At 43.3% G+C, this 256,279-nt stretch overlaps 5 protein-coding genes across 7 annotated transcripts; 2 read left to right on the top strand and 3 right to left on the bottom strand.

Annotated features, from left to right (window-relative positions):
• The first annotated feature begins 39,365 nt into the window (after positions 1-39,365).
• LOC123955351 (ubiquitin-conjugating enzyme E2 E3-like) lies at positions 39,366-40,560 on the top strand. The gene has a single exon (XM_046027305.1). It carries the CDS (start codon positions 39,398-39,400, stop codon positions 40,019-40,021), a length of 624 nt encoding a protein of 207 aa, XP_045883261.1. The 5' UTR covers positions 39,366-39,397; the 3' UTR covers positions 40,022-40,560.
• Positions 40,561-47,168: 6,608 nt separating this feature from the next.
• On the bottom strand, positions 47,169-168,640 carry CFAP58 (cilia and flagella associated protein 58). Its single transcript, XM_046026605.1, has 21 exons — positions 168,480-168,640; positions 168,269-168,380; positions 160,134-160,246; positions 156,499-156,607; positions 136,380-136,661; positions 133,625-133,773; positions 130,496-130,652; positions 129,432-129,626; positions 126,774-126,911; positions 124,679-124,838; positions 120,585-120,667; positions 117,245-117,436; positions 105,032-105,193; positions 103,948-104,094; positions 98,073-98,213; positions 97,087-97,310; positions 94,257-94,368; positions 91,871-91,975; positions 53,943-54,062; positions 51,503-51,636; positions 47,169-47,832 (listed from the first exon to the last, which is right to left on the bottom strand). Exons 1-21 carry the CDS (start codon positions 168,638-168,640, stop codon positions 47,721-47,723), a joined length of 3,108 nt encoding a protein of 1,035 aa, XP_045882561.1. The 3' UTR covers positions 47,169-47,720.
• A 294-nt stretch (positions 168,641-168,934) lies between these two features.
• On the top strand, positions 168,935-193,149 carry LOC123955504 (inositol 1,4,5-trisphosphate receptor interacting protein). Of its 3 annotated transcripts, none has more exons than XM_046027637.1 (2): positions 168,935-169,127; positions 189,416-193,149. In XM_046027637.1, exon 2 carries the CDS (start codon positions 189,429-189,431, stop codon positions 191,085-191,087), a length of 1,659 nt encoding a protein of 552 aa, XP_045883593.1. In that variant the 5' UTR covers positions 168,935-169,127; positions 189,416-189,428; the 3' UTR covers positions 191,088-193,149. The 3 variants fall into 3 exon arrangements, with proteins under 3 accessions (XP_045883593.1, XP_045883592.1, XP_045883594.1); XM_046027636.1 differs by having other exon boundaries at positions 189,413-193,149; XM_046027638.1 differs by lacking the exon at positions 168,935-169,127 and adding an exon at positions 178,918-179,145.
• Positions 193,150-201,711: 8,562 nt separating this feature from the next.
• On the bottom strand, positions 201,712-227,173 carry LOC123955476 (glutathione S-transferase omega-2). The gene is made up of 7 exons (XM_046027576.1): positions 227,016-227,173; positions 221,312-221,422; positions 220,935-221,043; positions 218,219-218,441; positions 217,194-217,295; positions 203,331-203,437; positions 201,712-201,962 (listed from the first exon to the last, which is right to left on the bottom strand). Exons 2-7 carry the CDS (start codon positions 221,343-221,345, stop codon positions 201,803-201,805), a joined length of 735 nt encoding a protein of 244 aa, XP_045883532.1. The 5' UTR covers positions 221,346-221,422; positions 227,016-227,173; the 3' UTR covers positions 201,712-201,802.
• A 1,128-nt stretch (positions 227,174-228,301) lies between these two features.
• Positions 228,302-239,774, bottom strand: GSTO1 (glutathione S-transferase omega 1). The gene is made up of 6 exons (XM_046027955.1): positions 239,605-239,774; positions 239,274-239,382; positions 235,528-235,750; positions 233,546-233,644; positions 229,350-229,456; positions 228,302-228,531 (listed from the first exon to the last, which is right to left on the bottom strand). Exons 1-6 carry the CDS (start codon positions 239,639-239,641, stop codon positions 228,378-228,380), a joined length of 729 nt encoding a protein of 242 aa, XP_045883911.1. The 5' UTR covers positions 239,642-239,774; the 3' UTR covers positions 228,302-228,377.
• Between the last annotated feature and the right edge of the window lie 16,505 nt (positions 239,775-256,279).

The raw sequence follows: 256,279 nt of genomic DNA, 5'->3' as shown, positions 1-256,279 counted from the left end.
AAAAACAAAACAAAAAAACCTCCAGGCATTCCAACTCTAGAATCCTCACCATGACACTAGAAACTTGATGGGTGAGCTCACCAGTGAGCAGAGATGGGTGAATGTATTTGAGGTCTGAAGACAAACAGATGGATGTCATTCAGCCCATCAGGCCAGAGAGCCCATTTGGAGGCAAGCTGCCCTAGAGAGATCAGCTGAGGAACGAGATGTGGCTTCTGCTCTGGTGAGGCTTCCTGGCTAATAATAATGACTGATGTTTCTTGCACACTTACTGGTACCCCAACCTCATGCTGCTATTTCCATCTGCCAGATGAGGGAAACTGAGATGCAGAGGGGAACATGCACAAGGCCATGCAGATGATTCGAGGTAGAGCTGAGATTGGAGTGTAGCCCTGTCTGTCTCCAAAGGAGGCAAGCTTATCCTTCCCTGTGCGGGTCAAAAAGGCAACACTCATTCAGGTGCAGGGACGGGTCAGGAGTGGGAGGACCTCTTCCCCGACCCCTGTTCTGTGCTACAGAAACCTTGGGGCTAGAAAAGCTAGACTAGACCTGGCCCTTGTCCCCATCAGGCCGATCTTTGGCTCCCTTGCATCCTCATGGAATGAAGCAAAACTTGGGCTCAGCCCCTAAATCCTGCCACTGCCGCCCTTCTCCACCAGGGAGCTGGGTTTCCCAGCAGCATGTCTTCCGAAGGTATCTGACTTCTCCAAGCTCCTAGGAGAGTGGGCAGATGCCTGGCAGGATCTGATCTTCTGAGTCTTCTGTGGAAACCGGTCCAGCCTGCTCCATCCCTACACCCCCACATCCACCTGTCCTCTTGCTCCCCTCAAGAGACAGTGAAGTCGGCCCAACAACCTCTCAGAGAGGCTCTCTGTGATTTTCAGATTTTTGTAAAATGGCTCTTTTGGACATTTTGAGAAGGTGCTTCCAAAGCTCTGAGTTTGGAGGCACACTGAGGGCTTTCAAACTCACAATCACCATGACCCATCATTAGCCTGGACAACCTTCCTTAGTTTGAAAACTGCTCTGAGATTAATGTAGCTACTCCTGCTTTCTTTTGAGTTGTGTTAGCCTGGTCTGTTTTCCTCTATCCATTTTTAATCAATAGTCCAGTGTTGTTTTTTCATTCACTGCGATTATGTCTTTTCATTGCTCCTTTTAAAAAAAAAAAAAAGATTTTATTTATTTATTTGACAGAGATCACAAGTAAGCAGAGAGAGAGAAAGGGAAGCAGACTCCCCGCTAATCAGAGAGCCGGATGCGGGGCTTGATCCTAGGACCCTGAGATCATGACCTGAGCCAAAGACAGAGGCTTTAACCCACTGAGCTACCCAAGTGCCCCCTTTCATTGCTTCTTTTAAACCACTGATGTTCAAGGTGATTATTGATATAAGTGGATGAATATCTATCACATTTGTTATTGTTTTCCTATTTGCTGTCCTCATTCTTTGTTCCTGTTTTTGTTTTCCACGCTCTCTCTTTTTTTTTGTCTCTTGTGATTTTAACTGAGCATTTAATATGATTCTATTCTCTCTTCTTTCTTAGAATATCGGTTATACTCACAAGTGTTTTTGAAAAGCTACCATGGTCATTCCTTTCCAACTTTCTTTCTGCCAATCCAGACTATGTTTGTGTTCTTCACAAGTCTGTTCCACGCAAGCCACTTTCCGCTCTCTGTAGGCCACAGTGGGTCATCAGTTACTCCCTTAACAACTTTATTTTGCACTCAGTCCCATGCCATTGCCGAGCTCTGCCTTCAGGAGTTGATCATCACAGTTGCCATTTACTGAACATCTATTATGTGCCAGTCACTGTCCTGGATGTTCTTGACGACTTCCATACACTGGCATTACTATTCCAGTTTTGGTGACTGACTGCTAAAATGTCCTTCATTCTACATTGTTTTCATCATTTTCTTTCCCAGAGAAATTAGGACAGTCCAGAGTCTGAGTTGACACCTAAACCCTGATGTCACCTGCTCTTGACAGGTTAGAGCCCTGACATCCTGCCCTCTGATTTCCTCCAATGTTCATTTTTTTGGTGGGGGAGGGCATGGAGGAAGGATTACTTGGCTTTCGTACAGTCATGTGCATATCATAATTTTTTAATTAAATGTATTTTACTTTTTAAAAATTCACAGCAGAGGCATTTGAGGCTGAGTATTGGAAAGGATGACTTCACCCCTTCTGGGCATTCTGACGTCATCTTTGCTGTAATAATAATATTGCAGTAAAATGATAGGAGGCACAAAACATTTGGGGGCGCCCTGTCCACAGCTGATTCCATCAGTGATGGCCATCTTGCCCGGGTGATGGCCTCTGGCTTGTCACTTCTGGGAATTTGAAATGGAAACTTTGAGATCGAGCCATAGAAGGGAGCAGGTCAGTAGTGGAGCTTAGCTGAATCACACTCCTGGTGAAGCACTAATGTGAGGTCAGGGCATTCTGCTGCCACTGTATGCCTGGGAAGAGCCTGCTTCCCACCTTTCCTGTGGCTTCAGATTCTACTTGGATTCCAGCAGGCCCTTGGCCCTTCCTTAAGCTAACTCCAGGTACTTCTATTCCTAGCAAATATATGATCTCTAAGATAAACTGATTTTGCTCCAAAAAAAATTGAAATGCACATCATTCACAGGAATATGACAGAGAGTGCCTTTTGAGCTTCCGATCATGCACAGACTATAACCAAACTCCCAAGGCAGGTAGGTACGTGCTGAGTTCCCGGCATATACCCAATGATGTGGCCTAGGCTGAGGAAGGGAGAGAGAGCTGGGGGGCCGCAGGCCGGTCCTATTCCATCATGGAGGGAAGAGCCAGGAGTGAGAGCAGAAAGCCTGGCTTAGCCCCAAAGGGAATGGAAAGAAAGGAAAAGGAGCCGACTTCGGTTCAGTGCTTGCCCCTCGCCCACTGCCAGCTTGCTGGCTGCCACAAAGACGGGCTGGGTTGTTTCCCGGGCTGAGCACTTCTCCAGGAGCTGGGAAATAAACCTCAATCAAACCCGCACTGACACCTTTGCCAAGCCAATAAACTGCAGCTCGTGGAAAAGGTAAGCTCATACAAAGGCAGTTTTCACTAATGAAAAGTTGTGCAAGATAGGAAAGTCGCCTTTTTTTCATAGGGGTCTTAGATGACTTCCAAAATTTCATGTGTCTGCATCTAGAGCAGGGGTGCTTATGTGCACACGTGTGTGGGCTCTGTGGAGGGCGGGGAGAACTCTTTGGAAGGGAAAGCATAGTGCTAGAAAAAGCTACTTACGGTGTGTCTTTGAGCAAGTTACTTAAACTCTTTGAGCTTCAGTTTCTTTACCCGTTAAAAAAAGAGAGAGAAAGATAAATCACCCCATGTGGTCATTGTGAGGGTTAAATGAATGACCTAACATGTAATGCCTAGCTCATAGTAAGCACTCACTGCGGCTATATTTTTTTTTAATTCAACTGGACTTGGGGATTCTGTCAGTTTCTACAAGATCCACCCCCCCCCCCCAACTCCTTGCTGTCTGCATAGGATAGAAGGTCCCACCCATATTAACCTCAGCCCTCTATTCTTAAAACAGAAGCTCCACAGCATTCTTCTGCTATAATTCCTGTCCCCATCGACACAAGTTGTTCAAGGAAAGCAGCCAGAAAGGAAGTGCTAAACAACGGGCCAGGGTTCATTGATGTTCGTCGTTTGCCTCCACCCCCCATCCCCCGTCAAGTCCCCCAGGTCCATCGACGTGCCTAGAGCACGGGCTGCACTTGGTCCACTTAAGAATAGCCTGAACTCAGGTCACACGAGTCTGGGTCTCCTAGTTTAATACAACCAACCAGATTGTCTGTTTTTAAAAGGCCAGAATTCTGGTGCCTCTTAAGAAGTCAGACAAGAGGCCATGCTGGGCTCTCCTTCCTATTTTAGTTGAGGCAAGGAGTTTCCATTCTGCCACAGTCCTCACTGCTCCCTGCTGTTTCCCATCGCTGGCCTGGCCCCAAGGCATCTGCCATGGGTAGGGGTCAGGACCGCATAGTTAACCCTCTGTCAGCCTTCTGTTCTGTAAGAAGACCAACAGCCTGGGCTCCCAGAAAGTCCTTAGCACAGTGCCACAGGAGGAAGGACCATGTTTTGCTCTCCAGACTTTTCCATAGGAAAAGAGCACTGGGTGGGGGGTCTGGCACCTGGGCTGTGTGTGAATTCATCCTCCCCTCTTACCTCTCTGGACTTCAGTCTCTCCTGTGACTTGGGACACCTGGATAAGTGGGACTCGGAGATATACGTTGACGCTGCCTTGTCATAATGCAGAGTCACCGACAGTCTGGTTCAGCTGGGATAGAGCCACAAGGTGTCCCTGAGCACCTGGCTCATAGTTCAGAGCTCGTCCTATCAGAAAGAGGCCGAGTGATGGCGGAACAGCAAACTCATGCAACCACTCTGGAAAGCAGAAGGGAGGTTCCTCGAAAAGTCAAAAATGAAACTACCCTTTGACCCAGCAATTGCACTACTAGGTATTTACACAAAGAATACGAAAATACTAATTCAAAGGGATACGTGCACCTCGATGTGCATAGCACCGTTATCTACCATAGCCAAACTACAGAACCAGCCCAAGTGTCCCTCAACTGAGGAATGGCTAAAGAAGAAGTGGTATGTGTGTACAGTGGAATATTACTCAGCCATAAAAAGAGTGAAATCTTGCCATTTGCAGTGACATTTTTGTTAAGTAAAATAAGTCAGAGAAAGACAAATACCATACGATTTCACTCTTAAATATGTGGAATTTAAGAAACAACACAAATGCAAATGAATAAAAGGGAAAAATAAAAAAAAGAGAGTGAGGGAGTCAGATGGAGAAACAGACTCTTAAGCACAGAGAACAAACTGAGGGTGACCAAAGAGGAGGTGTGGAGGCGGGGAGGGGGGAAATCAGGGATGGGGATGAAAGAGTGAGCACCTGCTGTTGTATGCTGTATGGACAAAACTGTAGTTCACCTGAAACTGACACTATGCTGTGTGTTACTAAGTGGGATTTAAATAAAAACTTTTTTAAAAAAGAAAAAGAAACAGGCTGAGCTGAAAACTCCCAGCCACAGAGCCTCAGCAGGAAGGAGGAGAAGAGCTAGAAATCTCTGTCTCCTGCTGGGGCGTTTCATTTACCACCAAAGACGCCTGGTGGGTGGGTGTCAGAGGAAGGGGAGGCTCTGGCTGGGACCAGGCACACAGTAAAAATTTGAAGTAGAGAAGAAAAAAAAAAAACATTAAAAGCAAGAGGATGGGGAAATAAAAGGAGGGAGAGAGGGACAGAGGCTCCTGGCTGAAGAGGCCCGTAATTCTGGACTAAAATAAGATTTAAATCCCAGGGGGATAAAAACAGTAAAAAGGGTCATCAATTTGTGTCGTGACTTATCCCAGTGCCACCCCAGCTGGCACCTGGTGCCACGGGTACACCCCAGGCTCCAGCCTCCCTGCCCTGCAGAGAATGTGCTGTCTGCTCCCTCTCCCCTCCCACCCCTCGGAGTCCTGGCTGCTTCCAAATGAGCCCTCAGTTCTGTGAGCTGTTTTCTTAGATTGCATCTAACATAAAATGTTCCACTAGAATAATTTTGTTTTCATTTCACCGAGCAAGAGAAAAGACCTGAGACGCTTTGAAAAAGGAACCAAGCCCCGGCAGTTTTAATAAGCTAGCGGGTGGGGTACTAAGAGTACTTGAACAGGGATTTAAAACAAAGTAGAAGTACTAGAGAGAGAGAGAGAGAGAGAGAGACAGAGAGATGGAGAGGCAGAGAGACAGCAGCACACGGAAGTAGATCTTGGAGCCGTCTTCTCACACCTGGACCTCACCTGAAATCCAAGGCAGGCTCTAGGAAAATGAGTGCCCACAACCAGAACGTCCCCTGTCCACAATCCCCATCAAACGGCTCTGGCCTGACATGCTGTCCCTATAGCTGGTGCCTTAGGCCAGTCTCACGAGACACAGCCTCAGGCCTATAGTCATTCAACACACATTTGCAGGGCTCTAAAAACTGGGGAAGCCCCTCAAGGTCGGAACTATGTCTCTTTCATCCACTGATGCCTGCCGAGTGCCTGACACGATCCTGGCACATAGTGGGTTGCTAATAAACATTTGTTGACCGAATGATTACTTTGTGCCAGGCACTGATCTAGGCCCAAGGGGACCTCATGGAGAGTAAAAGACGCATAGCCTCTGTCCCATGGAGCTTACAATCTGGCTGAAGAGAGAAAGATCTCAAGAGACCATTACACTATGGCATGCTAAGTGGCAGCTGTGGGAAGTTCAGAGGGCTAAGAATGCACACAGGAGGAGCATCCAAACCAGAGTCAGGGAGACACGGAAGGCTTCCTGGAGGCAGGGACCTTCAATCTTTAGTCCTTAGACACAAAGGAGGAAAAAGAGTCATCCAGGAGATGTGTGGGTGGTGGGGAGGGGACTACAGGCAGAGAGGGAAGAGTGTTGTGGAGGCTTGGGTTCAAGACAGGATGGGACATCAAAGGAACAGAAAGAGACCTGGGGAACCAGATGGCTGGAGACAAGGAGGTGAATGTTTGGAGGGAGGCTGGTAAGGGGGAGCAGACCATTGGATACAGGACCTCAGAAGCCATGCTAAGGCAAGTAGACTTCATCCTAAAGCCATGGAGACCATTCAACAGACATTTATTTAGCACCTTGTATGTGTCAAGACCGATCTTCAGGGGCACCTGAGTGTCTCAGTCAGTTAAGCGGCTGCCTTCGGCTCAAGTTGTGATACCAGGGTCCTGGGATCCAGCCCTGTGTCGGGCTCCCTGCTCAGCAGGGAGTCTGCTTCTCCCTCTCCCTCTGCCTGCCACTCCCCCTGCTTGTTCTCTCTGTGAAATAAATAAATAAAATTTTAAAAAACAACAACAACAACAAAACTGGTCTTGGCTTTGGGGATGTAAAAGGAAGCAAATCCGGGGTGATTCTTGCCCTCACGGACTTCAGCGTAGTGCAGGAGCAGACAAGAATCCAACAATAACTGAATAAACCAATGCTAATCCTGAAGGGAGAGAAACAATCCAAAATAGCCCACCAGCCCGTCCTGTGGTGACGGATATCTGTAAGTACAGCACAGCCTCTTAGGGCTCGCGTGCACTGAAGACGTCACTAATGTGACTGAAACACCAAACGCGTCATTTTATTTAATTTTTATTATCTAAAATTCAAATTCAAATAACCGTAGGTGGCCAGCAGCTACGGTGTTGGATGGTATAGAGAAAAACGAACTCGGATCTGAGAACACGAAACAGAGGAGCTGGTCTCAGGTAGGGGAGCAGGTGGGCGTTCCTGGGGGTGGGACATGAGGTGGCGCATACTGTCGACAGTCCTGTCTCAAGACCCCTCGTACGTGCTGGAAAGAACACGAGAGCCAGAATACATGAGATCTGGGTTCTAGCCCTGGCACAGGGCCACACACACTGGGCAATGCGTTATTCAAGCCCTCCATTTGCTCTGAGCCTCAGTTTGCTTATCTGGAAAACAGGAACAATGGTTCTATCTAATTCACAGAACTGTTATGAGGGTCAAATGAAAGTATGTATTTAGAAAACTTCGAAGACTATAAATACTATATGAACGTAAGGTATAATTTTAGTATCTCTTTGGCTCACTCTGGGAGAAATGCACGCCCGTTGCAGAAAAATTGGAAAACGTAGAAAGATTCAAAGCCAAAAACAAATTTGTAAATAACGTACTATGCTAGCTGTCTCTTCTGTCATTTTTCTTTGTATATGGGTGCACGGCTGTAATTTTTAAAACGGGTTCCTGGAGCATACCTGCATGCTGTCTCATAGTCTACTTTTTCCCCTAACAATATATCACAAATATTCCCCCGCATCATTAGATGGTTTTCTACAACATGGTTTTCAATGGCTGCAAAGTGTTCCATAAGAAGTTGTCATTTTACCTTCAGAGCCCATTACTTCCTTCATTAGCAGGTTGGGAGTGAGTCAAGAGAAGTCCCCTACCTGCTTCCTCTCCGCTGCAGGGCTGGCATTGGGCCCAAGGATGCTGCCAGCATGTTCGAATGCACAGAGCCCAGTTCCTAGACTCTGTTGTCTCCATGCCCCCAAACAAACTGAATTATGAGGGAGGAAGTCTCCCAGGGCACGGGGGTGATCCCACCCCTATCTATGAAATTGATTCTCCTGGCCCTGGAGCAGAGCCAAGCCCAGATGGCCGCGTTGCCAGGCCCACCAGTGATCACATGTCGGCACTTGGCCCCCAGCATCGTGTGGGTGGAATTCTCCAGGGGGTGACCCTTGAGCTCCCCACAGCAACCCACCCCTCCACCAGGCTGCTTTGGGGAAAGTGTGTTTTCTTTGTTACCAGTAAACCTCAATGGACTTTAATATTTCCAAAGTTCAGGAGGGCCCTGGAACCCCAGAGCGGCCCTCCTGCTGAATTGGTTTTTCAGACTGTACCACTTTAAACATGATTCAAGAAAAATTACCGGAGCCTCCACTCCATCTGTCTCTGGAAATGGTCTTTGTGCTTAGATCATTTGCCAGCGACACTCCATCTCCACAATTACCTCGGCTATTTTATCTTTATCTGCCCGGAACACTGAAGGGAAAGCAACAGATAGCACTATTATTTAAGTGACTTGTTCAGCTTAAATACTTTTGCACCTCAGAGTGTGAAATACCCCCACTGCTGCACTGGCCTTCCCCCGGGAACGGGGATGAGCCCCCGCACTGTCTGTGGGTTTTAAACATGATTAAGAGAGGCTGCTGACGGAAGCGTTTCATCATAACCGGGCTGCATTCTTAGGAGTGCAGGGGACCTGCAGGGGACCGAGCCCCTGGTCACAGCTAGAACCACTTCTCCATGTTCCCTAACCTCTTGGTGGCCTCATGGCAGAGAATAAACTCCAGAAACCCTCTAGCACCAGCGTGTCTTCAAGGCAACTGAAAATTTCTGCAGTGGATAAAGCATGCCTAGGAGGTCAGGATGAAAAAAGCAAGAATCAGGGGCGCCTGGGTGGCTCAGTGGGTTAAAGCCTCTGCCTTTGGCTCAGGTCATGATCCCAGGGTCCTGGGATCGAGCCCCGCATCGGGCTCTCTGCTCCTCGGGGAGCCTGCTTCCTCCTCTCTCTCTGCCTGTCTCTCTGCCTACTTGTGATCTCTATCTGTTGAATAAATAAATTTAAAAAAAAAGCAAGAATCAGACAGCTAGGATGTGACCCTACTTGGTCCCTACACCTGTATCTTTTTACATGTTTATTCCATAAACACCCTATAGACACCAAGAGGAAGAAAGCTGCTCCTGCATGCCTCTTGCCTGCAGGGAGGTAAAAAAAATCAAAAGATAATGAACGGAACCAGGCAGCCCATGCCAGGTTAATAAGAACAGCTAGCACTTAACGGAGCTCTTACTACGTGCCAGGCATTCCGCGTAGCACTTCATCACATTTTCTTATTTACTCCTCGTAACTATCCTATGAGGTGTGAATGATGAGCCTCATTTTTCAGATGAAGACACTGAGCTATGGGTGAGATTAAAACTTGCCCAGCGTCACACAAGCTGCGGTGGCAGCCAGAGCTTGCTGCTTTGTGAGCAAGAGGCTTCTGCTTCCAAAGGGAGCACTTTCGAGAAAGGGAAGAGAAGGCACAGCCCCATTTCTGATAAGGCCAATCCATCTGCCATTTCAGGTGTTAGGACCAGAGACTGACAGGACCAGTGAGTGGTGAACACCGCTCTCCATCTAGCCCGTTCTCCTCTAGAGACCCATCCCTACACTGCATACCCAGCCAGGGTGTGGTCCTTTCAGGATTTCTGTCTTTCTTCCTACTCCTTTCTCCCTTAAAAATGAGATTCCGTTCTTTCCACTCAAGGACTGGGTCAAAACCAGCATGAACACCAGCCCCATGGACCAGGGGAGTGTCCTTGCACTCAAGCCTGGTCATGGATTGGGGGACTTGGAGACAGATAGGATCTGAGAAGTTGTATGAGTTCAAGTTAAGGAGGAGAGCAAGAGCCCAGGACAGTACAGGACAAGGCATTTTGGATCTCGGGCCCAGAGGGTAAGAGTCAGAGCAGATAGGAAACGTGGTGTGAGGTCTGACTTAGGGTGTGAGCCACAGTGCTAGGCTCTGAGACAAGGCTGAGTTTGAGAGTTATCTGGGATCTGACTCTGAGAAGTGGTAGGAGAGGAGTGAGGGCTGAGACAAAGAGAGGAAGGAAGCAAATACAGGGGGTTAATAAGAAGTTCACCATTTGCAGGGAGAGTCAAGATGGTGGAGGAGTAGCATCAGGTAGCAGGCGTTCAGCTAGATAGTTGTCAAACCATTCCAAACACCTACAAACCCAACAGGAGATTGAAGAGAAGAAGAGCAGCAATTCTAAAAACAGAAAATCAACCACTTTCTGAAAGGCAGGAGATGCAGAGAAGTGAATCCAAAGCGACTGAAAGATAGACCGTCGGGGGAGGGACGGGCTCCCAGTAAGCGGTGGAACAACGGAGCACAAAATTCAAACTTTTAAAAGTCTGCTCCACTGAAGGACATCACTCCAGAGGCTAAGCGAGGGTGGAGCCCTCGCAGGGACAGTGTAGTCACAAGTCCAGTTGGGTCACAGAAGGATCGGGGGTGTCTGCGTGTAGCAGAGCACCCAGGTATTAGAGTGGGGAAGCCAGCTACAGAGATGGAGCCGAGGAGTGAGCTCTCAGCTCAGGGTTACCTTGAACTGTGATCCACAGCACAGTGGACCCCACAGTGGCAGATCCAGGGAGACTCACCTTCCTCCTCTGGAGGCAGAAATCTGCTGGGTTTGGAGACTCCAAACAGGCCTGTGTGCCAGAGACAGAAACGCAAGGTCATGGGCCGCGTGAGCTCGAGCGTGGCGGGAGATCAGGGATATGAGAGTGATTGAGCGCTTTTCTCCGAGGGTGCACTGAGGAGTGGGGTCCAAGCTCTCGGCTCCTCCGGGCCAGAGATTGGGAGGCCGCCATTTTCATTCCCGTCCTCCAGAGCTCTACGGAAAGCGTTCAGGGAACAAAATCTCCCAAAAGCGAACCCGACCAGATTACTTAGCCCGGCCCCTGGCAAGGGCAGCACAATTAGGGCTCGGGCAAAGACACTTGAGAATCACTACAACAGGCCCTTCCCCCAGAAGATCAGTAAGACCATCTGCTAAGACCAAACTCACTGATCAAAGAGAACAGCAGAATTCCAGAGGAGGAGAAAGCAAAGCATGGAATTCTTGGCTTTCTCCCCAAGATTCTTTAATCTTGCAAAGTTAATTAAATTTTTTTAATTTTTATGGACATTGGGGAGGGTATGTGCTATGGTGAATGCTGTGAAGTGTGTAAACCTGGTGATTCACAGACCTGTACCCCTGGGGCTAATAATACACTATATGTTTATTTAAAAAATTAAAAATTATTAAATTTTTTTTAATTTTATTTTTTTCTTAATCTAATTTTTTAACATTTCCTCTTTCCTCTTTTAATGTTTTTTAACTAGTTTATCTTAATAACACCTTTCTTAAAAAAATCTTTTTAAGCCTTCATTAGTATAGTCACATTTTATCCTTCATTGTATCTAACTTTATTTTTTATATACATATAGGGTTTTTTCTTCTAAAAATTTTTGGGATACAATTTGTTCTAATAGATCTAAATCTACCTAAATCTAGCAAAGGACTTTGCTCTAGTCTCCAGCCTGAGAAAATTCTCTCCACTTTCTTTTTCTTTCTTTTTTCAACCAACTTATCTTATCCATTCCTTTTTTAGAATTTTTTTAAATTTTCATCTTTACAGTCATATTCCATCCCTTCATCATGTTTACCCTTATTTTTGTAGATGTATAAGTTTTTCATTCTTTAAAATTTGGGGGGGGGAGGTAGTTTCTTCTAAGAGACCAAAATACACCCAAAATCAAGTGGGTGGCTCTGTTCTAGTCACCAGTCTAATATATATGTGTTCTTTTAATTTTTTTAAAACTTCTTTTTACCTCCTTTATTCTGCCCCTGACTTGGGGTCTCTTCTGATTTTGTTAGCATACATTTTTCTGGGGTCTTCGCCACCCTTATAGTATTTTATTCTCTTGTTCATACATTCTTATCTCGATAAAATGGCAAGGCTGAAAAACTCACCACCAAAAAAAAGAACAAGAGGCAGTACCAGAGGTTAGGAACCTAATCAATATGGACATTGGTAATATGTCAGATCTAGAGTTCAGAATGATGATTCTCAAAGTGCTAACTGGGTTCAAAAAAGGCATGGAAGGTATTAGAGAACCCCTTTCTGGAGAAATAAAAGCCCGTTCTGGAGAAATAAAAGAACTAAAATTTAACCAAGATGAAATAAAAAGAGATATTAATGAGGTACAATAAAAAATGGAGGCTCATACTGCGAGGATAAGTGAGGCAGAAGAGAGAATTAGTAATACAGAAGACCAAATGATGGATAATAAAGAAGCTGAGCAAAAGAGAGACAAACAACTACTGGACCATGAGGAGAGAATTTGAGACATAAGTGATACCATAAGACAAAACAATATTAGAATAATTGGGACCCCAGAAGAAGAAAAAAGAGAGCGAGGGGCAGAAGGTGTCTTGGAGCAAACTATAATAGAAACTTTCCCCTATTTGGCGAAGGGAACGAGCATCAAAATCTAGGAGGCACAGAGAATCCCCTCAAAATTGATAAAAATACGTCCACACCCCATCATCTAATAGTAAAACTTATAAGTCTTAGTGACAAAGAGAAAATCCTGAAAGCAGCTTGGGACAAGAAGTCTATAACAAACAATGGCAGAAATATTAGATTGACAGCAGACCTATCCATAGAGACCTGGCAGACCAGAAAGAACTGACATGATATATTCAGAGCACTAAATGAGAAAAATATGCAGCCAAGAATACTATATCAGCTAGGCCATCATTGAAAATAGAAGGAGAGATAAAAAGCTTCCAGGACAAACAAAAACTAAAAGAATTTGCAAACACCAAACCAGCCCTACAGGGAACATTGAAAGGGGTTCTCTAAGCTAAGAGAGAGCCTAAAAGTAGTAGACCAGAAGGGAATAGAGACTATATACAGGAACAGTTACCTTACCGGCAATACAATGGTACTAAATTCATATCTTTCAATAGGTATCCTGAATGTAAATGTGCTAAATGCCTCAATCAAAAGACTTAGAGTATCAGAATGGATTAAAAAAACAAGACCTATCAATATGCTGTCTACAAGAAACTCATTTTAGACCCAAAGACACCTCCAGATTTAAAGTGAGGGGATGGAAAACAATTTACCATGCTAATGGACATCAAAAGAAAGCTGGGGTGGCAATCCTTATCTCACATGAATTAGATTTTAAGCCAAAGACTATAAGAGATGAAAAAGGACACTATATCATACTTAAACGGTCTGTCCAACAAGAAGATCTAACAATTTTAAATATCTATGCCCCTAACATGGGAGCAGCCAACTATATAAACCAATTAATAATAAAATCAAAGAAACACATCAATAATAATACAATAATACTAGGGGACTTTAACACCCACCTCACTGAAATGGACAGATCATCCAAGCAAAAGATCAACAAGGAAATAAGGGCCTTAAATGACACCCTGGACCAAATGGACATCAGATATATTCAGAACATTCCATCCCAAAGCAACAGAATACACATTCTTCTCTAGTGCACATAGAACATTCTCCAGAATAGATCACATCCTGGGTCACAAATCAGGTCTCAACTGGTACCAAAAGATTGGGATCATTGCCTGCATATTTTCAGACCACAATGCTCTGAAACTAGACCTCAATCACAGGAGAAGACTTGGAAAGAACTCAAATACATGGAGGCTACAGAGTATCCTACTGAAGAATGAATGGATCAACCAGGAAATTAAAGAAGAATTGAGAAAATTCATGGAAACAAATGAAAATGAAAACATAACTGTTCAAAATCTTTGGGACACAGCAAAGGCAGTCCTGAGAGGAAAGTATATAGCAATACAAGACTTTCTGAAGAAACAAGGAAGGTCTCAAGTACACAAAGTAACCCTACTCCTAAAGGAGCTGGAGAAAGAACACCAAAGAAAGCCTAAACCCAGCAGGAGAGGAGAAATAATAAAGATCAGAGCAGAAATCAATGAAATAGAAACCAAAGAACAGTAGAATGAATCAATGAAATTGACTGGTTCTTTGTAAGAACTAATAACACTGATAAACCCCTGGCCAAACTTATCAGAAAGAAAAGAGAAAGGACCCAAATAAATAAAATCATGAATGAAAGAAAAGATATCACAACAAACACCAAAGAAATAAAAACAATTATTAAGAACATATGATGAGCAACTATATGCTAGTAAATTTGACAATCTGGAAGATATGGATATATTCCTAGAGATGCATAAATTACCAAAACTGAACCAGGAAGAAATAGAAAACCTGAACAGACCCATAACCAGTAAGGAGATTCAAGTAGTCATCAAAAATCTCCCAACAAACAAGAGCCCAGGACCAAACAGCTTCCTGGGGGAATTCTACCAAACATTTAAAGAATTAATACCAATTCTCCTGAAACTGTTCCAAAAAATAGAAATGGAAGGAAACCTTCCAGACTCATTTTATGAGGCCAGCATTACCTTGATCCCAAAACCAAAGATCCCATCAAAAAGGAGAATTACAGACCCATATCCTTGATGAACACAGATGCAAAAATTCTCACCGAAATACTAGCCAATAGGATCCAACAGTATCTTAAAAGGATTATTCACAACATCCAAGTGGGATTTATTCCTGGGCTGCAAGGTTGGTTCAACATCCACAAATCAATGTGATACAATACATTAATAAAAGAAAGAACAAGAACCATGTGATACTCTGAATAGATTCTGGAAAAGCATTTGACAAAGTACAGCATCCTTTCTTGATCAAAACTCTTCACAGTGTAGGGATAGAGGGTACACACCTCTACATCATCAAAGCCATCTCTGAAAAACCCACAGCAAATATCATTCTCAATGGGGAAAAGCTGAGAGCTTTTCTGCTAAGATCAGGAACACGGCAGGGATGTCCACGATCTCCTCTGCTATTCAACATAGTACTAGAAATCCTGGCCCCAGCAATCAGACAACAAAAAGAAATAAAAGGCATCTGAATTGGCAAAGAAGAAGTCAAACTATCACTCCTTGCAGATGATATAATACATTATGTGGAAAACTCAAAAAACTCCACTCCAAAAATGCCGGAATTCATACAGGAATTCAGTAAACTGTCAGGATATAAAATCAATGCACAGAAATCAGTTGTATTTCTATACAGCAACAGCAAGACAGAAGAAAGAGAAATCAAAGAGTCAATCCCATTTACAATTGCACCCCAAACCATAAGATACCTAGGAATAAACCTAACCAAAGAGGCGAATAATCTGTACTCAGAAAACTATAAAGTACTCATGAAAGATATTAAGGAAGACACAAAGAAATGGAAAAATATTCCATGCTCATGGATTTGAAGAACAAATGTGAAAATGTCTATGCCACCTAAAGCAATCTACACATTTAATGCAATCCCTTTCAAAATACCATCCATTTTTTCAAAGAAATGGAACAAATAATCCTAAAATTTATATGGAACCAGAAAAGACCCCAAATAGCCAGAGGAATGTTGAAAAAGAAAGCCAAAGCTGGTGGCATCACAACTCCAGACTTCAAGCTCTATTACATAGCTGTCATCGTCAAGACAGTATGGTACTGGCACAAAAACAGACATAGAGATCAATGGAACAAAATAGAGAGCCCAGAAATAGACCCTCAACTCTATGGTCAACTATCTTTGACAAAGCAAGAAAGAATGTCCAATGGAAAAAAGACAGTCCCTTCAACAAATGGTGTTGGGAAAATTGGACAGCCACATGCAGAAAAATGAAACTGGACCATTTCCTTACACCACACACAAAAAGAGACTCCAAATGGATGAAAGACCTCAATGTGAGACAGGAATCCATTAAAATCCTTGAGGAGAACACAGGCAGCAGCTCTTCGACTTCAGCCACAGCAATTTCTTCCTAGAAACATCACCAAAAGCAAGGTAAGCAAGGGCAAAAATAACTATTGGGACTTCATCAAGGTCAAAACCTTTTGCACAGCAAAGGAAATAGTCAACAAAACCAAAAGACAACTGACAGAATGGGAGAAGATATTTGCAAATGACATATCAGATAAAGGGCTAGTATCCAAAATCTGTAAAGAACTTATGAAACTCAATACTCAAAGAACAACTAATCCAATCAAGAAATGGGCAGAGAACATAAACAGACATTTCTGCAAAGAAGACATCCAGATGGCTAACAGACACACGAAAACATGCCCAACATCCCTTGGCATCAGGGAAATACAAATCAAAACCACAGTGAGATACCACCTCACACCAGTCAAAATGGCTAAAATTAACAAGTCAGGAAATGACAGATACTTGTGAGGACGTGGAGAAAGGGCAACCCTCCTACAGTGTTGGTGGGAATGCAAGCTGGTGCAGCCACTCTGGAAAACAGCATGGAGTTTCCTCAAAAAGTTGAAAATAGAGCTACCCTATGACCCAGCAATCCCACGACTGGGTATTTACCCTATAGATATAAATGTAGTGATCCTTAGGGACACGTGTACCCAAATGTTTATACCAGCAAGGTCCACAATAGCCAAACTATGGAAAGAACCTAGATGTCCATCAATAGATGAATGGATAAAGAAGATGTGGTATATATGTACAATGGAATACTATGCAGCCATCAGGAGAAAGGAAATCTTGCCATTTGCAATGACGGGGATGGAACTAGAGGGTATTATGCTGAGCAAAATAAGTCAATCAGAGAAAGATAATTATCATATGATCTCCCTGATAGGAGGAATTTGAGAGTCAAAGTAGGGGGCTTGGGAGGAGGGAAGGAAAAGAATGAAACAAGATGGGATTGGGAGGGAGACAAACCACAAGAGACTCTTAATCTCATAAAACAAACTGAGGGTTGCCGCAGGGAGGAGGGTAGGGAGAGGGTGGTTGGGTTATGGACATTGGGGAGGGTATATGCTATGGTGAGTGCTGTGAAATGTGTAAGCCTGATGATTCACAGACCTGCACCCCTGGGGCTAATAATACATTATATGTTAATTTAAAAAAAAAAAAAGAAGTTTACCATTTGGGGCAACTGAAGCTCAGTTGCTCAGGAACTCCAGGAGAAGATGTGGAACTTACCTCTAAATTTCTTCACCTAAGAGGCTAGGAAGCTGGGGTATCCATCTACCAACACCTTCACATAAATAGTTGAGGGGTACTCCCATGGGACATGACTCCCAGCCCTTCAGCCTGCCCCACCTCCTCAGGCTAGCAAGTTCCCCCTATAAGCAGAGGAAGCCCACAGGCAGACAGTGGCAGAGGCTTGCAGAAAAAAAGCCCGGGTTGGGTATGCAGGGAGCATATGACAAGGTCAAAGCCAGAACACATAGGAACTGGGAGGGAAAGAGAATAGAACACAGCACAAGTCCTCAAGGTTCAGGGGACAGAAGGACTGTGACCTCCTAAGTGCAGCCTGGCTAATGACCACACAACACAGGGACAGGTAGGGCTGGGATTTCAAGGGTGAGGGCTGGGCTGATGGGAATGTCCTCTGACCCCTTGCCTGTCCTAGTGATGAGCTAGGTAACCAACATGCAGATCAGACCCTGAACAATGAAAGGACACCTTGTAGGTCCTTGGTCCTCTTGCCATCGTCTAGCTTTCTCTGTACCCTCTGTACCCTCTGTGCCCTTTCTCTGTACCCTCACTCTGCTCTTCAGAGCTGCCATCCCCCATGCACTTGATCCCTGGGCCAGGGCAAAGTGAGTTTGCTGAGATGAGACCTCCTCTCTATCAGCCCAGCCCGACTCTGTGACAGTGGCCCCAGGACTGTCACTCTGCAAATAACTGTGGCCAGGGCAAGAGAAGCAGAAGCCAATGTGAGGCTCTGAGACAGACATCTATAATTGCAAATTTGGAAAAACGCAAACCTTCAAGCAGAAGCTCTATTTCAATTTTCTCACTTTGGTCTTCCTTAACCTCAGACTGTGGGGGAATAAACGCTTTTTGATTTGTAGATTGGATTTTTTAAAGAACCAGCTTGTCCTCTTTTAAATTTATTTTTTCCTTTTGCTTGGGGCAGTCGTCAGAGGCCCCAAATGGGAATTTGGTACCTTGGTCAGATGACTCAAATATCAGAAGTTACTATAGGGGATATCATGCCACCTATCCATCTTTCCTGCTAATCCAAAAGTCAAATAAGTCCATGGAGGGCTTTTTTTTTTTTTTTCCTAGAATTTCAGGCTCCCTGAGGACTAATTTCTCTGAAAGCTACATTAAACTAATAGCACTATAAAAGGCCCATTGTGAGTTGTAATTGGTTTGCAGGACTTTCCTATAAAAATAATAAAAAGACTGACAAAGGCAGTTTCCAAAGGTCAATTATCTTTGCATTGCTTGAGTTGAGTGGAGGTCAGTCCCAGAATTCCATTTTATAGGCATATTAATCAAAACTGGGCCTGCCCTCCCTATCTGACCCCGTCAGCTGTCAGGAGTCACAGGTCCCACCTTAAGCTGGTTGCCAAAAGGATGCTTTGGGGCTCCTCTTTTCCTCAGAAGAGATTGGCCCATCACCACCATGAAAGCAGAGCTGGAAGCTGAAGTCTTCAAAGGAGGGAAACCTGTATGCTGAACACAAAAAAAAGAAGAGATAACTCAGCGAGTTGGAAGGGTATGTGCCAAGCAGTATGCTTAGAGATCAAGCCCCTGTCCCCAAGGAGCTAGAGAAATATGATAGTCATGACTCATGGTTATATTTAACCAAAACCAACTAAAACCAGCTTAAGTAAAAGTGAAAAATTAGTTAGCATACATAACAAAATTTTAAGGATGGCTGGATCCAATGGCTCAAAGAATGTCAACTCATTATTCTCTCATCTATCTACCAATCAATCATCTATCCATCTATTATCTATCTATCTGTCTACCTACCTACCTACCTATGATCTTTCTCTGCCTGTCTCTGCACTGCTGGTCCCTCCTCTTGGATAAGCTCTCTGCCACATGGCAGCAAGAAGGCATCAGGCAGTCCTTGTTGCCCATTTTCCCCAGTAAGCCACTTCACTATAAAGAAACTTTTTCTCCTAATGTTCACATATCAATTCCAGGAAAACAAAACAAAACTTTAGTTAGCCCTGTTTGGATCACAAGACCACCCCTCCTGAACCAATCATTTTATCCATGAGGTTATAATAATATGATTTCTCAGATTGGGTCACATGCTTCTCCCCACCCCAACCTGTGGCTAGGAGGTCTAGAGTGAGAGCATACCAACATATTTGACAATTAACCAAATCACATCAAGTAGAGAGAAAGGAAATTCCCACAAGGTCAAGATGCTGGCAGACAAAAATCCTGCCCACCCAAAGAAAGCTATCCAACCTCTAAATGCACTCAGCCAGTTAGTTTAAGGTATCTTCATTCCACATTCCATTACTCTATTCATCCCTCCTTTCTCCTGCCCATTCAACCATTTATCTGGCAAGAGTTGGTTTTACAGGAACAAGATCTTTTCCTTTTTGCCCTTACTCAAAACAAAACCTAAAAACCTAAAAAAAAGCAAGCAAGCAAACAAACAAACAAACAAAACAAATGCTATTTCCTGGGCCTAAGTCTCCAAAAGGATGAATTAGCCCCCAGCCCTAGAATGTGCAAAATGCAATGAGGATGCCCAAGAGTATGGAAGACTACACAACAGAATGTTAACATAGGTTATCTCAAAGTGGTGTGTGGCTCCTTTTTTTCCTTTGCCGTGTACTGTGTTATATTTCTGTAATGAAAATGTATTGCTTACGTAATTTGAAAAAGGAAAAAGTAATGCTAAAAACCTTTCAGTCTCTTTCTTCTGATTCTATATGTACCAAGCAACCCTTTGAGATAGACCTGTTTCCCAAGTTAACTTTGCTACAAAAGACAGAACAGTGTGACCCTCCAGTGCACTCAGCGGCTATATTTTTCCATAATACTACTACTCAGCCACAGTAATTTAACAAGTCTTTCCTGAACCTCAGACTGCTCACAAGATGCTGGCCCAACACCCAGCCTCTTCTTGGCAAAATCTGAAGGCAGCACCCAAGACCCTGGAGGATAAAAGCATTTGCCTACTCACAATAGCCCTGCGGTGGCCAGCCACATGGGCTGCTAGCCATGAAGCCATTACTCATTAGCTGCTAGGTAAAAGACAGTGTACTTTCTATCATCTATACTGGGGCAGGGAGTAGTCTTTTGATGGAATCAGCGATTGTCCACACTGAGCATGAAAGGAATGCTCCCTTCCTGCAAACAGCAGCAGAAATGTTCCCGCTGGGGTTGGGGGCCCCATAAAGAGTCATTTCTGGGTTGAGAATAAAAGTGGAAATTATCAGACCTTTGAAATAGCTTAAACTTAGATCTTAATATTTTGAATAGGATCAAAACGTCTTGGGATAGTACAGTACTTTTCATGGAGTGCTTTGTCACCCCGCTATAGAAATATACATATGCCAGTCAAAAGTATTTTAAACTTTTATACCCAGACCCATCTTGGAAGAAGTAGGATTGCTGCTCAAATAAGAAATACAATTTTTGAAAGCATGTTAGTGCTTCTGAGATGTGAAACCATTAAATGATTGAACACCAAGCTACACATATAATATCCACATGGACTCTGAATCCAATATAATTCCCAAGGAAAACAACTATCAGTCAGACATAAGCTAACATTTACTATTCATCTCCTATGATTTATACATATATTTTAAGAAGTCCCTTACAACCACCCTCCAATGTCTAGAAGATGGGAAATCAATGAATAGCAGTATTAACTGGAAGAACCAGAGTTTAATCCAAGTCTCTCTCAACTCGGTCCTGTGCTCTTCTTCTTTCCATGACACCTGTGTGCCCTTCCCAGCCATCCCTGCACACAGCGTGCACACCTGTGGGTGTCACATGTGTGATATGCTCATGCAATGCTCAGGTGCCACATTTTCTGCCTTGGCTCCATGTTAATATGCAGGCAAGGATGCCAACTGAGAATAAGTCAAACGAGAAAGGAAGAGAGATGGTAGAGTTAACTCTGAACAAGTAAAATCAATTTAACTTAAAGAGTCCTTCTTCCGCTGCATAGAAAGTAGCAGCTGAGCACTGGGCTCTGCACGAGATCGGCCATTTCTGGCTTAAATACAACCTCTTCAGAGGAAACTTCCTGAAGTGTCAGGTGGGCATAATTCTAAAGTGCAACGCTACACGTCAGCAGGGAAATAACCCTACTGGTCATAAATCCCATAAAGAAATAATAAAAATGTCTCTGACTAGATAACAGCACGGCGTGCCAATGTTCCAGAAAGACAAACATAAACATAAGTTGCTGCCTACTTTAAAAAAAGAAGAGCTAGTGACAAATTTACTTCAGCTATTTTGCCGAGTCCTTGCTATTAGTGCTTGCAAAGTTTGGGGGCCCCAGGGGCTGTTCCCGGATGCTGCTTTCCGGGAGGGGTTCTGGCCAGACTGGGTTTATTTCTTCTAAAGCTAAGACTGGGGAAAGTACAAATCTTTCTTTAAAGGTTTATAGAAAACAAGACTGGCTTATTCAGAGGATGGCTTTTTTGTTGTCGTTCTTTATAATAACAAGAGGATTTGGATACACACTTGGGTTCATGAAGAATAAATCCTGCTTAAATCTATAGAAGTTAAGAAGACGTGCGGTTGGCTCCGTGGAGCAGGAAGCAGCATCTGTGTCAAATTGTACTGAACAATGTTCTTTGTTGTCGTGAGGTATTGATAAATCCCTGGGTCTTCAACAAGGGGAGTCAGGAACAGGAAACTCATTTCAAATCATTTCAAATCTCAGGTAGGCGTCTGAGTCAAAATAAGATGAAAGTCATTAAATTTTTTTTTCTATTAAGCCACCAAACACAAGTGGAATAGTTCTCTCCTTTCCTTATTTCGACCTGAATTCTTTTCTGAACAGAGGGCCAGGATTCCTGTTCTAAATCTTCAGAGAACGACACAGAATTGTTCTTTTCCTTTCTCCCCAGCCAAACAACAGCGTGTGAACAAAACTGTCACTTAACATGGTAATTAATACAGGGAGGTATAATTAGCTGCCACAAGAATTTCTTTCTCATCTCAAACACCACTGATGCCAAGGAGATTAATGTCTATATCACCGTTCAGGTAATAAGTCCACCTGACGGATAGGTGCGCTCCACTTGTCTTGATCTGGTAACACCACACCCCAAATTAATTTCTGAGTGATTTCTTTATAGATGAAAAGAGTCACAGAGGCAAAATGCTTCCCCGGGCAAATCTTCTCATCTGTAAACATAAGCAGCCTTATAACAAGCCACGTGACCACGGGTGACTACAACTCAGGGCAAAGCTAGAATGATCTCTAATGGTAACAAACCAGACAGTGAGTCCCCTGTTATCTAACCACCTAACGAAAACCTGCTCTGCCATCGGTCTGCCTAAGACCATACAACAAAAAAAGACCGAAACACTTATCTTTGGCAGGCTGTGTTTAGATGGGACTGTGCAAATTAGTTATACTACATCTGGCTCCCCTTTTCCTTCAAGAAAGCCAAAGCTGCTCAATCAGAAAATAAAATCCAGCATGCAGCTTGCCTACTGATAAGCATGCTACACCTTTACCTGCATCATTCCATCATGTCCTCAACCCTCTTTTTCCATCTACAACAAAACACAATCTGCTGCCGGGCCCTTTACCTGGTGCCACTGCCCAGTTTTCTCCCTACATCTCTGTCCTGCTCACCATCCCCTGTAGCTTATATATGGGAGTCATTCGTTGTACCTTTTGCTTCCCATATTTTTTAAAGTAAGTTCTATATCCTGAGATTAAGAGTCACATGCTCTACTGATAGAGCCAGTCAGGTGCCCCATTTTATTTATTTTCTTTAATAATTGGGAGATTTAATGTGGTCTTCCCTGTATAATCAGTTATAAGGTTTAATACATCTTTATGAGAATTGCCATTCCATCAATTCTTTTAATTCTTTAGGAAAACAAGGTTGCATTCTATTGGAGTTAGGCTTCTTCCAGTGTGCCTGCTCCAAACTCTCTCCCGTGCACAAATCCTGTCTCTGAGAGCCCTGAGTCATGATCTTCTCCCCTTTGCTTAAACACTCAGGGAAAAAGGAAGTCAGCATATCTGGGACCACCTGCTACATTGCCAGACTGCAGACACCTACAGACCATTCTGCCTTACATTCACTGGAGACTGTCTCCTATAGCTTGGGTAGTTGACTCTGGTTCCATTCTCAGGAGCTCTACAGAAGATGTCAGCTCCCCTTCTATCTTGGTAACCCCTCAGTCAACTAGAGACTGTGATTTGGACTCTCGTAGAAGGAGTGTTGGGCTCAGACAACTGCAAAAGCCAAAAATCACTGTAGGTGGCTACATGGGACCCTGGGGAACCAGAGAGAGAATCATCCAAGGGGACTGTCAGTGATGTGGCACCACACGACCCTTGTCATAAGTAAATGAAGATCCCAATGCTGCCAAGTCCTTCAAATTTCTGACAGTAGTGTGAAATCTGTATTTGTATGTGAAATTTCCCAGTTTTCTCAATTCTTGAAAGTTGACAACCGAAAGAAAAAAATAATTTTCAATACCATGCAGGCCAAATGAAACACATATGCAAGCCAGATCCAAACCACACAAGACAAGTTGCAACCACTTCTCTCAAATATTCTTTTCTCTGAATTAGGCATATTGGAGGTTTAGATGACAATGGCAAATGTTGTTTGGTATCCCTTTTAATTTTTGTTGTACACACTGGCCTGCAGAAATGATTAAGTGTCTTGCTAAGCACATTTATTTGCAATTACCTGGAGGGTTTTTGTTTTTTAAACCATTTCAACCAAACTCATCCTTCACACAAGCCTGTCTGCATAAATATGAGTTGGATAGCTTTAAGTTATTTAGATAATTAGCCAACATCATTCATCATCCATTCATGTATGGCCTCAGGACATTTATTTAACCTCCCTGTGCCTCAATTTCCTCATCTGAAACCTGGGATAAATATATTTTTCTTGGTGGAAATTAATTATTACCATCCCTTCACAGGTTGATGTTGCATTAGAATTAGTGACTCTCTTCCAAAGGAAGGAAAGGGAAAAATAGTAGTTTTAACTGGCAAACACTACCTTAACCAAATAATAAAGGTGCACATTGTCTGTATATCATGTACCACCTGGTATGAAGGGATTAGAAGGGCCCTGCACCTCTATGGTACTCTTTTTCAAAAACCATAATTCCCATATAATCATGAGAAAAATATTAGACAATTTCATATTGGAGTACATCTATGGAATTGTGTTTAAGAAAGAGGAAGTAGCCAAGTGGGTCAAATGTTGCTGAGAGACTATTTAAGATTAGGACAGGAAAGGTTTGCTGCCTTGAGTGTTTCCAGAGGTGTGGCTGGAGATTGAAACTAGATTGGATTTAATTATTGAAGGACTGAAGAGTGAGTGGAAACAAGGATAGATAATGGGTTCAAGAAGATGTTCTGGTGGGGCACCTGGGTGGCTCAGTGGGTTAAGCCGCTGCCTTCGGCTCAGGTCATGATCTCAGGGTCTTGGGATCGAGTCCCGCATTGGGCTCTTGGGATTGAGTCCCACATTGGGCTCTCTGCTCGGCAGGGAGCCTGCTTCCCCCTCTCTCTCTCTGCCTGCCTCTCTATCTACTTGTGATCTCTCTCTGTCAAATAAATAAATAAAATCTTTAAAAAAAAAAAAAGAATATGTTCTGGAAAAGAGAGGAGAAATTGGGATACAAGCTAAAGGGAGATGTAAAATCAAGTAGAATTTTTATTTGTCTTTAATGAGTCATGCAGGTAAATATCTATATGTTATTGAGAATGATACTATAGAGTAGGACAGACCAGTGATGAAGGGGAGGGGTAATAAGCCTTCCTGAAACAATGAGCCCTTGAGGAAGTAGGGAAATGGGATCCAGAGCACAAAAAGAGAGGTTGGCTTTGGTTGAAGTGAAGATACTTCTTACCTCTTAACGGGAGAAAACTGGAGACAGGCAAATCTCCAAGTAGATGTCCAGATTTGTTGGTGGAAAGATTATGGCTTCTATAGTTTCAGTTAAGTATGAGGCAACCCATGAGTTTAAAGTAAGAAGGTAAGGAGTGAAGAAGGTAGTAAAAAGAAGGCAATGGGTGCACACATTCACTAGGGGCCTTGCCAGGTTATTGCAGCAGAGAGAGAGAGAGGGTCAAGGGAGCTGATAGTGTTGGCAAGGAAACAATCGTAACTGTGGGCCATAAAATCTGAGCCACATAAGGAGGGAAAGGAAGAAAAGAGATGAATAATGACAAAGCAGCGGAGTCCAAGTTTGAAAGGGCTCAACGATGTTGGGAAACTGTTGCATTGGTTTTTCTATATTATCAGGAAGAACAGGAATCTGCTGTCAGAGGATAGAATATTTAAAATCAAGATTTCAAGACTGGTGGAATAATTGGATAGTGACCCGAGGTGGAAGGGAGGAAAAGTTGCTGGAAGTGAGGAACTCAAGGAACTGAGGTTCCAGGGCATTGTGTCAGTCATGCACATAGTTACCGAAGTCACAAAAAGCAATGAGAGGAGATGTGGGGCACCTGGGTGGCTCAGTGGGTTAAGCCTCTGCCTTCAGCTCTTGTCATGATCTCAGGGTCCTGGGATCGAGCCCTGCATCGGGCTCTCTGCTCAGCGGGGAGCCTGCTTCCCCCTCCCTCTCTGCTTGTGATCTCTCTGTCAGATAAATTAAATATATATATATATATTTTTAAATATATATATATATTTATATATTATATATATATTATATATATTTATATATATTTAAAATATATATATATATATATATATATTTAAAATCACACAATGAGACTCAAGTTAAGGTCTTTGGGGCACAAGGAAAGTGCCCAGAAAGTGGGCAGGTAGTGAATGAAATTTGGAGGGTGGGTGGGTGATATAGTATGATGGTCTTCAAACACACTGGTATTTTGAAGGACAGAAAAATAGGAATTAAAGTAAAAATGCAGAGCAAGGATACTCCATATCCTTAACCTGCAGAGTACAAACTTCTGTGAGATTTAAGAAAAAAGTTTCTATTGAAGAGGGCTGCAGGGGAAGCAAGGGTGAGTCAAGACAGGGGAAAGAAAGAACTTCCATTTAGAATAAAAGGTTGAAGATGTAGGAAGTTTGCAGGTCGTAGGTCAGAGTTTAGAGGTTGTGATGAAGGAGAGAATGGATAAGGGATTGTGTCAGTTTGAGCAGTATGAGAATAGAATGGCCAGGTATTTGTGCATTCATCAGACATTGAGGAAAACCCCACTGTCATGATGCGGAACACGCTAGAATTAGTCAAACTTATTAGTTCAAGTCTTGCCTCTGAAATCAAGTGCCATGTTCCAGGAGGTTGCTTCCTATCTCATGAGAGAGGCCGCGTGGGTCTGAAGATGGGCTTCTCTCAAGGAGGAAACGTTGTATGTGAAGCAGCCATTCTCAAGTCTGGCTATACATTAGAACCACCTCAGAGCTTTAAAAAATTCCAATGTCCACAATATACTTGGGCCAGTGAAATCAGAGTCTCTTGGGAAGGACCCAGATATCAGTATTTTTCTGAGTTTCAAAGTGATTCCCATGTGCAACCAGGTTTGAGAATATGGATTCCTCTCCCAAAGAGTCAGAGGTCTGGCCTCAGCATTAGGGTTCTTAAAAGCCTTTGTGATGGCAGCTATTACAATTTTTGTTACACTTAATAAGTTCCCATGCATCATTATAATGGGAAGGAGGAAAAGAAATTGTCTTTGTTTAAATAGAAAAGAACAGTGTTATTATGGAACTACAGGAAAGAGTTCCTGGCATTCTGTCTCAGATTAAGTGTAAGAAAGACTAATCACTTATGTGAAAGAGACAGAATTGGCACAATATACTTTAATAGCCATTCAATCTTCTAATACCTATTTAAAGAGCATAATAGAAGACTTCACAATCCAGGGGGGATTCTTGACCATATCCTTTCTGACAGCATTAAGCAGTTTTCACAATTATTATCCATTCACCTGACCACATAGAACAATATTTTAAAACTTTCTAGGCTATTATTAGGGCAAAGAGATGATTCTTAGATAATAATAATTAAAGCTGACATTTATTAAGTACTTACTATGTGCCAGGCACTGTGCAAATATCACATGTGGTCCCCTGTAATCCTCATAATAATTCTGAGATGGTTATTATCCCCATTTTGCAAATGAGAGTCCAAAGGCTGGGGACATATTTAACCTGCCTGGGATCAAAAAGCTATACTTGGAAGAATATAGATTCAAGTTAAAAAGTTAGTCTGGTCCCAAAATCTGTGTGCTTTTAAACACTATGCCATCTTGTCTACTTAAAAGATTCTGTAAGACATAAAAGGGAACAGGGTTGTGGGCAAAAATGGCGGAATCAGCCTTCGATAAAAAGTGGAGACATGGCCTTTTCCTTGACAGAATAAAATAGAGAACAGGCATCTGGGGGAAAGGATATAAAGGAATTTGGAAGTGAAGAGAAAATTTTAAAATTCTAAAATTTACAAGGACACTAAAATTTACATTTCCTAAGGTACTTAGGAATAATAAGTTATATACAATAAAAACTCAAAACATATTGTTGACTGAATATTCTTTCAACTGTCATTGTATCATTAAATGAGCAACCTTAATTAATGGAAATAGTTGATTTACCAAAGGGCTCACATTCTGAAAGCTTTTGTTCATCTTAAAAATTCTCATATTTATTGCAATCATATTATTTATGCAAATAGCTTAGAAAATATAAGTATAGGAAGGAAGGAAGAAAGGAAGGAGGGAAAGAGGAAGGAAGGGATCACTCTTCCTACCAGTAAAAAAGCCAGCTAATAAGTGGAGAAGGAATGACAGAATATCACCATTTGACAAAATATTACAATTGTTGTTGATTAAGGAAAGAATGATCAATGGCACTAAAACTAGTAGGTACAGTTTAGGAGGAATAGAATATTAACATAGTCTCAGATTACTTACCTACTAGATATTTATTAGTCACAAGACTTGAAGAGTAAATTTATAGTGGAGAAATATGGTGATGCCCTCTTAAGCAAACTTTCAAACTTAACATGGTCAATAATGAGACCAGTCATCTGCCTCCTGATATGACGTATAGAAAAAAACTCAACATCACTTCTGTGATATTCTGCCCAAAAGTATATGACCTAAATGTAGCCATAAGAAAATATTAAACGTGGGGCACCTGGGTAGCATAGTTGGTTGGGCATCTACCTTTTGATTTCAACTCAGGTCATAATCTCAGTGTGGTGAGATAGAGCCCCGTCTTTGCATCCCACCCAGTGTGGAGTCTGCTTAAGTTTCTCTCTCCCTCTCCCTCTGTTCCTCTTCCCACTCAAATAAATAAGTAAATCTTTTTTTTTTTATTTCTTTTCAGCGTAACAGTATTCATTGTTTTTGCACCACACCCAGTGCTCCATGCAATATGTGCCCTTAAAAAAAAAATTAAACAAAATCAAATTGAGTTTGAAAAAAAAAAAACTTCAGTGCCATGAAATACAAAGAAAAACTAAAGATCTCTTCTAGATTAAAGGAGTTTAAAGAGAGATGATATTGAATTTTCAATTGCTATAAAGAACATAAATGGGACAACTTGTAAAAATCTCAATAAATTTTATAGATTAGAAAATAGTGTTATATCAATGTTAATTTTTTGAGGTTGATTTTATTAGAGTTATGTAACACAGTTATTTATTTTTAGGAAATACATTCTGACATATTTAGAAATAAACAGACTCTCTACAATTTACTTAAATGGTTCAGAAAAAACATAGATAAATGAATAAAGCAAATATAATAAAATGATAAAAATTGGATAATCTGGTTGAATAATATCAATGAATTCTTTGAATTATTCTTGCAACTTTTCTGTAAGTCTAAAAATAAGTCGGAATTGGGGCACCTGGGTGACTCAGATGGTTACATATCTGCCTTCGGCTCGGGTCTTGATCTCCAGGTCCTGGGATTGAGCCCCAAGTCAGGCTCCTGGCTCAGCAGGGGATCTGCTTCTCCCTTTCCCTCTGCCTCTCCCCCTGCTTAAGGACACTCTCTCTCAAATAAATAAATAAAATTTTTAAAAAATAAATAAAAATAAAAACAAGTCAGAATAAAAAATTGTTTGGGGGCACCCCAAACAAATCAATTAGTTGATTAAGCTAATCAACTTCGTCTCTTCGACTCAACTTCAAAGTTGATTCGGCTCAGATCATGACCCCAGTGTCCTGGGATTGAGTCCTGCATCAATCTCCCTGCTCAGTGACGAGCCTTCTTCTCCCTCTACCCCTCCCCCATCTCTCTTTCTTTCTCTCTGTCCCTCTCTTACTTGCAAGAAGAAATTTTAAAATCCTCAAAAAAAATTGTTTGGATAACCCTCTAAGGTAATCCACGAGCAATTTATCTACCAAAACAAACTTGCCCACTTTTTAAAGGAAGACAACAAACTCTAGACACTCTATAATGTAATACTCACATTATCTAGCATCTAATAGAAAATTACCAGACATGCAAAGATGCAGAAAAATGCAACCCAAATGAGGAGAAAATTTACTCAATAGAAATAGTCACAAATTGCAGAGATGATATATTAATAGATAAGAATTTCAATACAGCCATGATAAATATGCTCATGGATGTAAAGGAATCATGACTATAAAGAGGAAAGAGAGAGAAGATCTAAAAATAATGAAATGAAAGTTCTAAAATATAAAAATATAATATCTAAAATAAAAAATTTATTAAATGTGGTTTAACCACAGAGTACACACTGCCCAAGGAAATATTAGCAAAACTTTAAGACATTGCAAAAGAAACTACTCAAAATGAATAACAAAACAAAAAAGGAGGGAAAATATAGAAATTAATGCCTACTCAATAGTATCAAATTGTATAACATAAAAATAATAGTAACCCCAGAAAGTGTGTACACCAAAAAAAATCTGAGAAATAATGGTCAAATTTTTTCCAAATTTTATGAAAACTATAATCTGTAGATCCAAGAATCTCAATAACCCGCAAGCAGGATAAACATAAAGAAAACCACACCAAAGCACATCATAATCAAATCCTAAAAATTGATTATAAAGACAAATTTTGTAAAGCAAAAGACATTACATTCAGGGGAACAAATATAAGAATATTTGCAGTCTAACACAAACAAGAAAACAATATAACAATAAGCAATGGGAGAAGTTGACAAAAGGATACAACTTTTAGTTATAACATGAATATGGTCTAAAAATCTAAAGTATAACATGACTGTAATTGATAACGCTGCATTGTATAATTGAAATTTACTGAGAGTAGAACTTAAATATTGTCAACCCTTCAAAAAAAAAAAAAAGGTAAATATATGAAGTGATGGATGTGACGATTAACTCAATGGGGTCAATCCTTTCACAATGTATACATGTCAAATAATCATACTGTATACTTTAAATATCTTACAACTTTTTTTGTCAATTATACCTCAATAAAGATGAAAAGAACACAAAGCAAATGGAAAAGAGAAACAATAAACAGATGGGACAAATACAAAAGAAATAGTAAGATGGTAGACCTAAATAATATTGATAATTGCATTAAATGTAATAGGTCTAGTTCCTCCAATTAAAATGTCAAGATGGGAGAGAGGAGCAAGACAGTGGAGGACCTGAAATATCATCAGGACCCAGAAGTTCAGCTAGATAGTTATCAAACCATTCTGAACACCTACAAACTCAACAGGAGATCAAAGAGAAGAAGAGCAGCAATTCTAGGAACAGAAAATCGACCACTTTCCAGAAGGTAGGACGTGCGGAGAAGTGAATGCCAAGTGACAGGAAGATAGACCATGGGGGGAGGGGCTGGCTCCCAGCAAATGAGAGAGCAATGGAGCACAAAATTGGAACTTTCAGAAGTCTGCTCCAGAGGCTAAGTGTGGGTGGAGCCCTTGTGGGGACAGTGTGGTCTCAGGACCCACAGGGACACAAAAAACAGGGGTGTCGGAGGGTGGCAGAGGTCCCAGGCATCAGAGCAGGGAAGCCAGCTGCAGAGATGCAGCCAAGGAGTGCACCCTCAGCTCGCAGTTACCTTAAACCATGATCCAAGGCACAGTTGGGCCACTGCTCTTCGAGCAGGGACCCTACAAGTGGCTGATCTGGGAAGACTTACCTTCCTCCTCCTCTAGAAGGAGCAGCGTGGCAGGAATCTGCTGGATTTGGAGACTGCAAACAGAACCGAGCCCCAGAGATAGAAGCACTCGACCACAGGCCGGGTGAGCTCGGAGCACAGCTGGAGACCAGGAAGCCAGGAGGGACTGACTGCTTTTCTCTGAGGGCACACTGAGGCGTTCAATCCAAGACTCTCAGCTCATACGGGGCAGAGATTGGGAGGCCGCCATCTTCATTCCTGTACTCCAAAGCTGTATGAAAAGCATTAAGGGAACAAAAGCTCCTGAGAGCGAACCCGAGCAGATTACTTAGCCTGGCCCCTGGCAGGGATGGTGCAATTCCACCTAGGGCAAAGACATTTGAGAATCACTGCAACAGGCCCCTCCCTGGGAGGGAGATTAACAAGAACATCCAGCCAAGACCAAGTTCATCGATCAATGAGAACTGTGGAACTCCAGAGCTACGAAAAAGCAACACAGAATTCATGGCATTTTTCGCCATGACACTTTGGTCTTTCAAAGTTAAATTTTTATTTTTTTATTTTTCTATTTTTTAAATTTTTCCTCTTTCCTATTTTAATGTTTTTAACTACTTTATCTTATCAATATCTTTTAAACATCTTTTTAAATTTTCATCCTTATAGTCATATTTTATCCCCTCATTGTATTTAACCTTCTTTTTGTATACATATAGGTTTTGTTTTCTTTAAAAATTTGGGGATACAATTTCTTCTAATAGATCAAAATATACCCTAAATCTAGTGCCAAGCTTTGTTATTGTCTCCAGCCTGATCACATTTTTTCCTTTTTTTTCCTTTTCTCAACCAATTTCTTATCTTATCAATTCCTTTTTTATGATCTTTTTAAATGTTCATCATTACATTCATATTCCATCCCTTCATCATGTTTACCCTTATTTGTGTGTGTGTGTGTGTGTGTATATATATATATATATATATTTTTTCCTTTCTTTAAAATTTTGGGAGGTAGCTTCTTCTAACAGACCAAAATACACCCAAAATTAAGTGTATGGCTCTATTCTAGTCACAATCTAATATATATATATTTTTTTCTTTTTTATCCCCCTTTCGTCTCCCCTGGTTTCAGGTCTCTTCTGATTTGGTTAGTGTATATTTTTCTGGGGTCCTTGCTACCCTTTTAGTATTTTGTTCCCTCATTCCTCTATTCTTATTTGGATAAAATGACAAGGCACAGAAACTCACCACGCACAAAAAAAAGAACAACAGGCTGCATCAACGGCTAGGGAACTAAACAATACAGAGATTAGTAATATGTCAGAACTAGAGTTTAGAATGACAATTATCAAAATGCTAGCTGGGCTTAAAAACACATGGATTTATTAGAGAATCCCTACCTGGAGAAATAAAAGAACTCAAATCTAACCAAGGTGAAATAAAAAAAGAAGCTATTAATGAGGTGCAATAAAAAATAGAGGCTCTTATGGCTAGGATAAATGAGTCAGAAGAGAGAATTAGTGATATAGAATACCAAATGATGGAGAAGAAAGAAGCTAAGTAAAAGAGAGACAAACAACTACTGGACCATGAGGGGAGAATTTAAGAGATAATTGATACCATGAGACAAAACAATATTAGAATAATTGAGACCCCAGAAGAAGAAGAAAGAGAGGGAGGGGCAGAAGGTGTCTTGAGCAAACTATAATAGAGACTTTCCCTTATTTGGCGAAGGGAACGAGCATCAAAATCTAGGAGGCACAGAGAACCCCCTCAAAATTGATAAAAATAAGTCCACACCCCATCATCTAATAGTAAAACTTACAAGTCTTAGTGACAAAGAGAAAATCCTGAAAGCAGCTTGGGACAAGAAGTCTATAACAAACAATGGCAGAAATATTAGATTGACAGCAGACCTATCCACAGAGACCTGGCAGGCCAGAAAGAACTGACATGATATATTCAGAGCACTAAACGAGAAAACTATGCAGCCAAGAAAACTATATCAGCTAGGCCATCATTGAAAATAGAAGGAGAGATAAAAAGCTTCCAGGACAAACGAAAACTAAAAGAATTTGCAAACACCAAACCAGCCCTACAGGGAACATTGAAAGGGGTTCTCTAGGCTAAGAGAGAGCCTAAAAGCAGTAGACCAGAAGGGAACAGAGACTATATACAGGAACAGTCACCTTACAGGCAATACAATGGTACTAAATTCATATCTTTCAATAGGCACCCTGAATGTAAATGTGCTAAATGCCTCAATCAAAAGACTTAGAGTATCAGAATGGATTAAAAAAACAAGACCTATCATATGCTGTCTACAAGAAACTCATTTTAGACCCAAAACACCTCCAGATTTAGAGTGAAGGGGTGGAAAACAATTTACCATGCTAATGGACATCAAAAGAAATCTGGGGTGGCAATCCTTATCTCACATAAATTAGATTTTAAGCCAAAGATTATAATAAGAGATAAGGAAGGACACTATATCATACTCAAAGGGTCTGTCAAACAGGAAGATCTAACAATTTTAAATATCTATGTCCCTAACATAGGAGCAGCCAACTATATAAACCAATTAATAACAAAATCAAAAAAACACATTGACAATAATACAGTAATACTAGGGTACTTTAACACCCACCTCACTGAAATGGACAGATCATCCAAGCAAAAGATCAACAAGGAAATAAAGGCCTTAAATGACACCCTGGACCAGATGGACATCAGACATATTCAGAACATTCCATCCCAAAGCAACAGAATACACATTCTTCTCTAGTGCACATAGAACATTCTCCAGAATAGATCACATCCTGGGTCACAAATCAGGTCTCAACTGGTACCAAAAGATTGGGATCATTGCCTGCATATTTTCAGACCACAATGCTCTGAAACTAGACCTCAATCACAGGAGAAGACTTGGAAAGAACTCAAATACATGGAGGCTACAGAGCATCCTACTGAAGAATGAATGGATCAACCAGGAAATTAAAGAAGAATTGAGAAAATTCATGGAAACAAATGAAAATGAAAACATAACTGTTCAAAATCTTTGGGACACAGCAAAGGCAGTCCTGAGAGGAGAGTATATAGTGATACAAGCCTTTCTCAAGACACAAGAAAGGTCCCAAGTACACAACGTAACCCTACTCCTAAAGGAGCTGGAAAAAGAACACCAAAGAAAGCCTAAACCCAGCAGGAGAAGAGAAATAATAAAGATCAGAGCAGAAATCAATGAAATAGAAACCAAAAGAACAGTAGAACAAATCAACAAAACTAGGAGCTGGTTCTTTGAAAAGATTAATAAGATTCATAAACCCCTGGCCAGACTTATCCGAAAGAAAAGAAAAGGACCCAAATTAATAAAATCATAAATGAAAGAAGAGAGATCACAACCAATGCCAAAGAAATACAATTATAAGAACATATTAGGAGCAACTATATACCAGCAAACTTGACAATTTGGAAGAAATGGACATTCCTAGAGACATATAAATGCCAAAACTGAACCAGGAAGAAATAGAAAACCTGAACAGACCCATAACCAGTAAGGAGATTCAAGTAGTCATCAAAAATCTCCCAACAAACAAGAGGACAGGGCCAAACAGCTTCCCAGGGGAATTCTACCAAACATTTAGAGAAGAATTAATACCTATTCTCCTGAAACTGTTTCAAAAAATAGAAATGGAAGGAAACCTTCCAGACTCATTTTATGAGGCCAGCATTACCTTGATCCCAAAACCAGACAAAGACCCCATCAAAAAGGAGAAATACAGACCCATATCCTTGATGAACACAGATGCAAAAATTCTCACCAAAATACTAGCCAATAGGATCCAACGGTACGATAAAAGGATTATTCACAACATCCAAGTGGGAATTATTCCTGGGCTGCAAGGTTGATTCAACATCCGCAAAGCAATCAATGTGATATAATACATTAATAAAAGAAAGAACAAGAACCATGTGATAATCTCAATAGATGCTGGAAAAGCATTTGACAAAGTACAGCATCCTTTCTTGATCAAAACTTTTCATAGTGTAAGGATAGAGAGTACATACCTCAATATCATCAAAGCCATCTCTGAAAAACCCACAGTGAATATCATTCTCAATGGGGAAAAATTGAGAGCTTTTCTCCTAAGGTCAGGAACACAGCAGGGATGTCCTCTATCTCCTCTGCTATTCAACTATTCAACATAGTACTAGAAATTCTGGCCCAGCAATCAGACAACAAAAAGAAATAAAAAGCATCCGAATCGGCAAAGAAGAAGTCAAACTATCAGTCTTTGCAGATGATAATACATTATATGGAAACCCAAAAGCCTCCACTCCAAAACTGCTAGAATTCATACAGCAATTCAGTGAAGTGTCAGGATATAAAATCAATACTCTGAAATCAGTTGCATTTCTATACAGCAACAGCAAGACAGAAGAAAGAGAAATTAAGGAGTCAATCCCATTTACGATTGTACCCAAAACCATAAGATACCTAGGAATAAACCTAACCAAAGAGGCAAAGAATCTGTACTCAGAAAACTATAAAGTACTCATGAAAGAAATTGAAGAAGACACAAAGAAATGGAAAAATGTTCCATGCTCATGGATTGGAAGAAAAAAATATAGTGAAATTATCTATGCTACCTAAAGCAATCTACACATTTAACGCAATCCCCATCAAAATACCATCAATCTTTTTCAAAGAAATGTAACAAATAATCCTAAAATTTATTTGGAACCAGAAAAGACCCCGAATAGCCAGAGGAATGTTGAAAAAAGAAAACCAAATTTGGTGGCATCACAATTCCAGACTTCAAGCTCCATTACAAAGCTGTCATCATCAAGACAGTATGGTACTAACAAAAAACAGACATAGAGATTAATGGAACAAAATAGAGAGCCCAGAAATAGACCCTCAACTCTATGGTCAACTAATCTTCGACAAAGCAGGAAAGAATGTCTAATGGAAAAAAGACAGTCTCTTCAACAAATGGTGTTGGGAAAATTGGACAGCCACATGCAGAAAAATGAAACTGGATCATTTCCTTACACCACACACAAAAAGAGACTCCAAATGGATGAAAGACCTCAATGTGAGACAGGAATCCATTAAAATCCTTGAGGAGAACACAGGCAGCAACCTCTTCGACTTCAGCCGCAGCAACTTCTTCCTAGAAGCATCACCAAAGGCAAGGAAAGCAAGGGAAATCTTGCCATATGCAATGACGGGGATGGAACTAGAGGGTATTATGCTAAGCGAAGTAAGTCAATCAGAGAAAGACAATTATCATATGATCTCTCTGATATGAGGAATTTGAGAGGCAGGGCAGGGAGTCATGGTGGGTAAGAAGTGAAAAGATGAAACAAGATGGGATCGGTAGGGAAACAAACCATAAGAGACTCTCAATCTGATGATTCACAGACTTGTACCCCTGGGGCAAATAATACATTATATGTTAATTTAAAAAAAGGTCAAAATGGCCACACTGAACTGGAAAAAAAGCAATATTCCACTATATTCTATCTACGATGAACATATTTTAATATAAGGATACCAATACCTTGAAAGTAAAAGGATATGGGAGTGCCTGGGTGGCATAGTCAGTTGAGTGTCCAGCTCTTAGTTTCCCCTCAGGTCACGATCTCAGTGTCATGAGTTCAAGCTCTACATCAGGCTCTGCTCTCAGTGTGGAGTCTGCTTGAGATTCTCTCTCCCTGTCACTCTGCTGCTCCTGCTTGTGCTCTCTCTAAAGTAAATAAATAAATCTTTTTTAAAAAGGGCATGAAAAAATGTAATATGAAAACAGTATATGAAATATATTATATATATGTAATATTTAAAATATATATATAATATAAAAATATAATATGAAAACAATAATAAAGCTTCTGGAGTGACTATATTAATATTAGACAAGGTGACTTCTAGACAAGCAATATTATCAGAAATAGAGATATTTCATAGTAAAAAAGATCAATTTATCAAAAAGACATAATCTAAATATTTATGCACTATTTAAAGCTTTAAATCCATGCAGCAAAAACTAACAGTGAGAAGATGGAGAAAACCACAATCACATTTGGAGATTTGACATTCCACTCTCAGTAATCAATAAAACAGGTACAAAAATCAGTAAAAATTTAGACTAGCAACAACTTTACCTAACTGACATTTATACAACACTTCACCCAACAGAAGCAAAATACATATCCTTTTCAAGTGCACATAGAACAAGAATCAAGATAATCCATATTCTGGCCCATAAATTTGAAATGATTCAAATTTTTCAGGATGGTGAGGGAATGGTGAAGTAGTTCATAAGGATTAAGGGGGCACTTGTCATGACGAGCACTGGGTGATGTATGGAATTGATGAATCACTATATTGTACACCTGAAATTAATACAACACTATATGTTAACTATACAGGAAATAAAATAAAATAGTAAAATGAAATAAAGTATACAGAACATGTTCTTTGATGACCACAGAATTAAATTAAAAATTAGCAACAAAAGCTACCTGGAAAAGTACCTGAATGTTTGCAAATTTAAAAACATGATTCTATGCAAGCTGGTGCAACCACTCTGGAAAACAGCATGGAAGTTCCTCAAAATGTTGAAAATAGAATTACCCTATGACCCAGCAATTGCACTACTGGGTATTTACCCTAAAGATACAAACGTAGTGATCCGAAGGGGCACGTGCACCCGAATGTTTATAGCAGCAATTTCTACAATAGCCAAACTATGGAAAGAACCTAGATGTCCATCAACAGATGAATGGATAAAGAAGATGTGGTATATATACACAATGGAATACTATGCAGCCGTCAAAAGAAATGAAATCTTGCCATTTGCGACGACGTGGATGGAACTAGAGGGTATAATGCTAAGTCAATCAAAGAAAGACAACTATCATATGATCTTCCTGATATGAGGATGTGGAGATGCAACATGGGGGGTTAGGGGGATAGGAGAAGAATAAATGAAACAAGATGGGATTGGGAGGGAGACAAACCATAAGTGACTCTTAATCTCACAAAACAAACTGAGGGTTGCTGGGGGGAGGGGGATAGGGAGAGGGTGGTGGGGTCATGGACACTGGGGAGGGTATGTGCTATGGTGAGTGCTGTGAAGTGTGTAAACCTGGCGATTCACAGACCTGTACCCCTGGGGATAAAAATACATTATATGTTTATAAAAAATAAGAAATAAAAAATTTAAAAAAACATGATTCTAAACACCCCATGAGTAAAAGAAATAGTCATTAAAAAAAGTAAAAACTAATTAAACTGAATAATAATGAAAACATAACATATTAAAATGAGTGGGATGCATTAAAAGCAGAGTTTAGAGGAAAATGTGAATCTTTAAAGGCTATTTTTCTAAAAAAAAGGAAAGGGCTAAAATCAATTACTGTAAGAAGTTGTAAGAACAAGAGAAAATTAAACCCAATTAAACCCAAAATGAGTGGAATACTAGTATTAGAGCAGAAGTCAATGAAATAAAATGCTGACATTAAAGAATAATTAAAGAAATAAAGAGCTGGTTCTTTAGAAATATCAATAAAATTTTGTTGATAAACTTTAGCTAGACTCTCATAAAGAAAAAAGGAGAGGGATGCCTGGGTGGCTCAGTTAAGTGTCTGCCTTCAGCTCAGGTCATGATCCCAGGGTCCTGAGATTCAGTCCTACATCTGGCTCCTTGCTTGGTGGAAAGCCTGCATCTCCCTCTGCCTATGCCTCTCTCTCTCTCTCTCTCTCTTCTGACATACAGTATAATATAATATAACATAATATAGTATAATATAATATAATATGAAAAAGGAGGGAAGATTCAAATTACCAATATCCAGAATGAAATAGGAAACATTTGTTCAGATCTAATCAGTGTTTGGAGTAGTATAAGAATATTTTTGAACAATTTTCTGTCCATAAATTAAACAAGCTATATGAAATACATGACTTCCCTCAAAGACACAAATTATAAAAAGTGACAAAAGGTAAAAGAGAAAAACTGGATAACCTTATATCTATTTAAAAACCTTCACACAAGCCCCACACCATAGCGGCGCGCAAGCCAGGCGGGCGGCCGAGTTTTCCAAGAAATAACTTCACCAAGATGTCCAGTGATAGGCAAAGGTCCGATGATGAGAGCCCCAGCACCAGCAGTGGTAGTTCAGATGCGGACCAGCGAGACCCAGCCGCTCCAGAGCCTGAAGAACAGGAAGAAAGAAAACCTTCTGCCAGCCAGCAGCAGAAAAACACCAAACTCTCCAGCAAAACCACTGCTCAGTTATCCACTAGTGCTAAAAGAATTCAGAAGGAGCTAGCTGAAATAACTCTTGATCCTCCTCCTAACTGCAGTGCTGGGCCTAAAGGAGATAACATTTATGAATGGAGATCAACTATACTTGGTCCACCAGGTTCTGTATATGAAGGTGGTGTGTTTTTTCTGGATATCACTTTTTCATCTGATTATCCATTTAAGCCACCAAAGGTTACTTTCCGCACCAGAATCCATCACTGCAACATCAACAGTCAGGGAGTCACCTGTCTGGACATCCTTAAAGACAACTGGAGTCCTGCTTTGACTATTTCAAAGGTTTTGCTGTCGATGTGTTCTCTTTTGACAGATTGCAACCCTGCGGATCCTCTGGTTGGAAGCATAGCCACTCAGTATTTGACCAACAGAGCAGAACATGACAGGATAGCCAGACAGTGGACCAAGAGATACGCCACATAATTCACAGAATTTGTATGCGGTGTGAAGGAGCAGAGGGCCCCTTCCCACTGTGCTGCAAATCTTTATAGCCTTTACAATACGGACTTCTGTGTATATGTTATACTGATTCTACTCTCTGCTTTTATCCTTTGGAGACTGGGAGACTCCCCCAAAAGGTAAATGCTATCAAGAGTAGAACTTTGTAGCTGTAGATTAGTTATGTTTAAAATGCCTACTTGCAAGTCTTGCTTCTTTGGGATATCAAAATGTATTTTGTGATGTACTAAGGATACTGGTCCTGAAGTCTACCAAATATTATAGTGCATTTTAGCCTAATTCATTATCTGTATGAAGTTATAAAAGTAGCCATAGATGACTAAGAATTATGTCATTTGTATTAAACCCAGATCTATTTCTGAGTATGTGGTTCATGCTGTTGTGAAAAATGTTTTACCTTTTACCTTTGTCAGTTTGTAATGAGAGGATTTCCTTTTACCCTTTGTAGCTCAGAGAGCACCTGATGTATCATCTCAAACACAATAAACATGCTCCTGAAGGCATAGTTTCCTGTCGTAATATTTTTTTTTTTTTTTTTTTTTTTTTTTTTTTTTATTTTATTTATTTGACAGAGAGAAATCACAACTAGGCAGAGAGGCAGGCAGAGAGAGAGAGAGGAGGAAGCAGGCTCCCCCAGAGCAGAGAGTCTGATGTGGGGCTCGATCCCAGGGCCCTGGGATCATGACCTGAGCCGAAGGCAGAGGCTTTAACCCACTGAGCCACCCAGGTGCCCCTCCTGTCGTAATATTTTAAGTCAATCTTGTTTGAAGGTGTGTCTGAGATGATTGTTGATGAAACAAAAATGCGGATATGAAGATTGACTACTAAAGACCAGTACAAATAAAGGAATTGTTAAATTGAAAAAAAAAAACCTTCACACAAGAAAAATTGTAATTTCAGATGACTTTAGCTGGCAAATTATATTAAGTATTTAAAGAAGAAATAATATCCATTCGACACAAACTGTTTCAGGAGAAAGAGGAGAAGAAGAATTTCCCAATTCAGCTTATGAGGCCACCAAATCTTAACACCAAAACCATAAAAAGCTAACACAAGAAAACTATAGACCAATGACCCTCATAAATATAGTTGTAAAAATCCTTAACAAAATATTAGTAAGTCTAATTCAACAAAATATGAATACATTAATATGACAAAGTAGGTTTTACCCTGAAAAAGGCAAAAATGGCTTAACACTTGAAAATCAAAGTGATTCACCATGTTAACAAAATATAGGAGAAGAAAGTATGATTATCTCAATACATACCAAAAAATTGATGAAATTCAATATACAGGCATGATTAAAATATCTTAGCAAACAAGAAATAAAAGGGAACTTCTTCAGCCCAATAAAAGGCATCTATGAAAATCCTACAGGTAACATCATACATCATGATGAAGGGTTGCCCCTAACATCAAGAACAAAGCAGAGATGTTGCTCTCACCACTTCAATTTAACATTGTATTAAATTCCTGGCCAGTACAAGTATAGTTTTACAAAAAAAAGAAAAAAAAAAGAATACTGATTGGAAACAAAGAGAAACTATCCATATTTGTAGAAAACATGATTATGTTCATAGAAAATTTTACATAATCCCAAAAAGCTATAAAACTAATTAATTTAGCAACCTCCAAGAATACATATCAAAAAAAAACCCAGTTGCATTTCTACATACTAATAACAAATGGTAACTAAGAATTTAAATACTATTTATAGTAACATCAGAAAATGCAAAATACTGAGACATAAATTTAATAAAATATGTGCAATATCCGTACACTGAAAAATACAAGAAGTTGCTGAGAGAAATTTAAAACTATCTACATAAATGAGAACATATACTATAGTTGTGGATTAAAAGCCTCAATATTGGGGTGCCTGGGTGGCTCAGTCGGTTAAGCATCTGCCTTTGACTCAGGTCAGGATCTCAGGGTCCTGGGATGGAGCCCTGTATCGGGCTCTCTGCTCAGCAGGGAGACTGTCTCTCCTCCCTCTGCCTGCTGCTCCCCCTGCTTGTGTGCTCTCTCTCTGTGTCAAATAAATTAATAAAATCTTTTTTAAAAAGCCTCAATATTGTTAAGATGACAGTTCTCCCCAAATCCATCTATAGATTCAGCAGATGTCCCACCCAAATTCCCAGCAGACTTTGTTGGAGAAATCGACAAGCTGATTCTAAGCTGTATATAGATATGCAAGGGATCTAGAATAATAAAAATAATTCTAAAGAAGAAAAAAGTTGAAGATCTTACACAATCTAATTTTAAGAGTTAACATAAAGCTATTATTATCAAGAGAGACAAATGCAGAACTACAGAACAAAACAGAGAGTCCATAAACAGAACTAGACAAATAGTCAATTGATTTTCTACAAGTGTTCCAAGGCAATTCAATAGGAAAAGGATAGTCTTTTCGGCAAATGGCATTGAACAACTGGATATCCATATGGAAGAAAAATGAACCTCTATTCTAACCTTACACCAAATGTAAAATTAACTCCAAATGGATCATAAATACAAACATAGAAGCTGAAATTTCTAAAGAGAAACACAGATTAAAAAATCATGACTGTCTTGGAAGAGGCACAAATTACTTAGAAAAGTATAAACCACATATGAAAATAAAAATAAATTAGACCTTATTAAAATGTTAAATATCTGCTCTTCAAAATACACTGTTAAGAAAATGGAAAGGTAAGTCACAAGCTGAATGAAAATATTTGCAATCCATCTATCTGACAAAGGTTTTGTATCCAGAATATACAAAAAATTTCTACAACTTAATATAATTTAAAAAAATAAGCAAAAGATTTGAAGGCACTTCACATGTGAATGACCGAAAGTACATGAAAAAATGCTGGTATTATTATCAGGAAATATAAATTTAAATATGAGATATCACTATATACCCAAAAGAATGACTTTAAAAATGCTGACAATACTGAATACTGACAAGGATTGGAGTAATCGCCATTGATGCACATTGTTGGTAGGAATATAGAATGGTCTGATCAGTTAGGAAAATAGTCCAACCGTTTCTTATCATGTTAAATGTACACTTAGCTTTTTTTTTAAAGATTTTATTTATTATTTGACAGACAGAGATCACAAGTAGGCAGAGAGGCAGTCAGAGAGAGAGAGGAGGAAGCAGGACCCTGGAATCATGACCCGAGCTGAAGGCAGAGGCTTAACCCACTGAGCCACCCAGGCACCCTACACTTACCTTTTGATCCAGCAGTTTCTTTCCTCAGCATTTACTCAAGAGAAATGAATTATTCGTTCACATAAAGACTGGTACATAAATGTTCATAGCAACTTGATTCATGATAACCCTGGAAACAATCTGAATTTCCATCAACAGGTCAATTAATAGACAAATTGTATTATGTCAGTGTGATGGAATATTACTCAGCAATAAAAATGAATAAATTACTGTTATACACAACAACATAGGTAAATATCAAAAACATGCTACATGAGAAAAGGCCAGGCACTGAAGAATATATAGAGTATGATTTCACTTATATGAAATTCTAAGAAAGACATAACTAACATATAATGATGAAAAACAGATCCATCGTTGCTGGATGGGGGCTATGACCATAGACTGCCAAGGGATATGAGGGCATTCTTGAAAGGTGGTGATTGTGGCAGTAGTTATTTGGGTATTTGCGTTTGTCACAGGCTACTAAACTTTTACACTTTAAATAACGTGCTTTTGTTATAAGTAAATTATATCTCAATTTTGTCTTTGATTTTTAGAAACAAAATATATTTATATATACCTATTTTAGAAGTCCAGGAAGACACACTCAAGATTATAAAACAGTAGTATTTCAAAGGTAACATTCAAAACATTTAACAATTGGGAATTATAAGCACCAATCGGTCAGAACAAATGGTGGGCATGAACTTCCAGCCAACCCATGGGAATGAGAAGAGCATTGGTCCCAGGAAACACCAGTTATCGACAGATGGTGAGATTGTTGATACCCTTTTCTTCTTTTTGCTCATTCGTATCTTCTAACATTCTAACTTTAAAATAAAGAGGAAAAAACCTGTCTTTAATTATAAAAAAGAAAAATCGTACCCTGTTGGTATCACATTTCATACTGTTATAAAATTCTAACAAGTCTCAAAATCCTAATGGAACTTTTAAATAATAGATATGAGAAATGGTGTACTAAAACAGCATTGAACTAGGAGTTAAAAATGGATAATGCCATAAAAATATTTCCCATCCACTACAAAGAAAATAGTGAGATATATTTTTAAACTAGTTTACCATTTTAATATTTTAAAATGCCCTCTTTTTGCTCCTCTTCCAGCTAGATCTCCATATAATTGATTGTGTTTCCTAAGAGGCCTAGTATCTTTCCTCAAATAGCCCAGGCTCTGAAATGCCACATTGCTCAAAATTCATTCTAGAGTATTTTCCAATGGGTATCCTGGCCTAGGTCAAACTTCAGAATTTGACTGAGCCAGCCAGGAGATCAAACGATAATTATCAACCCTGGATAAATTTTTATAGCAAAGTTACAGCCCATGACCAGAGATTTGCTACTGCCTCCTCTTAGCATACCTACCTCCATCCCTAGGGCTTATCACAGCAACAAACCTTTGCTCCGGGCAATTTCTTTAGAGGTAAGCACAATAAAAACCTGTCCATGAGAGCAGTCACTGAGAAGCTCTGATCAGCAAATAATGACCAGGGAGTCCCTTTTATCATGTCTCTCTCCATCCACAGAGAAACCATGCCAGCTGCCCATCAGCCCAGGGGAGAGTCAGTGGCTGGTTTAGCAACATGACTTCTTTCTGAAACTCTGAAAACCCCAGGGTGAAATGATGCTACTGTATGATCTCCTAATGTTGCTTTACAATGCAGCTCAAATTTGTGATTTTAAAAGCACCTCAGCTCACTGTGAGTTCACAGTTATCTTTAATGATTTGCAAATCCCAGTGTTTTTAACCACTCATTTTTGTACTGTGCCTATGGAAGGAACACCTGTACCTAAATAGTTATTGCTTCTAACACCCTGGGCTGTCAGGGTGTGCAGGAAATGAGAAGCAGCGACAGTATCTTCCACCTTTTCAAGCCTTAATTTACTCCTCCTACGTTTGAACATAAGCATACTGAGCCATCCTGAGCTGCCCTGTCATCTTCCGGAGCCCACGCCATCTTGGTTCATGGGACCTCTGTCATCCACAGAAACTCACTGTCCTTCTCCATCCCATGGAGGAAAAACAAGAAGGTGGCAGCTAGAGGCCACCAGGGTCTTTCCCTCTGGAAGCTCTGATTTCTGAAGGTGAAGAATCTGTCTGCAAATCACGGTTACAAAAGAAATATACAGAATTTTTCATGAGGTAGCCAATGTGGCACTTCTGCAAGATCTTCAACTATAAATCACACGACCAAGTCCAATTCCACCTCAACACTGTAGGGTCATAAACATCACTTATTCTCTAATTTCAAAACATAAGTTATTTCTATGTAATAATAGTAATAATGGCAGATATTTATTAAACAGTCACTATATGCCTGATATCGTTCTCATCTTACCTCTGCATTCATTCATTTAATCCTCAAAATAACTCGTTGTTATGGTATGCCAGAACTTGAACTCAGCATCTGCCTCCAAAGTCTTTGCCATACTGGGATAGATCAAGAATCATAGACCCCCTTTCCCTAGAGAAGGGAACCTCTTCTAGAGCTACCCAAGGCCTTGGAAGGACAGTGGCTATGGATAGACTGCAAAATGTCCCTGAGTGGACAGGAAAATCTCCAGTGCTGGACACACGTCACAACTGTACCTTTGCTTTACCTTACCTGCAAACGTCCTTTGTCTAAAAAAATATGGTGCGGAGGTAAGATATCACCAGTGATTTTCCAATAATGGAAATGGTCCCAGTGTGATTCTTCAGGTTTAAGGTCCTCTTGGCAAATTCTCTAAGGTCCATACCTATCCTCCACCCTCCTATATGGTACACAAAGAGTTGAACACCCCTTCCACAGGGTCACCAGCTCCAGCGCAGGGTGAGTCCCATCTGTCCCTCTATGGGACCGTGCAGGAAAAGCAAAAGACGATGGCACTGCCTGACCCTCTTGCCCCAGCCCTTAGCATTTTCACTGCTGACAGTCCGCAAATGCCACTTCTGTCTCATGGATGCCCACAGGCTGCCGGACCCTGCTTTGCCTGCAGGGAGAAGGACCCCCTGTAGGGTAGTCTTTGACCAATGACTGCCTGCATGGGGCTCATAAATACTCTAGCTCCCTTGCCCCCCAAACAGGGACAACTCTGACCTGTGATTACATTGTCTCCAGGGCCCACTGCAAAATGTAGCCAGTCTCCCACCATGGAACTTGACTTGAAATTGCACCCTAGCTTGATTTCCTTCCCTTCTCTGATCTACTTCCCTATTAGTGGGTTTTCTGGGATCATTTCATAATAAATCACCTCATGGTCATCATTGCTTTGGATCTGCTCCTGGGGGTGAACTGAGAAGGACAGCAGAACATGCAGGTGATTGTTCTAAAATTCCACTCCTCTGTATAATCTGAACAAGCATCTTGGGGTCATTAAGTCTCTTGCTCCTTGCAGTGGGAGCCTTGGTTCCATTGCACAAATGGAATGATCCACTTATACTGTCCTTATCCTTGAGTGGTTTACTCCTTTATAGTTTAAAACATCACAGAGGTCAAGCTCTTGTGAGAGAGATGACCAGAGTGTCCTCACATAATATTCCTGAAGGAACTCTCTTAATGGGGAAAATTTGAACTGAAGTCCACATAACTGTGGCTTCACCAGAAAGACAATACAGTGGATTCAATGACCCTAAATGTTGGCCTGAAGCCTGAAAGCCAAACAGACCCTTGTCCTAACATAACTCTGTTCTCCAAGTGGGAGGTCTAAGAAACACAAGGCCATCAGAGGAAGTCAGCCCAAACCTTCATTTTAAAGTCTTGGTTCCTCTGAATCAGATCCTTATGTTAAACATTTCTCAAAGTAGTTTTTAAACTTTAACTGCATATTCTACCAAAGCAAAGACCAAAATCTCTACAAAGGTTCTTTTTTATTTTTTATGATGAAGTATTTATTAGTATGTCTCTTTGGAATAGATTTTCATACCCCAGGCCTGAAAAGAAATTCCACATAGAAATCATTCTCAAAACACATTTTAAATATTTGAGAGTTTGTCCTTTTTTTTTCTCACCTCATGCCATGACTTGTTAATGAGGAATAATTAAGATAGATTCTCGTTAATAAGAAACGCATTGCATTTTGAAAATATTTTTAAATGTAAAACCTATACACCAATGTTTATAATAAAGAAATTCAGATCCAAAATTTCATCTCAATTAAGTGTTTGGTTATGTGGTGCCTTTCAAATCAATCAGTGTGGTAGTCACAAAAGATTGGCTTTTTGCAACGCGTCAGCTTAATTGAATGATATAATTACAGTCTATTAATAGCCATGAGGACCAAGTAGAATGTCATCACTCTAATATGGACATGACGATGATAGTTTTGCATTTCTTTTTATCCTGGAATTTGAGCACTGATTTCTCTAAATATTTGGGATCCAAGGAATTTGAAAGAGATTCCTCCAAAATGTTCCAAAGCGACTATCATGAGCTGTTCAAATGCACCCAGCCAGGAGCTTCGGGCTAGGACTTCACTTGGGATGGTCTGTTGAGGGGAAATCCACCCCCAGTAAAACGAGGGCCAGTTGGCTTGGCCATTGAGAAGGTGTTATCCATGGGCACTCTGTCCTTATTTCTGCAAGAGAGGAAGGAAAAGTTAACTTCCTTAACATCTTTTTCTTCCTCTAAGTTTGGTGTTCTTTAAGTTCCTAGGTGAGTTAGCCACCAAAAACTGGTTTGATTAAAGCTTCCAGTTTTAGACAAGGTGATAGTTTAAATCTAATTAGGTGTTCACATAGAATAACACATAGAATTAGGGAAAGACACAGTTAAAGGTGCCCTCCTAATGTTGATCTAAATGTGGACATAAGATCTCAGTATAACTCAGTCACTATGGACTTGAGAATCCTGACTTGTAACATCATCCTGTTTTATAAAACACTTGTTTAGCTCCAAAATCAGTCAGAAGAATCTTTCTCTTGGCTCAGTTATAATGACTAATTCATAATTTATCAACTTCTATATCCCAAAATTTCAGTGGAAACTTATAAATATTTACCACAGACAGGTATCTTCATCAAACCTGGATATTTATGAAATACAAATTTTCCTGTAACTTTAGACAAGCAGCCGTTATTATTAGAAATAGTTTAAGATACAAGAAAATCTAAAAAAGATGAGTAAGATCACACCTTCAGCAATAGATAAAGGAAAATCTACAATATATCTCCTTAAAATACACACACATACATATACGCACACATTCACACATATACACATTCAGGTCTCCTGCAGAGGTAGCTTAAACTACACAAATTCCTTATTGTGTATTTAAGGGTCTTATAGAAAACATCTTTGGAATCCCTTTTTAAAAATAAAATTAAGCTAACCACTAAGACCAAACCAAATTAGACTTGACAACTAGAAGTGATTTACCTTAGGGGTTGAGAATTCCACCTTTGGGGAAAGAATCTGACTAGTTCTGCAAACTCAAGACCAGCCCAGGCATCTGGGACAGGGGAGTGAGAGGCAGGAGGGTGCGGGTGCAGATCAGGATGGAAACATGATGAAAAGGGTGCTTGAGAAAAGTGAAAGAAGGCATCAAGGCAAAAATGGCATGAGTTGCTGTTTTATAAAGAGCAAGTATGGGGAAATCATCCACAGAGACTACTCTAAATTATTCCATTTGGAAAGAACCTGTAGAGGATTGGCTAATCAATCCAGCAGTCTCTTAGCAGGACTGATTTCATTATTATATTAAAAAAAAATCATCCTCCATAAGTAGGACAAAAGCTTTAGCCTTGAGTGGATCCAGTAAAGAGGATTCTTTCTAGTACTTGGCAACCCGCACACCTGATGCCTGGTGGATGCAGGCAGCCTGCTCCCCCAACCTTCTCTTGCCTTTAGTAACATAACTTTCCCTCTCTGCAGGAACTTCAGCTTACCATCACTGGCTTGGTCGAAGGTGACTGATGGGAATGATACCTCCCTTACATCACCTTTGTAATATATTCGTAGACCATCACAGTGGCCCCCTTCAGCCTCCTCCCTTCCAGTCCACACCCTCTCCACACCCTTGTTCTTGCCTCGGCATACTTTCCTTCAGCACCTTAATCCCTTTGCTCTTCTCCTGCAAACCCCTCTCTCTGGGTACCTCCAGTGTATAGATCCCCACCAAAATGGAACCGCCCAGACACCCTCACCAGGTCAGAGTGGCTACAGTTATGAGCATTTTAGGGCGAGAAGAGGACCAGTAAAAGCAAGGATTCTAGAGCTGTGCTATCCAATAGAACTTCCCACGATGATGGCAAAGCTCTCTTATTGAGAGACCGGTGCTGTGCCCTCTACATCCATGTGGCTATTTAAGCAGTTGAAATGTGACTAGTGCACCTAAGAAACTGAATTTTTAATTTGACTTAGCTATAGTCCATTTTAATTTAAGCATCCACAAGTGGCCTACTGGCCCTTTTAGTGGATGTACCACTGGGAGGGGCTGAGCCAACAGAAGGGCATTTCTGTTGGCTCCACAGGCTTCTGTGTCCAGGAAACTATGTGGAAGGTGTCTGGGAGGGGGATCAATAAGGTCAACAGGCCAAACTCCGGGACCAAGGTGGGGAAGTTAGTCAGCTCTAGAAAATTAATTAACTGCTTAGCTAAGTTGGTTGTTCGTAGCTGTGTAAACTAGACTGCTGCTCTCCAAAATGGTTGCATGTACTCTATATGATGACTAAGCTGACCCACTGGGAAGTGCAAAGAAGATATTTAAGATTCTATTCAAATTTTGTCTTTCAAAATTTAAAAAAAAATCTCAGTTTACTAAGAGTTACCGACAAAGTGACAATAGTATTTTGCACACAATGTAGACAAGTTAAAATATGTTGGAGGTAGAAAACTATTCTTAAAATAAAAATTTCATTTTAATACCTAAAATAAATATGTATTTAATATGCATGCATATACATGGGCAGTTACAAGTTCAAAAGTGTTTTACTGATAAGAGACTGTAATCAAAATGTTTGAAAGCCATTGAACTAGACGTGTGCCTCACACTGGAACCAGCCATCGGCACGAACATGCTGTCCTAAGAGAAAGGCACTGTGTTTCCACCCATCGTGCACTGATTCACACCATTAATATCAGTGGTTCTCCAGCTTCTGTGAGGAGTGACTCAACTGCAAATTCTTCCAGAGTCCGCAGAATCCAAACATCTGGGAATGGGGCCTGGAGACCTGCATGTTCACCCAATCCCACCAATGGTTCTGAACCAGATGGTTGCCAGTCCCACACATCAAGTCAGACCCACTGAAATCAGCTCTAATTTTTGGTGGAATTTGACTCTACCAAGAAGCTGCCCTCTGAATGTGGAATGGGGGAATATTCTGATGTACAAGAAGGGCAAATTTTTCCTGGCAAATCAGTTTGCATCCCGTTAATTTATTGTTGTGTTTGCCCCTCACGAATCACAGGCAGATGCCCATCTTTCACCAGGTCCCTGCAATGCCCATGTGGACAAAACACCCAACTTGACTCAAACCCCCAATGTGAGCCACTACAGAACCAAATGGATGAATTGGGTAATGCCACACAGCCAAGCCAAGGTCCGAACCCACTGACTCACTGGGGCCCACTCTCTCACCCTAGAATTAGGCAAATGATGATATCCGAGTGAAGAGACATTTGTCTTTCCACGTGTAGGTATCCTGAAACCCAAAATGTTAACCTAGAGAGTAAGAACTCACGTCATGCCCCTGGCGGATGCTGAAGCTAGTACTAGACGTAAAGATGGTTCAGAGACAGAGTATCTAAAACATAGGTAAAAATGATCCGTGAGTTACTCATCACAGCTGTGTTCTTGGGAAGAACAGCTTTCCCACCCTCCACTCCTTAGTAAAATTACCTATGTTTGTAAATGTGGATGTGCTTTCAAGCCTGATTGTGAATCTCAGTTGCAAACAATGTTATGGCATGATTATCTCCAAACCATGAGAACAGCATGGGGGAGGTATGGTGGGGGTGGGGGGGGTGGTGGAAAGAATCCCACTATGTTTCCTCTGATCCATATGAGGTCCACCAATGAGAGATATTAATGGATCCCTGCTCGGGTCCTAAGGAGAGGCCTTCGTATCAGATGAGATATGCATCTTGCTCTGACACAAACCAGTGGAGATGTATAGAATGTCATTTGTTCACCCTGTGCCTCAGTTTACCCCCATGGATTCCATGCCTCTGTGACTGTCTGCTGATTATCTTCTTATCAGCAGATAATAGGCACAACAAGATCAGAAGAACATTTGACTAATTCTTACTTCTGAATGTATTCTTTACGTTTCTGGGCTAGGTATTTCTTCTTCAAGTTCATCAGTTCATTGGTAAGTTTCTCAACCTCGTATTTATATTCTTGGCTCTGTGATTCATACATATTCAGCTCTGAAGACAAAACCTAGCATGACAAATAAAGCAGTATTAGCAGAAGAGACAGAGTGAAACGATATCCTTTCCTGAAAATTTTTTCTTATCTGCTGCCATTTACCTCCATGGGGTGAGTGACACAAAACCCTGCCCAAGTTTAACAGCTAATCCGCTCGCTCTTGCCAGTTCTTGAGGTCTTGTCTACGTAAAAATCTGACTGAGGTCTGGCAGACTCCTAATCCAGGGACAAATGTAGTGAACCCTTTGCTTGGAAGAACTCTTGGGCCACATTCAAGCAGGCTCACCCATGAGTGGAGTAATGGCTTTCAGGTATATTGTGAGCAGAGACAGAAACACGCGCAGTTATACAGTATGAAACTGCACTTAAAGCCCTTTTTAAAGAGCCTTTAGGGAAGTCATCACTAGGGAGAGTGATTCACTTGAGGATTATGGTTAAAAATTATTCTGGAATCATTCTGCCATCACCACCACCAAGTGAGCCTTCAGATTATGTGTTTTCCTAGGTTGCTGTTCTGCTAATGTCTATCACCTCTTCGCCGTTCTCTTTGGGACTCTTCACGGGCTCGCTCTTTCTCCCAGCACCGCGCTTCCCTCTGAGAAGCAGGGAGCTGCCATGCGCATGGGAGAGTCTTAAGCCTGTGTGAGAAGAGCCCTGATCAGCTGCCTCTTCCGCTCTGGTGTCCTATAAATACTCTTGGTCTCAGCCAAGCGAGAAGAGTGGGCATTCTCTCATCGAAACAGGATGCGTAAAGCATGCCCAAGCGAGGAGTGCACCCCACAGAAACCAAAGGGAAGGAAAGAAGGTTACCACTCTAAGGGGCATGCAACAGAAAGATCCATTTTCCCTCTTGCTCACTGTCTTAAAAATTTGCACAAAAGGGATATCTCTGTCTTCTAGGTATTCATCTGCTTCTGAACGCATTCCCTTCATCGCTTTGAAAATGATTCTGACTATGCTATCAAGAGCTAAAGAAAAGGACCTTTATGTTGAGAGAAAACCTGCCTTAATAGTTAAACAATTAGGAACAAAGGGTCTGTTTCCAAACAACGAATATCACATTTCCTAAAAGAGCCCAGATAATGAGGACAAACTGGCAGACGAGACCAGCTGAGACTACCACCTCTGAACCTCTTCCACCAGGGGTCACATTTCATCAGAGCAAAATTCTGGATCTCCTGAGTTAAAGGGTTAAAATGCCAAAAGCTCCAATGAGCCATACAATGCAATCCAACGCAGAATGTGGCTGACAGACGTGTGCTTTTCTAATCTATACCCACTCCTGAGAAAATGAGCTTTTATTTTGTTGGGAATATATAATTGTTTAAAAGGATGAAAATAATAAAAAAAGATTATGCCTCATGCAAAATTCAAACTACATCTCAGGATACTCAGGTGAAATCAACACTGAGGGATAAGTTGAAAATTAATGTTCTAATTACACGTCTGTTTCATCTGCCTTTTTTAAGTAGAAGGATGTGATTTTACCATGTCTTATTTGTGACAGGATCAGAACTGTAGGAGGAGCATGGCATATATATTACCCCAGGCAGAAAGGCAACGATTATCACCCTCGTTGTGCCGGTAAGTGCCGGAATTCAGCTGACGTGTGCTACATTCCGTGTTTGCGTGTGTGTACAACTTCCCCGACATGCCCAGAATACCTAAGGACTCACTTAGGAGGTAGAGCTCCAGATACAATGAGAACACACCATTTCCGAGAAAACTTTTAAAAGGCACGTGTAATAATAAAATGTTCCATCTCCCCAGTTGAGTTTCCGAAGTCACTTAGAAGGGAATTTATGCTAACAGAATTCTAAAGTGATTGTACTTTCCTTTCACAGCGACTGATTCCAGAGATGGTCATGAAGGAAGGCCCTGGGGGCTGGGGACAAACCTGTGCTTTGCAGAGGGAACGGAATAGCACAAACCTGCTTTGGCTCAGTGGTCTGCTTTGAGGGATGACGGTTTTAAAACATTTCCTCTCTCCTTCCCCCCCATTCCAAGTGCCCTCACTCATTTTGAGATCATCCCCCTATACCCCATCCCCCAAATTTCCATTTCAGGCGCCATCATCCTCTCTCCAACTCTTCCCTTGCTCGCCTCCCTCTTTCAGAAAACAGAGAATTGTGGGGTCTATTAGTCTAGCTGCAGGGGGGGCAGCTCTGAGCTGTGTCCTGCTCCTCCTGGGACTGGAATTCTAAAAAAAACAACCTCTGCGGTGTGTGACATTTGGGAGACCGGCTGCTTGTACCGAGACAGCAGACGTGTCTGGGTCCCTCACATGTGGCCAGGAAAAGGCAGAGGCTCCCACTTACTTTCAGCTGCTTTGTCTTCTCCCGCAGTGTGTGGCGATAGATCTGTAGCTGCTCGGCGGCCTCGGGACCAGGCTGTCGAGCCAAGATGTGCTTCAGCTCCACATACAGTTTCTCCTTTTCCTGGCAGAGAGCAAAACCACAAAGGAGATAAACAGCCCCGTCAAGTCAGGAAAAGTGCCTTTACCAACATGGTCAGGAGAACTTGCGATCATCATAAGATACTTCAGAGTGCCACACTGATCACATTCACCGTAGATCTGATCAGGAGTGCATCCAAACAACGCTGGTCAAGGGCTTAGGTTGGGCCAGCAAGGGAAAGTCTCTCTCTACCTAAACTTAGGATCACGTGACTGAGAGACGAGGGCACTGATGAAAGATTTGGACACATGTCGTGGCCAGGAAAAGTAGGACATCGGGGAGTTTTTGCAAAAATGTACTTTGAACTGTTGCTTGAAGAGTGAGTAGGAGTTTTCCCCAAGCAGAGAGAGAAAGGAAAGGTTTTGAGGCCAAGATTCAGAATCAGGACAAGAGAGGAGTGATTCTAGTGCAGTAGGAGCACTGGGCCAAAGAAGGGAGAGCTGGGCTCATAGGTAGGTTCCAGGCTGTGTGGTTTGGGAGGAAAGGATGAGCTGCACCTGGGTTTGTCTTTAGAAGAATAGCTCCAGCAGGAAGACAGAGAACAGAGGGAGGAGACTGCTCGGGGCACCAGGATAAGCAGAAGATGAAAACAGATGGACCTAAGGCAACTAGAATGGAAAAGAGGTAGATGTGAAGACATTCCTGAGATAAAATCAGTGGGATTTGGTGAAAGATCAGACAAGGAAGGAAGGAGCAGGACCTAAAAGACTCCAAGGCTTCTAATATGGACACCTTGGGGGCTGGAGGGTGACGGTAATGGAGTACGGGAGGCTAGGAAAGAAGGGGTGTGGGGAGGGGGGAAAGAACTGTTCACACATTCTCTTCTGATTATCAGTGGGGTCTGGATATGTTGAGCTTGAGGTGTTGTGGGATATTGAGGAGTCGAAAATGAGGTCCCAGAGTTCAAACTAAAGAGCAAGTTGGAGGGGCACCTGGGTGGCTCACTGGGTTAAAGCCTCTGCCTTCAGCTCAGGTCATGATCCCAGGGTCCTGGGATAGAGCCCCGCTCAGGCTCTCTGCTCAGCAGGGAGCCTGCTTCCTCCTCTCTCTCTGCCTGCCTCTCTGCCTGCTTGTGATCTCTGTCAAATAAATAAATAAAATCTTTTTTTTTTTTTTTTAAGATTTTATCCATTTACTTGACAGAGAGAGAGGTCACAAGTAGGCAGAGAGGCAGGCAGAGAGAGAGGAGGAAGCAGGCTCCCCGCAGAGCAGAGAGCCCGATGCGGGGCTCGATCCCAGGACCCTGAGACCATGACCCGAGCCGAAGGCAGCGGCCTAATCCACTGAGCCACCCAGGCGCCCCAATAAATAAAATCTTTAAGAAAAAATAAAGAGCAAGTTGGAACTGGTGGTGGGTCACGGCTAGAGCCATAAGAATGGCTCCATCAACCAGGGATGGCCTTTAGGGTGGGCCAGAACAATGAGATCTTTGGGAGAGCCAACATACTGGGGGAGGGAAAGAAGAAAGACTGAGAAAAGGAACAAGGGAAAGTAACTGAATGCCCCCAAACTAGGAAATGGTAGGGTTTACAAAGGGAAGCATGATTTGAGTGGTCAGTGATATCCAATGGGCTAAGAGAAGAAACAGAAGGGGTACTGAAAATGGCCTTGGGGGAGGTCTTTTAGGAAGATACCACTGCAATAACATTGGGAGAGCGAAAGTCACAGAGGCTAGAGAACAAATCAGAAGTAGGAAGTAAAGGGGGCGCCTGGGTGGCTCAGTGGGTTAAAGCCTCTGCCTTTCACTCAGGTCATGATCCCAGGGTCCTGGGATCGAGCCCCACATCGGGCTCTCTGCTCCGCAGGGAGCCTGCTTCCTCCTCTCTCTCTCTGCCTGCCTCTCTCCCTACTTGTGATCTCTATCTGTCAAATAAATAAATAAGATCTTTAAAAAAAAAAAAAGAAGTAGGAAGTAAAGAAAGCAAGTCATTTAAGAAATAGGACATGGGAAGAACTGAGATCTGGAAGTAGTTTGAGAGAATAGGTAAAAAGCCAAGAAAACTAGGATGTGCACATTCGTAGAACTAAAAGAAAGGGCTTGCTAGGAACCCACAGCAAATCATAATTTCATAATTGAATTTAACCAACAAACAAGAAGAATTCCCATTTGTACCCTAACGTTTAATTGCTTGTAATGTGTTTTCAGATTCTTGAACTAGGGAAACTGCATACAAGGGAAGATTTATTTCTTAGGCACCTCAGTTCTGGATTCCCATTTCTCTAAACTACAACCATTTGAACAAACATTGATAAAGACTAGTGTGTCTATTCATTTGTCTCTGTATGTATTTATTTCCTTAAAGTAATTATGTTAAAGAGAAAAAATAAGTAAAAGCCCTCTTAATCAATGACATGGCCAAGCAAATGGAAACTAATTTTTACCTAGAGCTAAGTATTCTTAGCATTGTCATCAAAGAGTCTGTTTTTGACTGAGACCATGAGAATCATTTTTTAAAAATCAGTAGAAGAAAATTCATTAACTACTCATTGTCACCATTTGTTTTTCTTCCCTCTGGCCAAATTACAGAAATTTTATCACAAATAACATGACTCTACTTTCAGAAGAATGTATGTAACTTAAGAACTAGTTGGATGGATTAGGATTCTGGAGAAACATGTATCCAAAAACAATACTCACCATTTAAGAAATAATTCCAGAAATGACAAGGAAATCCAAAAGCCCGTGCAAAAGAAGAAAACTTGAACAAATAGAAATTACAAAGCGGTGGTTTTCCTTTGTTGTACAACACCTCCCGTCACACCTTACAACATAATCTTCCCAGTAAATGGATGTAGCAAGCAATGGGAAAGATGTCAGGAGGTGAGTTTATTTTCTATAGCCACTTAATGCCTGCTCTTTTGGAGAAATAACACTTCTGACAAGGCTTCAAGATTCAATTTGGAAAGGGTAATAAATATGTGGAGAAGCCCACAAAACCGTTTTGTCCATTTCTTTCAGCTCCCCTTCCTCTCTACCAGAATATGGGTAGACTTGAAAAGTAAAGAACCCCATGAAGACGAGGAGGAAGCAATCTGGTTTGGGATATAATAACGTCTTAAACTGAAAAGATCATCTTACTCCAAGAACCTTCGAATGTTTCCCAGGCGGAACACTTTTCAACTGCTCTTGGCAGGGAGGAAAGAGACACAGAGGAGAGAGGCTGGAAGAAGCAAATATTGCTACCTTGGCTCATAAGTGAGAATCCCAAGGTCAACGGCAATGAATGGTGTGTCCCAAAGTCCAAAATGTGACAAGTCAAAAACCTAGTCATGATATACACGAGAAATCACTTTTCCCATGCAACGCCTCCTCTGGGGTTTGAAGACATAGTATAACCTTGAAAGAATTTGGAGGAAATCGTGCTACGTAATTCCTAAAGGCTACATGATACTATGAGTAGAATGGAGCCAGAAGGTAAAATCAGGGTGGCAACCAGGGGATTCCACGCAGAGGTAAGAGCATGACTCAGCTCCCAGCTCTCTGGACCTAGGCCTGCTGAATGAGCTCCACTCACCCCCTCTAACAGGGCACGTGATCTCCACCGACAGTGAACGAGGCCACCATTTAGCCCATCTTCCCCTGTCTCCACTTCCTGTTTTGTTTTGTTTTTCCCCCAAGGCTGTAAAAGGAATCAAAATGGATTTATTCTAAAGAATAACTGAGTCACTGAACAGCGAGGACCCATAAGTGTGGAGAAAAGTGAAGAAGCTGAGTGAATTACTATTAAAACTATTGCACTATTCAAAGTCAAAAAGTTCTAAGAGTTAAACCACTCAGGCCAAGCAATGCATGTGTATTCACAGTGGGTTGAGAGAACACCAAATGAAACTTCAGGGACTGAGACAGTAGCAATGGGAGAGCAGAGGGAAAAGGAGTGGGGGGTAGTGGCTGAAATGCATCACCAGGCTTCCATGTGCATGAATTTTGGTCTGTGTTTACAATAGAAAACCTAACTGATAAAACCAAAGTGAAGGCCGGTCAGCATTAACATTCTAGCTGTGTGTATCATACAGATTTGTATTTTGGGAGAGTGTTCTGGTAATTTAGATAAATATGGAGTGTTTGATGGATTGAAGGTCTTAAGTACGATTGTTTTCCAATTTATTTCTCTCCTAACCCTCTACAAGGGCCAACCAAGCTCTTCAAACATTGTGCAATGGTGTGTATAATAACCCCATTTAGAGACAAAGCGTGCAATTCTATTATAAAGAGAATCTATCTTATGCAACAGAGAGACTCATTAGGCTGTCCGGTGTACATTGTCTCCATAAGCCAGCAGTGGCAGAACCAGCTGCCTTGTAATACATATCCTGTCCTTCTTCGTTAAGCTGCATTCATTTCTTTTTAAACCAAGTCAATTAATTTGTCACTGGGTTAGAAGCACCATATGTCAATGAAACATTGTAAGAAAATCATGAATAGTTTATTACTTCCCCACCAACAAAAGATTGCATCTCCAGGTTAACATTTCTTTATTTATTCAGAGTTTGTTCTTAATGCACATCAATATTACTTCATACCATGCCTCACTCTCTAAATTATTTTGTGAACAGCTATACAGGAAAAAACTAGACTCTTAACATCAGGAGACTAGCTCTCACTTTGGCTGAGCACGACTTGCAAGCATAAAACTTATTATGTCCATCCTCGAAATGATGCTCCCTGGCTAGACATTCCATCCTCTCAGTTGGACAGACTGTCAGACATGGTTATGGATTCTTTTGCTGCAAGAGTCTCCAAGTTATCCTGGATAAGAGCTTGGCTCATTATTAACACCGGCTGAGTAGAGTGGTATGAAATTAATTACAGTATTAGCTTCAAATAATGCTGTCATTACACGGTGACAATCTGTAACCCCAGATTGGAAACTCCAGACACGAAGTCACTTAGACCTTCAGGTGTTTGTATTTTATCTGACAATAAATTAAGTCTACATTCTGAACAGTCTATGCAAATAGGAGTCAGTGCTATTCTGGGTACAATATGGAGGAAGAAACGGAGTTGCTCTCAGAACTCCTTTCCCCACCGAGCTACAATTTTATATTCACTGTCTGTTTATATTCCCTGTCTTTAGCGCTGCATCTTCAAATGAAAACAGAAGGTAGCTCACATTCAACGTGCACCTTAACCCCTCTTCTTCTTCAGCTCACCTACTTGAGGCAATAACTGACTAAGAGGAACTAATATATTCTGTTTTAATCTGAATCTGTACTTGGCAAATGCCAGTGCATTGATTATGTTCACCCTGAATTCATCAATTTGCTTGGGCGAGCGTTGCAAATAATGGCTTCACCCTGGGAACCAGCTAATTCATGTGAATCAGGCAGCTTGGCTCCTGATCCAAAGTCACATGCTTATCTATACCCAGCAGGGTGAAAGCCACGCACTGAGATGCTTGGATACGATGTACTCCAAAGAAAGAGACAGCACCTTATCTTCACTCTAGCTCATCCGATGGGTTCAAGATGAAGTTGGTTTAAAAAAAAAAAAAGAAAAGAAAATCCCCCAATCATTACCTCTAGGAGAGCCAACTTCCCAGATTACACAGAAAATCTTTTTTTTTTTTTCCCAAAATAGCAAGACACCATTTATATTACTTCAGTATTTATTCCTTATGAATCCATTCTTTCCAGTTGCACTGTGAGCCTTTAAAGTCAGAATTATGCGGGATCTTTCTGTGTGTCCCTCATATCTGCTACTGTGTTCTACTCATTCTAGATGCTCGATACTTTTGTTGCTTGCGATTATGCTGCCAGCAAACTATGCCCATCATATTTCAGTAATGCACATCAGCAGAGGCGAGATATGCATATGTTGAGAACTTTCGCTCTAATTAGATCACTATAACAACTCCCGGTTAGCAGAGTTTATATAATTCACCCTAATGAGATAGTTGCTCCTATAAATCATATATCTTTGAGTGGAACTTTTGCATCATGCTTATTTTGTCGAACTCATGCAAACACTTGATATACAACCTTGATCTCTTAGTAAAATGTTTATAGCAGTTTCTGATAGGGCAAGTGGTTTCAAATGCCTTTTTTAATTCATAAGACTAGCAAATGTCTTCACATTAATTGGCTCTGAGGCTCTGTTTACATGTGCATGTGCGTACGGACACATGAAAATGCAGCCATAACTCCTAAATTAAATAATGTGTGCACTTTTTAAACAGCTTCCTTAAGCACAAGAATTCTAATAGCACCACATAACTCTTTTCTATAATTAAAAAAATGCATTACATTTTTTTCTGTTTGCTTGATTTTAGTTTCCTTTCCACCTTCCCACCCCCCCCATAATCCTTAACAAAAGACTAAAGTCAAATTTAAAATTTTTAAACAAAACTGCTTCCCTCTTTATACGAAGGCAACTACAGAGCACTGCCCAATTTATCTAGAAATGACTCTTTTCGTTAGTAGGAAAATAAATTAGAAACCCTGTAAACATATTACATTTCTATCTAGCTTTAGGAAAGGGAAAATAATGGCTGATACCTTGGGGCTTTCTTGTTTATTAGCTTTATAACGAAAATGTCAGCTAACCTGATCTCTGGACCTATCTTGTTTATGATGGCATGAAGCGGTAAAGCCCCCTTGAGAGGCTGAGAGACACAGGATTGGGGGATGAAACAGAATTACACAGCTGAGTTCCTCATGAGCCGGAAACTGCTTGGTTACACAGTGGTTCTTGGCTCTAGATGTAGATGATTAAGTGTTTTATGATGCATAGGAGAAATCTGCACACACTAACCTTCACCATTTTTGTAATAAGAGGAAAAATGTGTTGGGTACTTTCTGACATAAACAACGCCAACTTTCTTGACAGATCTCCTTGCACCGGGTTTTGTCTTCAAATGTAAATAGATGTTTGTGAAGTCCTGGACAGGGTATATAATTGCCTAGATCGACCTGAACGTCATGACCAAGACTGCTGGCTGGCTTTACCCTTGCACCTTACCTCCCAACCTAACGTATGTGAAGAATCTGCACATAAGTCATGATGGTGTTGGCTTTTCTTAAAACCTGTAAGAACACAGGTCTAGAAAAAATCAAGTCCACTAAGTTCTTCTTTAGTGTCAGTATGAAACATACGATCGGGGCGCCTGGGTGGCTCAGTGGATTAAGCCGCTGCCTTCGGCTCAGGTCATGATCTCAGGGTCCTGGGATCGAGCCCCGCGTCGGGCTCTCTGCTCAGTAGGGAGCCTGCTTCCTCCTCTCTCTCTGCCTGCCTCTCTGCCTACTTGTGATCTCTCTCTCTGTCAAATAAATAAATAAAATCTTAAAAAAAAAAAAAAGAAACATACGATTGTGCTGGTTTAATACAAAGATAAATAAGGTCCAGACTTCAAGGAGCTCGCTTCTCAGCAGAAGGAAGACAAATAACTAAGTCATAAAATAAGACAGAGTATTGCCAGGTCCCCAAAGAGGCGCTAGGGGTGGTGTGCAGTGTGGGGGTAGGTCTAGAAGGAGAGATGATATTCATCTGGTGGACTGCAGAGAGGGAAATATTTCAGACGGATTTCAGTGGGAATAGTAGTCATAACTATAATATTTGTATTCATGAATCAGAGAAGGGCCTCACTACCAAAGGACAAATTGAATAGACAAAGCCACTTGAAGTTGATCCACTGAAAATGGGGATCAATTTTCATAATAAACAGTACAGAAAAAAGTTTGAGATTTTTTTTTCTTGAAAAACAGATCTAAAGTTCATTTGAAGAGTTTAATTTTTTGAGTATTTTATCTTATAATTTTAAAATTTGCATTTTAATTGTAATAATGTATGATACTGGATCAACTAAAATCACTGGGGTTGGGGGGCATCTGGCTCTCTCCTTTGGAAGAGCATCCAATTCTTGATCTCAGAGCCATGAATTTAAGCCCCACACTGGGTGTAGAGATTACTTAATAAATAAACTTTTAAAAGTTATTGGGTTTTTTTTTAAAGATTTATTTATTTATTTGAGGCATGGGGAAAAGGGGCAGAGGGAGAGAGAAAGAATTCCAGGCTGGCTTTGCACTGAGCATGGAGTCAAACACAAGGCTTGATCGCACAACCCTGGTATCACAATCTGGGCCAAAACCAAGAATCAGACGCTTAACCAACTGTGCCACCGAGGCACCCTATGGGTTTTTTTACATGGCTGACAAAATTATGGTGCAATTTGACTTCTTTCATATATCTGACTTCTGCGATACAGCAGTTTTTAAATTTTGTATTATGTAACAACCGTACAAAAGAATATATAGCATAAATAACTATAAAGCATAATAATAAAATGAATGCTCACGGTAAGTCCATCACCCATATTGTGAAACAGAGCATCATCGATACCTAGCATCTGTGCATTTCCTTCTCCATCCCATCCCTGTGCCTACACTACTGCCACCATCAGCCAAGGGAAGCACCATCTGAATCCTGCGGTTGTCATTCCCTAGTTTTTTCCATAGAGCTTGAACAGACATCTATTATTTAATTTTACTTTGCTTTGAGCTTTATAAAAATAAGCATACCTAGTTTCTTTGACTTGCTTGTTTTACTCAACATAATTCATAATAAAAGATTTACTAATGTTGTTGTGTGCTTCCGTGCATGTATTTTCTCTGATACTCTGTAGGGTGAAAATTCCACAATTTACCTATTCTCCTGTCCGTGGACATTTGGGTTGTTTCCAGGGTTTTGTTTTTATCAACAACATTGCCATGAACATTCTCATGCATGTTCCCTAGTCCCCAGTTTTAAGTCTTCCCACCATGTAGACCAAGGGGTGAGATTGCTGCGTCTTAAAGAATATAAACGTTCAACTTTGGAAGAGAATGTTAAATGATTTTCCAAAGTGCTATCCAAAAATTCCCTCTGATCTGCATCTTTGCTATTTGTTTTTAGTGTCACCAGGCAACCCTAAGCAAAGGATGTAACTAAAGCCATACCTAGCATCTTATCCACTGAAATTACGAAATATTGTATATTAAGCTGCCAAATGGGTGGTAATTTATAACAATGCAATAGATAACTAATACAGACATTATAACTCATTCCTCTAGAAATCGTAAGACAGTATCTCAATGTGGACATACGCTTTATTTCCCTTCTTACAAAGTAAGGTTAAGCATTTTTATTTTCAAGTTTATTCATAATTTATGTTTCCTCTTCTGAGAAATGCCTGTTTCATGCACATTGTTTTCCTATTTTCTACTGTTGATCTTTTCTTACTGATTTATAATTCTTCATATATTCTGGATTAAGACATATAAAATTCGTGCCTTACTTTCTTTATGACTTCTTCTGAGGAGCAGACATTCTTAATGATAATGTAGTAAGATTTATCCGTAGTTTCTTTTATGGTTGATGCTTTTGTATCTTATTTAAGTACTCAGGCCAATTATTTTTAAAAGACTTCCGTTAGCAGAAATATTCAAAGCCTTCATTAATTTCTCCCAAATCCCCTCCTAATCCTTTGATAATTTAAAACATTCTGTTTTGAGGTACCTACACTTAGAATTGTTCGACTTTTCTCTTTTCCTACCAGATGCTGATTTGCCATTGCCTTTGATATGATTCTAGAATTTTTCTAAAATTACTTGTGTTGACTTCAAGTGATCTGGCATCTTTTACAAAGCTTATAATTATTTTGCATTGTATTTGCATTTCTTGTTGGCTGATACTAACACTGGACAATCCTACTGAAAAAGAGAGACCAGTGATATCAAGATGGGCAGGAGTTAATCACATGATCCTGACTGGGATGTCTGAGGATAGATAAGAGTCATATAAATGGCAAGTTCTTCAGGGAATATATTTATATTATGAAAATATTCACTTTGCTGCACAATCTCAGAATTTGGGTGAACGGGCAGAAAATACTGGAGAAGAATAATAGAAGTCATCACAGCAGCTCTCACATATAAAGCAGGTACTATGGATGTGCCCGGCATGGTGCCCAGCTCAAATGTGGCATTTCTTTTTTTTTTTTAAGATTTTATTTATTTATTTGAAAGTGAGAGTGAGAGAGAGCAAGCACTAATGGGAGGGAAGGGCAGAGGAAGAGGAGGGAGGGGTTGAGCAGGGAGCCTAACATGGGGCTCAATCTCAGGACCCTGGGACCATGACCTGAGCTGAAGGCAGACACTTATCCAATTAAGTCACCCAGGCACCCCCTCAAATGTGGCATTTCAATAACTCATCACAACAAACCTGAGAATTGATTGTTATTATCCTTATTTTCCAGATGAGAAAGTTGAGGCTTGGAAGCATCAGTGACATTTACCTAAATAAAGCAACTAGAAAGTGGCAGAACCAAGATTTGAAACTATATAAAATAGAACATTTCAAAGACTGAGATGAACATATATTATACCTATGTGTGTGTATATATAGATACACAGATCTATAGATATGCAAAACACGTGTGTATATATGTGTGTGTATATACCTCCATCCTCGTTCTTAAGCATTACTCACACTGCTTCCTATAGCAGGTGGAAAGTAAAAGAAGGGAAAAAAAGAACAAAAGTATAAAGGTCAGGAGGTGAGAGCATAAAAGCGTCCAGTAAGCCTGCAGTAAGGAAAGTGGCAAGTGACTATCTTACTAAACTGGAAAAGAAGAATATATGTGTCTTCAATGATAGACAGATGAGTTTGTTTTCAACCCAATAGGCAGGAGGAAATGATGGTGGGTTTCTTGGTGAATAACATGTTAATAACATTAATATATTATCATATATTATATAATATTATATACATGTACGACTATAATAATTTATAAGACAGGTACAAAATAGAAGATTAAAGACACAGAGATTATAGAGATTAATATAGAGATAAATAGAGATTAAAAGGCACATATATGTAGAAGTTCTGATATTTTCCTCCAATACTCAATGGATGGTCTTAGGTACTCTACACTGGAGAACACTGGTCTAACATATTAGAAGTGAGAATCTACATCAGAAGAGTGGGCAGGACTTTGGAGAACAGTGTGGAGATTCCTCAAGAAATTAAAAATAGAGCTACCCTATGACCCTGCAATTGCACTGCTGGGTATTTACCCCAAAGATACAGATGTAGTGAAAAGAAGGGCCATCTGTACCCCAATGTTTATTGCAGCAATGGCCACGGTCGCCAAACTGTGGAAAGAACCAAGATGCCCTTCAACGGACGAATGGATAAGGAAGATGTGGTCCATATACACGATGGAGTATTATGCCTCCATCAGAAAGGATGAATACCCAACTTTTGTAGCAACATGGATGGGACTGAAGGAGATTATGCTGAGCGAAGTAAGTCAAGCAGAGAGAGTCAAATATCATATGGTTTCACTTATTTGTGGAGCATAACAAAGAACATGGAGGACATGGGGAGATGGAGAGGACAGGGAGTTGAGGGAAACTGGAAGGGGAGATGAACCATCTCCCTTTCTCTCTTCAGAGAGACTATGGACTCTGAAAAACAACCTGAGGGTTTTGAAGGGGCAGGGGGGTGGGAGGTTGAGGAACCAGGTGCTGGGTAATAGGGAGGGCACGTACTGCATGGAGCACTGGGTGTGGTGCCAAAAAAATGAATACTGTTACGCTGAAAATAAATAAATAAATAAATTTTAAAAAAAAAGAAGAGTGGGCAGGGGACAAAACACATAAGATTAGAAATAGACGCAAGAGCATGGGGAGATGCAGTTTACTTGACTCAGCAACTGCCCTGCAGGAGGTGGATGGGGGAGTCAGAAGTGACACTGGCATTTCAAGCCTCTGGGTGTCTGGACAAGGGGCCACACCATGAGCAAGCATAGCCAAGCCAGGGAAGGAGCTGGCTTCAGGAAGCAGACGGAGAGCTCCTTACATGGAGGACATCCCTTTGACAAACATATATTAAGGAAACTGAGGCTCAGCAAGGCTACGGAATTTGTCCAAGACCGCATACCTACAAGCTACAGAGCCAGGATTCTAACCCGCACCGGTATGACTCCAAGCCTGGACCGGTACACTCTTGGCTTCTTCCAACCCATTAACAAGCACCCTGCCTCCGCCATTCTCAGTCACCAGCAAACCAGAGGGACAGCCAAGGTAGAGAGGAATCAGGAGAGAATAGAGCAGCTGTGTAACTATACATCGACAATGACAGCTGCATAAAGAAAGGGCCTTACACAATCAAGTTATTAAAACGTGCAATGCGACCAATGAAAGGCAGCTGAGGGAAATCTTGCTAACTTGGAAAATTCTTTAGGGTAGTACATAGTTTCAAATAAGCCAAATTAAATTTTAAAACAAGAAATACTCTGATGGAATTACATACTCAAGTTGAAATAACTCCAAGTAATTTGGATTTTGTGATTAAATCCTAAAAAGCTTCCAAGTAGTCATAAGATTGTGACATCACAGAACGGGCTCAGAGCAGAGAGGGCTCTGTCCTGCTCTGCTCCTGTTTCCTGTGTGTGCATCACACTGTCACTCTCCTTCCCTAATCCACCAGATTCTTTTAAGCCTCCTTGTCTTTGCACCGGCCATCCCCAACTGCCAGCCCCAACCCTTGTCCAACACCTCTCAGCTTTCAAAATGCTGTTCAAAGTAACTTTCATTGGGGGAGAGGGGGCTTTTCCAATTTCCTCAAATTAACTATATCTTTAGTGTTACCACAGTCTTCTTAGGGATTTTAACCTTGGGTGGATTTAGTCACAGAGTAGTCCTCTCTTTCATGTAGAGGGTATGTTCCAAGACCCCCAGGAGATGCCTGAAATTGCAGATAATACCAAACCCTATACATCCTATGTTTTTTCCCATCTGTGCCTAGCTGTGATAAAGTTGAGTTTATAAATTAGGTACAGAGATTAAAAATGAAAAAGAACAATGACAATAATATATAGTAATAAAAGTTATGTAGATGTGTTCTCTCTCAAAACAGCTTATTGTGCTGATGTGAGATGAGGCAAAGTGAGGTGAATGATGTAGGCGTTGTGACGTAGCCTTAGGTTAATACGGACCTTCTTCCTACAGGTCCGAAAGAAGCTCATTAGCTTCTAGACCCGGCCGACCACAGGTAACCGAAACCACGCGAAGTGAAACTGCAGATAAGGGGAGACTACTAGACTCTTCAGCTGATGGTGCATTATCGTCACTTGTTCCTCTTTAACTTTACATACAACATAAATACCACCACAATAAGCCTGTCAGTGTGGCACAGTTACGCACAACTGAGTTATTTCTCCAGATTAACTCCTAATGTAGAATTTCTGAGTCACATTAGAAGGCCTTTAATATATACTACCAAACTCTCATCTAGAAATGTGACATCAATGCAGGGGTGCCTGGATGGCTCAGCTGGTTGAACATCTGACTCGAGTTTGGCTCAGGCCATGATTTCAGGGTTGTGAGATCAAGCCCCGCATCAGGCTCCACACTCAGCTTGGAGTCTACTTGTCCCTCTCCTTCTGCATTTCTCTCCCACATTCTCTCCCTCTCTCTCTCTCTCTCAAAAAAATAAACAAATAAATAAATAAATAAAATCCTTAAAAAAAAGAAAATTAACATCAATGCAAACTCTACCCACAGAATATATAATGTATATACAGTGCCTATTGTCCCTACATTCTCACCAGCACTAGGTATTATCGCTCTGTTTTTCATCTTTGCCAACTCCATATACCAAAAAAAGGAACAATTATTCTTGTAATTTTCATTCTTTTGATAAATAGTAATGTCAATCATGTTTTATATGTTTATTAGCTATTTGTATTTCTCCCTTTGTGAATTGTTTACTTATGGCCCCTACTAGTTTTTTCATGGAGATGATTATCTTTTTCAAATCAGTTTGTAAAAATTCTTTACATATTAAGGATATTAACCCTTTCTCTGTCATATTTGTTGCAAATTTTTTTATGCCTTTCCATTTTCAAAGTATTTTCTTCTGTGCTGAGGATGTTCTCAACTTTTTATATAGACAACAAAACTATCTCTCCTTTCCTTTGTGATTTCTGCCTTTGATATTATACTTAGAAAGCCTTTGCCCTTCCTAGATACATATCCTAGAGACATGCTTATATGTATGTACAAGGAGACTTGTACAGGAATGCCCACTGAAATACTTTTACAGTAGTGAAAGTTTGGGGGAAAATACCTAAATATCCATCACTTAAAATATAGGTAAATATAGTAGAAATATACAGTAGAGGGCACCTGGGTGACTCAGTTGGTTTGAGCCTCTGCCTTCAGCTCAGGTCATGATCCCAGGTGCTATGATGGAGCTCCATATTGAGCTCTCTGCTCAGTGGGGAGTCTGCTTCTCCCTCTCCCTCTGCCCACTCATGCTCTCTCTTTCACTCACTCACTCTCTCTCAGGCAAATAAAATCCTAAAAAGAGAGAGAGAGAGAGAATGAAATATACAATAGAATTATCCATAGTATCCATGTATATCATCATGGATATTTCTCAAAATACAATGTTGAGTGTGGAAAAAGAACAAAATTAATATGGATACTGTAACACCACTTGTGTAAATGTAAAGTACGCCACGTAATTCTCTACATTGTTTGTAGATGCATCAATTTGCAGTAAAAGTATAAAAATACACTGAAGGAATACACATCAAATTCCTGATAGTTGTTGCCTCTAGAAAAGGTAGGAAAGAAATAGGACTTCAAGGGGTCCACCTAAACTGAAAGACCTACTCTACTTTTTTAGTCTAAAACAAACGTAACAAAACATTAATATTCACCATTCTGGATGGGTGGCAGGTGTATTTGTTGTATTACATTTCACTTTTCTGCATTATAATTTTTCCCCAAATGAAAAAGGCAAGATTTCCTCCACCCTCCAAGAATATATAGAAATTTATTCTTATTTTATTCTATAACTTTTGCAAAATGTCATAAAATTTTGGGTATGGTATGGGTATGAAGTAGAACTGTAACCTAATGAATGAATGAGTGGATGAAAATGAGTGAGTGAATGAGCAAATAAATGAAAAGAAGAATGAATAAATGATTCTTAATGACTAAGTAATTCTCTGCCACTTCTATGAGTGCCATCATTCAGATTACGTAAACAGACTCAGCAAATCAGAGAGAATTTAGTAGTCAAGCTAATACTCAAGTAATCACGGCCAGAAAGTAGATTGGCCCCAGTCAGTATGGTAGCCACTTGCCATATGTGGCTACCAAGTACTTGAAATGTGGATAGGCTGAATTGATATGCACTCTAAGTGTAAAATACATGCCAGATATGACCGACTTAGTACAAAAGAAGAATCTAAAATAGCACATTAATAACTTAAAATTCATTTCATGTGAAAACAATAATTATTTTGGATAAATTAGGGTCAACAATGTATATTATCAAAGTTAATTTCACCTGACTCCTTTTACCTTGTTACTATGACAGCTAGAGAATTTACAGTTACAGACATAACTTTTTATTTATTTTTTACTGGGTAACACTAAAATAGAGCAACAATGTTGCTTTAGATCTAAAATTGTAGAAGAAAAAAAATGACCAGTGTTCATATATGCCTAATCTGAATGCAAACCAGCCACCTCTTTATATAAATAATGGTATGAAACTAGATGAAAAAGTATGAGGTCATTACGCTGCACAGCCGACAACTTGGAAAATTAGACCTTACACAAATTGTTCCATAAAGCACTTAATAAAATTTTAGGGAAGTGGAAAAATTTCTATTAAGTTCTATAGTACAAAATAGGCTCATTTCCAAAAAGTAAACCATAAGGCTAGAAGGTGACGTGACATATACCAACCAGAAAGAAATGACATTCTGTTGTCCGTCTCCTAATGTTTTTGCTGCCCCATGGACCACCACAGAATCAGGTCATATAACTCAGTGGTCCTGGGGTTACTTTCTTTTTAACACAGTCTCCTCGTGTCTAGACAGTGATGATTCTAGTGTAGCCGTATTGACGCTAAGGTCCAGGTGTGGACCAGTCACGGAGAAGTATCTTGGTCAAAGAAAGTTACCAAAAGTAATTTCAGACTAGCTTTAGTACTTCGTTAGCATCAAAGGCTGTAAAGGGGGTATATTATCCACATGGATACTTAAAGCCCCTCCTCTCCCATAACCTGCAGCTGCTCTCACATCCTCAACTCCAAAATTCCTAGGGAAACTACCTTCCTGAGCTACCCACCTAGTCCTTCCTTCATTGTTGTCTCCCCTGAGTAGGGAAGTGGGATTGCCTGTAGGAGACCACAAAGCCAGAAGCATCTCGAGCAGACAGAATTGGCAAAAGCTGCAATAAAAAAAATAATAAATGAATAAAAACAAAAAAGCAACCAAACCATTTTTACATTTGGTGTCCTGTCCAAACCTGCCAACGCCAGGTGTTCAGTCTATGTGTAGGTGAAGGTTCAACATGGGGAGAGCAACTGATTAAAAGATGAGATTTTATAAAACAAAAGTGGGTGAGCAGAGGTACAAAAATGTACCTTGAGTAGAGTTTTACTGAGGAGTAATTCAAGGGGAATCAGGCCCTGCAGCATGGGAGGATTTCACGAGTCAGAGAACACCAGTAATAGTCTACATTAAAGAGGAATTAAGTCTTCTTCAAATAGCTGCCATTTGGAGATATACTGATTTTCAGACATGACACAAAGGGACTATAAATAATGAGGAAATTTTTTTTATATAAATTTGGGAGATAGAGTCAGATTTAGTACAAAAGGCCTTGGGGTTTTTTGTTTATTTGGTGTGGTTGTGGGTTTTTGTTTGGCTTTTATCTGATTGAAATAGGCTACCTGAAATTCCATAACCAATTTACTTTGAATGCCACTAATTCCAGAGCTGGCTTTTAAATGCCCTAAGCTGGTGTTCCCCCTCTCTGAATGCAAAGAAATGGCGCACCATTTCTTTCCCTCTTTTACTCTGCCCTGGGACCTGCAATCACTCAACCTTCCCACTCGGGCTCGGCCCATTAGCTTCCTCCTGGCTTTATGGTTCTGCTTCCCTCTCCTCTACCCCAGAGTCAAATACTCCTGAGCGCCTTCCACAACACTTTCAGCCCTCCTCCCCAACCTCTGCTACACCTGTTAGGCACATTCCCGGGGCTACCTCTCTCCCACTGACCACTCCTCAGCTCCCGGGCCACCCAGCAGTGCTGCGTTGCTCCAGGGCAACGCAGGAGGTACTGAACATTCAAGTTCAAGTTAGACTGGTTGACTTGGTCCTTCCTTCCTCATTTTCTTTTCTGTGAACACCCAGATATCATCTGCTCAGCAGCTTCTTCAGACCTGTCTCTCTGGACCCTGGGTTCACAGTGGTCACCCTCACTCTCACCAGATGACCTGATGAGCAGACAGAAGAGACCCCAATCATCCTCACAAGACACCAGTGCTACATAAGTTCTCTCTCCCTTCCTGTCCATACCCAATGAAGAGCTGGAGGCCTTCATCTTCCTTCCTGGTATGTGCACAGGAATAACATAGGTAGGCATCCACCCACACACAGAAATCCACACGTTCTACAACCCCTCACACACGCAAACACACCTGCCCACCTTGAATCTCCTCCTCTCCTCTGTGCTTCCCCTGTACTCATACCTGCCATCGCCTGACATCGACATGAACTTCACCTTGTCTTTAAAATATTTACCAAGGGGGCACCTGTATGGCTCAGTGCCTTCGGCTCAGGTCATGATCCCAGGACCCTCTCTGCTCAGCAGGGAACCTGCTTCCTCCTCTTTCTCTGCCTGCCTCTCTGCCTACTTGTGACCTCTGTCTGTCAAATAAATAAATAAAATGTTTACCGAGGATTGGAAGAGCGTATATCACTCCATTACACTAGAGGAGTGGGGCTGCAACAAAAAAGAACAGAAGTCTTGCCTTCTTTAGTCTACGTTTCTCGATACCTTGAATCTTTTAAAACAAAAAAATAATGTATTTAAATTATACGTGTTTAGTGTTTTTCCTCTGGTCTTTAAGAGCTACATATCTTACACGAGTAACCTAAGTCTACTGCCCCCACTCTCTCGCCATCTCTTCGCTTTGAGCCCCCTGCAGTCAGGTTTCATGCCCAAAAATCTCCTAGAACTGGACCCTCAAAGGACACCAGTGGCCACATCCTTCCCTGAGTTCTAACTTTCTTGGCAGATGCCAACAATGATAACCTACTCCCTCCTTGAAATTCTTTCCTTCTTGGCCTCTGTGAGACTGCCCTCAGTTCTGTTGCAAAATTGGACACATTTCACTGAAAGACCCTGCAAACAGCCAAACAAGCCTCTTTTTCTTCTAAAGTTGAGGGAAGTGACAGGCACTGCAGAATGGAGAATGGGGAGCCTCTAAATGTGTGTATATGTGTTTGCTTACAAAATGTCATATTCTAAAGAACACACAACACACTCTCACACAGTCACCCTCCCCACTGTCCTCACTTTGGGGAAAAGCCAAAGATGAGAAGGTGACCCTAAAGGTCATCCATAACCCTCAGAGCTTCCAAGGCGACTTCTTGCCAGCCATCGTCTACATATACCCCCCCACACACATGGGCCACAGGGCTGGGTCCTCCCTTCCTGAGCTGATTGGTTCAGCTTCTCTCCACTCCACCTCTGTCTTTTAACTCTCTCTTGTGAGGAGAGGGCAAAAATCATTTCCTACCTGAAGAGGATTTTTTTTTAAAGATTTATTTACTTATTTGAGAGAAAGTGAGTGGGGGATGGGGCAGAGGGAGAGAGAGAATCTCCAGCAGACTCCCTGCTGAGCACAGAGCCAGAAACAACTCAGGGCTCAATCCCAAGGACCTGAGAACATGACCTGAGCTGAATTCAAGAGTCTGGCGTTCAAGCCCACCCAGGCACACCCTGAACAGGATTTTCAAAAACAAAGAGGGGTTCAGTGCAGGGACAAAGCAAGGACAGACATTCTCTGGGGAATTTTATTTTTAGGAACAGAAAAGAATATCTGTGTGTGGAGACAATTAGACAAACACTTGAGTGCGGGTTGGAAATCAGTGAGTGTAAGCTTTAAACGAGCTGGTGTGGGTGGGAACTCTGTGCAAAATGTAACTGGCTAGACAAATGCTAGATGCATCCATCATCATCCGTCTCAGAGCTGTTGAAGACCAAATGAGACAATATATGTAAAATTGCTTTGTCAACTGGAAAAAGCATTTTTAAATTGTAATTATTATGTGATCTTTTGCCTCAGGCTAGATCAAGAGTCAGACCATGGCAATATTGAAGAAAATTAAAATACCTGCTAATTTCTTTTAAATCCACATTCCTGGAGCTGTTTAAAAACTGCAAATTCTAATTAATTTCCATTTTCTCACCTCCTTTCAAATGAAGTGATCACAATAAACTTCAAACTCTATTAACAACAGAGTCAAAGTTCCTGGCGACTGTTAACTAGACCATGGACTTTGGAGTTGAGGCCTGAAAGTCGTCTTTTATGTCCTTTCCATTCTATTTTCTCCTGTGACTATTTCAGTTTTTTTTTCCATTTCAGTCTCCCTGGGCATCATAACCTCATGGTTCCACTGCAGTAGCTTCTGGGCCTTTCACTCTATCTCAGCCTCTATGATTTCCAACCCATCCTTCCTTCAGGTACCCAATAACCCAACATCATTTTCATTATTCCAATTAATTTCTTAAAATAATTAATATTATAAACAAAGTGATGAGTCAGGAAATAAAAGCAAATGGAATACTGATTAGAAAGGAAGAGGAAAACCATCACTTACTAGAGAAGACAGGATTATATAACTAGAAACTCCAGGAAATTAACTGAGAAGCCATGAGATAGGATGGACTGGTTACAAATAAGTAGGTAAAAATCAATAGCTTTCCAACATGGCAGCAGTAATCGACTGGAACACATAATGGCGGGAAGATTTCTCTTGCCCATAATTGCCAATCACTACCAGAGGTATAATCAGGATGAGTGAAACAGGATTAAAGGATTACTGATGTCTTCTGTTTTTCTGTGAGAGGGACTGTTTGCGGCCTTTGTGGGACACAGGTGTTCTTCCCTGTTTTGTTTTATTTCCATCTTCTGTTTAAGCTTCAAAGAGTCTCCCGGTCCAAGTTTCAGCCTGGGCAACCCTGGGGCAGCGGGGGTGCAGCAGGAACAAGAGGGGTAGTGTGGGGTAGCTACTGGGCCCCAAGTCAGTGGGTCACCGGTGGCCCCCTTGGAGTTATCACTGACCAAGTTGAAAGCTGAAAACCACTCTGACTCCTCCCCCTTGACCTTCACAGACATTCAGTTGTCTTTAAGTTCTTTAAGTAGGTCTTTTTAAAGATCTCACTGATTTATTCCTTTCTCTTCACTGTCAATGCCTGTCTCTAACCAATATACTCAGTAATTTGGGTCCAAATTACAACAGCCTCTTAGCTGCTCCTTCAGCCAGTCCCTTGTCCCTTTCAGTCTTTCCTCCCAGTCAAGTATACTGTGTCATTCCTCTGACTAGTTAATGTCCAGCAGAACACAGGCCTGGAAGACTAACCGAGCTGGGCTAGAATACAGATTCACCTCTCACCAGAGACTCCCTGGGTCTGAGACCCACTTCTGCCACTGGTTAACTCTGTGACTTTGACCATATTACTTAATCATTCTGAGCCTCAGTTTCCTCATTTTCAAAACTGGCCTAATAGTACACAAATAGTAAAAATTATTGTGAAAATTAAAAGTAATACATAACCTAGAGGATCCATCACAGGATTGGACACCCTCGGCCACGGGAGCTGTGGTCATTACCACGATTAGTCCATGCTTGTCTCTAGGAGCAAGCTGAACGTCTGTCCTTGGTCTCTAAGACCACAAAATTGGTCCCCACCTAACATAGTTAAAGGTACTCTGACACCAAATAGCTAGCTGTACGTCCCTGCTACTCCACCCCACGTCCATACCCCAAACATAGTCAACCCATCTCAGAACTATGACTCTTCATTTTCCCTCCACCCAAAATGCTCCTTTCATTTATTTCCAAATATGCCTCATTCAAGAAAACTTTCCTACCCCAGGGCCATCACCGTCATGTGCAGTTAGCTCTTACTGCCCTGTGTGACAAGCTCTGCCCAAGAGAGTTTGAACGAGTTCTCTCATTTGGTCCTCACTACAACCCTACGAACCTGGTGCAATTACTCTGACCATTCTACCACTGGGCCTTGAGAGAGTAAGTTGCTTGCTCAGGGTCACAAAGCTGGACATCGGCAAAACCAGGACTCAAAACTAGGTCTGAGCTCCCATTGCCACCCCAATCCTCTTCAAGACATATTTTTAGGTAATGGTCGGATAAGTAATTTTAACACATCAAAGTCCAGCCCAATCACATCTTCATTGTCCATGAGGAAGCCAGTCCTTACTCATCTCCCCTACTGTTATCCCTTTGGCACTTACAGCTGTTTTAAACAACAAACACCATATCATATTCTCTCCTAGACATAGGAGACACTGACTATTGTCAGTATCCAGTATAACATAATGATGCATAATTGAGCATTGTTCACTAAGGGGAACCGTAAGTGATAGTCTGGATTTTTTAGACACTGCTCATAGAAACCAGTCTCATTTTTCCCCAGATGTACCTCAGAAATCTTCTGAACCAGAATATAAATTTCTTGCAGGTAAGGACCATGTCTTATATTCCTTTGCGTCTCACAGACTTCGTCAGACATTAGAAACACCCCCAAAATACCTTTTGGTTCATAATTGGTCTTCCAAAAGGCTCTCTTAATTGTGGGGATGGTAGATCCCTGGATTATGCAGGACAAAGAGCATTTAAGAGGGAATGATTTTCTATTCCCATCTCAGAACAGATAGCATGCTCAGTGCATATCCACACTGGGAAAAATAGTTCCAACTGTCAGAAGCCAAAAGCAAACTTAGTTTGATGGCATCAATATAATGCTTAATATGCTACATATTTGGCATCTGTTCCAGAGAAGACTATGTGTCAGGAACTCAGAAAAGGTCTCCTGGGCATATAGGCAGCTCTCGGTCTGTCTCCTACACATTAAATACACTCAGGCTAGGGAATATACATTTTTAAATGCATGAAACATGAGCCAGACTTGACACCCATCTATCAGAGCTGCTTAAGGATAATAAAATCAGTGCTGCCATTATAAGGAGAGGAAACTTGATGACCCACTGGAGATTTCTTCCAATCTAAACGATTCTATAAATTCCCCTAAAATCATAAAAAAGCAGATTAAGGATTCATGTAGGTGTTTGGACTATAAATACAAATTAATTTCTGCTCCAGCTGCAATTTTTCTCATCCTTGTAAGAAACACCTCTATCTCTGAGGCATTTCTGGGTGAAACAGCAACGGAGTAGCTAAAGATAGACAGGACTCCCCCCAGGTGGGCGCCTGTTTTCTTCTAATTTCACAAATAAATCTGCATCTTGAAATCAACTGAATTGAATCTTGCTGCTGTCCAAAAACATTTATCACTGAAAATCCATTTTGTTTGGGGAGTAAGATATAATTATATACAGATTCAATAAGAATCTAAATGTTCCACTGAGAAATTCTTTATTGAAAATGTTTTGTTTGGACTCTAAGTAATCTATTTATTTCCATTTTCAGTTACTAGTCATATTATTGCATTTGTTTTTTACTAAAAAAATTTCCTGCTTAAACACTCCTCTAATGAAAAGACTTGAATACTTTCTGATATCAGAAACTCCTTATTCTCCTTCTCAATTGGTTTTGTGAAACTGCCAACTGACCCTTATAAAAGAGAGAAAATTAATTCTTTTTTAAAATTCCATCACCTATTAGAGCTCAATAATAGAAATCAAAAGAAAATGGTAAATAACATTCTTTAGAGATTAATTTATCAACTAATACATTTTTAGCTCACATATTTGCTCTGATTCAATATGAAGTCAGACACCAAAATAGAAATGAACAAATTGATTGTGGATCATTTTTCCAAATGCATGGGGATAAATGCATATCCCTAAGGAAATATGCTCAGTTATGACATCACAGCTGTTCCTCCTATAAAAAGAACTATGTCCTGCAGAAAACTATAATTTCCCAAATAATGGGAATAAAAGATTAAAGAAAAGAAAAGCATGTCAGCAATAAAATCCAAGGATAGCAACCAGATGCCAGGCACATTAAAATACCATATCTGACAAAGGATTGAAAAAAAGAAATCTTGAACCACTTGAATGCTTAAACGCAACATATTTCCACTCAAACTCACCAAAGATAAGAAATTGGGGGATATTGCTTCAATAATGGCTGCATGTGTCCACGAACTTAGACAGTCGTCTCCCACATTTACCTTGGCCATGTGACTTGCTTTGGCCAATGGGGCATGAGCAAGTTGACAGAAATGGAGGCTCAAAGCCCATATTGGGGCTTGTCCTTTCTTGCTGCCCTTAGATAACCTGATACTGTCATCATGAGAATAAACCTGAGCTAGCATAGTGGAGACGTGGTCCCGTTGCTGCCATCATCCAGCCAGCTGCCAGCACCAACTTCTTACCATGTGAATGATGTCATTTAGATCAACCAGCTCCAAAATCCTACTGCCTGAGTGGGTCCAAATTGGCAACATGAGTGGGTCCAGGCAAGCCCAATAGAAGAACAGTCGAAATGGTCAACTGATAGAATCATGGCCTAACAAATGAGTAGTGTGTTAAGTTTCTACGTTTTAGACGTTTGTTGTACAGCAAGAGCTAACTGATCCCGAGGTTACCATAGAACCCATTCCATGAGCACACCGATTTATGGCTTACCATAGAGGAGAAGTGAAAGGCTGCCCTAAGGATAGATGGCTCTAGCAATTATTCCTGAGAGTGAGGTCACATGTGAAATGCTGAGTTGTTGTACTAAAGCCACTTATACAAGCCACTGCTGGGAGATCCTTCCAAAATCTACATCCAAAGTGTGACGCCATGACACTGGCAGCTAACATTTATTCCGTGTAAGCCTTGGCCTATGGGCTTGGACAAGACCATCTCATTTAACCTGTAAAAAACCTCATGTGAAAGGGATTATTACCATCTATATTTTACAAATCAGATGCTGAAGCTTAAGAAAGTTAAGCAACTTGCTCAGGGCTCCATGGTACTAGGAAGGAGCTTGAACTCACAAACTTGATTTGCTCAAAAGTCCGAGCTCTTAATCAGTAGGCTTTTCTACATGATATCTCCCTAACTGCATCCCCCATGAAAGGCCTCTCCAGTCCACTGGGCTGAGAAATTGTCTGCACCAAGAGACTTATTCTCCTCTTCTTGAATCCCAGAGGACCAGACAGAAGAGATTCAATGATGCTGACCCACCAATGCAAATATATAGAGGAATTGGAATGGGCGGTGGACACAGTGGGTCTTGCCCTGGCCCACAGATCTTGACATAGAGACTAGGAGAGCAAGGGAGCTTCATTCAGCACAAGGGCAGGGCCTCTGTAACATACAGTGGCCTGGCCTGCCAGCAATATATGGCCCAGACCTCTTGTGATTATGTGCCAACCAGATTAGCAATGCCTCCCTTCCTGGTCTTGAGGAATATGCGGGCGGGGTGTGGGGGAGAAGAGTCATGGGAGGACTGGAAGAACAGGTGGACGGTTGGGCAGAAGTTCCTTGTTTCCTGCAGGGGGAGAAAGTTTTCCCTTGAGAAGAGGGGAGAGGTCTGATGTCTGCTGCACATCAAGTAATGTCCTTCATTAATGAAACCTCTGGACTTAGGCCTGCTATTTCTTGGATACCTGACAATTTAAACTGCCTCAATCCTCTCAATACCGAGAAGAAAACAAGAGCAAGGAGAAGGGAGTCCATCAACACAGCCCCTCTTGAAAAGCACTTGTTTCAAATCAAGTAACATGAACAAAACCCTGCCGAAAGCAAATCGAAGCTCTAGTGCACGCGTGAGCTGAGTATCTCCTTGGGTTGGCTGAAATCACAAGTGTTTAAGGGACTCGCGGCTAAAGGTGTAAACTGGTTTTTAACCTCCGTCTGCCTAATGGAGCCTACCAGAGCTAATCTCTTTTTAAGAAACTCTTAATGCTTGCAGGACTCTAACGCCCCGGGAAGTTATTCCTGGCACACTGATAGAGAACTAACGAGAGGGCATAGAAAGCAGATGATAACCGAGCACAGTAAGTACACCTGGGCAAGTGAAGGGACACAGGTTAGAACCATATTCACCATATTCACCTTACATGAAGCGGAACACAATTTTAAGAAAAGCCCCGAACATGGGCATAAGAAAAGCCTGATCCCACCAAAGTGACCAGCGGGTCCTGCACAATTGCCCTTTTTTGAGGCTGGCAGACATTTTCTGAGGCCCATAGACGTCTCTGGCCTTTAACTCCTTCATCTGTTAAATGGGGCTGTCGCGAAGATGAAGAGATTAAGTCGGAGCACCTTCATTTTAGATGTCTCAGATGTGTATAGCTCCCCCGCGCCCCCCAGCTCAGCTCTTCCTTTTTAATAAAGATTTTATTTATTTATCTGACAGAGAGAGACACAGAGAGAGAGGGAACACAAGCAGGGGGAATGGGAGAGGGAGAAGCAGGCTTCCTGCCGAGCTGGGAGCCCAATGTGGGGCTCGATCCCAGGACCCTGGGATCAGGACCTGAGCTGAAAGCAGACGCTTAATGACTGAGCCACCCAGGCACCCCCCAGCTTAGCTCTTGAAAACACCAGCATAGTCTTATTAATTTCTTCTGTTGCTAAGTTTTAACATGAAAAAGAAAACTACTACTAGAAAATTCTAATGTAGTGTTTGCTCTGGACCAGGGACTACTCTAAATATTTTACATATATTAATATAATCCCTCCAGCAACCCCATGAGATAGCGACGATTATCCCTCCTTGATGAATGAGGAAACCGAGTTACCGCTGACAGGTTAAGTAACCCAGCCAGGGGTTCAGAGCTCATGGCGGAGTCAAGATTCAAACCGTAGTCCTCCAGCAATAGGATCCACGCTCTCAACAAATAGGAAATTCTTAGGAGCGCTCACCAAGCACTTCATAAAGAGAAGGAATGTACAAAAATAAAAGAATGCCATTTCAAAAATTATGTAACACTTTCTGTCTCCAAAAGAGAGAAAGAAGAACGCAGGGGGTGAACAATGGAGTCCCCAAAATTAAAAAGTAAAATTGGCCTTATGCTACCCAGTCATTGCACTCATTACATTACAAACCAATGAAATACTGATGCTTGGGAACATACACATTCTCTGGTCCCCCAGATCAGCATTTGGGAGCTACTGAGATACGAAGCACAGAAAGCACTTCGACAATGTGCCCAGCAGACATTCATAGCCGCTGTAGTGCTAGATGGTCATACACGAGCCACAGAGGAACCCACCTCTTCCAGTGTTCACACTGACGCCCTGACACACACCAGATGTCGACAGGCATACAGCTCCCCACAAGCAGCCAACAGGGATGTATGCACATCTCGGTTTATGACTGGCATTGGCACTCTGTTTTCTGCACAGTCCATCTCCTGTTGCTCCTCCCAACCTCCCTGACACATGAGGAGCAGGTGCAGGACAGCAGACATCCCCCAGGAAGTCCCAGGACGAGGGGATGGCAGGGCAGCAGCCCGCAAGGAGCAGGCTGGGGAAGAAGCCTCCTCAACCAACACTTTCACTATTCTCTGGTGAGGACAGCAAGACTTGGTGGAAGGTGTCTCCCCCTCTCCTCTCACTCTCCTTCCACTCGATTTTGAAATAGACCAAAACCCTGCGGGTGGGCATCCAGCCAGCAAATTTCTCCATGCCTTTCTGTCCCTCGGCCTGGCTGGGAAGGGAGCATCTCTGACATCATCAGCTCGGGTTTGCAGAAGATAAGCACTTCGTTATCTGCCCACGGAGCAGGCGAGAATTATGTCTGGTGCAGGCTACCCCAGCAGCGACTGCACCGCAATAGTTAAAATTCTGCCTTCCAGATCTTAAAGCAGTTCTTTCATAATTGAACAATTCCTTTTGGAATTGGGGAAGGGGGGAGTAGTCATAGAAATGAAAAGCTCAGGGGCTTTCCTGGGAGGCCCCGAAGGACTGTGGTGATTGGTTCTGGTGATGAAGGTTTAGAAGTGTGGTTGACAAGTCTTTTCTGTAAAAGGCCAGGGAGTAACTTTCATGGGCTCTGTGGGTCGTGTTCGGGGGCTCTGCTGCTCGAGCACAAAAGGAGCAGGATAAGGTATAGAAATGGATGAGTGCAGCATCTGTCCATAATGGGTTTGTGGACACAGAAATGTGAGGTGCCTTTCACTTCATTTTTACATGTCATGGAATGGGATCATTCTTTCAATTTTTTTTTCCAACCCCTTAGATGTATAAATATCATTCTTGGTGTGGGTCTTGTTGGGTCATCGCTTACCAAACCCTGGTTTATAATGACAGCTCTGGCCACTCTTAGCCATAAACTCTTGAGCAAGTTCTCTTGTGGAGCTTCAGTTCCCCCCTCTGTAAATCAGAAACAGTAAGAGAACCAGCTCCTCTGGGCTTCCTGTGGTCACAGTAAAAGCAAAATGCTTTAGCGCAGGGCAGCTGGGCACGTACTCAGTGTGCTATAAACGTGAGCTGCGACTGCCATTCCCCTCCACTCTTCAAAACTCTCTGCAGCTTCTGCCAAATCCATCCAGGCTACCATCAAACAGGATCAAGGTTTTTCACGTCTCTATCAACAAAGAAACATTCGAGACTTTTCATACTAACAACACTATTCACCGAGAGTTTATGGGGCCCTGAAACATGCCTCAAGCCTTTCAGGTTTCAGAGAGGATCTGAAGTGTTGAAAGGGTAGGCAAAAAGCAAGACCACGGACCCAACAACCAGGAGTCCTAAGAGTCATAGCTCTTGCAAAGAACCAGTATCCTGCATTCCTGGGGATCTTGTTTAAATACAGATTCTGGGGGTGCCTGGGTGGCTCAGTGGGTTAAGCCTCTGCCTTCGGCTCAGGTCATGATCTCAGGGTCCTGGGATCGAGCCCCATATCGGGCTCTCTGCTCAGCAGGAAACCTGCTTCCCTTTCTCTCTCTGCCTGCCTCTCTGCCTGCTTGTGATATCTCTCTCTCTCTCTCTCTCTCCCTCTGTCAAATAAATAAATAAAATGTTTTTAAAAAATAAAATAAAATAAATCCAGATTCCGATTCATGAGGCCTGGCGAGGTCCTGAGAGTCTGCATTTCTAAAATGCTCTTAGATGATGCAATACCATTGGTCCTAGGACCAGGCTTGGAGTAGTCAGGCTCTACATGCAGTGAGAAATGTGAATTTTGCCCATTAATGACCAAAGTGGTCTACATGGGATGAATCAATGGCCATGGTTTTCCATGATGAAGAGCCTTTGGAGCCAGACTGCTGAAGTCTGACTTATAAGTCCACCAGATGCCAGGTGTGTGGTCTCTCACACACTTGCCAGGGGCAAGTCTCTCAGCCTTCCTTCCTGTGCCTCACATTTCCTGCTGGTAAAGGGGTAAGGTCACAGTTCTCATCTCATAGGGGTATGAGGATGATTAAATGAAATAATCCATATATAAAACATTTAGAAGAATGCCTAACACACTGTAAATGTCCTATAAATGTAAGATAATCAGAAGATCAGAAAAAATAAAGATCCTTACCAAAGAATGATCTTAAAATGTGCTGTAGGTAGCTTGTTCCCCTGTACAGCTAGGGACTTGTGTTGATCCATTCAAACCTTCCTACCGTTCAGTCCATTTTACAGTTAAGTAAACCAGACTTGCATCCAGTCAGTCATAAAATTAACTTAGGGAGAAAGTTCACCTTGAAAGGGCAGGACTCAGATGCCAACAAAGAAGCAGCAATTTCCAGTTCGGCTCCTTATTTATTTATCTGAGGGGCAGGTCCATGCCCCAGACTGCTAGGCAGAGGAAACAGTGGAGAACGCAGATGACAATTCCCTAAGCCACGCAAACCTGAACTTTACCAAAGTACCTTTCTCACTTGGGTCATTTCAGTGTGTCATTTTGGTAGGGGGTATGCTCCCATGTATCGAAACCCCCTGAAGTAATTAACTCTTCCAGTCTACGTATCAAGGGCAAGGCTTCCGTGTTCTCATCTGTACAATGAGTGTTCTGGGTAAGATAACCCAATGTTCATGGTGTGGGGGACGAGTTTATTTCCTTTCCCCCAAATTGTACCTCCTCCTCAGGTGAATCACACATTATGTCGCCCTCCCATCTAGCCAGCTGTTGTTCACTGTGTGCTCAACCACACCAAAGGTCTGTGTTAGGGAAAAGCACAGAGCCCAGCACACAGGAATCATGCAGTAAAAGATGACTGTTATTAGAGCAAAATCAGGGTGCCATCTTTTAAATGAACCACAGTATAACCATGTCGTCTGGTTCCTGGATGTCAACTGAAATGCCAGGAGATCTGTGGAATGGGGGAAGGCCAAGCAGGACTCTGGCTGGGGAAATGGCCACTGCCTTTCCTGAAGTTGGGTTGGCAATTTACCACTCAGTGAGAAACTAAGTGAGTAAGGGACTGGGAGGATGAGGGTCTACTGGTTGCTGGTCTTCAGGACCTGTCAGGAAACCTCATCCCCTACAGCAGCCCCGAGTCTCATCCTCTCAGACCATCTCAAAATTTCAGCTATGGATGAAGGGCCCGGCACACCGGCACGGCCTTCATACCCTGGAGTACTCTGGCAGCTTCCGTTCAAGTGCAGATGAAGTCAGCCTTCCCGCCTCAGGCCAGGGCTTCCTCAGGTGTGGGCATGGATACAACTAAAGTATCTCAATCTGCTTTCAGAAGGAGCCCAGAGCCCCTGGGGACGACTTTCAACCAGTGGGGAATGGGAGTCGATGAACAATGCCTCGGTCTCCCCTCCTTTGACAAGACAACTCTGCAGTAGTTTCAGTGTGGATCCTCAGAGAACTTCGAGTAGCACTGGAACTCAGATGTCCACAGGGTGACCAGCTGTCCCCTCCCTCTACTGGCTTTTCCTCCTTCCCGGTCTCACTCTCCTGCTCCCTCATTCCAGCCTCCTGAGAACACCACCCAAACCACTGGAATCCATGCCATGTTTCATTATCTGATTTGGGGAATGCACACTGGGACTACTGACCACACTGAAGTATTTTTCAGAGTCCTATAATATCCTGGACTGAATCACAGCCCTTGTTATACTGCACTGTGGCTGCAGAGTCCCAAGGTCTTCTAAGGCCAAGATCAAATGGAACCCTGGAAACCTGGTGTCCTGGCACATAGACGGCACTCAGTAACCATTAGTTAGCAACTATTATTAGTTAGTAACTATTATTAGCAATACACCTGCTGCCCGTGCATCAGAGGTTCAAGAGGCAACCCCTGGTCTTTCTAACAACTCAGGGAATTCCTTTTCTATTTTAGAAAAGCCTATAAAATGCAATTAAGACAGAGACATCAGCAGCAGGGGAAAGGACATCTTAAGAAAGTCCATCTCTGGGATCCTGGGTGGCTCAGTCAGTTAAGCATCTGCCTTTAGCTCAGGTCATGATCCCAGCATCCTGGGATAGAGCCCTGCATCAGACTCCCTGCTCAGTGGGGAGCCTGCTTCTCCCTTTCCCTCTGCCCCTACCTGCCACCCCACTTGCGTGTGCACTCTCTCCCCTCTCAAATAAATAAATAAAATCTTTTTAAAAAGAAAAAGGAGGTCCATTTCTATTATGTCCAGCCATGGCTGGCCCCACGAAAGCTACCCCAGGTTTCTCCATCTTTTTGCTTGCCTCCTCGGATAGAAACCAGCTCCATTCACTTCTGACTGTCCATCACCATAAACCACCTGCAGCCTCTCCTTCTCCTCCCTCCTCATCTCCTCTCTCTCTTTTGATTTTTATAAGCTCAGTACTCCCATCAAGGAATCACAACAAAGGACTAGATCAAAGAAATTGAAACAAATAAAGCTGATTGTGCTGCTGCTGTTTCTTTAAATCTCTTTCTCCCCGAGGCCTTGAAGCTAGAGGTTGCAAAGGAGCCTCCTGCGGATCAAGGGTGGTAGATGTGGATCTGGGAAGTCCATACAATGTTCTAAAGTCACTGATACTCAAAATTCAGTATAGGAAACATAAAAATCCACATTTCAAGTTATTCTTGAAAAATTAAAGGTTTGATGACATGAGAGAACAGTGAACTAGGGTGGGGTTGGCTGCTTCCTAGAGATGGGACCCACAGACCCCCCTTGCCTGCAGTCCCCAGCGCTCCCTTTTGCCTCTGACTCGGAGGTTCCTGTCCATTTCATATTGCCATTTCTGATCGTGACACACCGTTTACTGTGGTCTTTCTTGTTACCTGTCTGGTCCGAAGTGTGAGTATATTTGAGCTTGCTACTCCATATTTAAACACTTGGAAAAAAAACAAGTCCCAACTGCTGTGTCTGTTTCTTGTGTGTTTAAGTGCCTCTGGAAAAAGGTTAAGGCTTCCTACTCTAATGCCATCATGCCTTATACCATTATTTGGAATACCATCTTGATGATGATGATGATGATGATATTGTAATGATACTTGGGGAATGAATGGATGGCAGTCTTTCAGAGCACATATGCCTGCCTAATCCTACAGATGCTGTTTTGATTTTTAAAGTCATTAACACAGAGGGATTCAGAAGAGATGAGGAATAAATGCATTAAAAACAGAAAGAAGCGTACAACAAGAGGCTTGTCTCAGGTATGCCTGCATTATCCTTGCCCCCCTGAAGGATAGCCTGGTAGGCAAAAGAAAAGAAATCCTTCCCATCCACACCTTGGATTCCAATTCTCGCAATAACGCAGACTTCTTCATCTTACCACTAAAGTTGTAAAGTCAAGCTCAAAAACCATTTCACCTTAACCCTGAGCAAGGGGAGAACTTTGACTACACCCCATGAATCAGCATGCCTTGGCACACAAAAAGGACACTGACAGTTTGCATCAAGTTTATAGATCCATAAACCCACAGTAAATACCAGACTCCTACAAAGTTAGAAGGTAGTAACAAAAATGCAAAGGCAATGGGAAGAATAATTCCCATAACCTCTCAGAGCTCAAAGACAGAACTTAAATAGCTATGAGACATACCACTTACCAAATGACCACCATTCTTCCAACATCTAATCAGACACTAAACAAGTATCTGTCTGTGGGCAAGAAACTAGGAATGAAATGATCATCAAGACAGACACAGGCACCGCTTCTGTGAAGCTTATGGTCTACCAGAAGTCATTAAACACATAATTACAATTGTTTTGTTAATTATAAGTGTAAAGAGGGCATGAAAGAGAAGTCAAGATATGGGAACATGTACCAGGAGACCAAATCTAGGAAAAGGGACACTTCCTCCCAAAGAAATAGCATTTAAGCTAAGGCCTAAATGTTAAGTAGGGTTTGCCCAGGCAAAGAGCCTGTACATCATTACGGAGCACTTCCTACGTGTCCTGCTACCATATCAGGCATTGGGGTTAGAGAGATGAATTATCAAGTGTCTTTCCAAAAAGAACTCACAGTCTACTGGGGGTAAATAGGCTTCTATCTTATCTGCTGCTGGGAAATGATAGGATCTCTTCATCACCACGTAACAGATTAGTCATTTCAAAAATGTTCTGATACTCAGAAAAATCCAACCAAAAATCTTCCTAATTGCAAAAGGTTCTAAGGACAGAGAATCTCTCAAATACTTAAAAAAAAAAAAAAAAAACAGATGATACTGAGAAACTGTCAAAGCCCATGGTGCCCCTGGGGCTTCCCCAAGATAACGAGGCATGTTGTGTGGGGATATGTAAGCCCCAGAAGGAAATGCACAGCTGGCACAGGGCAACCCACCCATCCCAAAGAAAGGTTAAATGACGGACTGAATAAAGAGGAATGAGGCTGGATGTTAAACCCTGGAGAACTATAAAACATCATATTGTTTTGTGGTTAATAACATTAACAGTATTCATAATGTTAATGAGAACATTGTTAAGGATAACCAAGCACACTGGCAAATCTCTATGTAGACTTAACACATTCAGTTCTGTGGGTAAGTACTATCACTGTCCCCATTTTATGGTAATGGTAAACATCCCCATTTTATGGATCAGAAAACTAGGGATTAGACAAGTTGAGAAATATCTGGGGGTTGAGTGGGACAAGTGGCTGGACTCACTGAACAAGGTTCTTGGGCTTTAATAGCCATAAAAGTATAAACAATGAGGTGCTAGGCCTGTGTGAATTGGGTAACTGGTACTGAGAATCCTCCACATAAACTTGGGACTTAACAGGGTTACATCCTCAGTGAAAAGAGATGATAGATAGAAGTCCAATCGCTGGGACAGGAAGACCTCAAAGAAATCTAAAACATCTCCTGGGCTTTGAGTGAGGAAAAACACTTGGGCTGCCTGGAGAATTTATATTCATGACTCTTCCATCACAAGAGTTTGGGGTTCTAGGGTACATGAACTAAGTTGTCCAAGAAACCCCAAGGTCAGAATTCAATACAAAAAAATATCCTAAGCAAGTGATATCTCCTTGGGCACCTGGTTGAAACCATTCCAGAGTCCTAGAAATAAAGTCTTTCTGGAAATTAGTCCACAATCCAAAATTACAACACAAAAGAAAAAAGATTCAGTGTGACTCAAAGTCAGCAGTCACAGTACATGATAGGAAAGACATCCAAGGCCTTCAGCCAATAGAATGAAGACTACAAAATAAATGTTTAAAATATTGAAGACATAAGGGAAGGAAAAAAAAAAAGACATTAGCAACAAGACCAGTCATATGGGGGAAAAAAAAAACCTATATAAAATAAAAGTAAAATCATTGAAAAGGAAATCTTGTTCAATTGGCTATTAGCAGATAAGCACACCTTGAGAGTGCTTACTCACTCTTAGTAAGAAGACAAAGCTACATAAATGTAATGTAAGAAATAAAGAGAAGAAAATATCAAAGAGGCCAGTAGATAAAGAAGAATGAATGAGAAAATCCAACCTATATCTGGTAAGAGTTCCAGAAGGAGTGAATAAAGAAGGTAAAAGAGAGACTATTTTTTAAAAAGATTTATTTACTTATTTGAGAGAGAAAGAGCATGCATGCACATAGTCAGGGTGTGGGGGCAGAGGGAGAGGGACAGAGAAACTCAAGGAGACTCCAGGCAACATGGGTCTTGATCTCACAACTGTGAGATCATGACCTGAGCCAAAATCAAGAGTGAGACCCTTAACCGACTGCACCACTCAGGCGCCCTGACAAAGGAGACACTATTCAAAGACAAATTCAGATTCAGATTCAGGAAACAGCAAACCCTAAGCACAGTCAGCAAAACTACGATCAGACCAAATGCATCATGCTGAAACTCCAGAACACCAAAGTCAAAGGGAAGCTCTAGCAACCAAACAGAAGCAAAGGCGGGATGCCTGAAGAGGAGCAAGAGTCACGAGACTGACAGCAGACGTCTCCACGGCACCACTAGGTGCTCACACGCGGTCCTGCCTACTTGAGAGCACAAATAGAATTTCAACTTAATCACTTACAAGTGTGGCCAAAATAAAAATATTTTTAGGTAAGCAAACAAGAGTATTAGCCTCTGAAAAATGTATTGCTGAAATAACTGGGAAAGGACACACTTTTAAAAGGAGATGGAACCTAGATGTAAGGAATTGGGGATATGAAGAAATAGAAAACAAAAGAACCAAGCCCACCTAGCTGGCTAGGTCGGTGGGGCATGTCACTTTCGATCTCAGGGATGTGAGCTCAAGCACCATACTGGACGTAGAGCTTACTTTAAAAAAATTGAAAAACAAAGAAAACAAAGAGCTGGTAAACATCTTGGTGAATGTGAATAAATATTCATTGATTCTATAAAAATCATGATGCTGACAGGCTTATGGTGGTATTTGGAGTTAAAGCATCGGATCCTCATGTTGTTAAGAATAAGCATACGGATCAGCTGTGGATTGGCTTAGACGTGATGTCTACGATGTGCATTCAACTTTTGAGGAAATCCGTAAGACAGAGTGAGAATTACATTGAGTGGTGGTAGTTTTTCAGAAAATAACTAGATAAACTAGGAAAAGGAGAATAGGGAATAATGAGGAGAGAGAAATAACCGGTGGAAGGCAAAAGGGGGGAATAAAGAAAATTCAATCCAACAAAAAGCAGGAACGGACCTTTTTTGAGCATTAAAATAATCAGGGTTAATGATAGAAAATAAGTAAAATTATCAATAAATACAAATAGACTAGATATACCAATCAAAAGACAAATATATCAGATTGGACTTCTTTTTAAATTACAAGATACTCACCTAAAATATAAAGACATCAAAAGTTTAAAAGTATAGAGAACTTATGCACAAAAATCCCAGATAGAGTTATATTAGTAAGAGGTAATTTTGTAAGTAAAAGCATTAAGGATTGAAGAAGGTTCTCACATAATTTTAAGGGCACAATTCACCAGAAAGAAATAACAATTGCAACTTTTTACTCACCTTATGAACATAATCTAAAATATACTTAAAGCAAAAAAAAGTGACAGAACTACGAGAAACAGATAAATCTCCAAACTTTTTTTCAGTGATTATACAGACAAAAAATATTAGGAAAGATATAGATCTGGACAACACAATTAACAAGGTTTATCTATGAACATCAGAGAGACTCCTGAAGTTTGAACATTTAGAGAGTATGTAACAATTTCAAGCACACAGGCACCAGTTACAAAAACTGACTACCTTCATTGGTCCCAAAGCAAGTTTCGACAAATTCCAAAGAATTAGCAGAATACAGACCACAGTGCAAAAAAATGAGAGATAGTAACTAAAAGATAACTTAAATGCATATATATTTGGGAATTTAAAGTTGTAATTTTAATTACCATAAGAGGAATAGCAGATATTTTTAAGACTTACTCTCAAAGGAGAAATATTTCTGAAAACAGAAAATATTTAGAACTAAGAGAAAATTAAAATGCCATATTTCAAACCCTGTGGGGAAGAACTCAAGAAATCATTTCAAGGACATTTTATAGCTGTAGCTGTTTCTCATAGAAAAGTAGATTTAACATTAATGAGCTGAGCTTCAGTCTTAAGAAGGTAGAAAAACAAGTAGAATAAATCCAAAGCCTATAGAAGGAAAGAAGTAATAAAATTAGAACAGTCAATGAAATAAAAACTTATAACAAAATCTCTTCTTTTTAAAAGAAAACAATGTGATAATAACCATAAAGGCAAGGTAATGCACTGATAGAAAGTATGAACTCTGGAGGTGATGGGTCTGGTTTGAGTCCCCACTCTGCCACTTCCCAGTTGCATGGCCTTGGGACATGACTTGTGGCTGCATTGGCGGAATTACAGCCTAAAGCCTGGACTACCCACCAGACCCCAGTGCCCATGCATCGACTGGTTATCCTCACAACAGGACTTCCAAGTTCTATACTCTGATGGGAGTGGTTTCCTCCCATAAAGAAACAGGGTATTACTGTCCCCAGTGAACAGATGGAGAAACTAAGGTTTGGAGAATTTATGTACATCTCCCGAAAGTCATGTAATATAAGGCACTGGAGTTGGGTCAAGGTGGGATCTTTCTGGCTGCAAAGTCTGCCCTCCTAAACACCATGCTTATCTATAAGAGAAGAGGACTATCCCAAGGGGCCATTCAGCATAGCCCTGCTCTGGAAAGCTACTTCCTATATATACCCAACCTCACGGACAACGTCTTTGAAGGTAAAACGTAAAAGAAAAGGGGTAAATGCATAGAAGTCCCTTGCTTGTGTATAGAAGTTTCTGCTCTTACTAACGGTAACCCAGTGGTTAAGATCATGGGCTTTGGAGTTAGAAATAATAAGAACGGTTGCTAATATTTATTAAACACTATGTGCCAAGCATAATACTAAGCTCTTTCCATCTTCACAACCTCCCTTTCTGCAGGTTCTGTTATTGTCCCATACCACAGATTAAGAACCCCAGGAGCCGAGAAGTTAACGTCATGCAGCTATAAATTGCCAGAGGCAGGATTCGAACCCTGTCCACCAAACACCAGAGCTTACATTCTTTTTTTTTTTTTTTTTTAGATTTTATTTCTTTATTTGACAGAGAGAGAAGTCACAAGTAGGCAGAGAGGCAGACAGAGGGAGAGGGGGAAGCAGGCTCCCTGCTGAGAGAGAGCCCGATGCGGGGTTTGATCCCAGGACCCTGAGATCATGACCTGAGGCAAAGGTTTAACCCACTGAGCCACCCAGGCGCCCCCAGAGCTTACATTCTTATCCACGCTTCGCTCCTGGAGCTTAACCTCCTCATCCACTGATCGGGGGTGACAATAGCCACCCCACCCCCCAAACTCTGAAGAGGAACTGAGACAGGTAGGGAAAGCCACCAGCACAGAGTCTGGCATGACGGCAGTAATGGTGGTGACAGCTGACACTTGCAAAGACACGGGCCTAAAATGATGTTACCATTCCTGATTGTTCCAGAATAACTGAATGCATAAAATCCACAAAAAGAAGCCTTTCCTTCCAGTTCATCTCACAAATCTTCAAGAGGACACATCATCTGTGCTCTCTGTGAAAGCTTATTTTCAAAATCAAGATCATAGCATTTCCCACCATATAAAGACATAAAGAAAAGTATTTAGAAGAATCTGACAAATAAAACTGTAGAGAAGTGTGGGGGGTTGGGGGTTGAAGGCTCACATCACCCAATGCGGTACGTCTAGCCTTCAACTTCATTTTCCAGAATTCTTGAAATATCAGTGATGGCAGCATAAAAGACCAATTAATCATGTTGTTTGTTCTCTGTGTGTGAGTCACTGTTGCCATCTACAGGTAAAGATGGGGCCATGCAGCACTGCCAAAGAGCTCATTCTAGAAGCACCTAGAGATGGTGATGCTCAGAAAACACACTTGCTCAGTGAGTCCAGAAAAGAGAGACGCTACCTGCAGGAGAAGCTCTTTCTCAACCACCTCTTCTGTCTTGCTGATGAGACGTTTCTGCAGGGTGTGGATCTTCTGTATCAGCTCAAAGGTACTGGGGTCACTGGCCTGTTCAAAGGGAACAAAATAAAACAGCTGAGATATCATCAGTTCAAAGCACCGAAGTTTCTATGTAAAATAATTCTTTTCTTATTAAAATGTATCACAAACCTGCAGACCCACACAGAGAGAATTAAAACCAAAATAAAAATAAAAGAGCATAACAGATTGCGATGGCCATCCCAAAAGGCTGAAGTTTGGCTAACGTCTTATCTATTGGCTCTAGTTACCCAATAAATGGAAAATGAATAAGTGTATTCTGCCGGGGGGGAACAAGGATAATACTAATAATAACAATCATGATAGCTACTCTGCATTATACCTGATTCTTTGCCACCATCCCAACACCCTGCTAAGTGCTTTTCATACAATATCAAGTTTTAGGCCCATGACAGTCCTAAGAGACAGCACTGGTCTCCCCCTCTTACAGAGAGGGCAACTGAGGCTCTGAGGAATAAGTCGTCCACCCACACTGGTAAGAGTAAGAGCTGGATTCGGCCCACATATGCCTGGCTCTCAAGCCTGCCGTTCTTCATTACTATGCTCTGAGGCTTTTCCTCCTATGCCCTCTGTTTCCGAATGAATGAGACAGGCTTCCCTAATTTATTCAAACTCAGGATTCTCCTTTGGTAATTGCCAACAAGAAGATTCATTATAGCCTATGATGGGGAAGGTTTCTAGGATGTGGACTTCTGCTAATAATTGGCAGCAAAACACGACCATGGCATTTAGCTCTCAAATGGGGTTATCAATCCGTTAAGCTTTGAGGCAACTTCAATAACTATCTGTGTACAATTCAAACAAACGCTACAGTTATAAATTGATAATCTGTCCTCTCGACTTTGAGCCAAAGTTCTGCTTTCAACTGTACTGACATTTTGAATTAATCTAGCAGCTAAATATTTTCATCTGCTTCCACAATATTTTCTAATTTTTTAAATAGAAATTGACACGGAATTGGAAACTTTAAAGATCTGCTTGAAAACACATGGAATAAACTAACGCGACAGTAAATGAATTTTAAGTCTTCGGCTCTACTTTCCCAGACACATCCATATTATTGTTGGTTTAGTAAATGACACCAATCTTGGCATTTAAAGAGGAATAAATTAGGGTCAAAACCATGGGGAGAAAACATTCCACTGACTTTGACTTTGCTTAAGAAATACTAAGCAGTGCCAACTGACATCCACATGCTGGGACTAGATCTGGCATACATTCATCTGGCAAGAATGGACGTTGTTAAAATGCAGGCCTCATGTTTACATAGCAATTTGTAATGCATTATCCTTAATGCTTTCTTCATTAAAAGGAAAAAGTAGAAATGAAAACCAAAAACTGACTTGGCTGATGGCTCCTTCTTATTTCCTACACTTTCACCCTCCCCAAACCCTAACTGGTGGTGTCGTCAAAGCCCCTCCTGGCACCCACAGGGCTGGCCACAACTCTGAGAGAGGGCCATCTTTTCCTTGAATAAGCAGAGCTTGTCGTTAACTGTTATCTGTAGGGCTGGTGGTAACGTCCATCAGGAAGTCCTAAAATAAAATATGAGAGTTGTTATCCATCAGCTACCAGTCAGACATTTGCTGTGTCCCCAGATCCTAAGAGAAAGCGTTTGGCTAACACAATGCTAGTCTTTCCAAAAAAAAAGGGGAGCTAGTTGACAAGAGCCTTGTTTCCTGCAGCAAAGAATGCAAAGACGAGGGGCGCCTGGGTGGCTCAGTGGATTCAGCCGCTGCCTTCGGCTCAGGTCATGATCTCAGGGTCCTGGGATCGAGCCCCACATCGGGCTCTCTGCTCCGCAGAGAGCCTGCTTCCTCCTCTCTCTCTGCCTGCCTCTCTGCCTATTTGTGATCTCTCTCTGTGTCAAATGAATAAATAAAATCTTAAAAAAAAAAAAAAAAAGAATGCAAAGATGAGCTGAAAGAAGGTATAGCTCCTGGTAGCCAAGGTGGCTGAAGGCAATCAACGATCCGAGACAGGTAGCATTAGGACTACTGGTTGACCAAAAACTACCTACCAGGAAAAATCTCAATTGGTGAGGCCAACTCACAACTCACCTGGGTCTTCTTTAAATGGAAGGGATTTTGTCTAAGACTTTTTAAACAAAACCCAAGTAAACCATCTGGTTCTGGAACAACCCAATTTACATTTGATCCAGACTTACATTTTAGGTGACAATTTTCATAGCATTAAATAAAACTGAGCTTCTTCCTGTGCTTTAGGTAGGAGATTGTGTGGGGTAGGAGAAGAGATCTGGGGAGGAGAGGAAGGCTCTGCCAGGTGTTACCTCAAGCTTTCTCCATCTGTGCACGTTCATGGGGTTCTCCAGTTCCTCCTCCAGGGCTCGACATCGTGTCCTCTCCTTCAAGAATTCTCTTTGCATGTGGAAAAGCTCCTGCCTGAATAAGACAAGCTTTCTCTTACTAAGAAATTGTCCACCACTTGGATATCACGTCTTTATGTGGATATAGATCCATGACACCATACATAAAAAGTTGGCATTAGGGAGACTTCTGTGAACACAGGCCAGCCTCCAGCCTGGGCTAGACACAGATGTTACCAATCCCTGCAGGGCACAAACCTCAGCGTTAGCTTTAATGAAAGTACCAGAGCTTCAGAATCATGATTCTGAATACCCAAGGGGTTTACAAGTATATAAGAAGAACAGGGAGGAAGTGAATTATGAGAATTTCAATACACTCTTCAATGCTTCTAAAAATCTCTACATAAAGAACAATCTATCTTTTATGTTCTACCACTAAATATGGCACCTGACTGCAGGACACTGAGGCTCTGGTGATAACCGGACACTGATCAGGGTAGTGAATTTCACCCTGACTGTGCATTGGAGTCACCTGGGGAGCTGCACAACCCACCTTCACCTGGACCCAACCCCTGCAGGGATTCTGAAACCTTCATTGGTCAAGCATGTTACTTGGGTTTCATAGGTTGTAAAGTCCTCCTGATAATTCTAATGCACAGCCAGGATGGAGAAGGATAGAGTTAGCCGTGATGTTTTATTTGATGGTCTGCAACTAACCACACAGATGGCTGCAAAAGTCCTGAAGAACTAGCTCCGGCTCAGACCTACTGCTCCAATCTGTGGGAATCTCTAGTTAATAGGCCTGCACATCAGCCATTCATAGGACCCTGGGAGCTGGCAGCCACCCTATGGAACAAGGCGCTTTGTTGCAAGGCGGAGAAGAGGCAAACACTCACGTTGACATGGGCAATAAGGATATTATTATCTGTCCTCGTCTGTTGTGGGTGTGCAGATTACTAATACCAAGCCATCTCTTTTACTTAATTGCTTCATTTAAACCAATAATACAACTTCCCCTCATTAGCAAGACAAACCATTAGAATTAAATGCATGATGTTCACTCAACAGGGAGCTCAGCACAAGCTGCTTAGAATTAAAAGCATATTTTTAACACTTCGATTTTCTAGAATGTTGTCAGAAGAGAAGGGTGGGAGGCAGTGTTAGCTACTGTTATGGACAGGTTATTTTGTTCTAGACTCTGTGCTAGGCACATTGTGCTGGTTTTTGTATTTAGCTACAAGTCCAAAGCTCAGAGAAGTTAAGAGATTTGCCCACGGTCACACAGCTTGTGGGTGGCAAGGCTGAGATTGGAATTCATGCTGGCCTGCCTCCGATATCTTCAATGAGTTGTCTTCCCATTGAAGAGAAAAATATAAGCTATTATCCACAAGCCAGTGATACTGACTAGGAATGGGTAGAATATGGTCCTTTGTGTATATAACAGAAATAACTCATGGCTGGCAAGTTTAGTGATGATCTTCGAGATCACTCAATAGCTCCTTAGAATGAAGGTGTTTGTCTTAGAAATGTCAGTGATGGTATTTCTGGATAGTAAACTCCATGCGTGATTTTTTAATCTCACCTTTATGTTTTTTTCTGCATTCCCCACATTTTCTACAGTGAGTTTGCTCTACTTTCATCATCTGAAATACAAGCAACTCTAGAAAAAATAAAAAGTATTGATCCATCCTTGATGGTGGCAACTTCCCTCGCTATTCCTGAATATAATCGCTGCATCTAAATATCAAAACTATCTTCTAATTCAATTCATTTAAGAAGCAGATGCGGCCCGTGTCCTTGTCCCAAGGTGGTCAAGGATACTGTTCATCTATAAGTCCGCAGGGAATAAGGACAGCTCCGGAGACAACACCAGGCCTCTTATTTGGTTTCCTGCAATTGCCTATATAAAACATGGTGATGTTTTCCCAAAGGGGAAGTAGATCTTGTATAATACAAGATTTAAAGCCAGAAGAAGGCCCACTAAGCTAAAGTGAAAGCTGCAGAAGATAAATCAAGAGTGAGATATAAAATTTGGCCGCCTTCTAAGGAAACAGAGTTTTCAAATAGTGATAAAATTAAATTTTTTCCCTTCTTTTCATTCTGTATATAATTCCAAGAAAAAGATGTGCAAATGTTACCAGGATTAAATTTAAATACTGCTGCTCGATCGCTTGCATGCTGCCTACTTAAAGAAATTCTGAAAAGCTCATTGGAGGAAATGGTTTTCTGAATTGTATCTAGCTTGTGTCTGTGATCTGTCCTAAAATTTCTTTTTTTTATTATTTTCTTTTTTTAATTTTTTTTAAAGATTTTATTTATTTATTTGACTGAGAGAGATCACAAGCAGGCAGAGAGGGGGGGGAAGCAGGCTCCCCGCTGAACAGAGAGCCTAATGTGGGGCTCGATGCCAGGACCCTGAGACCATGATCTGAGCCAAAGGCAGAGGCTTACCTTACTGAGTCACCCAGGTGCCCCAATTTTCTTTTTTTAAAAGCCAGAATACGTTTCTAAAAAATCTTTTTGCACTCACTTATATTCCCTTAAGGACAAACAAGTTCACTCTTTTGGTGACATAGAATGGGCACAATGTAGATTCTCAATTATGGAAAAGTTGTTCTCATTATTTGCTCATAATTTCATCATATGAGAAAACTGATTTATACAACCTGATATAGACCTTCCACAACCAACAAGCAATGAACATATAAGGTCATTTCAGGAGCTCCCCGGAGACCATAGTGCCCTCACCTCTGAGTTCATCAACATAACCTATTGTTATTATTATTATTATTACCTGAGTTCATCGACATTAGCCACACTCCTGGCAAGAATCCCCTTCTCTCTGCGAAGTTTCTTAATCTCAAGTTTGAGAATTCTCATGTCCTCCACCCTCTGGTTGTACTGGCTCTCGCCTTTATTCAGCACAGACTGTTGGATCTTGATCTTCTCATAGAGCAAAGCCAACTCGTCATTGCGCCGGACAAGCTGAGACCCGAGGATGTCTCTCTCGCTGATGACCTAGAAAGATAGGGAAAAGCATGGCCATTAGGGAAACAAAAAGTCTCATTTTCATTATGGCAGCCTCTTTCATCCTGTCAAAGATCTCTCAAATGTCCATGTATATGTACTAGGCATCTAGTGGGCAGGGCACTGGAAAGATCCTGCTAGACATTCAGCACAGCTCCTCCCATGTGTTTGCAGTCCCATCAGAAAGAGAAAGAGTACAACAAATCCCATCATCATCATCATCCCACATTTCTTGGCCTCTGGGTGTTTGGTTTTTTTTCCCAACCCATTATTTTATAAATGTTAGATTTTGAATGATTTTATGGTGGGCTAGCTCTTGCCTGTTTCCACCAGTCCTTACTGTCTTACACTAATCAATCTCTTTTTTTCAACCTGCCAAATCTCTGAAAGCATTTAAGTTTCTAACCCCCTAATTATGCATTTGCGTTCCGAACTCCAGAATTATATAATTATTCATTGCCATTACATGTGAGCAATTATATTGTACTGGAATGTAAGTTCCCTGAGAACAGGGACCTTATTTTCCCATTGACCAGGGCATCCCCAATGCCTAGAGGATAGTAAGTGCTCATAAATATGACTTGAATAAGGAGTGACTATTTCATAAGTAATCAACAGAAGATGGGCTTCTACTGCTGTTCTTCCAAAAGAAGGAATGCAAAGCCTAGAAAAGAATGAGGATTCATGAAAAGTGGAAGCAAACAGTTGTGTTTGCTGATGAGACCTGCAGGTCTGGTGAGGAGAGTTTCCTACCTGGTCTAGTTCCTTCTTCTGTCTCAGCCTCTCCCCATCAGCCTCAGCAATGATTCGCAGGAGTTTTCTCTCCTCCGCTTCCTGCTTTTCAATGAAGTGTTTGGTCTCCAGAGCTTGTAGTCTTAGCTTCTGCAGCTCGGCCTGACAAAGAATGAGAGATACAGAGAGATTTCGCTCTGTGGCAGTACAGACCTGGACGTCGGGCCCAGATTTAGATGCACAGTTGTTCTTCTTACACTGACCCCCTGATGTTTCGTTTAGCGTGGTCTGATCACTCTCCCAAGCAAAACCAGCTTCACACACACACACACATGCACACACACAGGCCTTGCAATAGTGTTGTAAAGAAACAACAGTGCACATTACAGTGATCATGTTTATTCTATGAGTTGTGCCCTTGAGGAATTTCCATCCTTTTTCTAGATACGGATAGCAGAGGCTTCATTGGCATTCAGCTGCTCTTCTCTTCCCAGCTAAACAAGGTGAGACTTCACAAAGAATAGTGCAGAGGAGGATGCAGGGGTGAGGACAGGGGATGGCCTTTGTATGCACTACCTCCTGTAATCGTCCTAACACAAACAGCACATCAACTATAAAGATAAAGCCTGTTGCAAGAAAAGATTAAATTAGCAAAGAGAACATCAAGTGTCTATCTTAGAAAATGTCTCGATGGAACAGAAGAGATGTCGTGGTACCTATTCCTCAGATGCCTCCAATCTAGATGAGAAGATAAGATATACAAGTATTATGTGAATATTAACAATTCTAGGCAGTGATTTTTCAATATCTTTATTAGCACACAGACAGAGTACTGATGTTACAGGAGGTCAGAGGACTATGGTTGTCAGGGAGACTTCCTGGAAGAGTTCAGATCTTGAAGCTCTTGAGGTTACATGGGAATTTTAAGAGTGATGGGGATGAGGTGCCATGGACTGGTCAGTTTCAGAAGGAAAATACCTCTCATCAAAGGACACATTCACTTCAACCCCACGAGTATGTGTGTGACCTACAGTATCTCAGGCATGACACTGGGCATTTTTTTTTTTCCATTTTATTTATTTTTTCAGCGTAACAGTATTCATTCTTTTTGCACAACACCCGACACTGGGCATTTTGCATAGCTACTCTCATCCCATTTTACAAATACAATGTGTAGGAGACAAAGAAAACCAAATTCGCTTGCCCAAGGTCACACAGCTAGTAAGGAGCGGAGTTTAGATTGCACTCCAGATCTTTTGATTCCAAAGCCTGTGGAATCTTTTGATTTCTAGCAGGGGCGGCTAGCACCACCCAATTGTTTCAGGCAAAATACAAAAAGTAAGTCTTGAAAGATTCATCATCCATTAGAAATGGCACATATAACCAACTATGTTACAATGTGGAAATGTTATTTACTGTGGGAAAAAAGGACATGGGAGTACCCAGGGATGAGTTTCTAATTCCTGCCTGCCTAGGGGTTAGAGGGAAGAAAGAGCGAGACCCTTGGCAACTGACAGATATTTCCTAAGAGAAGAGGCTTGTGTTGGGGGAAGGCATCCACCAGACAAGCATGCAAACTGTAAAGTATGTCCACCATACAGCCGAGCATCCGGTGTGGCTGGTTATTGGAGTGTGGGGTAGGGAAGAGCCAGACAGGGAAGGGCTTTATATGCCACACACCGTACAGAGTATGAAAGAAGGAGCTGCAGAAGTATTCTCATTAAAGGGAAGAAGAGTATGTCTTTGAGAGGTTCCGCGCCCACATGGGAAGGACAGGTTTTTATCACAGACTAGGCCAGCAGAAAAAGAAACAAAGCTTTTTTTCAAAGAAAAAGAAGAGAGCTCTGATTTCACCCATGCCTGCAAACACAAGGGAGATGACAAGATGATTTTAAGGCTCCAACTGCTCAGTGGCCTGCAAGTAGACAAATGACGGTAAAAAAAGTAATACATTTTTCCTTCAAGGAAGTATTGTGACCACCCCCACCCCCACCCAGAAAGTTGACCAGGATGATAGAAAACATCTTATTTGCTAGTGCCTGTGACCCGACGCAACTTGAGTTGGGTCAGACTCATGGAGACCAAGAGCCATGAATTCCATACCTCAATCTTGTCCAAATAGTAGAAGATACTGCACGCCTAGTAATAGACGTGTAATGTCACAGACTAAATGCCTCTGGCTGCTGTGAAATCAAAGGATTCTTTTATGACGTTTGGTTCGTTCATTCATGAAATATGTTTTGGTTTGGGGATAAGCGAAAGGAAAGGCTTTCTGAGAAAAGATCTGGTCTAGTATTTACCACTTTGGGGGATTGCCTATTGGGAAAGAGAGCAAAGAACCAGCCTTTCCCTTTCTATCATCGGTTAAGGTGGCAGTGAAGACAGCCATAAAATACCTGCGTGGCTCATGTTTTCTTTAATACGACTTTTATTTTCCCAGATGTGCAACGTTCACTTCCCTGTTCCTAAGTGCCAAGAGCTGATCAGAATCCATCAGCAGAACAAAATGAAACCCGCGTTATATTAAAATGCAATCAACGGTGTGTAAAAGTATCTGTCTGAAATGTAAAACCATTCACGCGTTTGGCATCGCTCTGTGTGTGTGTGGTTTTTTTTCATAATATATCAAAATTCTGAGTGGTCTCCTTATGTCATAAATTTATGGGCTGTAAACAAGATGTGGCATTAGACTATGGCAGCAAATGTTAACATCAACAAAATACCTTGAGTCTAATGCATTTAGCAGCTATAAATCTGAGCTGTCTCACCCAGGAGAGATGGTAACTGCTCTGTGCCCAAAAGCCCATCAAACAATGTTCTAGAGGGGACCTGAGGTATCCTCATCTCTCAAAGCATTGCTGGTGGTATGAAGTAGTAATACACTCACAGGACACACTCTTTAGTCGCTGTCTCCACAATTATTTTTATGATGGGGTTTACGTAATATATATCATCCAATATGGCTGTAGGGACACACCTCAACTCAAGAACCATACACACAGGTGTTTCACCCATTCGTACATGATCCCGACATTCACTGGGTGTCAGAGAAACCATCTGTTTACATCTAAAACAAATAGGACCACCCAAAGTTTTCCAACCATGAGAATAATTGGGCTTCCCCTCTCTCTCTGTGGCAGCTCCCATCCAGGTCATCCCAGTAAAAGGATAAGGTGCCCTGAAGCCAGGTGCTAATGTGATGCTGGGCTCTGGACAGAGAGAATCTGCTGCTGAATTATTCACCAGGAATCAAAGTGCTGTCACAGTGATGTGGGATGATTTGGAGGTGATGAGGCAGAATCAGGGGCTTGTTAGGACACTCCAAATGAGATGGCTCCGTCAGCGCTGATGAGACAAGACTGGGACAGAATGGGCAGATGAACGCACATGCGGCAATATCTACGAGGACTATTGACATTCTGTCATAACCATAATGTGCTGACGATGTCTAGAATACTGAGGAGTCAGTAGAGCCTGCTAGCAACTGAGAGAGGAAAAGAAACATGGAAGGAGCAAGAGCTTTCTTCTGAGGGGAATGAATGAGGACGAAGATGATCTACTAAGGACAACAGTTTGTCATCTGGAGAAGTAGTCCTGTCTAAAGGTGTCCCATGGTCTGCCATGCAGGAGGGGACTTGCCCTTCCAGAGGCATTCCGTGCCCACAGAGCTTTGTAGAACACAACAATAATAAGCTAAATGTCTCTTGGAGCAAGGTTACTAGAAAATCTGCCCTTCCCTCCAGGGTTTTGGTTTGCGAAATTCAGATGCATGATATCCAGAGACCTGTGCGAATTGTGATTCAAATATGAGGCTAAAAAAGTCAAGAGGCTGGAACTCAACATTTGAGCTGTCATATTTTTCTAAAGAATGTCAGACAAGCTTCATGATAGGCCAAAATTATCCAGTCGAAGCACCATTACAAGTCACCCTTGGATAACCTCAAATAATAAATCAAGCAGGCATCCTTTCTCTGTTCCTCATTCTTACCTCCATGGGAAATGTGAGGGAAAAAGTCATCCTGGTTTCACATTAAGTCCAAAGCAATCATCTTTCTAGAATAGATAGCTCCAAGCTCTCCAGACCTAGGACTCCCCACTTAGAGCAAGCTCTCTAGGGCAAAAGCCCTTTAAACTCATCTTCCATGTTCACCCATTGCCAGTTCTACTGGTTTGGGACCAAAAAACAGAGCCCTATTGCCCTTTATTTTCTTTTATTATGATGCTTCTTTGGAGCTATATATGCATGATGATGGAAGGCATAATTGAAACAAATATTAACCAAAGTCAAACTCTAGGGAGTTAGGAATAACTGATCTTTTGCCTAGGACATTGCTTTTCCTAAAGCAGAATTTTGAAGAAGGCGGGTAGTTCTACCTTGGACTCCATTATGGGGTAACAATCTTTTGAAAAGAACATTAGTTGGGAAAGCAAGAGATGAAGATTGATGTCATCCTATAAAAACAAAGAGATGACCAAATAGAGTTGTTCTAAAGCCTTGCTAACATGGGTCCATGCGGCCCATGGTGAAGCAATGTTTATAATAAGATTCTTCAGATTCATTCAATGATAAATAGACTCATCCCACTACAGGCTTTGCTATCATCTACAAAATTATTCTTTCAAACAAGGAAAATAGGGGCAAAGATGCAGGATATTTTCTAATTTAAAATTATGTATTTATATTTCTTTATATGAAAATGAATTTTAATGCACGATTTTTGATTCGTTTCTTATCATAAGCTAGAGTGGGGAGATGAAAGTCTCAGGTAAATATCAATTATCATGTCCTTTCTGTAAAGACACTTTTCTTATATTTTAATCTTTCTCAAACCAAATGTGCCTTGATTTCATGTAGTAGTTTTATTTCCATGAAGACATATCATTAAGTTGACAAAACCTATTATGAAATTGAGAGTGCATATTTCAATCTATGGCATCTTGGAATCAAGGAAATTTGGCTTTAAAGCTGTCCAACACCAGCTACACAATTTCAAGACAGGAACTATCTTTGAAAACTAATATGCAGAAACCAAGACACCCAGTCTCTGATTTGCTATAGAGACCTCCTCCAAGTGGTTCATAAACACCCATGACTATTCTGCATATACATTTCCCAAGTGAAAGTGATACTTGCAAACCCTTAGTTCCTTTTTAACTCCTTGGTCAAATGGATTAAAAGGGAAATCTATTGGCTTGGATAGGAAAAGAAAAATACTTGAGGTTTAGTGAATGTGTATAATAAAACATATTTCGTTCGAGGATTTGAAATGGTACAATTATTTGGTATGTATTCTGGGAAAATGTCTTTATACTAGTAGACATATGATGTGCCAAGTTGGTAAATTTAAAAGGGTATGTCTTAGGAATAAACATGAAGACAGAGGTGATTCCCTGGAGGAGGGGCTAAGGTGAGTGCAGGCAGAAAAGTCAGGTGCACATAAAGCAAACACCTATTAGGAGCAGCGGGACAAAAGGTCTTGCCAGCAGCACCTTATGGAAGGCCCAGGGAGGAGTTTGGGTGTTATTATAAGAAATAACTTAGCTTGGGCATGGGTGTTGGATGCAAGTTGTAAATGCAAAAGGCCTGTGGCAAGCCGGCAATTCCCAGGACTTCTCGGGCACTGCCAACGTGCTGGGTTCTCTTCTGCTGATGGGATGACAGCAGTTGGTGAAATAGCTGCTTATGCGTCTCCACCGGCCTTTTTCCCCCCTTCTACCTGGGAGCACTGCCTAGAAGGAGACCTGCCCTGGAGGGGGTGCGGCTCCTCCTGTGGTTCCTCTGGTGTTCTCCCCGCTCCTTGTTCCTTCAGTGAGCGCGGAGCCTGCCCCACGGGGGGGGGGGGGGGGGCAAACAGACAGACTCCTGCCACCGCCACTTTTATTGCCAATTCGGTACCTTCAGAGTTTCCTTCTCCTTTTCTATCCGCTGCTGTTCCAGGTGCAGCTTCACAAGGGCTGACTCTTTGGCTGAGATTTCTTCTTTCAGCTGATCTACCTGATGGGTCATAATCTTCAATTTTCTCTTCATTTCTGTTATTTCATCCTAATAAAATGAAAGGAGAAATGTTCAAAAGTGAATTAAATAGACAACACCATCTGTATAGAAGTTCCATCCGTATGCAAGAGCTTTTAAGGGAGGCTCTCTCCAAATAGTGGTCCCCTAAACAATTACCACTGGGCTATTCCTTTGTATCTGGTGCCCATCAACCTCCGAGTCCTTCCTAGCCTTAACTCTCAAAATATTCTCATGCAATATTCACAAAGTATGCAAAATGACTATGCCACACACACAACATACAAAACACACAATACATATATACAGCACGCACAACACACACGACACGCGTGACATACATGTGACACGTACAATGCACAACACACGCAACACGCATGCCACATGCAACACGCAACACTGCACAGGTGCAACACAGCAGACGCATATAACACATAAAATACACACTGTGCGTGAGCATGTGACACGCACAACACATACAACACAACACACTTGGCACATGCAACACATACAACAAACACAGCATCTACACATAACATACAACAAACATGCACATACAACACACACGCTTTATCCCTTGTCTTACGAGGGAGGAATTGGCCCCACAACAAACATTGTAACTAAAAGGTCACAAAGCAAAGATCTGCAACTAAATGACAAGAGCATGCTGCTCCCCTCTGAGTCATGGTGGCTATTAGCAGTTCTAAAAATGAGAAACAGGAGAATGGCAATTCTACAACTCTTCCTAATAATTAAAAGCAGGACCATGATCTTCACATCCCATCAAGCTGTGTCATTTCCACTTCAAACAAGCTGATAGTTCAGCACAAACTGATCTTCTCTTTCAGGTGAATTCCATGAGATTTCTGGTTTGCCCTGTTCTAAATTCTGCCATTAGGAAAACAGAAACTGCTTTAAACCCTGAAGGGGGGAGGAGTCAAAACGTAAAGACTAAATACATTCTTACCTGAGCCTCAACCAGATTTTTGCTATACAGATTCCTGTCTGACCTCACGGCTTCATACAGGTTCTGTTGTTGTTTTAACTTAGTCTCTGATTCAGCGATTTTTTTCCTGTAGTCAAAAATCTGCATTTCACGGATTTTTATGTCTTCCATGTTCATGAGGACCTGGAGAAGAAAGAAGTATATTAAATGGTTAAAGAGCCAATCTGTTTTTATCAGTTCCGGACAAACAGAGATTTTGATCTAAGGGTAGCTGGTAGAAATGCTCACAATCAGAAAATCTTACTGTGGTTATAATCACTGCGGTACAACACAGAAATTCAGCCCAGCTGATTAGGGGCAAACATACATTTGATCTATGCTAGAGTTCTGCCCAAGCGTGAAGGCTTAGCACAGTTATTTTGTGATCACAAGAAGAAAAAAAAATAAAGAAATTCTTTCAGTTCTGAAAACCTCTCCCAAACACCCACCCAGCAAAAAAGAGAAAAGAAAAAGGCACCAGTTTAAACAGATCTTCACATGGAACACTAAGAAAGATAAGAAATAACTTAGCTGTTTAGCCACCCTCATAGCTTTGGAAATTTAACCATGAAAAAGAAAAGGGGCCTCTGGACATCGATAGCAATCAAAACGCTGTCTCGCCAATGTCAAACTCGCTCCATCTGGGAAACTCAAAGGCCTTCATAAAAATGCCTTCCATTGTGCACCAAACACTTCAAGGCAAGATGAGATGTGAGAATAACTGCCTGTTTTTTGCAAGTATGAAAAACCGAGGCACAGAATTCCACTGCGAGCCAACACTTCTCAACAAGCAATCCATACAGCTGAAATTACATTATCATGACTCTCAGCTGCAGTGTCCACAGAAATTGATTTTTAAGGACAAACTTCTTCGAAAATTCCTTAAGAAGAAAAACTTTTGCATTGATTGAATCAATGGAGTTATGATCTGGATAAAAGCTGGAACACACAAGGAGAAAATTCTTCAGAGTTTTACTGCATCACGGTGACATTCTCTTAATGGTTTACAGCTTAAGGAGGGGGTAAACACAGAACAGAAGGCCAGGCAGGTCCTTGCACTAACATGGCCAGGGCAGGTTCCTCTCAAGAAGAGGCATTGTACCTAGAACTGAACGGTCAAAAAGTACTTAGACCTTTGCCATGCTCCTATTCTCAACTGTGGGCTACCTGTGAGCAGCACGTTCCCAAATCACTGACCTACGGAATCCTTTCTTCCACCTGTGGAATTAGTACACTCCAAGAAAACCCTGTTCTAAAGTTTTGCCATCAGAGGTAACAATAGCTAGTGTTTAATATATTTATCCTTTATATTTTTTTTAAGATTTTATTTATCCATTTGAGAGAGTGAGAGTGAGAGAGAGCATGAGAGGAGAGACGGTCAGAGGGAGAAGCAGCCTCCCCGTGGAACTGGGAGCCCGATGCGGGATTTCATCCTGAGACTCTGGAATCATGACCTGAGCCGAAGGCAGTTGCTCAACCAACTGAGCCATCCAGGCACCCGATTATCCTTTATATCTTTAAGTAAACAACTTTCAAAATTTTCCAAGACACATTTAAGGAGGGATGGAACTAAATCATAGTAAATGCCCTTTGGGCATGTATTATTTTGTAGCATTTTTTTTTCTTATTACACCTATTGATTTGATATACTTATTAATAAATGACTCCCTTTACAAGTATTTTAATTTTATTTCTTTATACATAGCCCCATGTGCCATCATTTTAAATAAACACATCAGCGTGAAATATTTTTTTTCTTTTACTTATTTATTGGGACTTTCCTTCTCTCTTCTACCCATATCAACCCCTCATCAACCCATAAAGCAACCAGGTTAGCAACTTAGTGTGTGTTCATCCACATTTTCCTTTGGATTCTACAAATTCATTTTTTTTTAAAGATTTTATTTATTTATTTGACAGAGATCACAAGTAGGCAGAGAGGCAGGCAGAGAGAGAGGGGGAAGCAGGCTCCCTGCTGAGCAGAGAGCCCGATGCGGGGCTCGATCTCAGGACCCTGAGATCAGGACCTGAAGCCGAAGGCAGAGGCCCTAACCCACTGAGCCACCCAGTTGCCCCATATTCAGTTCAAGTCTTCTGGCATAACAGCTAATAGTTCTGAGACACATTCTATGTACCAGGCGTCCTATATATATTAACTCATTTAATCTTCACAAAACCCCTACGAGGTGTGCGCTATGAATAACCCAATTTTACAAAGAAGGAAATCTCAGTCAAAGAAAGTAATACTATCCACACCTCCTCAACCAGTAGACAGACAGACACAGGGATTTGTCTGTCTCCTTTTGTCTTGCTTTTTGCGTTTTGTTTTTACTTTTTAGTCAAATGTGATCTTTTTATATATGCTTGTATGCGCCTTGCTTTTTAATCACTCAGTAGTACTTCGGGGGATCATGGGGAGCATCTCTAATGCACTCTGTTTCGGGGTGGCAGAGCACACCACCGTGTGGCTGAGCCATCACAGACTCGGCTCTTCACCTCTGTAGGCATTGGCTTCGTTTCCACTTTTTTGCCACTCTGAACCCTGCTCCCCTAAACATTTTGGTACATGTGTCCTGATGTACTTGTGCGTTCGCTTCTTGTTGGGATGGATTCCCAGGAGCAGACTATCTGGCTCAAAAGACATATGTATTTTCAACCTTAATAGATATTGCTAGATTGCTTTCCAAAATGGCTGTAACACTTTACATTCCCATAGCGCCCGCAATAATTTCTTAATAGAAAACTATCCTCGCGGTTTCAGGATAAACCCTCTTTGGTCATACTGGGTGATTCTTTTAATGTACTGTTGAATTTGGTTTGCTAGAATCTCATTTAGGATTCTGCATACCTATTCACAAGTGATCGATGTCAATAACTTTCTTTTCCATTCTATTTCAACATCAAGGTTTCTGCTAGCTTCATAAAGCGAACAGAGAACATTTCCGTTCACCTATTCATTCACTCACCCATTTACTCACTCGCTCAATAAACATGTACTGAGGACTTCTCCCTGGCAGGCACTGTACAAGCACTAGTGATGTAAAGAACAGTAAGACACATTCCCCGCCCTCAAGTACACCTCTAGGGAGTGATTCCACCACACAATGGGTAATCAAGGAATAAACAGAACCAGGAAACTTAGACATGTATTGGGTGTTGGAGAAGCAAACACTGGAAGGCTAATGGATGGTACCTTCTGAGGATGGTCCTACATGTACAATGTAAGCCATTGATATTTGGGATTTGCACAATTTATGGAAACTACTTCTTCCTTTTTATGCTTCAGCCATCCCAACCAAGGACTCACATGGGACCCCAAGCTCTCTCCCAGGCCTAGAGTCTTTACTCATTATCCCTGCAAAAGGCATGGGTTATATATATCAGTGCTGGAATGTCAATCAGTATTACCCAAAAAAATGCAAAGTGCAGGAGCAGTAACTTTTTCTGAAGTTACATAGCCTGAGACTTATCTGATTTTCAAAGGTTCGAAGAAACTCCGTTCTAAAGTTATCGGGCCCTGTGAGTGTTGGAGTTAATTCTCCCTCCACTTCTTTAGTGGCTTCCATAGTTACTGATCTTCCTACGTTTACTACTTCTCTACAAGTTAAACATTGATGTATGTACATATTTTCGAGAGAATTACCTATTCAGCCAATTTTTTTTAATTTATGCCACTAGATTTGTACAAAGTATTTTTACATGCTTTTACTGTTCTATCATTATTAACTGAGATCATCTACTTTGTGTGGAAAGAGAACAGCCCAAAGTAAGAATAAATACAGACTTCAGAAATGGTTTGGATGGTTGGTTGAGGGCGTAGAAGGAACAAAATTAGAAAATCTGAAACAAGGAGGTCTAGAGAATAGGCATCTGCATAGATCTGAAATGAAAGGAAACCCCTTTACTTTTCCCACCATTTCTTTGCTCCATATCTGTAGAATCCTTAAAAATGAGTAGCAGGCAGTCTTTCAAGGTACCACCACCAATAACTAAAATGTATAAGTTAGAAATAAGTGTGGGAACCTGGGTGGCTCAGTAATTTGGCATCTGCCTTCAGCTTGGGTCATGATCCCAGGGTCCTGGGATAGAGCCCATGCAGGGCTCCCTGCTCAGTAAGACTGTTTCTCCCTCTGCCTGCTGCTCCCCCTGTTTGTGCTTTCTCTCTCTCTCTGTCAAATAAATGAATAAAATCTTAAAAAAAAAAAAAATAGGGGCACCTAGGTGGCTCAGCCATTAAGCAGCTGCCTTCGGCTCAGGTCATGATTCCAGGATCCTGGGATGGAGCCTCACATTGGGCTCCCTGCTCAGTGGGAAGCCTGCTTCTCACTCTCCCACTCCCCCTGCTTGTGTTATGTCTCTCTCAAATAAATAAATAAAATCTTAAAAAAAATAAAATAAATGTAAAACCTAAATAAGATATCTATTACTGGATCTGGTATTTGTTTAATTACAAAAAAAAAAGAAAAGAAAAAAAGAAAGGCACTATCTCCCACTGAAATTTAGCCTTTCTATGGACATGATCACACTTCTTTGGGCTCAGTGAAATGAATGGATTGAAAATACTTTGAACAGCATCATCAGCATTCAGAATATCAAGCAGTACATCAGAGAAAAGAAAAAAATTGCTTGTTCAATCACTTTGAGAGATGTTATAACAAGAATCATCCTTTGCATAGACAGAATAACACTCCAGAGAAAGGATGTAGCCAAGGGCATTTCTTTTGGGGGCATCCAACTAGTAGGGGCAATCTTTGTGCACACAACAGTGCCGGAAATCACAGTGCATTTGCTTCTGGATTCTTGAAGCTGGGAATAATAAGAACCCATCATGATACCAAGAAGATCAAAGGTATTTTAGTTAAATGACAATGAAAAAAAAAATACTGAAACTAAGGGAAAAGACAATCTACAAAGCAATTTATTTGTAAGTGTCAGAACTCAATTTGTTTCAATGGAAATCATTCAAACCAATGTCAAATCCTGAAAATTCATGAAATGTGTGGGGTGTTAAGTAGGAGCAAAACCTTTAGTCAACAGTCCCCTGTTGAAAATGGCGTATCAGAGAATGTGGGATGCCAGCTGTGGGGCTGGAGCTTAATTAACTGATTATACTTTAGATACCTCAAACCAACTCATGAGAGAAGTCATATCCAAACATGAAAATCTCTGTTAGAGCTGGAGAGTTGGAGACCCCAGCCTTCGGAAGCCCACTTCAGACTAACCCAGAAAATGCTTACAGAGCAGTCTGAGGGTATAGTCCCAGTTTATAACCTACTACCTTTTCTTTTTCTGTTAAAACAACCTGCCAATAGAAGTAAGAGTGAAATAAAAAATCAATAATGCATGCTGGAAATCTGCAGCATAGTCAAAACATCACATAAACTAAGGCAGGATAAGAAAGTAGGTCACTGAATTTGGAGCCCTTTAACTTACATTTGATGAAATATCAGTATAATAAACTCCTCCAATAAGTTTTTCTGACTCAATGTCAATGATTTGAATGCTGACAATGCTTCTACCTTCATAATGAAACTGAAAAACTCTCTCTCAGGAAAACAAAACAAAAAAACTATGTGGCCAGGCATGTGAGATTTTAAGTCTTCTCTATTTTTCTTGCTTTTTTATCTCATTCTCTACCTTAAATTTAGAGAGGAATATCTATGTTTCTGGGAAGTTTTTAAGATTTTATTTTTTTAAGTAAGCTCTCCATCCAACATGGAGGTCAAATTCATGACCCCAAGATCAAGAGTCACATGCTCTACTGACTGAGCCAGCCAGGTACCTCTGTATTTCTCTTCTTTTGTTGTTTTTGTTTTTGTTTTTTTTTAAGATTTTGTTTATTTATTTGACAGAGACTGAGATCACAAGTAGGCAGAGAGGCGGGCAGAGAAAGAGGGGGGCAGAGAGAGAGGAGGAAGCAGGCTCCCCGCTGAGTAGAGAGCCCGATGTGGGGCTCGATCCCAGGACCCTGAGATCATGACCTGAGCTTTAATCCACTGAGTCACCCAGGCGCCACTGTATTTCTGTTCTTAATAACTATTGCATTAGGGGTGCCTGGGTGGCTCAGTCAGTTAAGTGTCTGCCTTTGGCTTAAGTCATGATCCCAGGGTCTTAGGATCATGCCCTGTGTCCAGTTCCCACAGGCATCTGCTTCTCCCTCGCCCTCTGCCTGCAGCTCCCCCTGCTTGTGCACTTGCTCTTTCTCTGTCAAATAAATAAATAAAATTTTAAAAAAATAAATAACATTATATTATCTTATAAAATGAGGGATATAATCATGTCTACCTCAAAGGGCTATTATGAGGATTTAAGTGAGAAGATACATATATTTGCACCATCATGTAAGTATCTAGCAGATCATACTTTTATCATTTAATAAATAATGGGTTATCATGATAGGGTAATATTCTGTCATGTTATATAATACTAGCACTTAACAAATTCAAGTTTTCTATGGATCAAATTCTGTTGGGCAGGAAAAGAGTAATCCCTAGGCATATGTAATTTCACAATAACACAAAAAGCTTATAATTTGTCTATGAAAGATGCCCTGTATAAAACTTCAAATTAAGACCAAAGAAACAGGAGCTCCATTTCATTAAGAAGTACCAGTTCAATCAATACTTCTCTGATCAACTTTCTTTCCTCACTTCCTTGTAAGCCCTCGAAAGCACATTATTATTCATTTCTTGGGAGCTTTGTCTAGGAGAGTTTTGCTTGCCACTGTTATAAGCAAATAAGCAGAGAGCTAAGGAACATGGAGGTAAGGATTCATTATGAAAGAATGCTTTTTGGTGTATAAAATGTCTGGAAAGGCAATGGCCAGAAGTGTAATATTTAGAATGAGAAAGGAGGGGTTCTGAAATGAGCCAAGTGCATAATATGCAACATGTGCCTCAGATTTAATGATTAACCAGGAATAGTTTCACCCAGAATTTACAGAAGTTAAGTAAATACGGTGGACCGCATTTATAATGCCATTCCTGGTGCCTGTCAGTTTAACTAAAGAGTGAAAGTTTGAGTGCAGCAGAGGAGAAAGCATGGGATAAAAAGCGCTGAATCTCTCTACCAGATTATGTTATGGTTCTGCAAATATTCACTCCCTCTTCTGTCACTACCACCTCCATGGGAAGAGTCTTCCCCTTGCTGTTGGACATGTGACTTGCCACAGCCAATGGGATGTCAGAGGAGAGAGCCATGAAATGTGCTTGTGTGCTTAGGTTTCTCCTTTGTTTCCTTTCTTCCTCCATGAGAGCACCATGCATGCTAGAGGACCAGAAACACGTAGAGCAAAACCAGACCAAACTCACAGCCTCCAGCCAAGTGCAGGCAAGCCTAACCTAGATCACCTAAGTTCCACCCAACTTCAGAGGTGTGAGAAGTTAAGTGTCGGGGCACCTGGGTGGCTCAGTTGGTTAAGTGTCTGCCTTTGGCTCAGGTCATGATTTTGGGGTCCTAGGATCGAGCCCATGTCAGGCTCCCCACTCAGCAGGGAGTCTGTTTCTCCCTTTTTCTCTCCCTATCCCTCTCCCCACCATTTGTGCTCTCTCTTGCACTTTCTCTCTCTCAAATAAATAAATAAAATCGGAAGGAAGGAAGGAAGGAAGGAAGGAAGGAAGGAAGGAAGGAAGGGGAGAGAGGGAAGAAGGAAGGAAGGAAGAAAATGCTTATTTCTGCATGCCAGTGAGATTTGGTGGTTGTGTATTATGCCGCATTAGTATGGCAAGTGTTGACTGAGACAGGCACATAAGAAAAGGTTTAGGATTCTGAGCCAACTGATTCTGGCAGAGAAAAGGATCTTCTTCCTCGTTTGCAAATGCCAAGTTAAATTAATAAAACATAATATAGGGCTTTCGGTCTCTGAGAGTTCAATTTTCTTTCTCTAAACAGAAAGAACCAGAAGGCAAATGTTGACACTGTTTTTGCAGCCCACAAGGCAGAAGAGACCACTGCCACGAGTCCCCCACAGCTAAAATCACTGAGGATAACTCAGATAAGATTGTCCGTTATGGCAACATGTTTCAAATGAATTTAAAATGGGTAAGAACCATAATGAGAAATACATTAGTGAAGAAGAATTTAATGTAAATACCTAAAAGTAAGTCTTTGAGTGGTTAATTCAGATCTCTAATTACACTTTCCATTCATTCTTTCAAAAAATATTTGGTACCTATTTAAGAAATAAGTAATAAGAAGAGCTCGAAATTGAATACCAATCCTTCTCCTGTGCACAGAGATAAAACTAGTGCAAACCATAGGAGGAATCTTGCATTCTGTCTTTATCAGATTCATATTCTGAACACGTTCCCTGTTTTAAAAAATATTTTCAAACACGTGGTCTTTATGGTACATAATATTGTATCAGATAAGTGTAGCACAATTGATTTTAAAGGATATCCTTTTATAAAACTCTTTGCATATCTTCTATTTCCATAGATTGAGTTCTTACAAAAGAAATTGCTGCATTAAAACTTGGAACAACATATACTTACTCCAGAAGTTGATGAAAACATCAGTTTCCTGACATTATCCCCAGCCCCTGATATCAAATAGAGTACAGGAAAGGGAATGTTCTGTTTGTGGGAATGAGATGTGTGTGTGTGTGTGTGTGTGTGTGTAGCAGGAAAGAAAGAAAGAAATATGGGGAGGGACATATTTCTTATATGTATTAAGAACAGGCAGGGGCACCTGGGTGGCTCAGTAGGTTAAGCCTCTGCCTTTGGCTCAGGTCATGATCTCAGGGTCCTGGGATCAAGCCCCACATCAGGCTCTCCACTTGGCAGGGAGCCTGCTTCCCCCACTCTCTCTGCCTGGCTCTCTGTCTGCCTACTTGTGATCTCTCTCTCTCTCTCTGTCAAATAAATAAATAAAACCTAAAAAAAAAAAAAAAAAAAAGGACATGCAGGTCCTTAATAAGTGGTCCAGGGGTGCTTGGGTGGCTGAGTCGGTTAAGCATTGGACTAGTGATTTCAGCTCAGGTCCTGATCTCAGAGCTGTGAAATCAAGCCCCAAGTCAGGCTCTGCAGAGTGTGCTTGAGATTTAATCTTTCCTTCTCCTTCTGCCCCTCCCCTTGAGCTCACTCCCTCTCTCTCTCTCTTTCTCTAAAATGGGTGACTCAGTCAGTTAAGTGTCTGCCTTTGGCTCAGATCATGATCCCAGGGTTCTGGGATCGAGTCCCACATGGGCTCCCTGCTTAGTCGGGAGCCTGTTTCTCCCTCTGCCTGTTACTCCCCTGCTTGTGCTTGATCTCTACCTCGTTCTGTGTGTCAAATAAGCAAAATCTTGAAGAGGAGAAGAAGAAGGAGAAGAAGAGGAGGAGGAGGAAGAAGTCGTCTAGAGATGACCCAGGTTGCTGTAGCAATTGATACATGCTGTCAGGGGTTAAGTAAGAAATAGAAAAATTACAATTGATAAAGAATTTGTTAAGAACTTATGCTCAAATGATTTAGTGACACATTATACAATCTTGTGAAGTTAAACATCAGAATTATGAAAAACAGTTACCAGCAAAACTTGGTATCTCTACATTTTTACAAGGAAACTGAAAAATCAATAATCCTATATTAAAATCAGTGACAGCCTCCTTTTTACCACTCATCATCTATCCATTTGTTTAACAAACACTTTACTGGTGCCTACTATTTACTGGCACACTAGAAATGAAGAAATGAATGAGATAAAAACTTTGTTCCCAAGAGCTCACTGTAAAGTTGGAAAAACAAATGTGCAAAGAAAATAATTACTCTAAGGATGGTAAGTACCATTGCAAAGATACAAACAAATCCATAAAGAAGAGAGTCAGAGCAGGTTTGAGCTCGGAGTTGAGCTTTTGAGCGGGATATTGAGGATAAAGAGGAATTTTCCAGGCAGAAAAGGGAAAGAAGGACTTTCTAGGGAGAACAAAGGGCTTGGACTCTGTCCCATAAATCACAGTATACCATTGCATTGTCTTGTGTGGATTATAGGTATGCACCCAAATACTGACTTACTCTATCAGGTGGGACCAGGGCAGCTAGCATCCCTAAGTTAGTCCCCTCCAACCCTGAACAGTTTCCCCCTTATTTCCCATAAGCTATAGACATATTTTATTTTTTTTAAAGATTTTATTTATCTATTTGACAGAAACAGATATCACAAGTAGGTGGAGAGGCAGGCAGAGAGAGAGAGAGAGAGAAAGAGGAGGAAACAGGCTCCCCGCTGAGCAGGGAGCCCGATGAGGGGCTCTATCCCAGGACCCTGCGATCATGACCAAGTGGAAGGCAGAGGCTTTAACCCATTGAGCCACACAGGCACCCCTAGACATATTTTCTATATGTGCTAAGGATGCAAAAAAAAATGTTAGAAAGCACGGACCCAGGTTGCTGAGAAGTGAGAAGTGAGGTTTGTAAGGCCAAGAGTGATACCAGTATCACACTGGAATTTTTAACAGTGAACTTCGATAGTGTGATGGCAGCCAGAGGTGGAGGGACACTGATTACCAGGAAGGTGAAGCAGGAAGATCACACTTCAGGTACATTTCCTGTCTCGGCATACAGCGCCTCCCCTTACTAGGATTATATTCCTACCCAGGGATGTTGGGCTTGGCCATGCTACTTGCTTTGGCCGAGGGGAAATGAGTGGACAAGCCCTGTGCCTTTCTCTTCCCAGCAGAAGCTCTGAAAGCATCATAAGGTCCACTATTACCCTGTTTTCGCTCTGAAAGAAGCCAGCACATCCCAACAGAATCAGTGTGGAATGAAGAAGACATGAAGCAGGGCACCAGCAGACCCACAAAGGCCATTGATTCAAGCTAAAAATGAATCTTTGTTGCTATAAACCACTAAGATTTGAGGGTTATTTCTTACAGCCAAAGCTGACAGATGTGCAGCCTGATGGACTAGCCCAGGCTGGAGCATATGATTGGAGAATACTAGTTCCTGGACTGACCACTGGTTTTCTGGGAGTCAGGAAATCAATCAACCGGGCTTGTAAGATGATTAAGTGAGAAAAGAAACACACTGTATTCCAATGGCCCCCAATCAGGGCTGTGAGAATCACAAGCTGGGGGTGGGGGGTGGGGAGGCGGAATCTTTTATAAGGAAGACGCGTTCAGCCGAGGCTAGACTGAGCATAGCCCAGTCCAAACTTACATTCTACAAACATCTGCTCAGCATTTATTTAGTCGAAGCAGAAAGAAGCTGATTTCCTAACACTGAAGCTTGTTTCCCTCTTTCTTAATGTTTGTAATTCAAATGTTGGCTGTCCTCCTTGTCATCTTCCCTGAGATTCCACTCCAAAACAAAACAAAACAAAGTGAAACACGCAAGAGTTCTGGGAAACACTAGATTTCACTGAGGAGATGAAAGTGAGGGCTTACACCGCAGAGCAGATAACATTTTGCCAAGGGAATGGGGGGGATCTCGTTAAACGAGTCTTTTCTCCCAAACCCTCTTCTTAGCCTCATACTTAAAACTGTCCTCCATTCCCCAACACTGCCTCCTGACACCATGAAACCACCTGTTCTACGCCATCTGGGAATACACTGAAGGGGATAGAGCCTAACCACTCATGCTGAATGCTAAGACAATGGGTTAAAGCAGATCTGAAATCCCCGAAGTCGTTTTCAAGACGTTGCCATGAGCACTCTCCCTTCTCCGCAGTTCACAGGAAGTAGAGATCTGGGACTTAGCTACTCAATGTGTGAATTTCTACCACTGGTGAGGTTTCCAGGTTCCCAACAGTTGGGAAATAAAAATGCCCTTAGAATGTGTGAACATTTACCTGATGCCAGCAGTCACTCACATCTTAATTTGAGGTCATTTAATTAGATGACTTTCTCCTAACAAGTAGTTGGAATCCTCAGTCTGAGGGGACAAGGGTTTCATGGATTGACGTGGGGGGTGAGAATAAAGGGTACAGAGATGGGGATGCTGACCACCCCACCACCCTGAACCCAAGCGTCCAACACAGGGAAATTGCACAGCAGGGCAACAGGGGAGGGGCCTCGAAGGGGAAATGGAGACCCTCAAAGCATTGACCTTGTCTGTTTCATAGTCTGACCCAGATCAGCCCTGGGACAGCTTTTCTTCCCTCAACATTGTTCCTCTTAAATTCTCATGCAAACCACCAGCTCAGATCTGAAGCAATCCTCTTTGCTACAGTGTGTGACCTTTGGAGAGAAGGTCTCTACTCACATCATCAAGGAGTGATCTTACCTTTTGGGTAAGGTCACTGGCTTCATTGATGTAGCGATCTCGCTCCTTTTCCAGCTGAAAGATGATCTTTCTCTGCTTCTGAGCCTCATCTTTGTAGTTCTGGATTTCTTCCTCCAGGTTCCTCTTGGCTTGCTCATGGAGCTTTACCAGGTCTATCTGCTTCTGGGTCGCACTGACCGCCTTAAGCATATTCTAAAAATAAGGACAACAGAGCTGTCACGTTACTCAAAACGTGTGGGGATTTCTGGATAAATATACCCCGTTTCATCCCTAAAATAATTAGACACATTGTTTTTTCGATAAATAATCATATTCTCTACAGCTTATTTAGAGCTTAGTCTGTTAATTTTGCACAAGGCAAACACAGGCATAGGTACACTAATTGACCACAACATCCCAAGGAAGTGAGCACTATCTTGCTCCCATTTTAAGGGTGGGAAACTGATACTCAGAAGTTAAGGTGCTTTCTTACAAGTTCAATCAACAGGGCAGTGGCAGAGCCAGGATTTGAGTCCAGGTCCAGCCAACCCCAAAGATAACCTCCATCCCAGCTCTAGTCTTATTCCTGGGAGCCTAGAACAACTGAACCTACTCATCTAACGGGGCTTTGATTACAAAGTAAAATAAAACCCACTCATTAAAAATGCAACTATCTAGAATTAACATATGATCCAAAATCTCACTCCAGGGTACCTAACCCAGAAGCACTGGAAACAGGTGATCAAACAAGAATCAGTATACGAATGCTCACAACAGCACCAGTCACAATAGCCAAAACCAGCAAACAACACAAATGTCCATCAGCTGATGAACAGGTCATCAAAATGTGGTATATCCACACAGGCGAACATTCATCAGCCACAAAAAGGAACGAAGTCCTGATACAGGATACAGCATGGCTGAAGCCTGGAATCATTATTCTGAGTGGAAGAGGCCACACATAAAAGGTTCATGTATAATGGGATTCCAGTTCTATAAATATCCAAAATAGTCAGATCCACAGAGGAAGAAGGCAGATTCGTGGTCCTTGGGGGTGGGGGAAGTGGGGTATGGGGGTAATAACTGCTTTGCAGGTACACGGGTTCCTTCTGGAATGAAGAGAGTGTTCTGCAGCCAAGTGCGGTGCCGGTGACATGACACCATCAATGTACTCATGGTCACTCAGGGTAAATTCTGTCTTATGTTTATTTTACCATAATAACACACCAACTAGCCCAGTTTCTTAAAGAATGCAGATGCCTATGCCCCAACTCTAGAGATTCCGATTCAGTGGATCTGGGAGGGGACCCAGGTGCCAACATTTTTTTTTCAGTGCTGCACGAGTGATTTCTGCTGCTGCAATGGAAATTCCAAGTTTGGCTGCCCAAGAAGCCAGGCTGTGCCCCAAAACCAAGGAGTCGATAGAGTAGTGCTGCTCTGGCAGCCAAGCTCATCCAGGAGGGTTCAGTTCTCTGGCCGCAGGTGAATGGACCGGCGACTTTTGCAATAGGGCCTTTAGTTTTCTGCAACTCAATAGAGGACATAAACTTGGGAGCTGGTGGTGATAGTCATCTTTTTTTGTCAAACAGACCAGGAAACAGGGAGGCATTCTTCCCCAAAAGAGAAGAACAAAAGCAAAAATTCAGCAGGAAATCCAGTGGTGGTGAGAGAGGGCTTTCTGTGTATCCCAAGAATGTCAGGTCAGCTTCCTATCAGTTCCCAAGGCCCAGATGTATCCTTGGGTACCACAAGGCACTTTGTTGTCCCTTCCCAAATCTCAAAGCAATACAGGCCTGCAGTCAGGTCTGAAAACCACTGGAATATAAACACACTATACCTCAAATGGGTGATGAGGCAGAAAATAGAAAAGGTCAACTTGATTTTCAAGTATTGAATTCAACATCCACTCTATAAAAGACAAAGCCATTTTAACATGACACTGAAAGAATGAAAATATAATAACATTGCTGCCTGTCAAAACCATGTCACTATTCATTTAATGAAGGGGGTATGGGGTATTTCAAGTCAGTGGGGCAAGACTGTATTATTAGTGATGGTGGGTTGCGTACCTGCAGAGGGTCAGATGCTGGCTGGGCAAAGCACTAAGAAAAGAGGCACACTAACCAGAAAAGAAAAAACTATACCCTGTCTTGGAAGAGGAACTGATGTTAGTCAAATCAAACAAATAAAAGTGAAATTAATGTTGTGCTACATGTCCCATTATGGCAGAAATTCTATTGGTTGGCCACCAGTATTCATAAAATATAAACAGGTTAAAAGCATGTCTTAAAAATACATTTAAAATTCTAAATCCAACAACATTGTTTGCATGTGCATATTTGTTAAATAAAGGAATACTTTTCAGTACTATGCAAAAAAAACAATGATTTTCTAAGGAGCGCTCAGCATGTAAAGATAGATAATCTCCTATTATTTCCCAGGATCCTTAAATAGTCTTCTTCAAGCTTCCAGAGTGGTCTATTTTGTCAATATTTGTTCAATTCTGCAAAACCTAAAGAAATAATGAAAGTTGGAGTAAAAAAATATAGGCTATTTCTACTTGATGAGATGACTGTCTTGGCTAAAAGCCATAGACTGTTCTGGAAGGAGCCTTCTCACTCTCCATCTGGCCCTTTGATTTTTTCCTCCCTGGAGGAAATCCCTGAGCAGGAAAGTTTACCCTAAATTCTTGGAACTAGTTAAACTCTAAGAGTGACAGTCAATGGAAGGAATCCTCTGGACTGGTTTGGAGAAGAAAGGGATACGGGTCAGGGTCGTCCCATAAATGGAGGCTTTCCAGGCCTCGAGCTCCTGCAACCCCTCCCTCAGCTTTGGACCAGACTGAGCTCAAGAACTAGGAGATGTAAGGGCTGAAAACAAAAATAAAAACCTACAACAGTCCCCAAAAGATGAAGGAAAGGTTTATGGCATCCACCAGCCTTTCTTACACCAAATTCCTCGAAGGTAATATTGTATCAGTGCTCACTTGTATCTTCTGGATTAGCCAAAGTTGCAGATTATAGATATTAAATTCAGAAATTTTGATCAACTGCTTAGGATGCCAAATAATACACCAGCAATAAAATCAAAATCCACAAAACGCTCTTAAATCCCCTGCTCGTTTATATGATAATTCCCCCCACATCCCTTTGTGCTCACAGGTAATAACGCAGTTTCAGTTCTCAGCCCACGAATGGTGGACTGTGCCTGGCAGCTTGGAAGAAAACGGAGCACGATTATTTATTTCTAATCTACTTTTGTTCGCTTCAGAGTTTTCTTTCCCCTGCACAACCGGTTAGAGACAGATATCATAGCATTAAAGGAGGACATTTATTTAGCAGTGCTATGGAAACACACTTACCTTATTTAATATGTCCCTTTCCCTCAGAAGCTCATCCATTGCTTTCTTATCAAGTTCTGCTTGTTTCTTTGAAGCCTCCACCTCTAAACGACCAAGGAAAAGAAGAAGAAATATGGAGCCGACCCAAGAAAGAATCTGCCAAGGCCAAAGCCAATGCAATAGAGAAACTGCTTTACAGGTTTATCTGCAGCTATAAAATTCCTGTTTATTGAGTGTTCCATGATCTTCATTATAACTCAGTGCAGGAGGTCTCCTGTCTCACTGAACACATGGAAACTGAGTCTCAACGGGGTTAAGACACATGCTACCCATCTGCAACAAAGAAGGGCTGAGGCTGGGAGCATGGTTTCTCTGACTCCAAAGGTCCTTGCTGTTTTTAAATCTTTTTAATTGTACAAGTAATTATGAATACAGAAACAAATGAGACATCCAAATAAGCAAAAGGGAAAAAATTTCAAGTCAACTAGAATCTACTTGGGATTCTGGTATGTCTTTCCAGACTTTTTCCTACACAAATATGTGTGTGCATAAAATTACAGATATACACACATTCATATATATATACCAAAAGTGAATTATATGACATATACTGTTTTGTAGCTTGCTTTTATAATTAACTAACATAAAATAAATGCCTCTCTATATTATAAATGTGCATCTACAACAGAATTTTAATGGCCCCATGATATTTCACTATACGAAAATGCATAATTTATTTAGCCAATCCCCCACCTTAACACTTAAATTGCTTCCATTTTACTTATTTATTTGCAATTATAAGCCATAATTCTGTGAAAGTTCTTGTTCATTTGTTACTCTAGAAGAGGAAGTCCTGGATCGAAGGCAATTAAAAAAAAAAAAAAAAGGCATTTCTCTCCTACTGCCAAATTTCTTTCCAGAAAACTAATAGCAGTTTAAATCCACACCCAAATCACCACTGGGTATTATCATACTCTTAGATCTCTTTGACAATCCAATAGATTATTAAAACCTTATGTCTGCATTTAATTTACATTTCTTCGATTAGTAGTAATGTTACTACTTTTCATGTTTAATGACCATTTATTTGTATTTCTGTTTTTAAAATTGCCCATACTTTCCCTATGCCCATTTTTCTCACAAATTGTTTATCCTCTTTGTGGATTTGTAAGAACTCTTTATATATAACAAAAATACTAACTCTTTGGCAATGTTTTCATCAATTTGTCTTTATAGAGAGAAACTTTGATTATTTAAAAAAAAACCCTCAACTTTTATTTCATTAAATCTTCTCGATCTTGGTTTTCTAGTTTCCACATCATAGGTATTAACTTTTTTTTTCCCAAAAAGTAACTTATTGTCATACTACCATCTTAAGAATCCATACTACACGCGCGTGTGAAACACCTTTATCTTGATGATAACCTTGGGTTTTTTGTGGCTATTCCAATCTCCTCCATTGATCTGTTTATCAGGCATTTTTACCACAGTCTTTGATTACTGAAGCTTCATAATATTAAATGCCTAGTGAGGCAAATGCTCCCTTATCACTCCTCTTTTCCAGAATTTTATGGCTACTGTCACCTGTTTATTCTTCTGGAGGAACTCTGGAATTAGTTTTCAAGTCCCAACAATATAACTTACTGAAATTTTTATTGGAAATATTAAATGTATAGATTAATTTAGGTAGATTTATATCTTTATCATATTGTGCTTTCTCATCCAGGAACTCCGTGTATCTCTCCATTTTTCAAGTCTTCCTTTATACCCCTCGATAGAATTCTGTAGCATGTTTTATATACATGTCTTGCAGGTATCCCGGTAACTTTATTTATGGATATTTTATTACTTTAGTTGCTATTGTGAAAAGGAGTTTTTCCATCATATATTCTAACCGGTTCTTTGTACAAAAGGAAGTACAAAAGATATGTATATATTTATTTTATAACCTGCCACCCCAGTGAACTCTCATTAGTTCCGGCAGTTTTATCAGTTAGTTTCTTGGGTTTTGTGACAGAAAATCATAACACGTGGAGGACTCATGCTCCTAACTATTTTTTCCAAGGAAAGTTTACCCTAAATCCTTGGAACTAGTTAAACTCTTAAGAGTGACAGTCAATGGAAGGAATCCTCTGGACTGGCCTGGAGAAGAAAGGGGTGGGGGTCAGGGTCCTCCCATAAATGGAGGCTTTCCAGGCATCAAGCTCCCACAACCCCTCCCTCAGCTTTGGACCAGACTGAGCTCAGGAACTAGGAGATGTAAGGGCTGAAATGCCACTCTTTGATCAGGCACATTAAAAGGAAGAGTTCCCTAAGAAGAAATAATAATGTTAAAAAAGATCTAGAAAATAACCAGAGGAGAGAGCATGATGATTTCGGTGAACATGATTTAAGGATGAAGGATTGGGTCCAACATGGAATGAATATTTTTTTCCCCAAAACTTAGAACTATTGCAAGCAAAAATATAGAAATTTAAATGTGGGAATGTTTTGTAAGTCACTAAACCAGTTACAAAATATGATCTAGTAATTACATTTCTCTTCCTGTCACTGAAGAGATTAGACTGTAAACTTCATGCAAGACCACCAGCATTCCGAGGGCAGAGACCTCCACGCACCTAACGCCAACCTTACTGCCTGCACAGAGTAGGCACCCAATCTATTAAGGGAATGAATGGATGAATTGTTAGGATAAGCCACAACTGTACCTCCATAAAAGATTATTTCCTGATGTCTTAGAAGGAAAAATATCTCTACTTTTCAAAGTCTTACATAACAAATACAATTGACTGTTGAACAACACGGGAGTTAGGGATGCCCATCCCCCATGAAGCTGAAATCCACTTAAAACTGGGACTCCCCCAAAACTTAACTACCAATAGCCTACTGCTGACCAGAAGCCTTACTGATAACAGAAACAGTCGATTAACACATCTTCTGTATGTTATATGTATTTCATACTATATTCTTACAATAAAGTAAGCCAGAGGAAAAAAAAATGGAATTAAGAAAATAAAGAAAATACATTTAGATTGTACTGTATTTATTTTAAAAATCCACACATAAGTGGACCCACACACTTCAAACACATGTTGTTTAGGATCAAGTGGATTTCTGAAAATCTTACCTAGACATCTAGGCTTTACCTAACTTTTAGGGAAGCAGTGTATGTGTTTATGTTCTGATCTATGTTGCCTCACCTGGTGACCTACAACTCACGGTAGCCCACATAAGCTCAATGACATGTTCCTGCCTCACATACTCTGGTGTAGTTAAATTCAAACCCAGATCCCCTGTCTTCAAGTCTGGAGCAGTTTCTCCCACACCAAATTCGACTAGTAAATCCTATTTTCAATTCTATTCTCTTTCAGAATGAGATGGCATTTTATCTTACTACTTATATAAATAGTAATATACCTGGAGAATAACTGATGCCAGTTAGTAAGCACTTACAATGTGTTAAGTACTACCCCCAAGCGCTTTGTGGGTATTAGTCCATCTCATTCCCCAAGAGTAAATACGATGAAGGCGGGATCCAAACCCAGGTAGACATGACCCTGTAGTCTGTATCCTTAATGATTTTTCTGAGTTATAATGGCCTTCTATGGCACTTAAAGTTTTCCTGCACAGGGAAATGTGATAGCAGGTAAAACAAGTGTTCACCACATGGTAAAGTACTAACAGAGAAAAGAAGTTAGGAGCCTTTTAGATTCTTGGTACAATATTGTCCCAAATATTGCTAGTGGGGGACATTTGTTTTAATCTATCCCCTATCTTCCATGAGAAAGGGGGTTAAGGCAGGTCGTCATGCAGAACCAAGAACTAAGAGTACAGATGTTATTTATTCCAATGACAAGTAAAGAGCAAGACTTTTGGCTGGATTTACATTGTGCCACTATAGTCTGTTGAAGAGTTTTTTAAGGTAAAAAAGTTAAAGATATTCAAAATGATGTCCCCGGCATATTGGCGGCTCACCAGCTGGAAAGCTGTTTTACTGATTATATCTGGCCTGGTTTGGTTTGTATGCATAGAGCCCTGGGTTACCAAATGCCATCAGCCATCAATGAAATGTTTACAAAGGAATAAAACGAAGCACAAAATGGTTCTTGGTTTACCTCTCTCTAATCCCAAGATCTGATTTTTTAGAGTTTCCCTGTTCTGTTCCACTTCTAACTTTTGATCTTCAATCTGGTGCAGTTTCTTATGGATTTGTTCTCTGATTTTGTTGAGCTTCCCAATGTCAAGCCGCATCTGATGGACTTCTTCCTCTTTGGCCTGTAATTAATGAGACAGCGTTAACCGGGGACACTCAGCAAATAAAGGACCAGTGACTTCATGATGGTAAATTCAGAACCAATAAAAGGAAACTGTTCCTGTGTCAGTGCAAGGTTGCTCCACGGGTTAAACAAAAACACACACTGTTTGGTCTTGAGAGAAATTGAAAAACTATTCTCTGAATAAAATATGTGTCTATGTAAGCGAAAAAATAATGAAAAGACAGATCAGACCTGATGTCTCAAGGCACCACTGAGTTGTTGAATCCAACAGGATAAGAATGCTGAGTCGTATGTGTCATAAATGTGTGAATTTTGGGTACAAATGCTGTATCTGATGGACACTTTTTATGGCCTCACAGAGTGATCTCTCAGAAGATTATTACCATGTTATAATGTATTCAAATACTCTTGTGAACCCATGTGGCCAGTGTAGGACAATAACATACACTAGGGGAAGGGCCCTCCCTCCTCAACAGATGTGGGTCTGTGGGTGTACATAGAGATACATGGACAGGGCAACACAAACAGGCAAGTCTACATAATGGCAAAAAGTACCAAAATAATAATTCTAGCAAAAGAAAGCACTAGATTTTTGTCAATGGACTTTGAGTTTTGTGACTTCTTTAAATTTAGTTCATTTTTTAAAATTTGCCATTCTTAGAAATTACCGGAAAAGCAACCGGTGATTCTTCCTCAAATAAACATTAGCAATTATCCCTACCTCCTGACAAGGAAGAAACTGCACTGTTATTCTCGGATTCTTGCTGGAAATAGAATTCTGTATGTTCAGAATCTGTTAACAACAATACTCCATCTTTCAAGGTGCCCCATTCTTGTTATCAAAGAAGAGAATTAACGGCATAAGTATTTTTACTTTAATTTCACCTTAGGGGCTAATATATTATTTTGGCTTAAGTAGCCATTTCATTTCTGCTTCAATTTACAGCTTTCTCATAAAGAATGGTTTCAAGTCAAACCGTTCTGGACTGTTTTAAATGCTCCTCTGTCTCAGATTTACATGGTCTAAATTAGCTGAACTCAGGTCCTTTCCAATTAGAACGTTGGAATGTTCTAACTCAGTAGTTATTAATCCAGACCCTGTGGTTAGAAGTCAGAAAACTCCTGGAAACCCGAGACAGCATTCAAAACAAGATGCAAGATGTGTGCAGAAGTGTGCGGTGTGTGTGTGCGTGTGCATGCTGTCATCAGACTGTCAAAAGGGCCTGTGATGCAAAAATTGTTATGATTCACTGATCAAATCCATGTATCATTCTTGATTGGTCACTCATTTTGTGCCTAGGATCCTCAACATAACCGGAGGCTTTATGGATTTTTTTCAGAATCAATGACAAACATAAACCTGCTGTATTACGCATGTAGGTATATAATATGTACCCAAGAAAAAACTGTTATCTAACATAATTTGCAAGCAGTCTTCACTGAGTCCTGGGAGAAGAATGGAGACTGTCTTGAAATTTGCAGGACAAAAGTAAGAATCATTGTTCCACAATCCTGGAAGGAGATACACAGTAGTGCCAATCCTTTTCCGACAGCTCCCATTCCACCTTCTCAGGACAAATCGTAAAATATGATCTGACCTCTTTGCTACTCACCCACGTAAATGGTTTCTAGCTGAGGGCAACTAGACCCTTCCAGACTAAGTTACAGAGATGAGCAGAGCATCTGAGCTCGTTTTTTAAAACATTTGCATAATCATATGATCAATATTCAGGCTTGTGGTCTTAGAAGAATGGAAGTCATCAAAGTATCTCCTTCCAGGCGGAAAACCACCACCGAAAGCTCGTGCCTGCCTCTGACATATTGAGGCCTGTACAGGTTACCTAACTAAGGGCTCCACCCACAAAGGCAAACCTATATTAATAGGGGATGAAGGAGCGCGTGCTGGGGAACAGATAGGTCACTTGGTGTTTACTTTGAGCTCCAAAGACTTCTGCTGGTTTTCCTGGGATAGCTGCTCGCAAACCAAACTGTGTTGTTCATTCTCTTGCTGAAGTTTAGAATTTCTCATCTGAAACTGCTCCAGTTCCTTTGCGGCTCTTTCGTTCAATATCTGAAAGGCACAGAACGAGCTGGTTAATGCTTTTTAATCTGATTACAATATCTGCATATGCACACAGGAGGCCCCCACCAGGCTCCTGGGACAGTCACAGCAAGCACACTTTCTTTGTCTTTGTAGAAATTGTTCTTTATCCCCGGTGAAAGCACTAATGCACTCAAATATGACAAACGTTAGATGGCTGAGGAAAACGAAGCCTTCTAATGAATAACACAGAGAGCATAATTTTTTTTCCGGAGAGCCTTGGGAAGTCTTGTTCACAGGTGGCGGATAAATATTTTAATGCCTGTTTGCCATTTGGCATGCTTCACATACGCAACAATTGCTATAATCATTGCAAATGAGCTAGAGATTCAAACGGGTTTTATCAGCTGTGGGGCTGGGATGCTACATCTTCAGAAGAAAATCCTGCATTAACATGCCTACCACATTTCCATGAGCAGAAATTCACGGACACCAACACAGAGACAATTCCCCTTAAATCCAACTGAAGTCAAAACCACGGAAGAGCAGAGCCGTGATTTCTGTCTGCCTGACTTCAGGGTCAGTCAGGTTTCCTCTTCCCTACCTTGACTATCCTGAGCGGACACAGTTTTATTTAAAAAAGGGAATGTATTGAGGGTGGGAGGGACCATTTCTATTGGCGGACTAGTGAGAGGACAGAGGGATAGCAAATGCGCTGAAGGGAAAAGAGAGAAGATAGTTTAGACAACTATTCCAAAATGTAACCTGATGTAAGCAAAAGTTAAACATGGGAAGAATCCATCCAATTTCCCATCAAAAGGGACTAAATAAAATACAGCCAGCTATGCCAAAAAGAAATTGTCTTTTACATGAGCCCTGGATATTGCTAAACGAAGCACTGTAGTTTGATCATGATATTCAAAAACCTCTCATATTCCATGCTTCACGATGTCTCACGTTTTTCTGGTGGATATTTCCACATTATATAGTACCTATCTGATGTCTGGCTTTATACAAAATTAATGAGGTAACTGGAAAAGAAATGTGTTCTAATATCTATTTTTTAAGTGGCAAAATGCTGTATGGCTTGGCAATGCTTTGGAACCTTCCTAAGAGAAAATATTTTTAAGGAATGACTTTTCTCAATTACATGAATTGCTTCTTTAAGAAATGAGAGAAGAAGGGGGCCTGCTTGGTTCAGTCGGTTGGGCATCTCTTAATTTCAGCTCAGGCCATGATCTCAGAGCTGTGGGATCAAGCCCCACCTCAGGCTTGGCCGCCTAGGGCTCTGGGCTCAGCAGGGAGTCTGCTTCTCTCCCTCTCCCTCCCCCCCTCCCCCAGCTTGCACACACATGTTCTCTCTCCCTGTCCCACTCCATCTCTAAAATAAATACATAAATCTTTAAAAAAAAAAAAAGAAAAGAAAAAAGACAAACCAGAATTAAAACGATTTGAGGTAGCTTAAACTGCTATCACAGGGGAAATGTAAAAAATAGTACCATATTTAAAATGCATAAAGATTGAATATGGCTTCCTAAACTTGAGATTTAAAAATAAGCCTATTAAAAATAAATCATGTAATGGTCACACAATTAATAGCATGAGTGTGACTGGCCTATTGAGCTCCGTCTAATAGAACTTTCTGCATGATAATGAATGTTCTCTAGCTTTGCTGTCTGATACGCTGTCTACCAGCCGTTGAGGCTAGTGAGCACCTGAAATGGTACTAGAGCAACTGAGGACTTAAGGTTTTCATTGTATTTAATTTTAACTAACTTAAACTTAAATCACCGCATGTAGCTAGTGGCTACCGGAAGGACAGTGTCCCTCTATCACTAGGTGGCAACACAAATGAATCCCGCAAACAAAATATTGAGCCAAAGACATTAAACACAAAAGAGTACACCCTTTATGACTGCATTTTTGTAAGGTACAAAAACAGACAAAACTAAACAGCTAAGAATTCAGAACAGAGGTGAACTCTGGGAAAGAGAATGACTGGGAGGGGACGCAAGGGGACATCCGGGGTAGTGTTTATTGGGCTGGGTGCAGGTGACCAAGATGTGTTGAAGTGGAGAAAATTCATCCAGCTGTATTTTGTACTTGTTTTATTTAGATTTATGTATTTATTTTAGGGACAGAGTGGGACAGGGAGAGAGAATATGTGTGAGCGTGTAATTGTGACTTACATGCTTTCCTATGTGTCTATTATATACATCAATAAAAGTTCAAAAGAAATTAACATGTTGGAGCTGAAAAATAAAAAAGAAAAGAAAAGGAGGTCATGTCTACTTATCCGAATTGTTCAAAGAGCAAGGCAAAGCTAAGCATTGTGTTACCCACATCTCTCGTGAAGAGAGTTTGCTGCTTTCCAAAGAAAATTCAAGGAGTCTACGGCCATACCACCCTGAACGCGCCCGATCTCGTCTGATCTCGGAAGCTAAGCAGGGTCGGGCCTGGTTAGTACTTGGATGGGAGAAAATTCAAGGAGCTCCAAAGGCACCCTCCTTGTTTTTGCGGGGACGGCGGTGCAGCCCACACCCAGCACACCTTCTGCTCCTTCAGCTGCTGCTCCAGCTTCTGAAGCTCCTCCTTGCTCTTCTGCACGTACTGCTGGAGGGCCTTAATTTCTGTCTGCCTGGTGTCCATGTCTATCTGGACCTGCCTGAGCTCCTTCTCTAGTTTTTCCTTCTTCCGAGACTCCCGTGAAGCTTCATTCTGACGTTGCTGGATTTCTTGCTGGAACTAGGGGTGCAGAAAGGGTAGGGAGGAAAGAGATGAAGCCCACGCCAGGACACGTCTCAACCAGCCAGGACTTCTCCCTTTCTCAAATCTTATATTTTCAGGACAGTCACCTTGTAGTAGCCTTTCCCCTGTAGGACAGTCATCTTTGAACCCCAATGTTTAAACTTTGTAAGATTATTCTGTATTGTTTTCAGAGCCTTAACACCAAACATCCACCCAGATTGTGGGAATGAATCCACAAAGAATGGTATAAACTCCAATTAAATATGGAAGTCCAGAATTCTAGAGAAGTTAAGCATGGAAAGAATTCATCCAATTCTCTATCAATAGGATCTAAATAAAATGTCACCGGCTGCATATTTCATAACATAAAATTATGTCTCACATGAGTCCTGGATATTACTCAACAAAGCATTACAGTTTTATCATGATGGCCAAAATCTCTGAAAAATTCTTTCTGTCATCTCATGCTCCAAGGAGTCTCATGTTTTTGTCCTGGATACTGCACATGTGAATCATCCATTTGACTTCTGGACTTACATAAAAGGGTTCAGAAACGGTCCTTACAGAGGAGAAGAGCTAAGGAAACTACTTCCACAATTCCCAAAGGCAGGACATCCTGGCCTTTACCAGGGACACCTTCTTAGACCAAAATTGTAAGCAGTGCCCTGTCTTAGTGACTTCTCAGACACAGAATGTTGAGAAGAAATGTACACATCAAACTGCTCTTGCAAACACAAACCAGAGAAACAAGCAGAACTGTGGATGCTTCACTTGGGCACCAGGGGATAAATCTACCAGAGGAGCAAGATGGGAAAGACTTCTGGAAGGTAACGGTCTTTCCTCTTGCCCTCCACTGCTGAGCAGACCTGACTGATGGTCTGCTCCGCCTCTTCTCTGCTTCGCTCTGTTTCCTGTTGCAGTTCGGTGGTCTGAGCTAAGGACTCTCGTAATTTCACCACTTCTGACAAGAGCTGGTCTCGCTCCTTGGTCACTTCTTCTTTGAACTTCAGTAAATCTCGGATACTAGAAAAAGAAGAACACAGGAGTCAGACTAAAAGGCCATCCTGCTCAGGAGTCCTCCTTATCACCTTCTGAGCTTGTATTCACAGGCAAGACTCCAGGTCAAGGACTAACACTATTCGGGTGTGAAAGAGAAAGATCTTTATGCCCTGACCATCGACATGGTAGCTGTTTGTGAATTGTTAACTGAAAAAGAAGTTCCAATAACAATATATATAATATGATCCCTTTTCTGATCTTTAAATAATTATAGTGTCTGTGTATATGTGTGTGTGTGTGTTTTATAGGCATTTTTATAAAAGTCCAGAAAAATCGATTGAGACAGGTAACCAGTTATCTCTGAAAAGCAAGACTACATCGCTATTATCAATTCTTGTAACTGACCCTAAGGAGGTATTAATTTAAGACATTATTTGGTTAATATATCAGTGGAGGGCTATGATCACAGCCATAAAGTCTAAAATGAAGCATAAACATAAACAAATGCCAGTTTTCTATCCATAAACATAAACACATTGCCAGTTTTCTATCCATTCACCCACAGGGATTAGTTTCTTCCAAAGGGATGCAACCCAGATAAAATGTTCCCAAGAACAAAATTTGGAAAATCATTCATGATGCTAGTTTTTAGAGAGTATGTGATCATACTTGTTGATTTGAACTCTAAACCAGCTACTTCCACATCTCAAAAACCATTACATATGATTTGGCATGACTTTCCGCAGAATTAGTGTTTTGAAAGTAGAAAGACTATGTCTGATCTGACCTGTGCAGCAGAATTAAGGTCTAGACCAAGGCAGCTACGTGAGAGTCAAGAAAGCAGAGAACTTGAACTTGAGGCACTTCCCACTGATAGCCATCAAATGACTGTTGGAAGCACAGTAATCTGACAATGTTCATTTACCCATAACTTTGATAGAACATAACTATTTAATAAGAAGCCTTCAAGACTGGGGTGCCTGGGTGGCTCAGTGGATTAATCCTCTGCCTTCGGCTCAGGTCATGATCTCAGGGTCCTGGGATCGAGGCCCACATCGGGCTCTCTGCTCTGCGGGGAGTCTGCTTCCCTCCCTCTCTCTCTCTCTCTCTGCCTGCCTTTCTGCCTACTTGTGATCTCTATCTGTCAAGTTAAAAAATAAAATCTTAAAAAAAAAAAAAAGAAGAAGAAGAAGGCTTCAAGACTGCATCCAACTTCTTCTCCAGAAACAAAACCTTGAATTCCAAGGTTACTATGAAGACAGCTACACCTAAGTGCACTGTTGACGATGAAATTCTGGCCTGGATAGTTTCTTCAGTTCTCCTCCTCACCATGTTCCAATTCTCATTAATACCCCCTCTAACTGGGGTGCCTGGGTAGCTCCGTCAGTTAAGCATCTGACTTCGGCTCAGACCATGATCTTGGAGTGGTAGGATCGAGCCCTGCATTGGGCTCCACACCTGTGGAGAATCTACTTCTTCCTCTGCCTCTCCTTCTGTCCCTCTGCCCATTTGTGCGCGCTCTGTGTGTGTGTGTGTGTGTCTCTCTCTCTCAAATAAATAAATAAATAATCTTTTGAAAAAAAAAAACCCTAACTGATCAGTTTCCTCACACTGCTCTTCAGTAGTTGCTCTGATAATACTTGACTTCTTTAATGAAACAATAGAGCCCATTACTATGGACACTGCATCTTCTGTTAGTTTTTCCTATCCCCTCCCCCAATGCCTCCACTTAGAACCATCTCTCAACATTGGATAAATGCACCTAGAAAGCATGAGAAACCTAGACACCAGTAAGATATGGTTAAAAATGGCTAAGGAGGTGTGTGTGCTCATCCCTGACTCATTAATTAATGCAAGGTTTTGCATGCCCTGAGCAGTGCTAGCCTCCTAAAGGGAAGGTAAAGGCATCTTCCTTCGAGGACTTCACAGCCTAATGGATAACGAAGCATATCAAAGAATAATTTGAATACAATGTGATCAGTGTCATACTTGAGATAGATGTTGGTTGGGTTCTACGGCAACAGAGAACATAGTGACTCTCGTGCTTAGTCATTGGTTCTGGGAGTGGGAAGAAGGTTAAAACAGAGATGCTGAGAGTGATGAAATTAAGATGGTGTTTGAGGTAGGTCTTGAAGGGTGCATGGTTGTTTATGGTGTGGCAAAAGGAAGCAAAACCATTTGTGGCATAGAAAACACCATGTTCAAGGTGTGGAGCCAAAAGCAAGCATGGTGTTTCTGGACAGGATTCTAGCAAGGCTGACGGGCAGATCTATGCAGGGCCCTGAAAGACATGTTCAAGACTGGACTGCATCCTTTGGGAAGGGGAAGATATTGAAGGTGTCTGGAACATGTGCTGGAAGTAGAAACACAGGTACATGTTTCAGCAGCCTAAATCTGATATGTGGAAAATGGTGCAGAGGGGAGATGTCTCCTTACAGTCAGGGAGACCACTGAGCCATCCATCACCAAATCCAGCAGAGAATGGGGCCCAAAGCAAGGCATTAGCATTGCTGCTAGGGAGCAGGGAAAGACAGAAGTGATGCTTAGAAGACAGATTCAACAAGGTGAAGCTTTAAGGGATAAAGGCGTGGCCTAGAACCTGAGAAGTAGGAAAGATGGTGATGGGACTAATCACAGGAGTTGGGGGACTGGGGAAGAAGCTGGAAATCAGAGCAGAAAAGCAGCCATTCCACACAAGTTCCAAAGAAAGAAACCTAAAATATTTACTGATTTTGAAATTGTAGTACTTAAGTCTGCATAGCCAGAAGTTTAATGGAACCACAAATTAGGATTCTTGGGTATGGAGAAAGGGAGCAATAAAAACAAACCAAAAAAAAAGCCCTAGATGGAAAAAAAAATCTCCAGGAAACCGCCACAGAAGGAGACTCTTGTATCACAAAGGTGATTCTAGCTGACTTTGCAAGCCCCCTGCCAGCTGCTGAAGAAGGGGCCTCCACAAAAGCAAGTTCAACATCCATCAAGAAGCCATCACCTACTTGCTATCCTGGTCCATGGACAGTCCAGACCCCTGTTCCACTAGTTTGGTGAGGTTCACTATTTCCTCTTTCAGGGCAAGGATCGTGTCCTTTGCCTTCTGCTCTTTGTCATAGGCTGAGTCCACCATCTTCCAGGCCTTTTCAATTTCCTATATGGGTCATAGGATATCAGTGAGAAAAACCAAACTAGGATCCAGATACGAGATACATTGAGCAAAGAGAATAATAAAACAACTCCAACAGAGTAGTCGTTTATGGGAAAAGAGGGTTCCACATTCCACATTATGCATTTCATTGATATTGACTTACCGAATTGCTCAATATTAACTAGTCAATACTGAACAGCAGGTTTAGGAGGGGTCCTGGCTCACATCCTACAAGGACTGCTATGACTAGGAGGATATTTCTAATAAATATGTTAAGATAGGTTTATGAAATTAAAAATGAAATTTTAGGGGTGCCTGGGTGGCTCAGTGGGTTAAGCATCTGCCTTTGGCTCAGGTCATGATCTCAGGGTCCTGGGATCGAGCCCCGCATCGGGCTCTCTGCTCAGTGAGGAGCCTGCTTCCCCCACCCCCCGCCCCTGCCTCTCTGCCTACTTGTGATCTCTCTCTATGTCAAATAAATAAATAAAATCTTTTTTAAAAAATGAAATTTTATGTGCTTTCCAAGCCCAAATATTTTTGGAGCAAAAAAAAATTAGGAGTGGCCCTGGATTCAAGTCCTAAATTTGGAGCCCCCCAGTAGATTCCAAATTTTAAAAACCTGTTTTGATCTCAGATCCCAAGTTAGCAGTCCTGAATGACCATGTCAGCCTTAGAATAATTCATAGGAAGGTGGTCTTCACTGTCACGAAATTGTACACAACAGCCCTGGTGATTCCCATCCCAAACCCACACCCAGGCCTTCCCTTCAAATGCTTACAGGGGAAAAACAATGCTCCTGGCTGGAGTGGAAACAACTCATGCAGTTTGGGGCTTCCTACTATTATGAAATGCAACGTGGAATATTAACATAAGTACTTAAAAGGGAATAGCATCCATTTAAATAAGCGAACAAAGTATAGCAAATGTTGTAACAGCCTTGAATTTTACCCTGCCCCTCAATTTGCTTGCAAAATTTTGTCCAGTGAAATGTGAGTCCTTTATACATGTAAGAACGTATCAGCTCTAGGTGACAATATTCCACTTTCATGTTGACAAGGCATAAAATGAGTGGAAGAGAGGATTTCCATAAATTCATGCTATCACATTAGAGAGAGAGAGGAGTCTTACGGGGTATTTTTTTATAGCAACCATATGTACTATTTTCAGCAAAACAAATGAAGGATATTTAAATGAAACTATGATTATATGAAGTTTTGTCCCCATCAATCACCAATTATACTTTAATCTGTTCATGACTTCCATTTGGGTTTTTTTTCTCATCATAAGATGAATTAAAGGGGCGCCTGGGTGGCTCAGTGGTTTAAGCCGCTGCCTTCGGCTCAGGTCATGATCTCAGGGTCCTGGGATCGAGTCCCGCATCAGGCTCTCTGCTCAGCAGGGAGCCTGCTTCCCTCTCACTCTCTCTGCCTGCCTCTCTGCCTACTTGTGATCTCTCTCTGTCCAATAAATAAATAAAATCTTTTAAAAAAAAGATGAATTAAAGTCCTCTCTTATTGGTTTTTCAGCAAAAAAAAGAAGAAAATAAGGGGTGCCTGGGTGGCTCAGAAGGTTAAAGTCTGCCTTCGGTTCAGGTCATGATCTCAGGGTCAAAGTCTGCCTTTGGCTCAGGTCATGATCTCAGGGTTGTGGTATCAAGTCCCACAGCAGGCTTCTTATTCAGTGGGGAGTCTGTTTCTCCCTCTGCCGCTTCTCCCCCTGCTTATGCTCGCTCTCTCTCTCTCTCTGTTGAATAAATGAATACAATATTTAAAAAAGAAGAAGAAGAAAATGACAATAGAGAGAAAATGGCACTTTAAAAATGTCGTTTCTAAGAAAACAGATGTCATAATTTGCACTGGTCTTAGAAATTCATTTAAATTGGGTGATGTTTCATTGTATGATATCAAGGGGCTTAACTAAAAAGTTCTTGAGTTATTTCTCATCACCAGGATTTTAATTATAAATTAAAATCTCTTAACCTTTTATCATCCTGAGATCAACAAGGAACATTTACATTTTACCCTTAAAATAATGTAACACACTTGAGAGTGAAAAAAATAAAGGGTAAAATGGAGGCATAGCTCCTCAACATCCCCCAGATTGAATCCTTGGTCTCCCATTATGAGGACCCGGGGGGATCAAGGAGAAAGCAAAATCATAAAAATTACTATCTAAAAATTCTCAAGGTAATTTCTCCTAAAGCAGTGAGAAATGCAAAAACATTAAAACATCCCTTAAAAAAAAATCCTTAACAAGCTATCATCATGAGATATCTAATTACTTATATCAAACAAGACATACAGAGCTCCCTAATATTACATTTACTTACCTCTAATTCTTTTTGCTAACCCAGTATTTCTTAGAAACCAAGCCAGTAAGGTTCTATATTATTTTTGCATCGTGAAATTCACCCAGGCTAATTATTTCCTTTGAAAATGAACTTTATTCCCTAGGCTTAATGAATACATAAATCATGTAAATTTTTACTAAATAACTCATTTACTACCAGCCTGGAGCTGCCGATACAAGGAAAGAAGGACGTTGACGTTTTAAATATAGGATGCGTTTATGGCAGCTCAGGCTCAGCTTGTTTCTACAAGATCACTAACCTTCTTCAGGGACGCAATGGTGGTCTGATCATCCTGGGAGAGCTTCAGGGCAGTGGCGACCTTCGCGGAATTAACCACAATCTCAGCATTTAGCTCTCTGCATTTGGCCATCAGACGCTTTTCATTGTCATAAGACTTTTTCATGACAGCATGAAGCTTCTCATATTCAATTCGAAATTTATCCAGACTTTTGTCCCCTGAAAGTTCACTGAGAACATCCTGAAAATCCCTTTCGATTTCTTCATATGCCGTTTCTTCCAGCGCTAGCTTTTCACTCTTTTCCTGTCCACAAGATCAGGGAGAGGAATGAGTATTGCAACGTGTACACCATTCCCATTCGGGGAGTGCTATTATTAGCTATGAATACAAGACCTTCACCAAAGGAAAATAAAAGCCCCTGACAAGACATCTTGTTCATCTCCTGATGCATGTATATATGTATGCATGTGTGTTAGGATAATAATGTTTATAATATTATATATATATAATAGTCATATTTCCTACCACATGGTGTCAAAGAGTGGATTAAATAGGATCATTCACATTGAACACTTGACCACATGCCTGGCAAAGAGGAGGCACCCAATAAATTTTGAAAACTATTATGATTATGCCAAGCCCTGATTTGTTTTCACTTCACCTTGCTTCTTATCGCCCCCAGGACTGCAGCAGAAAGCCATGGCACCTCCTGGCCAGTTATAAGGAGATTCTGATGTTGATACCATGAAATCACACATACTACAATGAACCCCATCCGAAATATGGAGTAGTCTCCTAAAAGATATTCCATTGTTCTTATCTTTTAAAATAAATAGGGAGGTCCCCTCCACAGGTGTATTGAGATGCCCTCTGTGCCACGCTCATAGGCCTTCTCCAGATTTGCTTCCCAGGCTCAGCTAGACAACATTTTTTTTTTTAAAGCCCAGACATACCGATGTAATTCAAACATATCTGGCTATGACTTCAAGGAGAACCCAGGACTTAGTTATATAAGAATTCTCATTTCTCTAGTGTTAAGTGTTGAATTTGTCCCCCAGAAAGTTATGTTGAAGTTCTACCCCCCAGTGCCCATAAATATGACTTTGTTTGGAAGTAGAGTCATTATATATATGTAATCCACTAACTTGCAGTCATATTGGACTAGGGTGGGCCCTATAAGCCTCCTTATAAAAAGAGGGAAAATTAGGGGCGCCTGGGTGGCTCAGTGGGTTAAAGCCTCTGGCTTCCGCTCAGGTCATGATCCCAGGCTCCTGGGATCGAGCCCATCAGGCTTCCTGCTCAGTGGGGAGCCTGCTTCCTCCTCTCTCTCTGCCTACTTGTGATCTCTCTCTGTCAAATAAATAAATAAAATCTTTTAAAAAAATAAATAAATAAAAATAAAAAGAGGGAAAATTATAACTGCATAGTGATGGATGTCTAAATTTATTGTGGTAGGAGCGCCTGGTGGCTCAGTGGGTTAAAGCCTCTGCCTTCAGCTCAGGTCATGATTCCAGGGTCCTGGGATCGAGCCCCGCATCGGGCTCTCTGCTCAGCGGGGAGCCTGATTCCCCCTCTCTCTCTCTGCCTGCCTCTCTGCCTACTTGTGATCTCTGTCTGTCAAATAAATAAATAAAATCTTTAAATAAATAAATTTATTGTGGCAATTGTTTTAAAATGTATATACATACACATATACATACATATATAGATCTGTGTGTATATATATATATATATCAAATCATTATATTCTACACCTAAAACTAATACAATGTCACATGTCAATTATATCTCAATTTAAAAAAGAAAAGTAGAGAGTAGGATTTGGACAGAGACACAAACACAGGAAAACACCACGCAAAGATAGACACAGGGATTAGACTGAGGCAGCTGCAAGCCAAGGAAAGCTAAGGACGGCTAGCTACTGTCAGAAGCCAGGGAAGAGGCAAGGAAGGATTTTGCTTAGGGTCTCAGAGAAAGTGTGGTCCTGCCAACACCCTGACTGCAGACTTCTAGCCTCCAGACTGTGAAGGGATAATTCTCGACTGTGTTAAGCCAGTTTGCAGCACTCTGTACGGGCCTAGCAGACTGACACCTTCTTCTTGTTAGGCACAGCACAATAATAACAAAGAATGGGGATGGTTAATATAGTTATTTGTTCAGCGAATGCTTACTGAACATTTGTTGTGTGTAAGTTGGCATGAGGGAGCCTGTAGGAGGCAGCAACGTAAGGAATAAACAGCCCTCCCACAGGGAATTGTAGCATTAATAGTTGATGGGTTATGTTTTCAGATAATGCAAGTAAGGAATTTGATACTTGCCATAAAATGGGTTCAAAATTCTACAAGGGACCTATAGGAAGATGGAATTACTCCCAGCAGCCAGAAAGAAAGCAAAATTCCTTAAGGAGGTGTTATTTGAGCAGCCCCAGAAGGAAGAGTGAAATTTTCACAAGTGAATATGGAAAGAAAAGGTATGCCTGGCCCACTGTGAAGCCTGAACAAGTGCTCAGGGCCCAGCAAATATCCAGGATTTGAGGCTGGTTAAGAAGCTCAAGTTGGCTAACGTGTAAGCACCATGACAGGGAGACAGAAAGAGAAGACTAGACAGGGAGTTAAGGAGCAACTGGAGTCCTTGAGTGGAATTCTAAGGGCAATGGAGTGGATTAATCTGTAGACCACACAGACCCACTCAAGACTTTGGAACTGATAAAGTTTGAAAGGCCTTATTTATGTATGCAACATTATGCTTTGGTATTCTACCCTAAAAAGAGCTTCAACATCAACACTCTATCGCTAATCAAAGAAATCAACTGAGATGATTTCTCTAATCCCCAAAATAAAGTAAAATTTAAATTCATCCTGCAGATTTAGGGTAAGCAATCTTGTTGACTTTCCGCCTTGACAAGCCTGTCTTACCCAATATAGAGAAAGTCTATGCCACTTTCCAACCGCACACGGGAGAAGAATGAGGCACAAACAAGTAGCTTCAAGAGAACGGGAGCAGGGGTTGGCAGTTGAGGAGACTGCCACCCAGAACAACTCCTCAGTCCTGTATTTATTAGATACAAGATATTAATCAACAAAGGAGTCGAAGGAGATTATAAACAAGATATGCCTGATCAAGCAGTATAGGAATGGCAAACGCATTTTAAGGAATCATCTAATTAACTACAGGTGATCTCTGGAGAAGGGGCGATAAAAGAAAAAAGAAGCAGGCTGCCTTCAACTGAGGAGCCCAAGCATTCCCAGCTGCTCGGCTACAAGGACTATGTATATCATCCTCTCCCCCAGAGGTCTGATGCTGGTACCTGTTCAAGCATGTTTGGTCAGTACATTGTTCTGAGGGACAGTTACAAGTCTACATATTTTTGATTTTCAAAAACACTTGTACTGTTGATTTCCAAAGATGACACCCAAGCAAAAGAATCCACATCTTAAAATAGATATGGAGTAACAAGCGAATCTATTACAATTTGTATAGCAACATTAGTACTAATGTTAAACTCAACAGTGGCTTTCTACCCAACTAAAAACAGCTATTGCCAATATCACAATATAGCAATTCCACAAAGGAGAGGAAAAATTGTATTAAGAAAATGTGGTGCTGGCGCGCCTGGGTGGCTCAGTGGGTTAAAGCCCCTGCCTTCAGCTCAGGTCATGATCCCAGGGTCCCGGAATCGAGCCCCGAATAGGGCTCTCTGCTCAGCAGGGACCCTGCTTCCTCCTCTCTCTCTGCCTGCCTCTCTGCCTACTTGTGATCTCTGTCTGTCAAATAAATAAAATCTTTAAAAAAACAAAAACAAAAAAGAAAAGAAAGAAAATGTGGTGCTGCTGCTGCCCTGTGTTTTCCCCTTATTGATGCTAAACATGAGCACCCACCAAAATGTATCACGGCCATGTTCTCAACTCTATCCCTGTAAATGGTATTAATGTCAACACTTGATCACTAGCCTAATGATTTGTTTGCAGACTAGGTTTTCCCTGTACACCTGGCACTTAGCACAGGAATGGAAAAATATCAAAGAAAGTAAAGTTTTTAAAAAGTATTTTTATGACATTTGTTCATATTGTCATTTTAAAAATATACCATTACTAAAAGCACAGCAAAAATAGTCTCTGAGCTGTGACCAATAACCAGGTGGTGTCTACACTGTCAGAGCATTTAATGGTATCAATTTTGAAAGCACCATTTTAACATGAACCAGTCAGAAATGAACTGTGGTGTTCCTTCAAGTTGGCTAATGTGTAAGCACCATGACAGGGAGACGGAAACAGAAGACTAGACAGGGAGTTAAGGAGCAACTGGAGTCCTTGAGTGAATTCTAAGGGCAATAGAGTGGATTAATCTGTAGACCACGCAGACCCACTCAAGACTCTGGAACTGATAAAGTTTGAAAGGTCTTATTTATGTATGCAACATTATGCTTTGGTATTCTACCCTAAAAAGAGCTTCAACATCAACACTCTATCGCTAATCAAAGAAATTTGTTTTCCTCCTTAAGGAAATTTGCTTTCTTTCTGGCTGCTGGGAGTAATTCCATCTTCCTATAGGTCCCTTGTAGAATTCTGAACCCATTTTATGGCAGGTATCAAATTCCTTACTTGCATTATCTGAAAACATAACCCATCAACTATTAATGCTACAATTCCCTGTGGGAGGGCTGTTCATTCCTTATGTTGCTGCCTCCTACAGGCTCTACCTATCTTGTGAGCATCTGCTATCTGCCAGGCGCTGTTTTAGGCACTGGGAATACCAATCAGTGGGAGAACAACAAGGAAAAAAGACAGGAGAGCTGCAGTGATAAATGAGGCCAGGGAGTTAATGGAGGCTTGTGGAAGCAGAAATTAGGAAAACCTGACTGACATTGAGTGAGAAGAAAAATAGAAGAAGAGAAGAAATGAGAGATCATGAAGGGGAAGAAAGACCAGGAAATAATTTCTTCATGGTGTTGTTATCTGGGGCTTATGCGTGGAGAATGAAGAAGAATGAAATAAACCAAGATAACTGGCAAGGGAGAAAAGGAGGGAATGCTCAAAAGCAAATAAAGAGACAAATACTGGAAGAGTCAAGATGTCAGACGAGTAGCAGACTGAGATGCCATCAGGCTGCAGAAGTTCAGCTAGATAGTTATCAAACCATTACGAACATCTACAAACCCAACAGGAGATCGAAGAGAAAAAGAGCAACAATTCTAGAAACAGAAAATCGACCACTTTCTGAAAGGCAGGACATGTGGAGAAGTGAATTCAAAGTGAAGGGAAGATAGACTGCGGGGGAAGGGGCCAGCTCCCAGCAAGTGGCAGAGCAACGGAGCACAAAATCCAAACTTTTAGAAGTCTGCTCCACTGAGGGACATCACTCCAGAGGCTCAGCGGGGGTAGAGCCCTCACAGGAACAGTGTGGTCTCAGGTCCTGTGGGGTCACAGAAGGATCAGAGTTGTCTGAGTGTAGCAGAGCTCCCAGGTATCGGAGTGGAGAAGCCAAATTCAGAGACAGAGCCAAGGAGTGAGCTCTCAGCTTGGGGTCATCTTAAACCGTGATCCATGGCACAGTCAGACCACTGCTCTTTGAGCAGCGACCCCACAAGTGGCAGATCCAGGGAGACCCACCTTCCTCCACCAGAAGAGCAGAGCAGCAGGAATCTGCTGGGTTTGGAGACTACAAACGGGGCTGTGTGCCAGAGACAGAAATGCTCAGTCACAGGCCGGGTGAGCTTGTAGCACAGCCGGAGACCAGGGAGACGGGAGTGATTGAGCTCTTTTCTCCGAGGGTGCACTGAGGAGTGGGGCCCTGAGCTCTCTGCTCCTCCCAGCCAGAGAGTGGAAGGCTGCCATTTTCATTCCCATCCTCCAGAGCTCTACGGAAAGCCCTCAGGGAACAAAAGCTCCTGAGAGGGAGCTCCTGAGCAAATTACTTAGCCCAGCCCCTGACAAGGGTGGTGTAATTCCACCTCGGGCAAAGCCATTTGAGAATCACTGCAACAGGCCCCTCTCCTAGAAGATCAGTAAGAACATCCAGCCAAGACCAAATTCACTGATCAAGGAGAACAGTGGAATTCCAGAGGAGGGGAAAGCAAAGCATGGAATTTGTGGCTTTCTCCCCATGATTCTTTAGTCTTGCAAAGTTAATTAAACTTTTTGAATTTTTTTTTTATTCTATTTTTTAAACTTATCCTCTTTCCTCTTTTAATGTTTTTTAACTGTTTATCTTAACAATACCTTTCTTTAAAAAATCTTTTTAAACCTTCATTATTATAGTCATATTTTGTCCTTCATTGTATCTAATTTTATTTTTTGAATACATATAGGGTTTTTTCTTCTAAAAAATTCTGGGATACAATTTCTTCTAATAGATCAAAATATACCCTATATCTAGCACAGGGCTTTGTTCTAGTATCCAGCCTCAGCAAATTCTCTACACTTTCTTTTTCTTTCTTTTTCCAACCAACTTATCTTATCAATTCCTTTTTTAGAATTTTTTTAAATTTTCATCTTTACAGTCATATTCCATTCCTTCATTGTGTTTACCCTTATTTTTATGTGTGTGTGTGTGTGTGTGTGTGTATGTATATGTATTTCTTTAAAATTCTGGGAGGTAGTTTCTTCTAAGAGACCAAAATACACCCAAAATCAAGTGGGTGGTTCTGATATATATATATATATATATATATATATGTTACATATATATATTTTTTAACTTTTTTTAACTTCTTTTTACCCCTTTTCTTCTGCCCTTGATTGGGATCTCTTCTGATTTTGTTAGTGTACATGTTTCAGGGTCTTTGCCACCCTTTTGGTATTTTATTCTCTCACTCATATATTCTCATCTGGATAAAATGATGAGGTGGAAAAATTCACTACCAAAAAAAGAACAAGAGACAGTACTGAAGGCTAGGGACCTAATCAATATAGACACTGGTAATATGTCAGATCTAGAGTTCACAACGACAATTCCCAAGATGCTAGCTGGGCTCAAAAAAGGCATGGAAGATATTAGAGAAATCCTGTCTGGAGAAATAAAAGAACTAAAATCTAATCAAGCTGATCAAAAAAGCTATTAATGAGGTGCAATCAATAATGGAGGCTCATACTGCTAAGTTAAATGAGGCCGAAGAGATAATTAGTGATATAGAAGACCAAATGATGGAGAAGGAAGAAGCTGCACAAAAGAAAGACAAACAACTACTGGACCACGAGGGAAGAATTCAAGAGATAAGTGATACCATAAGACAAACAATATTAGAATCATTGGGATTCCAAAGAGGAAAGAGAGAGAGGGACAGAAGATATAATGGAGCAAATTATAATATAGAATTTCCCTAATATGGCAAAGGGAAAAAGCATCAAAATCCAGGAGACACAGAGAACTCTCCTCAAAATCAATAAAAATAGGCTCACACCCAGTCACCTAACAGTAAAACTTACAAGTCTTAGTGACAAAGAAAAAAATCCTGAAAGCAGCTCAGGACAAGAATTCTGTAACATACAATGGTAGAAATATTAGATTGGCAGCAGCCTTATCCACAGAGACCTGGCAGACCAGAAAGAACTGGCATGATATATTCAGAACACTAAATGGGAAAAACATGCAGCCAAGAATACTATATCAGCTAGGCTATCATTGAAAATAGAAGGAGAGATAAAAAGCTTCCAAGACAAACAAAAACTAAAAGAATTTGTAAACACCAAACAAGGCCTGCAGGAAATATTGAAAGGGGTCCTCTAAGCAAAGAGAGAACCTAAAAGTAGTAGACCAGAAAGGAACAGAGACAATATACAGGAACAGTCACCTTACAGGCAATACAATGGCACTAAATTCATATCTTTCAATAGTTACCCTGAATGTAAATGGGCTAAATGCCCCAATCAAAAGACACAGGGTATCGGAATGGATTAAAAAAACAAGACCCATCAATATGCTGCCTACAAGAAACTCATTTTAGACCCAAAGACACCTCCAGATTTAAAGTGAGGGAGTGGAAAACAATTTACCATGCTAATGGACATCAAAAGAAAGCTGGAGTGGTAATCTTTATATCAGATAAATTAGATTTCAAACCAAAGACTATAATAAGAAATGAGGAAGGGCATTATATATATGCACAGGGTCTGCCCAACAAGAAGATCTAACAATTTTAAATATCTATGCCCCTAACATAGGAGCAGCCAGCTATATAAACCAATTAACAACAAAATCAAAGAAACACATTGACAATAATATAGTAATACTGGGGTACTTTAACAACCCAAGCAAAAGATCAACAAGGAAATAAAGGCCTTAAATGACACACTGAACCAGATGGACATCACAGATATATTCAGAACTTTCCATCCCAAAGCAACAGAATACACATTCTTCTCTAGTGCACATGGAACATTGTCCAGAATAGATCACATCCTGGGTCACAAATCAGGTCTCAACCGGTATCAAAAGATTGGGATCAAGTAGTAGATCAGAAAGGTACAGAGACAATATACAGTAACAGTCACCTTACAGGCTAATAATGGCACTAAATTCATATCTCTCAATAGTTACCCTGAATGTTAATGGGCTAAATGCCCCAATCAAAAGATACAGGGTATCAGAATGGATAAAAAAACAAAACCCATCAGTATGTTGCCTACAAGAAACTCATTTTAGACGCGAAGACACCTCCAGATTTAAAGTGAGGGGGTGGAAAACAATTTACCATGCTAATGGGCATCAGAAGAAAGATGGGGTGGCAAGCCTTATATCAGATCAATTAGATTTTAAGCCAAAGACTATAATAAGAGATGAGGAAGGACACTATATCCTACTCAAAGGGTCTGTCCAACAAGAAGATCTAACAATTTTAAATATCTATGCCCCTAACGTGGGAGCAGCCAACTATATCAACCAATTAATAACAAAATCAAAGAAACACATCAATAATAATACAATAATAGTAGGGGACTTTAACACTCCCCTCACTGAAATGGACAGATCATCCAAGCAAAAGATCAACAAGGAAATAAAGGCCTTAAATGACACACTGGACCAGATGGACATCACAGATATATTCAGAACATTTCATCCCAAAGCAACAGAATACACATTCTTCTCTAGTGCACATGGAACCTTCTCCAGAATAGATCACATCCTGGGTCACAAATCAGGTCTCAACCAGTATCAAAAGATTAGGATTATTCCCTGCATATTTTCAGACCACAATGCTCTGAAGCTAGAACTCAATCACAAGAGGAAAGCTGGAAAGAACCCAAATACATGGAGACTAAACAGCATCCTTCTAAAGAATGAATGGGTTAACCAGGAAATTAAAGAAGAATTGAAAAAATTCATGGAAACAAATGATAATGAAAACACAACAGTTCAAAATCTGTGGGACACAGCAAAGGCAGTCCTGAGAGGAAAATATATAGCGGTACAAGCCTTTCTCAAGAAACAAGAAAGGTCCCAAGTACACAACCTAACCCTACGTGTAAAGGAGCTGGAGAAAGAACAAGAAAGAAACCCTAAACCCAGCAGGAGAAGAGAAATCATAAAGATCAGAGCAGAAATCAATGAAATAGAAACCAAAAAAAACAATAGAAAAAATCAATGAAACTAGGAGCTGGTTCTTTGAAAGAATCAATAAGATTGATAAACCCCTGGCCAGACTCATCAAAAAGAAAAGAGAAAGGACCCAAATAAATAAAATCATGAATGAAAGAGGAGAGATCACAACTAACACCAAAGAAATACAGACAATTATAAGAACATACTATGAGCAACTCTACGCCAACAAATTGGACAATCTGGAAGAAATGGATGCATTCCTAGAGACAAATAAACTACCACAACTGAACCAGGAAGAAATAGAAAACCTGAACAGGCCCATAACCAGTAAGGAGATTGAAACAGTCATCAAAAATCTCCAAACAAACAAAAGCCCAGGGCCAGACGGCTTCCCAGGGGAATTCTACCAAACATTTAAAGAAGAACTCATTCCTATTCTCCTGAAACTGTTCCAAAAAATAGAAATGGAAGGAAAACTTCCAAACTCATTTTATGAGGCCAGCATCACCTTGATCCCAAAACCAGACAAGGATCCCACCAAAAAAGAGAACTACAGACCAATATCCTTGATGAACACAGACGCAAAAATTCTCGCCAAAATACTAGCCAATAGGATTCAACAGTACATTAAAAGGATTATTCACCACGATCAAGTGGGATTTATTCCAGGGCTGCAGGGTTGGTTCAACATCCGCAAATCAATCAATGTGATAGAACACATTAATAAAAGAAAGAACAAGAACCATATGATACTCTCAATAGATGCTGAAAAAGCATTTGACAAAGTACAGCATCCCTTCCTGATCAAAACTCTTCAAAGTGTAGGGATAGAGGGCACATACCTCAATATTATCAAAGCCATCTATGAAAAACCCACCGCAAATATCATTCTCAATGGAGGAAAACTGAAAGCTTTTCCGTTAAGGTCAGGAACACGGCAGGGATGTCCATTATCACCACTGCTATTCAACATAGTATTAGAAGTCCTAGCCTCAGCAATCAGACAACAAAAAGAAATTAAAGGCATCCAAATTGGTAAAGAAGAAGTCAAACTATCACTCTTCGCAGATGATATGATACTATATGTGGAAAACCCAAAAGACTCCACTCCAAAACTGCTAGAACTTGTACAGGAATTCAGTAAAGTGTCAGGATATAAAATCAATGCACAGAAATCAGTTGCATTTCTGTACACCAACAACAAGACTGAAGAAAGAGAAATTAAGGAGTCAATCCCATTTACAATTGTACCCAAAACTATAAGATACCTAGGAATAAACCTAACCAAAGAGACTAAGAATCTATACACAGAAAATTATAAAGTACTCATGAAAGAAATTGAGGAAGACACAAAAAAATGGAAAAATGTTCCATGCTCCTGGATTGGAAGAATAAATATTGTGAAAATGTCTATGCTACCTAAAGCAATCTACACATTTAATGCAATCCCTATCAAAATACCATCCATTTTTTTCAAAGAAATGGAACAAATAATCCTAAAATTTATATGGAACCAGAAAAGACCTCGAATAGCCAAAGGAATATTGAAGAACAAAGCCAAAGTTGGTGGCATCACAATTCCGGACTTCAAGCTCTATTACAAAGCTGTCATCATCAAGACAGCATGGTACTGGCACAAAAACAGACACATAGATCAGTGGAAAGAATAGAGAGCCCAGAAATCGACCCTCAACTCTATGGTCAACTAATCTTCGACAAAGCAGGAAAGAATGTCCAATGGAAAAAAGACAGCCTCTTCAATAAATGGTGCTGGGAAAATTGGACAGCCACATGCAGAAAAATGAAATTGGACCACTTCCTTACACCACACACGAAAATAGATTCAAAATGGATGAAGGACCTCAATGTGAGAAAGGAATCCATCAAAATCCTTGAGGAGAATTCAGGCAGCAACCTCTTCGACCTCAGCCGTAGCAACATCTTCCTAGGAACAACGGCAAAGGCAAGGAAAGCAAGGGCAAAAATGAACTATTGGGATTTCATCAAGATCAAAAGCTTTTGCACAGCAAAGGAAACAGTTAACAAAACCAAAAGACAACTGACAGAATGGGAGAAGATATTTGCAAACAACATATCAGATAAAGGGCTAGTATCCAAAATCTATAAGGAACTTAGCAAACTCAACACCCAAAGAACAAACAATCCAATCAAGAAATGGGCAGAGGACATGAACAGACATTTCTGCAAAGAAGACATCCAGATGGCCAACAGACACATGAAAAAGTGCTCCACGTCACTCAGCATCAGGGAAATACAAATCAAAACCACAATGAGATATCACCTCACACCAGTCAGAATGGCTAAAATTAACAAGTCAGGAAATGACAGATGCTGGAGAGGATGTGGAGAAAGGGGAACCCTCCTCCACTGTTGGTGGGAATGCAAGCTGGTGCAACCACTCTGGAAAACAGCATGGAGGTTCCTCAAAATGTTGAAAATAGAACTACCCTATGACCCAGCAATTGCACTACTGGGTATTTACCCTAAAGATACAAACATAGTGATCCGAAGGGGCACATGTACCCGAATGTTTATAGCAGCAATGTCTACAATAGCCAGACTATGGAAAGAACCTAGATGTCCATCACCAGATGAATGGATAAAGAAGATGTGGTATATATACACAATGGAATACTATGCAGCCATCAAAAGAAATGAAATCTTGCCATTTGCGACGACGTGGATGGAACTAGAGCGTATCATGCTTAGTGAAATAAGTCAATCGGAGAAAGACAACTATCATATGATCTCCCTGATATGAGGACATGGAGAAGCAACATGGGGGGGTAGGGGGATAGGAGAAGAATAAATGAAACAAGATGGGATTGGGAGGGAGACAAACCATAAATGACTCTTAATCTCACAAAACAAACTGGGGGTTCCTGGGGGGAGGTGGGATTGGGAGAGGGGGAGCGGGCTATGGACATTGGGGAGGGGAGGCGAACCATAAGAAACTATGGACCCTGAAAAACAACCTGAGGGTTTTGAAGGGTCAGGGGTGGGAGGTTGGGGCAACCTGAGGGTTTTGAAGGGTCAAGGGTGGGAGGTTGGGGGAACAGGTGGTGGGTAATGGGGAGGGCACGTTTTGCATGGAGCACTGGGTGTTGTGAAAAAAGAATGAATACTGTTACGCTGAAAAAATAAATAAAATGGAAAAAAAAAAACAAAAAAAAACAAAACAAAAAAAAAAAGATTGGGATCATTGCCTGCATATTTTCAGACCACAATGCTCTGAAGCTAGAACTCAATCACAAGAGGAAAGTTGGAAAGAACCCAAATACAGGGAGGCTAAAGAGCATCCTACTAAATAATGAATGGTTCAATGAGGAAATTAAAGAAGAACTGAAAAAATTCACAGAAACAAATGATAATGAAAACACGACTGTTCAAAATCTGTGGGACACAACAAAGACAGTCCTGAGAGGAGAGTATATAGTGATACAAGCCTTTCTCAAGAAACAAGAAAGGTCTCAAATACACAACCTAACCCTACACCTAAAGGAGTTGGAGAAATAACAGCAAAGAAGGCCTAAACCCAGCAGTATAAGAAGAATGACAAAGATCAGAGCAGAAATCAATGAAATAGAAACCAAAGAACAATAGAACGAATCAACAAAACTAGAAGCTGGTTCTTTGAAAGAATTAATAAGACTGATAAACCCCTGGCTAGACTTATTGAAAAGAAAAGAGAAAGGACCCAAATAATAAAATCATGAATGAAAGAGGAGAGATCACAACCAACACCAAAGAAATACAAACAATTATAAGAACATATTATGAGCAACTATATACCAGCATATTTGACAATCTGGAAGATATGGATATATTCCTAGAGATGTATAAACCAAGAAGAAATAGAAAACCTGAATAGACCCATAACCAGTAAGGAGATTGGCCCAGGGCCAGATGGTTTCCCAGGGAAGTTCTACCAAGTATGTAAAGAAGAATTAATACCTATTCTCCTGAAACTGTTCCAAAAAATGTAAATGAAAGGAAAACTTCCAAACTCATTTTATGAGGCCAGCATTACCTTGATCCCAAAACCAGACAAAGACCCCATCAAAAAGCAGAATTACAGACCAATATCCTTGATGAACACGGATGCAAAAATTCTCACCAAAATACTAGCTAATAGGATCCAACAGTACATTAAAAGGATTATTCACAACATCCAGGTGGGATTTATTCCTGGGCTGCAAGGTTGGTTCAACATCCACAAATCAATCAATGTAATACAATACATTAATAAAACAAAGAACAAGAACCATGTGATGCTCTCAATAGATGCTGAAAAAGCATTTGACAAAGTACAGGATCCTTTCTTGATCAAAACTCTTCACAAGTGTAGGGATAGAGGGTACATACCTCAATATCATCAAAGTCATCTCTGAAAAACCCACAGTGAATATCATTCTCAATGGGGAAAAACTGAAAGCTTTTCCCCTAAGGTCAGGAACATAGCAGGGATGTCCACTATCTCCTCTGCTATTCAACTGTTCAACATAGTACTAGAAATCCTGGCCCCAGAAATTAGACAACAAAAAGAAGAAGTCAAACTCTCATTCTTTGCAGATGATAATACATTATGTGGAAAACCCAAAAGACTCCACTCCAGAACTGCTAGAATTCATACAGGAACTCAGTAAAGTGTGAGGATATAAAATCAATGCACAGAAATCAGTTGCTTTTCTATACACCAACAACAAGATAGAAGAAAGAGAAATTAATGAGTCAATCCCATTTACAATTGCACCCAAAAACCATAAGATACCTAGGAATAAACCTAACCAAAGAGACAAAGAATCTGTACTCAGCAAACTATAAAGTACTCATGAAAGAAATTGAAGAAGGCACAAAGAAATGGAAAAATGTTCCATGCTCCTGGATTGGAAGAATAAATAATGTGGAAATGTCTATGCTACCTAAAGCAATCTACGTGTTTAATGAAACCCTATCAAAATACCATCAATCTTTTTCAAAGAAATGTAACAAATAATCCTAAAATTTATTTGGAACCAGAAAATAACCAGAGGAATAGCCAGAGGAATGTTGAAAAAGAAAGCCAAAGTAGGTGGCATCATAATTCCAGACTTCAAGCTCTATTACAAAGCTGTCATCATCAAGACAGTATGGTACTGGCACAAAAACAGACATTGAGATCAATGGAACAGAATAGAGAGCCCAGAAATAGACCCTCAACTCTATGGTCAACTAATCTTTGACAAAGCAGGAAAGAATTTCCAATGGAAAAAAGAGTCTCTTCAACAAATGGTGTTGGGAAAATTATATAGCCACATGCAGAAGAATGAAACTGGACCATTTCCTTACACCACACACAAAAACAGACACCAAATGGAAGAAAGACCTCATGTGAGACAGGAATCCATCAAAATCCTTGAGGATAACACAAGCAGCAACCTCTTTGACCTCAGCCACAGCAATTTCTTCCCAGAAACATCGCCAAAGGCAAGGGAAGGAAGGGCAAAAATGAACTATTGGGACTTCTTCAAGATCAAAATCTTTTGCACAGCAAAGGAAACAGTCAACAAAACCAAAAAACAACTGACAGAATGGGAGAAAATACTCACAAATGACATATCAGATAAAGGGCTAGTATCCAAAATCTATAAAGAACTTATCAAACTCAACACCCAAAGAACAACTAATCCAATCAAGAAATGGGCAGAGGACATGAACAGACATTTCTGCAAAGAAGACTTCCAGGTGGCTAACAGACACATGAAAAAGTGCTCCACATTGCTCAGCTTCAGGGAAATACAAATCGAAACCACAATGAGATACTACCTCACACAAGTCTGAATAGCTAAAATTAACAAGTCAGGAAATGACAGATACTGGTGAGGATGCAGAGAAAGGGGAACCCTCCTACAGTGTTGGTGGGAATGCAAGCTGGTGCAGCCACTCTGGAAACAGCATGGAGGTTCCTCAAAAAGTTGAAAATAGAGCTATCTTACGACCCAGCAATCGCACTACTGGTATTTACTCTAAAGATATAAATGTAGTGATCCGAAGGGGCACATGCACCCAAATGTTTTTAGCAGCAATGTCCACAATAGCCAAACTATGGAAAGAACCTAGATGTCCATCCACAGATGAATGGATAAAGATGTTGTGTATATATATACAATGGAATACTATGCAGCCATCAAAAGAAATGAAATCTTGCCATTTACAACGACATGGATGGTACTAAAGGGAATTATGCTGAGCGAAATAAGTCAATCAGAAAAGGACAATCGTCATATGAGCTCCCAGATACGAGGAATATGAGAGGCAAAGTTGGGGGGTTTGGGAAGTAGGGAAGGGAAAAAATGAAACAAGTTGGGATTGGGAGGGAGACAAAGCATAAGAGACTCTTAATCTCACAAAACAAACTGAGGGTTGCTGGAAGGAGGAGGGTATGAAGAGGGTGGTTGCGTTATGGACATTGGGGAGGGTATGTGCTATGGTGAATGCTGTGAAGTGTGTAAGACTGACAATTCACAGACCTGTACCCCTGGGCAAATAATACATTATATGTTCATTTTTTTAAAGGGACAAATAAAGGAGAGCTAGAAGGAACAGGAGGAGGAGATGAGGAGGAAAGGGACATGAATGAGCGAGGGTAACAGGGTGAGTGTGGTGGCCAGCACTGTGTGGAGGTGAGAGGAACATGAGAGTGAGGAACCCAAGAGTGAAGAGGAGACGGGTGGGAAGGGGACTGTATATTAAGGGAAGAAGGGAGCTTTGCCCAAAGGAAGATGGTGCTTATAAGGGGAAAATAGATGTGGGAGAGAAGATGCAATGATGAGGGACGTGAATGATGTAGAGGAGACAGAAGGAAGTAGAATAGAATGGGGTCATGATGGCGATGAGAGAAGCAGGAACAAGGCTTTTGGTGGGTGCACAACCTGTGAGGGTGCACAGGGCCCCTCACTCAATAAGCTCCACCCTTGGTTTAATACTCTGCTGTCTCATTTTGAAATTCTTAATAATTTGTTAACAAGGGGCTCTGTAGTTTCATTTTTCATTGAGCCCCACCAATTATGTAGCTGATCCTGGTTGGGACTGCCCCTGTGACAGGTGAGATGAGGAAGTACTCTGATGGGGTGATGGAGGAATAGGGACCATGGTGACCATGGTGAATGGGGACTGTGACCAGCAAGTGGTGACAGGGACTGAAGGTTGTTCAAATTACAAATAAGGGTGTTAATGGACAAATAGTCAATAAAGGACTACAGAAATGACCCCTCATCCATGAGGCTGAAGATAGGGTATACTACAAAGTGGGGGGATGTATGATGCTACAAGATTTAACATAGGTCAATGACAGGGCTTTGGTGATGAGTGAAGAGCTTAATGTGTCACTGCAGGTGTAAGATGATAAGGAATCATGGTGACAGGTGGACAAAGATCAGTGAATAAGGGTGACAGTGAGTATCTGTGAAGCCTTCCTCCAGGTCCCCCCAGTCACTGCGTATCTCTCCTGTGGTGTCACCTTATGGTTCAAAATCTAGGGGTGGGCGCCTGTCATGCGCGAGTCTGGGAACTCATGAATTTCATACTATGTATGACACAGCGCCAATTTTAAGAGTGGGGTGGGGTGTGTCTACCCAATCGAAGGAGAGACACCAGGTAAAGGGGCCAGAACCATCGATACAGAGGGGTGGGGTAAGGCTGCGGGTGGGGAATAGGATGTTGATGGCCGGGAATGCTGGGATCAGTGGATATGACAGGGGACAAGTGGATAGTAGGAGAGGACGATGGAGAGGAGTCGAGCGAGACACGACAGAGAAAGGGGCACTGACTCCTGACCTCGGCCATCCTGACGCTCTCTGGGGGTGGCCTCAGAGGCTGCTGTGGTAATCGCAGAAACTGGGCCCGAGTCTGAGGAAGGGGCTGTGCACTTCCCCCAGCGTCTAAAAGGGCGCCGCGTTATTTGTATCCAGTCCGGGAGGTGGGGCAGAAATCCGGCGATCTGCGCGTCTTCCCGTCGCCTGGCAACCGCCACGCCCTCTGGGAACATAAGGACTGAAAGGGGCGGAGCATGTGGGGCGGGCACTTGGGTGGGGTCTCTTAGAGGCATATGCAAATTATCCCGAAGGGGGCGGGACCAATGATAGGAAGGGACGGGGCATCTGAGAGGCTTGGCGGAATCTCCAGGTCCGTTTAAGAGGCTCTAGGGAGAAAGGGCGGTGTGACAGACCCCACGAGGACGCTAGGGCCAGCGTAGGACCAACGCTTAGATGGAAATGTGGACCAGAGGTTTCTGGAAGGACCGGCAGCCACGCTCTGCTCTCTGTGACAAAGATTCGGTCGTAGGAACAAGAAATAATCTCAGACTGAGTTTTAATTCAAATCTAATGAAGCAGCTTCTGTGTGCAACACACTAAGAGGAAAATAAGGCAGAGAAAACACAGACCCTGCTTTCAAAGAGTTTAGTCACCAGTGTGAGAAAAATAGGGTGCAGCCTCATAGCACTCTGGGAAAACAGATGTGGAGCCACACCGTGAAAAGCTACCTTTCATCTGGGGCTCTTCTCAAGACCAGTTCTTCTCCCTCTCCTCCACCATCCCCTTTAGCGTGCAGGTACAAAGAACTGGAGTAAACCGCTTGGTCGTGAAATGTGGAAGACCCCTCTCTAGTATTATCGTTTCCTTTTATCCCCATCCTTACTGCTATCTCTCCTCAGTCCCATAGCTATTCAGGCTACTATGCATGGATATGTATTGTTTTTTAAAGATTTTATTTATTTATTTGACAGATAGAGATCACAAGTAGGGAGAGAGGCAGGCAGAGAGAGAGAAGAGGAAGCAGGCTCCCTGCCAAGCAGAGAGCCCGATGCGGGCCTCGATCCCCGGACCCTGGGATCATGACCTGAGCGAAAGGCAGAGGCTTTAACCCACTGAGCCACCCAGGCGCCCCCATGGATATGTATTTTTGAAAAGTGTATACACTTTTATTAGTTTATTTTTTAAATGGGTGACAATGATATTGCACTTAGGGATCACCTTATTTTCTACTTTTTTTCACTCCATGTTCTTTTTTCAGATCTGTCCTTTTGCTGTTTGTATTGCAATCCTAGCTCATCACTTCTGATTGCTGCCTAGGATTCCATATTGGACATCCACACGGTGACTTCCATTCCCCAAATGGATACCAACACCACCTCCACCTCTCTGATACCACAAACAAAGCAGTGATAATCATCCTTGTCCCTGATCTTTTGTGGACCTACATGCAATTCTTAGGAAATATATGCCTAGGGATGAAACTGGTAAAGTTAAAGGGGATGCACAGAGCCACTGGGATGGGTTACACAATCTGTCCTGTACAAAGACATCCAGCCAGAGGGGCTGTGGGGGCTGGAACACAGTCCCTATCTTTCCTATGTCATGTGCCCTGCTGAAGGAAGACGTGCCGTTTTCTTCCCACAAAAGCTCTGTTCCCAGGCAAGTCATGAACCTAGAAGGCTATAACCATCCAGAGGGTATGCCTTTTACATATTCATCTGCTTAGTGGTGGACACTATTTTCCAATGGAACAAAAGTGCCTTGTAGCCCGGAAGAAGCCCTGGGTACTTACCTTCACCGAATACTGCTGGATCACACCCCAGAATTACTGCCTTATACTACTCTCCACTGCATAGTATAAGGGTTTCTGTCCCCCAACTCCCATACTTGCCAGCGCATGGTAGTTTATTCATAAACACTCACATGGTGTCTACTAAGTGCTAGATACTATTCTAAGTGCCTTACAAATCCTGACTCATCTAATTAGCCAATTTGATAAATTCTGTCAATTATCATGGAAGTAATGTCAACATATTTTTGTTTTACTTTGCATCTCTGTAACTACTAGTAAAATTGAACATTTCTTCATACATCCATAAGCCACTTGCGGTCCCCTTCTATGAATTGTCTATTTGTAGCCTTTGTCTATTTTTCAATTGCTCTTTTTCTTTTTGATTTGATTTGCAAGAGGACTTTGCAAAGTCTGGACATTAATCTGCTTTCAAAGACTGGAGACTTGGCTGAAGATAATAATCCTTCATTTTGTAGCCCTTCATCTTTTTTTTTCCTTTTTATATGACCTTTCAGATAATTTAACAAGTCCTTCTCAACAACCCCAAGGTCATAAAGGTTTTCTCTATCATTCTCTTCCATTCCACAGTTTCATGGTTTTATTTTTTAGCATTTAGTTCTTTAGTCCATTTGGAGTTCACTTTTGCATATGGTGTGAGATAAGGATCCAATTTTTTTCTCAATGGAGTATGCCCATTTTCAACATCTTGGTTCCCACATGTAGATGCGTCTGTTCTGACCTCTCTGGTTTGCTCCTGTGCCAGTACCGCAAGGTTTTATTATGATGGTTTTGTAGCCAGTCATCAAGATTGGAGGGCAAGACCCCCAACCCTACTTCTATCAAGACTGCACTAGCTTCTCATGAACCTCATCGCCCCATATAATTTTCAGGATGTTTTTCAAGTTCCTCATGAGAAATCTTAATTGGAACATTACTGAACGTGGGAGAAATTCACATTTGTACAATTATATCTCATTGATAAACGGAGATTGCATACCTGATAGGCAAACGTGACATAATATGGCTGAGGCATACTGTGCATGGAGGTGATGGGCGAGGTGGAAGATGAAGCTGGAGAAGCTGCCTGAACCAAACTGCAAGCCCACCTAAGAGAAATGAGGTGAGCATAGGGCCGCAACACGACTCGGGCTGCATGGTGTGTTTACAGGAGACCTGATCACACCATGGGACTATCAGGTTGTGGGACCACCGTGATCCAGAGAGAACCCATAACATCTCGGAAGGTGCATAAGGACAGAGAAAGATGGGGTGCCTGGGTGGCTCAGTGGGTTAAAGCCTCTGCCTTCAGCTCAGGTCATGATCCCAAGGTCCTGGGGTAGAGCCTCGCATCAGGCTCTCTGCTCAGCAGGGAGCCTGCTTCCTCCTCTCCCTCTGCCTGCTTCTCTGCCTACTTGTGATCTCTCTGTCAAATAAATAAATAAAATCTATTAAAAAAAAAAAAAAAAAAAAAACAGAGAAAGACTTAGAGGGCCCAGGCCACCCATCATATCTTGTCCTGGAATCCGTTGTGGTGCTCTATGTCTTCCCATTTCCCAACAATCCCCTGAAGGATTATCTTACAAGCAGATGACCTGCCAAGGTGACAGGAATTCAATCCAGAAAACTTTTTTAAAGCGCTGGCTACAATGTAGGTATAAAATTGCCCACGGGAACCACAGAGCTAACTAAGGCAGAGACACAGCCCTTTGCATTCACGATCTGGCTTTGGGGGAAGGAAAGAAAGGAAAGTCTGCAATTAATTCTAACACTATATGATGGTCTAGATCATCTAGAACATGCCATGCCAATAGTGAGCACAATGGGTGCTCTGGCAATCTAGACACTGATGCCTGAGAGCTTCACTTGCAGCATAGGGACAAAAAAAAAAAAAAAAAAAAAAAAAAAAAAGGAGAGAGAGAGAGAGACCAAAACAAAGGAAATCAAGGAACTGCAGGAAGTGGAAAGGAACATGCCACGTGCAAATCACAGGGAAGAGATGCGGGTGGACATCAACTTGGATGGCTGAATGGATGAGAGGATGGGTGGTTGTACAAATTAACTGCTGCTGATGAGAGTGCTTCGTTTCCAGTTTCCCATGCTCCCTTCTGCTGTTGTAATAAAAAGGAGCACTAGGTGGCAACATACTACCAAAAGTCCTCACCTTTTAAAGTCTCAAGGAGAAACTCAGCCCGCCAAGATTGGGTCAGCCCCTAACTTTAAGCAAGAAGGCTTCCGTCAATTTCATTTCTTATTACATCCACTTAATTTATTTAGTGACCATCTACTATATGCCCAACCTATGTTGCATACTGTGGAGAATATAAAAGGAGCTGAAGAAAGGCTCTCCTCCTATGGGAGCATAGGAAAATCAAAACATATAGGGAACCCCTCCCCCACACAAAAAATTTTTAAAACAGTCCAAGGTCGGATGTCCTAAGCATGGAAATGAGAATGTCGGAATATAATATCCAGTGTAATCTGGACCCTTTTACTTTCTAGTGCCTTCCTTCTCCCACAGCTCCCTTCTTACCCCAATGGCTTCTTGCAATTCTTCAAACATGTCATGTTCTTTCCCAATGCTTGGAGTTCACAGAGGCGGATCTTTCTGTCCCGTATACTCCATGCATTCTCTTCACCTGGCTGACTCCCATCCACCCTTCCTTCAGACCTCACTTTCTCAGGGAGATCTTTTCTGACCAGCTCTCAATACCAGATTACCTTTACAAGTACCATGTATTGTTTCTTGGACGCCCCCTGAAATGGTAATGAATCAAATATTCACAGAAATAGTTGCTTAATGTCTGTCTTCTCTACCAGACTATCAAATAACAAGAAGACAAAGATCATGTATATCTTGTTCAGCCCTGTCTCCATTGGTGTTATAGACTGCACCATATCCCCCTAAAATTCGTATGTCGAAACCCTAACCCTCACTTGCCAGAATGTGACTATATTTGGAGCTACGGCCTTTAAAGAGGTGACTGGGTAAAAATAAGGCCATTAGGGTAGGCCTAACACAATCTAATTGTGTCCTTATAAAAAGAGGAAATTTGGACCACAAAAAGACACCGGGGATTCATGTACACAGAGGAAAGACACAGTGAGAAGACCATCTGCAAGCCACTCAGAGAAACTAGACCCACTGACATCATGATCTTGGTCTCCTAGCCACCAGAACCATGAGAAAAGAGACTTCTTTTTGTTTAAGCCACCCAGTCGGTGGTTCTTTGTTATGGCAGCCCAGCAAACTAATATAAATAGCCATCACTCCTCTCAGTTTTTAACTATTAAGTGAATGTCTATTGAATTAGTTCTAAAATAAGGAAGAACAGGGAAGGATGGCATATCAGGGATAGCTCTCTGGTAGACATAGCCCCTGAACTTGACCTTAAATGATACAGTTGGATTAGAGACATGTAAGAAAATTGAAGGACTCCCAAGTATGGGAAGGAGCATTAGGCAGGAACAAGGCAAGAATGCAAAAATCCTGCTACAGGGAAGCTGGGGTCCCTCTCAGGGGCCAGTGGACACTAATGTTGATAAGAGGGCACGGGTGAATGCAGAGAAGTGGCTGCAAACGTGAAGACGAGGGACAGCCAAAGACACACCCATTCGCTCTGCCACATAACTTGAATATATGATCATGAACTGTAATACCTCTGCAAAGCTCTTTGTTTAAACCTGGATATAAGTGCCTCCCACAGTATCCTCCTAGGATATCTAAGCTATGTGTTGTGACTCCTTAATAAGGACAGAGTTATATACATAGCGTTCACCTCCACAGCAGTCAGCGAGGACATAAAATTAAACTCCAGAAAAGCAGAAAGAAACACTGAGGTGTGGTCCTATGTGGAACTAACCAGCCGGCAATGCAAAGCAGCTGGGTCCTAAAGGAAACCTACTCCTCTAAGGGATCAGAGAGGTCCTGGAGGGATCAGTTTAGGGAGGAGTCCGCTTAGCCCACAATCCCCTTCTCTGAGACTAGTAACTCCCACCAGGAAGTATATTCTTCCCAGAAGCCAAAATGTTATAGATGGCCCTATCTGACTCCTTGGGGCCATAGCTGAAAGGGTCAGGGTGAAGACCTGACCCGCAAGAGGTCAATCCCATTAATTTTCCTGGGGATCTATAATTGGGGTCAAAAGTTGCAAGCCACTCATTGCTGGAGCCTGGAACTGAGCCTGTGAAGCCGGGGAGAGGCAGAGAAAGGTAGGCTGAGTAGAGGGAAGAATAAAGCAAATGGAAGTGGAGGGGAATCCACAGGCCCAAGAGAAGAAGGTCACAGTCCCAGGAAGGCCCAGCAACACCTACTTGAGTTCTGCCAGATACAACCAACCTCCTAACAAACCCGCCTCATTTCTTTAAGCTACATGGACTTAGTTTCCCTTGCTTATACTCCCCCAAAACCCCAAAGCCCTGACCAACACAAACCCTGTTTATGCAGACATTCTTCTGATGTTGCTTAAACTTAGAATCCACAAAATCTAAACACTGTATTCAGGGCCCCAGACAGCGGGGTGGAAACTGCTCCAGTCATCCAACCCAACATTTCTCCTCCTGGCTGTTAAGAAGATTAAAAGCCCACGTGTAACCAAAAACTGTTAGCACTTATCAGCCCACCCTCCTGCTCACCTCAGATGGCGGAACGGAGTCCCAGCTGGCCGGTGCTCTCCAAAACTGTGCGGGCTATGTTTTATTCCTTTAATCTGCTCCTTTACCAGCCTGCCGCAGACCTTGTCGTGTTCCTGATCTCAACGGGAAGGCTGCAAGCTTTTTCCCATTGAGGATGATATTTGCTGTGGGTTTTTCATAGATAGATTTTATGAAGTTCAGGAATGTTCCCTCTATCCCTATACTTTGAAGCGTTCATATCAAAAAATGGGCAGAAGATATGAACAGACACTTCTCCAATGAAGACATACAAATGGCTATCAGACACATGAAAAAAATGTTCATCATCACTAGCCATCAGGGAGATTCAAATTAAAACTACATTGAGATACCACCTGACACCAGTTAGAATGGCCAAAATTAGCAAGACAGGAAACAACGTGTGTTGGAGAGGATGTGGAGAAAGGGGAACCCTCTTTCACTGTTGGTGGGAATGCAAGTTAGTGCAGCCACTTTGGAGAACAGTGTGGAGATTCCTGAAGAAATTAAGAATAGAGCTTCCCTATGACCCTGAAATTGCACTGCTGGGTATTTACCCCAAAGATACAGATGTAGTGAAAAGAAGAGCCATCTGTACCCCAGTGTTTATTGCAGCAATGGCCACGGTCGCCAAACTGTGGAAAGAACCAAGATGCCCTTCAACGGACGAATGGATAAGGAAGATGTGGTACATATACACAATGGAGTATTATGCCTCCATCAGAAAGGATGAATACCCAACTTTTGTAGCAACATGGACGGGACTGGAAGAGATTATGCTGAGCGAAATAAGTCAAGCAGAGAGAGTCAAGTATCATATGGTCTCACTTATTTGTGGAGCATAACAAAGAACACGGTGGATATGGGGAGATGGAGAGGAGAGGGAGTTGAGGGAAACTGGAAGGGGAGATGAACCATGAGAGACTATGGACTCTGAAAAACAACCAGAGGGTTTTGAAGGGGTTGGGGGGGGGGGGGTTGGGAGGTTGAGGAGCCAGGTGGTGGGTAATAGGGAGGGCACGTACTGCATGGAGCACTGGGTGTGGTGCAAAGACAATGAACACTGTTACGCTGAAAATAAAGAAAAAAAAAAAAAGAATAGAGCTTTGCATAACTTTCACCTTGTCTCAGTCTTGTTCCCCCGACCGATCAGTCTAACTTCTAATACTTACCATAAAATAAAGCTTTAAATAACGTTCACTTTGTTTTAGTCTCATTTTGTTTAATAACGGACCTAACAGGCGGGACTTCTCTATCGAGCACTGGGTGTGATGCCAAAACAATAAACACTGTTATGCTGTAAATAAACAAATAAAAAAAAAGCCATTGGAGGGCGCCTGGGTGGCTCAGTGGGTTAAAGCCTCTGCCTTCGGCTCAGGTCATGATCCCAGGGTCCTGGGATCGAGCCTTGCATCGGGCTCTCTGCTCTGCAGGGAGCCCGCTTTCTCCTCGCTCTCTGCCTGCCTCTCTGCCTAGTTGTGATTTCTCTCTGTCAAATAAAAAAAAAATTTTTTTTAAAAAACCATTGGAACACAAACATTTGGGATCCTAAGGTAGTTAACCAAAATCATCTCCAGGTACACAGCAGGTCCCCCAGCAGAAGTATGAAGGATTACAGTAAAACCATTTATCTCCTGTCTTCCCCATCCTTGATACAATGGCCAAAGTTTAAACCAAATGTTTTTTCTTACCCACATGCCCAGATGCACAGTAGGTTCTCAACGAAAATTGACGACTCCCTTCTCATAGCTGCAGATAAGCACCTAGAAAACAAAACTATTTGTTCTATTAAAGGAATAAACTCTCCTTTCTACCCTGTGGGCAGGTTTCTTTCCTTCCCATCTCTGCTTCCAGATCTACTGTATGATTTCAGCAGCAGGACATGACCGCTGAGCTACTGAGAACAGGTGTTCTCAGAGGCAACGATGGGAAGGAGGCAAAAAGCCTCAAGCCCCTCCTCCCACCCCCCCCATGGAGCTTGAAACCCAGCTGAAGCTGAGCAGAACCATTCAAACTTCCAACACAGCAGAGACCAGTCTAAATCAACATTTTATTTTTAGACTCTAGCACCAGAGTCTGCCAACTTTTTCTGTAAAGAACCAGATTAAGAAATACTACGGGCTTCACAGGCCACATGGTCTCTGTACTCAACTCTGCTATTGGAGCATGAAAGCAGCCACAGACAGTACAGAAATGAATGGGCATGGTTTTGATCCAATAAAACTTTATTTACAGAAACAGGTGGCACTCCGGAGTTGGCCTGCCAGCCATCGTTTGCCAACTCCTGATTTAGCGCAATGCCTGGCATGCAGTAGGTGCTCAAATATTTATTGAATTAATGAATGCGTAAATGAATGACTAAGGAATGAGAGAAGGCAGGTTTTTTCCTAGGATTACAGCTTGGTGGTTTAAAGTCCCAGCGTAGGGCTCCTGGGTGCCCCAGTTGGTTGAGCATCTGCCTTCAGCTCACGTCATGATCCCAGAGTCTGGGGATCAAGCCCATATCAGTCTCCTTGCTCAGTGAGGAATCTGCTTCTCCCTCTCCCTCTACTCTTCCCCTGCTCCTGCTCGTTCTCTCTCTCTCAAATAAATAAGTAAAATCTTAAAAAAAAAAAAAAAAAAAGCCCCAGTGTACCATCTTTAGACATTAACTACAGGGAGAGCAATGAATTCCTACTGACCAGAAATAAATTTGATAGAAATTATTTGACCAACTTCCCCACTCCAAGTGCTGTGTATTTGGAAATTTGACATGTATAAACCACTAACAGCTTTCATAACAGAGATGTGAGCTAGAAGAGTGGTTTAAAGAAGGATTTTTGGGGGGTGCCTAGCTGGCTTAGTCAGTGGAGCATGAGACTCATAATCTTGGGGTTGTGAATTTGAGTCCCATTCTGGGTGTAGAGATCACTTAAGAATAAAATTCTTTTTTTTTTTTTAAAGTAGGCTCCATGTCCAGTGTGGAGCCCAGTGCAGGGCTTGAACTCATGACCCTGAGGTCAAGACCTGAGCTGAGATCAAGAGTGGGTGCTTAACTAACGGAGCCACCCAGGCACCCCAAGAATAAAAATCTTTAAAAAAAAATTAAAACAAAGAAGCATTTTTTTCTCTTACTCAGAATAATGACTCATCAGTCAGTTGTAGCCTGTATTTTTATTTTCAAAAAAGGGTAAGAGATGTGTAGAGAAAGAAGAGGGAATATATCAGAGGGTCTCATATGCAGTGAGCATGAGGATTGTTTTTAAGGAATCTGTCTTTCAATTATAACACACTTTGATGTGTGAGTACATTGGGTTCTGAGGAAAATATATTTTCAAAAAAGTTTGGAAAACATTTTAACCATTGTAATCTCATTCTTGGGGAAATCCAGTGTAATTGTTCCCTTGAAGGGGATTTAAACTGAACAGAAAGATAGAGCATAGTAGTTAAAGTCAAGATTCTGGAGCCAAAGTCCCTGGTTCAAATCCTGACTCTGTCACTTACTAGTGTGCGACCTCAAGAACGTTACTTGGCTTCTGTGGGCCTCATTTTCTTCATCTGTTAAATGGGAATGCTACTGATACCTTCTGTGTAGGGTTACTACAAGAATGAAACAAGTTGTTATATGTAACGTGCTTAAAGAATTGTATAACCACATGGTAAAAGTTTTACCTACTATCCTGTCACTGAACAACGTGACCTAGTCTCTCTGGGCTTCACTTTTTTTGGTAAAAAAAATCTCTAACCTGCTGGTTCCAAAATTCCTGGAAGAGGGAGGAATTCCCAGCACAGACCTTAGACAAAGAAACAGCCAAATGTAAATCATCTGTGCTGTTCAACGGACTCATCTGTGGTCTCAGCAAAGCAGCCTGCTCCAGTGAAATGCTCTGGAAACCAACTTGTTATCACCTCGTGAAACTGCACACGAATATGTATTCATGATGGCAAGAGATGGACCAAATCAAGGAAAATGCTCTTTTTTTCCCATCCATCACTCTGTTCATGACTAGCACTGGCTTCCTGTTTCTCCCATTGTCGTGTATTTTATTCCACATACTGGGATAATCTCAGCTGGGGGTGAACAGGAAATCTGTCCCCCTGTTGGTTTGGATATTTTTTTTAATATTCTTGACTGTAAAGTCCAGTGTGAGACTGCTCTGCAGCTGGTCTGGTGTTGGTCTATTGTCACTTTTCACTGTGGAATTTGAGGTGACATCTGGCACCTGAGGTTATGGAAAGAATTCCCTTTACCTTCACAAACACACACACACACACACACGAGAAACAAGCCAACAGAAAAATGGGTAAAGTTCTATCTACAAATGAAGAAATAAAAATGGCCAATAATCGTGTTCCGTTCAGCCTCACTTGTCATTAAAGAAGTACACATCAACACACTGAGATATGTTGTACCTATGAAAGAACACACTAGAAGAACCTGGGTGGCTCAGTCGGTTAAGCGTCTGGCTCCTGATTTTGGCTCAGGTCATGACCTCAGGGTGGTGAGATGGAGCCTTGCATCGGGCACCAAGTTCAGCATAGAATCTGTTTGAGATTCTTTCCCTTTCCTCCTGCTCCCCCTGCTCACATGCTTTATCTCTCCCTAAAATAAATAAGTAAACAAAATCTTTTTTTAAAAAAGCTTGTTTCAAAAAAAGAAGAAGAAAAAGGGGGAAAAAAGCACCTTAGGTGAAGTTAGGAAATAGCCAGTGCTGGAAAGGATGTGGAGAAACAATCGTTCTCACACTTTATCAATGAGAGCCTAAAAGGGTGAAAACAGCTTTGGAGGATGCTTTTGCAATATGTACATCACCTTTGCCCAGACCCAAAACTATTAAAGCATTCAACCAACACAGACTTCTCATTTGAGAAAAATAACCCCATTTGTTTCAGTCTCTTGTAGTCTCAAACACATGCAAAATTACAGTCAGATATTCTATTACTTGCCACCATCACATTCCAAATTGACAAGATAAAAAAAAAAAAAGAGGTGAAAGAAGGCATCCTTATCATCCTTATCCTGCACTAACTTGAACATGACATTTGTAGTATTTCCCCATTAAGCATGATACTGCTTTGGGGGCTGAACTTCACTATTTTTATCATGCTACAGGAGTCTTTATTTATATTTTGATATACCACTGGAATTCAGTATTCATATTTGAATTAGGGTTTCTGAAAGAGTATTTGTAAATGAGATTAATACGTCACTTCTCTTTATTGCCCCCCCTTTTAAGATTGTATTTATTTATTTGAGAGAGAGCAAGCGAGCGAGCAGGGAAAGGGGCAAAGGGAAAGGGAGAACCCCAAGCAGACTCCACACTGAGCACAGAGCCCAATGCAGGGCTCCATCTCAGGACCCTGAGATCGTGACCTGAGCTGAGACCAAGAGTTGGACATGTAACAGACTGAGCACTCCCTTCCCCTTTTTAATAAGTTATTATTGGATTTTTGACTGATACATTATTACTGCCTAATAAGAAAAGAATTCCAACCATTGAGTTTTTTTAGTGTAAATGATGTTTTATTTCTATATATTGTATTTGTACTCTTCGAATTTGCCTATTTTTATAGTACTATTTCTATTATCTTTTTAAATAATTTTATCTTTGTAATTATATTGAACATAACTATTTCATAGTCTTTTTCAAACTGTTCTATTGTATAGAGTTCTTAAGAGGCTAATTCTCTTGTTTGTTATACTTACAATCCCATCCCTCATGTGGTTTATTCCCTAGTTTATAATTTCTTACTATAAACTCATCTCCAATAGGGGTTGTTTATACTGCAAGAGATCAGAAGAAACAACTGGGTTTTGCAATCACGTCTGACAGGACCAAGGAGAGTCATCTCTTTGGAACCAGCTTTGATATTTTGTGTTGACTTCAGGAGTCCCTCACCACACGGGTTATGTAAACTGGGGCCTCACACCTACACATGCCGTAGCCAGGCTGATGGTTTCCATTTCAATAGCAGACAACTTCAGCTCATCCAAAGCCCGACAAACCACAAACTTCCTCACTGGAGTCCTGGACAAGTGGAAAAATTCTTTTCCCCATCCTCTACTCCCTAAGGTCCTCTGTGGGGTCCCAGCTGTGGGCAGGGGTCCCTGGTCCAGGCCTCGGCCTTTCTAGAACCCAAGACCTTAGTGAGTCCTCACCTCCAGTCAGCCATTCGAGGTTTGTTGTTTTTTTTTTTTCATTCGCACTTATTTAAAATAAGTCTACTCTCCCAAGGTGCTTCTGAGTTCTCCCTTCTTGCCTCACCCCTAGAGCTCCCCCTTTCATCCTTTCAATCATTGCTATCCGGTTCCCCGCCCCCCCCCTCAGCTCTTCTGTGTCTGAAGCAGAGGGTCCCTAATTTCTTGGTCCCTCCTGCTCCTGGAAGCTGAATGTTTGTTCTTTCCAGCCTTTAAAAAACCCTTTCTAGAGTAAGCACAAGGCGCTGTGGAAACTACATGGCAGGGAGGGAGATTGTAACCTAGACACGGTGGTTCAAGGAAGAGTTCCTGGATGAGAAATTGCCTACTTTGAAGACTGAACGCATCTTAGCCATGCCAAAAAAAAACAAAAACAAAAACAAAACCAAAAATAAAAGTGTGTGTGCACGGGGTGACAGTTCACAGAAAGAGATGGGTGACAGTTGCAGGCAGAAGATAGAGCACATGTGAGTATCTATGGGATGGGGACAGGAATGAATCCCATATCACATTCTGAGAAGTACAAGTTCCAGGAACTACAAGAACTTCGGTGGGGAACGTGTAGTGAGATAGGAGATTGGCGAGACAAGTCAAGGCCAATTCGTAAATGGCCTATGTACCCAATTAGGATAGTGGACTCTGCTGAGAGGAGAAGGGAGCCCACTCAGGTGACTGCCAGGATACACAGAGTGAAATCATCAAGCTTAAAAGAAAGATAAATCTAATAAATGTTCCTCATATAAATAAATATACACAGTCGGTTAGAAAGTACAGAAACAACTTTGCACACAGGATGATAATCCCAGAGGGCACTTAAGTACTAACCTTCACATTCCAGCATACATAACCCTGAACTCTTACTCCAAGGATTATAGGGCAGTGTGGGGGTGCTTAGGTCAGTGGTCCTACCCTCCAAGAATTTCTTCTGCCGACTTTGGGGAGTATGAGTACCCCACCCATCCAAGTTGCAGACATTTTGGCAAATACACAGCTCTTCCACACACGTTTCCCTAGATCACTCAGTCAAGAAGGAAGAATTTCCCCTGCCCCCTTAAAATCCTTCCACTAGCAAGACCAAGAATTGAGACAGATTTTTTAACAGGAGAAAAAAATCAAATTTAGTTTCCTGTGGAAGGGGAACCCACACAGATGAGGAAACTGCAAAGACCGTGAGGCAACAGGAGCTAAAGTGACCTGAGGAGAGGAGAAGGGACCTGAGGATACAAAGGGGAGAAAGAACACTAGCAGGTCAGTGAAAGGAAAAGTTTGGAAAACAAAATTTGCCTTATTATGCAGAGAAGTTTCTTAGGTAAAGAGGAATCTCTGTTAATAGCTCTCCCCCTAGTGCAGGCAGGCCAGTTGATGGGGAGGTAAGGAGCTTTTCCTGAATCTGCCCGGGTTTGATGGCTTCTAACTCAAAATAATGTTCCTGGCAAACTGGCCCATCTTGGGGCAACCTGTCCTTGGCCCCTACAAGTCCATTCTCCACCCCTCCCCATCAGCCGCCCAGGCTCTGCCACAACTGTCCCCGACGGAAGGAAAGCGCTAGGAGCAACAGCAGACGCTGGAAAACAAGAGTAACCTGGGCCAAGGGCTGGGGGTCTATTTTTAGCACTTTGTCTCACTGCCTGTTTATCTTGAGACTCAGCTTAATGTCTTCCAGGCGAGTGTCGAAGTTACTTGGCGGGCTCCAGGAGGAAAGCAAATAGGTGATCTAGGACCCAACAGCAGTAGCAGTGGTGATAACCATTTGGACAGTGTGCTCCCCTCATCTCCCCCAAGGTCCCCTCCGGAGCCTCTGACTCCCCTAAAGCCTCTTCACACAGGATTGATTCAAGCTGTCGCCGGCCACTTCTACCGGCTGTGACACTAGAGCAGGCCACAAGGGGGAAAGAAGAGGTTATGGACTCTATGGACTTCATAAGCCACGAAGGCCCACCAGGCGGGTGCGGCCGCGGTCCCTCCTGGCCTCCCCAGTGCCCTCGCGCCTATCTTCACCGACAGGGTCTAACTCCCCAGACGTAAACACGCGCCGGACGCCACAGCGCCCTCTACAGACGGCAGCGGGCGGTCACCAGGCTCCTTTGTGCCGGCTTACTGGGGGAGAAAGGGGACGAAGCGTTGGCTTCTCTTTCCATCTGGTGAGTTACTTCGTTCCGTTCAAGCCGCAAAAAAAGAAAAGGGCCGGCGTCGGGTCTCGATTTATATTTCCCTCCCGAGGACAAAAGAGGTGGCCCCTGGGATTCCGCCTCCAGTAAAACGCGCCGCGGGAAAACGCGCGGCGGACAGGCAGTGCTTTAACCCCTTCCATCCCGCCGGCCCAGACCGCTTTTTAAGGGCGTTCTCCCCGACTCCCTGTGCACACGCACCGGTTGGCTCCAGTGGCCGGAGCCCGGCTCTCCCCGTCACCCTCCAGTTATGCTGACCCTTCTGGAGTTTCTGGGGGGTCAATGGGCCGACCTCTTTGGCGATCCCGGCTCCGGGCCCCCGCAACCCACCTGGTCCTCCTTAAGAAGCTTCCGCCGCCAGCAGTAGAGGCGGGTGTTTTGTTCTTATAAGGAGGAAAAAGTTTCTGTGACATCCAGGAAATGAGTAACTCCGCAGCCCTTGGGGCCGCGCTGATGGAGGCCAGAAGGCGGGAGCCGGCCAGGGTATCGCCGCCCCCGTCCCCCTAAAGTGTCTGGCGGGACGCTGGGCCGAAGCCGCACGCGAGCCGCGGCCTCCGGGCCCTGGGGACCCGCGGGCGCTGCCGGGCTGGCGCGGTCCCTGCCGAGACCCCGAGCGGGACGAAGGCCAGCGTGAGTGCAGGGGCGTCCATCTCGCGTTGTGGGGGAAGAGGGGCGCGGGGCGGGGGCGACCGCGGGTAGGCGGTGCTGCGGCCGCGGCGGGGGCGCGGAGCGGGGGCGCGCAGCGGGGATGCGGGGGACGCGGGCGGCTGCTCGGCCGTGGGCGGGGGCACCTGGGAGACCCAACTGCGTGGTCTTTTGCGGCGCGCGTTCGTCCTGCGCCCCCGCGTCTCCACTCCAGCCCCGGCCGCGGACCCCGGGGGCCCCTTGCCGCAGCCACGTGCGACAGGCGGCTCCTCCTGCGGGCGCCCGAAGCCAGGCCGCAACGTGGTTCCTTGTGCCCCGGCGATCCGTTACTTGGGACCGTCACCTGGCTCTTCACCAGGCCTCCTTCCCCGCCTTGGAAGGAGGCAGGAGGAGTGCAGCTTATTTTTTTCTCGGTTTAAGGTAGTGAGGCTATGGGGTTACGGGGGCCGGATGAAGCCTCCACTGCTTCCTCTTTCGGGACTCAGTGGAGGAGAACCCACGCTGTGCGGAACTTTCCCTCTCGGCTACACACAGTCTCTGCCGCCGGACCCTTAACCCCCTCCCCACCCCTCCACGGGGTCTCTAGCTTTCTGGCTTCCAGGTGAAGAGACCCAGAAGCTCCAGGGCCAAGCTCCCTCTCCGCAGTGGTCCTCTATAAAAACCAAAGTGCTGCCAAGCAGAAAAGGAGAGGATTTTACTGAGCCATTTAGGGACCACACGTTGCCTTTCGCATCCTCTGCCTAGTGTGAGAAGGAACGGCCTTCAAAACTAAAAGAGCTCCAGATACTGGCAGATCCTAGATTCCGGGCTTTGGGATCTAAATCAATTTGAGAAATCGATCCTATTACTTGTTACTCTTGAATCTGACCCAGGGCCCTTCCCTTTTACAAACCAGTTCTGTCTCAGAGAGGCTGCCAGGTAAAGCTGATCTGAGCCTGGTGTAGTCACAGGTCCAGGTTAGCTGTGAAAATGGCAACAGGTCGATTTTCTGCTTTTCATCCCTTTATTAATAACATAATGGGCTGTGCTCTGGAGTCCTCCTTCCAGCCTACGTGCCTAAGTGGCTTTCATTGTTTGCTAATTCCCTGTGCCTGCTGCTGCTCCAGGCCATTCTGCCCTCATATTTTCCACTTGTGGGTAACCGTAAAGTGGTTACACTGACTCTCTGCTCTCTCTGGGTGTATGGAAAGGCTTTTGTTCCAATGCCATACCCTCGCTCCGTAATTTTCGAAGATGCAGCAATTTTAAGCTCTGGCTTTCAGGGAGCCAGGATCTGAACTTTTAACCCGATGCCATCAACTCAGAAGTTGTCACCTTACCAGGACTGCCTCCCAGCTCCTGCAGTGCTCAAAGGGAAACGAAGAGGGTATGGGGGCCAGCTTTTTATCTGAGGGCCAGAACAGGGAAGAACTTCCAGTAGAGGCTTCTGGCAAAATTGCCCACTTGAGAAAGTACTGCCTGGGAGAAAACTGGTTTTGGGGGGTGCCTAGGTGGCTCAGTCAGTTAAGCATCTGCCTTCAGCTCAGGTCATGACCTCAGGGTCCTGGGATCGAGCCCCACATTGGGCTCCCTGCTCAGTGGGGAACCTGCTTCTTCCTCTCCCTCTGTCCCCCCTTCTGCTTGTGCTCTCTCACGTGCATCTCCTCTCTCTCAAATAAATAATTAAAAACCTTTAAAAAGAAGAAAAGAGAAAGAAAACTGGTTTGGTATTTTTCCCTTCTTGAACCCCCTGGAGTCAGTAAAGAGAAAGAAGGTGGGGGATTCTGTCTGCTGGAGGAGATACACATCTCAGGAGGAGGCAGTGACCAGCAGGGCCCCTGGAATGGTAGTGTTGGGCCACTGGAGTGCACGAGCTCAGTGGTCCATGCCAGCTCTTGGAAGGGACAGCACTGCCAAGCCAAACTGGTCCAGAGGAGGGGATGGCAAGGTAGGGGTTCTGCAAAGCACGTCTTGAGAAAGAGAAGGGAGTGAACCGGCAATATTTGTCTCAGGAAAGAGAAGCCGAGGCGGCTGGGACTATGGCCTTCAGGAAGCTCCAGCACTGTCATTCGAGGAGAAGACCTGCTCTGTCTGACCTCAGAGACTCGATGATTAGGAGAAACAGGGAGACAGATCTTACTCAGAAGTAAGGAGTAACTTGCCGACTAGGTCTCCTCAGTTGGTAATGCACTGCCCATCCCTGTCAGCAGAGACCGCAGGCCATCAGCAGTTATGCAGGAGAAAGTCCCTTCATGGGGCGAAACTGTGGCTCCGTATTTGGGGCTGAGAAGTCCCCTCAGTAATGAGGAAGTAGTAGAGCAGCCTGTGGGGTTTTAACAGAGAAGTGTCCTAGAGTGCTGGGGAGCTGAGGAGCCGGACCTTATTTATGGCTGAAAGCAGTTTATCCCAGATAGATTGGTCTCAGTCTTACTGGGGATCTGAGAATGCCAAGGGATGTTAATTATAACCGCCAAGGCTATTGCTGGCATATTCTGCTCCTTCTGTGAATTAGAATAAGATGTACCTCTCTGCAAGATGATGGCACCTTGGTGACATTTAGGGTATCACTTGGGGCCTCATCTTGATGGACATGGCCAAGGCACATAGCTGGACAAGTGCATCTGAGCTGGATTCATCCTTACCATACTCTGGCCAGATGTTCTTGAGCAGTACACCACCTGTGCAACGATATACACAGCAGCCCTGATAACCAACCATTATTGAGGGCTTAACATTTATTTGCCAGGCTTTTTTTTTTTCTTCCCCAAACCACTTTCTTTTCATTAAGTCATTTAATCTTCATAGTAGGCCTATGAGGAAGGCATTGTTATCCCTGTACAGATGAAGCTAAGGCACAGAGCAGGAAAGTGTTCAGGAGCCTGGAAGCTGAGTCCTAATCACTGAGCCTTCACAGAACAAGAAGCAAGTTAATCATAAAAAGCTTGTTTGGGGGGCGCCTGGGTGGCTCAGTTGGTTGAGCGTCCGACTCTTGGTTTTGGCTCAGATCGTGATATCGGGAGTCATGGGATCTGTCCAGTGGCAGGCTCCACGCTCAGCGGGGAGTCTGCTTGGGAGCCTGGGATCCTCTCTCTCCCTCTGCCCCTCCCACTGCTCACATGCTCTCTCTCCTGCTCTCACTCTCTCACTCATAAGTGGATAAATCTTTTTTAAGAAAGAAAAGAATGCTGGTTTGGTAGAGGGCCCTTGTGGGAGGAAGGGAAAAGCAATTGCTTTTTTCTTTGTCAAAGGCAGAATACCCACTCTCTGCTCAGATGGAGGAAAGACGGAAAACTCATCTGGCAGCAGAAAGGAGAAAAAGAGCACGCTCAGCCTTGATGGCTCATAGGAGGCCTGGCCCAAGTATCAGCTGATTTTCATTTTTAATTGCTGGGCAGTGTGAGGTGGCAAATCCAGTTTGGGGCCTGACAAGAGGTTGATGAGTAGGTGCCACCTGGGTGTGGTGCAGAGGGAAAAGGCCACGGCTACGCAGGGCCCCTGACCTAGGCAAGAAATGCCCCCAAGTGTGGAACAAGGTGGCAAGTGTTCAAACCTGCTGTCCCAGCACTGCCCACCACCCATTTCCCTTCTGTTCCCTCTTCCTTTCCCTGTCCAGGCCCTGTTCACCCACAGATGCCCTTCCCAAGCTTGTTCAGGAAAGCTTTCCCCAGATTCCATTTCACACCTTCGTATATATATATGATCGCTTATTTTCCACACCATACATTTTAGCACTTAATTAGCTGGAATGAAGCATGTTACTACATACTATATATAGATAGTATTTTAAGATTTTTTTTAAATGTACTCATTTATCAGAGAGGGAGAAGCACAAGCAGGGGAAGGAGAAGCAGCCTTCCTGATGAGCAAGGGGCCCAATGTGGAACTCCATCTCAAGGCCCCAGGATCCCAGGAGCATGAGCTGAGCCAAAGGTAGATGCCCAACCAACGGAGCCACCCAGGTGTCCCTGTAGACAGTATCTTAAATAAACTAGCTTCTCAGCTGATGAGGATGCCTCAGAATCTCTTGGGAAGAACCAGCTGGTATCCAACAGATTTCCCATAAAGGGTGGATTTATGTAGATCTTGTCACCTGTCCCAAGTCTAGCTCTTCGCTGTGCCTACTCAGAAACCCCATCTCCACAATTTTCCAAGTGGTTTGGACCTGGACCATTGAGTCACCTCGAGAAGCTCCCAGAAGTGGGTGTGCAAATTAGAATGCTAGTTTTTTAAATTTGGAACACTTGTGACCATCACCATCATGCAGACTAGATGGTATCTGGTCCCTGCATCCTGGGCGAACCACGTGGGAATCCAAAGATCCAGGCAGCTCATGCTTGGCAAAGAAGGACAGGGAGAGAGTTGTCTAATAGCACAGGGCTCTCTTGACTTTTATGGCCCTCTCATCAGTGGAGAAATACCTGCCAGGTAGACCCGTACTCCAGTCAGCCTGGCTGTGTGGGTCTCAGGGAATCTGTTAACCTGATATATCAGGATGTCTCCATTTCCTCTTGCATAATTTAGCTATTTTTATTCTGCTTACTTAATTTGTTTAGCCCTTTATACGCATTAGCTCTCAGCTACACAGAGTTTCATTTGCATAACTTAACCACTCACAGTTTCAGGGTTGGAGGCGCTGCCCTGTAGGGGTAAATGCTACATGCAAGTTAAAAGGATTTGGTCGGGTGGCCTGGATGGGTCAACAGTGAGCCAAGCACAGAACAAAGAATGGTCTCTAATCACCACAGATGCTTGGGGAAGTGGAAGACCCCAGACTGGCCCCTTACGGAGGCACCTGTGCCACCGTGGGCAGGAAGCAGCATTAATAAGGCACCGCTTGCCTTGGCTGCCTCGGCTCAGCTTGGTTGCCCAGATGGCCTCTCTGGATTTAAATGTGATCTCTGTCCAGGCCCCTCGTAGTTCATTTTCAGCCACCGTCCCCAGGTGCCACGGCGCCGAGGAGGTGTGATCCGCGTGGTCTCTGGAGCAGGGCGGGCTTGGGTTGAGTCCTTTCTCCCCACTCAACTGATGGGTGTTCTCTATACTTGGGCAAGTGCTTTGACTCTTTCGAGCCTCAGATTTATCATTGGTAAAGAGGGCATGACCACTCACAGGACACGTGTAGAAGGCACTGTGCTCCGTGCCAAGCACAGACCTCGATGCGCTCTTTGAGACGGTCAAGTTCAGTCGAGGTTCCACATTCTCTGCCAAATTGGGCCCCCAGCCTTCCCATTAGGGCCACTGACGTCTGGCCAAAGAACAAGGTTGTAGGGACCCAGACTGTCCCAGAGGCCTCGAAGGAAAAAGCTCATCTCCTTGCTGCTCTTGCTGTGGTTTGTTCACAGCTGACAAAGCTGCTCGTCCCCACCTTTCCGCCGACTCTGGGGGAGGGAGAATCAGGTTTGAGGCTTGGTCTGAACAGGCAGTGCTTCCAGAGGGGAAAGAAGGGTGAGGTTTTCTAAGAGTGGAAGAGGGTTGGGGGCTGCCTAAGAGGTCTGTAGGGCTCTCCTCAGCAGTTTGGGACCCGTGATATTTTCTCATCAAAAGCGTATTCCCCCCTCTATCCAAGTGGGGTGGAGTAGCCCACCCTGTGACATCAGCAGAATGGAAGCATCTGGAAGGTGACATCACTGTTGCCCACAGCAACACCTTACCTCCTCCTTAAGGTAGACCGGGAGGATTAAGACCCATCCCAACTGTAAGACACATGTTGAAAGGAGGGAGCACGGAAATCGTGACATCCACAGGTGTGTTTCTCAGGGGCTGGGCAAGGGGAAGAGGGAGGGGCTGCAGGTCAGAGATCTCGGCTGGAAACCGGTTGGTGGTAGGTCTCTGGGCCTCCGCTAGGCCTTACCCTGAGGGAACAGCTCAGCACTGAGGGCTGCAATCTCGTTTAGTTCTCTCAGCTGTGACTTGGCGCAAAGAGCATGACTTCTTACAGTAGCTTCTGGCAGCTTCCGTAGCCCTGGGTTTTCCTTCTTCAGCCTGAATCTGGTAGGGAACAGTGGGAGGTAGGGATCAGGGATAGGGAAATCAGAAAAGTGGCTTTACCTGCTCCTCCATCCTCACCGCCAAAGGTGGGAGGATGCCACAAGTGGGAGACAAGGATGCCCACATCCTCACTACAGGGACTGACTTAAGAGAGAGCCTTTATTCATGCGTGAGTATTGGTTGTGCAAAGCAGTGAACACACTCAGGATTCACTGGCTTCGTGGAGCTTTATAATCAATGATACGCAGAGAGGAGAGGAGAGGAGTGTCTGGGATGTGCTGCCCCAAGAGTTGGTGCCAGCTGGGAACAGAAGCAACATCTCACAGCTCACCTCTCCCCTCACATGCCTCTTGGTATTTCAAGTTGGCCTAAACGAAAGCTGTGGAACCCCATCCTCCCCAGCAGTTCATAAAGGGGTTTGGGAGGCGGTTGAGATATACCCAGGGTTTGGGGAGTGGTGTTAGGACAGGCATGAGTGTTAGCTGTGTCCTGCCCAAGAACAGAATCCCACAGTCTGAGTGTCAGAGGTGAGACGACAATAGGTAGACGGCCTACTCCAGATCCCCTCCTGCTGTGACTGTGATATTAGCAGTTGGGCTCAGTTTCTCTGCCTGTTAAATGGGCATAGGAGCAGCCAGTACCAGAGAATATACAGGGCACTTTAAGATCCTCAGATGGAAGTCCTGGAAGAAATACAAAGCCCAGAGTTTTCAAATGACTCATTCGCAGGTGGATGACATAGTGGTATGCTTGCCTGCCTGGGAGGAGGGCTCAGCTTTGCAGCCATCCTGGGCTGCTCCTACTTTCTCCCCCAGGTCATTTCCCTGAAGTGGATACACGAGAGTCTCCTAACCTGCTCCAGACCATACAGAGGGCGTTGTCATAATTCTAGTCCTGCTTGTTGGTACAAAAGCATGTGCTCGTAACAAAATGTTCTCCTGGGAGCCTGTTTCAATAGCCTTCTTGGTGGTAGTCAGGGGACCCGCCTGAAGTTCATGAAAAGATCCTTTGTTTGCTAAGACTTTGTTTCAGAGTCAGTAAAAAGGCAGGACTGCTGAAGAGCCAGGACCACAGGGAGCCTGGGCTGGAGGGGAAAAGAACAGGGGATTCCTAGGCCCGACCCCTGCTTGTTGCCCCAAAAATGCCACTGATGCCTCCCAGCAAAAGGTGCTGTCCAGTGTTAGAGGGGCCCCGCCTCCTTTTCCCAACCCACTGTCCTTTTTTTTTTTTTTATTTTTTTTTTTTTTTATTTATTTGTCAGAGAGAAGGAGAGAGAGAGAGAGAGCACACAGGCAGGCAGAGGTGGAGAGAGAAGCAGGCTCCCTGCCGAGCAAGGAGACCATGCGGGACTTGATCCCAGGACCCTGGGATCATGACCCGAGCCGAAGGCAGCGGCTTAACCCACTGAGCCACCCAGGCGTCCCCAACCCACTGTCCTTTCAGTTGAAAAGCCGTCTCAGACATCTCAGGTCCCACACCCAGAATCTCTGGGTGGGATGGGCCTTGAAAGCTCGTTGAGTCTGATTCCCTGCCTCATGTCCAATTTCACTTAAACCATCACCTGCCTTGCTCCAAAGGGTACAGGAAAGCCCATCTGCAATAGCTGGTGGATAATCAGGCACTGAGCAGCACAGCATAATGGGAAGATTGGAGGCTTGAAAGCCCTGAGTTCAAATCCCGATACTGATAACGGGCAAGTGGCCTCACCACTCTATGCCTCAGTTTCTTTATCTGTAAAATGCAGATCGTTCCTCTTTCTGAGGTTTATTGTGCAGGTGAGACCTGTAAAGTATTTCACACAATGCCTAAATCTCTATAAATGTCATGCATTGGCTGCTGTTTTTTAAACTCTCCCGTGGGGCATCAGGGCCACAGGGCTGGTCTGTTCTTTTCCGGAATGGGAGACCTGCTTGCCACTCCACCAGGGGTTGCTTCTCTGCTTCTTTTCCTGAATTTGCTTCAGCTTCTGTATCCTGCGCTTATCTTATATTTCTGAAGACTCTCAAGCAAGGAAGTGGGCATCGAGGGGAGAGGCAGCTGGGGGTCAGATAAACTTGGGCCAGGGTTCATTCCTGGGCTGTTTGCTTGGTAAACACGGGTGGTGAGTCAGCCTGTAGTTAGCAGAAGGCCATCCGGACCTGAAGTGGCCAAGGTCTGTCTCTGGGCTGCCTCTGGAAGGGTTCTTGCTCCCATTTGCCAAGGCCCTTACCACGATTAGCACTTTGCTTTTCTGACGGTAGAGCGGCTCCCAGAAAGAAAACCCTTAGACGTGACTTCATCAGAGATCTCTCACTACGCCCCGATTTCAAAAGCAGCAAGTTTTTCTTTTCCCCAGTCTTGACTTCATTCACTCAGCAAGCATCAAGGAACCCCTGCACCTTGAATACCAGGCGTCAGGGACCCACGGTGGATTCTCCAGCCAGGTCCTCCGAAGGCCTGGAGGATGGTCAGTGTTAATGCTGCCAGACCGGGGGTGGAGTGGGGGGCTGCGGAGCAAACTAGAAGCTCCCCAGGTGCTGAGCTTCCTGCTCTCCCTCTGTGCCAGCCCCTGGGGCCTTTTGAAGAAACAGGGAGGTGGGGGAGACAACCAGGCAAGTCCCCAGGCTTCCGGAGTGCTGCAGGGATGTCGGTCACCCCCATCTCCCCAGAGGAGTCCTTAAGATGCAGGATTTAACAAAGGGGAGACGTGGCCTCATCACCCGTAGTTAAGACAGATAACCGTGTCCTTTACAGAGCACAACCGTGTCTGGGACCACCGTGCCCAGAAGGAGGTAGTGTGGTCACCCCAAGCAAGAGACTTGGGATACCGACCCAGGCCCTCTGACTGCGGAGTCTGGTCTCTTCACTGTACCCTAAGCCTCGGCAAAGTGTTAAGCTCTTCTGAGCTGAAGATCTTGGCCTGTTTCTTTCTGGGTGGCCTCGGGGCGGAGCATGTCCCTGTGAACTTGGCAGTGTCAGGGGCTGCTTGCTGCCTGCCACAGCCCTACCAGCTCGTCCCTGTCATTGGTTCAGGTGCTCCTGCTGCGTGCCAGGCACAGCCTCGGGCAGAAACCAGGGCAAAGCTCAGGCATCATTCCATCCCTGCGGCCGGCTGTGGTCATCGTTGTCATTTTGTCCAAGTCACAGGGAAGAGGACTACAGTCCTGGAGTATTCCAGGGGTAACTTTGCCAACTGCTCTCGGACTTAGAGTTGAGGCCCCCACTTTCCTGGACAGGAGGACCCGGTTCGCCCTGACTGAGGTGGCGCTGGAGCAGGCGGGCAGGCCGACTCCGGTCCCCCTGCTCTCCCCAGGTTCCCGCAGCAGAGAGGCCCCCACAAGCTCTGAGCGGTTCACAGCTGGCTTGGCCTCCATCTTCCCTTTGTGTCTCTTGCTGTTCTCCTTTATTAAGATGAAAGGGGTTTTAGATCTTTGCAGGCACTGTGTGTGTGTGTAAGAGCTCTTCCCTTCCTCTTCCCCAGCCCTTCTCCCCCACCCCCTTCTCTCTGTCCCCCCCTGCCCAGCTGGGGCACAGGCATTGTGTCCTGTACCATCCAAGCCCCAGGGGACCAGGGTGGGCAAAGAGTCTGGGATTTCAAGCTGGGATTGTGGGAGGCAGCTGGGCGTAAGATGGGGACGGTGGGTGGGGGAACTGTAGGAAAGTCCTGGGGGGCCCTTGCCCTCCCCGGAGAGGCCCGGCTGTCTTTGTTCTCCTCCAAGGATCACAAGGAAGGTGGCGCCCAGCAGCCTGTTTCATTCCATCCATCCCCAGTGGGGGCGGGGCGGGGGGGCCGGTGAGCAGGCCGGTGAGCAGGCCGGCCAAGGGAGGGCTTTGTCTCCACTTTGTTTTCCTTTGTACTTTCTCCCTGCTTCCGGCACAGCCCCCTCGAAGACCCTCCCCACTGAGCCCGTGTACTTGCTGGTGTCTGGAGCCTGCTTTCTGTCCCTGCAGCCTGCGAGCCTAAACGTGGCTCCTCTCGAACACTCACTGCCCTCCTGGGACGCAGTGGAGGGAGAGAAGGGGCACAAGTCTGGGAGCCTCGGCATCCCTGCCAGAGGTGGGTGTCAGTGTTCCCTCCTCGCCAGCACTCCTGTGGGCAAGATGGGGCCCAAAGGCGGAGGGAAAGTCTGAGAAACACCAGCTGAAGCCGAGCCGACATCTGATGGTGTGTGAGGGCTGCTTCACTGTGGGAATTCGTTACCTCTGGGTTTCCATTGTGAACACGCCCCTGTGATTTCAGGTCTGGAAATCTGAGGTGGGAATCCAGGGGTCAAGGGGGATGATTGGTGCACCCTGGCTGTGAGAAACGCATCCTTCCTGAGAATGGAGGACATGTGCAGTGCCTTCTTTTGAGAAAACGGGTGTCTCCGAGTGCAGGATGTGAGCACCCTGGTGGGTCCCCGGGATGGCACGCATCCTTGGTGCCCTGAGCAGGCAGGCCTGCCTTGGGTCTTTGCCAGGTGCTTTGGGGAAAGTCAAGACAAGCCGACTCCAGAAGTCGGGGGTTACAACCAGCGCTTAGGCGGCTCACTCTGAGAGGGTGACAGGGTCTGGAGCTGCGGGCCTAGCATGACCTCTCGCTCCTCTGCTCTTTTCCTGTGAGACTCTGAGCAAGTGATCCGCCTCTTGGCTCCGTGGACCCCTGCCTGTGAAACTGCTGCTGCTCTGGTGAGCTGAGCTACCTAACGAGAGAGGCGGGGAGGGCAAGCACTGTGGGGTCTCTGCTCTGGGACATCTCCAGAGATGACCTCGCACAGGGCACCAGGCTTACCCACACTCAGAAGGGCTTAATACATATGCCGTCTCCCCCTCCCCCCCTCCCTCTCCCCCCTCCCCTGCTTGTTCATGAAGCCCTTTCAAGAAAGAAGGATTCATCTCGGGAGTTGGGGGGGTGAAGAGGGATCAGGAAGGCTCTTGGGGGCAGTTTCCGAGACAGGCTTGCCGTGAGGCCCGTCAGGTAGGGTTTGGATCGTGCGGTGTGGACACAGTGCAGGGAATTGGGTGCAGGGGACAGTCAATAATTGGAAGTGGCCAGGGTAGGGGGGAAGGAACTGAGGGGTCCCCCAAGGCTGGGTGGGGCCAGGTTTGAACCTCAGCCTTAAAGTTCTGACCCGTATTGCATGGAAACTAGAACCCAATGAGATGAAGAGAGACCTCCAGGGAAGAGGAGGCCACCCGGCGTGGCTGGGAATGAGCGAGGGCTCAGAGGAAGTGATTCCAGAGGCCCATGCCAGCCAGGCTGGGGAGCCCCCCCCCCCCCCCAGCTTCGGTGCAGAGCAAACCTCAGAGGTGGTGGGGGCGTGGGGGTGGGGAGGGAGGCTGCGCTTAGAGACTGCGTTTGTTTCTGAAGGCTGCTTTAACAAAATACCACAAACTAACTGGGTGGTGAAATGAAAAACAAACCTCTCAAAGAGTTCTGGAGGCCTGAAGTCTGTGGTCAAGTTACCCGCAGGGCCATGCAGCCTCCGAATACTCCGAGGGTGGATACTTCTTGCCCTGTCCAGTGGCTCCAGGCCTTCTGGGCTCTGGCAGCTTCACTTCAGCCTCTGCCTCTGGCCTCGATGACCTTCTCCTCTCTGTGCTCTTTTTCTGTTCTCTTTATACGGACACTTGTCACTGGACTTAGATTCCACCTGGGGAATGCAGGCAGGGCTCAGCTCAAGGTCCTTAATTTAATTACTTAAAAGACCCTTCCTTCCAAGTAAGGTCACATTCACAGGGTCTGGATGTTAGCCTGTGGACCTAGCTTTTTGAGGGTCACCGTTCAACCCACCACAGCAGCTGCTGGATTCCGGGTGCGCTGGGGAGAACAGGCGAGAGAAATCTGGATGTGAACCCTGACAAAAGGTGGCCAGGAGAGCCCCTTCCTGTCTCGGGAGCCTATAAGCCCCCTAGCTTGAGATACCAGGCCTCCATCTGTCTGTCCCAGAACACTGTGATTTCCTGGAAATCACAGTGCTATGCGGACATCAGGCTGCATGGCTGGACGGGAGGACACCATGTCCTTCCTGGGAGATTGATGGCTTCCCTGCCTTCTCCATCTGTGTATGAGCTGCTGATGGAAGAGGGGGAACAGGAAGGATGTGGGCTCTCCCACCCACATCAGCGGAGTCCAGGCCTCTGACCTTCCTGCACTTGGGCTGACCAGCTACATGACCCCAGACCAGAGGATGGGTTGGCATCCTGGTGACTTTTTGGAAACCCCTCCCTTTCTGAAAGTGGGCCTTGAGGAAACTTAGTGCTTTGGCCGGTGTGACTGGACACCCTCTGAGTCTAGCCAGTGGGGCCACGGAGCCATGATAGCAGAGATCACCTTGGCGAGAAGGCCGTTCCTCTCACAGCATAAGCTTTGCTATGGGCTCTCCTCCACTGGGCATGGCGGGCAGGGTGGGGTGGGGGGTTGTCTCTGCTCTCTCCCCCACCCCGATCAGGGTCTAGTCTTCACCCCTGCTTCTTCTGAGCCCAGTGTGGGATCTCCCCTGGGCTAGGGAGGCACACTTGGGGTCTAGTTGTCCAGTCGTGGGGACCAAAGTCCTTAGTAACAGCAGGTGCTCCTTAATGCATACCCATTAGGCTACAGTCTCTGTTTTCTTCTAATCCCTGGAGAGGCTGGGAGAAAGCCTTTATGTAAATCCCTAGCCCAGGCCTGGCTCACGGCCAGCCTCATAAATGCCGGTCATGATTACTTTGGGGGTGGCTGCTGGGATGACTGGGAGATGCTGGAATTCTGTCAGGACTGGGTTTGTGGAGAAGGGTTGAGCCGGGGGTAGGGGGGCGGCTATTTCAGGGAGTTCTGGTCACAAAGAATATAGTAGGGGGTGGTATTGCTGAGAGGGAAGAGTAAGGAGAGTACCAGGTCAAGGGCAGCCTTGAGGATGCTTACTAGAGGGTGGGGAGTGCCAATGGACAGGAGAAGGGAGGCACCTAGGGGGGCTGAGGACCAAGGCCCGCAGGCCTTAAGTGGCCTACTGACATATTTTGTTTGGCTTCCAAGGTTTTCAAAGAATTTTTGAAGTAGCACCGACCTTGTAAAATTGAGGGATGTTGATAAAATTCAGATTTCTGGCTTCTCTTGGAAAAAGAAAAAAAGAAATCACAATGCATGTGTCGTCCCTTCAGATAATGCGTGTGGGACCAATGGATCCCGGGCCCATCACTCGGGTCTCTAGCACGCGCAGCCTTGCCTGTTTACTACGGGCCTTCCCCACCCCTCTCCCCCATACTTGGTCTCACAACCCCTGCCTTCAGAAGCATGCCTGAAAGGAGGGAAGGGAAGGAGCCCAGTGGTCGTGTAAGTGGCAAGTTGGAGGAAGGCGAGCCTGGCTGGAGGCCAAGATGGAGGTTCTGCAGGGGTATGGGGTGGGGTGGAAGGTGATGGGGGTGGCTGTAAGGACACAGAGGAGAAGACACACTGGGGGCCCAGAACCTCACCCTTCAACCCATTTCTCAATTACGCTTTGTTGGTCCTCTTCCTTCCTCTTTCCTCACTTCCTTTTTTTGCCTGCCCTCCCTCTCCTACCCAGGCTTGAAGCCACAGGACCCAGACCCTCCCCAGTGCTGCTCAGCTCTTCTTCTGTCCCCACCCCCATTGGGGCTGCAGGCAGAGAGGAACCTCAGCAAGAGATCCCTTTGCTGGGGCCTGGGCCAGTCTGTGAGGCCATTCTCCTCTCCTGCGGGGGACTCCTGTCCTGGAAGGGTGGGGGCCATCTATGCTGAGTCTGTTTGCACCCCTACCCACCCCCATTTTTGCGAAAGGTGAAGAGGAAGGAGTCTGTAGGGACATGTCACTCCCACAGCGACCATCTCCTCCCTAACACGTGAGAAGTCCGCTCTCACTGATGTACTGGGAGCCTGACAAATTGGGCAGCCTGGTGCCTGGGAGGAGACAGGAGGACATCCAGCTTTTGGAACTTGCTGGAACTCTAACTAGGAAGTCAGGGATGGTGGGCAGAGAAACACAAGGAAAGAGCAGAAAAGTGGCTTGACCTGTAAGGGTTCTGAGAAGGGCAAGGGAGGCCTGCACCAAGGGGCAGCCTCCCGGAGGACAGGCCCGTGAGCCGGCCCTGAATGAAGGCACTGCTGGGCTGGGCGGGGAAGCCGACACTGGTGTGCAGTGTGGGCTGTGCTAGGAAGAGGCCAGACCGCGGGAGGAGAGCCTCACCAGGGCTGCAGACAGACTGCTGGCTCATGGGGCCCAAACTCCACCCCAAGCCTCAAGGTCAAACTCTGTTCAACCTGTCCTTTCCTATAGTCCTGTTTCCTCGGGGCACAGCCAACCCCGATGAGCTGGGTGGTCGCCCCTCCTGACTGTGATGCCTGGTAGGTGGCAGGGCTCACTCGTGCCCTGGGAGGGTGGAGGGAATGCAGAGGGAGAGGGACAGGCCCACTGCAGCCAGGAAACCTTTGAAGCCACACAGTGGACCTTGCTGACCATCAGTCTCTTCACAAGATAGGATGTTGCAGCTGCCTAACTCATGCTCTGAGAATCGAACGACAGAATACTTGCCGAGGGCTTAGCTTTGGACGTTCATCTGTTCACAGGCACACGAGCACCGGCCTCCCCTTCTCTGCTATCTGTCTGTCCAGAAATCGCTGGGGGGGGCCGCCTGCCTGGACCACTTTGACCCCACCCTCCTGCTCAGGCACATGTCCTCATCAGGTCTCTCTAGTTTCGTCTGTAAAATGGGGCTCAGATGAGTACAACACTAAATTCTGACTTCCTTAAATGTGTGGCTTTATTGCCCCCAAACAGACCCCACCTCACCTGCTAGAACTGAGGACTCCAGCACAAGACCAGGCGCACAGTAGGGGTGCAGCCCAAACTCACTGACTGCTCATCTCCTCTGGCCCCTTCTTCCTCAGAAGGTGCAGAGCCTAAGCAGTGGGAAGGGACCCAAGGAACCCTCCAGGGTCTGGGCTGCAGGTGGCTTCCCCTGCCATCAACCCAACTCCTTTATTCCAAGTTTATATAAGGAAACCACCTCAGCTGTTCCTTTCAGCTCCGAAGATGACGCTGGGGCCAGGGCGGGGCCAGGGTGCCTTGGTGGTTGTAATTAGCAGAGCTAATTGCATATGACAGAGCTGCAGGCTCGGACACCGCAAGAACCAGGAACCGCGCCCTCCTCCTCCCTGGAGGCCTGCCAGGCTTGGGCAGGGCTGGTTCTCAGACTTGAGCGGGGCTGAACCACCCAAAGGGCTCATGGCAACATAGGCGCTGGACCCCAGCCCTGGAATCTCGGATCAGCAGGACTGGGATTGCATCTGAGCGTTTGCTTCTCTCCTGAGCTCCCACGTGGTGCTGCTGAGTGGGGACCACATCTGGAGAACCACTGTCCCAGGGGACTGCTGGCTGCTGAGAAATGGGTCCTGGGCACTCCTGCTGCTGAGGCCACAGCCAGCCAGCCCCGGGTGGGGGTAGGTGGGTGATGGGTGGGGAGTGTGGATAACACAGGCTCTCCCCTCTTCGGGTTTGCTATAGGAACTCTGTCTGGAAGGAGGGGGCTACGTGGACTGGAGCCAAAGGCTCGCACAGCCACATCTCCCCAGCCAGTGAACACAGGGAGGGTCCACAGACAGGGGCTCCCAAAGAACAGAAATGAAACTCTCTCTACGTTCTTGTCCCCTGCTACTCATGCGCCATTAACACTCCCAGCTCGTTCAGTCCTGTGACGTCCTTGGTGGCTCTCTGCCTCCACGTGTGGATGTGCTGTTCTTCCTGCCTGGGATCATGTTGGGCTCCTGTGCTGTGTGAGCCCTGTGGCATCCAGCATGGCCCTTGCACATAGTAGGTGCTCTGGAAACACAGCACCATAGAAAGAACTTGGGCTTTCCAGCTGGAAACAGAACAGACTGTATCTTAACCCAGCTGTGCCTTTTCTAGTTCTGTGGCTAGAAAATGGCTTTTTATTTCTTGGGCTTGGTTAACCCATCTGTGAAGCAGGGATAACACTCATTTCAGTTATAGGGGGTCACTGTGTACCCAGGACGTCCTCGTGAAGGCTTGATCAACAGAAGCATATATCTATTAGACAACTCCGCGTGGCATTCATTGGATTGGGGTGCTGGGAGGCTGTGGGGGATGCAGGAGTGACAGAGCCCAGGGAACAGAGGCCATCTGGGGCTTCTACCCAGAGTCTGAGGCTTCTAGCCAGGCGCAGAATAAAGGTCTGAGAAAACCACTGGCTGGCCTGACCACCTGCAGCCCTCTGGCCCAGCCCCTGCTGCCTCGTGACCCTGGCTCTTTGCCAGGCTAAGTTTAGCTGTGACCTGCATGGGCCACCACGCTCTGTGGACAGGGGCGGGGGTGGAGAGGAACTCAGCAGGTTTCCTGCCGGCTTCCTGGCAAGCAGACAGACAAAGCCCTCCGAGTGACCCAAGTTCATTTTTAAGCTGAACCCAACTGGGTGTTTCGGGCCAGTAGGGGTAAGAGCCTTGGGCCAAGGCAGAGGTGGACAATTTTGAAATTGGGGAACGGGGTCCTTGGGGAAGGGGTGTGTGTGTGTGCGCGCGCGCATGCATATGTATCCATGGTTTGGGGAGAGGCTCCCAGATACCAGTGTGTCCCCATGATCTCCAATAAAAGTCACACCACTCTGGTTCCTTCTCATTCTTCTGGCCCCGTGATCCCCAGGGCAGTGTTCCCTGTGGCTTGGTTTGGGGAGGGGAAGTAGAGGTTCCAACTTGGTCCCATCTAGTGATGAGTGAGCGGCCTCATCCCATTCCCCATCCACAGGCAGAGCCTGCCTGTCCAGATTTTAAAGGAGCAAAAAGACACCTGGGAGTTCATCTGATCCCTGGGAGGGAGTTGTTGGTTTGAGTAAGGAGTGAGTCAGAGCTCCACCTCCAGGAGGATCCAAGGCTCCAAAGTCCTCTCCCCTTTGCTGGGGGGCAGGGTGGGCAGAATGGTGTGCCAAGGGACAGCTACGCTAGAGGAGCATTTTGTGCTTTCAAAGCACTTTTGAGCGTGTTTTCCTCCTCACCCCCGGGACTTGGCAGGGCTGGTGTGCTTAGCAGGTGAGAAGATAGAAGCCTGGGGAAGCCTAGAGGGAAGGAGCAAATATGGAAGGGCACCCGCTCCCAGCACCTGAGATGGATTCTCTCCCGTAACTCCGCCTTCCTAGGAAAGAGGGTCTGCTGAAAGCTCTGTCTCTGAGGGAAAGCCCTGGAGCCCAGGAGAAGCAAGACCCCTTGGCAAGGAGCAGAGTCAGGTTTCAAAGCCAGACCTGTCTGCTTCTAGAGCCCAGGCTCCTCCTGCTTTGTCAGCCCAGCCCATCTCCCTCTGTGCTCTGTTGTGTGTATGCATAACCCTACTCCTGGCTGTGTTACTGCTTGCATCCTGCCAGAGTCCCTTGTGGGGGCATCTGCGTGCCCCCTCAAGAACCCCTACCAGCAGGGTCATGCGTTTCCCTGTCCCATCGCAGACACCCTTTCATGAGAAAACTCGCACAGGGGCAGGCATTTTGCCAAGGGCTTTATATGCATGATCTTGTTCAAGCTTTACAACCTCAGGGATGGTTATGCCCATTTCACAGATGAAGAGACTGGAGGCCCAAGAAGTTGAGTGATTTGTCCAAGGTTACATGGCTAGTACGTACCCGTGCTGACTTCTAGCCCTGTCTTGTCTACTCCAGAATCCATCCGTTTAATCCCTAGCATACAGAGTCAATGGCCCCACTTGGTTTGGGGATTTGAATGTTGCCTCTCCCAGTATAAGGAGGCCATTAGAGCCCTTGAACAAAGCACGAAGGTGCCCACAGGTAGCCCTGTGGAAGCTGTTAGGGATAGAGGAGAAAGACTTCTTGATGACGGCTCCACTCCTCACTGGCTGGCCTCCTACCCTGAGCTGGCGCGGAGGCTGGTCAGGGGCTGCCAAGGCCTGGGACTGTGACTTGTCAGGGTCTGCTGGGCCCAAAGAGGGCTGCCTATAGTACAGGGGCCCTCAAGGGCCTCAGAACCTCCAAATTGTCTCCCAACTGGCTTCTGTCTGGTGCTTAGCCCCATGTGCCTTGATCTTAAAACCCTGATCCACATTGAGAAGCCAGCCTCGCAGCTTTGCCTCTGACCACCCTGGCAAAACTTTCCATTGAGGTTTCCCTCGTGTGGAAACCAGGGCTGACCTGTTTCTGCAATTATCTAGCAAGCCGCTCCTTGTCATCGGGAAGAAAAGCTGGCTAGCTTCCCCCTGGACTTTTTCCTCACCCCACACCCCTTCCGGCCTGACTTCCTACACTTTCTCCTGCCCTCCGTCTCCTCCTCAGTCAAGCTCACCTCTGAGGCCGGAATGTGTGTGCGTGCTGATTCTGCTGCCAGTGGACCTGCTTTTGGTTCCTGCTTGTGAGTCCAGCTGTGTACAGGATGGAATTACATCTAAGCCGCTGGCTCTACCCACAGGCAGCAACTCAGGCCACATACATCCTGGCCCCGCTGGCTAGAACCTGCAGACGTGTTTTACCTGATGCCACATCCCTGTTCCTTGGCACCATTAGGGTAAGAACCAGAACAAATAGTTTTAAGGGTGTAAATTCAAGGTTAGGAAATGGGGCTCAAGCAGAGTGGAGAAGCTCCTATCAGCATGCGTTGGCTTACAGGGGGTTGGGGGGCCTCTGTGTTCTCTGCTGTCCCACTGTCATTTGGCCGTCTGCTGTCCTCGCTAAAGTCCCAGGCAGAAAGGGGGCTGGGCAAGTATGGGAAAGGCCCCTGTTATTCCCCAAGGTTCCTGCCTGGGAGAGGAGAGGGTATAATGCAAGGCCTACCCTGTAAGACTGTGGCTGTCAGACTTTAATGTGGATGGTATCAAAATGCAGCTTCTGGTTCTGTTGGTTTGGGATGGGGCCAAGGTTCTGTGTATCTAACTCTCATGATTGTAAGGGGTTAGCCCTTCCCTTGAGCTCATTTGAGAGCTAAAAATCCATTTGTCCTGGAGGAATGGAATGTCTCCCTTCACAATTAAGAAGTCAGATTTAATGTTTAGACAACTCAGGAAAGGAAATCCAGTGACTCGGTCACTCTAGTTTTCTGCAAGATTGCCGTGGGGAGAGACCCAGGAAAAGGCCGGGAGATCAGTGTCTGAATTTGGATTGAGATCTTACAAATCAGAAGGAGAGGTTTACAGTAGGAGAAGACAAGGGCCCCAAACTGCTTCAGAAACATTTGCTGTTCAGTGAACCATGTTTTGTACCATCGGCTGTGGACACATTCTGCGTGGGTCGCCACGTCCCTCAGTACTGTGACCCTTGGGGGTATGATGGCTTTCCTCTCATCCAGTGAGGAAACTGGGTCCCAGAGAGGTGTGCTCACCTGCCCAAGGGCACACAGCTGATCGGTGACAAGGCTGGCCTTGGAACTCCACCATCTTGTTCTTAATCACAAGGCCTTCACTGGGGAGAGGTGGGTTGAAGTATAGGAAAACAACTCAAACTGACTTAAAGCGAAAACATAATTGATTTATATGACTTTAAAACTCCAGAAGCAGGGGCGCCTGGGTGGCTCAGTGGGTTAAGCCTCTGCCTTTGGCTTAGGTCATGATCTCAGAGTCCTGGGATCCAGCCCCACATCGGGCTCTCAGCTCAGCAGGGGGGCCTGCTTCCCCTTCCCCCTCTGCCTGCCTCTCTGCCTACTTGTGATCTCTGTCTGTCAAATAAATAAATAAAATCTTTAAAACTCCAGAAGCAATGGCTTTAGGCATAGCTGGGTCCAGGGAATCTGCTTTTGTCTATGTTGGTACCTTTCTCAAGCAAACCCCCCTTTGAGGTATAGAGAGTCGTCCCCCCCCACCCACCCACCCACCCAAGCTGTGATCCTGTTCCCTGGCAAACCAAGTCTTTCTCCCCATCAGTCCCAGGAAATCCCACTTCTGTGTCCCTCCCATCAGCTGGAAAGAGGTCCTGTGCTTCTGGCTGAATCCACTGTGGAGGCAGGGGTGTGGAATGGCTTGGGCCTGGGTTATATGTTCACCCCTGGAGCTGGGGGTGGGGTTATCCCCACCCAACCCATAGGACGTGGGCCAGAGAAGGGTCAGCTCCTGGGGAAAGTGCATCCCCGCTTCCAGAAGGGGGAAGGACTGGGCAGGCAGAAACAGGACAGCCTCTGCGAGTCACTCAGCCAGGACTGCTGGTGTGCAAGGACTTTGCAGTTCTTTCTTCCAAGGCTACGCTGCGGCACAGGGGGTGGGAACTGTGGGCCAGGCAGGAGGACCGTGAGACCTTCATCCACTGGGTGGGACAGATCCACCCGGTGGGACAGAGGTTGGTGTGAGGGTCCGGGGAGGAAGCAGTGTGCATGGAAGCTGGGTGTGACCACTAATCCTGAACCCTGTCTCCGTATAGCAGGAAAGTTCCAGCCATGGCCCTGGGGCTCTTCCGGGTGTGTCTGGTGGTGGTGACTGCCATCATCAACCATCCCCTGCTGTTCCCGCGGGAGAACACCACGGTCCCCGAGAGCGAGGAGGAGATCATCCTCAAGATGCAGGCGCACCAGGAGAAGCTGGAGCTGGAGCAGCTCCGCCTGGAGGAGGAGGTGGCCCGGCTGGCCGCAGAGAAGGAGGCCCTGGAGCGGCTGGCTGAGGAGGGCCAGCAGCAGAACGAGGCCCGCACGGCCTGGGACCTGTGGAGCACCCTCTGCATGATCCTCTTCCTGGTGATCGAGGTGTGGCGGCAGGACCACCAGGACGGGCCTTCCCCGGAGTGCCCGGTCGGGGATGAGGACGAGCTGCCCGGCCTGGAGGGCGCCCCGTTGCGGGGTCTCACCCTGCCCGGCAAGGACGCGCTCGAGCGCTTCTCCGAGCGCTGCATTCGGGGCGCCACGGCCGACGCGGCCCGCACACGGGAGTTCGTGGAAGGCTTCGTGGATGACCTGCTGGAGGCCCTGCGCAGCCTCTGCAACCGGGACACGGACATGGAGGTAGAGGACTTCATCGGTGTGGGCAGCATGTACGAGAACTGGCAGGTGGACAAGCCGCTGCTCTGCCACCTCTTCGTGCCCTTCGTGCCGCCTGAGCCCTACCACTTCCGCCCAGAGCTCTGCTGCGCCCGCCGCCCTGTGCCCTTGGGCCACCAGGGCTACGGCCGGATCGAGGTGGTACGGGCCACCGAGGACGCGCGGGGCTGCGTCTGCGGCAAGACCACGCTGGGGGAGGACATGCTGTGTCTCCTCCACGGCAGGAATGGCCCAGCGCGGCTGGGGAGCGAGCTGGAGACCCTGCTGTGCGCTGGAGGCTCCCCGTACCTGGACACGCTGCGGGTCATGACGTGGTTCCAGACGGCGCTCACCAGAGCCTGGCACCGCATTGCCCACAAGTACGAGTTCGACCTGGCCTTCAGTCAGCTGGACTCCCCGGGCTCCCTCAAGATCAGGTTCCGCTCAGGGAAGTTCATGCCCTTCAACCTGATTCCTGTGATCCAGTGCGATGACTCGGACCTGTACTTCGTCTCCCACCTTCCCAGGGAGCCGTCCGGGGAGACCCCAGCGTCCAGCACCGACTGGCTCCTGTCCTTTGCCGTCTACGAGCGACACTTCCTCCGGATGACCTCGAAGGCACTGCCCGAGGGGGCCTGCCACCTCAGCTGCTTGCAGATCGCCTCCTTCCTCCTGTCCAAGCAGAGCCGCCTGACCGGCCCCAGCGGGCTGGGCAGCTACCACCTGAAGACCGCCTTGCTGCATCTCCTGCTCTCCCGGCGGCCGGCCGACTGGAAGGCCAGCCAGCTGGACGATCGCCTGCACGAGCTGCTCCGCTTCCTGGAGAAGAGCCTGCTGGAGAAGAAACTCCATCACTTCTTCATCGGCAACCGCAAGGCGCCCGAGGGCATGGGACTCCCTGAGGCCATTCGCAGGGCCGAGCCTCTCAATCTCTTCCGGCCCTTCGTCCTGCAGCGGAGTCTCTACCGGAAGACGGTGGACTCCTTCTACGAGATGCTCAAGAACGCCCCGGTGCTCATTAGCGAGTATTCCCTCCATATCCCCGCAGACCATGCCAGCCTGCCCCACAAAACTGTTGTCTTGTAGGGCGGACAGGACCCGGGGGGCCAGGATGCAAGGCACCCCGTGGACCCACATCTCTGGGGGCACCTGCAGGCCCCGTCCCGGGAGAACGGTGGGCTTTGTAGGGCACCACAGCTCAGCCCACCGGGGAAGCCAGGCCCCATGGCATGGAGGAGACAGGATTCCAAGCTGGCCGAGCTGGTTTGCTTTCATGCCACTGGGGCTTGCTGGTGAGGCTGTTGTCTGGGTTGGGTTTATCCTTTGCGTCTTACTTTTGGATCACCACAAATGGCCAAGAGGATGACGAAATCCTCTCTGGACACCGAGCTGAAGACAACGCAAACATCGATTCGGGTGTCATTTTTGACGTCCCGGGTCCAGGCTTGACTTAAATATCAACAGGGGATCTGCAGGAATGCTGGCGGGGGTGCATGTTAAGACCCTGCAGCCTGTTCCCAAAATGCTTGACCCCAGGCATCCTCAGCCAAGGCACCAACAGGGACAGTTGTGGGAATTTGCCACCTTCCATCCACAGCCTGCACTACCGGGATCCAAATGCGGCTGCCGTTTTTTAAACTATTTGGAGAAAAGACCTAGAAGAGATTCAAGGCCCCACGGGGCCAATGTCTGTTGCCCAGAAGTGGATACTTGGTGGCAGAGAGAAGTTTCCGTCGGCCGCTTTTCCAGCTACGTGTCTCACTCAGGGTAGACTTCCTTCCCCGACCCCTTCCCACAGTGTGCTGTGCCCTGAGCACTGCAGTGAGGACAAGCTCCACAGCTGGTCTCCAGCCATGCTGTGCTGAGGGAGGGCAGGTACTGAAGACGGAAGCTGCAAGAGACACAGGGTGACTGGGGCGCAGGGTAGAACGTGTCCCCAGGGTGCTGGGGTCTGGCTCTGATGCCCACTTCAGAGAAGACGGCAGAGCTGAGGAGTGAGGGAGGGATGCCATAGCCTGGAGTGTTCCTCAGCGGCATCACAGTCCTAGAGCCGAGCATGCCTGGAGGCAAGAGGAGACCTAGCTCCGTCTGTTGCCCCCAAGACCTGTTCTCTCCAGTGGGACACCCTCGCGGCACAGAACCTCCCGTTTCTGGATGGGTCTTCCCGGCCACATAGATGAGCAAGACCTGAAGAGGCTCAGCTGCTTGGGGACACACAGGGACAACAGTGCCGACCCAGCCCCCAAGCCCCAAAGAGATCACCTCGGCAGTGCTGGGGGCTGCAGTCACGGGACAGGTGCCAGAGCCTGCAGTGGGACCTGGCCCATCTCTGGGCCTGGGTAGGGGGGTTGGGAAGCCACTTCTCCACTTGTGGCTTCGCTGTCCCTTCAGGAATTCCTCCCATGGTACTGCCTCACTGACCCTTCCAGCAAGCCAAGGGAGAGGCAGGAATGAGTGCCCCTGGGTTCCCCTCCAGGGTTTAAGCTGGCCAGGCCTTCGAGCAGCCTACGCTGTTCCATGAGGGTGTCGGGCTCACCACGAGCTGCAGAGGATCCTGTCCCTCACCCGGGGGCGCTCTCACCTGGCCCCTGGGGTTCTGGAAGATGGACGATTTGCCTGACAGAGTTCACTTGCAGCAGGAGGCTCGGCTGTGATGGGGCACTGAGGCCATAGGAACCCTTCAGTGTGAGCTGGAGCCACACTGTGCAGACTTGGGTCTTTATCTCCTCAGCGCCGGGAAGGATCATACCTGTATGGCCCCCAGCAGTAGCCCCAAGCCCCCCCCGTTCAGTTGTGATTTGTTTCCAGAATTGGGGTGAATGTCCATATTTATTACTGCCCATGCCTTGCCTGCCCCCACCCCCTTATCCTTATCTTGTTGTGCTTGGAGGAGACCCCACAGGCGGACACCAGACTCCAGAAGCTGAGACCAAGCATGAACCTCCCCCGGCCTCCCCTTGGCTTCTAGGAGAAAGTTCACTGAAAAATGACCTCCTGGCCTCTTGCTTATCCAGAGATGACAACTCAGCAGGACAGTGGGGATCTTCTATGCACCAAAGCTGCTTCTGAAGCAGAAAGCAGCAGAACTCTCGGTGTTTTGTGCTGCCTTATTTATATTGAAGGAAGAATTAAATTCTTGCAAGGAGTAGAACCTGGTCACGGTGTTTGTTTTCACTTCAGGAAGACTGTGAGGTTCCCTGGGCAGAGTTAGGGAGCAGGGAAGGTTTCCTGTTTATCCCCAGAAGCTTTCACTCCCTTTTGATTCTTATGCTTTAAGGAAACTTAAAAAACAAAATAGAACCTTTCTAGCCCATCTTTGAAGTAGCCTACGGAGTTCCAGAAGGGGAACGTGGGGGATGTCAGTACAAACCTTCTTTCACAGAGCTCGATGTGCAAACAAATGTGGGAGATACTAGGAACATGAAGCTCTTGAGTTTTGAGGAAAGAAAATGTCTTTTCAATGGAGGTTTTAGTCCATCAGGGCATTTTATAGGCCTTTCCACTGAGGACACCCAGGCCCCTTTCTCTGAGGGCTCTCTCCTTTCCCAAGCATGCTTGACCCCACCAGGCATCTGCTCGATGCTTGGGGAAAATGCTCCATTTTGCTACATGTCTTGACAGCACTAAAAGGAGAACAGTGGGCCCAAGGCCAAGACATCCATTAGGTTGGGAATGGCCACAAGAAAGATGGGAACGCATCACTGGCTGGTCTAAAGGAAAAGCCCCATTAGAGACTGCTTCGCCTGTGGTGGCCCCACACTACACGTCTGGGTGTCACCCGGGTTTGGGTTTCTGGGCCACACTGCAGACTTCCAAGGAGTCTTTAGGAGTCCAGCTCAAGAATCTGCATTTTGCCAAGGTCCCCAGGTGATTCTGAAATTCCAAGAACCACTGCTCCCTGGGGGTTTAGGGATTAGACACTGCCTGACAGAGCTTCTGAAAGATGGGTAGGACTGAGCCAGAAAAGTGTCCCAGCCAGAACCGTGGAGTGAGGGGAGGGGAGCCTGACAGACAGGGCAACATTGAAGTGGGGCCTACTTGGTGCCCGTCACCCTTCTACATGCATTTATGTACATTCACTCGTTCAACTCCCATGTCCACTCTGTGACGTGGGTGCTGTCAACATCCTCCCCATTTCCCAGAGGAGGATGCTGAGCACAGAAGGGTAAGTTGCAAAGCCAGGATCTGAAGCCACGCAGGGTTAGTATATATGCTGACAGATACTGAGAAGTTGTAGCCAGTGAGTTTGAAAATGTTGGGGCTGATCACAGCCTTCAAGGCTGAGTCATGGTAAATGTGAACTTCATACAGTAAGCAGTAGTAAGCCAGTGCTGATTTGTGAGACAGTACCTTGATTTGCCCCTAACCGTGGAGTCCCTATGTGGTCGGCCCTGTGTCAGGTGCCCTGGGAGGGGCGGAGGTGGGGGGGCGGGTCATGGCCGGCTTCCGGGGTGGGTGGGGTCAGTGGCGACTGTGGCAGAGTCAGTGAATGTCCTGGAAGTTCTAACTTCAGTCACTGCATAAGCTGTGATTCAGAAAATTCCCATACTCAAAGCGGTCTCCACCTCACGGGACAGCGATGGCCGGCACACCGGGAGCAGAGAGAGCCACTGACCACTTGACTTGTCCCCACCCTGGGAAGGGCATCTTTTAGAGTTAACTTTTCTCATTGCCATCCAAAAATAACTTGTTTTTCTAACTAGTTGCTTTTTAAATTTTATAAAAACAATACAGTCATGATAAAAAAAAAATTCAACCACTGACAGAAAAATTAAGTAACAGATAAAAGCACCCACCCCTTACTTGCCATTCCCCAGCCATAACCAATACGAAGCTTCTTGCGTATTCTTCCAAATTTTTTCTATGTATGTATCACACACTCATCCCTTTTCCTTTTTTACACGAATTGCTTCATACTAACTTCTCTTGGATATATTTTTGAACATTTGGTTCTACCCTACATTTCAAAAGAGCTGCTTCCTTACTATCTCCCTGTATGTATGGATGTACCCTAATTTATGCAGCCTCCGCTACTGAGGGACACTTAAGTGTCCCCACTTCTTTTGCTGTTACAAACAAATGTCACACTGCGGTGAACATCTCGGTGCGTAAAGTCTGCTTCCAAGTGATCCTCCCTTCTGGTTAATTGCTGTGATATCAACCACAGTTAATTGCTGTCATATGTACTCACCAACTTGGTACATACGGATTCACCACCAAGTATCTTACCATGAAAGTAAACGATAGCCTGGATTTTATTCCATCATCATGACTCCAGAGTGAGAAAAAGGCATTTTTTTTTAAGATTTTATGTATTTATTTGACAGAGAGAGATCATAAGTAGGCAGAGAGGCAGGCAGAGAGAGTGAGAGGGAAGCAGGCTCCCTGCCGAGCAGAGAGCCCGATGTGGGACTCAATCCCAGGACCCTGAGATCATGACCTGAGCCAAAGGCAGAGGCTTAAACCACTGAGCCACCCAGGCACCCAGAAAAAGGCATTTTTAACCAAGTATTGAACAAAGAGCTTGTGTTCTGCCCTGGATCAGATGCTATGCGGGGAACAGAAGTACAAGACAAGGGCTCTGTCCCATGGACGTGGGTCTATTAGGAAGACAAAACTGATAGCCAAAAAAATAAGCCCCAGAACAGTAAAGAGCATTAAGTAACTGAAAGTGAAATGCTGTGGCTGTCAGGCCTGCACAGCAAGAGGGAATTTGAGAACTCCCAGATCAGCTTTGGGTTTGGGCTGTAACGGTTTCAGCTCCTTTACACTCAGGAAAACATGAAGGGCCTCCCCAAAGAAAATTTACTCAACATGATTGTCTTCCTGTCCCCAAATGCGTGTGTTCTGTTCATGTGGGCCCGGGCCTGGTTTATTTCCTCCTGCACAATGCGGGACCCCTGCTTTCCTGGCGTTAGCAGCATTTTCTATTCCTTTGATGTTCCTCTGCAGCCCCACAAAGAAACCAGGAAATAAAGCCGTCAGCAACAAACTCTTCTAGCGAGATGGAACCACACAAACCTCAGCGATGTTCAAAGGCATCTTCTCTTGCTGGGAAAAGGTAGGTCTTAAAAGTGCCAGGTGCGATTTGCAGGACAGGGGTGGGCTAGGAGGTTGGGAAGAATTTGGTCCCATCTGTTTCTTTAAAACCCACTTACCAGTGATCTTTCAGGTCTCTCTTAAGGTAGCTTTATTTAAAATAGAAACAAAGCAAAGACCCACTTCCCACCACTTCTCACAAGCCGCTGTTGGGCCTGTCTTCCCACCTGGCCAGAGATAACGCACACAGCCCCCAAGGCCTCACTGTTCACTTACTTCTGGAGAGTAGACTGGACTATGTTGGACCAAATGTCTCTTAGGACAGTGGTTGGACCTCCAGTGGCTGACAGTTGTCTTGGGTCTCCTCCAAAAAGCATGGCTAGTGCTGAATCAGCCCCAGGATATCCCAGCCAAAGAAAATGAGTCAGCCCATACATACCTCCTACCCCAGGAATCTGGGCCAACCAAGAGACCGCAGAGACCTCGAGTAGAGCCAGATCCAGGGGCCAGGAGGTGGGTGGCATTCTGCCCTCTCCATATCCCTCGCTTTGTCCAGACCAATTCCTAGAAGCCCTCTCCACACATTTGTGTCCTTCTTGCAACATTTTATAATCTGACCAGGCAGGGAAACTACTGAAACTCCACCCATCCAGAACCAGACTTCAAGCAGCAAGACCGCTCAGCCTGAATGTTTCAAGATCCAGAGAGAGACAAGGAAGTAGGGACCCCTGCCCTAACTGCACGCACCCACCCAAAATGGAGACCCGCATGTGAGGTACCGCCCACTGGACACCCAGCGTCTCACATGACAAAGCCATGCAAAGACCAAGGAGCCCAAGATTCCAGACCATACAAGTGACACAGGGGCTGAGAACTTGGGCTCTGTGTGCAAATCCCAGCTGTGCCATGCCCTAGCTCAGCAAGACTTGTAATGTCTATGAGCCTTGGTTTTGCCTCAGTCTCTTCTGTAAAATGGGGATGATACTGTCCACGGCACAGAGCCACTGAGAAGACTGAGTAAAAAGGTCACATGGGAAGCACTTAGCGTAGGACTTGTACAATAAACTCAAAGACAACAAACAGAATAAACAAACAAAAACCATAAACAGAAGGTTTTCTGTTGACTCTACCTTGGGTTCCTTCCTCCACAGAAACACCAGAAGCCTGGGCGTTAGGCTAGGGCTGTAGCAGAGCCCCACCTAGCCCCTCCTCTGCTTTCCAGATTAGGAAGCTCTTGCTCCACTGCCGCTGGGATGCCTGTCGTCCTCCATCCCACCCCTGCTGCCATCAGGTTGTCCCAGATGAAGTCCCCAAAGAGGGCCTTTCTAGAGCAAATGAATGGCCAATTATCATTTTATTTTAGGACAGAATTTTAAAAAATGATTCCTGCTGGGCGCCTGGGTGGCTCAGTGGGTTAAGCCTCTGCCTTCGGCTCAGGTCATGATCTCAGGGTCCCGTGATAGAGTCCCAAATCGGGCTCTCCGCTTGGCAGGGAGACTGCTTCCTCCTCTCTCTCTCTGCCGCCTCTCTGACTACTTGTGATCTCTCTCCGTCAAATAAATAAATAATATCTTTTAAAAAAAAATGATTCCTGCCCTTACTATCTATACAGTTTCTAATTACTTATCTTGGTACCTTCCTCCTATTGCAGAAATGCACAGAAACACACACACACACCCCTTTTGAGAGACTTTCTAAATCCCTGAGCATAACCCAATATTCCCTGGCTTTGGAAGCATAAACCCAGATTTATCAAAGGCTGCTCCTGCTAACAGATCGCCGTGCTAGGTTTGGAAACCCCAGTCTTGTGCTTCTAGGACAGGGACTGCTCCGGCTCCCTTGGGCGAGCTGCAGATTGGAGCCTGCCTCGGCTGCTTTGTCATGGGCCCGACAGGCTTGCAAACCCACTTGCCAGCCTGCCCCGATGCCAGGAAGCAGACCCTTGATCTTCAGCCACACCGTCTGCTACCGACAAGGAAGCAGGCCTGCTGGGACCCCACTGTCTGCAAGGGGATTCTTGAAGTGCTGGATCCTTGGGAGGAAGTGACAAGACAGAGTATTTCACAGTGCTTGCCTGGAGCACCTGTCCTTTCCCTGAGCAGCATGCCCCCTGGGGTGCCTGTGTGTTCACACAGCACAGCCCTCAAGCTGACTAATCACCGTACAGGACTTTGGTCATTTCAGATGCTTCTACTTAAACACACTCCAGGAGGACAGAGAAGCAGGATTCGGAAAGGGTCTTTATGTTCCCATCATCGACAATGTGGCAAGATTTGGGGATTCAGTGATCAGCTAGGCTTGGGGTGCTAGGAAGGGGAGGCAAAAGCCTCAGTTTCCAAGGACTCACAGATCATTTGAGATTACACCCACACGCACAGAACCAGAAAACACTCCAAACCATGAATCAAGCCATGTGCAGCGTAGGACATCTTTCCCACGAAGTGATGGGAAAATAACACAGAGGTCAGGTTTGATCTTTTGCAGGAGTCTCGCCATGATAACAGGGTTACCTGCCACTCACTGAGCATTTACCGGGCAGGTGCTGAGAGCCTTTTCATGGAGGGTCTCATCATTCTTCAACAGCCCTATGAAATAAACTCCCGGTCCCATTTTACAGATAAGAAACTGCTGCTCAGAGAGGTTACGCAACAGAATTTAATGAGCTAGGACTGGAACTCAGTACTCCTGAGGGAACAGCCCTATTCTTATGCCCGCTGGTGCAGTATCTCTTGGCACAAAGAATTACTTTGCATCTGAACTTGCAAGAGAAAAGGCTGGTTGAAAACAAAGAAAACCAAAGTCTGCTCTGAGAAAAACTACAGAGTAGAGGCAACAACAGGAGCAGAGGCTCCAGAGCTCTGAGGAGCCAGAGGTGAGCAAAATGTTTGAAAAAAACAAGGTCTAGCCTTCCAGGGACTCGCAGAGGAAGATGAATGGGAAAATGAGTCTCCTGGATGGGCAGAGTGTTCGGCGTGTGGGGGAGAGGGAGAAAGGGGCTGGAGGCTGATCTACAAGAACCAGCCCCCTCCTTGAGCTGGATATTTAGTTATTTGTGAAGATTTTCGCTAACAAATGGAACCAGGCCCACATAAACCACGGGCGGTATAAGCTTGGTTCTGAAGGCCGAGCAGCACAGAACTCCTGCATCTAGAAGGCCACTGACTTTGACAAAGGAAACGTGGACGCCGCAAGACCTGAAAGTGAGGAATCAGGGAGAGAGACACTGCCACCCCCCCAACCACCACCACTTCCATCTGCCACCGAAAATCCAGAGAGCAACGTGGAGGCACACAGGAGCAACACCTCCAGCTCGGACGCTATAATTCAGACTTCATGCCCGTGAACTGTCAACAACCGCGTTGTCTTGAGATTGGAGAAATTTAGGGCTAGAAGGAACTTCAAGTAACACTGAGTCACCCCCCGCCCAACCACTGCCAGCTCTCCCAGCCACCCCCCCCCGCCCCCTACCACGTCAGGATGTCACTGGACTCCGTGCAGATGGGCTCCAGCTCAGAACCTTGAAGGAAGAAAGCTTCCCAAGACCTCCTCTGGTCGTGGATTCCGATGTCAACCTCATGTATGACAACGAGGCTCTTCCAAATGCTGTGGTTCCAACTACTCTTCTCTTTTTCCACTCTGCAGGACAGAGAACAGCTTTCACCTTAAATCTGTAGATTTAACATGATTTTGTAAGATATACACCAATTGTTAAAAGAGGTTATCTCTGTGACACGAGATGGTGGAAGAATCCCTATTTTTTTTTTCATTGTTGCATTTCTTTTAAAACCCTGATCTATCATTTCTGCCGTCTCCTGCAATAAAAGACACGGGATTTGAAACGCTCCTCACGGAGCATGATTTCATTGCCTCTTGTCTCCAGGCTAAACCCTTGTAGTTTTATCCAGAGGTTGACAACCGAGTCGTCGGCGGGGCAGGAGGGTGACGTAAAGGAGAAGGGAGACGTGGAAGGCAGCGCGGGTGACCGAGGCAAGCTGGCAGAGAGCCCGCCTGGACGAAAGGCTTCCACACCCCAAGCTGGGCTGTGCGCCACCAGCCTGCCATCTTTCCCCGCGAGCACGTTTCTCATCCCATGGAGCCTGGTCCTTCAAGCTTCAAAATTAGTATGTAGAGCCCCAAACGAACATCTTTGGTTTTGGTCGTCTAGAGACATGCCATTATCTGTGGTGTCAACAGCAATCTCGGTCTCACGCCAAATGCTGGCCAGCACACAGGATTTACACCGAGAGACCCATTGGTCCCCAAGTCCCAGGAGAGGCGACAGGGGCCCAGCAAAGACCCCAGGAAAATGGGACTCACACACTTTATTCTGCACTGGCTCCATGCCATGGCAACAGGGCGCCCCCTCCTGAGATGCCCAGCTCATGCGAAGCCTCTTCTGGCCCACCAGGCCACCTCACCGCAGGCTTGCGTCGGTCCTGGCTCCAAGTCACATTGGTAACTATTTACATGAGTCAAAATCCACCCAGAGGCAGCAGATGGCCAGGCCAGGCTGAGATGTGGGGAGAAACTGGGCTGGTTGGGCTGAGTCAGAGGCAGGGGCTGGAGACAGCGCCTCAGTGGGCACTGACAAGCAAAACATCATGTCCTCTACATGAGGACATGGTGCCCATGTCCCGCACGGTGCCCCGCACGGCCGAGAGGCTGAGAAACGATGAGGCATGAACACAGCTGAAATGATCACAAGCTGGTCCCTAGACCCTGAGATAAAATAGCACCGGACAGGCCTGTTCCACTCCTGTGAGGTAAGGGACGGAAGCTTCCAGGCTTGGGTACCTGCCAGCAACCCCGGCCACCCTCCTGGGATCTTTGTCACCATCCGTGGTGAGCAATGCTGGGCAGAGCCAGTGGAGACACCACACGGGGCCAAGACAAGCGGCTCCAAAGTACCTCAACCAAGAGGAGCAGAATGACCAGGAGGCTCCTACATTTTTGTCGTCTTTACCTGCCATGGGTCCGGGGCTTGGTACACAGCAGGCAACCAGAGGCGATTGTTGGGACAAATTGAAAGTGTGTATGATGCAAATCCAACAAAGTGACCTTTCTGTGGGACTGGGTTTGGGGCGTGTCTGTTTTTTCAAGGCAGGATGTCGGCTGCAGAACATTTTGTGAGCCATCCTGAGCCCTGACAGCACCAGCAAAATCCTGACGTCGTTAGTCTGGGCGGACAACGGGTGTTTCATTTCCTGCTTTGGAATTCTTTGAGTCATAAGACCCTCGGTGTCTCACAGGCCCACACCAAAGTGGGAACGTGAATGACACTCACATGTGCCCATGTGGATGGCAGCTCTCATGTGCCAAATGGAGAGGATTTGGACCTGGAGTGTGTTCTTCTTCCTCCTCTTCTCTAGCTTTCCACTCACCAGGGAGGATGTGGACAGTGCTGATCTGTGGATATGAACATCACTGATGGACAGGACTTGAACCTCCACATCAGCATCAACCCCAATAATCTGGATATTTAACTGGGCCAAAGGCCAAGGAACCAGAAGGCACACAGGCTCCCAGGCTCCCAAATGTACTTGGGCATTAGCAATGGGCACTAGAGATTTCTAGGAGATCTTTAAAAGGTATGGGCCAGAAGAGTCACACCAATGGATTATCAGAAAGAATACATTTTCTGTCTCCACGTTTATTGGGAACCTCAAAGAAAACGAACAGATTGACTGACCCACCAAAACAATTCCTGATACAGAGTCACGACATGCTTGGGAATTCTGGATGGTGAAGGGATGGACTGAGGCTCAGCAAGCTAGCCCGTAGTCAAAGGCATCAGGGTTGTTCTGAAAATAAAGATTCAAGAAGCCCAAGAAAATGTTCTTATCTATGAGAAGAGCGCACACCGTGGGGTCCTGCTTCATGGCTGCTGTCCAGAGCCGTAGTGCTGGCGTATGGTTCAAACAGCTGCAGGACAGGAAAGAACCGTTAGCTCGTCTGCAAGGGAGGCCATCGGGAAACGTGGCATGTGTGGCTTTTTAGATTTATAAGACACAAAAGGCTGGTTTATAAAGTTATCTTAGTTACCTTATCATCAACTGATCATGATCATGTGCTGGAGGAAAATCTTATTTTGGGAACAGCTGTGTGTGTTTTGAATCACGGAAGTTGTTGTTGCTTCTTTTTTTTTTTTTTTAAGATTTTATTTATTTATTTGACAGAGATCACAAGCAGGCAGAGAGGCAGGCAGAGAGAGGAAGGGAAGCAGGCTCCCTGCTGAGCAGAGAGCCCGATGCGGGGCTCGATCCCAGGACCCCGGGGACCATGACCTGAGCCGAAGGCAGAGGCTTTAACCCACTGAGCCACCCAGGCGCCCCAGTTGTTGTTGCTTTTAACAACGCCGCTAAAATACCTGTGGGCTGATTGTTCTGGGGAAATAAAGTGTGTGGGCTTCCCTGTTTACCCCCGAAAAAGACAACCCCCTGTCATTCTTAGATTTTACTGCAGGGAGTTTGAAAAAAGATAAGTACTTTCCAAAACCACTTTTTAAAAGTCAGCAAAACCATCATCAAACCTTGAAGTACTAGAGCTGACCGAGCCCTTTCCAAGACGGATCAGGAAGTGGAGGTCTAGGATATACACGTGACTCGCTCAAGACAGTACAACTGGTTAGTGGAAAATCCAAGAGGGGAGGGTTCCTGGGCCATGGCTCGGTACTCTGTCCCCAGAGGAGACAGGTTTTGGTCATGTTTATGTTGACACATAGTTATGATCTAAATACTTTCTATCTGGGAACACCTGGGTGGCTCAGTCGGTTATGGTCTGCCTTCAGATCAGGTCATAATCCCAGGGTCTGGGGACTGAGTCCCATGTCCAGCTCCTTGTTCAGCAGGGAGCCTGCTTCTCTCTCTGCTTGTGTGCTCTCTCTCTCTGACAAATAAATAAACAAAATCTTAAAAATAAACAAATAAATATGTTCTATCTGACCTTTCATCGGAGATAGTCAAAGTGGAAGGTGGGTAGGTTCGAGCCCACGCATTTTGACAGTACAGATGTAGTTCTGCCTCAGTGGGACCTGGTTCTCCAACCAGTTCCCCAATGCCAGAATTGTCCGGCACCCACCCTGTGACTGTCTGGGAGCCCAGCAGGTGCCCACCCAAGTTCAACGTCTCAGAGTATCATGGGAAGAAAGCACATGTTCTGCCTGGGGACCCTACACGGTCTCCCTGAGTCCACCAGGGAATTTCTTCTACTTTAAACATCCCTACATTTCCATGGTGAATGGCTGGGCATTCTGTTTGCTAGCCAATGAAACCCCATAGTCAAAGGTCTTACTCGGCGATTCCATACACATCCAGCCGCTCAAACCAGGGCCAAAAGAGGTAATCAATCATGGATATACAGTCTCCACCAAAGAAGATGGTATTCTGATAGCCAAGAATCTAAAAGTTTAAACAGAACAAAAGCAAATTAATTTACTTACCTGCTGACATATTTATATATGCTAAATACAATACGAAATTGGTTCCCAAAGAGGGAGAACCAAGGCTCTGCTTCTCCTTCCGATCTGTTACACAATGCGTCTGCCCTTTTCCTGAGGTTTCTTCCACTTCCTTCAGGGCCAAACTCCCAGCCATGCTCAGCCCTTCCCCCCTTTCAACACTGGAACAACGAGGTGGCTCATCTGACTGGGGAATGTGGAGGAAAACCCAGACAGGGAGCAAAGCCCCGACCTCTTGGCCTGGAACAGTTTCCTCAGAGTCCTAAGCTTTCCACGGAGGAGCTCAGTCCCTGGAGATAGGGGCCCTGCCCCACACCCGCCCATGGCTGAGAGGGAGGGGACCTCATTAGAAACCCTGCTTGCTGCAGTCGTGATCCCCATTCTCCAAGATCCACTTTACCCCTAATTAAGGGGATACCATGGTCTCCATGTGCCTTCCTCTTTATAGACTTATTTCTTGATTCAAAACGAATGTAGGAAAGAGCAAATGCTTTTTAGTGGATTCCCTCAAATTTCAACACTGTCTGTATATCCTATTTTCTTGTTTTATTTCAGGTCTTCAAACTTCACACTTTTGGGCCACTTAACACTGTCAACTTTTTACATTAAAACAATTTCTCATTTCCAGATGGCACAAATTTACACAGATAGACCGTAAAGCAAACAGATAAACTCTTAACAGCCAAAATACAGTTAAAAAAAAAAAAGGTAGTGGAAAATTTTAAAAGCAAAAGTACTTAGCAGAGCTTATTGTCAAGCCAGGTCTTTCCAAAGAGAAAAGTACGGTGCCAACTCCCCAATTCAATCAAGCAAACAACACTCCTGGACCCACAGAACTCATCAACTACATACTTCCCTATAGTTACAGAGCCAGATTCCTATATCCTTTATCTGGATTTCTCTATTCCTATCTCTATCATCAGGCTTGACTGTTCCTACTCCAGCTTATGGTCTCTCGGATGCAGTCTACAGCTATAGTTAAGAACGTCAGCTCAGGGGTGCCAGGGTGGCTCAGTGGGTTAAGCCACTGCCTTTGGCTCAGGTCATGATCTCAGGGTCCTAGATCGAGCCCCACATTGCATCAGGCTTTCTGATCAGCAGGAAGCCTGTTTCCCCCTCTCTCTCTGCCTGCCTCCCTGCCTACTTGTGATCTCTCTCTGTCAAACAAATAAATAAAATCTTAAAAAAAAAAAAAAAAAAAAGAACATCAGCTCCGGGGCAGGCAGACCTGATCTTAGGCTAGGCTTAGGCCTCCTATTCAATATGGAATCCTACGCAACTTACCTACGTACCACCTCCTCCAAGCCTCAGTTTTCTCATCTGTCAAATGGTGGTAAGTTAGTGCCCACCTCAGAGGTTATGGTGAGGAGTGACATAATCATGCATGAATAAACAAAAGCTCTTATGATGAGAAAACACAGAGACATCCAAACCTCACATCTACAGATAGCAGATGCATCTCTGACAGAAAAAATCAATGGGATTCCCCCACCTGCCACCCTCCTCAGAGGAGAAACCAAATCTTGCTGCCCTCAAGTCCAAGTTTTCATTATCCCCTGACATGGCATCAAGGAGTTCCCGTGATGAGTGTCCTGGGAGTCTGAAAAAATGTTAGGTAGCATCACTTTGTTCAAGGAAACTAACAGGATGGACTAAACCAGTGGAATCTGGCCAATGAAAACTCAAAACAGGCTATTTTAAGGCATAAGGAAAATAGATCTGACTTACAGCGGAAAGGAACAAATCGTTCAGTATTTATGGATTCCAGACAGCATCAAATCTTCTTTATGTTCACAAATGGATAATAATTATGCAAACTTTTACCACTGGCTTCAAAACATATACCTCCAGCTTATTATTGGCCTTCACGGCACAAATCAGGACGAAATCGAAATCGACTGACCCTGGAACAAGTATGGCTCTTCTGTTTACAGATGAGCGGTGCTCTTGGGAAAGTCCTTGTCAAAACACATCACACATAGACATTTACTAGAACCCATGCTAGGTCCTTTGGTAAAGTGATATTTTGAAAATGAATTAACTGCTTAGTAATTGGTATGTATTAGTAAATATGTTTAAAGCTTTTTATTTACTCAAAGTAGGAGTATGTCTTTAATATACAAGTTACAGATACAACTAGTTCTTATATAAACACTCAAAGGAATTCAAGCCCTATCAAAGTACACGGTACAATAAAAAGTCAGGATGGGGGGTGCCTAGGTAGCTCAGTCGTTAAGCGTTTGCCTTCTGCTCAGGTCATGATCCCAGGGTCCTGGAATCGAGCCCTGCGTCAGGGTCCCTGCTCAGTGAGAGGCCTGCTTCTCCCTCTCCCACTCCCCCTGCTTGTGTTCCCTCTTTCACTGTGTCTTCTGTCAAATAAACAAAAAAATCTTAAAAAAAAAAAAAGTCAAGATGAGCACATGGACAGAATAGATGGGGCATCACTCATCCTTTTCCAGCCTTTCCCACCCCCAAAATACATATTCACATTCCCTTGGACTTTCATCTTTTTTTAAAGATTTAATTATTTATTTGAGAGACAGAAAGTGAGAGACAGAGCAGGAGCAGAGGGGAGAGGCAAAAGGAAAGGGACAAGCAGACTCCCCCACTGAGCAGTGAGCCTGATGCGGTGCTCAATTCCAGGACCCCAGGATCATGACCTGCGCCAAAGGCAGATGCTTAACCCACTGAGCCACCCAAGCACCCATCTTGAAATCTTTAAGACCCTCAGTGGGAATACTCCCTTCCATGCGAACCTGATATCTTCCAGACATAGGCAGTGGCCTTTCCATCGAGAATCACATAACATCAGTATGGGAGGGGTCACTGGACCTCTTCTGGTGGGACTCCCCTCCCATTTTACCATGTATTTATTTATTTTTTTAAAAGATTTTATTTATCTATTTGACAGAGAGAGACCACAAGTAGACAGAGAGGCAGGCAGAGAGAGAGAGAGGGAAGCAGGCTTGTTGCTGAGCAGAGAGTCCGATGTGGGACTCGATCCCAGGACCCTGAGATCATGACCTGAGCCGAAGGCAGCGGCTTAACCCACTGAGCCACCCAGGCGCCCTCTACCATGTATTTAAATCATGCTCAGTACAAAGGAATTAAGAGATGCAGTGCTTAAAAAAAAAAAAAAAATGTATACCATAATATATAAAACATGGAAAATAATAAAACACTAAGATCAGAGAAAACAAAAGTTAGAACAGAAGGTCAAAACAAGGAAGGAAAACGATATCAAGATAACAAACCTGGGGTTCTGCAGAGTTCCTTAAATAAAGCTTTGAGTTTGACTTGAGTTTCCTGAGCCAAGAGGGAGAGGAAACTGCGCTGGTGAGCTGAGACTGATTCTTGCCTCTCCCGTGGAAGCACAAAAGGACTCTCACTTTTTGGGAGAGGAAACAATCCCAGGGAGTTAAAGGAGCTCTCCAGTATCCCAGAGTGAAGACAAAACTAGCATTCTCCCTATTCCCAAACCAGAGCCAGCTCTGTGTCGCTGAACTTCAAATATGTAAGTACAGGACACTAATCACAGCAGCTTCTCCGAGTCTCTTGTGAATTCTTTGTTTGTTCTTTCCATTTAAGTATCAGCAAAAAGCTTAGAATCAGCAAACTCTGAAAGCCTCTGGCTTCCCTGTGAGAACTCCCTCCCCAGTCCCTTGTTTTCTCTATCTCTGGCTCTGCCAGAGCACCTGCCCCACTGGGAGACAAGACACAATCACAATAAAAGAAGAAGAAGAAGAAGACAACGATGAAGAAGAAGATGATGATGACGATGACGATGAAGACAAAGAAGACAAAGAAGAAGAAGAAAGAAAAAAGAGAAGAGAAGAGAAACGAAGAGAAAAGAACCCTTAACAAATTCTCTCCTGGGAGATGCCTGGCCGGCTCAGTCTGTACAGCATGCAACTCTCCATCTCGGGGGCTGTGAGTTTAAGCCCCACGTTGTGCTCTACAAAAACTCAAATTTTTACAAAATTCTCTCCTTCCTGTCCTATTCCATTGATAAGAACATCTTCAGGCAACTTTAATGAAATAGTTCTCCTGTGTTCTCAGTTTAAACTCAGTCGTTTGCTTATAGCCAATTAGCTCCTCTGACAGATTTTAGGATAAATAGTAAAATGAGACAGTAAGATTTTACCCGCCCCCCAACCCGCCCCTTCCCCTGAGCATGAAAAAGCCTGGATGGAAGAACCCCCAGTCTTCTTGGAGGGTCTCTCGGGCTCCCCCAGGAGGACCTAGAAGAGGTTCGCGCGAGAGAGCACATGGAAGGAAGAAGCGCGTCGGGCTCCCCCTTGTGGCCATCGGTGGTGAGGTGCCCTGGCTGGCTCCCCCAGGAAGTAGGTAAAAGAAATCTGCAGGGTTTTGGAGAGAGAAGCAGCAACATCATAAAGAGAGGCAAAACCCAGACTTTCTGACACGAGGCATCTAAAAAGCTTCCCTCTACAGTCTTGGGTAGTGAAGCTTGGGATCAGCTTCACTAACCGTGCTTAACCTTGAGAGACTGCTGTCCCAAGCACGCCCCTCGCCATTGCCTCCCAAGGAGGACAGACAGCTGGGTGGCTTGCAGAGGCGCGGATGTCCTTGCTGGGAGAGAACAAAAAAGTGGGGTTTTTTCTTGATGGAAACGGTTCCTAAGAAGCAGAATCCACCCCCCAACCCGCACAGGACACAAAACCATCTGCCAACACATAAGCAAGGCAGGCCCTTCTCCAGAAGCAGCAGAAAAGTACCCAACTCCAGGGCAGAAACCCCGAGTCCATGAAAGAAAAGAGAAGGCTCTCCACATTTCAGATTTCAGGTCCCTGTTACACTGAATGAGGCTGAGGTTGAGCTGATGAGAATGTGATTACCTGTAAAATGAACCAATGGTACAGAAACAAACGTGGAGGACATGTAAAACCATTTTTCCTCTGGAGAGAAGCCTCCGACATAGGGTCTGGGACAGAACATGCCCCTCCCGCTGCTCTTCAGGTATGACCTGGAGTCCCTTATGAAGATTCAGAATACAATTTGTCCACATTTGGGGATTCAAGGACCATCCTGAAAGTTCTACGCTGGAATCCTTTAATGGACTTACTCCTTTTGTCAACACGTATGTGTACAATAGTAGCAGGGGAAGCCAGGAGGCCAACGCTTGACGGGTCAAATACCTATAAAGTGATGGATGGTGGAGGAAAGTATAAAGGAATGTCTTTAATTTCCCCTAAAGGGGAAGATGACTTCTAATCCGTAAAAGCTGTGGAAGAAGTCACAACAGAAAGAACTACATAGCACAATATTGTTAAATGTTGTATTTCTATTATGTACAAAAACGATAAGCCAGACTAAAAAACAAATAGAAAACAAACAAACAAAAAAACACATGTTTTTGAAAAATAGCCAAATATCCTTTATATGTAAGGAGCTCATTAAGGGGAACTTTTACAAATCAACAAGGAAAATCAGGAAGATGTTAATAGACAGAGATGGGTAACAACCCATTTTCACAAACAAAACAATGCGGGGGAGCCTGGGTGGCTCAGTGGGTTAAAGCCTCTGCCTTCAGTTCAGGTCATGATCTCAGGGTCCTGGGATTGAGCCCCACATCGGGCTCTCTGCTCAGCAGGGAGCCTGCTTCCCCCCTCTCTCTGCCTGCCTCTCTGCCTACCTGTGATCTCTCTCTGTCAAATAAATAAATAAAATCTTTTAAACACACACACACACACACACACACACACAAAGGGATGGCATACTTTGGGGGGAAAGCTTCTACTTCACTAACAATAAAACCAAAAATACAAATGAAGTCCACAATAAAAAAACTACTGCTTCTCTCCAAAGCAGGCAAATACCTTCTTTAATGAAATCTCCCCACAGTGAAAGGGGAAGTGCAAAAAGAATTTTTATATACTGCTGGTGGGGGGGCAAACAGCACAAGTCTTTGGGGAAGCAATTTAGCAACACACAGTCAAGCCTCTAAATGTTCATACCCTTTGATCTGGTAATTCCACTACTAGAAGTCTGACCCAAAGACATTCTCAAATAGAGAAACAGACTGCTGTTTCTTGCAGCACCATTCACAGTGGTAAACAACTAGAAACAACCTAAATACTCCTGATGGGGTGCAGGATAAATAACTCCAGTTTATACACATGGCAAATTACATAGAATGAAAGTGATTTTTTTCTATTTTTGAAGATCGCACCCATAAAACATAAATACATTCTCATTATTTTAAAAAGCTCAAATGATAGAAAGTAGTCTCTTTTTTTTTAAGATTTTATTTATTTATTTGACAGAGATCACAAGTAGGCAGAGAGGCAGACAGAGAGAGAGGGGGAAGCAGGCTCCCCGCTGAGCAGAGAGCCTAATGGGGGGCTCGATCCCAGGACCCTGAGATCATGACCCAAGCCAAAGGCAGAGGCTTTAATCCACTGAGCCACTCAGAAGACTAGAAAGTAGTTTAAATGGCAAAGACCTGCTCTTCCCCATCCCTGCTTTTGCCCACTTTTCTTTCCTATCCCAGCAGCAGTCTCTGTTAGGAGTGTGATGTGTACCTCTCTAGGCATTTCTCTGGACATTTATTTACATGTATATAGACACATATGTACATTTGTTTTCTTCTACAAAAGTGGGATCGCGCCATCTGTATTACTGTGTAATTCACTCAAATATTTCTAGGCAATCTTTTCATGTCAGTACACATGGCTCTATCTCTTTCATTTTTAACTGCTGTATAAAATTCCACAAGAGTGATGTGGGAAAGAGGCAGAAGAAAAGTTATTAAATTTCCTTATCCACTGACAAGCCCTTGAAACAGGCAGAGTGACCTTCCTCTAGGGACTCAACTGCCTCCACCTTATAATACTTTGCTAAAGGCAAAAGGCAATCCTAGCCTGACCACCCCCCCTCCCAACACACACACCACGATCCTGTGGGTCTACTTTAACATATAAAAATTCCTTTGGAAACTTCCTTTATCTCTAAACCCTCCAAGATTACATGTTGGCAATCATCCCCAAGCATATAGCCCACCACTACGTATCTGAAGGGTCTCAAGACTAGGGTTTTATTAGACGGTAATAAATGACCTTTTCCCAACAACAGCTAGCCCCCTCAAGGTCCTGGAAATCTTGCTTCCAAAATTCCTTAGAGACTGATGCTCTCCCTGACCCCCTCCCAACTTGCAAGTATATAATGAGCCACTCCTCACAACCCCGGGGCAGCAGCTCTTTCTGCCCACAAGTCCTGTCCCCGTGCTTTAATAAACCACCATTTTGCACCAAAGATGTCTCAAGAATTCTTTCTTGGTCATCAGCTCCGGACCGCACCCCACCGAACCTCACTTATATTCTAAAACTTCATCAAGAGGAACGTAATTTATCTAACCATTCCCTGTCTAATGTACATTAAGGTTTATAATTTTCCATCCTCATAAATAGTGCTTCTTTAATAAATGCTCTTAATACATATGAACAAGCATTTACAGGGTTTATAAAAATATGGGAAGACCTTTACATCATAATGGTAGCCCAATTCTATATACTCTACAATTTTAACTACATAAAAATATACATAGCGGAAAAGGACAGGAAATAAAAAGTCCAAAATGATACCCATACCTATTTCTGGGTAATGGGATTATGATTTTTTTTTTGGTCTGCGTTTCTATATTTTTCTATACTTTCCAAATTCTCTCTAATGAACAAGTATTTCTTCACAATTGGAGGAGAGTAAAATTAATCTCTAAATAATAGGAATAATTATTAGTCTATTATTTACATGGTGATAGATGGTATAGCGGAAGGCTTTTAACAGAAATATAGCAAATATTAGTTTACCTAGAAAGAAGCTGTCAGAATTGGACAATGGATGAAGTTACCAAAGTCGCAACAGCACCAAAACCACTCAGTTAGCCACTGTCTATAAAGGGTCATCAGTTCCTCGGTGTGGAAGGATGGTGGTTACCACTAAAAATGGCATATTGGGGCGCCTGGTTGGCTCAGTGGGGTAAGCCTCTGCCTTCAGCTCAGGTCATGATCTCAGGGTCCTGGGATCGAGCCCCACATCGGACTCTCTGCTCAGCGGGGAGCCAGCTTCCCTTCCTGTCTCGCTGCCTGCCTCTCTGCCTACTTGTGATCTCTGTCTGTCAAATAAATAAAATCTTAAAAAAAAAAAAAAGGCATATTAGCAGACATGCTAAGTCAGCTAGCAAACCCAAGAGAATTGACCACATATGTCCAACACAAGAACGTGTACATAAATGCTCACAGCAGCATTATCTGTAGCAGTCAAAAAGTGGAAACAACCCCAGTATCCATCAACTGATGGATAAACAAAATATGACATATCCATACAGCGCAGTATCATTCAGCCATAAAAAGGAATAAAAGATGGACCTTGAAAACATTATGTTAAATAAAAGAAGCTCATGCAAGGCTAACATTGTATGTTTCCATTTATATGAAATGTCCAGAACAGGTAAAATCATAAAGACAAAAAGTAAATTAGGGGTGGCCGGTGGCTGGGAAGGTTCTGAAGAAATGGGAAGCCAATGCTAATGACTAAGGGATTTCTTTTTAAGGTGATGAAATGTTCTAGAATTAACTAGTGGTGATGGTTGCACAGCTATGTAAATATAAAACCACTGAACTGGGGGCACCTGGGTGGCTCAGTGGGTTAAAGCCTCTGCCTTCAGCTCAGGTCATGATCTCAGGGTCCTGGGATCCAGCCCCGCATCAGGCTCTCTGCTCAGCAGGGAGCCTGCTTCCCTTCCTCTCTCTCTGGCTGCCTCTAGGCCTACCTGTGATCTCTGTCTGTCAAATAAAAACAAAACAAAACAAAAAAACCACTGAACTGTATGCTTAAAAAGGGTGAATTTGTGGTCTGTGAATTATGTCAATAAAGCTGTTATAAAAATAGGTAGCAACAATGAATTTAGTTTGTAGACATGGTAAGTTAGTTGATAACAAGATAAACTTAGCTTATAAATAGTCTGCTGTACACAAAAGGCTATAGAAAATTATTTTCAGTGAACAATTAGCCAGATATAAACTTTCCTTCCCTCCTGTCCTAATGACATCCAAAGAGAAACAATTAAGTGATGCATATGTATTTTCATTATTGAAGTTAATAAGAATTAAAAAAGAAAAATAGCAAAACTTAACCAAGACAATATGATCTAACTGGGCACACATGTATTCTTTCTGGAGAGGAGAAAGGACAGATTAAAAATTAAGGTTATAGGAGAAATTTGGAATCAAGAAAATATTTCACTAGAGATGCTCCTGGATGTTGTAAAGACAACTTCTACAAACTGACCTCGGGCAAACAGCCACCTACACAAGGTGCAGAATCAAATTTGGCAACATGGGAAACCTAGCATGGAGATACCACATGGCAGTTGGGGGAATGCCAAGAATTAAAAACATCAAGTGTCCTGTGGCCCCCCCAGGAGCCAAAGGCCTCAAGTTACTAGGCAGGTGGTCACTCCCTCAGCGTATTTCCAGAATTCTCTACGTTACCGTCCTTTTCTTCTCCTTGGATGGACTTCCGCTGATGACTAGCAGGAGATCAAGGACTAGCCAGCCAGAAGACAGAATCCATTATGCACAGAAACACTGAACTAGAACAAAATTCTGAAGCATCAGAGAAATCGGGCCGAATCCTGTCTTTCACTGCCCTTGTCCATGAGCTGAGTGCTTCCACAATGAAACCATTCAGAATGAGGACACTGGCAAAAAGGAGGAGGAGGAAGGGGAGGAAGAACAGCAGCAGCATGGCTGAAAGGTCTGGCACATTCCAACCCACAAAGATAAAATGCAAGTGGGCTCCAAGGACTATTCTGACATGGTGAAATCAATCACAAACATTAAAAACAAAAGAATAAAACTAAAACGATGAGTACCACTGACACGGATTCAGTAATGACGAGACAGTTGGCTTGAAAACAGAAAGCGTGGTTACAGAATGGCCTCCCCACCATTTTAAAAAACTCCCCAAAATGTTCACAACAGGAAAGCAAACAGGGAGGATGCCGGTTTGATAATGAAAACAGCAGTCCTGCATCTCAAACAACTGTGAACCTATTACAGAAAAATGCCCCGATAGAAGAAGCACAATTGACCTTTCACTTTGATGAAACGATTTTTTAAGAAAAAATTCTAAAGTCAGGGGCATTTACTGCAAAACAAGAAATGGGCAGAGTTTAAGGCTGTAAAGGTAAACTGAGCCTTTTGCTTGGGAATAACACGGCAGAAGATCACATAGTAGTATCTCAATTTGCTTATCCCTCAGAAAGACCATGTATACGTAATACACTTTCAGCTCAAACAAAATCCTGATTACACACAACCATGCAAAAGAGCTGCCTCCGTCAGGGAACATTCTCTACCAAAATTATTCTGACAAGTTTCTATTTCACTAGAATCTCCTCGAGTTGATATACTGTATTTAGAGGATTGGATCAAATAATTCCAGCTAACTGGGCAGGGTTCAGATTCTGATATTGCCTACATGGTATTTATAATTCTTGGTAATGATGGGACAAAACCACATTCAAATCTGCTAGAACAACACTGAATACTCACTCCGAGGTCCTTAAGTACCATCCGTGAAAGCTACCTACACTTGGGCTAGTTAACGGGTTATTTCTAGAACTCAGCTACTGAAGATAAAGTGGAAGCGTGTTATGCAGGGATGTGCCAGAGCTGACCAACCACCGATGACATCTCTCTCAACCCTGAGCTTGGAGACACAACACTGGTAGGTCAAAATCAGCCTCTGGTGGGGTATTTACATCCCTGAAACAGAAAACACTATAAATCGGAGCTTCTTTTTCTTCTGAGAGTCATTTCTTTTTTTTTTTTTTTTAAGATTTTATTTATTCACCTGACAGAGATCACAAGTAGGCAAAGAGGCAGGCAGAGAGGTGGGGTGGGAGGGAGAGCAGGCTCCCTGCCGAGCAGAGAGACCGAAGCGGGGCTCGATCCCAGCACCCCGACCCAAGCGGAAGGCAGAGGCTTCAACCCACCCAGCCACCCAGGTGCCCCATGAGAGTCATTTCTTACAGACGATAATTTATCATCCATAAATACTGCAACTGTACAAATCTAAGATAGGCAGCTGGAACTGTAAATAAATTTAATCTGCTTCCACTTGACAAAGGTCAAATGGAAGAATATTAATAATCAGTTCTCCCTTAAGAGGATAAAAATAGCATTCTGATGGCTGCCAACAGAGGTACAACCCACCCATAAAGGGAAAGTATCAGTTTCTAGAACAAAGATAAAGGAAGTCATAAAACCACCTTCCAGATTATTCTACAGGTAAGGGGTAAGGAGCCATATCACTGCCAGATTGCTCCTTGCCTACCCTACCCATTGTCACTTTCCCCTCTTTCTTACAGAACCCTGATTTTATCCAGAGTGTCCCCCTCGAAAAAATCACATTTCCCAGCCTCTCCTGAACATAGTTATGCTACGACTAAGTTCTGGCCAATGAGATTTAAGTAGTCATTGAGTAGGAATTCTGGGAAAGCCTTTTTTTTTAAATTTACTTGAGAGAGAGAGAGAGAGCATGGGTGCACAAGCACGAGTGGGGGAGGGACAGAGGGAGAAGCAGACTCCCCACTGAGACCCCAACGTGGGGCTCCATCCTCGCACCCCAAATCATGACCCCAGTTGAAGGCAGATGCTCAACCAACTGAGCCACCCAGGCACCCCAAAAGCAGGTGAATAAAGGGGCATGGCCCTTTGTCATTTTTCCCCTCTGTTCTCCTTTCTGCAACCTGGAGCATGGATGTAACGGCTGCAGTTCCAGCAGCCATTTTGTCATTTTGATGATGAAAGACTTGTACTCAGGATGACAGAACAGATGGAGAAAAAGATCCTCAGTCCCTAGTAACTATGAGAAAGCCATCAAAACAGCCCTGAACTGCACTACCTCTGGCTTTTTTGTGTAAGAGAATAAACCCTATAAAATAAGTCACAGTAGGCAGGTCCCTTTTACTAGCAGCCAAACAAAATCCCTAACGAATCTAAATCTTAGCATCATTGGCAGGAGGTACAGACAGAAGCCATACAGAGCTACTACCTAAGGAACTTGGTGATTCAGGGAAAGGGAGAAACTCATCACATGCCCTTCCACCTTCCTTGCCAGATTTTCTTTTCTTTCTTTCTTTTTTCCTGGACATGACATGATTTTATATATTGAAAAAAAAAAACCCTCAAAGAATATACAATAAATATCAGAGCAGGATACAGAATCAATATGTGAAAATCCAGTTGCAGTCCATACCCTATCAATGAAAAATCTGAAAAAAACTAAGAAATCAATTCCATGTATAATAATATTAAAAAATATCTAGGAATAGATTTAATAAAAAATGCAAGTTTTTACACTGAAAATACAGTTTTAAAATTAACTAGAGAGGGGGTGCCTGGGTGGCTCAGTGGGTTAAAGCCTCTGCCTTCGGCTCAGGTCATGATCCCAGCATGCTGGGATCAAGCCCCCGCATCGGGCTCTCTGCTCAGCGGGGAGCCTGCTTCCCCCTCTCTCTCTGCCTGTCTCTCTGCCCACTTGGGATCTCTGTCTGTCAAATAAATAAATAAATAAATCTTTAAAAAAAATTAACTAGAGAGGATAAAAATAAATGGAACCAAAACAGTACGGCACAAAGTCAGACACGTAGGTTAGTGGAACAGAATAGAGAGCCCAGACATAATATATTTATACAAGGAATTTGTGCCGGGAATATAAATTGGTATAGCCACAATGGAAAACATTACAGAGATTTGTCAAAATTAAGACTAGAACTACCATATGAAACTGCAACTCCACTTCTGGATATATTATCTGAAAGAAATGAAATCATTATCTCAACGAGACATCTGCACACTCATGTTTATTGCATCATTATTCACAATCGCCAAGATACTGGAACAACCTAAATGTTCTGTGATGGATGAATGGATGAAGAAAATTTGGTATGTATGGTTTTTTTCACTATTTTCTTCATTTAAATTCAATTATTTAACATATCATGTATTATTAGTTTCAGAGGTAGAGTTCAGTAACTCATCAGTCTTATAAAACCCAGTGCTCATTACATCCTGTACCTCTTTAATGTCCATCACCCAGTACCCTATCCTCTCACCCCCTTCCCCTCCAGGAATCCTTGGTTTGTTTCCCATGATTAAGGGTATCTTATGGTTTGTCTCCCTCTCTGATTTCATCTTGTTTTATTTGCCCCTCCTTTCCTCTATGACCCTCTGTTTTTTCTTAAATTCCACATATAAGTGAAATGAAATGATAACTGTCTTTCTCTGATTGGGTTATTTCACTTAGCATAATACCCTCTAGGTCCATCCACATTGTTGCAAATGGCAAGATTTCATTTTTCTGACGGCTGAGTAGTATTCCATTGTATATATGTACCACGTCTTCTTTACCCATTCATCTGTCGATGGATATCTGGGCTCTTTCCCTTGTGTGGCTATTGTATTCTTGCCAGATTTTCAAGAATAATTCTATAGCAGGTGAGTGGAGGGCAAGCAACCGCAGGTTAAAATTAGATGACTAGAAGCTGAATGTATCAAAGACTGGCAGAAAGACTAAGTCTGTGAAAGCAGGGCGTGTCAGGGGGCCCAGGCTGGGGATCCTGCATTGCTTCTCGCACTGTATCTGACCAGGAGAGGGGCTCTTTTTCGTACCTCTTCAAGGTTGCAGAATTCCTGACGCAGGGCTAGCTTCAGATCAGCACATTCTCTCCCGCATCTCAATGCTACCAGACACTCCTTGGTCAAGTGTGGGACCTAATCAGAGAACACAAGTTCTTAGCAGAGCAGTCCGAGGAAACTCTGGGCTCCTGCTCTTTCTAAAAATGCAGCCAGAGCTTTATCGCTCCAACTTAACAAGCCAACACCCACATCCAGGCTCCCCACCTCCTTGGAGGGTCATCCCTGTGGTTCCAGAAATCCACGGTCACCGCACCATGGTAAAACAGGGTGCTTTAAAAGGGGTTCTCCAGTGCTCCTTACTTGCTCAGCTACTCCGTGCTGTACAATCTTAGGCGGGGCACTTAACCTCTCTAAGCCTCAGTGTTGTCATCTGAAAAATGGATACAGTAACAGTACCTACCCTAAAGGGCACTTGTGAGCATTAAATGAGTTAACCTTTATAAAGCAGGTACGATAGTGCTTGGCACAGCATAAATGCTCAAGCTATGTCGGCCACTGATGTCCCTGAGTTCCTTTTATCTCTTCTCAAAGAGAAAATTTCCCCCTCATTTTTTCCCCTCTTTTCGCTCTTTACATTTCCTGTACAGCTGGGACTGCTGCTCCGAATAAAGGGCAATTCCCTTTCGTGCATTCCCTTCTTCACACCCCAACAATTTTTCTACCTGAAACTTTAGAAATATTTCCTTTAACACACTACCAGTTTTCAGCTCTTCCAACATTCCTACCTGGAGTCACATGGTCCTAACCATGCCATAGCCATACCTCTTGAGACTGCTGGTCGAAATAGAAAAGAGCCTATCAGTTAAACCTTCCATCTTTAATATCAGAGGGGACAGCCTTACGACTACTCCATACTAGGTATCCTCCTAAAAGGCAGGTATGTTGTAACATAATGATCGGACCAATGACTTAGCTTCAAAAATGAACTCAAGTTTGGGAAACACATACAAAGCAAAATGGACTGTATGTAAGTGACTTTTTTAAAAAACTGGATATACCTTATAGAATAACTCCAATAACATCTTCTGGCGAGCCCGCTCATAAGGGTCATATGGATACAGCTTTCTTCCCGGGTAAGCGTCATCCAGGTACTCACAAGCGATGACAGATTCGTAGATCAACTGACATTTGCTGTTCTCTAGGACAGGAATCTGGCCAAAAGGGTGCTTTGTATAGTACCACTCAGGCTTGTTTCTCAGGTTAATGTTGACAACTTCATGTCTTAAAAAGCAAAGGGAAAACAAGACAGAACTAGAAAGAGAGGCTTAGGGGCACCTGAGTGGCTCAGTGGGTTAAAGCCCCTGCCTTCAGCTCAGGTCATGATCCCAGGGTCCTGGGATAGAGCCCCACATCAGGCCTCCCGCTGCTTCTCCCTCTTTCTCTGCCTGCCTCTTTGCCTACTTGTGATCTCTGTCTGTCAAATAAACAAAATCTTAAAAAAAAAAAAAAAAAGAAAAGAAAGAAAGAGAGGCTTAGGCAGGCAGACACTCATCCCAAAAGCAGAAGCAATCAATTTATAAAATTTAAGTTTACCATAAGTTTTCCAAAGTTTATGTTTTTCCAGAGAAAAATACATAGCAAGGTCATTGTCTTCATGCCTGTAGTTAAGATGTGCTAAATGTTTTCTCTGCCTTGTCTCACGTGCTCCTTGTGATTCCTGGCTCCAGGAGTTCCAACCTCCTGCCCGTTATCACTGGGAGGAAACAGCAGAGCCTCGCTAAGAGCCAGGCGGTCTGACTCAGCGTGCACGCACTTAACCACAGCATTCCAGAGTTTCAAACATCTTAACACTTGCAAATGCACAGCTGATATTAAAAGGTCACAACAGAATATGGTAAATGTCAGCAGTTGCGAGCTTGAATTCTGGCATCAGACTGTCTGGGGCTGGACAGTCTAGCTTGTGATGCTGGCCAAATTCCTTAACCTCTCTGTGCTCAATGTCCTTAATTGGAACATGGGGGTAATAATGGTACCCATCTCTTGGCATTGCTGTGAGGACTGAATAAGTATGTCTGAAATGCTCAGGACAGTGCCTAGGTACATGAGCATCAATAACCTTCTTCTTATTCTCATTATTATCATTAGAGGCTCAAGCCTATAAAATTACCAGAAGTGCTCACCTATGTTTAAAAGATGAAAGGAAACAAATGAGTATATTCTTGGCTCCGTCAAGGACATGGTCTTAAATCGTAAAGCAGTGGTTTTCAACAGGGAGCGATCTTGCCCCATTCTGCAGGGACACAAGTCAACGTCTGAAAACATTTTTCAGCTGTCACAGCTAATGACAGGGTCACCACAGAGAGGCCAGGGTGCTCCTAAAAGTCCAACAGTGCACAGGACAGCGCCCCATCCCAACCCAAACACACGTACACACACAAAACAAACAACTACCTGCCCCAAAATGTCAACAGTGCCAAGGCCGAGAAACCCTGTCCTAAAGAAATATTTACATTGGTTCCTAAGCTACCATTTTGTCACTAAGGGTAAAACATCGGGCTACTGTTCTCTAAATTTTATTTTAAATAGGTAACTGTTATTTTAAATAGGTAACCGTGGGGCCAAGGAGACTTGAACAATAAGAAAGAATCTGGAAATACATTCCATATACACTCAACAAAGTAGAATTATGTAATTTTGTTTAAAATGTCTCTATATTAGTATTTCTCTGACATGAATCTGAAACTCTGGAGTCGTCCCTTAAAAGGATGGACCCTTCAAGAGTCAAAAGCCTCACTTTGGCTTTGGGGCCAGCTGCCTCCCCCGCACCCAGTCCCTACTCCAGCCAAGTGGCACTGCCTCCCACATCCAGACCTCCGCGGCAGGTGCTGGTTTTAGGAAATTCCTTCTGGAAGAAAATGGACCTATTTTTCAAGTATGCCAGAACCTTAAAGAGGCCTCTTGACCGAAGTTCCTTCTATGTCATTGTTTGGAACTATTTGTCCATTCATTCAAAAAAATATTTTTGAACACCTACCTTGCACCAGGCTCTCTGCTAGCTCATGAATAAAAGAGACAAAAGCCCTACCCTCAAGAACTGTCAATTTAGCCTTTGGGGGATGGCGGGGCGGGGGTGGGGGGAAGCGGTGGAAGTGAGGCTGGGTAGAGTGGAGGAAAGGAGGACAAACAAAACTGTTGGAGGCGGGAAGCGCTATGAGGAAAGCGAGCGCACTGAAGGCGCCAGGTGAGATGGTTAATCATGGGCAAAAAAGTTGTTCACCACAAAGAACCCGTCTTTGAAGCCGTCTTGAAACTTAAGCTTTGGAACCTCGCTCATGGTCTATACCCCACACAGCTGGCCCTCCGTGGCCAGAGCAGGGCCCATGGTACCTGGTTCACGTCCTCCACTGTGGTAAGAAGAGGCGGTGAGGGGAGCGTGCTGGTCTCGGGGCGGGGGTGGGGGGGCGGTGGATGGAAGCGGGGGACTGGCTGGCTGGAGAGGTCCCGGAAGGCCTGGGGAGCCCCCACAGTGCCCTGCCTTCAGCCTCGAGACGGGAGGGAGCCTTCTCACCAGAGGCAGCGTTAGGTCTGCACTGAGCTGTCCTGAAAGTTTCACGCACAGACTCGGCTCCGCTCGGAAGAAAGCTGGGCCGTGGACCGCCCGCTACAGAACCCGCCCAGGACTACCCATTTAGGAGCCCCTCTGAAGTCTGGGCAAGGCGCCCCAGATTTTGAACACCCCGCGCGCCTGCGCGGCTCTGGCCTCCGGCTTCTCACCTGATGCCTTTGGCCCGGAGGACAAGGCGCGTCCTGTGCGCGTAGGGGCAGAACCTCATGCTGTAGACGCGGATCAGGCCGTCTGGGACCGGCCCGGGGGGGAGGCTTCCTGTGGGGGTAGGGGAGGAGGCAGGGGCCCGTGAGCCCACGGGTAGAGGGGCTCACCCGCCTCCCCCGGGACCCCAGGAGAAGTGCGCCCGCCCCGTCTCCCGCGTCCGAAAAGACACATTTGTATGTGTCTTTTGCGCAGAGGATCCCTTCAAATCCCTCCCCGCCGCGCTGGCTTGGGGGCCAAGGCCGAGCAACCCCCTCTCCAGAGCCAACTTTCCCAGCCACGCGGCGCCCCCACTCCGGGGACTGCGGTCGAGGGGGCTCACCTTTCCCAAAGGACCTAGTCGCATCCTCCATCATCTCTGAGCGTGAGCGAGACGTAGAACGCTCGCCGAGGCCGCAGGCTCCGAGAATAGCCGCGCTCCAGCGCGCCCCTCCTGCCCCAAATTCAATTTTTGAGTGACTGAGCTCAGGGGTGGGGGTGGGGGCCTGTCGGGTGGCGAAGGGGCAGAGGGGAAAGTGATCTGGGAAGGGAGCTAGGATAACTTAACCAAGAGACACACTTCCCCGGATCTAGAGGCCCAAGAGTCGCGAGTGGGCAAGAAACCCCTGAAAAGTACCCCTTGCCTTGAACACGTGGGGAGCGCATTCAGTGGGGTCTCTCCTCCACATCAAAAAATCCCTGAAGAATGGGCATTTGAACTCCAGCATGTCTTTCAGGGGAGTTTAATAAAACTTGACCACGGTAATGATATGTTTTCTTTCCCAATCTAAGCCCTCCCTCCTGCCTCTCTAAGACAACTGGACACAACCTCTCTATAAGATTTGTTTGTTTGCTTTATATAAAACCAAATTTCCTCAGGATATAGCAGGTAAGGAAGAAAACCTTCTTAGCGTTGCGATAGTGCATAAACTTGGCAGTGAGTGCCTCCTTAAATTTGGTGCCCTAGACCCCACACTTGCTTCACCTTTAGTTCTGGCCCTATTTGTGAGACTTTGCCCCAGCTATGGAAAACAGGTGATGAATGTAAACATTCTTTACCTAGAGGCAGAAACAAATTTGTGAACTATTCCCACCTGCAGCATACATTTCAGAGAAAACTCTTTCTGATTGCGAGGGAAAACTTGGCCAACAGCCCAGCCATGTGCCACTTGGAGAGCTCTTCCATCCATCTTGGATAAAAGAGGCAGCTGGCCTTTGCTCAGACCCTGATAGGCTGAGATCTTGAGATTCAGCAGGTGGTAAAATAATTCCTTTAATTTTACAGACTTAGTGGAAATGGGAATTGCTTGTCGATGGACTGTATAAGATTGACAGGTAAAGAAGGAAAGAAAATTATGATTATGTCCCACTCACACTAATCGATTTCCACTGACTACCTTCTTCGATTCCCATGACTACTCAGGCAGCTAGTATTATTCCTATTTTACAAAATAGAAAACAGCCTCAGAAGAATGAAATTATTTCTCCAACGTGATCAGCTAGTGGGGTCTGCTTACCATCTTGACCTCTAAAGGTGGTAACAGTAAGAATAGGAAAGAATTTAAGTCCTGGAAAAGTTGTAGCCCATAATAGCTGCTCAAATGTTAGCTGAATCTAAATAGCTTTGTTAAAATGATAGAACCTAATTATGTAATTATGAATGGGTAACTGCTGGCCTTCGGAATTCCAATCTATTTAGAAATGCTTGGTTAATAGGTTAACATTTTTTCCTACTGAATAAGAATCTTTTAAAATCTTCAGGATAGTGACTCGGTTATATTTTTTGCTAAGTCAGAGTGACTTCATGTGATTTTGAGGAGCTGTCACCTTGTAAGAATAGGAGAATGGCAAAAATGTTTGAATAAGCGTTCTCTGAAAATAAAATGCATGTATGTCAGCAAAACATCTGGTATTGGAAAAGATAAACTGACTTGCTGTGCTAACAATTTTGTGCTTTGGGAGACATAAAGTAATAGGATGACTACTGTTCTGGAGCTAATTTTGATCAAGAGGAACAAACTGGGTGGTAAAAGTAAAGCAATAAACATAACCATGTCATGGGGGATTTTCTGGGAGACAAGCTGATGACTCCCAGGCAGACAAATGTGTCCCCACATAAAGAAAGCAGATTTCAAAGAGTTGAGAGAAAATATATCCAGATTCTAAAGGGGAGGGCCATAGAGGAATGTGAAATTGTTGAAATCAAAATAAATGATTACTTACATGTATTTGGTGCTTTATGTGTATTCACTCATTTAATCCTTAAAATAGTCCTATTAGAATTCTATAATTTCATTTTTTAAAAATATTTTATTTATTTATTTGACAGAGATCACAAGTAGGCAGAGAGGCAGGCAGAGAGAGAGGAGGAAGCAGGCTCCCTGCTGAGCAGAGAGCCCTATGTGTGCAGGACCCTGGGATCTTGACCTGAGCTGAAGGCAGAGGCTTTAACCCACTAAGCCACCCAGGCGCCCCTATAATTTCTTTTTTAAAAGATGACTAAACTGATGTTGCCAAGGTCACGTCACCTGTCAAAAACCTTATAACAAGTTTAAGAAAAGAGGGAGGATTATAAAGCCTGGAAGTTCAACTCCTAGGGCTGGACTGCAACCAGAATCTTATCTATTACCAGAGATAGCCAAACTTTTCTGTAAAAGTCAAGATAGAAAGTACCTGACGCTCTTCCTGGCCATCTTGTCTCAACTACTTACCTCTACATTTTAAATTGAAAACAGCCATAGATAATATATTAATGAACAGGGGTGGCTGTGTTCCAATAAAACATTATTTGTGGATGCTGAATTTAAATTTTATATATATTTTTAAAAGGACTTTTTTTTTATAAGAGTAGTTTCAGGTTCACCACAAAACCGAGAATATATGGAGTTATCCCATATACTTACTCACTACCCCTCCACAAACAGAGCCTCCTGCACCATCAACATCCCCCATCAGAGAGGTACATTTTTACAACTGACACCCTTGCACCAATACAATATTGCCCAAAGTCCATAATTTTCATGACGGCTCACTCTTGGTAAATTTCGTATAATTTTCATGTGGCACAAATTATGATTTTTCTCTCGATTTTTTTAAAAAACCATTTAAAAATGTAAAAACCATTCTTCACTCTTGGGCTGTACAAAAACCAGCAGTGGACGGGCATTGGCCTGCTGGCCTTAGTTTGCCCATCCCGGGTCTACAGTCACAATGACTGAATTAGCTATGGACAAACTGGGAATTCCATTTGTAAAGTAGAAGGTTACTGGATCACCTTTTTACTATGCCAGAAGAGAACATATTTCCAACTTTCTTCCCCTAAGGGAAACCAACTCTAAGATTTGAAAGATTTGTAATAAACGCATATCTGTGTATGGGAAGTCGCATTCTAAAATATCTGGTGTAGTTAGAAAAGAATAGATAGAACAATGGAAATATTTCTTCCTCTGAAGGAAAGCAATACAGTATCAAGATTCTTACTTGGCACTATATCTAAACCCTGGCTTTGGCACTTAGGCAAGTTCTCTAACCTCTTGGACCTTCATCTTCTTCATCTGTAAAAAGAGAACACTGTATAGTACCTAATTGATAGGTTTTGAATATTGAATGAGATCGTGCACATCCTCAGTATAGTAAAAGCTCAGTGTACTTGAAAATTAATGACTAATATTAGTGAGTAAGAATATGTTTAATAGCATAGTGCACTCCAATTTTGTATCTATAAAGATCAAATACACTGCAATTCTGCTTTGCCAAGCACATTGGAATTGAAATTCAACTCAGAATACTTATTTCGCCAGTTACCAATTTAATGCCAATTGAATGGGTTGAATGCTGCAGGCTACATTTCAGTAATGTGGTTTTTAATCTTACCACTGAAAGCTATGGTTTCCCTGGAAAGATTTTAATCACAACCTTTAAACTTATCCCTACTTCCTTTTTAGGAACCAATATGTACCTTTTTGAAATCCTATAAGTAAACTTTCTTTCTAATGTTATTATATCATGTTTATACCTCTATTATACTGATTCACTCAAGCAAAAACAAAAAAACAAAACCACACAACAAATAGTAATAGCACCATATGAAACCTACTCGAAATCTATTTCTAGCTACCTGAGATATAATCGGATCTGTTTTGAAAATGTGGGAAACTTCAGTCATGGGTGACAATGACTCGAGCCTTCCAGGAAAAGAATGCTACTGCAGAAATAATTTCTTTAATTACACAAGTCTCTGCTTTGAGAAAAGGAGAGAAAGTGGAATTTACATTTCACAGTTTTTTAAAAAAGTTTTTTTGCCACACCAATCTCTGGCAGTTGCAGAAACTGGAGGACATTCTATTTCAGAAGCTAATTTACATGAAAAATTATGTTACTGGGTGTTCAAAAATTGTTCAACAAGTTCAAAGAGTGAGATAAGTAAGGGGAAAGGCTCTGTTTTCAAACAGGCCCAAACTCAGGATTGTTTCCAGGAAGTTAGGATGGTAGGGAATCTTGTGTTCTAATGCCTTTGGGACTTTTTTGCTCCATTTTTATTGAGATATAATTGACATACAGCTTTGGATGAGTTTAAGATACACAGCATAATGAGTTACCTAAAATGTTTAATGATTACCACAATAAGTTTAGTTAATACCCATCTCCTCACACAGGTATTAAAAAAAAATTCTCCCCATGAGATCTTTTAAGATCTACTTTCTTACTTAGCAACTTTCAAAATATACCATACAGGAGCATTTAATATAGTCATCTCGTTGTACATTACATCACCAGGACTTATTAACTGAAAGTGTGTACCCTCTGACCACCTTTATCCCACCCCTCCTGCCCCCCCACAACATCTGCAATATATCAAATAAGATTACTAAAGTTATCAGAAGTGGAACTTCATCTTCCCATGAGGGAAAACTGAGTCAAAGGAGACTCTGTTTTTAAGTACTGGATTCCGCTTTCCTATTCCGATTTCTCTTTACAGCTTGGGGGATCAAAGAAAAAAATTTAAAACATTTTAACATGGTAACATTTGAATGACCAAAGGCAGATTTTCAAGATCCTGAAATCAGCCCAAGTCAAATGTTTGTAAAATCCAAACAAAACACACGAAGTTTGGAAAAGGAACACCAACACTTCCTGTTCAATCTCAGCCATAATAGTGATGTGTCATAAAGGTGGATACTATCCTCTCCTGACTCAACCTCTAAATGCTAGTGAAGATAGACTCTGGCGGAAGCAAGTGTAAACTCATCTCTAAATGACTGTAAGAGTTCAGGCTGGATGCGAATAATCTTTTCAGTATTTACTAGCTTGGTCACCTTGGGAAATACACCATTTTCTATGCCCTGATGTTTCGTCCACAATTTAGAGCTAATATTACCAATACATTGGTATTGGTTTGGGGAGGATTACTTCAGATGCTGCTTGAGAGGCATTTTCTATCTAGTAAGCATGTTACCTTAGCCATTATTTTTATTAGTATTTGAATGTAGCAGTGAAGTCCCATACGTACTCACAAAGTGAGGACTTTCCCGCGGACCGAATTCCCCTGACCCGCAATGTAGCTAACCTAGCGGTGCCCAACGCAGGGTTGAGAATTCCTGATTTGAGGTCATCTTGACCTGTCTCCAGCCAAAGCAGAAAAATAACAATTTAGTGAGCTTTTTTTTTCTTTCTTTCTTTAAGCTAAAGTGATTCTCATTAAAGACCTGGTCTTTAAATGATAGACTTTGTGCTTTTCTTGGTGTTAAAAGTCTTTGATCAAACTTTGATGAAGATAAGTCGTATTTTTCTTTTAAAAGTGTTCGCAAATCCGAAATTCCTGAAAATAATCCCCAAATCCAGAATTGACCTCACAGCCCTTCTCCCTTTCAAAGACCTCGCAGACCGGACAGACCCACCCGGAGGAGGTGATAAAGAGAGCCGCCCCGAGGGGCCTCCGCGCGCCCAGCCGGCGGACCGGGACGCCGAGCAGCGGCCGCAGCAGAGGGCGGTGGCAGCCGAGGGAGGCGGGGCCCAGGCGGATCCCGCCCCTTAGAACGCGATCCTACCCGTAAACCGGCCCCGGCGCTTGCAGCTCCGGCCAATTCTGAAAGCCTTTGGATGCCCTACGGCCAAGCTGTATGAAGCTGAGCCAATGGGCGGCCGCGTTACACGCTGCTGGACACCAAAGTCGCGAGTCCTCCCGGTGTCTGTGGCTGGCCAAAGTGGAAGCCAGGTAGCGGCTGGTCGTGGTACCTCTGCGCCCGGGTCTACATCCGACTGAAATCCGCCCGCAGCCGACCCGGGCCTGGAGGGTGGGGCAGGCGGACCGCGGCAGAGATGGGGCCGCCGGGAGCCTGGGCGTTGGTGGCGGCCGAGGGTAGCCGGAGGGAAGCCTTTTGTGAAGTCAACCGGTTCTCACTGCCTCTCAGGGTGCGGTCCCTAGACCGCCTGCATCACTGTGGGGTGGGGGCGGGGGCCCGGGGGGGAGGAGCTCATTTCAAATACGGACTTCGCGGCTCACCCTGGACCCACTGTGTGGGCAATCCAGCGGTGGGCCTGAAGGTGATTGTTATGCGCTCTTACGTTTAAGAATAAGTACAGGTGAGTGTAATGGGGCGGGTCGACGGCTCCCTGATTTTGACAGTAAGAGCCCTGTGCTGGCTGTGTTCTCCAGATCTTATAGTCTCATAAGGACTCACAACCTCAGGATCTGGGTGAAATCATCTGTAGAATGAAATGATGCTCTCCGACCTACCTTCTTCTCATGGAGGTGAGGTGATGATCAAAATTAAATAGGATCCCAGTGGGCCATGGACGCGTCTGGAAGATGGGATGAGTATTTCTGAATTACTCATTCAGACTTGCCCTGAACTGATGGATGGGGTCCTCACAGTAGTTAATTACATCGATGGGACGCCTGGTGGGTACCCAGCACGGGAGTTGGTAGGAAAAGTTTGAAGGAGATTGAGATTGAAGACTGGGAGACCAAATAGGAGGACACCTAGTCACCTGACTTTGAGGTGATACGAGTCAATGGGAATATAAAAGGCAGTGATGCTGCTGCAAAGGAAAGAATGAGGAACTGAAAACTGGAGCGGGCAACTCTTGAAACAGGGTATCTAAGAGGAGTGTCCTATAGGCAGTAAGAAATCTAGGTTGAAGTCCATTTCTCACCAGAGATGATGACTTAGAGGTTTTTAGCATACACTGCAATAAAACCCTTAGAATCACAGAAGTATCCTGAGACAGGAAATGTGCTTTCACTCCCACAGGAGGGCCTTAAGGAAACCCCCCAGTTACACCATGATGTCAAATCAGAGAAGGTGATCCAGTGAGCTGTGAGAGCCCTTGGTAAAATTAAAGCTTATTTTATTCATATTAGTGAAGGAAAATATCAGACATTTCTTCACTGCCAGCTCTTGCCCCCATCAGAGCCCATAGTCACAGGCCTCAGGGCTGTTCTGCAAGTAGAGTTTGAGGAAACCTCGAAGGGCCTTGGGCTCAATGAGGAGGGCTGATACCGCAGGATCTTTCCTCATGGCTGCCATCCAGAGCTTAAGTTTTGGGGTGTGGTCTACACAACTGTGGGAAGGGAAAAGGTAGAAGGCATTACAAAGGCTCCTATTATCATTAGCACTCTGCAGTTTCTTTTTGTTTTCCTCTAATCTTTTAAAATACTTCTTTAAAATGCACATAATCAGGATATTAGATTTGGAAGATATTGTAAAGGTCTTTGTTTTATGGACAAGGAATCTTACAGAGAAGTGACTTACTTGCTCAGTTAGCATTAAGAATTTGTCCAGGCAGCCTAGTAACTTTTAAAAAGGAGAACATGAAAGACAACCATGAATGTTACATATTGATTCTAAGCCAGACTGTGACTAAAAATAAGCCTGAATAACGCCAAGCTCTAAGAATTTATAGTAAGCCGACTTGGCTGCCAAACTTGAGAACATGAGTTTGGAAGAGTGTGGGAATCCTGCAGGTAAATGGGAGGTAACACTGGTCAGACAATCCTGCATAACATGTTATAAAAAATATACCTCCTTAAAAAAAAAAAAAAAAAAAAAAAAAAAAATATATATATATATATATATATATATACGCATACACACACCTCTTTACGGATCTGTAACCAGAAGGGAAGGAGTAAGTTACTTTTAAAAGATTTTATTACATGTTCTGGAACTCTCTGTCCACCCTCCCCCCCTCCCCACTCCAAGAATGGAGAAGGGTGGTGAGTACATGCCCTGGATAGTCCAAGACTCTCCTCCTGTCTGCCTGTTCCCATTCATACCAGTTATATAAAATATTCTAATTTTTGTTCAGAAAAAAGGTCAATATATCCTCTTCCAATTAGCATGATCCTAACTTATGCACAAAGTATTCAAATGTCTTACTCATTTAACTCCAGAATTTCCATTCGTTCAAACCAGGGCCAGATGAGGTAATCAATCATAGAAAGAGAATTGCCGCCAAAGAAGGTTGTCGTCTTATTGGTAAGAACCTGAACGTTAAACAGAAGAGTACTTGTTATTGGTGCATTTAGTAAGACTCATCATCAGAAGTGATGAAGGCAAGTTAAGCAGAGCAAGTGAGAGCAGCAGCTTTTACCCTGACATATTCAAGCTGGCATTTTGTTTGAACTTTAGGATCTCCTGGTTTGGGATGAAGCCAACAACCAACAAAATAAACTGGAAAGTAGAGAAAAATCAAGCAAGCAACAGAATATGAGATCTTTGTGATACATAATCCAACAAAGGACTGGTATTCAGAATATAGAGAGAACTCCCGGAAATCAATAAGAAAAAAGGCAAACAACTCAACAGAAAATGGGGCAGGCTTGATCTTCACCAAAAAAGGATATTCTAATGGCCAAAACCCATGTGAAAAGGTATTCAACTACATTAGTCATTAGGGAAATGCAACTTAGAGCCAAAATGTCATACGACTACATATCTATCGTAATAATTAAAATGAACAAGACAAAGTTAACAAGGGTGTGGAACCACGGCTGATAGGAGTCGAAGCTGGTGCAACCGTGTTTTCAACAGTATGGACTAGAGCCAACTGCATGCATTCTCTAACCCAGTAATTCTCCTCTTTGGAAATGTGAATACATGTTCAACAAGACAGGTGGAAGAATGTCGACTGCAGCACAATCTGTAATAGCCCCAAAGTGGAAACATTCACTGTCCATGAGGAGTAAAATGGATAAATTGTGCGATAGTCGTATGTTGAAAGGATAGGAAAGAACTGCATACACATAGATGAATCTCACAAAGCTGATACTGTATGAAAGAAGCCAGACCCAAAAGAGAGCATATTATAGAATTCCATATGTATAAAGTATAAAAACAGCCCAAACTAATGTTTTCTGATATGGGTGCTAGTTCCATGACTATGTTCACTGGGTAAAAATTCATCAAGCTGTACTTATGCTTTGGGTACTTCTCTGTATGTAACACTTCAATAAAAAACTGACTCAAAATACACTGGAAATAACTGGGTTAACCGTCAGACCGATGTCAAATAAAATTATTTGAAAACCAAATACAAAGCGTATGTTTCTGCAATTCAAGAATGGGCACTGGTGTTAATGGTTTTGCCAAAGTAAAGGAACTAATTAACACCTAACCAACTTAACTTTTTATAAAACTTTCATAGTTTCCCTCAGGACCCCTTTAACATTCTGCATTGTAGACTGATGGCTTATATCTACTGGTGTATTTGTCTTTTGTCCACAACCAAGCTAATCCTCCAAAGAGTATAGACCAAGAGTATAGACCATATCTTACTTTCTACCTCTCACACTATCCAGGAGAGTGCCTTACAATTACTAGGCACTCAGAATTGTACAACAAATCAATGTTAACTGGGTCTGTCCTTCAACTGTAATGTCTGGTTATTATGTTGTGTACAAATAAAATGAAGTATGGCAGTTTCAGTCAGGATGAAATAATCCACTCAACAGGCTGAAACATGGAAATGGCTACTCACTATAAGGCAGGAGTTCTTAATCTGGAGTCTATGAAGGCAGATGGGTCAAAGTTATATACTGCCCTCCTCCCCTACCAACCCCAAATTTAGCAGGTATTTCCATAATGAAATAAACCACAGTAGAATTAATCTTATATATTTTAACTTAAGCATTTAAAAATGCTGAGAAGAGGGGCGCCTGGGTGGCTCAGTGGTTTAAGCCGCTGCCTTCGGCTCAGGTCATGATCTCAGGGTCCTGGGATCGAGTCCCACGTCGGGCTCTCTGCACTGAAGGGAGCCTGCTTCCCTCTCACTCTCTCTGCCTGCCTCTCTGCCTACTTGTGATCTCTCTCTGTCAAAATTAATAAATAAAATCTTTAAAAAAAAAAAAAATAAAAAAAAAATAAAAAAAATAAAAATGCTGAGAAGAGGTCCATAGGCTCTACTAGGTTGCCAAACACAAAAGTCTTAATCTTCAAAGAAACAATATCCCACATGTATTATCTGACCATAATGTGATTAAATTAGAAAATAGCAAAAAGTTTAGGAAACTTACAAGTACACTGTAAATAATAGCTAGGCAATGAGAAAATCACAATGGAAACAGCATAAAAAGCCAATTTAGAACAGAACAACGAAAATCCTGCCTATTAAAACTTAACTGGGCCGTGCCTGGGTGGCCCAGTCATCTGCCTTCGGCTCAGGTCATGATCCCAGGTTCCTGGGATCGAGCCCCATATCAGGCTCTCCGCTCGACGGGAAGACTGATTCTCCCTCTCCCACTACCCTTGCTTGTGTCCCCTCTCTCACTGTGTCTCTCTCTGTCAAATAAGTAAATAGAATCTTAAAAAAAAAAAAGAAACAACCTTAACTGGGCATAACTAAGATATTATTTAGAAGTAATATATTGGTCATTAATGCATTATACAATCAAGAAAAACTGAAAGTAAGTGCATTAGCCACTGAACTCCTCAGCTAGTCAGTAAGAGCAGAAACAGCCAAACCCTATCAAATGATTTCAGAGATTAGAAATGGAGGGAATATGGACACTGGGGACGGTATGTGATATCGTGAGTGCTGTGAAGTGTGTAAACCGGATGATTCACAGACCTGTACCTCGGGGACAAATTTAATAATGAATAAAAAAAATTAAAAAAAAAAAAAACAGGGAAAGTAACCCAACTCATTTTATCAAATTAGACTATCCTTAATATAAAAAACAAAAACACTATGAAAACAAAATAATAATCCAACCTCATTAATAATATGCAAATTATTTAAATATTAACTAGTTCTCGAGTTTTTATCTCAGTAATGCTAGGATGGTTCAACACTAGAAAAATCAACACCATATTCTTCAATTAAAGAGAAAAAAATTCCATGAACATCTCAACAGTTGTGATGCAGATGAAACATTCAACAAAATCACATTCATGATTTTTGTTAAAATCAGCAAACTAGTGGGGCACCTGGTGATTCAGTGGGTTAAGCCTCTGCCTTCGACTCTGGTCGTGGTCTCAGGGTCCTGGGATCAAGCCCCACATCGGGCTCTCTGCTTGGCGGGGAGCCTGCTTCCCTCTCTCTCTCTGCCTGCCTCTCTGCCTACTTGTGATCTCTATCTCTGTGTGTCAAGTAAATAAATAAATAATCTTTTAAAAAAATTTAGCAAACTAGTTAACTTTCTTAATGAAAAAAAATTCCAAAAAAAATCTACAACAAGCTTAATACTGATAAAATATTAGGATGCATTCCCATACAAGGCATGAACCATGTCTTCCCTCAGTAAAAACCCAAGGCTGAGAGTGCACGTAATTGTCTCAAAACCAAGAGAAAGACTTGATCTATAGGCCCAAAGGGTAGCTGTGCCCCAAAGAAGGTAAAAACTCATCCAGTCTTCCCCAAGTGTCTTTATGAGTCATGACAAACTCTGGTGGGAAATGTTTAATATGTACTATTAAGTAGCAAAAAGAACACAGCGGGGCGCCTGGGTGGCTCAGTGGGTTAAGCCACTGCCTTGGGATCAGGTCATGATCTCGGGGTCCTGGGATTGAGGCCCGCATCGGGCTCTCTGCTCAGCAGGGAGCCTGCTTTCCTCTCTCTCTCTGCCTGCCTCTCTGTCTCCTTGTGATCTCTGTCTGTCAAATAAATAAATAAAATCTTTAAAAAAAAAAGAAAGAAAAAAGAACACAGCATGGTATGTATGCTCTGATTACAGTTATGTTAACTTTTTCCTTTTTTTCCTTCCTTCCTTCCTCCCTCTCTCCCTCCCTCTCATTTTGTTTTAAGATACGGACAAGGACTAGACACAGGCATACAAAAATGAAAACAGGTGACAAATTGTGGAAATGTTAGTGCATTTTTTTTCCTTGTTATGTTACTGTCAGTGTGACAAAATATTTTAAAAGCAAGCCATGACAAAATATTTTTAGGTGTTTTGGTTTCTATCCTAAACACAACAGGTTACAGCAATCTGCCCTAACCTAAAATTCCTTATTTGGTGTTATTACTAATGGCCACAAACTGCTTTGGGAAAGGGGAGTATAAAGAACAGTGTAGAAAGAAGAGGATGGGATATAGTGTATCATTTACTCTGACAGAACCTTGGAGACGAGATTACCTCCTCTAGCTTACTGAGTTCTTTCCGCAATTCTTCTTTTTGGCTAGAGCAGTCTTCCTCATTCTGTCTTCTCAAAAGGCTTATTACCAAAGATGGGACCTACACAGAGAAAAATTTCTTAGTTACCAGTGAGGCAAACTACACCGGCCCCCGCACATAAAAGCATGATCGAGCCCTCAGAGTCCCAGATCATGGTGCTCAAGAAACCTGAAAGGTGCACCAATTCCTGTGTTCGCAGAATTCGGGTACTGATCTTAGAAAGAGTTTTGGGGCATAAGGTGCTGTTTTGGTCAGGATTTGATAAGTTGCGATTAACAGAACCCACTTTGGTGAGTTTGAGCCAAATGTGTCTTAAAAAGACACTGAGTGGCTCACAGAATTATTGAGAGGCTGACAAAGTAAATAGACAAAATTTATTTTTTGTAGGGCTTTGATTAAGTCTCCAATTTTATGTATATATACACACACACACATCTATATAAACACACACACACATCTTCAAAGCTTCAGGACCTTTATTGTTAGTCTACGTGTCTCAGTGTCAGCTTCTCAGAAGATGACTGGGCTGGGGATGCAGGTGGGGGCATTTCTGGTTTGCTGAGCTATAGCCAGGAGGGTGGAGTCATACGGTACCTAAAGCTACCTCTTCCCGGAATGTGAACTGGGAAGTAATGGTGGGCATCTCCAGCTTTTAGCTTATTTTCTTTTGAAACACTACAATGAATCTCTCTCATTCTTTTTTATTTAAAGTACTCTCTACACCCAATGTGGGGCTTGAACTCACAACCCCGAGGTCCAGAGTCATATGCTCTACCATTTGGGCTAGCCAGATGTCCCCATAATGAATCTTTGTTCCTACTTTTTTTAATCCTCCAAAATCTTCCTTGTAATTGTCATATTCCCTCTCCATCACTTCAACCACGGCATCTGTGCTATTCTTCCCTCTTGTCTGCTAAGCTACATAACTCCCTCTTTCTTCCCCCATTGGTTTCCCTTTGCAATGTCTCCTTATACAATGTGCGCTCTCTGTAAGTTTCACCTTCTAGGTATTTCTTTAACCATTTAAAGAAGACAAGATATGCTGACACACATCCTCACAAATAACAGGGCTACAGAGATAACCAGACCCGCCATTCTGGTTGTTCACTGTCGGGCATTTCTTTGTTAGTATCAATTGTTTGAACTATCTACAACCCTGAGGCTGATTAAGATACAAAGAGTTCTTCTACAGGAATGCCATTGACATTGTCAGCTAATAGCTACGGCCAACACACAGTAGATGCCTGCTGCCAGACACCTTGGCAGAGAGCCAACACAGCATTTACCATGAGTCAGACTCTGCTCTAGGTGTTTTATATAAACTGGTTTTTATCTACAAGAAGGGAGCAATGATTATACTACTCTGACTCCTCAGTGATAAGCTGAGGCACAGAGGTAAATGAGTAACTTCCTCAGAGTCACACCACTAGGTCGTGGCAGAGCTGGTCACAGACCTGGACAGTGAGCCAGCAGTGATGGGAACACTGCCTCCCCCAAAAGGAGCTCAGAGTCAGGGTACAACACACAGGCAAGAAGGTAGGCACTCACTGACCAGGAGAAGTTAGCACCTGAGGGACCACAGAGCTGGGCACTGACTCTGCCTGGACAAGCTTCTGGAAGGCAGCAAAAGCTAAGCAGATACATAAAAGAGGACTTGGAGATAACCAGGCAAAGTGAGAAAGGGAAGAGCCTTCCAGCAAGCATTCAGGAGGAGGCGGTGAGCGTGGGAAAACAAAACATTCCGTATGGCAGGAACAGTGCCTAAAGAGTGAAGAGGGCTGACTTTGGAGAGGCAAGAAGCAGACACCAGATGGCAAAGGGTTTGCAGATAAGAACACAGCTGTGTTTTCCTTTCCCACCTCACTGAATCATAAATGACAGCAGTGATTTAGCTTAAAAAACAGTTTTTTTCAAACAGGAGTTGAAATTTCTTATACACACACCTTAGAAAATAACTCAAACACCATCTTCTGGCGAGCTTTCTCATAGGGGTCGTCTGGCAATAGCTTCTTTCCTGGATATACATCATCCAGGTACTCACAGGTGATGGCAGATTCGTAGACCAGTTGACCCTGACTGTTTTCCAGAACTGGCACCAGGCCAAAGGGATTCTTCTTAAAAAACCACTCAGGCTTACTTTTCAGGTTGATGTTGATGATTTCATGCCTGAAAGAGACACAGAAGACAATGAAGACAGTGGAACTTCTTTTTTTTTTGTACTTGTGAGCAAATCCTCACTGGCCCTACCATCTACCCAGCTGATCAGACCCCAAATTTAGGATTTGATTCAGTCTTGGTTCCTTTTCCCTTGCTTCCTCTTCCTCAAGTCCAATGGATCACAAGACCTGTTAGCTAGATCTCCAGATCAGAGCCTCTTCTCAGCCTTACCCCTGCCTCCTCATCCAAAACACCAGCTTTAAGCTCACCCTCTACAGTGGTCTACTAGCGGCCTCTCTGCTTCCACTCTGCCCTCCCTACTGTCCACTTTCCACAACAGAAGTGAACTAGATCAGGCCATCCTCCTGCTTGCCACCCTGTGATTGCTCCTCATTGCCATGAGGATAAAACTTAAAGCCCTCTGTAGCATGTGATCTGGACCTTTTTTTTTTTTAAAATATTTTATTTGACAGAGAGAAATCACTAGACAGAGAGGCAGGCAGAGAGAGAGGAGGAAGCAGGCTCCCCGCGGAGCAGAAAGCCCAATGCACTGCTCGATCCCAGGACCCTGGGATCACGACCTGAGCCGAAGGCAGAAGCCTTAACCCACTGAGCCACCCAGGCGCCCTGATCTGGACCTTTTTTACCTGTCATACCTGTTCCCAGGATTTACCCTCTAGTCATTAAAAGCTGGCCACCCTGGCGTTTTTATTATACTCCTTGAATTTGCCAAACAGGTTCTTACCTTAAAGCACTTACATTTTTTTGTTCCTCTGATCTCTGCCGGTCTTCTCAGGTCAAATGCCACCTCCTCCAAGAGGCCCTCCCTGACTATGCTCTCTGAAGTTGCTTAGAGCCTCCACTAGATAATCACCTTGTTTTACTTTCTTCACTGAACTGATGATATGTATCTGAAATTACACTGCTCGTTTATTTACATGTTCATTATGTCACCTCTCTAGATTGTAAGCTCCATGAAAGCAGGATTCTGTGTGCCTTGTTCATATTAATAAACATAAATGAGCAAAATTTTTAAAACAGATATAAATGCTATGAAGACAATAAAAATGGTTTCAGGGTACTCAGTAAATATTTGTTGAATGAATGAATAAATAAGTGGAAATGCCTCAAGATTGTGAATAAGATACTCTATTTTGGGCTTATTCTAATTGTAAATTATCTGAGGTAACCAATTGTATTCACTACCTAGTATATGAGAATTAACATGATAAAATTCAATTCCTTTTGCTAAATTGAAAAGAAAGTTCCTCATTTTTACAAGATTATTAAGGAATCCAAAAAATCTACCCATAAAATAAAGATTCAGATTAAATGTCCATGCACTGGTATTTTTTAAAAATGTTACATAGGTAAATCACACTAAGCAAACCCAAAAGGAAGAAAACAGATGAAGTCCAAGCTATATTCAAATTGTAATTACATCTAACTTGTTTCTTGCCTGAGAGAATGTAGAAGAAATAAAAGACAGGAAAGTTTCACAGAATTGTTAAAGCCAGGTCCATATGATTGTCAAAGCAGGTTAATTGTTGCATAGAACAGGTTAGTTACTCAAAAATAATATATGAAGGATGCCTGGGTGGCTCTGTGGGTTAAAGCCTCTGCCTTCGGCTAGGGTCACGATCTCAGGGTCCTGGGATCAAGCCCCGCACCGCACCGGGCTCTCTACTCAGCAGGGCTCTCCCTGCTTCCTCCTCTCTCTCTCTGTCTGCCTCTCTGCCTACTTGTGATCTCTGTCTGTCAAATAAATAAATAAAATCTTAAAAAAAAAATAATATAAGCAAACACCCATTCCCCCATCCACCTCAGTAGTTAGAACAGTGTTTAGTTTGAGGATTTAAATGTATAACCCCTGATGGAAACAGGAAGAGCTGCACTGAACACTAGAATATATTTCTGTATCAAGAGGTTCATGTGTTGACAGATTATTGGACACTCAGGTACAAGCCATCAAAAGAAACAGAAGGCCAGCTCCCTGCCAAGGAATTAGCAACATTTCTGAAATCTTATACCATGAAAACAAAAGGTAGATCCTGGGCTTTTGTAATAAAGAAGGTTCTTAGAACACACATGCATGTGGTAACCTGACAAGAGGAGCCAACAAGTCAGCACACCTGCCACAAGTTGGAAGGTGTACTTTTTAGAGAAAACCATGCTTTGTTAGGTGATACGTGTAGCAAAAATCTAGCACCTCTCTAATGAAAGTCTTCTGGGAGGCCAGCTAAAACCGGAGCCACGAATATAGATCTCTGCTGTTTGCAGGACCTGGGGCTGTTACCATTCTTCACCCCCATACACACACTATTTTGGTAAAACCAGTTCAATTTTTCTTGGAAAACTATCCCAGTAAATAAGGTGGGGTTGTTTTCAATCGGAGTTTCAGAAGGGCCCAGAAACCAGGACTCTAGATCCCCCAATCCAGCTGTGCCTTCCTCCTGCAAAGGATACATCTTTTTTCAATCAGATTTGAGTAAGATTACTCTTACTTGCAATAAAGGAATCCTAATACTACAGATACTGCAGTATTTGGATAAAATACAATGTTCTGGATAAATGGTACTAAATGTTGAGCATTCTGCTATGTGTTCAGAATCAATTTCATGCAAATAAGATGCAAATCTTAGTGAAATGATGGCTAATCTGAAGATATTTTTTTTCCCCCTTTAGAAAGCATCTCACATTCTTTTAGGGAAAATTATTGTCTGCCAAATTCTCCCCCTAGAAGACTAAAGTTAGTTTATAAACCCTAAGCACAAGGATGGGAAATTTCTTAAGAATGGGAGCTATGTTTTAAACTTCTGTACCACAGGTATCTAATGTCTGCTCAACAGATTCCAAAGATCATTGGAAGGGAGCCAATGCCTATGGATATTTGGTGTCAGGAGCCAAGTGACTATTGCATATTCCCATGGATAACCAATACACCAAAAAAACATTTGGTTTTTAATTTCAAAGAGGCTTCGCAGAAGACTGAATTTTTAGGCATGCACACTTTGACTCAACAACCCAACCTACAGAAATATGCACAGTGCAGTTGACTCAGGACTCTGCCAGGAGGGGTAAGGCCTGGACTCGGTACTGAAATAAACTGCCAACAATCAGGGAAGGGGCTGTATAATCAGAGCAACAGCAAACAGGATCACATAAAACAGTCGTGAATGTAGAAGGTGGGGGGAAAGCCAAAGGGCAGCGGACCAGGAATCAGTGATCGACCAGAGTTAGAAGAGCCCCTGCTGGTCATTTCCTGTGCTCTCCGCTCACCACCAACCTTACGAGAGCCTCAGCTTTTCAAACCCATAAAAATGGTTAGGCTGATCTAAATGGGGTGTCCTTAACTGGTGTAATCTGTGGCATTCCTCCCATCCCTCACCCCGGGAAGTGGGTTCAAAATTTGCTTTGTCGTCCCCCCCCCCCACCAAAGTCTGAGAATAGTTTATTTTGCAGGAAAGGAAGCCCCTGGGGCCCTACCTGAGAGTACCACCGGCCGCCCCCGCAGCAGCTGCCGGGTCCTTACCTGATTCCCTTGGCCTTCAGAACCAGGAGTGTCCTCTGGGCGTACGGGCAGAACCTCATGCTGTAGACGCGGATCAGACCCTCGGGGACGGGTCCCGGGGGCGCGCTTCCTGCGGGGGAGACGCTGAGACGCTCAACGCCGGGAAAGCGGCGGGGACCCCCATCCTCCCGCCAGCCCAGGACCAGGCCGCCGAGAGGTCGCGCGCGCGCTACGGCCCCGGCCCGATCCCCGCGGTGGGGGACCCCCCAGGTGGCTCCGGAGCAGCCACACCAGGACACACGACTGTGAGTCGCCGAGCTTCCCCCCGCCTCTCGCGCCTCGCCGGCCTCACCCTTCGCCAGGCTCCTGGCCGACCCTCCCGACGACATCGCGGTGCAGCACAGACTGATCCAGCTCCGGGTTTGCAGGCGAATCAGGAAATGGGTCGCCCCTCCCTCCGTCGTTTCTTCTTTTCCTCCTCTGCAAAGTGCCTGCGGCGGTCCGCGGTCATCTCGGCGGGGACTGTGTACTCCCGCCCCGCGTCTGCCCGGGCCCTTAAAGAAAAAACCGGCGCGCGGCAACTCCGGTGGGCGGCCTTGGCCGCAGCGCCCAGCCTCCCTTTCCCGCGGTCTGCAAGGAGGGACGCGCCGCCCCTGGGGCCGAGGGCCTGCAGGGAAATCGCTGCTGAGACGCCCACTCCACGCGCCCACCTCTGGCCGGCAGTCCCGGCTTTGCCTCGCTGGCGCTGGAACACCGGGGCTGGTGCTGGTGCCAGAGTGTACTCTGCCGGCCGAGAGAGGCGCCCACGTCCAGAGGCTCAGGAGAAGCTCGGAACCCAAGCCAGTCCCCCTCCCAGAAGGATGGTGGTCTTCAGTCTGGCCCCCAGGCGGGTCCAACCCTCACCCTCACCCAGACCCTGATCCTCCCATATCCGGCACCCGCTGCTCTCACGTGGCACCCGCCTGGTTGCAGTTCTCCTTCCGCGCCAAAGCGCCCCTGAAGGGCTTGGAACCCCCGGCCCAGAGCTCGCTCACAGTTCAGAACTTACTCTGCAAAGACACCTGTCCACAGCCCGAAGCCAGGTCGCCCAGCCAACTGCAGGGCTTTTTCCTTTCCTTGGCAATATTAGCTTAGTATGACTATGGGGGAGGGGGGGGCATTGTTCCTTCTGTCACCAATAGGACACATCCTTTTAATTTTAACCCAAAGAAAACAGCACAAATATGGCTATTACTAACAGAATGATAGTGCCACTTTCAAAAATCTGTTAGGTTTGGATTTTGAAGCTGAGTAGGGACACAGGCTCAGAGTCCCCCAAGTTCAGTGCATTTAGACTCTAGATCTATGAAAAGTGTTTGGCTAGAGCCACTGCTGAAACAGTCCCTTAGTTGAAGGGGGTAGAGAAAAGGCTCCAGGGCACAAGGTACAGACACAGGGAAAGTGTTGTGCCCTGTTTTCCCGTCTGGGAGACCACCAAGGAGCCAAGCACCCATGCAATCACACGAGGGTTTATTTGACAAGCTTAAGCTTGGGCCCAAGTATACCTGACACAGCGAAGTAGGGACTTGGACCCCGAGGTGACATGCTTAAGCTTGGGTCCAATATACCCGACGCAGCAGAGTAGGGACTTGGACCCTGAACCGGATTACAGTCAGAGTTTTTAAAGGCAGAGGAGAGGTGGACTCCGCGGTGGGTGAGGACAAAGGGGGTTATGGATGATGTAAGTCTCTAAGGAATTCTGGAAGCAGGTCTCCAGGACCTTGAGGTTGTTGTCTGGGAAGAAGGTTATTCATTACCAATAATAAAAATCTTCTCGTGAGACCCTTTAGATGTGTATCATATGTGAGACCCTTTAGATGTGTATCAGTGGGTCATATGCTTGGGAATGATCGCTGACACTATCTTGGAGGTTTAGAGATAAAGTTTCACATTTCTCCTATCCAGTGTCCTTGTTAGTGAGATTTAAGTTAGGAGAAATAGGGCTTGAGGGACTGAGTTATTTGCCTCTGGAAATTGTGCTGTTGTTAAAATAGCTTCTATGTTGTAAATCTCTAGGACATTTGTAAACCAAGGGAGACTCCTGCCTTGCAGGATTGTGATCTTTGCAAGTTAGCTATTTGCTTTTCCCCCAGGGCAGCCAGGGGTGGCCGAGGAATGGCACACATACTACCGAAGGGAGGGGAGCGGGTGGAGAGGGGGTGCAAGGTGCCAGCTTTTGCTTTGCCAAGATGGCTGTACTTATGCTAAAGGAATTTTGGAAGCTAAACCTGAGGTGGGATGGCCTTAATTTTCTCGGCCTCCACAAAAGGATAGTCAGTGTTTTGCTCCTCTGCCTAGATTCGGAAAGCCAGTGAGTAACTCCTGTGCCATTGATTTGCTCAGGGCATTGGTGTCTGTTTTTATTTTGATTAGTTCTGTTACAGGAGAGGCAGAGAATGGGGTGACAAGCGCACCCTTCTTGCAGTCTTCCTGCCTGGGTTTGATCCTGACTCTACCACTGTACTAGTTTGCAAGGGTTAGGTTAACAAAGTATCACAAATCCACAACAGAGATCTGTGATCACAGTCTGGAGGCCAGAAGTCTGAGATCAAGCCTGTGAGGGAGAATCTGCCCCATGCCTCTCCCCTTGCCTCTGGTGGTTACTGTTATGCCCCAATAATGGGTCCGTGATTAAAGGAGCGAGACTGATACAAAGCGAAGGTCAAGCAAAGCTTTATTTCGCACCAAGCATCAAGAATCTAACTGAATGTTCGGGACTGCACCTCTTACAAGAGAAGGCGAACCCGTTCTCCTTTACGGACTGGCTTTTAAGGGCAAAGGCCATGCGGTCGGGCCTGGCCACGCACAGGTGGCCAATGAAATCATAACACACACAGGAAACTCCACAGTGATGCTAGGTGACCAATTGAATTACAATTTGCCCCAGTAGACGTTAGAACCAGCCTATTACACCTTGATTAGGATTGGCGCCAAAAAGGCTCCCAGAGGGCGGGTGTCCCTACTCCTTGGTAGGTAGGGAGACAGTATGCAACCCCCCATGGATCGGATGTCTCCACCCGGCCCGACCCACCCTTATATCTGGGCTTTGTTACCTGGAGCTGGTTTCTGGGACTTGTCTCCAAGTAAATCTCCTGGGGGAAGGGGAGCAGGGACAGTTTCTAAATAGGTCCTTACAGTTACACTGGCAATCTCTGGCGTCCTAGGCTTGTAGAAGCATCACCCCATCTCTGCCTTCGCCTTCACATGGCATCCTCCTGATGAAGTTCTAGAACCTAGGTGAGGTTCGGTGGGGTGAGGTTCGGAGCCAATGACCAAGAAAGAATTCTTGAGACATCTTTGGTGCAAAATGGTGGTTTATTAAAGCACGGGGACAGGACCCGTGGACAGAAAGAGCTGCTGCCTCAGGGATGTGAGGAGTGGCTGATTATATACACAGGAGTTGGGTAGTGTTCGGGTACGGAGTCATCCACCCCTCAATCAGACAGAGAACACTCTCGATAATGCAAGTCACACAGCGAGATTTATTTCCAGCTAGCTGGGGTCCAAGTATCTGCCCGGTGCAGGGGGTTTCAACAAGGACCCCGAGTTCTTAGAGCCAAGGGTTTATATAGCATTTTCAAGGCACTTTTTCATAGCTACATACATATCTTGCGCCCCACTTTGACAGTTTAACTTTAACTTTTTGCCACCCTGGTGGTTAAGTGAGATTTAGGTTTAGAAGAAATTTAACTTTATTTACATTTCCCTCTGCCTCAGCCTCCTTCAGCTTTATGGTGGGGAGGGCGACCTTAGACCTCAAGGAACTGAGCTATTTGTCTCTGGAAACTGGGCTATTGAGAAGATAACTTCTTTATTGTAAATCACTAGGACATTTGTAAACCAAGGGAACTCCTTTCTTGCAGGATTGGGATCTCTGCAAGTTAACTATGTGTTTTTCTTTCAGGGCAGCCAGGGGTGCCTGAGGAATGTCACACATATTACCGAGGGGAGTGGGTGGAGAGGGGGTGCAAGGTGCCAGCTTTTGCTTTGTCCTCAGCCAGCCTCCTGCTCCCTCATCACTCCCTCTGTGCACGTCTGTGCCCAAATTTCCCCTCTTTATAAGGACACTATTCATAGTGAATCAGGGGCCCACCCTACTCTAATATGACCTCATCTTAATTTAGCTAATTATAGCTGTAATGAAACTATTTCCAAATAAACTCACATTCTGAGGTACTGGACGGTTGGAGTTTCAAAATATGGATTTATGAATTAATAATTCAACATATGAACTTATTATGAAACTATATGAATTATGATATGAATTTATATGATATATGATATGATATATAATTATGATATGAATATGATATGAATTATAATAACCCTTATTAACTGTGTGAATATGAACAAGTTCCTTTTGTGGTTTTAGTTCTATCATCTGTAAAATGTAGTGGTAAAGACTTCCTGTCTCCCTGATAGAGTTTGAAGAAGTATTAAATTAGGGCACCTGGGTGGTTCAGTGGGTTGAGCCTCTGCCTTCCGCTTGGGTTGTGATCTCTGGGTCCTGGGATCAAGCCGCGCATGGGGCTCTCTCCTCGGCAGGGAGCCTGCTTTCCCCTCTCTCTCTGCCTACTTGCAATCTCTCTCTCTGTCAAATAAATAAGTAAAATATTTTTTTAAATAGTATTAAATTAGTAAATACACAGAAACCACTTAGAACAGCTCTTGGCACAAAATAAATGTTAAATAAATGCTAATTATTACAGATACTAAATGAAAAAAAGCAAGGCCCATTTCTTGCTAAAACATGGGTCTTGCTTAAGTCTTTTTTAGAACACTAACTTTTGGAAGTTCTTTCAGCACATTTATGATATCATGCAAATTAACCCTGCAACTTTAAATCTCTGATTGGTCAACCGAAAAATTTGAGGTCGAGGCATTATTTGAACACTTTTACTTGTAATGGCCTGTCCCCCAATTAGTCTGACTAGTGTAACATATTGTTGTAATAATTTCAAAGACCCAATTTGACAATAAAGGCTAATTGCTCGAAGGAAGGAAGAAATTGAAAAGAAACTATATTGTCCCAAGAAACTACTCTCCTATAGTACTCCTATGGATTATAGTGGACCATCTCCAAGCCCTTTGAGTTTGTATATATAATGCAACCATCTGAATACTCACTGCTGTTAGCCATAGGTGAAAGGGCACAGTATGCCACATTTTTACAACTATAATTGTCAATAATTAGCCTGAGGGGGCTAACTTGAGCTGATCCTGTTGGATAAAGGTCAAGAGCTGGCGAGGTCCCAGTGATAACAAACAGTTTCATTGGGCGGCTGGGTGGTTCAGTCAATAAGTTCCTGTCTTTGGCTCAGGTCGTGATCCCTGGCACCTGGGATCGATGCCCACATTGGCTCCCTGCTCGTCAGGAAGCTTGCTTCTCCCTCTCCCCCTGCTGTGCTCCCTCTCTCTCTCTCTGTGTCTCTCTCTGTCAAATAAAAACATATAATCTTAAAAAAATAAAAATAAAACAACAACAACAACAACAAAAAAAACAGTTTTATTTTCTTTCTTATTTTAGAGAGAGAGAGAGATCTCGAGCAGGAGAGGTGGGGAAGGGGTAGAGAGAGGGAGGAAGCCGGGAGCCCGATGAGGGACTTGATCCCAGGACCGCAGGATCACCAACCAAGCCAAAGGCAGACACATAACCGACCGAGCCACCCAGGTACCCAAGAAACAGTTTTCTACCTTCTAAGTACCACCTGTCTTTACTGACTATATACACCCACTTGATACAAAATTCTTTTTTTTTAAAGATTTCATTTATTTATTTGACAGAGAGAGATCACAAGTTGGCAGAGAGATAGGCAGAGAGAGAGGAGGAAGAAGGCTCCCCGCTGAGCAGAGAGCCCGATGCGGGCCTCGATCCCAGGACCCTGAGACCATGAACTGAGCTGAAAGCAAAGGCTCAACCCACTGAGCCACCCAGGTGCCCACAAAATTCTTTTATGGCTGTTTAGAAAGGTAATTTTGTTTTTTGTTTGTTTGTTTGTTTGTCTTTTGTTTGGTTTCAAGTCTTTATTTAAATTCTAAGTAGCTAGCATATAGTGTAATATTGGTTTCAGGAGTAGAATTAAGTGATTCATCACTTACATATAACATCCAGTGCTCATCACGACAAGTGCCCTACTTACTACCCCATCACCCATTCAGCCCATCCCCTGCACCTCTCCCTCTGTGAACCCTCAGTGTGTTCACTATAGTTAAGAGTCTCTTATGGTTTGCTTCCTTCTTTTCTTTTCCCCCTTCCCCTATGTTCATCTGTTTTGTTTCTTAAATTCCACATATAAGCGAAATCATATTTTTTTTCTTTTTCTACTTAACTTAGCATAATATACTCTAGCTCTATCCACATCATTGTGAATGGCAATATTTCATTCTTTTTGATGACTGAGTAATATTCTTTATCCATTCATCAGTCGATGGACATTTGGGGTCTTTCCATAATTTGGCTATTGTCCATAATGTTGCTATAAACATCAGGACTGTAATTTGAATGATTTTATACTTTTTAGTATATGATCAATTAAAAATTATTAAGGTATTTTTATGGAGTGAGTTAGGAATATTGAAAGTCCCATGAAGTATTTCATTCTTGTTATTATTTTAATTAGTTATATTTAAATTTTCCTTAAAAATTAGGGGCCTTGTCTTCTTACAAAATTAACGTTCTATGACAGTCCATAGTAGCCTTCATCAAAGAGATTCCATGGAAAAATATAGGCTGAGTGACTGTGTGAAAGATTTAGTAGGGCCCAGAATGAGGTCAAGTAAGAAGCAAAAAAATCATTATAATCCTCACAAAAAGGAACCATATAGGAATAAATGATCCTGGGGCAACTGGGTAGCTCAGTGGGTTAAGCCTCTGCCTTTGGCTCAGGTCATGATCTCAGGGTCCTGGGATTGAGCCCTGCATCAGGCTCTCTGCTCAGTAGTGAGCCTGCTTCCTCCTCCTCTCTCTGCCTGCCTCTCTGCCTGCTTGTGATCTCTCTCTCTGCCAAATAAATAATAAAATCTTTAAAAAAAAAAAAAGGAATAAATAATCCATAAAGAAAGGAGCTTGAATGACCACAAAAAAAAAAAAAAAAAAAAAAAAAAGAAAGAAAAAAGGAAGGGGGGGTAGTAAAAGTACACTGAGAATACAATGAAAAAATAATTTTTGGAGTATTCATATATTCATATAATGGCCAACCATCCTGCAATAAAAACTAATAAATAATAGCTGTAGCTATTAACATAAAAGCATCTCAAAAACACAAGATTAAGTCATAAAAGCAAGTCACAAGATGATACATACAGCATGACTACATATATTAGCTTTAAAAACATGCAAAATGAGGAATGCCCAGGTGGCTTAGTTAGTTAAGTGTCCAGCTCTTGATTTCAGCTCAAGTATTGATCTCAGGGTTGTGAGTTCAAGCCCTGCATTGGGCTCCATGCTGGGTGTGGAACCTACTTAAAACAAAAAAAAAAAAAAAAAAAAAAGAGGGGCGCCTGGGTGGCTCAGTAGGTTAAAGACTCTGCCTTTGGCTCAGGTCATGGTCCCAGGGTTCTGGGATTGGGCCCCGCATCAGGCTCTCTGCTCAACGGGGAGCCTGCCTCCCCCCCCATCTCTGCCTGTCTCTCTGCCTATTTGTGATCTCTGTCTGTCAAATAAATAAATAAAATCTTTAAAAGAAAAAAAAAGAAAGAAAGAAAAAAAAAGAACAAGCAGAATGAAACCATGCAGGTTATGGCACATGCATTTATGGTAGAATGGAAAAACAAGAAGCAATAAATAGAATTCAAAAGAGTGAATACCTCTGGGCCAAGGAAGAGAAAGAAGAAGAGAAGGCACATGGCATGGTGAGGTGCGTCTAGGGTATTGGTTATGTTCCATATCTTACACTGGAGGGTGGCTTCTGGATGATGAAATTGAGGTAGGAAAGGGTGAGATGAGAAGGAATGAGATGGAGACTGTCTTCATTTGAAAACCTTTCCATAATCTGAGTTATTACTATACGCTATATCTCAAAAAAAAATTTTTTTTTTAATTTAAGACACTGATTTTGAGAAGAACAGGTGAAAAACAAACAGAAAAAAACAACCTAACTACCATTGAAAGGGATTGTAGGGAAGAAAAATTTGCCACCCCCAAATGTGTTTCTTTGGCATGCAGATTTCAGGCTGATTTTTAAGAAACAGAAGGCTCAGGAAGAGCCTCTGACTTTTCCCTTAACTACCTAAAAGAATTAGAATAAAGCATGTTCAAGGAAGGGAGTTATCACCATAAATGACAATATAATATAAACTAGGTGTGGTAGACAGGAAGAAACTTAGGAAAGTCTGTTTGTTAAAATTCCCCTCTATGTCATACTGTTTCTATATGGTCCAGCAAACATTTGTTGGCCAAGCATTTGCTCTTTTTCATCTTTCTGTAAGTAGTCCTCCTCCCCTTTGAAGGCCTAGATCCCTTCCCCTTCTCCTCAGTTCAGGATGACATATACATCATTTTGCCTGACTGTCTCTGGAATCTCTCATGTTTATGTGGATTTCCCAAACATATGTAGTTAAATTTGGTTTTCTCCTATTATTCTCTCCCATGCCAATATAATTCTTAGACCAACCAAAAGTATCTTAAAGGGTAGACAGAAATTTTTCCTCCCGAACAGCATGACGTAGGTCTATATATAGTGATGCAGGAACATGTTCAAGGTATATTGCTAAATGAAAATGCTGTAAAGCAACATATAGGAGATAATTTCATCTGGTGAATGTACACTGTCTTCCAGGAGTCTACTAAATGTTCTACATGAAAATTTTTTAATTCTCACAATGCAAAGAATTCCATAAAAATTAAATTGAATAAGAAATACTGTTAATATTAGAATCCCGTGGGTGAGGAAACTCAGAGACAGAAATTAAGTGACTTTCCCATGGCAACATATTCTGAATGGTGGAGCTGGTTTTTCAATTCTGAACTGACATCAGAATCTGATCTCTACTACCACAGTTCATCAATTCTAAGCTGTACATTTCTCACTTTGGAGCACTTTCAAAAATTGGGCTATATCCTAAAATCACTATAGGCTGGGTGTGTCCTGACATGGGTCTTATTGTTTGTGCTTGGGCTTGCAGGATGAATGTCATTGGCTTGAAAGAGAATCCCAGAGACAACAAGAGAGTGCTTTTGTTCCATTATTAAATGAAATGCTCATGTTGGCACAGAGGACAATGCAGGGGGTTGGGGGTGGCAAGTGAGGTAGGGGTAAATGAAAACCTAGGACTCTGACTTGAGAAATTATCCAAAAGAGCTGGATCATAAAAGTGAGTAAGTTGTAGGAAAACCCCAAGTCATGTCACTTATATTTTCTTTTTATATTTCAACAAGACTCATATAGGATAAAAATACATTTCTAAATAAGTTTCAGTTCTTTTATTTATTTTTTTAAAGATTTAGTTAGAGAGAGTGCACTCATGCAGGTGCGCTCAAGTCGGGGAGGAGCAGAGGGAGAGAGGGAGAGAGGGAGAAAAGCAGACTCCTTGCTGAGCATGGAGCCCAATGTGGGGCTCCATCCCATGACCCTGAGATCATGACCTGAGCCAAAATCAGGAGTTGGACATTTAACCAGCTGAGCTACCCAGAAGGCCCAGTAAGTTTCAGTTCTTTTTTTTTTTTTATTAAGAATCTATCTAAGTTTTTTTTTTAAAGATTTTATTTATTTATTTGTCAGAGAGAGAGAGAGCAAGCACAGGCAGACAGAGTGGCAGGCAGAGGCAGAGGGAGAAGCAGGCTCCATGCTGAGCAAGGAGCCCGATGTGGGACTCGATCCCAGGACGCTGGGATCATGACCCGAGCTGAAGGCAGCCGCCCAATCAACTGAGCCATCCAGGCGTCCCTAAAAATCTATCTAAGTTTTAAAGAGCACTTTCAATAAAAATTAAAAAATAAAATAAAAATTCTGAGTGATGACAAAGGATTGTTTGTAATTTTTTGGTAGATTTCCCCCTTAATATTTTATCTGAAATTTGATGAAATCTAGTATGTCTTGCTCACAGTTACCTCTAAAGTATCTACTGACTTTTTTAAAGGAAAAAATGCATTTTTAAAGTGACCAAATATAAAAATACACACACACTTGAAATATTATTTACTCTACCATGTGGGATGCTTTGTGAAATTTTGTGTTCGATGTTCTTTCATTTAAAAAAAAAATGTTGGTCACAACTTAGTAAACAGATCATACAAATTGCTAGAACACAAACATGTGCTACCAATGCTAAGGAACAATTTAAGGGAGCTTAGTCTTCCCTCTTAGAATTAGCTCACCATGCATTGCAGGCTTTTAGTGCGCATATAAATCATCTTCCTTCTCAGGCTCAATACCAGAGGGAAATGACTTGCAACTATTTAACAGGAGCATATGCCTATATAGTACATTTAATATAAAGTCATTTTAGGTATATTATTTCATTTTAATCTTCATAAATAATCCTGTGAAGATAGACAGGGAAAATACCAGATTCATTCACTTTACAGCTGATGAAGTTAAAATTTAGAAAGTTTCAGCCTGGGGCACCTGGGGGCTCAGTGGGTTAAGCCTCTGCCTTTGGCTCAGGTCATGATCTCAGGGTCCTGGGATCAAGCCCTGGGATTGAGCCCCACATCGAGCCCAACATCAGGCTCTCTGCTCAGCAGGGAGCCTGCTTCCCTCTCTCTCTCTCTCTCTCTCTCTCTGCCTGCCTCTCTGCCTACTTGTGATCTCTGTCTGTCAAATAAATAAATAAAATCTTAAAAAAAAAAAAAAGGAAAAGAAAGTTTCAGCTTTTCCAGTTATCATATACTCAGTAAGAAGTAAGAATAAGAATATGAACTCTTAGGCCAGAGGTTCTTTTCCCTAAATCACATAGTCCCTGAGAGTATAATCTGAACTCAGATGTGTATTTTCACCACCTCATCCTACTTTCTTATCGTGGACTCAAGATTTGTCATAGAATACAATGAAGCATCTGATCCTGGACATGTCCTGCCAGGTTTCTACCAGTGTAAACATATGGCTTAGGAAAGCACTGTTTCCTTGTTTCTAATTTAAGGGAGCAGGAATATGAAAGACCCCATGGGCAAAGAAAACAGAAAGGAAGTCAGATGAAAGGATATAAAATGAAATGTGTTGATGGATTTTAGTGCTTTTAAGCTTTTCCTTTTGTAAGAAGGTTCAATGGAGACTTTAATGTGGATGAACCTTGAAGTTTTTAAGAGGACATCCAAACTCAAATTTTGAATATGTAATGATGGTGCACCATAGTCTTCAAAAACTTGGAACTTTAATCCTCTCCTAAAGTGCTATTTTAAGTGATATTTATGGCACAATACAAATTGATTCATTTTTATCTATTTATAGATAAAATTTATTTTATCTATAAATCTATTTATCTATAAATCTATTTATAATCTATATATTTATAATCTAAATATTATATATATATATATGTATTTAATGGCCCTTGGATTTCTTTAAATGAAGTCCATGCTAGAAGCCATAGATAACCTGTGCTCTGCAAAACTGAGGGGGAATCGAAGGTCCCAGGTGACCTCAGAAGCCTTGGCCCACCCATCTCAATGTTCTCCACAAGCTGGTAACTTCAGCCAGGGTAAATTCCCGTCTTTTTGTTACACTGTAATTTTTTTAAATCATATTTCTTATAAATTCCATTGTTTTCCTTTTTCATCAACTCCTATAAAGTTTTTCTCCCACATTATTTTGTCTTTCACTACATAGTTTATCAAGCATGTGACATAATACCATCCACACACACTGCAAGGAGCGCCCCCACCAGGGACCCATGCTTTAGAGGGCCCACGTCTCTGTGGTGCAAGATACAGCACTCAACATTCCCCAGAACCGTGGTGACCCTGAGATCTACTGGGGTGACTAACCCTCTCCCTGCCCCAGATCTCCCCACCGTTGCCCTGGGTCCTGGAAACCAGACTACATACTGTGTTTGACCACTGTGAGGTTTGTGTAACGTACTTCTGTTAACATCAGAGCAGAAACTATTTAGGGAGTATAAAGAAGATCTGAGTGGCAGAAATGCCCGGATAAGAGAAAAGACAGATTAATGGACTTGTCTAGTCCTTCCTTTCTGAGAGTGAGTGCATCGCTGCTCTCGTAACTAAATACCCTCTCCCATTCGAATCAAGTAACTATTTTCTTACTTCTCTTTGGGCTCCAGCTTGTGGCTCCAGGGATTGTCGTGAATTAGTGTGGCTTTGGCGATAGTAACACAGCAGACTGAGGACTGTTTTACAATAGAATCAAAATCTTATTATGCCTATGTTTACTTATGTACATAGGTCTAGATGAAACATGTTGGAGTCTGACACCATTTTTTTACTTTGACTAGATGGATATTGAACATTAGAATGACAATTTTTTTTAAGATTTTTTTTTTTTTTTTTTTTTTTAATTAGGCAGAGAGGCAGGCAGAGAGAGTGAGAGAGAAGCAGGCTCCCCGCCAAGCAGAGAGCCCGATGCGGGACTATATCCCAGGACCCCGAGATCATGACCCGAGCCGAAGGAAGCGGCTTAAACCAATGAAATAACAATTTTGGCTTTATTTAAGAATTCTGATTTGATCTTTTAATTTTCATTCTTGGAATTTGTATTTTGACTTTTAAAGTTTAATAAATCATTTAAAATATTTGGATAAATGTCTTACAGGTAGCTATTTATAGTCTTGCCTTGGAATTCAGGGAAGGTCTGATGTGATAATCTCCCCTCTTTTTTAAACTAACTGCATTTCTCAGACATCTTCTTTAAACACTATATACCCAGTGTATTATATACTTGGGTGTTGGTTACAAATCCTTTCCATGTTTCATCCAAGAGTAGTTATTTTAGTATCAAGATCAAGGAGATAACTTGGGACAAGAAATGTAATCATAAAGTATATTCTACATACACTATAAAAATATTTGAAATGTAAAAGTAAAGCCCAAAAAGTTAGATTAAATGCACAAAATAATAACATTCACTCATTTTTACTAATTGTCCTAGAATTTCCATAAAAATGTGACTTTAGTCCCATATTCTTTATTCTAAAACTTCTCAGAATTATGAAGGAGTCTCTATTTTTCCTCCTCTACCAGAAAAAAATGCTCTACTCAAATTAAATGCCCATTTGATTTAAAATTTCAAGTCTGCACATCTCTGGAAAGAAGGGCTCTTTAAGACAATTAAAAATACCTGGGTTCAGGGGTGCCTGGGTGGCTCAGTGGGTTAAAGCCTCTGCCTTCGGCTCAGGTCATGATCTCAGGGCCCTGGATCAGGCCGCACAGCATCGGGCTCTCAGCTCCTTGGGGAGCCTGCTTCCTCCTCTCTCTCTGCCTGCCTCTCCCCCTACTTGTGATCTCTGTCTGTCAAATAAATAAGTGAAATCTTTAAAAAACAAAAACAAACAAACAAACAAAAACCTGGATTCAAATCCATCTGAGATTGTGATACCCTGTACAAAATTTCCAACCTGTCTGAGATTCAGTTTCCCTCTTTATGCAGTGGGGATAAAATACATGTTTCATAAATGTGTAGCAGACACAGAGTAGCAGCGTAACAGCTGTTATTACAGCTGAGCCAAGAAGAAATCTGTGCAGAACTAAACATGCCAACTTGAGTTACATACTTCAATTCTCTGAGTCCCGGTTTTCTCTGTACCATGGTTGTTGGGAGAATCCAGATTTTGTTAAGTTCTCAACAGATAGTAGGAGCTTAATAAATTGTGGTTTATCATCATCCACTACTATAAAATGGGCCAACTACCAAAGAATAAGAAGGTATTGCCTATTGTAAATGGTTACTCCTTTTTCTTAAAAACACTAATTTTTTATATATTTTTTTAACTCAGAGAAACAATGCTCACTTCTTGGTTTTTCAACTTTCTTATAAACATTGCTACCTTTCATGAAAAGCAAATAATTAGCTAATACACTAGAGATCATTTATTCATCTAAAGGAAATGCTTTCTAGTATGCTGCATCATCTTTTTTCATGTTTAAATGGTCCTAGAAAATCTAGTTAATGAGGGAAGAACTTAGTGAAAATTCATCTTTCAGATATCATGGAGTTTAGCTGGGACCCAAGAGAAGCCAGGAGTGAAGTAATCTCTCAGTGGGACATAAACATTTTGTTGTTGTTGTTGTTGTTGTTCTGTGGCTGCTTGTGGACAGGTTTTGGCTTTAGGATTCAATGAACTTGAATTGATCACTGCTTTTGCGGGGTATTGAGATGAGATTCTTCATTGAGATGAGTTCTTCTATAAAGGTACAAAACCTACTGCTGAGTATTGGGCTTATTCTGTGCAGGACTGGTCTAATGGTGGTAGAGTGGGGATTTGCAAGGAGAAAGAGAGTTGAGAGGGGTGGATTTTGTTTAGGGGGGTTGGGTACTTCCCAAAAATGGTGGAGCATACTGGTTATCACATTAGGATGCTTAGGGCTGTTCTTTCGGGTCACTGATTAGAGAAAGAACTTGTTTTTAGAGAAAGCTTTTGTTTCTACTATGTGTAAATGTTTCAGAGTGAGCCCTGGAACAGATTTTCCTAAATCATCCCTATCAGCCCATCCTCTGATATAATCTATATTTCCTCCCTCCAGACTAAGAAAGGCCACTCATCTTCCTGGAACTGGCATGGTGCAGAGTCCAGGCCATCTCCTCCAGAATATATCAGATATATTATATTATATCAGATATATTATATATTATATATATTATATATTATAACAGATACCCCAGAAACCCAGCTGGAGATCTTTTCATCTAAACCCCAGTCAGGGTTTCATGAAGTAAGATAGCCATAAGTTGGCTTTTTTTTCAGTTTGGTTCTATTCAGTTCCTCTTTTGCTCTAGCACTGGGCAAGTTCAGGTTTCCAGGATCATAGCTGATGCCAGCCTGGTCAGTATCTCTTTTCCAGAGTACACATTTCCTGCCTACCTTATGTCGTCTACCTACCACTAACCCTGGGAGTGGCAGGATTTGCCCCATCACATTCTTCTCTGCTGAGCTTTAAGATGCTCAGGTTGTGCCTAAAGGTATGCTTGGAGGGAGGGCTTGGTCAAAACACAAATGAGCCAACTGGTAAGGGAGTAGCAACAGAAACTGCCCAGAGTTTAAGAAGTACCAGAGGGGAAATCTTGCCTTTTCTTCACGCCACTTCTCTCTGTGACTCAGAAATGTGGGATTTGGTCAGACAGTTCTGTGTAGTTCTTTAACACTAAGCACTGAGTGTGTTGGGCACTTTCATTTCAGAAAAAAGAAATCTTTAGAGCAGAAATACTTGTCTCCATGCCTTCTTTACCCTGTCTCAGTGAAGGGCATCACTATCTCTGACTGTGATCATCAGAAATCCAAAACCATCCTTGATTCTTCCTTCTCTTTTACCCCTCTTTATCAACTGACCACCATATCCTATAGATTTTCACCTCTTAAAATAATTTTTAAGACCTTACCTGGTCAGTGGTTTTCAACTAACAGTGATTTTGCCCCTAGTGGATGTTTGACAATGTCCATGGACATTTTTGATTGTCCCAGCTGTGGAGGTGCAACTGGCAGGGACACCAGCTCCAATCCAGATCCAAATGCCAATAGCGGTAAGCTTAAAAACCCTGCTTTGCTTCCCTTGTTAGGACCATGAAATGGGCTCCTAACAGATCTTCCTATTTCTATTTTCCCTACTCTCCTAGCCAGTTGGTAATCTTCCTCCAGCCAGAATCTTTTTTTTTTTTTTAAAGATTTTACTCATTTATTTGACAGACAGAGATCACAAGTAGGCAGAGAGGCAAGCAGAGAGAGAGAGAGGAGGAAGCAGGCTCCCCGCGGAGCAGAGAGCCCGATGCGGGGCTCGATCCGAGGACTCTGGGATCATGACCTGAGCTGAAGGCAGAGGCTTTAACCCACTGAGCCACCCAGGCGCCCCCAGAATCTTTTATATGCATACATTTGACCATGTCATTTTCCTGCTTAGTTATTTAGTGTGTTTGCATTGGCTCTTAGGAGAAAAACCAGAACTTGACCTTTCTCTGACCTGTGGCTCCTTCTCTAGCCGGCTCTTCAGTATTTTCTTTTCATCTCCCTCTGTTCCAGTCACACTACCCTTCCCGGTCCATCCAATCTGTTGTCCTGGCTTAACGCCTTTATGAAAACTCTCCTCTTTACATCCTATTCCCCTGACCCTTGCCAGCCCCAGCAATCACTCTTCATCTTTCTGCTCTCAGTGAAAATGACACACGCACACAGAAATCACCTCTGACTGCCCATCCAGTTAGGTGAAGACTGATATAGGAAAGATATTGGGATTTGGAGCTGATGGCCAAGAAAAAATTTTTGAGACATCTTTGGTGCAAAAAGTGGTTTTATTAAAGCACAGCAATTGGACCTGTGGGCAAAAAGAGCTTCACTGTAGTCATGAACAGTGGCCAGTTATATATTTTCAAGTGGGGAGGGGTTTAGGGGTAGCAAAAGTCTCTAAGGAATTTGGAAGCAAGGTTTCCAAGACCTTGAGGGGGCTAGCTATTATTAGGAAAAGGCCATTTATTATTGTCCAATAAAACCTTCGTCATGGGACCCTTCAAGTGTATATCACTGAGTCATATGTTTGGGAGATGATTGCCAACACATATCTTGGAGGGTAGAGATATAAGAAGTTTCCAAAGGAATTTTCATATGTTAAAGCAGACTTACAGGATCCAGACGTCAGGCTAAGGTTGCATTTTGCCCTTAGCAAAGTATTAACATTGAGGCAGCTGAGTTTCTAGAGGAATGTCACTCTGCCTCTTTCCAGGACTTGTCAGTGGGCTGTAAGTAATAAAGAAATTTAATTTTTCTATTGCCTTTGTTTCCCATATGAGGGACCTCAACATAAACGTCTACTCACAGTATCATACCCCTCTTCTTTTTAGTTCAATCTATAATTCTGTATTGGTGTAGTGAAGTGGACATCAATCCTCCCC

Source organism: Meles meles, chromosome 13 (genome assembly GCF_922984935.1).
Source record: "Meles meles chromosome 13, mMelMel3.1 paternal haplotype, whole genome shotgun sequence".
Lineage (NCBI taxonomy): Eukaryota > Metazoa > Chordata > Mammalia > Carnivora > Mustelidae > Meles > Meles meles.
The sequence above is the reverse complement of the archived record's forward strand: the minus strand, read 5'-3'. Positions and strand labels throughout refer to the sequence as shown.

Bases quoted from the DNA above. Each gene is read 5' to 3' on its own strand.
- LOC123955351 (XM_046027305.1), top strand. From the start codon at position 39,398: ATGTCCAGTGATAGGCAAAGGTCCGATGATGAGAGCCCCAGCACCAGC.
- CFAP58 (XM_046026605.1), bottom strand. From the start codon at position 168,640: ATGGAAGGGGTTAAAGCACTGCCTGTCCGCCGCGCGTTTTCCCGCGGC. The intron at 117,437-120,584 runs GTAAGTGTGTTT...CCTTATTTTTAG, and splicing joins AAAGGGACATATTAAATAAG to AATATGCTTAAGGCGGTCAG. The intron at 47,833-51,502 runs GTAAGAATTAGT...CCTCTCTTGCAG, and splicing joins CGTAAAGAATACATTCAGAA to AAATAAGGACAGAGTGCCCA.
- LOC123955504 (XM_046027637.1), top strand. From the start codon at position 189,429: ATGGCCCTGGGGCTCTTCCGGGTGTGTCTGGTGGTGGTGACTGCCATC.
- LOC123955476 (XM_046027576.1), bottom strand. From the start codon at position 221,345: ATGATGGAGGATGCGACTAGGTCCTTTGGGAAAG. The intron at 221,044-221,311 runs GTGAGCCCCCTC...CTACCCCCACAG, and splicing joins GACTAGGTCCTTTGGGAAAG to GAAGCCTCCCCCCCGGGCCG. The intron at 203,438-217,193 runs GTACGAAAAAGA...TTAAACTTTTAG, and splicing joins AATTCTGCAACCTTGAAGAG to ATTCTTGGCTATCAGAATAC.
- GSTO1 (XM_046027955.1), bottom strand. From the start codon at position 239,641: ATGTCGTCGGGAGGGTCGGCCAGGAGCCTGGCGAAGG. The intron at 229,457-233,545 runs GTAATCTCGTCT...TTTAACGTTCAG, and splicing joins AACTCAGTAAGCTAGAGGAG to GTTCTTACCAATAAGACGAC. The intron at 228,532-229,349 runs GTAAGACATTTG...CCCTTCCCACAG, and splicing joins GAAATTCTGGAGTTAAATGA to TTGTGTAGACCACACCCCAA.